At 39.4% G+C, this 288,358-nt stretch overlaps 7 protein-coding genes and 7 non-coding genes across 24 annotated transcripts; 11 read left to right on the top strand and 3 right to left on the bottom strand.

The window, feature by feature from the left end:
• Positions 1-38,605: 38,605 nt before the first annotated feature.
• LOC127417250 (snRNA-activating protein complex subunit 5-like) lies at positions 38,606-45,658 on the top strand. Of its 4 annotated transcripts, none has more exons than XM_051657125.1 (5): positions 38,889-39,205; positions 39,433-39,531; positions 39,782-39,900; positions 40,498-40,572; positions 44,664-45,658. In XM_051657125.1, the coding sequence occupies exons 3-5, from the start codon at positions 39,811-39,813 to the stop codon at positions 44,826-44,828; spliced, it is 330 nt and encodes a 109-aa protein (XP_051513085.1). In that variant the 5' UTR covers positions 38,889-39,205; positions 39,433-39,531; positions 39,782-39,810; the 3' UTR covers positions 44,829-45,658. The 4 variants fall into 4 exon arrangements, with proteins under 4 accessions (XP_051513087.1, XP_051513085.1, XP_051513084.1 ...); XM_051657126.1 differs by lacking the exon at positions 38,889-39,205 and adding an exon at positions 39,320-39,336; XM_051657127.1 differs by lacking the exons at positions 38,889-39,205; positions 39,433-39,531 and adding an exon at positions 38,606-38,839.
• A 612-nt stretch (positions 45,659-46,270) lies between these two features.
• lctlb (lactase-like b) lies at positions 46,271-53,681 on the top strand. 4 transcript variants are annotated; one of them, XM_051657101.1, is made up of 15 exons: positions 46,271-46,519; positions 46,952-47,118; positions 47,575-47,735; positions 47,836-47,923; positions 48,010-48,119; positions 48,713-48,841; positions 48,931-49,026; positions 49,130-49,184; positions 49,279-49,440; positions 49,865-50,139; positions 50,397-50,523; positions 50,711-50,910; positions 51,575-51,638; positions 53,248-53,292; positions 53,470-53,681. In XM_051657101.1, the coding sequence occupies exons 2-15, from the start codon at positions 46,989-46,991 to the stop codon at positions 53,583-53,585; spliced, it is 1,758 nt and encodes a 585-aa protein (XP_051513061.1). In that variant the 5' UTR covers positions 46,271-46,519; positions 46,952-46,988; the 3' UTR covers positions 53,586-53,681. The 4 variants fall into 4 exon arrangements, with proteins under 4 accessions (XP_051513061.1, XP_051513062.1, XP_051513063.1 ...); XM_051657102.1 differs by having other exon boundaries at positions 46,901-47,118; XM_051657103.1 differs by lacking the exon at positions 53,248-53,292.
• On the bottom strand, positions 51,215-68,553 carry zwilch (zwilch kinetochore protein). 4 transcript variants are annotated; one of them, XM_051657105.1, is made up of 19 exons: positions 68,402-68,553; positions 68,212-68,251; positions 67,993-68,082; positions 67,785-67,903; positions 67,461-67,651; positions 67,229-67,308; positions 63,945-64,100; positions 63,692-63,763; positions 59,140-59,233; positions 58,196-58,248; positions 58,016-58,115; positions 57,821-57,900; positions 57,444-57,600; positions 57,217-57,245; positions 56,984-57,120; positions 56,350-56,445; positions 54,468-54,583; positions 54,157-54,253; positions 51,215-51,494 (listed from the first exon to the last, which is right to left on the bottom strand). In XM_051657105.1, exons 1-18 carry the CDS (start codon positions 68,449-68,451, stop codon positions 54,162-54,164), a joined length of 1,752 nt encoding a protein of 583 aa, XP_051513065.1. In that variant the 5' UTR covers positions 68,452-68,553; the 3' UTR covers positions 51,215-51,494; positions 54,157-54,161. The 4 variants fall into 4 exon arrangements, with proteins under 4 accessions (XP_051513065.1, XP_051513068.1, XP_051513066.1 ...); XM_051657106.1 differs by lacking the exon at positions 51,215-51,494 and adding an exon at positions 51,552-51,680; XM_051657107.1 differs by lacking the exon at positions 51,215-51,494 and adding an exon at positions 51,646-51,994.
• Positions 68,554-68,932: 379 nt separating this feature from the next.
• Positions 68,933-74,037, top strand: LOC127417242 (60S ribosomal protein L4-A-like). The gene is made up of 10 exons (XM_051657117.1): positions 68,933-69,055; positions 69,824-69,995; positions 70,161-70,267; positions 70,523-70,661; positions 72,454-72,578; positions 72,665-72,794; positions 72,976-73,132; positions 73,379-73,462; positions 73,644-73,764; positions 73,885-74,037. The coding sequence occupies exons 1-10, from the start codon at positions 69,053-69,055 to the stop codon at positions 73,972-73,974; spliced, it is 1,128 nt and encodes a 375-aa protein (XP_051513077.1). The 5' UTR covers positions 68,933-69,052; the 3' UTR covers positions 73,975-74,037.
• LOC127417464 (small nucleolar RNA SNORD16) lies at positions 69,634-69,731 on the top strand. The gene has a single exon (XR_007893288.1). It is a non-coding gene; the product is annotated as a small nucleolar RNA SNORD16 (small nucleolar RNA).
• On the top strand, positions 70,032-70,096 carry LOC127417463 (small nucleolar RNA SNORD18). Its single transcript, XR_007893287.1, has one exon. It is a non-coding gene; the product is annotated as a small nucleolar RNA SNORD18 (small nucleolar RNA).
• LOC127417465 (small nucleolar RNA SNORD16) lies at positions 70,359-70,456 on the top strand. The gene has a single exon (XR_007893289.1). It is a non-coding gene; the product is annotated as a small nucleolar RNA SNORD16 (small nucleolar RNA).
• LOC127417466 (small nucleolar RNA SNORA35) lies at positions 72,244-72,374 on the top strand. Its single transcript, XR_007893290.1, has one exon. It is a non-coding gene; the product is annotated as a small nucleolar RNA SNORA35 (small nucleolar RNA).
• Positions 72,827-72,895, top strand: LOC127417460 (small nucleolar RNA SNORD18). The gene has a single exon (XR_007893284.1). It is a non-coding gene; the product is annotated as a small nucleolar RNA SNORD18 (small nucleolar RNA).
• LOC127417461 (small nucleolar RNA SNORD18) lies at positions 73,185-73,254 on the top strand. The gene has a single exon (XR_007893285.1). It is a non-coding gene; the product is annotated as a small nucleolar RNA SNORD18 (small nucleolar RNA).
• LOC127417462 (small nucleolar RNA SNORD18) lies at positions 73,507-73,575 on the top strand. Its single transcript, XR_007893286.1, has one exon. It is a non-coding gene; the product is annotated as a small nucleolar RNA SNORD18 (small nucleolar RNA).
• A 151-nt stretch (positions 74,038-74,188) lies between the features above and the next one.
• On the bottom strand, positions 74,189-89,219 carry LOC127417241 (dual specificity mitogen-activated protein kinase kinase 1). Of its 2 annotated transcripts, none has more exons than XM_051657116.1 (11): positions 88,856-89,219; positions 81,182-81,392; positions 79,023-79,169; positions 77,442-77,519; positions 77,271-77,322; positions 77,050-77,174; positions 76,380-76,587; positions 76,137-76,201; positions 75,960-76,018; positions 75,698-75,743; positions 74,189-75,489 (listed from the first exon to the last, which is right to left on the bottom strand). In XM_051657116.1, exons 1-11 carry the CDS (start codon positions 88,936-88,938, stop codon positions 75,466-75,468), a joined length of 1,098 nt encoding a protein of 365 aa, XP_051513076.1. In that variant the 5' UTR covers positions 88,939-89,219; the 3' UTR covers positions 74,189-75,465. The 2 variants fall into 2 exon arrangements, with proteins under 2 accessions (XP_051513076.1, XP_051513075.1); XM_051657115.1 differs by having other exon boundaries at positions 74,189-75,010.
• Positions 89,220-135,688: 46,469 nt separating this feature from the next.
• LOC127417252 (multiple epidermal growth factor-like domains protein 11) lies at positions 135,689-269,511 on the top strand. Its single transcript, XM_051657129.1, has 25 exons — positions 135,689-135,801; positions 140,057-140,177; positions 142,260-142,361; positions 142,866-142,966; positions 156,517-156,609; positions 195,696-195,942; positions 197,704-197,824; positions 201,002-201,138; positions 204,058-204,270; positions 205,656-205,830; positions 213,496-213,616; positions 217,354-217,517; positions 217,694-217,796; positions 227,327-227,473; positions 245,358-245,492; positions 251,357-251,485; positions 253,436-253,564; positions 254,372-254,500; positions 254,783-254,911; positions 255,271-255,504; positions 257,133-257,251; positions 258,749-258,803; positions 261,536-261,595; positions 262,303-262,512; positions 264,575-269,511. Exons 2-25 carry the CDS (start codon positions 140,062-140,064, stop codon positions 264,748-264,750), a joined length of 3,345 nt encoding a protein of 1,114 aa, XP_051513089.1. The 5' UTR covers positions 135,689-135,801; positions 140,057-140,061; the 3' UTR covers positions 264,751-269,511.
• Positions 268,303-278,822, bottom strand: LOC127417248 (ras-related protein Rab-11A). Its single transcript, XM_051657123.1, has 5 exons — positions 278,661-278,822; positions 274,350-274,545; positions 270,670-270,863; positions 270,433-270,513; positions 268,303-269,852 (listed from the first exon to the last, which is right to left on the bottom strand). Exons 1-5 carry the CDS (start codon positions 278,698-278,700, stop codon positions 269,716-269,718), a joined length of 648 nt encoding a protein of 215 aa, XP_051513083.1. The 5' UTR covers positions 278,701-278,822; the 3' UTR covers positions 268,303-269,715.
• Positions 278,823-288,358: the final 9,536 nt, after the last annotated feature.

The raw sequence follows: 288,358 nt of genomic DNA, 5'->3' as shown, positions 1-288,358 counted from the left end.
GTTTTAACCCCTTTAACGAGCTGAGGGACGTTAGTCTTAGAAATTTAATTTGATGGTGCATCTGTTAATTTCAGTACAGGCAAACAAACGTTACTTAGTTTGTTGTGGTCGTTGTTGTATTATTGAGCTTATTTTTAATGTGCTAACTTGGCAGTAAAAGTGAAAGATGCAGTTAGCTCTTGATAGAAGTCCAAAGAGCTAACGTAACATGTGATTATTTTTATAAAGCTGACTTAGGTAATAATGAAAACCTTGTTAAATTTGTGTGGCATTTTGACACAGGAAATGCTTGGGAACCGTACTTAAATAGTAATTACAATTAACCCTTATAGTGAATAGTGGATTTTAACCCTTATCTTATTTCTGTGTTTTTTTTCTGTTTTTTGTCACTTTTGTCCCTGATATGTCAGAAAACGTCCTGGTTACTTTCGTAACCTGTGTTGCATGAACTGGCGGTGTGTGATGGGCAGACTGCTGTGTGCCTCATAGCCAGCACAACAGGCCGTCATGTAACCTCCCCCAACGCTCTTATGAGTGTCGAACGGTCCATCAGGAACAAGTCGACTGCCCAACTATAGGGACAGGCTAGCCCAGCCGAGGCCTCTTTTCCCTCTCTTTTCTCCCCAAAAAGAGTGGAATTTGATAACTGACTGGGAGCCATAAGTTTTGAGTGGAATATGTCACATGGTCTTACCGAGTCTTGTCAGAAGTATGTCATGTGTAGAGGTCCCATGGTAGGTCCTACCGAAAGGGGAGGAGTTTTTACAAAGCATGGCGACCGGGGGCAGAGGGGTCCCTGCCCAAGGAAGACGCAGTTTACCAACAGGGAAACAATTTTGCAGAAAATATCACATGGGGTTGCCTTCGGGGGAACCAGCACATGTGGAGCACCTACCTCAGTACAGGGCCTCATTAGCACACTTACTGAGCCGGCAGTGAATTTCTCCGCAAACTCAACTGCCACAGGGCTAAGGAGGAAAGTCATCCAGGGATCACAGTCTGTGAACACTACTGGGAGTCAAGAGTGCACGTCTTCCCCTCAAGGGAGGGGAAAGGCGCTTTGCACAAGCGGTACACCCAGCCAGTTGTCCCAGAACTTAACTACTCGGCCGAAACCGGCTCAACCCGGAGATTGTGGAACCTCGCAAAGGTGTTGGGTGCTGCCCAGCCCGCTGCTCTGCAGATGCCTGCCACAGAGGCGCCACTGGCCAGGGCCCAGGAGGCCACCACACTCCTGTTAGAGTGGGCTCATAACCCCGCAGGGGGTGGCACGTCCTGAGCCTGATATGCCATTGTGATGGCGTCAATGACCCAGTGGGCGATCCTCTGTTTGGAGACAGCACTTCCTTTCTGCTGTCCACCAAAGCAGACAAAGAGCTGCTCGGAGCTTCTAAAGCTCTGTGTGTGATCCAAATAGATGCATAAAGCTTGCACCGGACACAGCAACGACAAGGCTGGGTCTGCCTCCTCCTGGGTCAGTGCTTGCAGGTTCACCACCTGATCCCTAAAAGGGGTCGTGGGAACCTTGGGCACATAGCCTGGTCGGGGTCTCAGGATCACGTGAGAGTAACCCGGACTGAACTCCAGGCACGATTCGCTGACAGAGAATGCCTGCAGGTCCCCTACCCTCTTGATGGAAGTGAGGGCAGTCAGGAGGGCAGTCTTCAAAGAGAGTGCCTAAGGCTCAGCTGACTCCAAGGGCTCAAAGGGAGCTCCCCGTAGACCCTGAAGGACTACAGAGAGGGAAAAAAGGTGCGCCAATCCTGCAAGGGAAAAAAGGTGGACGGTGGTCGTGATGATGACCATGCACACCGGATATGTGACCCAGGAAAGGAGGAAACCACTCTTTTGCTGAACTGTTGGGCACCGCAGCCACTTAGGCATGCGGCGAAATCAAATGAAAAGGCAACAAAAGATTCTCCACCCAGCCCTCCACCGGGGGATGGAGTGGTCTTACTACCAACTCCAGTGCAGTAGGTTCCGTCAACCCTGGGTCGCCCGTCTCAGGGGCGCTTTGATGACCTTCATGGGCTCTTGGTGGCCGGCCGTGAGATGGGTGGCGTCTGCTCCCTGCAGTGGGCTCCACGCCGGGGCCGGGCTGAAGGGGCGGGCTGCGGCGGAGCCGGTGCAGTCACCGCAGGGGGACGCCCTTGGCGACGAGCAGACAGGGTGCGGGATCTTGAGATGCACCGGGGCAGGATATGCCGGATAGCCTCCGTCTGCTGCTTCACCGCCGAGAACTGCTGGGCAAAGTCCTCGACAGTGTCGCCGAATAGGCCAGCCTGGGAGATGGGGGCAGCAAGGAACCGTGTCTTGTTGGCCTCACCCATCTCAACCAGGTTGAGCCAAAAAAAATCGCCTGCCCGAGAGACCACTCCATGACCTTTGTCACTCGGAGAGTTAGGTCGGTCGCCGAGCGCAGTTCCTGCATCAGATCTGGAGTGGAACTACCCTCGTGCAGTTCTTTTAGCGCCTTGGCTTGGTGGACCTGCAGGAGAGCCATGGCGTGCAGGGCAGAGGCAGCTTGTCCAGCAGCGCTGTAGGCTTTGGCCATCAGGGACGACGTGCACCTACAGGGCTTGGACGGGAGCTTTGTTTGTCTGTGCCAGGTGGCGGTGCTCTGCGGGCATAGGTGCATAGGTTTAGATTGATTGAATAATTCTATGAAACAACATAATTCTGCTGTTATTTAAAAGATAGCAACCTTCAAATTGTGGGCTTTAATTGTATTTATGCAGTATTTCCTTGATTTTATTAAATTTTAGAGATGTTTTCTAACAATAAAAAGATGTAATTCTACAAAAATTTGGCCGTAAAATTACAAAGAATATACACAGGGAAAAGCTGTAATTTTACAGTAATTCATTGTTGAATTAAGTGTAGTATTTTACTGTAATTTTATGGTAACTGTTTGGCAACTTTTGCTGCCGGACATTTTACCGTTTTTAAAAACGGTAAAATACCTACTACCTACTCCCACCACAAATCTGTCAACCCCATCAATTTAGTTTTATTACTACATTTTTGCGGATGACCTGGCAAAAGTCAGATCCAGACGTATTGCTACAGTGATACTTTTCCCAGCATCAGCAATGTATCTCACTCACTGATGTATGAAAATGGCTGTAACTTGCCAAGATTTCTTACAAATTGAGTTCTCCTGTCTTGAAAAGAAATAGTCGACAATAACAAAATGCACTCAGATCTATCAATCATAAAAGCACAAGACTAAGGGCTCTGAAAGGGAAAATAAAAATAAAATAAAAAAATCTATAAGGTGACAAAACCATGAACTAATTTCCACCTGCTCTCCCTGTATTGTACCTCAATTTTCCATATACTTAAAAATCACAGTATAGAGGAACAGTAAATGGAACAGGTCATATTATAAATTGCAAATCTGCAGTTTGTAAGTAAGTTCAGCAAAGCATGGTTTCTCATTTAATGTGAAAAGAGGGTGTTTACATAGAAGTCTTAAGGCACAGCAGCAAGAAAAAAAAAATGGTTTAATGGGTCAGTGAGAGAATGGAAAAGCTAAACCTATGACTATTATTATTTTATTTTTCATCCAAAACCATTGTTAGATTAAAAGTAGACACATAAAATCTCTGCAGTGGAGTCTAAAAAAAATATAAAAATGGCAAATTGTTGTTTTGTAGTTGGATGCAAACCATAGCTGAGCTGTGGATCATTTCTGGTGTTGGGCAGAGGCCCAGGCTGTCAGGAGGACACAGTGAGCAGGCTTGATTCATTGATCATTAATTCAGTTTACTAATACTGATTTACAAGCAAGCAGCATCATGGACCCATCCTGGCAAAGATTAAAAGGTCTGGCATCAAAATCATGCCTTTACCAGAGTAGGAAGAAAAATAAAACATCCAAATAAATAAAAGGCATTATTCAGATGCAGTCAGCTCAGGACCATAAAAGTTGTATGACGGTCTGTCTTGCCTCCTTGTTACAGAGAAATAGTTCTAAAGATTTACAGTAGTTCTTCTCCACAAACTTTACATCATCCATCATGCATCATAACAGACCTTTACAGTACATAGCAGTAACTCAAGCAATTGCAAGAGAACAATGTGAAAACAAGACCTCAGAAAGTTTTATTTTCTTACCATAAAGATAAATGAGCAATATCACATAAGCAAGAGTGCTGTTGTAAAACAGCACAATTTGTGAGAGTGATATTGCTTTTATACATGAATATATACATTTTAGCCACAATATAGGCAATTATTTTGTCTATTTTGGCTCCACTAACAAAAATTGTTCTAAACGAAGCCAAAGCAGGATCAACATTGCTTTGCTATATTTACGCTGCAAAACACAAACAAGCGGCGTGATACAAAAAGTGAAGCGTTCCAGTGCTGTTATACTATATGTCAGCACTCTTGGGTGACCGCATGTCCAGTTAAATTCTGCTGGACTCTCTGCTGCATAAATTATTGGAAAGTAGCAGGCCTACATGCCGAGGTTGTTGCCAAGCAACCACATTGGATATGTAAGCATATGAAATAAAAATAGACTTCTGCGTATATGATTTTAGGCTGACTGGGACTATTATGGTATAATGTTACGTTAGTATTAATGATTGTGATTTATCAATATTATTTTATTATATTAATCTTTTGGTAAAAGCAGAGATTATTTATCAGAGATGGGCCACTTCTATTTAAATGAATGGGAGAAATTGGAACGCCCATCTAAGATGCTCTCGCGCCCAATGGTCAACGGATGTAGAAAGGAAGTCCTGCCTTACAGGTAAAAGAGCCAATCACCTTTTAGATTACAGACATCGCTTGTCAATCAACTCTCTAACACACATGCGCGTTAGCTATACAAGATAGGAAAATTGTTTTAGTGTAATATGAGGTGAACCAGCATAATTTATGATTCCAATATTATCAAATTTTGTTGCTGTTTTGAAATATGTTCTTTGATCGTAATCTTGACCAACCATTTTTGAGATTTCGGTGTTCCCTCATTCAAGTAGATAGGAGCTGCACTGGCATGACAGGAAATAGCCTCCCAAAAGCATTCCAAAGATGGCTGACAGTGAACTGACTTGCTAGAAAGACTTTGGTAAAAGGGTTATTAAAACACTGTGCTCTGAACACACATTAATTCGCTGAGAAATCCTCATCTACAAAATGGAAGATGTGTTTACAAAGTGGTCGAAATACGTGCTAAAAGGCTGAAGTCTGCAGACTGTGTATTTTTTCTTTTTCTTTATACCATTAAATGACAGACATGTTCACTTTTGTCTCTGAGACAAAAAGTTTGCAGATATTAATACAGCCATGCTTTTGGGCAAGGGTGAATGGACCCTTGGGAAGAAAGACAAGATGCTCAATTAAAGCTCATAGATGCCACTTTTCCCAAAATCAGTGTGCTCTTAATGTGTTTAACATGAATAGGCACTTTCTGAAATTAATTTATTGCACACACTCCTACCTCACATACCACTGAAAAAAAGTATTTCTAATTCCTCCTTTTGTACACTTCCATCCAGAATTTTGCAGGTCAGATAATGAAAAGACCTGCTTGGATTTTATACTGTATTTTAAAACGCTAAACTTTGTTCTTCAAGGAAATACAATTTTCTCAAAGTATAAAATGGTCAAAAACTAAAAGTCAGGACATTCAGAGGTACTTTCAGCATGCCAGGGAAGAACAACGAGGTGCTTCAAGCCTGAAGGCCATGATACCTGATCATCAAACCACCGCCAGTTAGAGCATTAGGAGAAGTCATTTATTTTGCCTATGTTAAAAAAGGTGCTAAACTCTGTGAACCATTCCCTCATACCCTGCTGAAATTTCATCCAGAGCAAGTGCGGCCCCACAGAGTGAGAGACAGAGGGATATTGAGGGGTTTTGGGAGGGAGGGAGGGAGAGAGAGAATGCAAGACCCCAGAGACGTAGCGTGTAGCCCCCTGGTGAAGACTCTGCAAGGCTTAGGCCGATTCAAGAAATGCCAGACACTTTTGTTCACTCTCAATTTTTCCTCTTCCACTTTTCCCTTCTCCCAGTTTCTCCACTTTTCTCCCAATAAACTATAGGCAGCAAGAGAGATGGCAATGTATATATACCGTTAGAGGAACAATTCATACACAAATGAAAATTCTGTGAAAAAGAATGTACACAGTCCTCTTTTCCACACAGTTTATAGCCATCATCAGTCTTTGACTGTTAAAGGAATAGTTCACCCAAAAATGAAAATTCTCTCATCATTTAGCACCTTCATGCCATTCCAGATGTGTATGACTTTCTTTCTTATGAAGAACACAAATTAAGATTTTTAGAAGAATATCTCATCTATGTAGGTCCTTACAATGGAAGTGAATGGTGACCAAAGTTTTGAAGCTCCAAAAAGTGCATCAAGGCAGCATAAAGTAATCCATACAACTCCTGTGGCTAAATCAATGTCTTTTGAAGTGATCCAAACAATTTTGGGTGAGAACAGACCAAAATATAACTCATTTTTCCCTTTAAAGTTTTTACATCAGCTCAATTACACTTCCTAGTGCCATGTGTCATTTCCATGCGTCAAGCACTAGGAAGTGTTATCAATCTTGAAATCATGATCGTGCCTAGAGACTGCAATGGCAAAAAGTAGCATGAAAAAGGAGTTACATTTTGGTCTGTTCTCACCCAAAACCTATTAGATTGCTTTAGAAAGTCACACATCTGGGATGGCATGAGAGTGAGTAAATGATGAGAGAAATTTCTTTTTTGGGTGAACTATTCCTTTAAGTTACAAAATGATGAAAAGGAAAAAGCACAATTAAAGCACCATAAAAGTAGTCTAGTTGAATGCCCTATATTGCACACCTTCTGAAGATATACAATAGCTTTGTATGAGTCAAAGATTGTTATTCACTGTAATATTTCCATCCTCTGCAGCTCTCAAAATTAATTCTCATTCATGTTCGGTTACAACACATGCAAACCAATGGCATTTGGTGTCAAAACATGCTGTGTCGTGTCTAAAAACATCACACTAATGATTATAACAAAAAAAAATTTGTCTGAGAAATTCAGTCAGAATAACAAATTTCTCTCTGTTCCTCACACAAAACTGTCATAGGACAGAACACTTGAAAAATAGTGCACAAATCATATGGACTACTTTTATGATATTTTAAAGGTGTTTTTAGTACTTTTTGGAGCTTGAGAGCTGTGGTCACTACAAACTATCATTATATGTAAAAGAGTGTGTACAGCACATTCCTCAAAATTTCAGATTTTGTGTTCCATTAAAAAGTAAGAGCATACAATTTTGGAATGACATGAAGGTGAGTAAATATAGACAGAATTAAATTTTTTGGATGAACTGTTCCTTTAAGTGTATTTTCTCTGAATACTTATCAGATAATTGGGGAGAGAAATGAGGTGCAGCCTTTTAAATTTGCTTATTTCTGTAATCTTTAGTTATTGTTATCATAAAAAGAGCAAAACTAATAAGCTACTTACATTGGAGAAGAGAGGGCAAATGTACAGAGTCAGACTATGTAATGGCTCGTTCTCTGTATGGAGATAGTGGCAAAAAGCCAGTCTTAAGATTAAGATGGTTAGAATATGATAGCTTGCAAGAATTTTCATTCCTTTCATACAAAACAGCCAGCCGCATGTTTTGGTGTAGATTGTTGATGGCCTAAAAAAGACATATTGAAAATACAAAGGCTCCCAATAAAGTTGTCTTGTAAAAGTTTTTATGTGGCAGCATCCAGTCATAATCAGACCAGTAAAGAGTTAAGGGAGTCATGTGACACTATGGGAGGGTTGATCGCTTAGAGGCAAGCGCTGCATAAACTTTTCTACAATTATCATTTTAAGCCATATTAACCAGTGAGATCTGTAATAGTTTGTTTGTTAAACTGTGCTGGGAGGGCAAGATGTCGAAAAATGTGTAATCGTCGGCCTGTGGGGACATTAAAAAGTACATACATTCTCACACATTGAACACCTCGCAGGATCAAGATGGCAGAGGTCCAGTCGATAGTGACAACAGCAAGCTTCATGACGTAGGTCGGGATATTTTAAACATTTATGCACCACTAACAAAAATCTCGACGCGAGGGCTTCGCAGAAATACGTTGAGTGGTCACATCTATGGAGGTGAAACTTTCCACCCTGATCACAAGCATGGATGATGTTGAAAAACAGGTCGATTTTCTGGAGTCGGCTGAAAGAGAGCTACGGGCTAACCCACCTGCTTCCAAGACTGATGTAGAACGAGTGTGGGAAAACTAGAGAACATGGAAAATCAGAGCAGACGTAATAATGTTCATTTCGTTGGAATCCCGAGGGAAAGGATGGTCAAGTTATGGTTTGGTTTTTGGCTTATTCCAAATTCGACACAGCGGGTCACCAGCTCGAGCACACGCACAGAGCTCTCTGTCAGCTTCCCGGGGCAGGTGACAGACCCTGATCTATCCTGGCAATATTCTTGCGGTCGGCTGACAGAGACTTTGTTCTACAAGCGGTGAGGAATAAAGGCAAGTTGTGTTGGGAGGACCACAAAATCAATGGTGTGAGTGGGTAATTTTGCCTGCACTCGATCAACAATACAGACTACACATCGTGCATTTTACTGATGCAGCCTGAGAGGATTTGTTCTGTTGTCTGCCCACTGGCTTCTGCCTGACTCTCTTTTTCTTTTCATTTTTACTTTTTTCTTTTTTCTCCCTTTGTTGACTTGCTGTTGTGCTTATTCGTTTACTTTGTGGGTTTGAAGTTATTGTTTACTGAGGCCTATTTTATTTTTTATTTTATTGAACACATTTATGTACAGTTTAATGGCATGGTTTATGTTAGGGGGAAAGAAAGGGAAAAGGAACAAAAAACAAAGGAGAAAAGGAAAAAAAAATATATATATATATATATATACTGTATATATATATATATATATATATATATATATATATATATATATATATATATATCACGGAAAATCTTGTGAGCGTGCATGGACTGTCTGATTTCCGAGCGATGGACACCAGTTGGGACTGTTATGCGCAAAGTTGAAGCACAATTTTTTCTGTTCTGTGGGCTGTTGGGGATTTTGTGGTTGCATCAGCGTTGGATAGTGGTCTATATAATTTAGCCTTGGGTACATCATTTTTCATCCGGGTCACGGCACCAGTTGTAGCGGTATCAAATCTGCATTGTGTTGTGAATAAACCCTCGGAACGAAATCCTTGCCATCAAGTCCTTGTTTATTGAATCTGTTTAAACAAATAAGCATATTTTTGAGGACTCTTGCAGCAAATAATCAGTGTGCGGCAGCAATGGACGACACTGAGAATGGATAACGTAGATCATGTTACAATTGATAAAACCCGATTTTAAAAAAAAGGGAAACTAATCAATACAATGTATATATGCACCTCATAATGCAACTTAGAATCATAAATACATTGAAATATAGGGCAAAATCATCAGTTACACAAAATAAGAAGCCAACTGGAATGCTACTTAAACCCTTGTGACTTACTGCTGAGAAAACAAACACCAAATGGGAAGAAGCAAAGTGAGCAAACTCTCCAAATTGGTGCAGCGGTGAGAGAGAGAGGAACTCCAGATATGGTCCAAATATGGAATCACAAATTATTAATTTCTCAATGTACACCTGCTACATATGCTTTTTGTCTCAGTCACCTAGCCCATTGGTCTCTTCCACCTAAGAGAGCCCCTCCCTGGTACAACACTGAACAAACTGTCCTTGGCCCAATCTCACCATTGTAAAGACTTTCTATCAAACTGCCTAGAGAAGTAAAAATGCTTCCCATTATTTCATTCTTACAATCAATATGGACAAAGGTTTCCTGTATGTTCAAGTTTGATACTTACCTAAAGCATATGTCCCAAATTGTGTATTAACAAGTCCCCCTTTTGCTGGAAAGAATGGTTTGAGAGGGGTGTTGCTACACTTGGTGACCCTTATGAAAATGGTGCTTTGAGATAATTTAAAAATCTAAATTTTTCAGGTATTTACAGTTGCGCTATCTACTTTGTACTGTATTTGATGGTAGTACACAGCCCCCTAAAGCTGCAGACACCCTCTGTATGGTGCTCACAGCCTTTGGAAAGGGGCATGAAGCGTCAGTGTATTATTCCTTGTTGATTCAGAGTCTTGGTGACAGGGCCTTAACAGCTCTTAAGAGGCTGTGGGAAAGAGATTTGAACTTTGGAGGATGGGGAGTGGGAAAGAATTTTTAAATATGTTAAAACTATGTCTAGGGCTGCAAGAGTACACCTTATTCAGAATTTTGCATTGTTTCTACTGGATTCCCTCTAGATTGTTTAGGCTTGGTTTAAAAGACACACCTACCCACTGGTAATGTCAGTTGGAGGATGGAGACATAGCCCATTCTCTGTGGATTTATGTAAAGGTTCAAGAATTCTGGGTAAGAGTCCAGGGCCCATATTCACAAAAAGTCTTAAGGCTAAAAGTAGCTCCTAACGTGGAAATTTTGGAGCAACTCCTAATTGTATCAGTCGTAATTTTAGGACTCGTAAAAATTTTCATCTAAGAGTAATTCATGATGCATGCTAAAAATAGCTCCTAACCCCATGACAGCTTAGAAGTCATCCTTAGGACTTCTAAATCCCTAAGAGTGACTCACAAATGATCCGAAGCATGCCTGCTGTCGTCAATTCACATTAAACACTTTAAAAAGGTATCACCTGAATCACAATTGAGTTGATGTATTTTAATAATATAACATTATAATATTGCATTATATTGACATTGACTTTTAAAAAGATATTGCCTAAATCACTGTGTTTTCATTATTGCAAAGTTAGTTAGAGATGCAGTTAACTCTCCAATGAACAGAAACAACCCAATTACACCTGAGATACACTGGCGCTCTCTGGCCACATGCAAAGAGAATCTTTGTGAATGAATTGGTAATTTCTGTCATCTGTCAGCAGAATCATCTATCATATGCTCTCTCCCGACCGCGGCGGGGCTACATGGTATAGTTGATACAGTAGACGAGATATTTAGGTCGATATATATATATATACACACACACGCTGGCAGCCAAAAGTTTGGAATAATGTATAGATTTGGCTGTTTCGGAAGGAAATTGGTACTTTAATTCACCAAAGTGGCATTCAGCTGTTCACAAAGTATAGTCAGGACAGTACTGATGTAAAAAACAGCACCATCACTATTTGAAAAAAGTCAATTTTGATCAAATCTAGACAGGCCCAATTTCCAGCAGCCATCACTCCAACACCTTATCCTTGAGTAATCATGCTAAATTTCTTATTGGGTACTAGAAAATCACTTGCCACTATATCAAACACTGTTGAAAGCTATTTGGTTCGTTAAATTAAGCTTAACATTGTCTTTGTGTTTGTTTTTGAGTTGCCACATTATGCAATAGACTGGCATGTCTTAAGCTCAATATTAGGTTAAAAATGGCAAAAAAGAAACAGCTTTCTCTAGAAACTCATCAGTCAATCATTGTTTTGAGGAATGAAGGCTATACAATGCTTGAAACTGCCAAAAAAAAATTAAGATTTCATACAAAGATGTACACTACAGTCTTCAAAGACAAAGCACAACTGGCTCTAACAAGGACAGAAAGAGGTGTGGAAGGCCAGATGTACAACTAAACAAGAGGATAAGTACATCAGAGTCTCTAGTTTGAGAAATAGACGCCTCACATGTCCTCAGCTGACAGCTTCATTGAATTCTATCCGCTCAACACCAGTTCCCTATCTGTCACTCACTTGACGTTGTGTCGATGTAATGACACTAGGGGTTGCCCTTGGGAGCCCCATACCTCTGATCTTTGAGAAAAGGCCAATGGGAATTTGCGAGTGGAATTTGCATGCCACTCCCCTGGACATCCGAGCATAAAAGGAGCTGAGCATTCCACTCACCAATTCCCATTGGCCTTTTCTCAAAGATCAGAGGTGTTTGGGGCTCCCAAGGGTGACCCCTAGTGTCACTACATCAACACAACGTCTCGTTCCCTCCATCAGGGAACGGAGGTTATGAAAGTAACCAGGACGTTTCATGTACAACAGTACAAGAGAAGACTCAGGGGTGCAGAACTTATGGGAAGAATTGGAAAGAATAAGCCACTTTTGAAACAGAAAAACAAAAAGAAAAGGTTAGAGTGGAAAAAGAAACAGACATTGGACAACAGATAATTGGAAAAGAGTGTTTTGGATCTTAACCCCATTGAGCTTTTGTGGGATCAGCTAGACTGTAAGGTGCGTGAGAAGTGCCCAACAAGACAAGACATCTATGGCAAGTGCTACAGGAAGCGTTGGGTGAAATGTCACCTAAGTATCTGACAGCTAGAATGCAAATGATCTGCAAAGTTGTCATTGCTGCACTTAGAGGATGTTTTGATGAGAACTCGTTAAAGTAGTTTAAGAAGTTCTGAACATTTTTTTCAAATTGTAATAGTAATCTTTCTTCTTATTAATTGTGATTAGGTAAACTAGGCATTGATATGTTGTTTTGGAGGCGGTAAGATGGAAATGTATACCACAGTGTGACATCACAATGCAGAGGAAATAAAGAATGAGTCATTTTGGCAGCTTGGTTTGAACAAATGCTATTTTTGCAGTGAGGAGGAAGTTTTGAGTTCTGAAACTTACAGTATGTTTTAAGTACAATGACCTCTTATATGCCAAAGGATCAAGGAAAATTGTATTCCTCACATCACAATCCCTTTTCTCTACCTGTCTCACATAAGAACAATAACAAAACAAAAGTCCTTCACTCTGCATATAGAACTACAAGTATCATCATTAATATTTGCAAGGGAGTCTTTTGAAAAGTGTATGAATTTGACTTAGGCATATGACCATATAAACATAAATAAACTTTATGTTTATTCCAAATATCATTGTTAGTAGTCTGTTACAATGAAATGGTGGTAACTTGATATGTCACCACTGTGAGAAAAAAATAAAACATAAAATAAAACATTATTGTGGAATATTAGATGTGATCTAGGAGCTTTATACAGGTTTATACTGTGCATGCCATTGAAGTCTGAAAGTCTATCCCTTACAGCCTCGTTTTTATTCATTAAAAATAAACAAAATGGTGCTACTGTGAATAAATAACTGTGGTAACAATAATATTTTCGCAGGAACTAAGGTTACCTGGTAACCAAGCATGGTAAATTTAGATGTCTCCCCAAAAAACCTAGTTTTTATTTTTCTGTTTCTGATGTGAAATTAGCTTATGGGAATATTATGGTGTTATGTTAAGCAGAGGAACATAAACGACGTCAGTCAAGTTAAATCAATGTGATGGGAATTGTTTCATTTCTTTGCCTGTGCGCAATCATCTCTTTCTTCCCATACACTTGATTAACTGATTTGGCTTCGTTGATGTTGACTATCTGCCTCATTCAAGTAGTAAAGTGAAGCCCATTTGACGAACAGCACCATCAGCAGCACAACAAGATACAGGAACTGTTCTTGACTAGTTCAGAGACAGTATATAGTTGGACAGGAAGCCCTTTGATTTTTCGTGATGTAAAGGTATTTTGACATTTGAACAAATGTAATTTATCTGGTCACAAATACATTGAAGAATTCAGGAAGATTGAAATAGGTGAAGTGATACATAGAGATACTATGGGCTTAAACCAGCTTGTCTTAAAATGTTAATGTGTTACATATGGGTCAATACTTAATTTTTAATTGTTTCAATCGATGTTAGAGGAAATGTGATCAGTGTTACCTTAGAACTTTTTTGGAAGTTGAAATAGATTACTGTACATTACATTATCTAAAACAACGTTTTCAAAACTGGCTCATTTGGAGCATTTGTTTCGGAACCTGGTGCGTTTTCTCCCTTTGTTTGGTTTGTTTAGGCATGTATGATCATGGCAAACACACTCGGGTCCGCACATAAACAATCAGTCCGAGACCTCCTGAACGAGGTGGTTTTGGACCGATTGCAAACAAACTCTGGAGTGGTTCGCTTGTGGTGAGAATGCAGTTCCCAACAGATCAATGAAACAAACAATATCCCTATTAACAGGGTTGGGAGGGTTACTTTTGAAATGTATTCCACTACAGATTACAGAACACATGCTGTAAAATATAATTTGTAACATATTCCGATAGATTACTCGAGGTCAGTAACGTATTCTAAATACTTTGGATTACTTCTTCAGCACTGGTAGATTTTTTCACTTGTTTTGACTATTAAAACTCTGCCAGTACAGTAACACAAAATGTTAAAAATACATTCTCTGAAAAACCTAAATATATTATGCAGTGTTGTTTCTAAAACAAGATAAATAGATCTTTTTTTAGATATTTTTTTTACAGGGAAACAATACAAAAATTATTACCTTGAATATGATTTTTGCCCTAATATCAAAGGTCTTACTAGAAAAAAAGAAATTATGATCTAAGGTGAATTTTCTTGATAAAAAAAAAAATATGATCGTGCCTGGTAACGTGCATGTAAAATGGCTAGAAATAGCATTTTAGCTTAACGTAAAGCTAACAATTTACACAAGGTTTATTTCTATTTCTTCTGCTCCAAACTTACTTCAAACTTACTTCTCTGTCTGCTCGTATGAATGTAACACATCATAAGAAAATGTTTCACCGCTGTTCAAATGCACTTTGGATCGCATCATTTATATGTATAAATGTTTTCCATCTGAAAGGACTAATATTAAATGAAACAAATGACAATAAAATGCAAAGTAATCTCTTCAGTAATCAAAATACTTTTTGAATGTAACTGTATTCTAATTACCAATGATTTAAACTGTAACTGTAGTGGAATACAGTTACTTATATTTTGTATTTTAAATACGTAATCCCGTTACACGTATTCCGTTACTCCCCAACCCTGCATATTAAAACCATGAACATACCTGATGGATCATTGGAGAACACATCTCTAGGACAGCTCATCACTGTAATTCATCATCGAAATGTGGATATGGCATTTTTGAGACTATATTAGACATCATTGCATGTTTAATATAAGACCTGTTTTATAATTCCTGACTCTGAGGTAATTTTAGTATGATTGCTTCTCTCTTTAGGATAGCAGCAGAGGTAGGATGGTGTGAGATACTTTTTGACATATAAAAAAAAAACACTTTTACGTGGCTTCATTAGAAAGAGGGAGAGGGTGAGCTCTGTGATCATGAGAACAGGCACTTTTCAATGCAGAAATAATGCAAAAACAACTAATGACGGGAAAAAATAACCATAACGTAAATTTTACAACTCATATCATCCGTATGTCGGATAACATTTATTTTCAGTGCAACCTCTGACTGGAATGCACATTCTGTACTATGCAGTGACATTTTGCATAAGTGTGACAACACTTGAAAATTTGTAGCAGCTGACAAATTTTTACAGGTATATCATTTTAACAGGTATATCAATGTATGTGCTAAATCCTGGAACAGTGCACAAACATTGTGACCAATAAGGGGACAGCTTGCTCACATGTGACTTTATTGACACAGTTTTCATTCTGAAATGCTGCCTTGTGAAATCAAACTGAACCAAGGAGAAAATGCAATAATGTATCAATTTTAGCCCCTTTTTTGGAACAAATCAAATGAGCTACAGGTCTGAAAATGCCCTTACAGTACACTTATTGCAGGGATAAATAGTTGCTCTGAAGCAAACTGGTTTTAAGTGCCTTGCACGAGCACAATGGTGATAGTTCATTGATTGGCCTCTGGTGGGGTTAAAAACCTAAACTTTGGTTTATCAGCACAAATATTTAACCACTACACACTGCATTACATCACCAGAGTAAATTAAATACAGTTTGCTTAAAAGCAGTTTTTGTCTGTTGGCTTTTGCAGTGCCATATTGTTTAAGAAACTGACCCAATTCCAAACCTGTTGAATGGTAGAATTTTTTTTTTTTTTTTTTTTTTTAATAATCTCTCAATTTATTTAGAGTATCCTCTATTACCCCAGTGCCTCAAAAAAAAAAAAAAAAAAAAAAGAAAACTGCCCATGGCCCTGAACTTGAGCTCAAAAACCAACTGGTCCAAACAAAAATCCAAGTTATGGGCTTGGAGCAAGAGTCAGGCCTGCAAGAGGGAAAGGATATTTCATATGACAGCCATCCACAGGCCTCCAACAACAACACCTCAACACAGAGTAACCCGTCCAGGGCTCGCTGCTGGAACACAGCACTCGCTTAATCCTGTTCTATAATGAGCTCATTTCACAAAGTCATTTGCAGCCTTTTCTATCCGCTATTACAGTCAAGCTGGACTCAGTTATCTCCAGGGTTACAGTAAAGAAAACAACTGCATAGATCTCATTTCCTTGAGCTTTTGTAATCCTTCCTAAGGTTTAAGCAGGAGTAGTTTGTGTGTATGTATTTTGCATGCATGCACTACTGTATATTCACATAATCCATTGGTATCATGCATCCTTTTTTTTCTTTTTTCAATTCTTTGGAAAGACAAGACATGACAAAATGAAGCAAAACACTTAGAACACCTTATAAAGTTATCATTTAAAGAGATGGCTCATCCAAAAATGTGAATTCTTTCATCATTTGCTCACCTTCATGTTGTTCCAACCCCGTATGTCTGTCTGTCTTCTGTGAAACAGAAAAGGAAATGTTAGGCAAAAGGTCTCATTCACCATTCACTTTCACTGTGTGGAAAAAAGATGCAATGAAAGTGAATAGTGAACAGGGGTTAAATTGGGCCGGTATGGTCCAAAATGGCATTCCGGCACCTTCGATTCCAAAAAGAAAGAAAAAAAATGCTTGTTTGTCAAACCATTTCATTTATTGTATTCTCCAGTGTGGTTTTTGTTTGATCCATTTGACATATTCCGTTTCTATTTCACAAGTGTAGGTTACTTGTTCAAAAATATTTCAAGTTCATTATGCTTCACACTAGTCAGTTGCGGACGCTGATAGAGGCAGCATATACAAGAGCGGGACGAGACCGTGCGTCCCCGCATACAGACACACGTTTCACTTCTGTATTGTGCCGGTCCGATCTCTGTTTCATAGAAATCCCATAATGTTGAATCAGCTGCTCGCCCTTTTCTTAGATCCACTGATATGCAGTAGCGATTTTGCATAGTTTTGTTAAAAAACTTAATACACAAAGCAGTTTTGAATCCAGAATCACTCGCATGCATCCAAAGCAACATCAACATCGATCAAAATATCATAGCCTACCACTCGAGGTCAAAAGACCACTCGACCAACACAGTAAAAGGTTTCTCTGTTATTTGTATATTTATGCGTGTTCTCCATTTTTGTTGATTCACCATTTATTTTTATTTTGTGTAATTTTTTTGGTTTGTTTGTTTGTTTGTTTGTTTGTTTTTTTTTGAGAAAAATCAATTCTAGCAAATATACAGTGGGATTCACTAGTGAAAATGTTTCTCACCAAAGTGAATAATTTAATCCAAATGTTTTCATTACAAATGATATTATCAGAATAACAATTTGAGTAAAAATGTAGTTGTGCAGAAGGTGTTTGTTTCCCCCGTTAAGAACAAATTGCATTTACTTCTAAATTGTAAATAATTAGATTTAAGTTTAGCATGTTCTATAAGATGACCCCCAATCTATCAGTATCAGTAAAATGTATTCATCTGAAAGAAAAAAACTTCTTCAATGAATTACATACAGGCCTATTAATAAATCCATATTTAGGCACCCATATATTTTATTAAAAGTTTATTATTTTATTTTGTATATAATTTTTTTTTGTTCTTTTTTTTTTTTTTTTTTTTTGTTATTATTATTTTTAGGGTTCCCTCACCTCCGAAATCACAATTTAACCCCTGATAGTGACTGAGACAAATACAGTATACTGCCTAAAATCTCCTTTTGTTAGTTAACTCTACCCCCAAATCCTAAACCCTAGCCCTAAACTCAACCATTAGTGGAGTAAAAATTTAAACTTAGAGGGAAAATGGAAACTCCGAATTACGTTTGTCACTTGTTTTGTGAGAGTGATTACATTCTGGTTTCAATTCTGATGCAATGCACCTCCATTCACACCACAGGAAAAGGTGATCACACTTGAACCGATGCAAAAATGTCTGATAGGAGATGGTACTTGTCAGTAACTCGGCATGATGGGGCCAGTGTCAGGGTACTGGAACATTTGCACAATAACAGCATTTTCAGTTTAAAGCAAATTATCTGTGACTAGATTGGACTGAGCAAACTTGTGAATCAATGCGTTTCTCCCATTTTCAGCCACAGCATTTTTGACGAAAATCAAGTACCAGACATCTACAGTAGTTGAGGTAGAAATAGCTGACCAGACATTGTTCAGTAGTAGAGCTTGTCAAAACTAACCACAAGCCCATCTCCTGAAAGCATCTGATCAGAGGATATGGCAACCCAGCACTTAAGTCGAGGTGACAGTGTGCCTGAAAGACATGTTGCAAGTCAAAGAAAATTGGAGATAAACAGATAAAAGAATGCACTCTCTGCTGGACGCAGCAGGGCACAGAGGGCAGGAAATAAACCTGTATTTAAGCTGATTACCTGCACAGATCCCCAGGCTCTCTTAGCAGCTCTACACCGCCCAGCCTCTCTACAACCACTACTGTTAAATAGAGTTGTGCTCAGGGGGAAAAATGCTGCCTTGTCAGCCGGGCAAGAGTGTTAGTGATGGCTGGATGGAGGGGGATATGCAGAGGCTCTTAATTGGGTCTGTATGCTGTATCAGTGGCTGGCCTGAGCATTGGTGATGATTGCTGTGAGCAGGTGGCCATGGTGGCAGCTCCACTCAGGCAGTCCCAGGCCAGTATGTCTGTTCTCATCAAGACCCGGAACACTGAGCAGACAGCTCTGCCTCAGTCTTCACTCATTATTCCAAATTTGTGCACCCCTCGTTGCTTAGTGACGAACCCGTGGCCCCTTCACAACACTTCCTTCTGCAGGTCCAAATACAGGCATTGCAGACCGTCCTACTCTGAACATTCAATTATTTTCTCTGCTGTTCAACACACTGAGCCTCCTTGATGTTCCTCTCAGTTTCCTCTATATCCATTCTGCAAAAAAGCAAAATGACATATGATTTGAAAAAAACAATACAAATGGAGGGACAAAAGCCTGTTTGAAACTGCTTTCTGGTTCACTGCTTTCTTAAGGACGAAGTACGCAAGTACGCAAATGCAAACGCGAGCCCTTGGCCAACACATGGCCAACACGTGGTCCCATTGTACATACACTATATTGCCAAAAGTATTCGCTCACCCATCCAAATAATTGAATTCAGGTGTTCCAATCACTTCCATGGCCACAGGTGTATAAAATGAAGCACCTAGGCATGCAGACTGCTTCTACAAACATTTGTGAAAGAATGGGCCGCTCTCAGGAGCTCAGTGAATTCCAGCGTGGTACTGTGATAGGATGCCACCTGTGCAACAAGTCCAGTCGTGAAATTTCCTCGCTACTAAATATTCCACAGTCAACTGTCAGTGGTATTATAACAAAGTGGAAGTGATTGGGAATGACAGCAACTCAGCCACGAAGTGGTAGGCCACGTAAAATGACAGAGCGGGGTCAGCGGATGCTGAGGCGCATAGTGCGCAGAGGTCGCCAACTTTCTGCAGAGTCAATCGCTACAGACCTCCAAAGTTCATGTGGCCTTCAGATTAGCTCAAGAACAGTGCGTAGAGAGCTTCATGGAATGGGTTTCCATGGCCGAGCAGCTGCATCCAAGCCATACATCATCAAGTGCAATGCAAAGCGTCGGATGCAGTGGTGTAAAGCACGCCGCCACTGGACTCTAGAGCAGTGGAGACGCGTTCTCTGGAGTGACGAATCACGCTTCTCCATCTGGCAATCTGATGGACGAGTCTGGGTTTGGTGGTTGCCAGGAGAACGGTACTTGTCTGACTGCATTGTGCCAACTGTGAAGTTTAGTGGAGGGGGGATTATGGTGTGGGGCTATTTTTCAGGAGCTGGGCATGTCCCCTTATTTCAAGTGAAAGGAACTCTGAATGCTTCAGCATACCAAGAGATTTTGGACAATTCCATGCTCCAAACTTTGTGGGAACAGTTTGGGGATGGCCCCTTCCTGTTCCAACATGACTGTGCACCAGTGCACAAAGCAAGGTCCATAAAGACATGGATGAGCGAGTTTGGTGTGGAAGAACTTGACTGGCCTGCACAGAGTCCTGACCTCAACCCAACAGAGCACCTTTGGGATGAATTAGAGTGAAGACTGCGAGCCAGGCCTTCTCGTTCAACATCAGTGTCTGACCTCACAAATGCGCTTCTGGAAGAATGGTCAAAAATTCCCATAAACACACTCCTAAATCTTGTGGAAAGCCTTCCCAGAAGAGTTGAAGCTGTTATAGCTGCAAAGGGTGGGCCGATGTCATATTAAACCCTATAGATTAAGAATGGGATGTCACTTAAGTTCATATGCGTCTAAAGGCAGATGAGCGAATACTTTTGGCAATATAGTGTATATTACGTGCACTCTTGCATTGCTCTGGTGGTTACAAACCTCAGAGCACAAGGAGGCAATAGATTTTTAGGCATAACCACGAAAACGGTGCTGCGTCTGAAACCAGGAAAATGCTGCCTTTGGAGGCTGTATATGGTGGCAGGATGAAAAAAAGTTGCTGGAGACCAGTTTCCTTAAGAGTTACATTCATTCTTGGGGGCCTGGGTAGCTCAGTGAGTAAAGACGCTAACTACCACCCCTGGAGTCGCAAGTTCGAATCCAGGGCATGCTGAGTGACTCCAGCCAGGTCTCCTAAGCAACCAAATTGGCCTGGTTGATGGTAGAGTCACATGGGGTAACCTACTCTTGGTCACTATATTGTGGTTCTCGCTCTTGGTGGGGCACGTGGTGAGTTGTGCATGGATGCCATGGAGAATAGCGTGAAGCCTCCACACGCGCTAACGCTCCGCGGTAACGCTATAGCTCAACAAGCTATGTGATAAAATGCACGGATTGATGGTCTCAGACACGGAGGCAACTGAGATTCGTCCTCCATCACCCAGATTGAGGTGAGTCACTACGCCACCACGAGGACTTATGGGGCTTTTCCACTGCATGGTACAGCTCGACTCAACTCTGCTCGCTTTTTGGGGGTTTTCCACTGTGGATAGTACCTGGTACCTGGTACTTTTTTTAGTACCACCTCGGTCGAGGTTCCAAGCAAGTTGAGCCGATACTAAATATGATGTCAAAACCCTGCAGATCACTGATTGGTCAGAGAGAATCGTCACTACCAGCGTCACTGGATTTGCGACATGGGACATCAACCCGCTAGTTTTAAAGTTAGCAACAGCGATAGCAGTGTCATTTGTTCACACGACTTTCTAATTGTAAAAAGAAATGGCTGTGCACAAAACCACGCCGTGGTCAATAAACGAGGTGCATACTTTCCTCTCGTTAGTATCCAAGGAGAGGATCCAACGAGAGCTGTATGGGGCAACGCAACTATGATGATTAGCCTATAATCCCACCCACGTTGAGGCTGCACTAAACTGCAGTGGAAAAGCAAGCTCAGAAAAGTAAAGTGAGCAGAGCCAAGTCGAGTCGAACCGTAACGTGCAGTGGAAAAGTGCCATTAGAGTGAATTGGGAACTGGGCATTCCAAATTGGGGAGTGTAACACATCGATGGAAAGGAGGAGGCGAGAACCGGCTTGACAATATAAATAATATTTAATGATTAACTAAAACAAAAGCACAAACACACAGGTGTTGGACAGCTGTCCGTAACTCTCTCTCTCTGACACATTGCCGTCTCCGTTCGGCCTTATCCCTCTTGGGCTTAATCAGCCTTATTAGGGGCCTGGTGTGCGGAATCACAACCCGGCCCTGCCCTCCACCCTGCTACATTCCTCCCTCATTCTTTCAGGCCGGGGAGCCCCCGGTATGACGTACATCCCCCCTCCAATTTCCCTGGGGGGGTGTGCCTTCCGCCCAGTCTGCCGGCAGGTCATCCCCACCTACCTGGATGAGGGAGGGGACAAGGGGAGGGAAACAATAACAAAAAACACGGTACATACACACCATTACGGTGCCGGTACCAACTTTAGATAATATAAATAATATTTAAAAAGAGAGGGAAAGGCCAACGCGGAGTGGCAGCAGGAGAGAGAGAGGAGAGAGAGAGAAAAAAAAACAAATACATTTTACTCACCGGTTCTCTGATACGCCGTAGCTTGGTCCTCGGCCACTCCTCCACCCTCTCATGGACGACAGCCACACCTCCTTGGGCAGTCCTCCAGCCCCTGGCGGACGGAACGCCCCGCCATGTTTTTGGTGGCTGGTAGGGGCCTCCTCCGCCCCTGACAGCGGCCCTGACCACTCCATGCGGTCAGTTAGGAGCCCCTCCTCCCCTCGCGGTCGGCGGCCGTTCCTCCACACTCAGGCGGCTGGGCTCCTCCGTCCCCCGGCGGATGGCCACGGCTGCTCCGTTGGGGTGGATGGTAGTGGCAAGGACTCTTCTACGGCACATCCCTCCTCCTTCCCGGGTTTCGGCACCAGTGTAACACATCAATGGAAAGGAGGGGGCGAGAACCGGCTTGACAATATAAATAATATTTAATGATTAACTAAAACAAAAGCACAAACACACAGGTGTCGGACAGCTGTCCGTAACTCTCTCTCTCTGACACATTGCCGTCTCCGGTCGGCCTTATCCCTCTCGGGCTTAATCAGCCTTATTAGGGGCCGGGTGTGCGGAATCACGACTCGGCCCCGTCCTCCGCCCTGCTACAGGGAGAAAAGGGGGAGAAATAAAAAAAAGGTCCATTCATTCAAAACATCTGTCAGTTAAGCCATTAACTGATTAGGCAGCAAGTCTAAAAGTCTGCCTACATTTTCGGATGCAGCCCGGATGTGGTAGTTAAGCTGATAGTTGAGGAGTGGGGAGAGACACGGAGAAAAAACACGTTTGTTTGAATGGACTGGGGACAAAAAGTCGTATAGATTTTTCGAAAAGATTAAACTCAAATTGCTGCCCGAGTCCACCATGACAGTTGATGATTGAAAGAAGAAAATCCGCTGTAGTGCCCCTTGTAGCAACGCTGAGAATGCAGCACGTACTTGCGTTGGGTTATGAATTGAGCGCTGACACATTTCACAACATAATGACATGTGAAATCAAGATTGCGTAGCAAGATGCATCTGTGTTCATGCTTGTGTAGAGTATGTTTGGGCCTTTACACTGAGCAGAGAATATCTGTAGAAGTTCATATCAACCAGACATAACTTAAAATGCCCTCCAACATCAAACATAGAAAGCAATTGAGGTTTACATATTGGGGGGTTTGAGAATGATGACATCATACTCTCATGTAAATCAATAAAAGATATGAAATAAATGACCATATTTCCATACATATAAATGTGTATATGTATACTTAAAGGGGTCATGACATGAGGAATCAAATTTTCCTTGATCTTTTGACATACTGTATAAGAGGTTATTGTACTATAAAAACATGCTGTAAGTTTCAGAACTCAAAACTTCCTCCTCACTTCAGAAAGAGCATTTGTTGAAATCAAGCTGCCAAAACGACTCATTCTCTACTTCCTTCACATTGTGATGTAGACAGTTGCATCTGACCACCTCCAAAACAACACATCAACTTCCTACTTTACCTCATTACTTCCGTAGCCCCGCCCAGTAGTGGTGAACAGTGAGATAGCACAGAGAGAGCAGGTCAGTCAAGTGCAGAGAGCCAGTCATAACAGTGGGCATTTTCTGTCAAGTCTTAAAAGAGAAGCAGCACCAAAACCGAGCGTTTCTGACAGAGGGTCAGAATGATGGTGGAAAATGATCATGTTTTACAAATATATGACTGTTTTCTGTGCAAAAATCTTTACTGATAATATAAGTGAACCTCCAGGAATATATTAGAATAATAAAAAAGGGATATCATGACCCCTTTAAAGGAATAGTTCACTCAAAAATTAAAAAAAATCATCATTTATTCAATTACCCTCATGTTATTCCAAATCTGTATGATGTTATCTCTTCTGTGAAACACAAAAAGAGAAGTTAGGCAGAATGACTTAGTCACCATTCGCTTATTCACATAGTATGGAAAAAAGATGCATTGAAAGTTAATGGTGACTGAGGCTAACATTCGGTTTAATTTCTATTTTCGTGCTCCACAGATGAAAGAAAGTAAAACAGGTTTGGAACAAAATGAGGGTGAGTACATGGTGACAAAATTGTCTTTATTGGTCAAAACTATCCCTTTCAATTGCAGAATAGCCAGCAAAGGGTCTACTTTGCAGGACACTACTGGGCAATAGCTGTCTCATAGCAGAGGAACATTCTTTACCACACTCTACGATTCTTTATGTGATGGGGCTTTTTCTCCCCGAAGTGTTCGTGCCTCCAGACATGCCAGAACTAGAAGTCATACTCCATGACTTGTGTGATTGAGATCGGTCTGATAACACGTTGTCGAACACATTCACAGGAATTGATCTTGAAAGCATTCTTGTGAAATCTGCAGCCGACTATTTCTAGCACAGATCACCATCGGCCCCAGATTATGATAGAGATCGTAAAAAAAAAAAAGAATTACTTACAGAACCACCCCTTGTGACTTCAACCTCAACACAAGATCTTGATGGAATTGAAGGTCATGTGGCCAGGGGTAAAGCTGGTGGAAATGTCATGAGTGAATGGAAGTTTGGAAATGAGCTGTAAAAGACTCAATCATTTAGCGATCTCATTTGACTTTAGCATGGTTTAGGAAAGTGGTATTTGGTGGCATCGCGCCCAGGCAGGGAAATGGCAGGAAATTACATCAACTTATTGAGTTGTGCAGTTCTGCATTTGTTTGGTGAACTTTAGCAATAAATATACATTTATCAGGCTGCACACCTACAGTGTTTGATTATTCTACCCTCTGTGGTGTTGAACGTATTATGTTATAAATGGTGAATGTTGTGACATTATTGCATACAGTCCAAAATTTGACAGTACTGTATTTAAGCTGTAAGATGTAAGCATTCCAATAGTGATGACAGATTGGAGAGAAGAAAAAAAAAATGCCTATTGAATTCTGCATTCATTAATACATACCACCAAAGTAATCATCTGTAACATGGAATAATCAGGAACTAGGGATTATTTATCCAAAAATGAAAATTATGTCATTAAATCACCCTCATGATGTTCCAAACCAGGATGTCTTTCTTTCTTCTATGGAACACTAAAGGAGACGCTGGGCAGAGTAGTTGCCTCAGTTACCATTCACTTTCATTGTATGGAAGAAGAAAAAAGATACACTGAAAGTAGATGGTGTTTGAGGCAAAAATTTTACTGCTTAACATTTCATTTAAGTTACACAGAAGAAAGTCAAATTGGATTGCAACAACATAAGGGTGAGTAAATGATGACCAATTTTTTTTTTTTTTTTTTTTTTTTCTTTGATGAACTATCACTTTAATGTGGCTCATACTCTCAAATTGGGAGGATGATATGAGCTAACATTCCCTAGAGCTTTAATTGTGGTCTGTAAAGAGAGAGAGTGAGAAAGTTCTCTCCTGGTCTTGCTAAAGGTCAGGGTTAACTCAGCACTGCACCCTTTTATGCTTAATGATAACGTAATAATCCAAACTGGTTTTCTGTTGCAGCAGAGCTCATTAGATTTCTTTACTGGATCTGTGTAGGACGGGAGAAATCCAGCAAGAACCGAAACGAATCCACAGTAGCACGCAAACTCCACCCTGCCGTATGGCAACGGACTCACTGGAATTCCACTGGCTGATCATTTGTCACGGGTAGAGTTTCGCATGGCTGGAATTTCACAGTTTGCATATGCAGAATATCAGACAAGATGTGTGGTGTTTCTGCAGCTCAGTGCCGCCTGCATGTTGTGTCGATCAAAGTGCGTGGTGCCGCTGTTACTCTATTCACACACAGCTGCGTGCTCGCACTTGGGCTGCAGGTGCTAGAACTCAGTGTGGAAGCGTTTGTAAATAAATGGTTTTGTCACTGTGTTCACACATTCTCCCTGAAGCTAACAGAGAGTATCAAAATTATGTCATCATACATTTTTTTTTTTTTTTTTTTTTTTGTTGCTTTTGTTTTATAACGACTTAAATTTCAGTCTGTTCCTCATTAAAAGATACAGTATCACATGGCTTCAGAAATGTGGAATAAAGAGTTGCACTGTACAAAGTGGTTACTTGTCATTGTTACCTGAAAGGGATAGTTCACCCAAAAATTATTATTCCCTCATCATTTACTAGCCCTTATGCCATCTCAAACTTGTATGACTTTCTTTCTTCTGTGGCACACAAACGAACAGTGGCGGTTCTGGCTTACTTGGTGCCCTAGGCCAGATCCGACGTGGCACCCCCCTTAATATCAACAACAACAACAACATGATAAACAGATCAATATTTAAGTCATTTTTATACTCTAAATCTCCACTTTCACATCTGAAAGTCACATTTGATGCCTGTTTAGTTTCACTTTCATGTCTGAAAGTGTAAGTGGAGATTTAGAATAAAAAGGGACTTAAATATTGATCTTCTCACCCACATCTATCATGTCGCTTCTGAAGGCATAGTCTTATGGATTAATTTTATGCTGCCTTTATGTGCTTTTTGGAGCGTCAATGTTCTGGCCATTATTCACTTGCATTTTATGGACCTAGAGAGCTGAAATATTCTTCTAAAAATATTAATTTGTATTCTGCAAAAGAAATAAAGCCATGTTTCTGGAATGGCATGAGGGTGAGTAAATGACGAGAGAATTTTCATTTTTGGGTGAATTAACTTTTAAATAAAAATAACTAGACAATGAATATAGAAATGAAGTAACTACTGTATATATATATGTGTGTGTGTATGTGTGTGTAAATATATATATATATATATATATATATATATATATATATATATGTGTGTGTGTGTGTGTGTGTGTATGTATATACGCATACAGGTATAATATAATATATATATATATATATATATATATATATATATATATATATATATATATACACTGGCGGCCAAAAGTTTGGAATAATGTACAGATTTTGCTCTTATGGAAAGTAACTGGTACTTTTATTCACCAAAGTGGCATTCAACTGATCACAATGTATAGTCAGGACATTAATAATGTGAAAAATTACTATTACAATTACTATAACTTCTTAAACTACTTCAAAGAGTACTCATCAAAAAAATCTTCTATGTGCAGCAATGACAGCTTTGCAGATCCTTGGCATTCTATCTGTCAGTTTGTCCAGATACTCAGGTGACATTTCACCACACACTTCCTGTAACACTTGCATGTGGGCACTTCTCATGCACCTTACAGTCTAGATGATCCCACAAAAGCTCAATGGGGTTAAGATCCATAACACTCTTTTCCAATTATCTGTTGTCCAATGTCTGTGTTTCTTTGCCCACTCCAACCTTTTCTTTATGTTTTTCTGTTTCAAAAGTGGCTTTTTTTTTTTTTTTTTTTGCAATTCTTCCCATAAGGCCTGCGCCCCTGAGTCTTCTCTGTACTGTTGTACATTAAACTGGTGTTGAGCGGGTATAATTTAATGAAGCTGTCAGCTGAGGACATGTGAGGTGTCTAATTCTCAAACTAGAGACTCTGATGTACTTATTCTCTTGTTTAGTTGTACATCTGGCCTTCCACATCTCTTTTTGTCCTTGTTAAAGCCAGTTGTCCTTTGTCTTTGAAGACTGTAGTGTACACCATAGTTTGAAATCTTCAGTTTGTTGGCAATTTCAAGCATTGTATAGCCTTCATTCCTCAAAACAATGACTGACTGACGAGTTTCTAGAGAAAGCTGTTTCTTTTTTGCCATTTTTGACTTAAGACATTTATTGACCTTAAGACATGCCAGTCTATTGCATACTGTGGCAACTCAAAAACAAACACAAAGACAATTTTAAGCTTCATTTAACAAACCAAGTAGCTTTCAGCTGTGTCTGATGTAATGGCAATTGATTTGTGTGTGTGTTTATGTTTGTGTCTTTTTGTTTAAATTAAATATTAGTTTGAATGTTCAGCCGGTTGCTGCCTCCTCCTTGCCCATTTCAACCATGTTACATTGGTTCCAAAACCCGGAAAGGAGGAGGGATGCGCTGTCATGGAGTCCTTGCCACTGCCATCTGTCCAAATGAGCAGCCACGGCCATCCGCCGGGGGATGGAGGAGTCGCTGCTGGCTGTCTGGACACGGAGGAATGGCCCAGGCATCCCTACCGTGCCCGTGGGTGCGGCCTCGTCAACCTGGGGGGAGAGCGGAGGGAGACAGGGGAAGTGGGGAACACAGAAAAAGGAAAAGACCCCCTAGGTTGGGGAAGGGGTTTGGGCGGGGTTCCTCCCCACCTCCGGGAAGCCAGAACAGGACAGAAAGCAGAGGGGCAGGGGGGTGGGGGGTTGAGATGCAGGGGAGAGAGAGTCTCTGGAGTCTCTGGATTGCTGCCTCCCGGATATGCCATCATGTAGTCCTCGGCAAGCTGGACGGCCTCCTCCAGCGATGCCGGACAGTGGCACTGGACACACTCTGCCATCCCCCGAGGAAGCTGGGAGATGAATTGCTCCAGCGTCACCAGGTCGATGATATCCATGGTGCCGCGGGTTCCCTCAGCCAGCAACCATTTCCGACAGGTATCCTGGAGCTGTTGTGCAAAAGCAAACGGGCGGCTGTGTTTCCCAAACTTCAGGGACCTGAATCGCTGGTGGGTCTGTTCAGGACTACGGCCAACCCATTGTACGATGGCCCTCTTCAGATCTCTGGGTTCGAGGAGGTTGGCGGCAGGAAGTTGTTGGGCTGCTAGTTGTGCTTCCCCGGAGAGGAGCGGTAACAGGCGGGCCACCTACTGGACGGGTGGCCACTTCCACAACTTGGCAGTTTTTTTCAAAGAGATTGAGCAGGAATCAGAAACGCTGTTCCTGCTCCAGGCATAATTCAATGATGGCTTGATGTTGACTTTGCTGGATGCCAGAGAGGGACTTGATGACTTCACCCAGCAGTGAAGATTCCATGATGACGTTTTCTCCTATCACTTCCGGGTTTCTGCACCACTGGAACAAGTTCATATACTGAGCAATGGAGGAGTCAGGAGGCAGCGAACTGTCAACATGAGTATTTTATTACTCTTCAGCGTCACTCACAAAAACTTAAATAAAAAGGGCTCTTAGTGGCCACGTAAACACACAAACGAGTTATAACTATGCAGGAACAGTCTTCCTCTTGTCTCTTTCATTCCATACTGCTGCATCCATCGGCCTTTTCAGGTCCCCCTCCGCCATCACTATAACAAGACACAGGTGTTAGAGATAATGACAGCCCAGGTGACGATACACGACCACGCCCCCATACCCACACATATCTTCATCTAAATATCTTTGACCCCATTTACACCTAGTATTAAGATACATCTTGGGTGATCCGATCACATGTGGTCAGGTGAGACACATTGCTGTTAAACACCTGGTCACTTAAATGCGTCTCTTGTGACCTCTTGTATTCGGATTTCAGGGGGAGGGTCTCTGTTTCATGAAGACAAACTGTACATCAATCACTACATCACTGTGCTACTGCATGACATTAAATCGGATCACCAAAAATGCATCTTATTACCAGGTGTAAAAAGGGTCTTTGTTTGTGTTCAAATCTTCGTTTGTGAGTAAATGATAAGAGAATTATCATTTTTGGGTGAATTTTTTTTTTAAATTTTTATCATTATCATACCTTTATGAAACTATTGTTTGTTGGTGTAACCTAATGTATTCAGGTTTATTCCGTGATGTTGAATTATATTTTTGACTTTGAATTAAATCAGTTAATTTAGATGTTAACACAAACTAATTTTAAGGTTAACATTTTTTCAGTGTATTTTTATGATGCTTTTATGGTGCTTTTTTGACAGCCCCGGTCCATATTAACTTTCATTGTATGGAAGAGAGCAGCATGAAGATTCTTCACAAATTCTCATTTAGTGTTCCACAGAAAAAAGATGGGTTTTGAACAACATGAAATTTAGCAAACGATAACAGAATTTTCACTTTTGGGTGAATGATCCCTTTAAATCCTAAAGTCATTCTACTCATCCAAGTAGGCTTGACACCAACCCTCATTCTATCATGTGGTGGACGTTATTCAGTCAGGTATGAATAACAACACTCAGCAACATTTTTCTGGGGAGAAAGATCTGGGGGAGGGAGGGAAGCACCCCTGTTTATGAAACCTTAAATATTTTTCCTCAACCACATCATTTAATTCCACAAATCAGTCAGCACTGCAGAATTTGCACTTCTCTGTTTTCCCTCTTATTTGTCCCGCTTGTCCTAACATCAATAATGCACTCTCAGTTTTGCCAGTTCATGACACCATTGAAGCTTTCATCGACATAATCAGAGCTGGAGTCCACTAAAATGCTGAAGTGAGAAAGGTTCTTTATTTGCTTTTGTCAAGTTGTGTGTATGTGTCCATGTGTGTTAAGGGAATTACTGCTTCACGAGAGAGGCCACAGGCTAAGCAGATGTAATGAATGACAGAGAGGAAGACCGAGAATAGAGAGTGAGGGAGAGAGAGCAATACCTGTCTAGTGATCTCTCTGTAAGGAATGTATGGAATAGTGCTGCCTTCTCCCAATATTTGATTTAGATGAAATGAGCAGCTCCTATCCTGGTGTTTCTAATGTGCTCTTCAGAGACATAGGAACACAGCAATATCATTAATTATTGTCAAAGGAATTCTGCAACAGGAGTTTGATAAGTTTCAAGTGCTTATAACCAGGCCCACACAGAATCTATTCTGCATCCATAGAATTGAAACAAAGTCCTACGCATCATTTCAGTCGTTTATTACACATTTTGGCTAATTTGATTTAAATTTCAGCCACCAAAAGAATGTAATACTCAAGTTAAGCTCAATCAACAGCATTTGTGGCATAATGCTGATTACCACAAAAAAAAATAAAAATAAAAAAAATAAAATAAAATAAAATATACCTTCTTTTCTTAAAAAACAAAATAAAAAAATCTAGGTTACAGTGTGGCACTTAAAATGGAAGTGAATGCGATCCACTTTTTGGAGGGTTTAAAGGCAGAAATGTAAAGCTTATGATTTCATAAAAGCACATATAAATTCTTAAGATAAAACGTGTATTATTTGAGCTGTAAAGTTGTTTAAATCATCATTTTTACAGTCATTGTAGGGTTTTAGGGTTTTAAAAACTGATATTACTTTACATAGAAAAGGTTAGTCAGAAATGTTATCTAAATTTATCTAAATTTACCCCCTAAGGGACTACTTAATATATGGAGGAAGCTATAGGGCAAGAACTCTTAGAAGACTGATGATGGAGATGGGGAGGTGGAGGGATGCTAGAGTGAGGTGAGCAGCGGCTTATATACTCTGCAGCCTGCAGGTTTATTGGCAGATTAGATGAGCAAGATCCTTCTGAAATTTTAAGAACTTCATTTTAACATTTATGGATTGGCCCCATTCACTTCCATTGTACTTGCCTCACTATAACCCAGATTTTTTTTTTTTTTTTTTAAAGGAGGGACAAGTCAAAATAAATGTTTGTGGTAATCAGCATTATGCCACAAATGCTGTAGATTGAGCTTAACTTGTATTGAACTCTGAATACTCCTTTAACATATCTTACCATGTTTAAATACCAAAATTGGTGCAGAAAACACAAAGTCCGTAGATTCCATTTTGACCTGCTTGTAATTTAATTAGCAATGCAAAATCTCTGCGTTCATTTGGATGCTTGGTTTCTAAAGATTATCCATTTTTGCATTTCTTTTATTTTAAAGAAAACCTGCAAAGGAAAGAAACCTGACCTTCGAATGCCATTTGATATTTTGCCTCAGCTAAATAGACCCTCTCCCGCCCTTTCCCAGGGCTGATTTTTGTTTTATAGTTTATTAATTCCTCCTTTCCCCTTCTTTGACATTTAGACGAAAGAGAATAAACAGGCTTAAAATTTCCCTCCAAAAATCTTTCACCACACCGCTCAGCCATGCAAAAGGCCATGGAATTAAACGGTAGGCCTATTCATATAAATAGGGGAAGATAATATAACCCTGATTTTTTTCATGTATTATTGAAATGAGAGAGCAGAGGAGAAAGAAAAGAAAACAATGACAAACAAAAACACAGTATGATTCATGTCTTGTGTGCCATGTAGCTCTGACATTACCAAACCATTTAACATGAGATTCCACTGAAGGTGAACTGGTCTGGGACGTGTAAACAAGCAGGTTTACACTGCCCAGACCAGGCGAATGTGTGATTGGGCAAATGTGTGATTAATTACACCAGAGCTCCACAGGGCAAGAGCCAGTGAGCCCGTCTGAGAGAGGTGCTCAGGCTTTCATTCCCCCCAGCTTCTCTGAAACAGGCCTTTGAGAGCAGGAATGCTACATATGGGTGGTCAATTAGCTTAAAGGTTTCAGCTGTGGCAGAGCGGTGCTCCAATGACTGGAGGGGCTTTGGAGGCTAGTTTGCGCTCTCTTTTCCTCACTCTCCCTTTTCAACCACATCAGATCAACAGCAGTCCAAACACGCACACAAACCGCATGCCGTGATCTGAGACATTCCCCCGGCTCTAGCATAAAGAAGCTCTCTCCATTTAGTCCAGCCTAAATCAACAGGCCTTTTTACTGTGGTTGCTGCCCAGATTATTTTAATGCCAGGTTGTGACCATGCTTTTTACTCCATGTCATTTCATGGAGCATGCTCTGCTTTGATTAGTGCTCTACTTCACACTCAGTTTGATTAGAATGACAGTCTTTGAGTTAAGTTTGAGTGATGCTATTAGGCCAAAAGGCTTGTTTTTACATTCAATCACATCCTTGCACCATCCTCTCAATAATCCCAGCATGGATTCTCATGTATCTTACAAATTTACAAATAAAAATGATGCATTCTAGCATGTTCTGAATAGATGCTCAGCTATTTAAAGACCCCATGAAAGTGCATGACAAGCTCAGTTGTTGACGTATTTCTTATTGAAACAGGCAGTTTGGGTGGGATATATCCAAGGGCTCGTCCCTTTAAATAAAAGGCTTTACAGTAGTTACATCACAGCCACAAACCATGATTTGCTACTTGCTTGTAGGTTACAGACTGAAGGGACATTCTTATTTTATCAAGCATTTGATTGGATTTGATTGGATTGTGTATATAAGCTAAAAGTGAGTTTAGTCAACTTTTAAGAGTGCATTAGCAAATAGATGGCCTCAAATTAACTTTAAACCACTTTAGATGGGTTTATCTAGCCAAGTTCACAGGGAGACAACATATCTAGTGCCCCTTATCAGCTTTTCAGTCACTCTCTTAGTCCCATTCACTGAGGGTAATGGTGGGGCTCTTGATATTTGGGTGCCCTGTGAAAACCTGTGATGACAAACACAGTCCACTCTGTTGACTGAGCCGCATTTCTGCGGTTGTTCTGATAAAGTTCTGAGAGACTTTTATTAATCTCTTTTGATGTCATAATAACCCACTGCAGCAACTCAAAGCAGGTGATTCATTTGGTGAGAAAATCACAGTGCACATAAAGGAGCTCACTGTGTTCACACATACTCAGTTACAGCATGGTCTGCTGGCAGACACGGACTACAGCAGCATCGAGTATGTGATCTGTGTTTGAACACTACCGCAGAGGGAATGCGAGGCCACGCCTTGAAAGTGAAACCCAGCACATGCACTCCAAAATTGGGAAAAAATAGAATTCCACCCCCCAAAAAACAGCAATCAGACCAAAATGAGGCATTACTTTGAGGTGTAAGGGTGGCAGAGTTATTATTGAATAAATGCTCCAATTCAGCACAGGGGCCCGTATATACAGTCACTTGAGGACAAATGTTCACATAATTGTATACGTGCATAGGCGTGCACTGGTTTCAACAGAAGCGAATATGGCTGAGACTTCAGATGTGTGCGTGTCTGAATGCATGCGAGTCAGTATGTGCAGTAGGAAGACTGAACGGATGGGAAAGTTGAAGGTTGAGACGAAGCTTTGAAAACAAAGAGTCTGAAGTCTCCCCACACACTTTTCCTCTTCCTTGGAGCACAGGGCTCCTTCCACCATTATGGGCTCAAGGGGTAACATCCTGAATGTTATGGTTTTGTTTGTTGAGCAATTTTTATTTATAGAACAGAGTTTGCAGGGTAAAGTCCACTAAAAAGTGCTGCAGCTACGGTAAAAAGTATGTTGTGTCTGATTGTACATTTAACGGCATTGTATATAGCAGTGTTCTCAACCTTTTTTTTTTTTTTGTCTTACATGTACCCCACAGTCCAATCAATAAAGCTCAATTACTCCATTCACAAAACTGAAATGTTTACCTAACTCAAAAAAATGAATCACTTAAAGTCACTTTAAAATAATAATAATAATAAAATAAAAACATTCTGTAGTAACAGACCCATCAAGTAGTGCAAATACAGTATGTAGTTCTGAGTGTCATCCACGCAAATTAAAAAAAAAACTTGCACATTACATTTTTTTTTTCATTTCTCTAATTTAAAACTGATAAAATAAGTGATTGTAATTACAATTTGTATGAATTTTATATACAGTATATTACCTCAGGTGGTAGATATCTATCTATCTATCTATATACATACTGTATACAGGTATATAGTTTTATATAATATTTAGCTTTACAATTTAAACTTCATACTTTAAACAACCCAAATTTATAAAGGTTTAAAATCAAAATAGTTCCACCAAAGAAACCTTTCAAGGAAATGAAAATGTATTGCAAAATGTGATTGTTTGACAAGTATGACCATGTTCTGGCACTGTGTCACCAATATGATATAAAGAATATTCCAGAAAAAAAAAAAGAAAAAGAAAATTATTCCCATGTTAAACTGCTGGAGCTCAGGACACTCACTAATAGTCTCTCAATGGTGCCGTTTTTTCTTTACCACTCCCACGCCATTCCTCCTCTCGCTTTCATGCATTCTTTGCCTCTATATTTTGGCATGTATACATTTCTCTCTATTCTTGACATTCTTTTGCTCCTTCTTTCCTCTCTCTCCCTCATTCACCCTTCATCTCTGTTGCATCGTGAAAATTGAGTCATAACTTCCTGACCTCCCCCCGTTCCCCCCTTTCCTCCCTTCTCCTTCCCCTTTTTTGAGGCCCCCTCAAACAGCATGCCCAACTCTGCATTCCTTGGTCATACAGCACCTTTAAAGCTGTGGTGCAGCTCAGCACTGGGCTTTGAGCAGCCCCCACAGTCCTCAACTCCCATAGCTTACCAGCCAGCTTGAGGAAAGGTCTCACTGTGAGAAAATGCAGGCCAGCAGCAACCCAGCCACTGTGATGACAGGGAGAAGGCAACTGGGGGCTCTGAGGTGCACAGATTAGTATATGCAGCACATTAGTCCCCCGAGCCAGAGTCTAGAGTTAAGCCCTCCATGAGAGGTCCCCACACACACACGCACGCACGAATGCACGCACACACTCACTCACACACACACACTCACTCACACACACAGCCATGCAGTGTCAAAATGATTTTCAGGGGCATTTTTACCTTTATTGTGGTAAAAATGCAATTATTGATGTTACCTATCAAATCAACATCAAATTCAACTAGCTGTAAATGATGCTCATAACATGTATTGTGAAATATATGTAAATATCTGTTATGTAGCTTCTGAAGGGCATTACAAAATAAAATAAATGATCTTTTATTTGTATAAACTCTAAGAAGGGTGTGTGATCTTATGAGAGAAAACAGGAATGCAAGCATACAGTATTTACCGGACAGACGGACCAGACTGGACCGGATCGACCGACCGACAGACAGACAGATAGATAGATAGATAGATAGATAGATAGATAGATAGATAGATAGAAAGAATTTTATATAACTGGCAGGTCCTTCTGTTCCATTACACAGCTCTGTAATGGCTGTTATGCATATATGGCATTATTACATCTTATTACAATTATTACATGGTTAAAATTTAACAACAAATGAATTTCTTATGGGGGCATTATTTTGCCCCCACATTTTAAATGTGAGGCATATTTGTCACTTTTGGTGGCACTTTTCCCCTCAAGCCCTAAGTAATTTCTGACCCTGCTACTAGCAAACTCAATGACTGAGTCTCTCTCATGCCTGTGCTTGGAACTGGCAGCTGTGTAAGCCCAGCACCATTTCCCCTCTGACCCCAAAAGAGGCAGACAGCAGCACTGTGGGCTACCCCTGCACTGATGGAGCGCTCCAGTTACATCCCTGTGACCACTCTGGCATAACACACATATACACTGACACACAAAGGCACAGGCACTAAGCTCTCATTGGGAGTCTGGCCAGGAAGAGAGAGGAGACTTGACATTAGAGGTGGGGGAGGTAGGCCAGGTTTGTTATCAGAGCTCCACAGGTCTCCTGTGACCATCATTCAAGCTCTGTGCTTAATTCTAAGACCCAACTCTCTCTAAACCCAGTGAACTCGTCTATGGATGGCAGCACCAGGCTGTCTGTCTGCCACAGCTTTTACCTGCCCAAAAGCTTATCTGGGCATGCCACATCAGTCACAGCATGTCTGCTGGTACCTGCACATCCTCACGTGAGATACATGGAGATTGAGAGTGCTGATTAGAGAGGTGATAAGAAACAGGAGCAGAGTCTGGCACGAATGAGATTCACGTGAGCAAGCACCTTTCCAGAAATTAATCAAATAACTTACGCATAAATCATGTATCAGACGCATAATGATGCAAACATGGGCACAATGCAATGTTTTAATCAATGAGAGAATATTTCAGATTCAAACTTGGAATTTTGTGGGTATTAGTCCAGTTCTATTAGCTTGGAAGATGACAGTGTACTCTTATCATTGACAAAATTAACTTAATATTTACAGTCGTTCTCTTTGGGAAAACTGTGTAAAATATTGATGACTTTTGTCCAATGAAATGCTCTCTAGAATGAGAATTCCCTCCCCCTTAATCACCTGCAACTGACTAGCAAGTAGCAAATACTTTGATATCTCCCACCCAAAATTTGTGTTTCAATATGAAATACATCAGCACAGGAAAGAAACTGTGCTCGTCAAACACTTTCATTGGGTCTTTAATATTTTGGTGAAATCATGACTACTTTATCAATAAATAAGCTCTACTTTATCAATATGTGTCATACCATGATAATAGTCTTTCTTTATACAAAGCTTATTTTAGAAATGGGGGGAAAAACACAATATACTTTTTTTAGTGTAATTTATGAAGGAAACAGACAGGTACGTCTCTCGGACTGGCTTGTTCCCCGGGTGTCCAGTGGTGCTTCCATGCTGTGTGTCAGTGCAACATCTGGATGAGTTTAGTCAAGGAATCCTATAAAAGAAGCTAATAGGCTCTCCTAACATTTTGAGAGACTGATTAAGAGAGCTTTTAGATGTGCTTCACATCAATGAGTTCCATCTGTGATTTATGTGTGTTTTCTTTAAATAACCCCTTTTCTTAATTTCCTGTCTTTGTGAATTGTTTGGGCACGTGCAAACTTTGTACATGAATCCTGCCTTGTCAGACTTAGGGTTCTACTATTCAGATACTGTATGAGAGTAACTTATATCCCAAGAAAAGAGTGCATGGAGAATATAGAGTTTCAATTTGTAGTTTGAAGTTTTTCTTTCATGTCATGTAACTAATTCCAGTCTTCTAATGCAAAACATGCATAAGGACAGCACATAATATGTTCTGCATGTGATTCATAAAGACGGTTCTAATAAATAATGTTCTCTAGAAATAATCTTGGATGCCCTACAGAGCAGCCACTGCTTCCAAGCTGACACTGAATTATTTTTTAAGATCAAGCCATTGAACAAAAGAACAATGCCCTCTAATGGTACCACAGACTCTGACACTTTAAAAATATGGATGCCAATAGGTTAAAATCAGCTCAGAACAAGTTCAGTGTTGCCTTCTCATGATCTGAGAAACAGGTTAGTATTTTGTGTAGTGGACTCAAAACATGCCCTACATTTGTTACTAATTAGGCTTCCTGCTGCTGTAAAGTTGACACCTGCCAGTTCAAACATCTCCATATGCAGGTGAGGAAGGCACAGCAGGTTTTCTCTGTTCTCTACAAGAGCCCCTAATCTTAGAGATTACGCACAGATGACATTATACACTGCCAGTGGCCAAATGGCTCATTAACTAGCACACTGAATGTAATTTATGTAGGTATGTATGTATGTATGTATGTATGTATGTATGCAGGTATGCATACATATATGCATTAATTTATTTATAATGTTGATGATTACACTGAATTAGACAAAATTGTGGACCCAGTACATTTGCATACCATCTAACATACAGGACTACTGCTGTTTAAAAAACTAAATAGAGGCTACTGCAAAATTGAATATATATTTATCTATATTATAGGTACGGATACAAAAAATTACACATAAATCCCCAGCAAGAATACTGTGCAGTTCAGAGATACTTTAAATATTACATGGAGAAACAATAATGAGAGTGAAATAAACGTTCCATCTTGTGTGGTAAGGTGCATTCTCAATTCGACCACACGGGGCTGCTAATGCACTCACAGCAGCGTGTGTGGAATGGACCTTTTTTGACACTTCGTTTGGAACGCGGAAGTAAACAATTGCAGGGTAAACGTCGACAGCGCTGAATGGGAGACCACGCCAAATATAATCTTTGCTTACCCATTTGGTCCAGCATAAAAACAAAAACGCTACTTTAACGTTTCCACAACTTTCCGAATGAAGGAAAAAATTGAGACCGATGGATTACGACATTCAGAAGAGAGAAGAGGCCAAATTTACTTTCAGTCCCTCATCATCTATATTAGAAACCTATATTAATTCCTGGGTAATATAATACGAAGTCTAATGATAAAATTTACGCTAAATAAATTTAAAAAAATAATGCATATGTAAAAAAAAGTTTGCTAGATTTACGCTGCTTATTAAGGCGGAAACGCGTCGTCACAGTCTGTGAAAAGGGTATGTTGGGGTTTGATTGTTTTTAAAAATACAAAAATTAAGCGCAATGACGTTCTTAGTCATTTACAAATGCACATCAAACCTGACGCCCCAACGTGTGCTTAGTGCGCATGCGCGATGTGATGCACGTGACATATTCTGCAAAATGCTACATCTGTGGAGTTGAGGATAAAGAAAATATATACTTTCATCGCAGTTATGCACGTTCCACAGAGCGTGTAGAACCGATAAAGTAAGTCAAGCACTTTTATGTGGCTGATAAAGAGAGGAGTGACTTAAAACGATACAAATTGCTTAGAATTGTATTTAGTTTCACTAGCCTGCCTGCTAAACGAGCTGCCTGTTACATTGTATTATTTTAAGGTGGGTTCTGATAGTATTTTATATGAGATTATAGGTAAAAATGCTGTAAATAAATAAATAGCTGTTCAGACTATACTTTGTGTTTCATTTTCTAAGCTCGGTATCAATTGGTATGGCGGCGCAATATCAGGAAAAAGAAACAGAAGCCTGACAACCACTGGAGATCAGGGACACAATGTACTTCTGAATCAAACAGCAAGTGCAGTCACAAATATTCCATTAACTCCATTAACGATTATTATTAGCATGCAGTTATTGATATAAAATACGATGTGATCCCACCGGTGGTAATTTGAGCTTGTCTACCTGAAAATTTTGACAGCAGATCATTTTTTCTTTGCCTTTTGTAGTAAATATAGTGAAAATAGTGTTTGTTTCTTAAACCTGAGGTCATATTGTTATGCAGCAAAGTAAATATATCCTCTTGTTGTGGCTTTGTGTCCAGTAATGCTGTAGAAACTCTCATCCACTATCATGCTGAGTCGCCTTCAGGAGCTCAAGAAGGAAGAGGAGACTCTTCTGAAAATAAAAGTCATGCTGCAAGATCAGCTGAATAGGCTTAAGGTAAGAACTTGTGTGTTCTTTGAGCCCATAAAACAAATATATGTTTTTTTTTTTTTTTTCTCCCAATTTGGAATGCCCAATTCCCAATGTGCTTTAAGTCCTTGTGGTCGTGTAGTGATTCGCCTCAGCCCGGGTGGCGGAGGACGAATCCCAGTTGCCTCCGCGTCTGAGACCGTCAACCCACGCATCTTTTCACGTGGCTTGTTGAGCGCATTGCCACGGAGATATAGCGTGTGTGGTAGCTTCATGCCATCCACCGCGGCAACCACGCTCAACTCACCACGCACCCCACCGATAACGAACCACATTACAGCGACCACGAGGAGTTTACCCCATGTGACTCTACCCTCCCCAGCAACCGGGCCAGTTTGGTTGCTTAGGAGACTTGGCTGGAGTCACTCAGCACGCCCTGGGATTCGAACTAGTGAACTCCAGGGGTGGTAGCCAGCGTATTTTACCACTTAGCTACCCAGGCCCCCTCAAATGTATGGCTTTTAAACATTTCTCAATAACACGATTTATGCATAAATACAAACATTTGTATATATTCTGAGCAGGTTTATCAGAAAACTGATTGTCTTTGCTTTTGTTCATCAGTTTGAGGAGGGGACCCTGAAGTCAATTATCAATGCTCAGTCTGAAGAGAGCCCTGATGAAGCCCCTGCTCCTGAGGTAAATAAACACAATGATTTAACCACATATTCAGGATCAGGGCTGGAGTGGCTAATCGGGAGGACCAGGAGAGCAACTCCCAGTGGGCAGCTCAAGTATTGGGCCGGCAGGTTTTCATGTTGGTTAATAAACTTTCAGTCATCTGTCACATAACATTTGCCAAACGTCCATATCATCCATTATTTAAGGTATCAGAATTGTGTTCCGTATTATATTGAATGCTGTCTACCTTTTTTTTATCATCTCACACCCAAACAAATGAGAGAGTGGGCTGTTAGGGACGAAACAGTGGCTGTTGCGCCATCACACGGATGCTTCACTTGACAGCGGGGGAAGAATCGCTGAAGATCCAGTGAGAACAGATACTACAAGCTGAGTGGATGAATGTCCCTCACCTAGAAGATCATCACAAGTTCAATACTGACAGTTGTCTCTGAATCTCTGAAATCCTCATTCCTTGCAGTGCAGAATGATAATAACAACATTCCTTATTGTCACAAAATAAAAGAATATAGTAAATGAATAGATGCATCCACACAACATGGTACAGCTCTGCGAGCTGAAAGCGCGGATCTTTTTCCAACGAGATACAAGGGACTGCTGCATTATCTGCCTTACGGAAACTTGGATGTCTGCGGAGATTCCAGACTCAGCCATTGAACCCACAGGGTTCTCCGTGCACCGAGCGGACAGAGCGAAAGACCTCTCAGGTAAAACTAGAGGAGGTGGTGTATGTTTTATGATCAACAAATCCTGGTGTGATCAGAGGAACGTTCATTCTATCAAGTCTTTCTGCTCTCCTGATCTGGAATTTCTTATGCTTCTGTGTCGACCATTCTGGCTACCGAGGGAATTCACAGCGGTCATTATCACTGCTGTGTACATTCCCCCACAAGCCGACACAGACCGGGCACTCAAGGAACTGTATAGGATTATAAGTGAGCAGGAAACCGCGCACCCTGAGGCCGCGTTCATTGTGACCGGGGACTTTAATAAAGCCAGTTTAAAATCAGTCGCACCAAAATACCACCAGCACATTAGTTTCAACACACGAGGGGACCGGGTTTTGGACCATTGCTACTCTCCCTTCCGGGATGGCTACAAATCCCTCCCCCGCCCACCATTTGGCAAATTTGACCACTCTTCCATTCTGCCACTTACAGGCAGAAATTGAAACAGGAAGCACCCACCCTCAGAACGCTCCGGTGCTGGTCGGACCAATCAGACTCTACGCTACAAGACTGTTTTGATCACACGGACTGGGAGATGTTCCAGTCCGCCTCTAATGACGACATCGAACTTTACGCTGATAGCGTAATGTGCTTCATCAGAACGTGCATAGAGGACGTGGTTCCGACCAGAACAGTATGGATCTATCCGAATCAGAAACCTTGGATTAATAGCGATGTTCGCGCGGCACTTAATGTGCGGACCTCCGCTTTTAATTCCGGCAACGCGGAGGAGCATAAACAAGCCAGTTATGTCCTCCGAAAAACTATCAGAACCGCAAAACGCCAGTACAGGAGCAAGATTGAAGGACAGTTTAACACCACCAACTCTAGAAGCATGTGGCAGGGAATTAACATCATCACGGACTTTAAAAGGAATAAAAACTCCACCATGAACACCGCTGCCTCTCTCCCGGATGAGCTAAATACTTTTTATGCTCGTTTCGAGGGAAATAACACCGCCCTCGCGGAGAGAGCTCTCGCGGCTGAAGCTACAGAGGTTAGTTCACTCTCCGTCTCTGTAGCGGATGTAACCCGATCCTTCCGACGGGTGAATATCCGCAAAGCCGCGGGCCCAGACGGCATTCCGGGCCGCGTCATCAGAGCGTGCACAAACCAGCTGGCTGGTGTTTTTACGGACATTTTCAACCTTTCCCTCTCTTTGTCTGTAGTCCCCACATGCTTTAAAACATCCACCATTGTGCCTGTTCCAAAGCAATCAAAAATAACTTGTTTAAATGACTGGCGTCCTGTTGCTCTGACCCCCATCATCAGCAAATGCTTTGAGAGACTAATCAGAGACTATATCTGCTCTGTGCTGCCTCTCTCTCTTGACCCGTTGCAGTTTGCTTACCGCAACAACCGCTCCACTGATGATGCCATTGCATCTACAATACACACTGCTCTCTCCCACCTGGAAAAAAAGAACACTTATGTGAGTGCTGTTTGTAGACTACAGCTCAGCATTCAACACCATAGTGCCCTCCAAGCTAGATGAGAAACTCCGGGCTCTGGGTTTAAACAGCTCGCTGTGCAGCTGGATCCTGGACTTCCTGTCAAGCAGACGCCAGGTGGTTAGAATAGGCAGCAACATCTCCTCATCACTGACCCTCAACACTGGAGCCCCACAGGGCTGTGTTCTCAGCCCACTCTTGTATTCCCTGTACACACATGACTGTGTGGCAGCACATAGCTCCAATGCCATCATTAAGTTTGCTGATGACACGACGGTGGTAGGTCTGATCACTGACAATGATGAAACAGCCTACAGAGAGGAGGTGCACACTCTGACACACTGGTGTCAGGAGCACAACCTCTCCCTCAACGTCAGTAAGACAAAGGAGCTTGTGGTGGACTTCAGGAGAAAAGACAGAGAACACAGTCCCATCACCATCAATGGAGCACCAGTGGAGAGAGTCAGCAGCTTCAAGTTCCTGGGTGTCCACATCACTGAGGAACTCACATGGTCCATCCACACTGAAGTCGTTGTGAAGAAGGCTCATCAGCGCCTCTTCTTCCTGAGACGGCTGAGGAAGTTTGGAATGAACCGCCACATCCTCACACGGTTCTACACCAGCACTGTAGAGAGCATCCTGACTGGCTGCATCTCCGCCTGGTATGGCAATAGCACCGCCCACAACCGCAAAGCACTGCAAAGGGTGGTGCGAACTGCCAGACACATCATCGGAGGTGAGCTTCCCTCCCTCCAGCAAATATATACAAGGCGGTGTGTGAAAAAAGCTCGGAGGATCATCAGAGACTCCAGCCACCCGAGCCATGGGCTGTTCTCACTGCTACCATCAGGTAGGCGGTATCGCAGCATCAGGACCCGCACCAGCCGACTTCATGATAGCTTCTTCCCCCAAGCAATCAGACTTCTGAACTCTTGATCTCCCACGATCAAATACATCAGCACTGCACTTTATTACCCTTACTCTTATATCTCACATCGGACTGTTATAAATTATATTATTATTATATTATATTCTCTCTTAATAACTGACTATCAACCGACAGCTGAATGTCAATACAGTACAATACTGTACATTCTATATATACTATACTTTTATATATATATATATATATATATATATTTTATTTTTTTTTATTATTGAATAATGTGTATCTATATTGTGTGTATTGTATACTGTACAGTGTATGTTGTTATTTGTATATTGTTGAGTGTAATTATGTGTATATTAGACTTTAAATTGTGCTGTGTTAATTTGATGTTATTGTAAATTGGTATATGTCTCATCACTGTCACGACTGCTATGTTGATCGGAACTGCACCCAAGAATTTCACACACCATTGCACTTGTGTATATGGCTGTGTGACAATAAAGTGATTTGATTCGATTGATTTGATACAAATATAAGGGGACATTACAGCTCTCAAAAGATTAAACTCAGTGAAACAAACTGTGCAGAGGGCCTTCAATATTGTATTATGCTCTCATGCTGGATCTTCTTAAAGAGACAGTAACCATATTGCTGGTGTCCATAACGTTTACATTCCAAGTAAAAGAAAAGTACAGATTTGTTACTTTTAGTCATTTTTCACTTATTGTTGGGGGAGAGGAGAGGATGCTAACTTGGACATGAAATTCCCAGGCTGAATATGAATCCTACTCCAGCCCTGTTCAGGATTGTAGGAACAAATGTTATAATTTCCTACCAATGTCAAATTGGTCCACCACTAATCTGAATATGGTTTAACATAGGTTAATGTGCAATTTATAGGCAGTGGACAGTGTTTGAATGAATTTCCAAACATTTTGCCTGATTTTGCCTCTTGATATCTTTGATATCCAGATATAAGGCACTTTAGATATTTATAAGATTTATGTTTCTTGTGCACAGGTTGAAGTCAACCTAGATGACGAGAGTGAGATCAACCAGACCAAACTAGTATTGGGTGCTCCAACCGACTACGACATGGAAGAAGAGGAGGAAGATGATGAAGATGATGCAGATGATGACCTCGAAATGGTGCCAGAAGATGAAGAGGAAGATGATGACTACTGACTATACCTGGAGAAAGAGAACGTTATCATTTAGTCCCATTTTTTAGGTCTGTAATGTGCACGTATGGCATGCTGAAAGATGTTTGCGTAAAGAGACTATAACTGTCTTTCTGTCTTAGATCGGTGTTGCTTTAGATAAACCTTGGGCTCACCCATCTATAGAATCATCCAAAAAATACAAAATGAAGTGTAGCACAAATTCAAATCCTCTTCTTACTGTGCTGTTGGCCACGCCTGCACTGTTATGTATTTTCTAAATACATGTAAATTAAAGATTGCACCAATCATAGTTCATGGTGTTTACCCAGTGATGCTGTACTATTTAGGCTATAATTCATATTGTATTGTATTGCTTTGAGATCGAATGCAGTATGATTATTAAGCTGATGGTTAGTATTATGTATGTAAACCATGTGTTCATGTTGTGAACTTGCAGAAGTATTTTTCTATTTAGAAGAGCGATTGTGAGGAATAAGTTGAATACATTCATGGGCATGAAAGTTGTTCTTGCTGAGCCAGTATTATAACTTTTTTTACTTCATCTGTAGCAGTGTTAATGTACAAAGGGTCCCTATGTTTTCTTAGAGATTTTCAAAAACATTTGTTCAGCAGATTTTGAAGGTGCTCAATGTAAGTAAAGTGGAATTGGATTTAAAAACATTTTAACATTGTACAGAGTGATGCTTATTGATGTTTTTCCAAGAAAAACAGTTAATGTTGGTTTAGATGCACATTCATTGTCAATTGCCTTGATGTGTAGGTATGATGTAAGGATTACCATGTACCTCCTAGAAGGTATATGGTAATAAAGATGAGTGCAATTTGTGATGATCTCTTCTGCATTTTCCCTGTTGGCCAACTTTATTGACATAAGTTATAGTTTCTTTGACAACAGATTTCTGTCCCCTCCCAACCACATGCTGAACCTGCAATGCAGTAAAAATGCTACCAACAGTTCAGCACTTTTGAAACAGCTGTCAACATTGTACTACACTTCACAAAAAGAGCATGGACAGCTTTGGAGAGAGGTGGTATTACAATGTACTGCCCGCAATGACAGTTCAATACTGTTTCCTGCATACGGAGAGGCCTCCCTCTGCCTGTATGAATAATCTATTTCTTTCAAACAGGTTGTGCAAAATAGATGATTACCTAAGATAATTTGTTTTAAACTGTAAATATGCCAAGTCTGATGCGAAGTCCTTTTTTAGTTTTTGCTTCGTTATGCATTAACTAAAGAAAAAGTCAGAATCACATGTCAGAAACATTGTACAGTATCTGTCAATAAAATTAAGAATAAGATGAGAATGCGAAACAGACATTTATCCTATACCTGTTATGTAATATTTGGGGTCAGTTTATCCTACACTCCATGTGACACCATTGTTAAAGTAAACACATGAGTATCAGCCTCCCCAACATTAACTTTGCTTACAGAGTGAAACCCTCGTTTGTAAGAGATCTGTCCACCTTTGCAAAATGTGATCACAGTCCATTGACCCTCAATAGGTAAGCTTTTGGGTCTACATTGGGGTAATGAGACCTCCATCAGTGCAGGATAATGCTTTGCCCCCGGGCTGAACAGTAATAGACTTCGTATGGCAAGTGGATTTAAACCCCAGAATTGATTTTGAAATTAAGGTGTTGGTTAATTTTCTTCAATCTGAGGAATTAATGCAAATCCTGTGAGAGGTATGTGATGTCAGCATGTATATTCAGTTAGAGTTGAGATGTTTGACTTAAAGGGATAGTACACCTAAAATGAAAAATCTGTCATCATTTACTCACCCTAATTTTGCTCCAATTAAACCCATATGACTTTCTTCTGTGGGACACAAAAATATATTAGAATATTAGGGACTGATGGTTTCAGTCACCATTCACTTTCATTGCATCTTTTTTCCCCCAAACAATGAAAGTGAATGGTGACTAAGACTTAACATTTTTCCTAACATCTCTTTTGTGTTCTACTGAAAAAAGAAAGTAATACAACATGAGGGTGAAGATCATTTTAAAACTCAGTACATCAGTCTTAAGAGCACATGTTCATGAACTGAATCATGATCTGTACAGTTTTCGGTGGCTGAACATTGTCATGACAAGGGTAACTACTTCTCTGATCAGGAGAGTGTGGCGCTGACGAGAGACCCTGAGCTGGATTATGATGCTGTTACACCGTGTTGGACGAGTGTGTCATGTGCTTGTGCTGGTGCTGTGTCTGTCTGCGGCTGAGGACTTCGACTGGACAACGAACAACCACGACTCCTTCTATTATGGCACTTTTCCAAATGGTATGGTCCCACCACCATGCACAGCCCTTAGGGAATTAACATATCTGCATTGGTATCAATGACTGTTTGAAATAAATAAGAGTAAAGCATCTTCAACATTTCCATATACGAACAGTATAGGAAAAGAATGTTTTTTTCAGAAATATGCAGATTACCAAGTATACAGGAAGGTTCTAATAGCTGTGGAGCATAGATTATTTTATTTTTTTAATAAAGACCAGAATATGGAGTTTTATGGAAAAAGATGCTTGGAAAGCATGGAAACTTATTCAATAACTGAAGTAACAAATGAGTCGATAAAGATGTGCTACCATGAAATCATTAGCCTTCCATATGTGAAATGCAGCCCTTGTTCTTTTGGATTCTGATCTGAAACTTTCTAAGGATTTCTGTTAATGCTGTGTCTCCTCTACTGTGGGAAGCAGGCACTGACCTTGTGTTGTTTCATTTTGTCAGGATTTTCGTGGGGCGCCGGCGGTTCAGCCTATCAAACCGAAGGAGCCTGGGACAAAGATGGGAAAGGACTGAGCATCTGGGATGTGTTCACTCATAAGAGGGGCAAGATATTCCTGAATGACACTGGAGACTCTTCATGTGAGGGATACTACAAAATCAAGGTGACCACAAATTCTCCAACAGGACATTGCTTCTTCCTGTGCCACTGCCTATAAAATTCCCCAGCAACTAATTTTTGGCATTCTTTATTTTGCTATGTAGGATGATATCTCTCTGATGAAAGAGTTGCACCTGAATCACTACCGGTTCTCCATCTCCTGGCCCAGGATCATGCCCACTGGTATTAGATGTAAGTGTGTACTGCTGCCTTTACCTGTGATACCTGTGATATTAATGATTGTCATCTGATTATATTTGCCATCTGCATGTTTGCAGCTGACCATGTGAACGAGAAAGGAGTGAAGTACTATGATGCTCTTATCGACGGGATGCTTGAAAACAATATTACTCCCATAGTGACACTTTATCACTGGGACTTACCACAGGTGTGTATTGCAGTGAGGGCCTGCATATATCTGTTATTATTTAGCATTCTAATATATTGTGCAATTTATTCAAAAACCACTTTAAAAAGCTGTCATATAAGCTAGTCAGTTCCTTTCATTTTAGCCAATTATATTATACATTACATTTTACTTAATTTAGTCAATTCAGAATATGGTTATAATTCTTCTGAGCATGGTGAGTAGAGCTTCCAGTATCATTTCTAGTTTAGCACGGTTCAATTACAAACCGTTCCCGGCCCAGGTTACGTAACTGTACTGGTGGAATGCCTTTAGAAGGTGCCGACTCACGATTGGTCACTTGCCTAGTCAATCCGTTCTAATCCTAATTTTGCAGCACCATGATGGGGGGAAAAAACGTAACCGTGCCAACAAACCCATATCGATACAGAACAGCACGGTTCCACAATGAGAACCATTTAGCCCGTTGGTGGAAAAGCACTAAGAGTCTCAAACTTTGTTCAAAATAAAGTCACTTGAATTCATCAGCTGGATTGATGGAGTTGATATTAGAAGGACTTCAATCCTTATTAAAGGTTTAATCATTTATTGTTCTATCTGTACATTTTGGACAGGTTTTGCAGGACAAGTATGGAGGTTGGCAGAACATCAGCATGGTTAATTATTTCAATGATTTTGCCAACCTTTGCTTTGAGCGATTCGGGGAACGTGTGAAATACTGGATAACGTTTAATAACCCATGGGTATGCTCACTCTATATATCACTAGTTAATGCAGCCTATTGAGAAAATGTGTACAAGGTATGTTCATTAATGTGCTCGCTGTGTATCAGTCAGTGGCAGTGGAAGGATATGAGACTGGAGAGCATGCTCCAGGACTGAAGCTTAGAGGCACTGGAGCCTACAGGGCAGCTCACCACATCATTAAGGTGACAAGAGACATCACTACCTGGGGCTAACATTGTACTTGGGGTTAGCATTTTACAATGGAGTTATCTACAATGCTTTTTGTTTGTGTTGGTTTACTTACAGGCACATGCTAAGGTGTGGCACACTTACGATTCTCAGTGGCGAAGCAAACAAAGAGGTGTGATCTTACGAATACCTCCTTTTGGTCTAGCACTAAAATGTGATGCACTTAGTGAGGCTGCTTTTTGCTGGTCTGCTGCTTCCTTCTCTAGGTATGGTGGGAATTTCACTGTCTGGGGACTGGGGAGAGCCTGTGGACATCACCAACCAGAAGGACATTGAAGCTGCTGAGAGATATGTCCAATTTTATATCGGCTGGTTTGCTACACCTATCTTCCATGGGGACTATCCTCAAGTTATGAAAGACTTTATAGGTAGGCCTGCTACTGTTGCATTGTTTTATTCACCCAACAATGAAACTTCTGATGTAATTTACTCACCCTTATGTTGTTCCGAATTCTAATTTCTTTCTTTCATGGAACACAAAAGGAGATGTTATGTAGAGTGTTAGGAACTGACAGCCTCAGTCCCCATTCACTTTTATTGTATATATATATATATATATATATATATATATATATATATATATATATATATATAAAAAGATGCAACGAAAGTGAATGGTGGCTGGGGCTGTCAGTCCCTAACATCTCTTTTTGTGTTTCACCTTAGAAATAAATTGGTATGGTTTTGAAACAGCATGAGGATGAGTTGGGTAAACTATCCCCAGATGATTGTTGAAAGAATGAGATAAAGGATGGCACAAATCAGCATACTGATGACAACATTATGTCCAAGGGAGGAAAAGTGCACAGCAGGGCCTGGGAACATCTCGTCTCCCCACCTTTTCCTCTCAGGAGAAGAGCTACATAAAAGGCACCGGTGACTTCCTAGGAGTGGGGCACTTCACAACACGCTATATCACCCAAAAAAACTTCCCTTCCAACCAGGGCAGCACCTACTTCACAGACCGGGACATAGTGGAGCTGGTCGACCCACGCTGGCCTGATCCGGGTTCAGAGTGGCTTTACTCTGTTCCTTGGGGCTTCCGCCGACTGCTCAACTTTATAAAGGTAAACAAAGGCTGAGTTGGCTATGACCTGTATGTAAAAGCTTCTTGTTTCATACCATTTCCCCATGCTAAAGTGTTTATCCTCTTTTAATCTTAGTATCTTTAAATGCAGATATCTCACCCATATCTGTAGTATTAACCCATATCTGTAGTATTAATATCTTTGACAGTATTATGTCAAGAAAAGGCGTGATCAGATCAACAAAAACAGAATTCAGTGTTTAAAATTGTTTAACATGTCGTATGCACTTTCTTGAGACTCAATATGGGAACCCAATGATCTTTATCACTGAGAATGGGGTCTCAGAGAAGATGATGTGCACAGAGCTGTGTGATGACTGGAGGATACAGTATTTAAAGGATTACATCAATGAGATGCTAAAAGGCAAGTGATCCACCAAGCTTCCTTAAGTTATTTTGGACACCTAATATACATTTTTAAACCTCAAATTTAAAAGTATGAGGTAGGTGGTAGTGATGTGGTGGAAGACTATGAGATGTGCTGTTAGTCGCTTTAAGCACCTGCTAAATAACAAATGATCATATGTATTTTATTTGTTTTTATCCTGCAGCTATCAGGGATGGAGTGAATGTGAAGGGCTACACTGCCTGGTCCCTCCTGGACAAGTTTGAATGGGATGAGGGCTATTCAGAGAGGTTCGGCTTGTACTATGTTGACTTCAGGAACAAAAACAAACCTCGCTACCCCAAGGCCTCAGTTCAGTTCTACAAACGCATCATTAGGTCCAATGGATTTCCCAGCCAGAGAGAGGTACTTTTAAAAGTTTATTTTAAGATACTTATTAAAAGATTAGAACTGAATGTTATAATTACCTACAGACATATTAAAGTACCAATGTTATAAAAATTATGTAGTGTGCCCACTGTCTCCCTTTTACATTTTAAACATTTGGTTGACTTCCATGTTGAAGTAATGTTGGAGTAGAGTATCTGTTTTAGTATGTAAATGTTAATATTTACAGAGAGAATTTAGCAATTAAGCACCTTTGGGTACTATGCCAGCTGCCCCATTTTGTTATCAACTAGTAAGAAAATGACAAATCCAAAATGTCTTAGATGAAATTACCATTTAAATGGTATTTTCTATTTATTATTTTGAACAAAATCCTAATCATTGTCTTAGACACATTCCAAATGTTTATTTTCAAATGATACAAAATAAGATAATATAATATATAATGTTTTTTTAATAAATGATGTATTTATTACATAAATGTGATGTATTAAAGGTGGCATAATCACAAAATTAAACAGGTAAGTTAAATACTTCATAATAGGACAGATTAAAAAGTTGCATCTTGAAAGGAGGGTCCATGTGAGAAGATCCATCTGTAACTGACAGAGAAAGAAAAAAAGTGTGTACAGATTGAGAGACTGTATAACTGAAACAATGACTGTATGCTCATCATTGGCAGGTTGAGAACTGGAAAAGGACATCTACAGAGACTTGCTCCTCCAGCAATCAGCTCCTGGCTGCAGGTCAGTGGAGCATTGATTCTAACTGTTGAAGAACATGTCAAACTGGGGCAAACAAGAAAAAATTCCATTTGTTGATCACAGGCAGAAAGCAAATTAAGTAGCCTTTAATCAAGAAAACACGGGTACAAATTCCTCTTTAACAGTACATGAGAACATTCCTAGTCTTCATCTGGGCCTCTGCTGTTTTATTATACTAACCCCATTTGTGGTTTAACTAGGTTTCTACTTAGCCACTTGTGTCCATAGGGAATTGGAATGCTTTCCATGAGAACAGATTGACAAAGTCTTTGATGGAGGTCTGAAATGGAGACTGAATCGTAACGTCTAACAGGATTTTTCTTTGTTTGCCCCTCCAGCTAGAAGAAAATCCAAGGAAAATAACGATCATGCACAGATGCCAAAGGTTTGGCCAGTGCATGAAGTTTAGACACTTGGGTACATATATAATTGTATTCTTTTCATTTGGCTTTGCAAATTTCCGGCAATGTCCTTAAAAGCCTCAAAATGATTGTGTGGTTTGATCAGATAAACCACAAGAATAAATCATCTTCCCTGGTCCTGAGAAACTGGAATGTCTGAAATCTTTTGAAGTGTCCAGCTTTAGAGGCCAGCTAAACATTTATTATAAACTTCTACATAAATTCTTAATTAAGTGCCACAACATTAGACAAATAGCCAGATCAGGTATTTGGTCAAGACTGTGAACAAAAAGTGACACTTGGTGAATGTGTAGCACTTAAGAACTATAAAGAAAAATGTTATAGTTGTTGAATTGCAATTAGTCTTAAGATTTAGTTCATTTTCATGACTTCCAGGCTTGAAAAATAAATAAATTATATATATATATATATATATATATATATATATATATATATATATATATATATATATATATATATATTCCTTGATATTTCCAGGTTTTCCATGACTGAGGGAACCCTGGTATTTGTGTGGCAACTCAGGAGATCAGAAATGTGTTCAACGTATACGTTAGGTGAACTGTTGCTTTAAGGCATGGTCACATTTACCTTTGCACAGCGAAATTCTGCAGGCGAAAAAGGATGTTGTTAAGAGTGTGAAACCTGCACTGCCAAATCAAGCAACGTCCTATTGGTCAATGCTGCAAAGTCGCATCAAAATTCACCAAAACATGTAACCCCATGCGAAACTCACGTTGCGAAATTTCTTTCATTGGAAGTAAATCATGCCACATTCCTAACTGTGCGGATTCCCACTGACATGACTGTATTTCGCCAGTGGGATTTTGCCATGCAAAGTTAAATGTGTCCTAGGCTTTAATAAAAGCTTTCTTAGCTGAGGTTTTGATTATGAGCAGATAATAATTTGATTAACTGCATCAGTATTTGATGCCTTTTAGTCTTATTACGGTTTAATATTAGGTCCTTTTAAATAGCACGTATATGGCTGCAGAATGAACTAATAAGTGTGTTAAACTAAAAGGATGCTTGGTAGATGCTGTCCTGTCACTTATAACCCACTTAGTTGACAGTAAAGCTTTGAGCCGCTTTATTGTAAACTTTACACAGCAGCCCTCAAAGGGTTAATGTGTCCTGATGCCATGCTAAGATTATTTCTTTCTCTTCATTAGAGGAACAGCGGAATACGGCTGCCAATATTCTAAGACTTATTCATGGTAAGGCATCATACATACACACTCAAACACAACAGCTAGAGTGTGTTTTGAAAAGAACTAAATTAACCCTTTGAGTGCTTTGTTTGCTAAAGCAGTGTGGAAATTGATTATAATGCACTGGGCTAGGCTAACATATTTGAGCTGATAACTTAATGCATCTTTGTGTTTGTGTTTCAGATCCTTTAACCAGTCACATGGAGATGGTGACTGAGATTGTGGTTCCCACAGTGTGCACCCTCTGTATTCTGATCAGCGCTGTCTTTCTAATGTTCCTGCTACGCAAACGCAACTAGCACACAATGTTTTCAAACATTTAATGCTGTGTGCATCCAGGGAGAATGAGGTTAAGGTCACTATGCTGAAATTTAAAATAAAGAATAGTCATAAAATTTGAGGGTTATCACACTTTTTGACCAATTAATTTCCATGACTTTTCCATGCACTTTCTATTCATTTGTGGTTACAGATTTTTTTAGAATAATTTTGATTCAGACCAATTTGCAAATGAATCATTCAGACAGATTTATGAACAAGCTGACCAATTCATTGAAAAGAACCAACTCAAGAGAACAATTCACTCACATATCAGATAAATGCCTAAAAAAAAACCATACAGTATACTGTATATATTCTCTATACACTTTTCCATGAAATTTTAGAAACGATCCATTTCTCAACTATAACCATGTTAATGCTTCCAAGAACTAAGCTGTAGCTGTTTTAAACCCAGTTGAGACCCTAATCCTAAACATCTGCAATTACTTAAGTCATTAAGAAAACTGTATGAATTGCAATAAACAAAAGAGTTTTTGTCGAATCTTAATTCATGTTTAAGGTAATTGTGGTCATAATATTGACTCTTACCAGTGTTAAGAGAAGCTGATGAGACTACAGCTCACTATAGTCCTGTAGTAAGCCATCTTCTCATTTTCTCCACTCACAGACTCATCCAAGGGTAAATCTGTGTTTGTATAATCAGATAATTTGAAATATGTAATTTCTTTTTGTTTTCACACAAATTCGGATGAGAGTACAAAGAAACTATCCAGCGAACAGTTGAAAAGAACATGCAGTGCCAAAGCCACAGGCATGTGAGGACCTAATAAAAATAACAAAAAAACTCAACAACAAAAGAAATCAAGAAGATTGTGTAGAAAAATATTAAATGGCTTCACCTAAGTCAAAATTGATGTGGTCTACCAAGGGCTTGTCACTGAGATGCAATGATGTCTTGACCTCCCGTGACCCCTGTCCACTAGCCACCTCCACGCCCCAAGAGAATGGCTGTTCCCTGGGAGAAAAATGCAGCACACCAGCACTAAGTCCCATGCTGGTAAATCGCATTATACTGCCATTTCATACAATACAAACTTCACATACAGTGCATCCAAGTATTCACAGCGTTTCACTTTTTCCACATTTTGTTATGTTACAGCCTTATTCCAAAATGGATTCAATTCATTATTTTCCTCAAAATTCTACAAACAATACCCCATAATGACAACGTGAAAGAAGTTTGTTTGAAATCTTTGCAAATATATTAAAAATAAATAAATAAATAAAAATAAAAAAAATCACATGTACATAAGTATTCACAGCCTTTGCCATGACACTCAAAATTGAGCTCAGGTGCATCCTGTTTCCACTGATCATCCTTGAGATGTTTCTACAACTTGACTGGAGTCCACCTGTGGTAAATTCAGTTGATTGGACATGATTTGGAAAGGCACACACCTGTCTAAATAAGGTCCCACAGTTAACAGTGCATGTCAGAGCACAAACCAAGCCATGAAGTCCAAGGAATTGTCTGTAGACCTCCGAGACAGGATTGTACTGAGGCACAGATCTGGGGAAGGGTACAGAAAAATTTCTGCAGCATTGAAGGTACCAATGAGCACAGTGGCCTCCATCATCCGTAAATGGAAGAAGTTTGGAACCACCAGGACTCTTCCTAGAGCTGGCCGCCTGGCCAAACTGAGTGATCGGGGGAGAAGGGCCTTAGTCAGAGAGGTGACCAAGAACCTGATGGTCACTCTGACAGAGCTCCAGCATTTCTCTGTGGAGAGAGCAGAACCTTCCAGAAGAACAACCATCTCTGCAGCACTCCAACAATCAGGCCTGTATGGTAGAGTGGCCAGACGGAAGCCACTCCTCAGTAAAAGGCACATGACAGCCCGCCTGGAGTTTGCCAAAAGGCACCTGAAGGACTCTCAAACCATGATAAACAAAGATTGAACTCTTTGGCCTGAATGGCAAGCATCATGCCTGGAGGAAACCAGGCACCGCTCATCACCTGGCCAATACCATCCCTACAGTGAAGCATGGTGGTGGCAGCATCATGCTGTGGGGACGTTTTTCAGCGGCAGGAACTGGGAGACTAGTCAGGATCGAGGGAAAGATGAATGCAGCAATGTACAGGAGACATCCTTGATGAAAACCTGCTCCAGAGCACTCTGGACCTCAGACTGGGGCGAAGGTTCATCTTCCAACAGGACAACGACCCTAAGCACACAGCCAAGATAACAAAGGAGTGGCTACGGGACAACTCTGTGAATGTCCTTGAGTGGCCCAGCCAGAGCCCAGACTTGAACCCGATTCAACATCTCTGGAGAGATCTGAAAATGGCTGTCTACCGACGCTCCCCATCCAACCTGATGGAGCTTGAGAGGTCCTGCAAAGAAGAATGGGAGAAACTGCCCAAAAATAGGTGTGCCAAGCTTGTAGCATCATACTCAAAAAGACTTGAGGCTGTAATTGGTGCCAAAGGTGCTTCAACAAAGTATTGAGCAAAGGCTGTGAATACTTGTGTACATGCGATTTTTTTTTTTTTTTTTTTTTTTTTTTTAATACAAAGATTTCAAACAAACTTCTTTCACATTGACATTATGGGGTATTGTTTGTAGAATTGTGAGGAAAATAATGAATTTAATCCATTTTGGAATAAGGCTGTAACATAACAAAATGTGGAAAAAATGAAGCGCTGTAAATACTTTCCGGATGCACTGTAGTTATGCCTGCAGACAGTATATAGCATTTAAGAAATGTGCTTTTACTTACTTCTCATAAAAGTAGCTAATGAGTGCAGGTTTAATTTGCAGTTGGAACACATGGCCCTCATCATAGTTGGCTGTTTTATAGTACTGCAAACAGGACCTAACATCGACAAACATGTTAAGGACACATATTACACGATCGAACAACAGACATAAGAGTGGAGTATATTTTTGTGTTTGCATTCACAATATAATACCGAGTTACAACAAGGGTTCCCATACCTTTAGTTTAGGCAAAGTAATTTTCATGAATTTTCTAGTTGTTTGTAACGTATAAGGATTTAAAAAATATATTTTATATAGATTGCACTCACAAAGAGCAATTTAAAGCATATGAATTATTTTAGAGCTGAGCATAACTAGAAAAATGTAGATTCACTATTAAAACAATTTCCATAACCTTTCCATTACTTTTGAAAGATTTTATTAATTTCCATGACTATCCAGGTCTGGAAATCACAATTTAAAACTGCCTTATATTTACAGGTTTTCTGTGACAGGAATCCCACAACACTTAAGCATAATCACAATTCCCTCTTCAAAATATGCATGGTATGATATTACCTCTGTGTGAGTTAATTATCATAATTGTTCTTTGATTAAATAAATTTTTTTTAGAGAAAAGGCAGAGAACTCACTGAGTGAAAAGGAAGAGGCGATCATGAGGCAGATTGAGGAAAGTGCTGCAGGTTCCCAAGATCTCCAGCAGGTGGTGCAGCTTCCTCACTCTTATCACCTGCTCCTGCAGCTCCACCTCAGTGTCCAAGTAGTAACTCTGAAAATGACATAAAACACATAAACAAGACAAGCACCAACACCTATCTCATGGTTCATTTTCATAAAAAACGTAAAAATCAAAATGGTGTCCTACCAAATAGTTGAGAGTTGTAAGTTCCTTTCCTTAAAAAAAATAAATTAAAAAAAATATAAGACAAAGTATCAAGTCAAAGTATTTGTGAGCATCTAACAGCTAAACGACCATCTTACAGGGTAATTCAGCAGATGAAGTGAGCAATAAACAAAAAAAGTGCTACATCTGAAAAAAGTTAAATAAAAAGCTCATATTTCTTATTTCTGTCGAAGGCTTTATCAATGTACCAACGAGGTAGTTGATGAAGTCTTTCCTTATCTTGTCCAGGCCCAACTCTAGCAGCATATTAGCAGGAATGAGGCCAGTGAGAGGCACTGTGTCCATCTGCTGCTGGTAAGACTGCAGGATCAGCTTACTGAGAGAGCTACTGCTGTCTTTGTGGATCTAGGGAAAGAACACCCTCATTACTCATCAAGCATTTTATCTTGAAATATTAATATATATGAGATACCCGATAAAAACATCTTTCAAAGAATTTCAACACGTAATCCAAATATTTGATTTGCGTGCAAGACTGACATTATTGATGTAAAATATGCTATTCAAAAATGACCATCAATGATTTACACATTTCCAAAACATCTTATGAAACTGTTGCACGTACCCATGGTTTGATTCGACCATGTCTCACTGCTTTGACGACAATTTTCAGACAGTCTGTTATGTCTTGATAAGAAGCTACACCTGTCAGAAAATAATAACAATTGATTGTATAATTTGTTTCATTGTATATATGAAAATTTTGTAGAGTATAAAAATCTATACAAACTCATATGTAACTAAAATAACTAATATTTACTCCTCCTCATCTTCTCCCACAGTTGTTCTGTAAAGTCCAGATCTCCTCTATCAATGACCATCGAGCTGAAAGCTGCTGCTTCTGTCTTTGCCTTCTGGCTCTATAGTACACCATTCAATTTAGCGTTTTGTGATAAAAATGTTAATGATGTAATAATTAATTGTTCTTGTGTTAATTTACCTCAGAAACTTTGGCCATGTGTCCTGGCACTCCATGTGCAATGTTCTCAAGCTCTAAAATGAGGGGAAAAGCTCCTTTATTAAAGGGATAGTTCCCTAAAAAATGAAAATTCTCTAATCAATTGCTCACCCTCATGCCATCCCAGATGTGAATGTGACTCTGTCTTCAGCAGAACACATTTAAAGAAAAAGAAAAATATATCTCAGCTTAGTAGGTCCTTAAAATGCAAGTGGATGGTGATCAGACCTTTGAAGCTCCAAAAAGAACAGATAGTCAGCATAGTCAGTCAATATTTAAGTACTTTTCAACTATAAATCATTGCTTCCGTTCAGCAGCAGTATGCATGTCTAATGTATTCATGTTGGCATGTTCATGCGAGAACTGACACATGAAAGAGCAGCGCTGTTTACAACTGAGTAGGAGGAATGCTGTACAGAAGCTTTGTTTGTTTTGGGATTTTTTTACTCACAATAGTGTGTTTGTGTGCTTATCCTGGATGTCTCAACCAAGAGGTGAACGAGAGATTACATCAGTAACATGCCAACATGCATACTGCTGCTGACTGGAAGCGATGATTTATAGTCAAAAAGTACTTAAATATTTATCTTTTCCACACCAAAAGCAATAGTATCCCTTTAGAAGACATTAATTTAACCACTGGAGATGTATGGATGATGCTTTTGCTGACTATCTGTGATTTAGGAGCTTCGAAAGTCTGGTCACCATTCACTTGCATTGTATGGACCTACAGAGCTGAGATATTCTTTTAAAAATATTTGCTTGTGTTCTGCGGAACAAAGAAAGTCATAAACATCAGGTATGGCATGAGGGTGAGTAAATGAGAGAATTTTATTTTTTTTGTGAACTAAACCTTTAACAAGCACAAAATTCACAGTAATATTTAAACACAAAACAACTTATGGTTATTAATACAGGTACTTCACCCTCTACAAGAGCTCTGGTTAAATCCACAGCAGACTGAGTCTCCATTGGATCCAACCATTCAATTTCTCCTGTCCTCAAGCCCTCTGCCAAAGCCTAGTAAAATATTGTTAAACAAAATGTATTCTAATGACAATCACAAGAAATAGCTTTGTAACATAATCCTAGGTAATTCTTGGTGTTTTTTCAGTACCATGGCTAAACTGGTTAGGAATAAAGCCTCGACTGAACCAGATATTCTGTGTATTGACTTCATGAACTTCTTTACTGATAAAATTGAAATAATCAGAAATAAAATTGGAATTATGCAATCATCTGTCACAGTACCATAGAAAACAGTACCTCATAATTTTCCTCACGAGCAGTTGCAATCCTTTGCTGTTATAGGTCATGAAGAGCTAACAAAACTTATCGAAACATCAAAGCCAAAACATGTATGTTAGATCCAAAACCAACTAAGCTCTTAAAGGAGATATTCCCTGTAATCTCAGAACCTCTTCTTAATATTATTAACTCCTTAGGAAATGTCCCAAGAAACTTTAAAATGGCAGTTAACAAACCACTTAAGAAGCCACAGCTTGATCCTGGAAAACTGGCTAATTATAGACTGATTTCAAATCTCCTGTTTAAGTCAAAAATACTAGAAAAGGTAGTATCCTCCAAACTATGTTCATTTCTACAGAGAAATAGTATATATGAACAACTTCAGTCAGGATTTAGGCCCCATCACAGTACAGAGACTGCACTTATCAGAGTTACAAACGACTTGCTCTTATCATCTGATTGCGGCTGCATTTCTTCTAGTGCTTTTAGATCTTAAAATCACATCACAACATCATCACAACATGCTCTTGAATAGGCTTGAGAATTATGTTGGCATTTGTGGACTTGCATTAGCATGGTTTAGGTCCTATTTAGCAGACTGCTACCACTTTGTCTGTGCAAACGAGGAATTGTCAAATCAAACAAATGTTAAGTATGGAGTGCCACAGGGATCAGTTTTAGAGCCATTGCTTTTCTCCATATATATGCTTCCCCTGGGAGATATTATCAGGAATCGTGGAAAAAGTTTCCACTGTTATGTCGACGATACCCAACTTTATATTTCTTCGAAATTTCACAATTCTCCAAATTAGCAGAGTGCATCAATGAAATCAAAGATTGGATGGCCAGACATTTCCTTATACTCAATTCCGACAAAACAGAGGTACGATTTATTGGACCAAAAACCTCTAAAAATAAGCCGCTAAAATATAATTTGACTCTCGATGGATGTACTGTTACATCGTCTTCAACAGCGAAGAACTTAGGTGTTATATTTGATACTAATCTGTCCTTTGAAAATCAAATTTCCAATGTTTGTAGAACAGCATTCTTCCACCTCAGAAATATTGCTAAGTTACGACACATGCTCTCTGTTGCTGATGCCAAAAAACGAATTCATGCGTTCATGACCTCAAGACTAGATTATTGTAATGCATTACTGGGAGGATGTCCTGCAAGTTCAATAAATACACTTCAATTGGTTCAAAATGCAGCAGCCAGAGTGCTGACTAGATTCAAGAAATATGATCACATTAGCCCCATTTTATCATTGTGTTACATTGGCTACCTGTTAAATTTGGTATTCATTTTAAAATTGCTTTAACTACGTACAAAGCTTCGAATTGTCAAGCTCCACAGTACTTAAGTGACCTGCTACCACGCTATATTCCATCACGTTCATTACGATCGCAAAATTCTGGCCTGTTAATAATATCCACAAAAGGAGGTCGATCATTTTCCTATTTGGCTCCTAAACTATGGAATAGTCTCCCTAACATTTGTATAGCACTTTTCAAGGCACTCAAAGCGCTTTACATAATATAAGAGGAATTTTCCTCAACCACCACCAGTGTGAAGCATCCAACTGGATGATGCTATGGCAGCCATAGTGCGCCAGTACGCTCACCGCACACCAGCTATTGGTGGAGAGGAGAGAGTAGAGTTATAGAGCCAATTAATGGATGGGGATTATTAGGAGGCCATGATTGAGAAGGGCCAATGGATGGAATTTGGCCAGGACACTGGGGATACACCCCTACTCTTTACGAGAAGCATCCTGGGATTTTTAATGACCACAGAAAGTCAGGACCTCGGTTTAACATCTCATCCGAAAGACAGTTAAGTCTTAAGTAAAGTAAGTCGGTTAAGACGCTAAGTAAACACAGACTGTTCACTCATTTTTGACTGTTGTTAGTGATATTTCAGTGCTTGGTAATGGGAATAAGCTGCGAAGCGGAAGTCTGTAGCATCCGCATTGGAAGAACATGCTAAGCATAATGGGTAATTTCGCTGCCTGTGGAAAAAGGTGGATAGATGAGTCTTTAATCTAGACTTAAACTGATTGTGTTTGCGTCCTGAATAAATCTAAGGAATTATTATTATTATTATTATTATTAACATAAATCCCTTTCTCACTAAAGGCCGTGTGTGGACATTTGGTTTCAATGGCAATCCCTGAATAGGTAAGTACACAATCACACACATTTACATGGTGAAGTTACTGGGCTCTAAGGCTCTCTGCACGTGCCCTGTACGTGTTTGTGTGTGAAAGAGAGACAGACAGACATACAGCATGCAGAGAGAGTGAGAGAGAAAATTCACATATATGATGTGCTAGATTTTATTACGTTTTTTTGAGCAGTTCAATATGAAAACAGCCAAATCGCAGACATTTAGGGAATTTAGAAATCCCGACTGGTCACTTTTTAAGGTTCAAAAAAAGAGGAAACATCCGTGAAATGCGGACGTATGGTCATAATAGGTTCCATTTAAAAATCTTCAGATTTGAGGCAAGTACCTTTGCATGATTTCTGCATTGACAAGTGCCGCCTTCTCACGCACTCTGCTGAGAACTCTTTCACATACACTCACAGCGTGACATGAGATATGAAACTTGTAAAGATGATTAATAAAACAAAAGATTGGTTTAAATGTTTTTCATCTTTGTTATCTTCCAAAATGACAGACAGTTTTTGGAATTATCTGTCAATGTTTAAAAAAAAAAAGGAAAGTGATGGAGAATTAGTTTAATGCAACCTCTGATTATTAAATCTGGTTCAGAATGTTTCAGCATTGGCAGCTTTTGGGGGGCTTATCGTTGTGACATTCATTTTCCAGTAGTCTTTAGGCCACCTGTAGTTGTTATAACACCCTATAACAGTGCATAATTATCCAGACCCTTAGATGCTCACCATCACCAGTAACATTAGTCTAGCTGATAACAACAACTAAGTGGAAGTGTGGACTCTCATCCAAGAGGAAGTCTCACGCCGCAATGGCACCGACCGTGGAAAAGTCAGGAAAAAGGTTGATATAGCCAGGCATACACCTAATTTATCAATCAACTCCCAATTAGGCTTCTTTAGTTAGGTCTGCCAGAACCAGAAACATTTATCATGCTCTATAACCCTGCGAAAAATGTAATGGCATCTACGCTAATATTATTCTATTTGTTTCCCTGTCTTAACCTTGGGATTCATATCCCGAGGTTACCAGAGCCGGCCAGATCCACCTCCGTTCCTGCTTGGTGTCAGACTCCACTGCTATGCGTCTCTGAGTGATGATGACTAAACGCAGCCGGTGCCAGCCAGACTTCGTAATAGACTGACTATTACGATGGACTTCTGGGGATGAATTGATGACAACTCCAACCATAAGACATGGGATACTTCATATGCCACTGCCTGAACCTTGGATTTAGGATAGACCCCACCGAAATGACCTGCTGGATGAACTGCGATGCACCTCGCTGATCTCTGCCTGCATCCCCTTGGTCTAATGATGGACTACACTCTTAAAATGGAATACATAGACTTTAAATTATTTGCCTACAAAAGCCTTCATCGGCCAATTAACAAAGGATAATGCATCAATGTGAACTTCTGCAGTTAATCCAGGCTGAACTTCAAAGACATTAGTCATTAATCTTACAGTTCATACAAAATCTTTGTTTAAACAATGGCCCTTAACACTTACTTAGCTTACTAATTTTAAACCATGACCTGCACTGCACATAAATAACTAATACTGGCATTATATTCATGCTGTTTAGCCAGAGGGGAACTGGCCCCCACAGTGAGTCTGGTTTCTCCCAAGGTTACTCTTCTCCATTAACCAACATCTTTTTATGGAGATTTATGTTCCTTGCCACAGTCGCTTCGGTTTGCTCACTGGGGTTCTAAATACAATTATGATTTAACTATTTATTTTTATACACAATTTACAATCATATTTAAACAAACTACACATTGATGACTCTAAGACTTTATAGATATTACAGTTTTCATTTTCTGTTAATGCATGATTTTCTGTAAAGCTGCTTTGAAACTATGTGTGTTGTGAAAAGCGCTATACAAATAAAAAATATTTGACTTGACACAGTATTTTAAAACATTTTTCATGCATTTAGAATGAATCTACAACAAACTACTGCAATTCTATTTTATTTGAAATCTATAATACAAAATTCAACTTCAATGCATCAGTAAAGCCCAATCTGAGTTCACCTACCAGAAGGAACTCCATCTCTCGGTGGGTCTGATACAATGGACTCCTTAAGTCTCCAACAGCAACTCTGATATTCTGCAAACAGCAAATTGCATAAAAACAAATGTTTCAGTACAAACTGATGCTAAGTCAACATCCATAACAGATGTGAACAGAATGGCAAAATGTAGTAAATGGAACCAAAGAACTGGATGTAACTAGATGGAAAAGGAAGATTTATAGATAAATAAAGTGCAATGCATGCACTGGTTCTAACCAGAGTAGCCAGTGAAGACAATGGAGGATACTCCAAGATTTTCTCCACGTTGTTCCATTTGAGGGACGCTATTACACTGCTCTGAGACTCAAACACCATGCTCTCCTCTTTCATAGAGCAAAACAGGTTGTACTGGGCCCAGCCTTTGGTCACTACCTGAAAAGATATTCATATTAGGCCTAACATCTACAGTTGAAGTCAGAAGTTTACATACACCTTAACCAAATACATTTAAACTAAAATTTTCACAAGTCTTGACATTTAATCGTAGAAAACTTTCCCTGTCTTAGGTCAGTTAGGCTCACTACTTTATTTTAAGAATGTGAAATGTCAGAATAATAGTAGAGAGAATTATTTATTTCAGCTTTTATTTCTTTCATCACAATCCAGTGGGTCAGAAGTTTACATACATTTTGTTAGTATTTGGTAGCTTTGCCTTTAAATTGTTTAACTTGGGTCAAACGTTTTGGCTTCCACAAGCTTCTCACAATAAGTTGATGGAATTTTGGCCCATTCCTCCAGACAGAACTGGTGTAACTGAGTCAGGTTTGTAGGCCTCCTTGCTCGCACACGCTTTTTCAGTTCTGCCCACAAATTTTCTATCAGATTGAGATCAGGGCGTTGTGATGGCCATTCCAATACCCTGACTTTGTTGTAGGGATGCACCAATTCGATACCTAGATCGGTATTGGCTCCGATACTGACATTTTTAAACGGATCGGGTATCAGTCCGACGGGCCCGATCCAAATCCGATACTGTGTGTTAGTCATGTTCGTTACTGTCAAGCTCAAAAAATGACATAAAAGAACCATAAAAACACAATTTAAGTAGTTCATATGACTTCATTTTATTCAAAGCCACTTGAAGACGTGCAATAGCTCTGTAAATCACAAAAGGCTGTGTTTTATAAGTAAATATATAAAATGCAGCTCCAGCGTGTCAGTGAATGGTGCTGCTCTGTTGACACGCGCGCCTATTTTTTTAGCCTTCACGCAGTGCGCAATATTTGAGCGCTACTCACGAACAACATCTCAGATGTAGATGCTCAATAGTTCGGTTCACTTATAATATGCATTTAGAATGGCACTAGAGGTGCTTTTTTTTATACCAGAATTTGAATAAGAAGCCAATTAAACTACTGTGAACTTGCCTACAAACAGACACATACAGGACTAAAAGCGTGAGGGTTTAAAAGTTAAAGGTGCACGACTGAGTTATATTACTATATATTACTTTTATAATATATTATTATCATTTTCATTTGTTTATAAATTATAATAATATTTAAGTTGAATGGGTTCCAAAAAATAACTGTGTGAATGAAAAGTGAGCTGATATCTTACAACTAAATTGAACAAGAAAGATCTGAATCCTTTAAAGTCCAGATACAAGTTGAATTTTTTTTGCAAAAAACAAAAAGGCTTCTTTTCTACTGAAGACTTGAATACTGGAATTACTGTTAATTTTGCTGCTACATTATCCAGTATACTAGTTAATAATAAAGTGTTTCTTATTAAACTATACATTTATATTGAAATAATGTGTAGTTAGAGGTTTGTGTTTCTTTACATATTAAAGAGCACACCCTGTTAGTTCCACACAATAATGTAAAGATATTCTAAACTGATTAAAAACAAAACAACACTGGTATTGGATCGGGATCCGTATTGGCCGACACTGAGATTTCCGATATCGGAATCGGAAGAGAAAAAGTGGTATCGGTGCATCCCTTAAGCTATTTTGCCACAACTCTGGAGGTATGCTTGGGGTCATTGTCATTTGGAAGAACCATTTGCAACCGAGCTTTAACTTCCTGGCTGATGTCTTGAGATGTTGCTTCAATATATCCACATAATTTTCCTTGCTCATGATGCCATCTATTTTGTGAAGTGCACCAGTCCCTCCTGCAGCAAAGCACCCCCACAACATGATGCTGCCACGCCCATGCTTCACAGTTAGGATGGTGTTCTTCGGCTTGCAAGCCTCACTTTTTTCCTCCAAACATAACGATGTTCATCATGGCCAAACAGTTCCATTTTTGTTTCATCAGACCAGAGGACATTTCTCCAAAAAAGATCTTGGTCCCCATATGCACTTGCAAACTGTAGTCTGGCTTTATTATGGTGGTTTTGGAGCAGTGGCTTCTTCCTTGCTGTGCAGCCTTTCAGGTTATGACGATATAGGTCTTGTTTTACTGTGGATATGAACACTTGTCTACCATTTCCTGGAATTTTCCAAGCTGCTTAAAGGCACAGTTAACTTAGTGTATGTAAAGTTCTGACCCACTGGAATTGTGATATAGTCAATTAAAAGCTAAACAATCTATCTGTGAACAATTGTTGGAAAAATTACTTGCTAAAACTATAGTTTGCTAATATGAAATCTGTGGAGTGGTTCAAAAATGCGTTTTAATAACTTCAACCTAAGTGTATGTGAAGTTCTGACTTCAGCTGTACCTGATGGTGAATAATAGACCATTTCAAGGACTTTTCATCGGTTTAAGGAAGTGACGTGTTTGTTCCTTGAACATTTCCTACTAGTTGTCAAACTTATTCTAAACAACAGCGGAAAGCTCTTCATTCATAGTGACTTTAACACGATTACAACGTTACTAATGTAACATGATTGTCATAAAATGTCATTATTAAAATGTGGACCATGTTGTTCTGTGGCTGTATGCTCCCTGGATGCCTGGAAATAATGGAAATTAAAGTGTAATTAAAGTGAAGATCTCAGAGAAAGCAACTACAAATGGACACATGAATAACTGCAGTAAAGCGAGACGGCTGGATACATGCAGTACTAACAACTGTAGCACATATCTTATCTCTGGGTTTAAGTTTGAGAGGTAGAGCTCTAAAAGTGACTATAGAATGCTCCCATTATAATAAATACAGCTGCACAAGTCATTTACTATTACATTTAGTCATTTAGCAGACACTTTTAAACGACTTATAAACAGACAGCTTCATTGAATGGCTTAATTAGTTATAATAGGAGCAATCCAATATTCCCAATCTTTTCGCTGAGGAAATAACTGTTAGCATCTGAACTACGATACAATTTCATCGCCTCTCATGTAGACGGTCATTATCAACGACTCGTCTGGATAAGTCACTTCAGGTAAACATTTGATGTTGTTTGAGAAAATATTTTAACTCAGAGCCTTATTTAAAAGATCCGGTAATTTATACTGGAAATGCTTTAGGGCCAGTAGCGTTCCAATTCCTTTGTTATTGTTTACATCCTTGAAATGGTCAGTAAGAGGGATATCATTTCTTACTGTAGAGGGATGGTGCCTTTTCTGATGCTCTTGTTTAAGGTCATCCAATGTGGTAAATGAGGCTTCATCTCCTGTTTGGTCTGAAGGAAACAAAGTTGGAAAGAAATGAGAAAGTTCCAACTAGTCTGTTTACAATTTAATATTAAAAAATAAAAAAAAATAAAAAAATAGAGTGTGATTCAGAGCTTAATTCCCAAATAATGTATAAAGAATGAATGTATTGCACAATTACCTTTGCAGCTGACTGTAAACAGTTTGATTCCAGTAGTTTTGTTCCCATTGTAGATAGTCTCTGCCCCGAGCCAGGCAGTGGCACATGGGTCTGACTTGTCACATCGGACCCAGAGAGGGTGCAGAGTCCCTGGGGCTTTCACCAGAGGCATGTTAGGGTTCTGAGCCATGGTGTACCATGACAACAGCTGTCTGGAAGATTAGAGGGATTTATGGTAATAAACCATACAAGAACAATATTAATTTTAGATGAGAAAAAAGGCAACACAGTAATAAACTAATAATTCTTTAATCATAATATATTGCAACAAGGAGCTTCTTTCACCTTGCTTTCATGACAGAGAGAGGCTGAGGACTTGAACCTTGCTGCATTTTAATGGGCACTTCTTCAACAACACTGGTGTCATCTGTAACGTCAACAGCTTCTGGTTCAATCTTTGGTTGCTTTTCCACAGAAAAATGTAAAGTTGTGTAATTGTGAAAATAAGAACATAGTGTAATTTGTATATAGTGGTCATCATAAACTGACTTACTGCTTTCTCACAGATAAAGATAGACTGGTTTCCATTGATTATGTTGTGCAAAAGTTCTTCATTCTGCACCAGCAGGACTGAAATATCATCCTGAAAATAAAACAAACAAACAAACAAACAAACAAAAAAGACTAAAGTAAAACAATTATGCCGATAAAGTATCAAAATGCATGACGAATGTGCATCTATTTTAATTATGTGCATCCCAATTAGTTTTACCGTAAAGGTGGAGTTTTCTTTACTTTCATCTTGACACAACCTACAGAGAAAGAAACTTTGAGTAACATATAATTAACTACTCTAAAAATATAATCTAACTTGTTCAGAGTTCCAAGAAAGTATGCGTAAATGGTCAAAACAAAACAATTATATACAATTTAGTTAAAAACACGATATCAAAATCACTCACTTGAGAAATTTAACGAAAGCGTTGGCTTCCGAAATTATTTTGGAACCCATTCTCTCGTTTGAAAGTAAATTTCAATTTTAAATAGTAAACAACTACAGACAGTTTGAATGAGAAACTTGCAAGACAAAAATATTTGATTACAGCCCGCCAAATGTACGTCACCAGTGTTAGACGTCCTTAAGCCACGCCCAGTGGTCGTTCAAAAAAATAACCATTTGACCAAAATTGCATTTTAGTTTGTATAAAAAAATACATAATTTCAATTTTAATGTTTTAATGACATATTAAAAATTTTACATTTAAAAATAAATTCAAATAATTATTAGAAGTAGTTCCATGAACACTACGTCACGCATCCGCCCAGCTCCCAGTGCTTAAATAGTCCCTAAACATACGGCCACGGTTCTTAAATCATTATTTAAAATTAACCGTTATTAAAACTATAAATGGTGAAGTATAGTTTTATAAGTAAATTAAGACCTTGTTTATAAAACAAAGTACCGACTAATATGAAACGTACTGGTTTGGCGGAAGTGACCTTGAGTCGGATGGATACAGAAGTGCCGGTGGCGTGCTGCATTCTTCCTTTTCTTCCGTGGCCGCCATCGAGTTAGGAGCGTGGTTCCTGGCGAGCCGTGAAAACTTAAAAATATGGTGAGCGGAGTGGGCCCGTTTTCAGCGGCTTGAGCAAGTTTTCCCCTGAAATGTGTTTTTATGTCGTTGTTATATGTGCATGTAAATCATTTGTTTGTTGTAAAGACAAAATGATAATCGTTTGCTACGAGGTTCGCATTACATCGAGGCTCGGGAGCCATTTTGAACTAGTGCGGGGTGTATCCACGTGTAGTCATGACTATAAGGCAACTGACTCAAATTTAAGGGTTAAAACGTTTAAATTCAGACGCTTTAATAACGTATATTTAGAAGTCCTTCTGTGTCTGGATAAAACTCAATTTAACGAATGTAGCTCGTGTCATTGTTTGTAAATGGGGGTGTCGGCATAACGTGCTGTGGCCTAGCATTGCCTGTTGTGTCGAGCTCTGTTTCCCCCCAGCAGATCTGTATGGGGGGGTACAGTATCTGACGATAACATTCTCCTCTGTCAGAATGCGTTCCCCCATGCACAAACCTATGCCCTACAGTTCTCAGGTCTAGCCAGTTGTGCAGTGTAAAAGTATACAATGTCAATTTCCCCCACTGTATTTACATTACTCAAACATTTGTGATACTCTTGCCATGATGGTGTAATTTGCGTCCTACTCTGTGATCAGTGACAGTTGCCTGCTGTCTCATGCTGGCGCAGAAGGATGACGAAAACCGAGACTGAGCAAGATTCAGAGTTCTCACTAATGAATAAACTTGAGAAATGTATATGTCTTAAGTTATGCATACCTCTTTGTTTTTTTTAACTTGTTTTTTTAGGCTTGTGCCCGACCGTTAGTCTCGGTCTACTCCGAGAAAGGGGAGTCAACCGGGAAAAATGTGGTAATGCCTGCAGTATTTAGGGCTCCCATCCGCCCTGACGTTGTAAACTTTGTGCACACCAACATGCGCAAGAACAAGCGTCAGCCTTACGCGGTCAGTGAGCTGGCCGGTGAGTATGTTTCAATACCGATGCTTTGGATTGTTGCTTCACTGATATTTCACTTCAGGTCCGTGTTTCTGACAACTGATTTTACTGGAAGTTCTGATGAGCCTTGTAAAATAATATTACAATATGATAGATGTTCAAACATAATGCTAAAATGTGTCATTTCAGGTCACCAGACCAGTGCTGAGTCCTGGGGAACAGGAAGAGCTGTGGCTCGTATCCCCCGTGTGCGTGGTGGTGGCACCCACCGCTCTGGCCAGGGTGCCTTCGGAAACGTATCCTTCCATGACGCTGAACTTGACACAATGTCTTTAATGATTTAATTACAAAAAATTGTAACTTTTAAAACAAAAAGAAAAACTAGCTTGCTGTGATGGTGTAATTTGCGTCCTACTGTATGCACAGCGACAGTTGCCTGCTGTCTCAAGCTGTCGTGGAAGGTTGACGAATATTGAGTCTGAGCAGGTGTACAGATGCATTTAAAATTTGTTCACTCTGTTATAAAATGCTGGACCTTAACTTTTGTGTAGATGTGTCGTGGTGGTCGCATGTTTGCCCCCACAAAGACTTGGCGCCGTTGGCACCGCAGGATTAACGTTAACCAGAAGCGTTATGCCATCTGCTCTGCCTTGGCAGCCTCTGCTCTGCCCGCCCTTGTCATGGCCAAAGGTTAGCGAGTCCAGCAATCTCTTCTGATGGTACACCCAATTTATTTATTTTTATCAGGGATGCGAAATTTGTTGTTTTGAAAACAAAATTGGTCACCTTCATGATTCGTGCAGATCTGATGAGTTATTGTTTTTTTGTGGGGGGGGGGGGGTCGTCTCCCTCGTGACTGATCACAGCAGAGGTGAATTGCATGCTTTGCAGTCGTGGTCTTACCAAGGCAGATTGCTTGATTGTTTACAGCGATCACGTTTGACTACAGCGGCGCGTGCACAGTGATTTCTCCGCTCTTTTGGTCCATACAATGCAAGTGAATTTTAAATCTCAAAATCACAAGTCAGTTTAAAAGTAATCCATAAGACTCCAGTGGTTAAATAAGCTTTTTAACAATAAATTCTACTCCCTGCTCAGTCAATCTCCACTTTAACTTTCACATTCTTCTTGTTTTTGGTGTTTCAAATTCATGCAAATCGCCCCCTACTAGGCAGGAAGAATTTCTTGCAAAAAAAAAGGACTTAAATATTGATCTGTTTCTCTTCCACACCTATCATATCACATCTGAAGACACGGATTAAAACACTGGTTTTATGATGCCAATGTTGGCACCCTTTCGCTTGTATTGTGTAGATCTACAGAGCTGAAATATTCTTCTAAAAATCTTAATTTGTGTTCTGCAGAATAAAGTCATACACATCTGAGATGGCATGAGGATGAGAGAATTTTCATTTTTGGGTGAACTAACACTTTAATGCATAAGTGACTGTTTATACACGTTGAGGGGCTTTCACGTGACTCCTGTCAGTGCTGCCGAGTACATTGAAGTCTATGAAGTGAGTGCAGAGTATGACTTAACGCTAAGACATTAAAGGGATGGTACCTCATTCCATCCTAGATGTGTATGACTTTATTTCTTCTGCAGAACACAAATGAAGAATGAAGTACAAAGGCAGCATAAAAGTAGAATCCATAAGACTCCAGTGGTTAAATTCATATCTTCAGAAGCGATATGATAGGTGTGGTTGAGAAACAGATCAATATTTAAGTCCTTTTGTACTATAAATTTACACTTTCACAATTGGCCTCCTGCTGGTTGGGGCTGGGAAAAGGTGGAGATTTATAGCAAAAAGGACTTGAATATTGATCTGTTTCTCACAATTATAGATCTGCTTTGTTCTTATGCTTAAACACTACAGTATAATGTCTCTTGGTAGATTTCAGGCGTGAATGATTCAATGACTTGCTCATTGCACATAAGACGCTTATTTGTCGCCACTTAGTGACATATCCAGAAGGGGTCACTGAATTAATCGGTTAACGAAACTGAACAAATTTGTGAAACAGAAACAAGCCACACCAAATTACCCTTTATTTTTGCAGCTAGTTCTGCACAATTGTGCAGTTAATTTGCTATACTTGAATCATTAAAATCGCTGGAGTTGGTGCTTTTAGCTTTTTTTCTTAAAGAAAAATATCCCTGGAAAACATGCTTGTGGATCAGTGATTCTCACCTTTTTCGCCCCTCATGAGATTGCATCCCTGTATTATGTTAGTTAAACTTTGAAGTCCATATAATGACCATTCATATCTGCACTGTTTACTGTGTGGGTTGCCATCTGGATTGGCATTCTGCTCTCATTTCAGTGCAAGAGTAACCTCAATTAGCAGAAGGGCTGAATCAAACTGTTGATTTTTCCTTTTCGAAGGTTGAGCACATTCAAAGTGATTCATAATTGATAAATTGCCAAATTTAAATGTATTTTATGTTTCTTGTAACTAAAAATGTGGAACGTTTCAGGTCACCGCATCGAGGAGATCCCTGAGGTCCCAGTCGTCGTTGATGATAAAGTTGAGGGATACAAGAAGACTAAGGAGGCAGTGCTTCTGCTGAAGAAGCTTAAGGCATGGAACGACATCAAGAAGGTAACATTCTCATACTTTATTGATATTTACTGAATATGTTGTGTTTTACCTGCATAAACTAACATGTGCAAATTTCTGTTCTCCAGGTTTATGCCTCTCAGCGTATGCGTGCTGGTAAGGGTAAGATGAGGAACCGAAGGCGTATCCAGCGCAAGGGACCATGTATCATCTACAACGAAGACAATGGTGTGACGCGAGCTTTCAGAAACATCCCTGGTATGTAAACAGATATTTCATTGGAGTGTTTCTGCACATGATGATATCCACTTCTGGTCCGTGTTTATGATGCCCGTGATCTTTGTGGAAGTTCTGACCCTAATACAATGCATACAGAATTTTGGTCTGCTGTTGGGATGTGATAGCTGGTTGCAAAAGAATTAAACGCATGGTCTCTCAGGTATTACACTGCAGCGTGTGACCAGACTGGACCTGTTGAAGCTTGCTCCAGGTGGACACATCGGTCGCTTCTGCATTTGGACAGAGAGCGCCTTCCGCAAGCTGGATGACCTTTACGGCACCTGGCGCAAACCTTCCTCTCTTAAAGTGGACTATAAGTGAGTTCACTCTTATCTTAACCTTTAATTTTAGTCTCTAGTGTGCTTTGGACAACAATGATGAGCTTCTACTTCTGGTCCGTGTTTATGAACACAATGATATTGTTAGAAGTTCTGAGTAAAATATGATGGGCTGAAAGCTCACTTGCCCAAATGCTTCTAAAACCTGAACCTGATTATAATCAATATCTACATTTGTAGATATTGAAAATAAGCTTGTAGACTTACTGACTTGTCGTGTTCTAGTTTGCCAATGCACAAGATGACCAACACTGATCTGAACAGAATCCTCAAGAGTGAGGAAGTCCAGAAGGCACTTCGTCCTGCTAAGTATGCTTTGGATTCTTCTGTATCTCAACAGAACTGATGTTTAATTGCATTGATGATATTCTTACTTCAGGTCCGTGTTTCTAACTTATGATTACATTGGAAGTCCTGAGCCATTTTTCTTTGAAACTCAAGGACTGTCATAAGTGCACAGTAAAAAAATACAATATTTTTACCATTGCAGTCGCAAGATTAATCGTAGAGTTTTCAAAAAGAACCCTTTGAAGAACCTGAAAGTGATGATGAAACTCAACCCCTATGCCAAGACAGCCCGTCGCCGTGCTATCCTGGCACACAACCCTGAAGTAAGTACCCCCACAGCCCAGTTTTCAGGACCCAATAGCAAATCTTACTACTGTCTAACAACACACTCTTTACATACAGCGCCCCTGTGTTTAATCCATTTCTATATCTGACCAATACAGATCAAGGCTAAGATGCTGAAACCCAAGAAGAAGAAGGTTGTGAAGAAGGCCAAGAAGCCCGCTGCTGCTCCAGCTCTGGCAAAACAGTAGAGCTCTTACAGACTGTGGAGTTCAGAAATGTTTTCAAATAAAACTGTTCACAATTCTGCTAAATCTGCCATTTTTAATACACTGCATACCGTTTAAACACTGCTACACTGTCAACAGTCAGTTGTCATCTGTTAAATAAACCTTTTATTTTATTATACAAGTTTGTATAAGTTAAATTACCAGTTTATACATTGTGAGTTATAGGCTGCAGATTCATCATATTTAAAATGGGATAAAGCAGAACACAAAACATTACAGTGAAATAAAGTAACCACTCAAAGGGGAAGCTTGATGGTAAGTGCAGCCATAGAAATGAAGTTTTAAAAGTCAACATAACCATCATAGGGGATCTTTTGCACATATTTACTTAAATCAAGTAACTTGAGGTGAAATAGTTCACCATAGAAAAAAATTGTTTACTTAGCCTTGTGTTGTTCCAAACCTAAATGACTTGATATCTTCGGAAGAATGTTGGTTACTAACAGCCTCAGTCCCCATTCAGTTTTATGGAAAAGAGCTACACTATCAACATTCTTTAAAAAAAAAAAAAAATAGTTTTCTGCTGAAGAAAGCAAGTCGTATGGATTTGTACCAACATGAGTGTTGGTAAATTGTCACAATTTTAATTTTTTAAGGGTGAACTATCCTGATAGCAATATTGTGATTTTAATCTCATATTAATAGCCAAAGCCTTCTGGATGCAATCAAGGCATCTAACAATATTTGGCAGAACAGAATTCAAGCATCCAAGGCATGACACATTGTTACAGTTGTATACATCTCATAATACTCAAGACAACAAAATAAGATGGAGGTTTCAGGAGGCAGTAGTTTGCTTTTAGCCTCTGGATTGATTGGCAGGTGGAAAAACACTAGATGGTGGGAGTTTGTCGTTGGTTAGCTTAGAAAACAATAATTGCTCTCATATTCCCGCACTGTGTGTTGGAGTTGCTGGCTGGTTTAGCCCAATGGTGCTGCATAGCCATCCAGCAAAGTCAACCTCCTCTGCCTCTGATGTCTTTATGAAGGGATGTACCTGAAAAAGAAGGTAATGTTAAATCTATTGCATATCTGTTCAAAGAATAGGGAAGAATAAACACTACATCACCAAAAGTATGTGGACCACTTCTAAATAACGGGTTTGGCTATTTCAGTACTTCCAGTGACGGCCAATCTTAATGCAAGACCATACAACGACATTCTAGAGAACCGTGAGCTTTCAAACTTGTGGCAACATTTTCAGTGCCGTTTTCATTACAATGCCGCTGGGTTCAAAGTAAAGCCCATAAAGATATGGTTTACTGAGTCTTGATGTGGAAGAATTTAACAGGCTCCCACAAAATCCAGGCCTTAACATCTTTGGGATGAATTGGAACATCAACTGTGCGTCAGCCCCATCGCCAAACATCAGTGCCTGATCTCAAATCCAGGCCTTAACATCTTTGGGATGAATTGGAACATCAACTGTGCGTCAGGCCCCATCGCCCAACATCAGTGTCTGATCTCACTGATGCTCTTAAGGGAACACAAAAGTGGAAAGCATTAATGATAAAAGTGGAGGCTGTTAAGGAGGTCACATTGCCCTTTTAATGCCAATGGTTTTTAAATCAATTGCTCAGCAAGAACATATTGGTTTGAGAGTCTACATACTTTTGTCCATATAACATTTCTCAGGAAATGGCATCTGTTCAAGGAATAGATCAAAGATAATTATTGTTCCTACCATCAGCTGCTTGAGGTCTGCCCTTTCTGCAGGATTTTTGATTAAACTGACCAAAACAAACAAATGAATTAGCAAGAAAGTGTACAAAATGACACAGATACAATACTGGTTTCTTCTGACAGCAGATTCCACATAATTTTGTTTTGCTCCACCACTAGATGGCACATTAATCACCACTAAAGAAATCATGAGACTGTTGCAGCACCACATTTCTGTCATGCCCAGTAAAATCAAATGCAGACAAAATCAAGTTTTTGCTTACCACTTGTTAACAAAGTCTTGAAATTCTGCACCAAATATGCTTGGCAGCTTGGGAGGTGGCTGAAAATGGAAAAACAGCTCCATTAAGCCTAAGTAGAACAGCCAATAAATCCTTACTTTAATTACTACGCTGCCATTAAACAGTTTAGTGCTCTTTAAAGCACCACTGAGAGCTTACTTCATTCACAATATAGTCAAGCAGCTCAAATATAGCCATAGGTGGTCTGCTGTCCGGACCATATGCTGAAAAGACAAACAGTCTTAAAAAATTATCACTTATCCAAGGATTATTTTATAGTACCACTGTAATGAAAAGCCAAAGATTGTGTTTAGTAGAAACACACAAGTGATCGGTTTCTACATGCAGTAAAGAATCCATTAGCAGAGACAGCTCTCTATAGGATGGCAAACAGACACTTACAGCTCCCGGGTCGACCAGGGGGCCTGGGTTTTGGGGAGGACTCACTGACCGAGGGGTCACCCTCGAGGGGCTGACCAAAGATTTGCTCTAGTTCCTTTGCGTCTGGTGGCGGGATAGGGAAGCGTCCGATGGCCATCTCCACCAGAGAGAGACCCATACTCCATATGTCAGACTGGACAGAGTAGTGAGTACCTTGAAGACGTTCTGGCTGCAGATGGACAAGGATCAAGAGAGAGAGAGAGAGAGAGAGTGAGAGAGAGAGAAAGAAATGGGGTAAATAAATATTATCAAACTGGAAGATAAGAACGTAAGATGAAGAACAGAAGCCTGGAAAAACAGACAGCCCCCTTGAGATATTCTAAATCAAACATGCAACTGGGAATCGTGCTTACCAGACCTTGCCTTACAAGAATTACAGAGTCAAATCATCTAGTTTCTACTAATAAGATAATAATTAAATAAAATATTAGGGCTGTAAATGAATTAATCTTGATTAATTGATCAAATAATGTAAAAGTGATTTATCTCATAATACATTAATCTATTCAGTTCCATGAAAAACAAATAGGCCTATGTTAACAGTATGTGTAATTACTAGTTACGTCAATTTGTGTGGAGGACATTCCTAAATCTGGTTAAATTGGCATTTGTACTAGCAAAGTTAACTTACAGACATATAAGACCTGGTGCCCACAAATGAATTGGCCATGGAGTCAATAAGCTGTCCACTCACACCGAAGTCACACAACTTGATTTCACCGCGCGAGTTTACCAGGATGTTGGATGGCTTTACATCTGAAAGGCAGGGACAAGGTCTTCCCTTCAGTAAATACATTATCAATAGAAAAACTACTCAAAAAGATGTCTGCCTGAGAGAGTGACACTAATCACCTCTGTGCATAATCTTGTGTTTCTCCCGCAGGTAGGACAGGCCTTTAATCACCTGCATTAGATAAAAAGTCCAGTAACATGAAGTTAAACATTAAGCATTCTACTTCAGCCTTATTGTGTGGAATCAGTCCACAAGAGAATATTAGTGAGAAAGGATACTGAGATACCAACCGCAATGCTAACTTTGCCCAGTATTTGTTCTGGGATCTTGCCTGCTTTCTTCAATGACTGGTCCAGGGAGCCACCGTCCTACAATACAAGATTTGTGATGGAGAAATATTCAGCGGGTAGACTTATATAACATCCGCACTTCACATACAGTACTGTGCAAAAGTTTTAGGCATTTGTGAAAAATGTTGCATAGTGAGGATGTCTTCAAAAATAATGACATAAATAGTTTTCATTGATCAATTATCATACAAAGTCCAGTAAACATAAAAAAGCTAAATCAATATTTGGTGTGGCCACGTTTGCCTTTAAAACAGCCCCAATTCTCCTAGGTACACCTGAACACAGTTTTCTTGGTTGTTGGCAGATAGGACGTTCCAAGCTTCTTGGAGAATTCACCACAGTTCTTCTATCTATTTAGGCTGTCTCAATTGTTTCTTCATGTAATCCCAGACTGACTTGATGTTCAGTGGGGGGCTCTGTGGAGGCCATGACATCTGTTGCAGGGCTCCCTGTTCTTCTATTCTAATCTTTTCTATTTGCAATGTTTGGGAGTCTAAAATGTATTTTTCCTATTGACACACTAAAGCTGAAGATATAAATAACCATCTTAAGACAAATGCTTTTGTGAAACACCTTAAGTGCCTAAAACTTTTGCACAGTACTGTAAAAGTGAACTATGGAGGTATTTTCATAGAAGGATATAAAAAAAATATATTATTAGCAATCTAATCATATTTATGACTCCATAGATATGAAACTATTAGATATATATTTCTAAAGCTGACAAGTAGATAGCAAAATTGTTTAAGAAATACAATACAGATGTGCAGTTAGGGCTGCAAAACTTCTTGTTTAAATTATGCATGTAGATACAGTAGATAATGTAGTGATTGAAACCCAGAGGCACAAACCACAAATTACTTTGTACTCTGAGGACGCATTTAGGGTGCATTCAGTTTTTGATGACGACCTGAGTCAGAGTTTGATTTGTTTTTTGGTTTGAAAGCAGCTTTTCAAATTCGGGTGCGCAACAGTGAGTCCACTTGAAAAGTCAGTTTGGGTTTTATGTGAACTCGGGTATAATACAATGTTGGTATAAAAGCAATCCGGTCTGAATCACGTAAGCAAACCGCTATTGATGACATAACTTGCATCTCTGAATGCTTTTGGTCACGCTTATTATAGTATAATACATATTTCATAGCAGCTCATCTCTAAAATTTAGCCTTCAGAGAGCAGCTTGAAGTCCTCACATGCTTTGCAATGCATTTGCGGCAGAAAAATGCCAATCTGTGCGTATAAAGTTTTGGTGGTTAATTCAAAGGGACAAAAGCAGTACACAGAATAACATCATGTTAAAAGTGATACTGCAAACAATCCAGTGGTCCGGTTGCAAAAGTACAATTTGAAAAGAGACCAGTGGGAGTAGGAGAAGAGGATTAGAATTAAACTTGGGATCGGACAAAGCAATTAAACTAAATGTAAAAAAAAAAACCAACAACAACAAACTAAAACAAAGCTAAACTAAAGGTTCCTCTCATATTCCTTTGTATTATGTTTGACATTGAGAGTGGACAATACCATGTGCTCCATACAGATGCTGATCTCTCCATCACTGTAGAAAGCCCCATAGAAGCCCACTATGTAGGGTGAGTTACATTCATGCAGCACCTGCAGCTCTCTGATGATCTGATTCCTTATTGCTGGCTTGATCTCTAGGTGAATCAACTGGATTAAAGAGAAAGAAAGAGGGCTGAAGAAAGTTTTCACTTCAGTACAGTGGCATATCTTCTCATGGATAAAACACATTCAAGCCCACAGATGTGCGACTGCCTGAGCACTGAATACTGGCTCACTGAGGTGGCAGCTCATGACTTTCAGGTTTTATATCACTGCTTATTCAGTCATGCATACACACACTATTTATAATTTTAAGCCTTGTATTTAATACACTAAAGACAACATGAACTCAAAATTGACCCAGTTAACTTTCTGAATGTCTCTGCTAATATCAAATCCTGTTGGCCCGTCCAACATTATTTCCTCCTGAATAGTCTTACTCTGAAATATGTCAAATTCTGGAGGTTAACTGTGTTGTGAATATTTCATGTTGCCTTTAAACGTCTTATGAAAGGAAGCACACTTTTGTTATTTAATGCTATTTCTAGCTTGAATTAATAAAGGTAATTAATTATTAATGAAGTAATTAATATATTTATGAAAGGAAGCACGCTTTTGTTATTTAATGATATTTCTAGCTTGAACTAATTAAGGTAATTAATTATGAATGAAGTAATTTATATATACAGTATAACTAATTAAGGTAATTCATTATTAAGAAGTAATTATATATACAGTATAATATCTATATATTTATTCATTATTTATTACTGTATGACTATAATGCAGTGCAAAGCATAACGTTTAAGCCTGACTTATTTTTTCTGGTAACAGGGCGAGCTTCTCTTTGTAATTGACAGGGTGTCTGCATTATATAGTAAGCTGATAAAGAGCTGCTTATTCGCATGGACACTGCGAGTTCATTGTTTCTTGTGTGCCTTACAGGAGATGCTTTGAGTTTGTATGCTTTGGAACATCTCTGACAGCCCTCCATGTTGCCGTTTTCTTTCCTGGGAGCTCCCACATTCACCCAAAAATTACAGTTCTCTGATTATTTACTCACCGTCATGCCATTCCAGATGTGTATGACTTTTTGTCTTCTGCAGAACACAAATGAAGAGTTTTAGAAGAATATTTCAGCTCTGTTGGTCCATAGAATACAAATGAATGGTGGCCAGAACTCTTTTTTTTTTTTTCTCGCCTTTTCTCCCCAATTTGAAATGCCAGACTCCCAATGCCTCGTGCCCAACTGTCTTCGTGGTGGCGCAGTGACTCGCCTCAATTCGGGTGGCGGAGGACGAATCTCTGTTGCCTCTGCGTCTGAGACCATCACATCTTGCCATCGCAGTCTCTAGGCATGATTTCAAGCTTGATTACACTTGCAAGTGCTTGAAACATAAACAGAGCACTAGACGGCGCTATAGGAAGTGTAATCAAGCTTGAAATCACGATAGCCAAGGAGACTGCTCTCAAGATTTATAGTGAAAAAGGAATTATATTTTGGTTTGTTCTCACCAAAAAAATAAATAAATAAATAAATTTGATCGCTTCAGAAGTCACCACTGGAGTTGTATGGTCAGCATTCACTTGCATTGTGTGGACTGAGATATTCTTTTAAAAATCTTTGTTTGTGTTCAGCAGAGGAAAGTAAGTCACACATCTTGGATGACATGAGGGTGAGTAAGTGATTTTTGGTTGAACTACCCTTTTTAGTATTGTTTCATTACTTGCTGGTAAGTTTGGTTAGATGAAAAAAAAAATCTCAGACAACATGCAGCCCTCAGGTTCATTAGAAAAAGTGTGATTTCACTCTAAAGGGAGAAAAGTCTACAGCAAAAACCTACAAGGTGTAATAAGCTTCACTACATGCATTACATGTGCAACAAATGTCAATGCACTGCAGCCATTCTGCTAATAATAACTTCTTGCAATATACAAAAATACATAATGACATCAATAGCTGATACCTTCAAGAGATATTGGACAAAAAGGAACAGCAAGCACAGCCTTGTCTGAGTTCTAAAACGGCATGCTGATCAGCTATTGGTGAGTAAATCAAATCAAAACACTCCTAGGTTGTTTAATGATGCCAACTAGAAGCTACCTTCACCATAGCTTACCTTCCTGGCCATGATGAGGCCGGAGGGTCTGTGTAAGACCTTGAAGACAACCCCTCCATTGCCTGCACCCAACTCACAAATCTTCTCAAAGTCATCATCTTTTAACTCTCCGACCTTCTGCTTCTGGGTAAGAAAAGCCTCCAGGCGCTTCTTTTGCTGCTCATCTAGCTCCAATTCCTCCAGTTTCTTTTGCAGAGCTTCCAGATTTGTTCTAAGACACAAACACAGCCAGGAAACCACAACTTAATTATTGTGAATTAGGTTTGGTAAAAAATAAAAATAAAAAAAAATAAAAAAACTCCCTTTAACCTCCTGAGACTCGAGCATGACTGATGTGTGCATTTTCCATTAGTAGCCCCTAATAAACATGCAATAAATAAATAAATAAATAAATATATATATATATTTTTTTTTAAAGCAAATAGTTTTCCTAAAAATGTATGCCCTCATATGGGGACAGTGAGACTAAGTTGTGAAATTTTAAATAATACCAAGCTATAGAAAGTCATATTTTTGTTTATATAAAATTGTTTATTATGTTTCCAGGAGTGTTGGTTTTTCAACCAAGAGACATTACAGATGCTTTTCTGTAAAGCTGCTTAGGAATCTGGAAATCTGCATTGGGCAAAGCACAAATAAAAAACTATACAAATCTATGTACTGAATCTATGTACTGTTTACCATTGTCCCATGTCTGCCAACCATGTTGAGTGGTGCAAACATCATCTGTAGCCTGAAATGTTAGGAGTGAATGCACTTGGCTGCATAGGAAAATTATAGGATGCTTCCTTGCTCTCTATTTAGTGAATTACTTAACCTCCAGTGTGATGTCTGTCTGCACTGGTCTCAGAACAGTTCAAAATGCACCTTAATTTAATCTTAACTCCATATAAAGCCTCTGCAAACAATTTTAGCTTTTGGATAAACCCGTTGATTCTCAATGTGATATTGCATAGTGAATATAGGATTTCTAAGGAAAAAGTAGCCCTATAGTCCACGTCCATGGTCATTTTGTTTAACAGCGTGCTGTTTTGTGACAAATCGCTGAAATTTTCAATATGGCATATCAGATGAAACTAGAGACTCTCGTCTTTTGACTCAAACAGGTTTCAATGTAAAAACGAACTGAGGTTTCTTAACAAAAGCAGTTTTGTTAGCGTTTCTCCCAAAGACAAACTTCACTGAGATCGGCGCAATGTTGTTTTGTCACATGACTCGTTACATCAAAAGTTTAACCCTTTACTGACAGCCCAGAGTGTCCTGAACTGAGATCAGTCATTTTAAATTAAATTTAAATATGCATAGTGTATAGCAAAGACAAAACACACAGTCCATGTCGCACAAGGTTAAACTTAAGTCAGCATCTTAAAAGGTGAAATGTGTAATTTCTTCACTACTATTGTAACCAAATGGAATTGCAAAATAATGCCTGTTTTCAAACAGGTTTCCAAACCTGTTTGAAAACAGGTTTCTGCCATTGGTCAAACAAACAGATAGTTCCACCCAAAACTCATACCACTGGCTGAGCCTATGTCGGGTTGGCCAGAAGAAAATTTTTTTTTGATAGCACCACAGAGTTCAAACTTTTTAGGGAGATCAGCCTGTGAATGGTTTACTTTTAGTTGTCTATGCATATTACACTGACACAGGAGAAATACTTCACCTTTAATTAATTAAATTTCAGAGCTAAACACATAAGGTTATGGTGAATTAAATCTGTTGGACTTAAATTTATGTTTTAATTCAGTTTTTCAGACCTTTAAGGAAGCTTTCGAAATAGTTTATTTGTATGTAGTACCTGCCATATGACCACAAGTGACAGATAACAAACCAAATTTGGTATTATTATCAATCCACACAGTCTATGAAGACTGAAGTAATGCAGAATAAGTCTGTGTATTGTTGCATATGGTTATGTAGTACAGTCCTATCCTTAGTTTGTACTATGGCATGAATATATCTGTCTGCAACCACAATTTCCTCTCTTTGATCAGTAAAAGCCCAACCTCCTGGAGAACTGGCAGCTTGCTGAAACATATTCCCATCTTTTAGACAGAAAAAAGGTAAGACTGTATAACAGCTTCTTCCTAAAGCACTGAAGTCTGAAGAAACAGGGAGTTCCTCTAAGCATTTGAGCCTTTTCCTCGGCCCTGTTGTCATGGTGATGCATTTCCTTGGCTTTCTGTTGGAAGAGCAAACTTCCCTCATTCTCCACTCTCCATCCATTCTTTCTCTCCCTCAACAGCACTCTGTTCTTCTCCACATAACTGCTGCCTTCAAAGCTAGGTGGCCTTAATATGTAACTTTTAAGGTGAAATGTGCAATTTTCTCCCTTGTCTGTTATTGGTCAAACAAAAAGATACTTCCACCCCAAACTCTCACCATTGGTCACAGTTTACAGTGTCACGTATGTGGTTTAGTGCTGAAAACAATGCAAGCAACTGTGAATGAGTTTCTCAAATAGCACTCATGAACGCACATCAGATGTGCATTGAAAAATGTATGAAATTTTGGGTTCTTTCTTACCAAAATATTTATGAAATCTTGGGTTCGTTCTTAACAAAACCTATCATATGCCTTCAGAACATGACGCACGAGGTACACAGACTACTTTTATGATACTTCTAGTTCCTTTTTTAACATCTAAAGTGAGGCACTATTCAACACCATTGTATTGCAAAGACGATCCGCGAAAAACATTAAAACATCTCCTTTTGTATTCCACATAAGAAAGAAAGTAATTTTTTCAAAGGTTTGGAATGACATGAGAGAGAGTAAATTATGACAGAATTTTCAATTGGTGAACTATTCCTTTAATCTTAGATTAGGAGAAATTAACCATGGTCAGAAATTAAATTGCTTAGGGCACTGAAAGAGACAAAAATGCCCTTATAATTCAAAATGAGGGGGCAAAAAATGTCCCTGCAACGATGAATTCTTCTGGGTTTTTTTTTTTTGGGGGGGGGGGGGGGGGGGGTTAATTTATTTATATCTGATGTAGTTCTTTATATTCTATGATGATCCAAGTACTATATATATATATATATATATATATATATATATATATATATATATATATATATATATTATAACATAAAAAATGAGTTGATTTTGATTTAATTTTAAGAGTAAGAGGTAATAGATTCTCAGTCTTGAGAGAATTAATTAACTGATTAAATTGAATATATGACATAAACGGGTGAGACACAATTTGTTTTCGATGGTTCGAAATGCCCTCATAAGGGTAAAAAATACCCCTAAAGATAAAATCCAGGGGGCAAATATTGCCCCTTGATGTAAAAGTAAATTTCTGACACTAATTTTTACATAAAAATGTGTACACACTACTCCTTTAACAAATGAGGTAAACTCCTGAAAATATACAAAGAGGGAACAAAAAAAGAAAGAATATTCTTGTGCATTCAAATGAACCAATTAAAAGTCTTATGATTCAGATGTTGATACTAATTAGAAATACAAATTATCTAAAGTTATCTCAGGCTACCTGCAGCTTGTGTTTCTGTGAAAAATAAAAATACCTAATGCTGTGATGCAACACATGTTGCAAACATCTGTGATGTGGGTATATCTTATGCTGTATCTCCAAAAACAATGTTTCAGGACCATCAGAAACCATGAGCCACACTGCCTCAAGGGCTTTTCGGCATTCAGCCAATTCAGATGTAAAACATGTTGTCCTGCTGTTGAACAATGTTCCAGACCAGTACAACACAAGCCCAAGTAACACTCATACATAAATTTACATCAATGCGTCCACAAATTATCACAACTCCAGGACAGACGTACACGACTCAGGAAGACAAGGGCTTTCTGGAGGGAATAGTACCAAAGTAATCCAGGATGTCGGATCTATATGCAGTATCAGGCGAAGTATTTTCATTTTTAACAGTGAAGCCAGTTATAACCATGGTTACGAGGCTGCTGTGTGGGTGTAAGTGGGTGGCGTGGGTGCACAGTGTTGGAGAACATGATAATGGTGAAGGCCATAGAAGAAGCCAGAATGGAGAGAAATACTTCATAATTACTCACACCTTGGGTTGCATGTAGGAGGGCGAACAATGACTCCATTTCCAGAGTAATCTCAGTCACCATGAAGAGCCAAAGACATCGTGAGTGAAGATACAAAGCTCAAAATATCGCAATGTTCCAGCTGAATCTGTCTTGATTGAGTAAAACAGCTGTGCAATGCTACACCCAATTGTACAAATAAGAAATAATTTATTACTACTATGTTGTAAATTATTTAGTCTACCCTTTGATATGCCATTATGTTACATAGACAGGGCAGATCCTGTCTGATAAAAGCAATATAAACATTTTCTTTTAAAGTGAATTGTAAAAGTGGTCTGTAAGGCCAGAGTCAAACACAGAAAAAGGCTTTGAAGGCCCAAGGAAATAAACTGAAAGAATCTCATTCAGTTACTCAGATTCCAGTTAGAATATCTAAAAAGTTTAAATGCAATTAATAGGTGTTAAAAGGGCAATTAACAGGTGTTTAATGTGAAGTGTGAGAAAGTATTTCAACACTGGAAAAAATTGCACACTTCATCTTTAAAAACTATACTTGTTGCCATTATTATTGTCTTTAATTTCCTAATTTTTAGTCAAAGGAAATTATGAAGAGGTGTGGGGGATACATGGTCAAACACAGGAAGTGGTCAAATTCACGTCATGCCTGATTAAGAGGAATGTGAATGTAAACATTACAGAGAGCTGAGATCAGCTGATGAGGTTAGACAGAAGCAGACCATTTTTCTTTGGCGAAGAGCACAAATCCAGAGATTGTGTCCTGTGTTGAATATTTAACTATACTCTATAAATCATTCCTGTGGTTACATCCATGTTGCCATTCTGTAAAGTAGAAATTCAAACAGGTCTCTGACATAAGCACAATAAGCTAACCAAATTAAGGAACTCCCTGGTAATAATTTATAACATATGAATTATCAAATTTTTCTTGATGCACTATAGTAGCAGTAATACACAGTGCTCTTGTTAAGATGGAGAGCGGCAGATGGTGCTTTGGTATGTGTGTGTGTGTGTGTGTGTGTGGAGTGTGATTGTGTAACACTGCATGACTGTATGTGGTTTCCTACTGTATATCTTGTTAAGTCACAATGCAGAGCTTATGGCTGACAATAGCTCCAAAGGTACTGCTGCCAATAAAAGAGAGATGAAACAGTATTGACAGGGTCCAAAATTAGTTTTTCACGTCAAATGCAAGTACAAATAGGCTTTGGCGAGTAAATAAAATGGAATCACTAGCCATTTGGTCAGTAACTTTGTGAAGAACTGTAACATATTGCATGGATTAAATCACAAGAACTAAAGTCTGACCCAATTTTATCTGATGGAAATGACATGATGGAGTCAAAACAAATACTTCACTAGAGATGCTTAAGATGCATAATTTACATGCCTTGTAATTAATTTTACCTTAGTGGGAAATTAAATGAGAAGTTTTTATCAGGAGATCGTTTTTTACAGAAATACAGTTCTGTACATGTGGCAACTTGTTGGATTAATCCTCCAAAAAAGCCACCACATAAAAAACTAAAATATGAAGAAGAAAATCATGATTGTTTTAATGGCAGGTTATTGACAATTGAGAAATCGTAATAAAAATAAAAAAAAACCACACAAAAAAAAAAAAAAAAACGTGTAAAGTTCGTAGAAATGAAATCATTGTGAAGTCCATGTTGGGTTCACAATTTTTTTTTAAAAACATAAAATATAATATATATTACATTTTATAATATATATATATATATATATATATATATATATATATATATATATATATATATATATTTTTTTCAAGGTACCAACAAATGACCTGAACAAAATAAGCCTTTATATAAAAATGTCAAAATATAAATATTTAATGATTTTTATTTTTAACTTCACAAATAGTCTTGCAGGTCTAATGGGATCCTCTCTGTTTTTTTTTTTTTTTGTTTTTTTTGTCACATAACAACAAAATGGCTACCCATGTGTTGGTTACATCAGCCCCAGAAAAAAATTATATAAATCTTTCCTCAGTTTAATAAAAAACATGGAAGAAATTGTATATGAGTTACTTCACAGCCAATAAGCAAGAACTTGTGAAAAATAATATTAACTGTGCTCTTTCAGATAGGCTTGACACTACAAATTTAAAGCACAGGCTTCTGTGGAAAAAAAAGTTGTCACAGTATTTAACATTGCACTGGGACTCTATAACACTGACTTCCAGGACTGAATCACAGCTACACACACATTACAAAGCCTGCTCGCCATAGCCTGTCCTGCTCTCCATGAAGGAATGTATAGCCTATCATCTTTTTGTCATCTTGAACACCTCCCTCCTCCCAAAGACCACTCCTCTAACAGTACAACAGAACAAACATTTCTTATCTCTGTGGAACTAATAGTTTAATAGTAACTAACAATAAGTTTCCACATGCAAGTTTGCACCTTTATCCTTAAATAATTAATAGTCTCTCAACGCCAAATGACATGACTAAAAAAGTGGAAAAGTTTCTGAGCTCTCAAGTGTGCTCTAGGAAACAAGAGGCAATGATATGCACCACTGACTCAAGCTATGAGGACGCTCTTTGGCTCAGCTTTAAAGAAGAGAAAATCACAGGCCTGCCATTTGAAGGTAGCACAGACACAGGTGGTCTTCCCTGTCATCTATTTTTGACTGTGGGGATGTGTAGCCAGCAAACAAGCCGACAGGTTGCCATCACTTGAATATACCTGGTAGTCAGTAAAAAAATCCACCATAATCACTTATTGGATTGTACTGGAGCTCAGAGAAGTGGGACGTGTTGTCACATTAGTTCATATCTCTGTTTATACACTAGGATCAACATGAAAGTTTGCCTGGATTTTTCGGCCTCTACACATTATAAACATGACACGAATGGGTCTTTTATCTCTCACCCAGCTCCTATAAGAATGAAAAGCCAAACTGACAGCTTTTTTGATAGAACAACACATAGAAATTAGAGCAGTGATGTGCTGGTTGCTCTGTCCAAATGTAATAAGAAATTCACTTTGATCTTAGTGGCAGAATTTTCTTTTTTGTGAACTGATGTATACTAAAGTAAACACTAATATATTTCTATAATACAACAGTTACTTACAACAGCACTATTTGTTTCACTCTGCATCCTTGTAACTTTCAAAGAAGGGGTGGGGATTTTGATTCCACATTCATTTTGATTTCCTTCAATTCGTTCAGTGACCAGATTCTGGAGATTGCAGATTTATGCCAGTAGGTGGCGACAAATGAGCGTTTTTCACGTTACAAGTAAGCCAGTAAATCACTGACCAAACTGATTCGTTAAAAAACAGAGTCGTTTACAAACACAACAATGGCAGTGAACCAGAGTGATTCGTTCATTTAAAAGATTCGTTCAAAAACTGATTCGTTTAAGCACTGCACAATACACAATGTATACACTAGTACTAATTTAATGCCAAATTAATACAGACTCTATGAAATGTGTTAACAGTGAACAATGCTAAATGTATTAAGAAACCCCATTAAGAGTCAAATTCTTAAAAAGCCAAACAATCTATAAATGATTAAACACAGTTTCGTAGAGTATTCTAATACCTTATTCGATCTCAAATGAAAACGTAAGAAAACTCAAACCCACTCACTCTGAGGCCCCGGTTCCGTTTATAGTATTGCCATCTGGAATTGGGTTCAGCTGGATCGGCTCTGGCTTCCTTCTTTTTTGCATGATGAAATCCTAACAGTTGGCAACACAGCAGAGAAAAAAAAATTCAAACAGGAGCAATCTGATCCGTAGACTACACCGACTCGCTCACCGAGAGAGAATGAATAGCCTATCTGTAACTATCACACCCTTCCAATCGCTTTACAAAAAATAAATACAGTGTGCAGACGTCAACGGCAATCTCGTATGGCCCTCTGACTGGTATGATAAAGGTGTTGATCAGAAAGATAGATTATTCGGGCAGAGTATTTCTAGGGTAGGATGACAGTAGAGGATGGGTACAAAGATTGTCTCTTTACGTCATGAAAATATTTACGTTTGTCTTCCGGACAGCATGACTGCTTGTGGACAATGTCCCCATCTGCTGGTTGAAGTGCGGAATTACTCGCTAACTCTGCGTTCATTGATTTCAATTGGCCTTAAAATCATTATAACGCTTTGAGAAATTTCAACAAATATTAATCATCAGCATGCAGTCTTAATATGTGTTTATGTATCAGAATATAAGCCAATATAATATAATACAGGCTTATATCAAAAACATTAATGTACCACCATTGTGAAACACATTTACACTGGACAGAATTCACTGTGTTCGAGAAGAGCATGCTTCACAGGTTATTACACAGGTGATGCGAGAAGAAAACAAAGAGGAATCAAGGTAAATATAATTTGTGAACGGAATACTTTCATAACTGTGGGTTCCAGGTGAGAGCTTGCCTTGCTGTGTTGGAAGCGGATCTGCGGAGCAAGGCCGTAGCTAGTGGGGTGAAAGGTGGTGACGATTCTAGGGGCCCAAAAGTCCAGGGGGGCCCACGACAAATTCAAAACTGTATTATTTTAATAGGTAAGGGACCCAGGGCAATATATAATCAGGGGGCCCAGAATTACTTGCTATGGCCCTGCTGCGGAGGGTGTGTTGCCACTCTATCCCCAGCACCTTTGGAGGATCTCTTCATCTACAGGCTGCTGTCCCATTCGCTGCCACAGGATTTGGTTGCTGATGGTGTCAGGCCAGCGGATCCAAAGGATCTTTCTGAGCCAGGTGTTAATGAACGTCTGGATTCTCTTCATGGTTTTTACAGTGGTTCTCCAGGTGTCGACTCCATAGAGTAGCACAGTCTTCACGATGGTGTTAAAAATCCTTAACTTGATGTTGGTGGTCAAGTACATGAAGCCCCAGGTATTCTTCAGCTGATGGAAAACTGACCTTGTTTTGCCTAGCCGGACTCTTATGTCGGCATCTGTCCCACTCTGCTTGTTGACTATGCAGCCAAGGTAGGTGAAGCTCTTCAACTCTTCTAGGGCTTCACCTTCCAGCGTGATGGGGATTGCATCGGCTGCGTTGACCATTAGGACCTTACTCTTCCCTCTGTGGATGTTGAGGCCCAAGTGTGCTGAGTTTTCTGCAACGGTGCAAGTCTTTTCCTGCATCTGTTGCTGGGTGTGGGAGAGAAGGGCCAGGTCATCAGCGAAGTCGAGGTCAGCAAACTGTATCTAGAGGGTCCACTGGATGCAATTTTGGGCTGTGGACGTTTTCATAGTCCAGTCAATGGCCATCAGGAACAGGAAAGGTGACAGCAAGCATCCTTGCCTCACTCCTGTCTGCACTGGGAAGGCGTGGTGGGTTGTCGGCCATGGAGCACTCTGCAGGTCATCCCCATCCCCATTGAGTACATAATCCTATCAGTAATAGTGCAACAAAACTAGAAGTCTCCAATTATAATATAACAAATATAACAGTGATAATTAAGGAACAAAGTTCTAAGCTTGTTTGTGGAGGTGTAGCTTACATAAATAATATGGTATGTAATTTGCACCACACAAATAAAGAATTAAATGAAAATTCTATTAATCGAAATTAATAATCATGATTACAACATAAAGGGAAATAATTGACAATTACGATTTTTGTCAAAATCGTGCAGCCCTATATTATATGCAATATTCACTAACATGCAATTTAAAATCATACAGAGAAAGCACATCACTTCAGTTTAGAGAAATCAGATAAATGCATGCATTACAACCTAGGAAACAGATGCCTCTTCTTTGCTCCTTCCAAGTGGTCTCTTTCTCCAGCATTTATCATTGATCATGCACAGCACCGGTCTAGTTATTATGCTTTGCAAATTCAGCCTAATTACTTACCTCTGCTTGTGCCATACCCTTTTATATACCTTCTCTTATTGTAGTTGATATTGTTCATATTAGCCTATCCAGACCACATGTACAAGAATAAACTCTCACAAACAATTCTGAACATGCATTCATGCACACAGACACTTCTGCACTCTTAAAGAGGATATGAAGTGCCCGCCAGTCCTGAAGATGGTGCTGTGTGCAAATGTACTCCAGTGTGAAGTCACAAGGATGATTAACTACTTGGTTGCAATGTCATAATGGCTATATTGGACAAAAATTCCAAAATGCAAAGATGATGTTTTAGATCCACATGCTTCCTTTAGATGGCTGTAAAATTTACAGTCCATAATTTCCTAAACGTTGTTACCTTAACTGCCAATGTCTATAAATAAATAATGTAACTCATATAGTTTCCATGAAGTATAATAACAATAATCATTGTTGTTTGTTGTTGTAGTATCACTAACAAGATGCTCCAAAACTAGATTTCACTTTTAAATTATTAAAATTTTTAGTAAGTACACACCCATAGCACCCCCCTAATGAAGGTCAAGTGCTAACTGACAAGTTTATCTGCACTGCAATTGTGGTGAAATAATATTACAACATAGCTCTTAAGTTTTGTTTAATCTAATTACTCTTAAGTATTTTTAATGACAAGGCCTACTAAGCATGAAGTGAATATGTTTAGGCAACATTTCTAAATACACATGCAACTGCATTCATCTTGGCTCTCAACAAACAGGCCTAGATGGGAGAGATTGTGTTGCACTGTAAAGAGTGTACCACAGCCTTTTCTAATGATAAGCATAATTCATCAGTTAAACTTACTGGACAATTTTGTGAAACAGGAAGTTTTGCTCTGTCAGCTGTTCTGATAGGATCCCCCAGTGGTTTCATAAAAGAGCAGATCAAGATAATTACTGAATTTGCATTATGAGGTACGCAAGAATTCCTCTTAAAAACATCAGATAGTATTAAAATTGAAGGACTGTTGAATGAATGATGCATAACTTCGAGAAGAGAGTAAGCAAAACCAGAAAATTATATTTATGGGCTGAAATTGATTTACTGATATAAGTGGTCTCTTCCTTCACCTATTTTTTTTTTTTGTATTTTTTTTTTTTTTTTTTTTTTTTTTTTTTTACTCAGAAGGCAATTTGTTATTCAGGAAGTTTTCGATCTGGATTCAGATGGTGTTTACAAGCCCAGCAAATCTAAGACCTATTGTTTTATCGCCTGATTTTTCTTACTTGCATGCTTTTGTAGCAAAGAGCATATGTTTTTTTTTTGTTATTATTTTGTTTTTAATAATTTATTTTATTATTGATTTTTTGTAAAGGATGGGCCAAGGATACAAGTTAGTCTGGCCCTAAATGGTGACTTTGGTTTGTTTACTGCAAACATGTGATGGATAATTTGTTATTTTTTTTAAACCACAGTGTGTTTATTTGTGATGCATTTGCATATAAAACATAACAAGTCTGGCATGAAATAAATATAGATGGTGGGAAATGTAATGAAAAAAATGTATGTAATCAACACAAATAAACCTTAGAATATTTACTTCATCGTTGTATTGATTAAACCGTGTAATACTTTTGTTTTTAATTTTTTTTAATTTGGTTCCTGGGTAGTAAGTGTTATTTCCTAATTGCTTATGCCTCAAAAGTATAGAAAATGGCTATTATTCCCCACAAACTTTGTTTCTGTGACCAGGACAGTGATATTTTGAAACTGGCCTATTTTCCAGAACATTCAAGATAGATTCAGTGCTGAGTAAACTTGGTGTAACTTCTAGAACTTTCTAGAACTTTCCAAATAAATATAAATAGTAGCATAAATACAGGGGCCTTAAGCCCACCAGTTCAGTTTAGTTCCAGCTGCCTAAGAGGATACATATCTGCATTTTTCTGAGATGGCATCAAGAGGCTGCGAGCATCCGGCAGACGCATTTTGCTATGTCTGCAGCCAATTTATCAAGACAAGAGCGAAAGTGTACTCCGTGGAGGTATCTGTTAAGATGTGTGAGGCCTACAAGGCATATTTCGGCATGCCTGTCGGGGATCAAGACAAACCCTGGGCACCTCATTTCACCTGCGAGCACTGCAAAAAAACTCTGGAAGGTAAGATGAACAATTGTTGCTCGGAATTTTGTGTTATAAAATTTGTTAATTTTTAAAATTGTAAAAGTTTTTAATTTTAAAATGTTTTACAATTTTCAATGTTATTGAAAAAATAAATCATAAATGAAAAATGTTGCGAGAATCTCTTACACATTAGTCATGGGTGAAATAAATGTATTTTTGTAGGATGGTACAGAGGGGAAAAGAGAGCCATGAAGTTCGCTATCCCAAGAATTTGGTGGGAACCCACTGACCACTCAAGCAACTGCTACTTCTGTATGGTGGACCCTTCCAACCATCAGACTGGCAATAATGCACCTGCTATCACGTATCCGGACCTTCCTTCATCCATCGCCCCGGTGCCACACTGCCATGAGCTCCCCGTACCCACTCAGAGAGAGAGTAGATGTCTTTAGAAGAGAGTAGCAAGTCAGAGAGCTAGGAAGACATTGTAGATCCAGATGACAATTTCAGAGATGGAGCTGAGGAGAGAAACCCATACTTCCCCAACCAAAAAGACCTCAACGACTTGATTAGAGATCTTGGTCTCACCAAGTCCAATTCCGAACTTTTGACATCTAGGCTCAAGCAGTGGAACTTGTTGGATGAAAGTGTGCAAGTTGCAGATCAGAGGAAGCATCACCAACCTTTTTCCAGCTTCTTCACCCGTCAAGATGGGCTCTGCTTCCGCCACAATGTGACCAGTCTGTTCGAGGCAATCGGAATCGCCTGTAACCAGAATGAGTGGCGCCTCTTCATTGACAGCTCATCCAGGAGCCTCAAAGCCGTGCTGCTCCATAATGGTAACAAGTACCCATCTCTTCCCCAGGCTCACTCGGTGCACCTCAAAGAGGATTACAACAGCATCAATACCTTGCTGGACGCCTTGGAGTATGATGAGTTTCCCTGCTATCTTTGCCTTTGGGACAGCAGGGACACCAAGGCGCACTACCACAGGCGGGACTGAGTTCTCTGTGGGGAGGAACAACATCAAGTGGGAGCCACTGGTGGACCCCCGGAAGGTGCTGATGCCACCACTGCACATCAAATTGGGCCTTATGAAACAATTTGTCAGAGCTCTAGATAAGAAGTCGGCAGCCTTCAATTACCTTCAAGACTTCTTCCCTAAGCTGTCTGAGGCAAAGGTCAAAGCCGGTGTTTTCGTCGGACTACAGATAAAGAAGATCCTGGAGTGCAATGAATTCCCCAAGAAGCTCACTAGTAAGGAGAAAGCGGCTTGGAACAGCTTTGTCGCAGTGGTTTGGGGCTTCCTGGGCAATCACAAGGCCGAAAACTGTGGAGCTGGTTGAGACTCTGGTGAAGAACTATGGCACAATGGGCTGTAGGATGTCCCTCAAAGTCCACATCCTTGATGCTCATCTTGATAAATTCAAGGAGAACATTGGAGTGTATTTGGAGGAGCAAGGTGAGCGCTTCCATCAGGATATACTGGACTTAACCAAGCACAGTATAACGAGAACATGATTGGGAGACTACATTTGGGGGCTGATTCGTGAAAGTCATTTACAGTATAATCGTAAATCTGGAAAAATTACTCACTTCAAAATCTTTTGTAGTCATTTTTGTATTACTTTAGTATAAATACATGTTAATTTGGATTCATATGTTGTTGTTTTTTTCTGACTTTATGTGAACGAAAAGACACAAATTCACCAGTTTTCTCATTGGAAATAGGTACATTTCAAAATATCATTGTCCTGGTCACAAAAGCAAAGTTTGTGGGGAATAATAGCCATTTTCTATACTTTTGAGGCATAAGCAATTAGGAAATAACACTTACTACCCAGGAACAAAAATTGTGTTACATAGTGTTATATTTTTTGTATAGACAAACTGTATCACTGACGTGCTTCTCCACTGGTTGTAGTGGACATCTGTTTACCGAGCGCGTGCAGCTTCAGCACCATGGCCAGTGACGTCACTTGAGTTTAAAATGAGGCCGCGCGAGAGGCAGAAACATTCAGCAACAGTGTCGCTGGGAGAGGATGAACCGCTGCGCAGTCGAAACACTGGCCTGATAAACGCTAACAGTACGTCCAGTTGTGATTCCGTTTGATTAAGTCTGCAGCAAATTAACTGCGAGAAAGTGGAGACTTTGATTCCAAAGGCGACAAAGCATGGACGAACACCGTAAAGCGATTTAAAATCTGGGAAATTAAAACAGACTCTCTGCAGGAGAAGGTATGTACTAATTTGTATTTCGCCTTTTCAGCCTGATTGGCTCACACTATAAGCTGTATGTAATCTGTAATAAAATAATTATCAATATATTGATATGTACACTGTGTCCCAAATCCATACAAGAAGACCAGTTAGTTGAATTTAACGGTTTATCCGTGTATTGCTGCGCGTTCTAATAAAATTAAATGATGTTTGAATGCACAGGCTTATCCACCAGTTTTAGATCGAGTATGAGAACATTTAGGATCAGTTTAAAGAATGATTTTTTTTTTTTTTTTTGGTTCATAATTAAGATGAATTATGACTTTTAATAGTGATCTCTTAAAATACTATTTTATAACCTGTACGACATTTGCATTTGCTTGAAATCTGTTGGAGGCGGTGCTAGCGTCCTAATGAAAGTCAATAAAGGTTTTTTAGGCAGAAATACGTCAAAACGATTTAACAATGTAATCATTATTTTTATATTGGCTCGGTTTGTGCGACAGGATCTGCTGTGTCGTGTCCACTACAAGTCTACGGCCAGTCACTTCAGACTTGCTTGGTCTCACCATTCACTTTTTATAGCTTTTATTGTTTTAGCTGGGGAATGAGAAATAAATCAAGGTAAACGTGCATATGTTGGCTTAATTGACATATATACAGTATATATGCCTATCGGTTGCTAACTATTGGTGTGCAAAACAGGAAACAATTCAATTTTCCATTATAAATACACTCGTGCACTCGTGTTGTTTTGATGTCTACGAAACCTAGTCTGAGTGTCTGCAATTCACAAAGATTGTTACAATAACACTATCATTGTAAAATATTAAACTGACATTCATAAAACGAGGTAATATATGCTAATGGAGATTTAAAAATATGTCATGCATTCATTGTTGAGGTAAATTTCTGTTCTTTTCCATCAAAGACATAAAGCATTGGAGACGACACGATACACTATCGATTCAAAGCGCAGGTCGCCCGGGAATCTTCTTTCCATTCATTACTATTGATTTAAAGTTTTCTGGCCACTAGATGGCTCTGTTGAGCAAGGAGAAGGCAATTTGCCAGCCTGTTTTAGAACTGAAGCGCATAACTAAACACCGATTCTGTCCTGTAAATAAAGAAACATTGTAGGTTCAGAAGGTATGGTATAGTCTGGAGGGGTTTTCCCCCATTCAGTCATTTTTCCCACAGAAATATTAGGGACAATATTCTTCCATGAACATATTAAGAATAGCACAATATAGCTGTTTATATAATTGGTTGGCCATTCAGTTTTCATTATCATATACATGACTGTTTTCGCTGTGTGCTTTTTTTTTAATTGGAAGTAATGTGTTTTGTGTCTGAGTAGATGTATTTTGTTTTCATTTTGCAACTTTATCTTTAAAATGTGCGGATTTCTCCAATATTTTCTCTGTCTGACTGATCCATTAAATGGCGTTAAGATTTCAAGGTTTGATTCAGGCAATTTCTTTCTCTGGTTGCTGAAATCTGAGGTTGAAGATAAAAAATAAATAAAAAATAAAATTTAAAAAAAGTCATATAAATAATTTTTCTGTTAATATGTAATAATGAATGGTTTATTTTATGGTATCCTTGGTTGAGTGCAATGTACTACGTACATGAGATCTGAATTTTAGTGCTGCTTGATTAAGTCTTATGGTTGTGGTCAGTTTGCACTGCATGTCTTCTGCTCATACAACAGAGTTGTTGACATTTTCTCATTGCGAACGAATGTGATTTAGATGACCAATACCTTTTATGATGTAATACAAGTTGCATATTTCTGTAATTGACACAAGACATTAGATGTTTTTTTTTGTTGTTGTTTTTTTGCACTTGTCTTCAAAGTGTGTATGATGACCAGTATTCTGTTTATAATGTGGTGGAACAGTTTTTCTTTAGCATGTGCAACTAATGTCAGCTAATGTAATGTTTTGTTTTAGAAGATTTTCAAGATTTTTTGTGTTATGGGTAAGGATGGGCAAGAAGGAGGCAGGAACCAGCTGAGCAGTCAATTAAATTTTAATGACATAAATCAACTTAAATAAACTTAAACACACAGACACACACACACACACACACACACACACACACACACACACACACACACACACACACACACACGTCTCTCTCTCTCTCTCTCTCTCTCTCTCTCTCTCTCTCTCTCTGGTGCCTCCAGCTCTTCTTTATCCCCCTCCCAGCTGATTAGAACAATTCAGGGCCGGACTTGCATCCTCACGGCCATGCCCTCTTCCTCTTCACACTAAGGTAGGGGTATGTTTGCCTGTGTGTTAGTTAGTCGGCTCGGCTTCCCTAGACTGCATTACAGCTATCTGTCAAAAAGTCATAAATGCATTTTGCCAATACAGTAATGCAGCTTTAGTTTCGAGTCTTGAGCTTTTAGCCTAATTAAACAGCAGTCTTGTTGAAAATATATTCATTAGCTGGCTGCTGTTTTTTTTTTTCTGCCCAATAATTCCTTCAATTATTAACAATAATTATTTATATAGTTTTTATGACCTCGTATTAATTGTGAGACTAGAGTATTTGTACTTTAAAACATTTTTTAGTAACACCACCTGATCATTTAAAATGAACTAGGAAAGCATAAAAGTGATTAACTGGTTTAAAAAATGACCAGCTGCCTAAGATATACACTTTCCCTTATACATTCATATACAATTTAAACTAACGTGTACATGCTTATTATTTAAAAAAATAAAAAAGATTAGAGAAAACATTCATTGACATGTTATGCATCAACTACCCATGTAATGTTTTGTTATTATGCAAATATTGACACTATAGTTGCACAAGGAATCATAATAATACAACGTTACAGCAATACTATCTAAATAAATAATGCACTCGATTTGCAAAATTTGCAAAACATAATGCGATTGTCTGATGATGTTGACTGCCTGTACCCCTTACCTGGGACACTGTTATCAAGCCTAACCTCTGTGTGACAGAGCGTGCAAGTGTGTGAGTGAGACAGGAGGCTCAAAACAATCAGAGAGCAAGTGCAGAATTCACTGCTTCTTTGTGCAGAACCACTGGCCTGTGAGCTCTGATTCATCCTGACAGCATTTAATGACAGGGAAGCAGGGGCATTTTTGGTTTAATTTTCTGAGCTATTTTGTAAAGTGAAGCTTGAACTAAGGGTAAAGACAGATCTTTTGGCTCCTTTCAATGCTATGCCATTGCCTGTAGTGTTTCCACTTTCCAGTCTAGTAAACCCTTTCAGCTGGCAATCCTGATGTTTGCTGCAATCAATAGTCTTAATTAGTGCTGATTAATGAAGGAACACTGGCGGAGCAATGCTGACAGTTGTTTGAATTCCCAAGGACGAAGAACATTGGCTTGCTGCTTTGCCTGACATATTAAGTTCTGAGTTGAATTTAAATTTATTTTTGTACATTTCTAAAATATTCAGATCTGATTATTTTCAAATATGTAATGAGACTCATTATAATTGGTTTGGTATTGCTGCTGGCAATTTTAGGCATAGGGTAGTTTTCAAATTAAGAATTCATTAGTATTCTGTGGTTACCTTCCCTCCGATCAATAGAGGAAATGAGCTGCATCCTTTTCTTTTAGTATTCAGATACAAAAAGCTTATTTATATTTCATTCAGTCTGGTTAAATGTAATGCCAACAAAATAAATCTAACATTAGTATCAGAAGCTGTGGGCTTATTTTTGTACTTTATGTCATTTTAAAGCTTGTGCAGGCAACTTAGGGGAGGAAATTTAGATGCTAATATAAGCTAAAAGATTCATGGCAAAGTCAGAAAAAGACTAGGAAAGACATTTTGAGTGTTAAAGGAAAATGTATTCAAATGCTTTGTGTGTGAGGGGCTTTGGTAATCTTTAGTGTTCATAGAAACAGGATGAGATTGCCTTGTTTTGTTGTGACTCTCATCAGAATCTCTCCTTTGTTTCTATTTCCTTGGCTTCTTTATGCCTGCTCGCCCATTTTCGTGTTCATTTTGACCCTTATTTTTTATAAGACAGACACAGACATAGATGAGGACAGATGAAGAGATAGCTGTTGGTTTTGTAGATGCTAGGATAGGAAGTAAAGTGATTGTGGAAGAGGTAAGATTGATTGTTTATATCCCTGTGTTTGACTGTAAAATTGTTTTTAGTCCTTCAGGTTTATCTCTTACTGCCCTTTCATTGCCAAGAGCTCTATATACATGAAGATTAGACATAACAATGACTTTTCCCCAAGAAAATGTCCTGCCTTTGCTGAAACAATGAATAAAACTAACATTTATTGGCATTGTCAGAAGATGCAGAGATTCCTTATTAAACAGATTGACTATGCTAACCTCAACATAAAATGATTAATGAAACAGTGGGCAATTAGAATGAGAATGGATCATTTACCAAATTGAAATGGGCATATTGGACCTGAGTCATTTTCCCTCTGGGGTTCACTTCATCATACTATACATGTCTGGTTGAAATTTCCAGGTCCAGGGTTTTTTATTTAAAGCTGCTGATTTCAGAGCAGGTCTGTACCTTATTTCTACCTAATTTTACACTAATTCTACAATAAGATGGCATTCAATATTTTGTGCTGTATTATTCAACATCTGATCTGATGTAAACAACAGTTGATAGATCAATTCTCAGTAGACTGTTCCCCATCATAAACTCTAAATAGCATAGTAAGCCCTGACCTTTATTCTGCAAATCAAGCGGATTTCTCAATGAGCTGCCTGATAGATGTTATTTTAGCAAAAGCGTATTGAACAATATACACTGAACAAATACCCTGAGGCCATGGTGGGAGCATTAGGAAACATTAATGAAAAACATAAAGCCATTAGCTGAAACTTCTCGGGTCAGCTTCCACTCTGTTATTGAAAACTGCGATGTATGTTTCTCATTCCCTGTGATGGGGCAGCTATAGGTTTCAGATCAAGGACAGCCACAGCTTTTCGAAAAGAACTGTTCAAAAATTAAGTGTATGTTGTACCTCTCCTCCTTTCCCTGACCTTGTCTACGGACTTTAGTCTGCATCCCTTGTACTGCAGACTGCAGTATTGCATGTCATCATTGCAAGTTGTGTTCTTTCAATAGAGATCTTTGTGTCAATACGTTTGGTCTCAGTCTCACAGATGTTTTCTGTTTTCCGAACAACCCAGAGTTTAGTGTTTATATTGCCACTGGGAAGATATTTCCCAAACCTAATTAAGCAGAACATTTGAAAGAGGCATGCCAAACATATTTTAATTATACAGAAGTATAGGAGGGATGGAGTGCTTTATAACCTTTTATAAAGTGTCATACTGAATGTTAAAAGTTAACATGAAATGTCATCTGCAATTCATTTCTGGTGGATTTCTCAGTGGAACAAGATATTAATGGATAAAAATGTAGGACAGGACGTGATTTTATTCATCGGGAATTGATTGGATTTGTGACATCAGCCTAAAAGGAAAATCATTGTAGAGGCAGAGCAATTTATTATTTGATTTAAATTTACATTCTAATTTAAAAGATTGCAAAAAACAAGCATTTTTAAATTTCACAAACTACTCATAACTTTAAGTAGTTAAACTAGAGTCAAGCTACCCTTTTAAAAAAAAAAGCTACCAATGAAATTATTCTACAAATTTAGCAGTGATGTAGCTAATTACAGTACATTGAAGCTAAGGAAGAAAGTCATTTTAATGACATAACTATTACATTGATATATAATAAAAAAAAATAAATAAATAAATAAATATATATATATATATATATATATATATATATATATATATATATATATATATATATATATATATATATATAAATGTTCTATTTACATTTAGCCTAAATTAATTAAATTATCAAATATTCAAATAATTTAAAATAAAATAACTTAAAATGATTGAACTTAAGTACATTAACTAAAAACAACTAATAAAATATAAAACAATCCATTTCATTTGGCCAAGTGGAAAACATAGTGTTAAACTGCAGCAATTCACCAGGCCTAAATTTCGCTTAAAAAAAAAAAAAAAGAATAGGCTGAGACTTCTTTGCGGGGGTCAAGTAAGTCAGTGAATTGGTTATTTGAACTGGTTAATTTACATGAACCATCGAAACGATACAATTCACTAAACTGATTTCCAACACAACATATAACTGAATTGGTGAACTGTTTATTTTAACCAGTTTATTCACAGGAACTGTGACAGTCTGAACAAACCAATTCACTAGATGGTTTGGGTATGTAAGTGCTTTACTATCTTTGGTTTGCTCAGCTGTAGGGATGTGTGTGCAATACAATGTTTCAAAAATATGTTTTGTGGCATTTTGTTGCTTGTTACTAGAAAAGCAACACTATTCTGAAGATAGCTGAACTGTCTTTAAAGATTTGAATAATGTGCACCAATGAATTGTTCACAATAAGGCCAGGAGTATTAAGAATATAAATAGGGTTAATTTTCACTTTTACTAAATCAATCAAAATAGCCACATCTTCTATTAGAGAACCATAGAGAGACCATATTAGAGATTTTTTCTAAATAGGGTCTAGAATGAGGGTCTATAAGTTCAGGGGAGACAAGAATAGAATCACATAAAGCTTGGCTGTGAGCGTCTTTAAGAAAAGCTAATTAACAAGCACTGATGTGAGCTTATAGCGAAGCTCAATAGAGCTTGTCTTTCTGATGCCAACTCCACACCTCTTAGCCGAGGCTCTACTGGGTCCTGAATAATGCACTCATCAGGTCTTTTTCCTGGCGGTTGTAATGACAAGCAGCTCTCTCAAGAGAGTCCTCTGACTTTTAACAAATACTGCTGATGTCCCTGCTTACATCTGCCACTCATCTCAATCAGAGGACTTTTACCATAAAGACAGCCTGTCTGACCGTCTCACAGAAACTGTCATCATGCCGAAGGACACTTCTAATATGAGGAATCATCGAGAATGTGGAAAATAAAGCAACTATATCATTTGGCTATGCTTTGTAATCAAAGTGGTTTATGGGTCATATTTTTAATACTGTATTTAAATTTTTCCTTATATTGAATATAGGTTATAGGTTACATTAATGCAAAATTTCAATACACTATTAAATAATAATTTCACACACTTTGTATAATTTGAAAAAATTAAAGCTTGAAATAATGCACAATAAAACTATTTTGTTCCCACGTGAAATTTACCTTGAAATGTCTTCGCATTTTTCAAACATTACATGTCTAATATTTCATCTCAGGCATGCTCTTCACTGATATGTTTGTCAGCTTGTTAAATAAGTATGCAAACTTTTAGAAAAAAAAAAAAAAGATTTGGTATGGTGGAAATGACAGAGTCATAATTTTTTAAAAACTGATCTGAAGTCATTTTCCCAAAATAAATTAAAATGGTTTATGTTTATTTCACTCTTATTTTTATTTATTTGGAATTTTTTATTTTATTTTATTTTTTATTTTTATCCCCTTTTCTACCCAATTTGGAATGCCCTATATCATTTGGCTATGCTTTGTAATCAAAGTGGTTTACGGGTCATATTTTTAATACTGTATTTAAATTTTTCCTAATATTGAATATAGGTTATAGGTTACATTAATGCAAAATTGAGTAGCTCAAAGAAGCAGGCCATCTGGTTGTTGACTCCACTGTAGCTTTGGAGTTATTGCATCATTTTGGATTTGGACTGAGTTGGTTATTCATTAACATTACAGGCTTTCAGTTACAGCACCCATTATGAGCTCTATAGCACAAGGACTTTATGCACCCTCTACTGTAAACCAAGAGTGCCCCTGAATTGTATATTATGGGAGTCATAATTTACCACTGCAATCCCAGAGAGTGTGCCCCCCATTAACTTTATGCTTTTTAGCTCCAAGTTATTCCTGTCCCTATGCTCACAATGAAGAGACCTAAACAAGCTCAGTCTAGCATGGATCTGTCTAGCTCTGCTCATGTATTGTGAGACATCTTAATGGATGCACTGAGGATGCACTATTTAAGGGTGATGCTGTGTCTGTTCCTCTTGGTACTTTGTGTTCAATACATTCTGTTTGGCTTGTTGTTTTCTTTTCAGTCCATTGTTGACTGTAGCATTCAGCCAGAGGGAAATTTTTTATTGCTTGTTCATTACTCAAGAGACTTAAAGGTGCACTCTGTAACGTTTTGCTTGTGTCATCTTGGACTTACAGAGACACCTAGTGGTGTGGATGCGGCATCATTCAAAATCAATAGTTTTCAGTTACAGATGCCATTGTAGAAATTCACTATTCACAGTCAGTCATGATTTATTTAATCCAAGAGTGAAAGTGTCAAATAACAAGATGGTTACTGAGATTAAGCGAGTAGTATTCAGCTGGTCATGTGATTCTAAAATGGCAGCCCCGATGAAGGCACCCCTGCTCCATGTAGAATAAAACAGCTTTTATAAGGTTACTGATATGACTAGAGACCTCATCTCATGTGAGTGGTCATGATTTTATACATATGTTTCAAATGACAATTAATTTCTTTAGGAGTAAAACTTTTTTAATGGGGAAAAGATTACTGAGTGCACCTTTAATGGAGTTCTCAGTAATGTTTCTTTGTCTTAGTTGTTTCTCCTAAAAGTCCTTAGATGAAAGTAAAAGAGAATCAAATGCGACAATTTAATCAAATGTGAGATGAATCGCAACTGCTGAAGCAACAGGGTGATTTTTTAGTGCTTCTATAACACTTTTGACTTATGTGTCAACTTGAATGCTCTTCTGGACTCGTATTTTGGTCCTTTGTGTTGCAAGTGCAACACTCTATCAGCTGAGCTACTTGACTGAACTTAAACTTGTACTGTAAGTGTAGTTGGTTATGTGACGCAAACATTAAAATGAATTGATTTACAAGTCATGCATTATAGTGTGAACTGATAAAAAGTGAATTAAAGTCGTTGTTGTTGTAGCACCTCCAGTGTACATTTCACCAGGAAACTGCCGTGATATGTACAACGAGCTGCGTAAAATAATAATAAAAAAATGTAGGAATAGTAACTTGATTCTGTGTGACCAGGTTAAATGTTTGAGTTCATTTTGAAGTCTCTTACTTTTGATTGCAGGCATTGATACATTGGCAAATGTGAGCACAATGTAAGACATTTTTTAAAAATCTTTAGTAAAACTCTGGAGGAGACACTAGTGAAATTACAGGGGGCTTTTTCTGAGGAGAAACATCTGAGAAGCAGGAGACTTAAGTGAGTCTCAATCATTTCTAAAATCTTTTCTCTGTCACTGAGGTATAAATGAGATCTCATCTCATTTGTGATTTCTTTCCTATGGGCAGTGACTCTTACTTTTGAGTGGTTTGTGTACAGCTGGTCTCTAACCACACTGAGTGGCAGGTTAGCCTTGTAGCTTTGTCTGAACTTATCACACTGGATACTCAGATATTCATCATAGCTACGCGCTACTACCGTACGCAATGTCTTATCCAATTTTTGTGAGAGCGCTAATTCTAAGTGCAATTTTCATGCCAGTGCAAAGCACAAGTAGCTGTTTGTGGGAGTGTTTGTGCAATCTGTGGGTGTAATGTATGGTAATGAAGTGGCGCAAAGCGCAATTTGCTATTTTCCTGAGAAATAGGTTTTTGCACTAAGACGTTTCAAAAGCACGTCTTATCTCAGTGCAAAGTTTAAATTCAGTTTACATTAGATACTGAGATTACATATAGAGACAGAAGCAATTGAGACAGATTGAAGAACTGTGGCGAATTCTCCAAGAAGCTTGGAACATCCTATCTGCCAACAACCAAGAAAAACTGTGTCCAGGTGCACCTAGGAGAACTGGTGCTGTTTTAAAGGCAAAGGTGGTCACACCGAATATTGATTTAGCTTATATGTTTACTGGACTTTGTATGACATTAAGTGATAAATGAAAAATATTTATGTCATTATTTTTGAAGACATCCTCACTATGCAACATTTTTCACAAGTGCCTAAAACTTTTGCACAGAACTGTATATTGGTATTTTTCCACCTGTTGTCGTAAAGTGATTTTAAATTCACTGCAAAAGGGGCCGGTGGAAGAAGATGGAGAGGGTAAGATGTTTTGATTTTGTATAATTTCTTTGACCACTTCGTTGTTTTAATGATATTTTCATTTCATTTGAAGTGTAATTTTAATTCAGAAAGACTTTTGGTTTGATTTTTTCATGTTTCAATAAATTTATAACATTTTTCAAAATCGACCCGTAGAAGTGAAGTGCGTGCCGATACAATCACTGTTAACATTAGCCATGATTTGTGTGACAGTAGATGAAAATTATTAATAATACTTACAATATCATTTAATGGAGCATACATCTAAATCCTGATGAGAATCACAATTTACATGCATATAAAAGGAGCGTGTCACTGTCATAGAAATATGCCTGACATTCATCAAAGACGCAGTTAAAGCACAAAAGAACGTAATTTTAATTCTTCTTATTCATGGCATACAGTCCATTTACACTATCAAATTTTTTTTTTCTCTCATTTTCTCCCCAATTTGGAATGCCCAATTCCTAATGTGCTCTAAGTCCTTGTGGTGGCGTGTGACTCACCTCAATCCGGGTGGCGGAGGACAAATCTCAGTTGCCTCTACATCTGAGACCGTCAATCCGCGCATCTTATCACGTGGCTTGTTGAGCGCATTACCATGGAGACATTCTCCATGGCATCTACGCACAACTCATCACGCGCCCCACCGAGAGAGAGAACCACACTTCATAGCGACCACGTTGAGGTCACCCCATGTGACTCTAACCTCCCTAGCAACCGGGCCAGTTTGGTTGCTTAGGAGACCTGGCTGGAGTCACTCAGCATACACTACCAAATTCTTATGAATGTGCTGTCTTTGTTTATATCACTGGTGATTGAGGGAATGGACTATATAAAAGGACACAGACGATGCAATAACCGGAGAAAACCTTAAATTGTTAAACTGCACATGACCCAACCCATTAGCACACTCGATTTCACAAACCCACTTGCGCCTAGACTTAGCGCATGTTTAGACAAATACCAAAAATTCATGGCCATGCCCACTGATTTTGCACTTATGACTTATGGTATAGCACTGCGCTTAGCGCTAGCGCTCTCAATATAGGACCAATGGCCACAAAAACGTAAAAGGATTGTTCACCCAAAAATTTAAATTCTGTTATTTATTCACGACCACAACAATGTTGTTACAAACCCGTATAACATTCTTTCTCCCATAGAACCCAAAAGGAGATGTTAGGCAGCATGTTAGTCTCAGTCACCATTCACTATCATTGCATCTTTTTACATACAATGAAAGTTCATGGTTACTGAGGTTGTCAATCTTTTGTAAATATATGATAACAGAATTGTCATTTTTGAGTGAACTATACCTTTAACTGCAGAGAAATGTTGGTGTGATAAAGTTGTTTATCAAGTCTGAGTTTTAATGAAATCTCATTCTTTACTCTTTAATGGTGTCTATTTGTGGTTTTCTGTCCATGTGGCTACATGGTAAATGTTTGGAAAACATTACCTGCTTGCTTATTTAGTTCAAAGAGCCACTTTGTTGTGCAAGCTCTTATATTGATGCTTTGTATTGCAGTCAAATCCATGTCTCAGCAGTCAATCAGAACACCATGGAATATTAAATTAGCTTCAATCATGCTGAATAGCCTTGTTTGAATGTCATTTTTCTTTACCTTGTTTTTGACTCCAAACTCTGAGCTAGGTTGGCATGATGCCCCCCCTCCTCAGACTACTGGGTGTAAGGGGAAGTGATGGATCTGTAGCGTTATTGGTGCGGTGCACCATGTGCCACTATGTAAAGCTCCTTTGCTTATTCAGCAGCAGGGTCTTTAGCCTGCAATCAATGGCAGCTATAGGCAAGGCCATAAACAGAGAACTGTTAAAACCACACCTGGGACTTGAAAGTACAGAAGAGCTGCCCTTTCAACAACACCTGCCAGTCATATGAATAATTCAGTGATCCCTGACCAGGCCACTTTTACTCCTATCATTCTTGATTATGAGAAAATGAGAATGGAGCAAATCTTAACTCAAGAGCCTGAAGTGAGGGCAGAGGAGACCAGGTACTGCCTCTGGTAACCATGGATTGTCCCATCGCCTCTCTGTTTGGAATTAGGAGAGCAGAACGCTTGTGAAGAAGAGAGATAGTTACTGGTAAGTTTACGACATCTGATGAGAGACTGCTCGTTAAGAGGACCTGAAATTAATATTAAAAACCAAGGGGATTGTTATTGTGGTGGCTTACAACTAATGATTTTGTGGGAACACTTTACAATAAGGTTCAATATTGCATTAGGTATCATGAAAAAACAATGACCAATATATATTTTTAGAGCATTTATAAATGCATTTGTTATTGTTCATTGTTAGTTCATGTTAACTATTGTTGTTAACTAATGTTAACAAATGGAACCTTATTGTAAAGTGTTACCGATTTTGTTAATATCCATGGGTGTTTCTTAAACTTCTGGCTTTTTATTAGCACTGTGGACTTTTAGAAAGTTAATTCTCGTTAAAAAATGTTCACACTCTAAATTTGTTTATAAACAATGTCCAACAGTGTATGTACAGGCATCACAGAAGATGTATGTCATTTATGTAATTTTTTCTGAAAGTCATGAAAATTGCACAGTGACATTTCCACCTCATCTCAAATTCTCTATTGTGATTAATAAAATTACATGGTGAAAATGGCAGTACTGGCAATGATTATTTCATAAGTAAAGTATCTTAAATACAGACTATTAAATAATAATTTCACACACTTTGTATAATTTGAAAAAATTAAAGCTTGAAATAATGCACAATAAAACTATTTTGTTCCCACGTGAAATTTACCTTGAAATGTCTTCGCATTTTTCAAACATTACATGTCTAATATTTCATCTCAGGCATGCTCTTCACTGATATTTTTGTCAGCTTGTTAAATAAGTATGCAAACTTTTAGAAAAAAAAAAAAAGATTTGGTATGGTGGAAATGACAGAGTCATAATTTTTAAAAAACTGATCTGAAGTCATTTTCCCAAAATAAATTAAAATGGTTTATGTTTATTTCACTCTTATTTTTATTTATTTGGAATTTTTTATTTTATTTTATTTTTTATTTTTATCCCCTTTTCTACCCAATTTGGAATGCCCGATTCCCACTACTTAGTAGGTCCTCGTGGTGGCGCGGTTACCTCAATCCGAGTGGCGGAGGACAAATCTCAGTTGCCTCCACTTCTGAGACAGTCAATCCGCGCAACTTACCACGTGCCCCATTGAGAGCGAGAACCACTAATTGCGACCACGAGGAGGTTACCCTATGTGACTCTACCCTCCCTAGCAACTGGGACAATTTGGTTGCTTAGGAGACCTGGCTGGATTCACTCAGCACACCCTGAATTCGAACTCATGACTCCAGGGGTGGTAGTCAGCGTCAATACTCACTGAGCTACCCAGGCCCCCCAATTCACTCTTATATTTAGATTGTCATAATTTTAAAAATATAACAATTTGTCTTTTTATAATGGATGTTCATAGATAAATATTGAAAGTCTGGGTCTGGGACATGGCTAAAACAGGAAATGAATAAATGAAAGTTGAAATCTGTTAGTTTTAATAAAAATCAAGCCCTGGGACATGAAATTGCCTGAAGCTGAAGAAACACCCATATACATCTATTTGAAATCTGTGAACTTTACTTAGCTGCATAGCTTTAAATGTGCTTGCTTAGAGCGACTAAACAGTATGTGTAAGTACCACCTCAAGAGATTCAGTTTTCTGGTATTAAGGTAAACCCTATAATTTGGCCTGAAATATTTAACTCTGCCATAGTATTTGCTGCAGTTGACAATTTGCTTGCTCCACAAATTACACCTAATTGAGTCACATTTGCCTTGATTTAATTTACGCTATTGCACTTTGCCTTGAAACATACTTTTTTAAATTTGGCTGTTAAAGCTTTATAAAGGTGATTGAATTCACAAAAAGTGCAGAATAGGTTGTACCCAGGGCAAAGCATATTTTTTTATTAATTTCGAAGCGTATCAGAAAGTAGTTTTAGAGAGAAATATCAGAAAGTTTTATCACATTCATGTAATTAGTGGTGTTGGAATTCACATAGTTGGGCTTTAATTGGCAGTGATAGTGAGAATCAGGGGCTGCATGGGTTGCTTATTTGGAGCCTGATTGATAGCGATAATGGCTCATTTGTTTGTCTGTGTGTGGTGTGGGACCCCTAGTAATGACCTGTGTGGAGGGAGCCATGGCGTTAGAAGAGGGGGGGAAAGGTGTGAGATTAATCGCACCACCTCACTTTGCACAAAACCACAGTAATTTTGCTCATTGATTCTTCTAACATGCTCCTTCCCTTGCGCAACATAGAGAACATTAATTCTTAATGAATTCTCACATTTTGCATGTCACTAAGCCAAGTTCTAAGAAGTGTTTTCGTGAATGCATGCCTGAATGCGTTTGTTTGTCACCTCTATTTAGATGTTCCTGTATGACACTAGAATTGTCAGAGACTTCATGTTTAGTGCTCAAGGACATTGTTAAGGAGGACTTTATGATGAATTGAGCATGTATATTTAATAGTGTGGGCACAGTAGATAGAGTGGACATGTCACCTTTCTTAAGCCAGGGTGAAATCAACTCCATTCTCAGCCTCCAAAGTACCCCAATCATACAGCCATATTTTATACATTCATGTCACGATCATAAGTTTTTACATCCCAGTCGATAGTGCAGTGGCAGCAGTGCAGGTTAATAAACCATTAGCTTACAGGTTTAACCTTGACAAAGTCAAAGTTTAGGGGGAAGCAATGTTGGCGCAGTGGATTGTTCTGAAAGATTCACGATGTGTCCGTCGATTGTTATTCTTAAACATTTACTTACTTGTTATTTACTCACCCGCATGTTGTTACGCACCCATTTGACTTTCTTTTTTCATGAACACAAGGGGAGAAATTTTAAATAATGTTGATGCTGCTCTTTTTTTCATGCAATGAAAGTGAATGTGGACTGAGGATGTCAGTCAATAACATTCTGCCTAGCATCTTCTTTTGTGTTCCACGGAAGAAAGTGAAATTAAGGTGAATTGTCCCTTTAAGTGACATTTTAAAGATCGGCCTCCAAGCTGAGGGACAACATAGATCAGTATCCTCATTTGTTTTTTTCTTCAGGACATCTAGATTTAGATGGAATGCATTTATCTGTCCCACAAGGACTAAGCGAAGATGTACTGCTTCACTTAAATCAAGTTTGAAGCAAATGTGCCGAGGCTGATCTGGGTGTGTATTTTGTGTTCAAAGCTCATTAATAATGATTCCCTGAGAGACAAGTAGGAGAGAGTCACCCGTATTACCAGTTCAGGAAGCCCAATAATATTTTATTTTTCCATTCACTCTCTTGTCGGCTTCACACACCACTTATCCGAAGACATTTGGGAAGGGCTCCTGATCCATGCCAAGCCTGTAACGTCCTCGGACGCTGACACCACATAAATGAAGACACAGAATGGACTTAGATGTTCAGAGTTTGATGGGTGATGGTGTGAAACCACTGGGCTGTAAAATTGCCCTGGCAGCCATGCTGTTGTTTCAGCATTTTATGGCAAGTTGCTCTGCCTCTTCTCTGCCTCTTCTCTTCCCTGTTTCCCTACCTCCCACCTCCTCTTTCTGTCGCTCTGTTGCAAAAACTTGTGAGCTGCCTTCATATGCAGGATTTTAAGGTGTCATAGGCACACTCCTGATGCAAAGCAAGCTCTAAAAGTTAGTCCAAATGTTAAATACATACAGGTGCATCTCAATAAATTAGAATGTCGTGGAAAAGTCCATTTATTACAGTAATTCAACTCAAATTGTGAAGCTCGTGTATTAAATAAATTCAGTGCACACAGACTGAAGTAGTTTAAGTCTTTGGTTCTTTTAATTGTGATGATTTTGGCTCACATTTAACAAAAACCCACCAATTCATTATCTCAAAAAATTAGAATATGGTGACATGCCAATCAGCTAATCAACTCAAAACACCTGCAAAGGTTTCCTGAGCCTTCAAAATGGTCTCTCAGTTTGGTTCACTAGGCTACACAATCAAGGGGAAGACTGCTGATCTGACAGTTGTCCAGAAGACAATCATTGACACCCTTCACAAGGAGGGTAAGCCACAAACATTCATTGCCAAAGAAGCTGGCTGTTCACAGAGTGCTGTATCCAAGCATGTTAACAGAAAGTTGAGTGGAAGGAAAAAGTGTGGAAGAAAAAGATGCACAACCAACCGAGAGAACCGCAGCCTTATGAGGATTGTCAAGCAAAATCGATTCAAGAATTTGGGTGAACTTCACAAGGAATGGACTGAGGCTGGGGTCAAGGCATCAAGAGCCACCACACACAGACGTGTCAAGGAATACAGTTGTCGTATTCCTCTTGTTATGCCACTCCTGAACCACAGACAACATCAGAGGCGTCTTACCTGGGCTAAGGAGAAGAAGAACTGGACTGTTGCCCAGTGGTCCAAAGTCCTCTTTTCAGATGAAAGCAAGTTTTGTATTTCATTTGGAAACCAAGGTCCTAGAGTCTGGAGGAAGGGTGGAGAAGCTCATAGCCCAAGTTGCTTGAAGTTCAGTGTTAAGTTTCCACAGTCTGTGCTGATTTGGGGTGCAGTGTCATCTGCTGGTGTTGGTCCATTGTGTTTTTTGAAAACCAAAGTCACTGCACCCGTTTACCAAGACATTTTGGAGTACTTCATGCTTCCTTCTGCTGACCAGCTTTTTAAAGATGCTGATTTCATTTTCCAGCAGGATTTGGCACCTGCCCACACTGCCAAAAGCACCAAAAGTTGGTTAAATGACCATGGTGTTGGTGTGCTTGACTGGCCAGCAAACTCACCAGACCTGAACCCCATAGAGAATCTATGGGGTATTGTCAAGAGGAAAATGAGAAACAAGAGACCAAAAAATGCAGATGAGCTGAAGGCCACTGTCAAAGAAACCTGGGCTTCCATACCACCTCATCAGTGCCACAAACTGATCACCTCCATGCCACGCCGAATTGAGGCAGTAATTAAAGCAAAAGGAGCCCCTACCAAGTATTGAGTAAATATACAGTAAATGAACATACTTTCCAGAAGGCCAACAGTTCACTAAAAATGTTTTTTTTATTGGTCTTATGATGTATTCTAATTTTGAGATAGTGAATTGGTGGGTTTTTGTTAAATGTGAGCCAAAATCATCACAATTAAAAGAACCAAAGACTTAAACTACTTCAGTCTGTGTGCATTGAATTTATTTAATACACGAGTTTCACAATTTGAGTTGAATTACTGAAATAAATGAACTTTTCCACGACATTCTAATTTATTGAGATGCACCTGTATTTATAAAACTAAAATGTTCTATGTATGTTAATGCTATTAGAGTATCATGTCCTTATCTCAGCAAAATGCTACCTTTAAACTCTTTTGTAATCAATTGTCTGTCTGTGCTGTTTTGTAATTGTTAATATGTTAGTTGCACCACATCTTGCTGTTTTTTCAGGATCTTGCACAAGAGCACCACTTTTTAAAGATGTCAAGTTTAAAGAACTTCAACCTTTAAAAAGCATGCATGCATTCAGAATTCTGTGTTTTGTTTTGTTTTTTACACAAAATCACATTCAGTCTGAATAGCTCCTTAGAATGCAGCTGCCTATATAGATTATAAAACAGAGCCTGCATCTTTCCTTTTCTCCCTCTCTCCTCCCATCTCTGCACCTTGCCCCACTGTGTTTGTGCTGACACAAGCCCTGAGGGTCTGCTGGAACTTTATAAAGCAATAAACGATCACCTTTTTTGTATGCACTGCTGCAAGGCACTACAACTACCTCCTAAGAGCTTCAATATTCCTCCTCTTTTTCTGTTTCGGCTGGACCTGCAAGTACATAGGTGTTTCATACAAACATAGCACCGCCTCCTTCACCGACACAATACTAATTTGTTCTAATTTGCCATATGACATGTACCAGATGCATATGATCATATAATTATATGAGAAGTCAGGGAATGTAATTGACTTGTTGTGGCAGGCTTGTTTCGATCCAGCTGGTGGTTGGTAAGGAGACAAGTGGCCCCTGCTGTTGCCCTCTGACTGGGGCAGTGGGGTGGTGGTCTCAAACTTTGAGTGGGTGTGAAGCTTATGACAGTATGAAGACTAGTCAATATGTTATGTGTTATTCATTGTCACAGAGTTACCAAAAAAACAACATTGTTAACATATGGCTGTTATATGACTTTATTGGCATCTTGCTAATTTTATTTTGCTTAAAGGTGCTGCAAGTGATGTTAGCTGTTCTAGAACGTCCACGAGACTTGGCCATTGAATTAGACATGCCCCCTCTTTCCAAAGACATGCACATGGTGTAGATGGAGGACCACCGGATCAAGACCCTGTTATGGCCAGCCCAATTTCCAGACCTGAACCTCATTGAAAACCTCTTGAATGTGATCAAGAGTAAGATGGATGGCCACAAGCCATCAAACAAAGCCGAGCTGCTTGAATTTTTGCGATAGGAGTGGCATAAAGTCACCCAACAGCAATGTGAAAAACTGGTAGAGAGCATGCCATTACACATGAAAGCTGTGACTGAAAATCAGCGTTATTCCACCAAATATTGATTTCTGAACTCTTCCTAAGTTAAAACATTAGAATTGTGTTGAATATGAACTAGTTTTCTTTGCATGATCTGAAAACACTGCACTTTTTTGTTATTTTGACCAGATGTCATTTTCTGCAAATAAATGCTCTAAATTACAATATTTTTATTTGAAATTTGGGAGAAATGTTGTTAGTACTTTATAGAATAAAACAAAAATTTTCATTTTACTCAAACACATACCTATAAATAGTAAATCCAGAGATACTGATAATTTTGCAGTGGTCTCTTAATTTTTTCCAGAACTGTGTATATATATATATATATATATATATATATATATATATATATATATATATATATATATATATATATATAAAAATCAAGCTTTTGACACTTAGGACAATTGAGGGATTGCACAAGGTGCAAACATTCATTGATGCTCAAGAAGACAACACATTACTATATGCATACAATAATATGTAAATAGCTGTAATGTAGATTCTGAAGAACAGTACTAAATAAAGAAAAAAGTATCTCTTTTTTTTTCTCCCCTTTTCTCCCCAATTTGACATGCCCAATTCCCAATGCGCTCTAGGTCCTCGTGGTGGCGTACTGACTCGCCTCAATCTGGGTGGTGGAGGATGAATCTCAGTTGCCTCTGTGTCTGAGACTGTCAATCCACGCATCTTATCATTTATTCATTTGGCAGATGCTTTTATCCAAAGTGACTTACAACGGAGGAACACATAAGCGAATCATCTTAAGGAGACAGTGGTACGAAAAAGTGCCATATTACAAAGTTTCACTAGCATCAGAATAGTAGTATTTAAAACAGATTAAAGTGCAACAAGAATTTTTTTTTAGTGACTGGTTAAGTACTCATGGAAAAGATGTGTTTTTAGCCATTTTTTGAAGACAGAAAGTGAGTCAGCTTCATGTATGGAGTTGGGAAGGTCATTCCACCAATGTGGTATGATGAAGCCGAAAGTCCAGGAAAGTGTTTTGGTGCCTCTTTGTGTTGGTACAACAAGGTGACGTTCCTTAGACAACTGCAGGCTTCTAGTGGGCGCGTAGCTCTGCAGAAATTATTTTAGGTATGCTGGAGCAGATCCAGTGACTCTTCTGTATGCCAGCATCAGAGACTTGAATTTGATACATGCATCAACCGCCAGCCAGTGAAGAGAGACAAGGAGTGGTGTAACATGCACTTTCTTTGGTTCATTAAAGGCCAGACGTGCTGCTGCATTCTGGATCATTTGCAGGGGTCTAATTGCACATGCAAGGAGGCCTGCAATGAGAGCGTTACAGTAGTCCAGTCTAGTTATGACAAGTGACCGAACAAGAAGTTGTGTGGCATGTTCAGAGAGAAAGGATCTTATCTTCCTGATATTGTAGAGTGTAAATCTACATGATCTTGCAGTCTTTGAGGGTGTTACTGTGGTTGAACCCAGCTGCACGGTGATGTTGTTTTCAACAGCAGGGTTGGCTGGAAAGACAAGGAGTTCAGTCTTGGCTGGGTTAAGTTGCAGGTGGTGTTCCTTCATCCAGGCTGAGATGTCTGCTAAAACAGGCAGAGATTCGAGCAGTCACTGTGGTGTCATTGGGCTGGAAAGACAAGTAGAGTTGTGTGTCATCGGCATAGCAGTGGTAAGAGAAACCATGTGCCTGAATGATGGGTCCCAGTGATGTTGTGTATATAGAGAAGAGAAGTGGCCCAAGCACTGAACCCTGAGGTACCCCAGTAAGTAGCTGATGTGGCTTGGACACCTCACCTCTCCAGGCTACCTTGAAGGACCTACCAGAGAGATAGGAATTAAACCAGTCAAGCACAGTTCCTGTGATGCCCAGCATTGAGAGGATGGAGAGTAAGATTTGATGGTTGACTGTGTCAAAGGCTGAAGAAAGGTCCAGCAGAATCAGGACAGATGATCTGGATTCAGCTTTCGTCCGTCTCAGCGACTCAGTGACAGACAGCAGGGCAGTCTCTGTGGAGTGTCCACTTTTGAAGCCTGACTGATTGTCATCCAGCAGTTTTTTCTGTGAGACATGGGCAGAGATTTGATTGAAAACTGCCCTTTCAAGTGTTTTTGCCATGAATGGGATTAGAGAAACTGGTCTGTAGTGTTCTACTTGTGTGGGGTTAAGTGCAGGTTTTTTCAGCAGCGGGGTTACTTGAGCCTGCTTAAATGTAGTGGGAAAAGTGCCTGTAAGCAGAGATGTGTTAATTATGTGTGTGAGTGCAGGTGGATGAATGGAGAGATGGCCTGGAGAAGGTGAGAAGGAATGGGGTCAAGGTAACAGGTGGTGGGGTGGTTGGAGAGGAGGTGTTTAGAGACCTCAGTGTCAGTCAGAGGAGAGAACATAGAGACAGAAGAGAGATGGGTGTTTGACAGGGTGTGGTACTGAGAATGTATTGCTGATGGTTGTAACCTTATTACTAAAAAATGTGGCGAAGACATCTGCTGTCAGTGATGTGTCAGGTGGTGGAGGGGGAGGACAGAGAAGTGTGTTGAATTTTCTAAACTAGCGGCAAGTGTCTGTGGTGCTGTTGATCTTGTTCTGATAATAGGAAGTTTTTGCAGATTTAATGTTCTCTGAAAAAGTTGCAAGCAGAAACTGATACTTACCCAGATCTGCTGGATCTTTAGATTTCTGCCATCTCCTCTCAGCTGCCCTGAGGTCAGTCCGATGTTCACGAAGGATGTCAGAGAGCCAGGGGCTGGGTGGTGTAGTACGTGCTGGCCTAGAGGAGAGAGGACAGATGCTGTCTAGGCAGGTTGTTAAAGTTGAGTTTAGTGTGTCTGTGGAAGTGTTTACATCCAGGGTGGAAAATACATTTTGTGTGGGAAGACAGGCAGAGACAGCAGTGGAAAAGTGTGAGAGTGAAAGAGAATGGAGGTTATGGTGAAAGGAAACCAAAGGTGGAGTCTGTTTTAATGTAGATGGGAGAGTCATGTGGCTTGTTGAGTGCGTTACCGCAGAGATCTAGTGCGTGTGGAGGCTTCACACTATTCTCCGCAGCATCCACGCACAACTCACCATATGCCCCACCAAGAGCGAGAACCATATTATAGCAACTATGAGGAGGTTAACCCAACATGACTCTACCCATCCTAGCAACCGGGCCAATTGGTTGCCTAGGAAGCCTGACTGGAGTCACTTATCACGCCCTGGATTTGAACTTGCGACTCCAGGGGTGGTAGTCAGCGTCTTTACTTGCTAAGCTAGCCTGTCCCCAAACCTTTTATCTCTTATATTTGTATAAATTATGAAAGGGGTGTGAACATTCATGAAACAAAAGGGAATGCAAACTTATCTTCTCAACTATATATACATTTATTAAACCTTCGATTAGTGGGTTATCAGCTGTCTTCCTTTTCTATCTTGTTTCTGAACAGCAATCTAAATCAAACAATTCTGTGATTTGGTGACTAAAAACAGCCATTTGGCTCCTTAATGTCTCAGTTTAGGAGCCAATGGCTACTAAGTAATTTTTTTAGTCTGGATCCCTGCTCACAGCACCTTTAATTAAGCCAGTTGTCTACTTCTTGTTTTTTTTTTTTTCTTTTCAGGCTCAAATAGGAATTGTGAAATAGAACTGTGGCTCAGCCCAGAGTTCAGGATAAAGGGCTTTACTCACTTAAAATAAATCTAATTAAGAGAGTAACACTTGGTGTGTTTGACATAACAAAGGGTGTGCCATAGCAAATGAACAAGGTACATTAACAAGCAGTATGTGAGTGCTGATATATATACAGTATCCCTCATTAGTGTTGATCTTAACTCCTTATTTTTTCCAACTTCAGGGCATGCAATCTTGTTTTCAACTTCAGTCAAATACATTTAGAAAAGAAAGAAAAAAAGAAAAAAAAAGTAATGGTGTGTCCACATACTTTTGGCCATGTGGTATAGTGTGCATTCAGGCAAATTGGGCCACATTTTTAGTCATTTTAATGTTAAATTGTGGTCCAATTGACCAGAATTAACCCTATTTGAAGTTTCCAATGTTCTGAAACCATATTGTCCTGAATTAGAAAGCTTTTAAAAGCCTGTGTAAGATGACACCATGAACCATGACAGGAGAGATAAAGTTTGCGTCGTTCCTTGCATAAACAGGTTAAATACGATCAGGATGAGGGGCCTGTCCCCTTTTACTCAGTTCTGTCTTGGGGTGTAGACTGTGGATAAGGAAAGGTTACAGAAATGAAGGATGGCATTGAGATTAGCAGGCTGTAACTGGGCTCAGTGGTGGTTCAAGGAGCCACATTGTTTGATTTATGAGGGTCATGATGATCAGTGGTTGCTACATGAATTATCCATATGCCCAGAATTAAGGTCCAGTTAAATGACCTAGAGCTTTTGCAAAGTTCCCCCACTATGTTTTTTCAGGTTCATGCTCTCTTATCCACATTCACTTTATCCAGGACAGAGTGCTGCTGATTTCAGAGATTGGCTTATCTGTTGATTCTGTTTATTTTCCCTTTTAAGAATATTGCTGGGGTTTGTTTTCCTTAAAAGCCCTTTGGCAGTCTTTGTGACTTGTGTTTCTCAAGATTTGATTGTGATGGGGAGATTAAGTACACAAAATCAGGAGAGATTAATACCTGTTGAACCTGATATGCGGAGATAACCACTGGTAAAGGTAAAGCATGCATGAGCACTTACGTCTTGTATCAATACACACACACACACACACACACACTGATCATTCAGGAAGGGAATGCTTAAACACAGAAATTTAACAGACCATGGTCCTCTTAATGGGGCATGCCTCCTAATGAGACAAGACTGCCTTCAGCAGATACTACAGGGTCAATTGTGTGGTCAGTGTGAGATAAAGTCTGTGACCTTTACGTTGAGAGACTGTTATCAGCGATAATCATAGTACCATAGAAAATCCAGATTTTTCTATCTTGGTAAAGAATCCTACCTATTCATTCTATGAACATGCAGCCTAATAATCTGTTTTTAATAATCCAACTGATAACTCAGTTGCAATGAAAAGTCTTCATGTAAACTTTGCAATTAGGAGCTGAATCCAAATAAAATTTCTATCCAATTAAAAAAGGGTGGTGCAGATCTTATATACGGGTGCATCTCAATAAATTAGAATCTCGTGGAAAAGTTCATTTATTTCAGTAATTCAACTCAAATTGTGAAACTCGTGTATTAAATAAATTCAATGCACACAGACTGAAGTAGTTTAAGTCTTTGGTTCTTTTAACTGTGATGATTTTGGCTCACATTTAACAAAAACCCACCAATTCACTATCTCAAAAAATTAGAATATGGTGACATGCCAATAAGCTAATCAACTCAAAACACCTGCAAAGGTTTCCTGAGCCTTCAAAATGGTCTCTCAGTTTGGTTCACTAGGCTACACAATCATGGGGAAGACTGCTGATCTGACAGTTGTCCAGAAGACAATCATTGACACCCTTCACAAGGAGGGTAAGCCACAAACATTCATTGCCAAAGAAGCTGGCTGTTCACAGAGTGCTGTATCCAAGCATGTTAACAGAAAGTTGAGTGGAAGGAAAAAGTGTGGAAGAAAAAGATGCACAACCAACCGAGAGAACCGCAGCCTTATGATTGTCAAGTAAAATCGATTCAAGAATTTGGGTGAACGATTGACTCAGCAGGAAGTTGGACTGACGGCTGCGGATCAATGCGCATCAAGCAGCCACTGACACACAGACACTGTCAAGGAATTTGGCCTTACAGTTGTCGTCATTCCTCAATTGCTTAAGCCACTCTGCTATGATACCACAGACAACTGTCAGTGGCGTACTTACCTGGGCTAAGGAGAATGTCAGAACTGGACTTGTTGCCCAGTGTTCCAAAGTCCTCTTTTCAGATGAGAGCACGCTTTGTATTTCATTTGGAACACCTAAGAGTGGCCTAGAGTCTGGCAGGAATGTGTGTGGAAGAAGTCTGCATAGCCCAAGTTGCTTGATTTTATGTACCTGTGGCTATGGAAGTGATTCGCACAGTCTGAATTCGATGATTTGGTTGGGTGAGCGAATGTCATCTGGCAATGTAGTGTATGGTCCATTTGCTGTATATGTACTGAATACTCAGTAGGAGCTCACTTTGCACCCATTACTGCCTCAATTCGACATGGTTTGGAGGCGATCAGTTCGTGGCATTGCTGAGGTGGTATGGAAGCCCAGGTTTCTTTGACAGTGGCCTTCAGCTCATCTGCATTTTTTGATCTCTTTTTTCTCATTTTCCTCTTGACAATACCCCATAGATTCTCTATGGGGTTCAGGTCTGGTGAGTTTGCTGGCCAGTCAAGCACACCAACACCATGGTCATTTAACCAACTTTTGGTGCTTTTGGCAGTGTGGGCAGGTGCCAAATCCTGCTGGAAAATGAAATCAGCATCTTTAAAAAGCTGGTCAGCAGAAGGAAGCATGAAGTGCTCCAGAATGTCTTGGTAAATGGGTGCAGTGACTTTGGTTTTCAAAAAACACAATGGACCAACACCAGCAGATGACATTGCACCCCAAATCATCACAGACTGTGGAAACTTAACACTGGACTTCAAGCAACTTGGGCTATGAGCTTCTCCACCCTTCCTCCAGACTCTAGGACCTTGGTTTCCAAATGAAATACAAAACTTGCTCTCATCTGAAAAGAGGACTTTGGAACACTGGGCAACAGTCCAGTTCTTCTTCTCCTTAGCCCAGGTAAGACGCCTCTGACGTTGTCTGTGGTTCAGGAGTGGCTTAACAAGAGGAATACGACAACTGTAGCCAAATTCCTTGACATGTCTGTGTGTGGTGGCTCTTGATGCCTTGACCCCAGCCTCAGTCCATTCCTTGTGAAGTTCACCCAAATTCTTGAATCGATTTTACTTGACAATCATAAGGCTGCGGTTCTCTCGGTTGGTTGTGCATCTTTTTCTTCCACACTTTTTCCTTCCACTCAACTTTCTGTTAACATGCTTGGATACAGCACTCTGTGAACAGCCAGCTTCTTTGGCAATGAATGTTTGTGGCTTACCCTCCTTGTGAAGGGTGTCAATGATTGTCTTCTGGACAACTGTCAGATCAGCAGTCTTCCCCTTGATTGTGTAGCCTAGTGAACCAAACTGAGAGACCATTTTGAAGGCTCAGGAAACCTTTGCAGGTGTTTTGAGTTGATTAGCTTATTGGCATGTCACCATATTCTAATTTTTTGAGATAGTGAATTGGTGGGTTTTTGTTAAATGTGAGCCAAAATCATCACAATTAAAAGAACCAAAGACTTAAACTACTTCAGTCTGTGTGCATTGAATTTATTTAATACACGAGTTTCACAATTTGAGTTGAATTACTGAAATAAATGAACTTTTCCACGACATTCTAATTTATTGAGATGCACCTGTAATGTAAATTGTTATTCAGATTAAAATTGTAAATCTTTGAATCTGACTACTGGTAATTTCACATTTAGACTGCAGTGCATGCTTACCCACCAATCTTTAATAAGTACTCTCATCCAGTAATGTCTAGTTATAAGAGGAGGAATGGGCAGAGGCTAATATGTTTAAGCAAGATAGAATTTCAGGATGCTGCATCTAATTACTGATTTTTGTTAAGTAAATTTAAACACATAAGAGGAAAGTATCCTTGGCATATTTTTAGATATGCAGAAACAAGGCAAACATACCAATTATGGAGTGGGATGCCATGCTGAATTGTTTATTATATATATTTTTTTAATTAATGTACTCAGTTACTTTGTCTGACAAGTAGGAACACTGAGAGGTCTCACAAGCCTCTTACTGCCATGGTAACATTGATGCTAAATGCTGTGGTTCACCTGTGCAAAAATTTGGTTGAAAATACATTTGCACCTGTAAACAGATATTTTGATCAGATTACAGTGTTTAAGGTGTATATAAACAGTATATTCGTAATTTGAAATAAGATTAAATTCAATTTTGGATTTACAAAAATCTGTGCATGTAAACAGTGATATGAAAGCATATCACTACTTTAAAAGTCCATGATTTCACTACATTATCTTGTGCATTTTAGTTGAGAGAAAAAACAAACCAAGTTCTGTGTTTAAAGACATAAGTCACAAGATGGTGGGAAACATGTAGTAGAACTTTATTCTGTATAGGGAATCAATCACTAACTGCAATTCCTAGTTAACACGTACTGTATCATGTCAGCAATTCCAATCTGAGCATTCACTCCAAAGGCAGCAATCACATCACTTTCAAAATGATTATATGTAAATGGACTCTTCTGTAGCTTCTCTTAAATGAAGACAGAAATACATAACCAAAGCATGATGACATGCTGACATAAACTGAAGATATGGTCATGACTCCTGTGTGAATTGATTTTACTTTATCGTTGCGAGAGCTGCCAGCGCACCCATAATATCACTCACAGAGGGGCTCAGATGCAGGGGCATCAGGGAATTGGTCAGTTAATTGCATTGAGCTGTAATATGTGTCTTGAATCATGTCAATGTCTCCCTTGTTTGACAGGGTGGAAATTCAGGGAGCTCGTTTGAATGTTTTAAAGGACACAAGAGTCTGGAACAGCATTCACAGCTTGTTCTGTATGTGTTGCATAACTCACAGAGATGAAGATATGAGCTGGGTGTCATCCAGTGGTTTTAGATCTAGTCGCTGTCTTCCATCAGAGCTGCTTTCATCGGTTTTGTGCTCTGAGCACGACCCAAATGCAACACTTGATGGATGAATTCTGGCCTTAATTGAAATTAATTGGAATTAAATAACTGTCATTTGTAATAAAACTTTTTATGGCTTTATGGAAGTTCCTATATTTGATATTATTCACGGATATTGCAAGAATAGAAAAGGGAGTTGACTTCGAGCTGTATTCAAACCACTTCTGTAAGCTGATGTATGAACAGGACAATTTGAGAGTCACTCCCATTAAAACAGTACAGAAACAATCATATATCACTATATTGTGATGCTTTTTCTCACAATACTATATTGATACTTTAGATCCATGTATCAACATTTTTATTAATCTATTTGTGTAATCATTTTATTTCCAACATTTTAATAGTGAAGAAGGTTCAGGTTGTCTAAACAAGCACAAACTCTGAGATCAGTGTTTCTTAGTGTGCTCAGATGGGGCATGAGAGAGAATGAAACTGAACCAGCATGACTCTCTCGCATTTGCCGCAATTTCAATTGGTATTCAATTATGATATCATGATGAATTACAATATATATTGAATCGTGTAATACGTATCTCAGTATATTTTGTAATGTGAGGTGGTTGTTGAAACCCAGCCTTAGTTGGCAATCCCAAACACTAATTGTGTGAATGTTTCCAATGTTTTTTTGTACAAAAGCAAAGTCTTTAAAAACAAATGCAGTGTTAATTATCTCTTTTGTGAATCCAACAAAACCAAAACTAAGTGTGCCCCTTTGCAGCCAGATGAAAGAAGCCAAAACTCTTTTACACAGGGAGTTTTAGGAATGGAATTTTTAGTGTGTGAAATATAGATAACTGAAGACAATGAAACATGTTGTTTCTATTGTGAATGCCGGGCAGGCAGAGGAGAGGACATACACATACCTCAGCCAACCATATTGATTTGAGTTTTAGGGTATTGTTCTGTACAGTCTCAGTAAAGAGAAATAACAGAATGTGTGGCTCCATATTTCAGTAACACGGTTTAGGGAGAAATACTGTCACCCATTTTGTCTTATCATTGTCATGAAATCTTAGAACTGCTAAAATACATGCCAACAGAAAAGAGCATAATGCATTTTACCATTTCAATTAGACTGAGCTGTTTGTGGGAGAGTGATTATTGGAAAATCAGTCCAGATGCAATGAAGTATGATGGAGGGGTGCTGTTTTTAAACTAATAGAACTTCATTAATAGTAATCAAATTAACCTCTGACAAGATTTGCTGATTCAGTAGTTTGCTTAGTGTGCTGCTGAAAAATTTACCTTCATCACCTTCTTGCTAGGTGTGAGAGGTCTACTCATATAGGAAGATACAATCACGCTACAGTTTCCCTTAGTATTATTTACATGAAATTCCACATTCATTTCAATCTAACTCTCACCTTCAATTCAGTTAGCTTTCAATTACACACTTCATTATGTTCAGTAATGACTCCAGTGATGTGTCTATACATTCTACCCTGAGGGTCTCATTTGGGTAATATACTGTATTCAATCCTATTTTGCACCCCTATGTTGCCACTAATAAACAGAAGAAATCAGATCATGGTTTGTTCATAGAGTTTCCCCTTAGGATTCTAAGACATAAATCTTATGTAAATCCTACAGAACATGAGCAGGCTATGAGCAATGAGTCAGAGATTTGGATTAGAATACCGCCGTCAGATTTTGGTTTATCTCTGTTGTCAAACTGGCAGCATCTCTATGGTGCTGCACGGACTACTCCACAGACAAACCGTCCACCAGTGCATTAAGAGTGGAGCTTAGAAGGTGTTCACAATTCATTCTCTATAGGAGCCAAATCACAAGTTTGGGCGGAGGATTGTAGCATTGACAGGAGATCAGAGCAAAGTGTGAGAGTGTCAAGAAATAGAGAAAGTCACAAATTTTATGCAAATGAGAAGCGAAATACACTGGGCAGCCAATCGCTGTAAGCTGAAGGCAGTGATGTCTGTCATAAGCGTATTGAAATTCTGGGTTCCAAGAAAGACCACAAGTTAACAAAACCCTTAGTTATAATTGTTAAGCTGATGTCACCAAGGGTTTTCTTAACTTAAGTGTTTTCTTGCTACTGGCAGCTTCTGCTACTGATGGAGTTTCTAGTTGATGTAGCGCAGTTCATTCACGTCATTAAATTTTTGTAGATTTAATTCAAAATTCAAATAAAGTGGGGGGTCACGTGACGCCATGCAAGGAGCAGACGTGTGAGCGACAAGCTTTGTGCACTTTGCTGAATTTTCGATTATTTTCATATTATAATCTGGTGAAATTTGTTACACCCAGTTACACATTTGCCCTTTGTTGCAAAATATGGCAAAGAAGTCAAAATCCTCGGGCTCTAGAGACATTAAAAGACACTTGCGTGTTCAGGATGAAAGCCCCGACAGGCCTACAGACTGGGGACTCGATCTGGATGGCGCGGCGGGAGAAGGAATCCAGCGTCAGTTGTCCAACATGTCGGTGATGTTGACGAAGATTCTTGCTGACTTGGAGGATCTCGCTGTAATACGGCGATCGATCACAGCGATGGAAATAAAATTCTCCGAGTTAGGTACAAGAGTGACTGATGTTGAAAAATGAATCGATTTTCTGGAATCTTCGGAGAGGGAATTAACCGCTAATCCGCCCGTGACCAAAGTTGATCTGGAACATCTCCTTGAAAAGCTTGAAGATCTTGAAAATAGAAGCCGCAGGAATAACGTTCGAATTGTTGGAATTCCTGAGCATGAGGAGGGCAGAGATATGGTGAAATTCCTAGACGAGTTTTTCCCAAGTCTGCTCGAAATAACAGGCCACAAGCTGGAAATCGAGCGAGCTCACAGAGTGCCGGCTCGGAGATCTGCTGAGGGAGACAGGCCCAGATCGATTCTGGCCAGATTTCTGAGATCATCCGATAAAGATCTTGTGTTGCACCAGGCGAGGAGCAAAGGGAAGCTTTCTTGGAAGAACCATAATATTTTCTTGTTCCCGGACTTTGTGAGTTGGACAAGAGAGAAACGCTATCGGTTCAAGGAATGTAAGAAACTCTTAAATCAGAAAAAGATCTCGTTTGCTCTGATGTTTCCAGCCAAACTGAGAATAGAAACGAAGGTCGGTCGCAAAGCATTTACATGTCCAAATCTGGCAATGTCTTTTATAGAATCAATGACTGAGTAAACCATTGGATGTTTCTCATGTGAGTGGGCCTGACTCGCTATACTAACTCTTGAGGAAGCTGGGCGACATTTTGGATTTTTTGCGTTGGCTCCGCCGAGCGGCTGGAGCTTGTTTTGTGAATAACACTTTTCCTTAAAGAAACCTTTGCATTGATGAAAGATTACTTTTGCATTGACGTTCCCGGACAGATTGAGAGTGGACACTACGGATGACCGCAAAATATCTACATGCTGCTCACACAAAGGATGTTTTTTATGAAGTCGATGGATTATGTAAGTCATGGTATATACTTTTATGCAGCGTCCAAGTGAACTGACTCGACCATCTGGGGAACCGGGATGCCGGTTTTGTTTCTTTTTGTATTGGTTCCGCCTAATGGCAGGAGCTTGTTCTAGTGAATAACACTGCTTTGGAACAGCTGTGGATTAATCTGTTTATTCTTTGTGCTTATTCATACGGCTGGCTGTAGTTTGTTTTGTTGAGTTTTTTTTACGAGACTCTGGAATGATTACGTCATCCGCTGATCTCATAACAGCCAGCTCACTGAAAATTCGTCTGTCTTAGGAATCTGAATGGTTTTATATCAGCTGAAATTTGTTTTGTGGAAGATCACACCTTTGAGACAGTTCTGTAAATGAATCTACACATTCTTTGTGTTCATTCTTCCTATTGACTGGGTTTATTTTACAAAGTATTTTCTGTTATGTAATTTTGCCTCACAAATTTGTGAGGCAGAATTGAGCAATCCGATGGCAAAGTTGTCATGGGGGCTCATGGGCGTTCATGGACCTTTTGAGTTTAGAGGGACTGTCGCCGGTTGGCGCTGTCATGCGTGGGGTTAATGTGCACATTTTTATTTTTTCTGTTTGTTTTGTTCGGGGGGATGTTCGGGGGTTGATTGTTTCACTAATGGGGAATGTGATCTATATAATTTTGTTTTTGACACATGATTTATTTTTTCTTCAATATCAATATGTCAAATGTTAATATGAGTGTACTATCTCTCTCCACATGGAATGTAAATGGGTTGGGGCACCCCATAAAAAGAAGGAAGGTTATTACTTTTCTTAAAAGTAAGAAATATGATATAGTGTTTCTTCAAGAAACACATCTATCCCGCAGGAAGCTGAAAAATTTGAGAAGATATGGGGTGGACATGTTTTCTTTAGTACTGGCTCAAGTAAGAGCAAGGGAGTCATTATATTGGTAAATAAACATCTACAATTCAAATGTCTCAAACAGATTAAAGATAAATTAGGAAGAGTAATTATTGTGTTAGTTGAAATTCAGGGGCAAAGGTTGATTTTGGCTAATCTTTACGCACCTAACGCTGATGATCAGGACTTTTTTATAGATCTTGAAGGGATGTTGCAAGCCGCTGGCACCCCTCATGATATAATATTGGGAGGAGACTTTAATCTTTTGATGGATTCAGTCGTTGATCATAGTGAAGCAAAAGTGTGCAAGCCCCCTAGAGCAACATTGACGCTTCACAGGATGTGTAAAAATCTTGGTCTTACAGATATTTGGAGACTTTTGAAACCATCTGGTAGGGACTATACATTTTTTTCATCAGTCCATAAGATTTATTCTAGAATAGATTTTTTTTTATATCCAAATCCCTCATTTCATCTGTTTTTGATTGCTCAATTGGAAATATCTTAGTCTCAGATCATGCCCTGGTGAGTTTAGAGGTGATGCCACATATAGAGAAAAATAAATCTTATAGTTGGCACCTTAATGTGTCCCTTTTGCAAAATCCTGATTTCCAACAAATGTTAAAGACTGAAATCAGTGTTTATATGGAGACCAACTGGTCCTCAGTATCCTCTGTGGGCGTGGCTTGGGAGGCACTTAAGGCGGTTCTTAGGGGTGGGATCATACAGTATGCCTCTTTCATTAAAAAATCCAAAGCACAAGAACTTGTGGAGTTGGAAGGAAATATTAAAAGTGCTGAGGCAGAGCTGAAGCGCCGTATGTTATCTGATGGCCTCAGAGAATTGACCCTACTGAAATACAGAAATAATACTATTTTGTCACGGAAAGTGGAGTTTTGGTTGTTCAGGGCAAGACAGTCATACTTTGAGTCAGGTGATAAAGCAGGAAAACTTTTGGCTAGATATATAAAGCAGAGAGAGTCTTTTTCTATCATTCCCTCAGTGAAATCTGCTTGTGGTGAAATATTTACCTCGGCTATTGATATTAATAATGCTTTTAAAGAATTCTATCTTGATCTCTATAGGTCCACGTCTTCATCCACAGATGAAGATATTAGGAACTTTGTGGAACCATTAGATCTCCCTAAACTGACGACTGAGCAAAAAAATTATCTTGATTCTGAGATAACCTTGGAGGAGCTTGTTGAGGTAATTAAAGCCTTGCCTACAGGCAAGGCTCCGGGGCCTGACGGCTTTGCCGCTGAGTTTTTCAAATCTTATGCTACAGAACTGGCTCCACTTTTGTTAGAAGTTTATACTGATTCATTAAAGAATGGAAAGCTTCTGCCAACCATGACACAAGCCCGGATCAGTCTGATTCTAAAAAAGGACAAAGATCCAAGCGAGTGTAAAAGTTACCGCCCAATTTCCCTGATCCAGTTAGATGTAAAAATTTTGTCCAAAATTCTGGCTAATCGATTAAGTAAAGTTATGACATCACTTATACATATAGATCAGGTGGGGTTTATTCAAGGCCGTAGTTCTTCTGATAATATTAGGCGTTTCATCAATATCATGTGGTCAATAGCGAATGATCAATCTCCGGTTGCTGCCATCTCTCTTGATGCCGAAAAGGCGTTTGATATGGTAGAATGGGATTATCTTTTTAAGATTTTGGAAAGGTATGGGTTCGGGAATACATTTATTGGTTGGATTAAGTTACTTTATAAACACCCTGTAGCAGCGGTACAAACAAATGGGTTAATTTCAGATTATTTTACTCTGGATAGGGGCACCCGGCAGGGTTGCCCTCTTTCCCCATTATTGTTCTGTCTTGCCCTGGAACCATTAAGAGCCGCGATAAGAAAGGAGGATGATTTTCCAGGGGTGTTGGCGGGAGGTGTAGCGCATAAGCTTCTGCTTTATGCAGATGATATTTTATTATACGTCTCCGACCCCACTAGATCCATGCCTTACCTCCACAGAATTATTAACTCATTTTCCAAATTCTCAGGATACAAAGTCAATTGGTCTAAATCCGAAGCTTTGGCTCTGACAGCGTACTGTCCAGTAACGGCCTTCCAGCCGGGTGCCTTCCAGTGGCCCAAACAGGGAATTAAGTATTTGGGAATTTTATTCCCAGCATATTTGTCTGATTTAGTCAGAGTTAATTTTGATCCCTTAATAAAAAGGTTTTCGAATGATGAGGGCAGGTGGGCTTCATTACACTTATCGATGATTGGGAAGGTTAATGTTATTAAAATGAATTGCATTCCAAAATTTAACTACCTGCTACAATCTCTCCCTGTAGATGTCCCCCTCTCTTATTTCAAGCAATTTGATAGCATAGCGAAGTCCTTCATTTGGAATGGTAAACGTCCCAGGTTAAATTTCAGTAAGTTACATAGGCCGATTGACAAAGGTGGGTTAGGCCTACCCAAGATTTTATTTTATTATTATGCATTCAGTCTTAGACATTTGGTTCATTGGTCGCTTCCACCTGAGAGAGCTCCTCCCTGGTTTTGTATTGAAAAGGAAGTTCTTGCCCCTATCTCGCCACTGCAGAGCCTTTCGATTAAACTAGCTGGAGAGGTTAAGTAGCACCCCGTTATTTTGCATTTGCACTCCATATGGACAAAAGTGTCCAGAGTGTTTAATTTAGATATTTATTTAAACGTTGCCTCGAGCATATGGCTGAACCCTAAACTATGTATTAATAAGTCCCCTTTCTGTTGGTCAGATTGGATTGTGAGGGGGGTTAATACACTTGGTGACCTGTATGAGGGTGGAGTATTGAGATCTTTTGAAAATTTGATTCAACATTTTGGGATTCCCAAATCTCAATTTTATAAGTATTTACAGCTGCGCCACCTGCTCTGCTTGGTTTTTGGGAGTAGCATACACCCCCCTAGAGCAGCAGATACTCTGGAAGTGGTGATTGCTGCTTTTGGGAAGGGTCATGAGGCATCAGTGTATTACTCCTTGTTAATTCAGAGTCTGGGGGACGGAGCTTTAAATTTCTCTTAAAAGATTATGGGAGAAAGATTTAAACTTGGTATTGGAGGAGGGAGTGTGGGCAAGGATTCTAAAAAACATAAAGTCTGCATCTAGAGATGCAAGGGTTCACCTTATGCAATTTAAGATTTTACATAGATTTTATTGGACCCCCTCTAGATTGGATAGGCTTGGTCTTAAGGACACACCCATCTGCTGGCAATGCCATACTGAAGATGGAGACACCATCCATGTTTTTTGGGGGTGCCTTAAGATCCAAGAATTTTGGCTGAAGGTGCAAAGTTTTGTGTGTGATGTGTTGGGCACTCAGGTCTCGTTCTGCCCCAGACTCTGTATTTTGGGAGATAGGGAGGTCATGGATTTGGTAGATAAGTACATGAAGGACTGGTTTTTGACCGGTCCAAATTTTTTAATTTTTTTATTATTATTATACTTGATTATTGTATGTTATTTTATGTTGTTGTTTTAGTTTCTGTGTGTGTCTATATTCTATTGACCACAGGGGTGTTCGTGGGGGGGGTCAGGGTGGGTTGAGAGTTTGGTAGGGGGAGGGGATATAGTGGGGGAATAATGTTTAAAGTTTTTGATTCATTATATAGATGTTGTTGTATTTCTTGTGTTAATTTATGAATCAATAAACATTTTAATAACAAAAAAAAACCAATTCAAATAAAGTTTGCACGCTTTCCTTGTGGCTAGGCTTTGGCTGGGTTCACAAAAGTATATTCAATTGACACCGTATGCCACGGTCTCAGTGAGTCCGCTGGTTTGTTCCAGTTTGTTTATATTTTTCCTCTGATGATTCAGGTGCCTCTGGCTCATGCCATGGCAACCCTGATTGTTTCCATGGGAAAGATCGCTCCAGCTTTCAGCGAGTAAATGGCACCTGATCACTATTAGTGTATTTATCTGGAGTACCTGTGGCATACCATGATCTGAGGGCGGTGTTCAGTCATGCCGTGACCCTTCCTCCTCATCGCCCATACAATTGTGCAATCGATCTGCTCCCTGGCACTTCTCCTCCACGAGGTCGGTTATATTCGCTCTCTGCTCCCAAGAGGGAGGCCACGAATAAATACATTAATGATTCTCGAGCAGCTGGTCTCATCCACTCTTCCTCTTCCCCTGCAGGAGCGGGGTTCTTCTTCGTGGAGAAGGACGGCTTGCTTAGGCCCTGTATAGTTTATCGGGGCTGAATGACATCACGGTTAAGAATCGCTATCCTTTGCCGTTGATGTCTTCAGCTTTCAAACTCTTGCAGGGAGCATCCGTCTTTATGAAGTTGGACCTACGCAATGCTTATCACCTGATTTGGATCAGGAAGGCGGATGAGTTGAAGACTTTAACACCCATAGGGGGCACTTTAAATATTCAGTCATGCCTTTCATATTGGTCACCTCCCCCAATGTCATGAATGATGTGCTTTGGGACACGGTCGATCGATTTGTTTTTGTGATCTTTAACCATAATATCAAAGTCCATGTCCAGCATGTCAGGCAGGTGCTTCAGTGACTGCTAGAGAAACGACTGTTCGTTAAGGTGTAGAAGTGTGCTTTTCATGCGCAATCGGTTCCGTTCCTGGGGTTCATTGTCTCGTCCAAGGGAGTGCGCATAGATCCGATTAAGGTCAGAGCAGTTTCCAATTGGCCAATCCCAGATTCCCGCAAGTCCTTGCAAAGGTTTCTGGGGTTCGCAAATTTTGACTGTCGTTTCATTAGAAACTTCAGCTAGCTTGCCGCACCCCTGACTGATCTCAACTCCACCCGTACCAAGTTTTGTTGGTCCTCGAGGGCAGAAGACACATTTTCTAAATTGAAAGAGAAGTTTACTACTGCTCCCATTCTTAATATTCCTGAACCTTCACATCAGTTCGTGGTGGAGGCGGATGCATCAGAGTTTGGTGTCAGTGCTGTTCTGTCACAGCACTCTTGCTCGGACGGGAAGATGCATCCGTGCCTTTTTCTTGCACCGTCTTTCCCCAGCTGAACAGAATTACGACATCGGTAATAGGGAATTGTTGGCTGTCAGGTTGGCCATGGGGGAGTGGCGCCTCTGGTTAGAGGATTCGGGGGTACCTTTTGTGCTCTGGACTGACCATAAGAATTTGGAATATTTTTGCGGATATAAGCGTCTAAATTCCAGACAGGCTCGTTGGGCACTATTTTTCACTGGTTTTGATTTTGTTTTGTCTTACCATCCGGACTCTAAAAACACCAAGCCCAATGCCCTGTCCCAAAGTTTTGAAGTCGGGACCTCCACCGCCCCTCCAGATACCATCCTTCCCGCCTCTCGGGTGGTGGGCATGGTGTCCTGGGATGTGGATGCTAAAGTCCATTCCGTGCTGCATAACACCACCTCGCCCGCCGAGTGCCAATGGATCTGTTATTTGCTCCTCGTTCTGTCTGGACACATGTCCTCTGGTGGGGCCACTCATCCATTGTGGCCTGCCATCCAGGGGCTGCTCGTATTCAGGCACTCATTAGACACCGATTCTGGTGGCCATCACTAGCGTAGGATGTTTGCAGATATGTGTCCGCTTACCCTGTATGTGCATCAAGCAAGACTTCCTGTCAGCCTCCGGCTGGGCTCCTCCGACCCCTGTCAGTCCCTTCGAAACCCTGGTCCCACATTGCCATGGATTTTGTCACCGGTCTTCCCCCATCCCGTGGCAACACAGTCATCATGACCGTGGTGGTCCATTTCTCAAAGGCGGCTCATTTCATCCCCCTCCCCAAATTACCTTCAGCGAGGGAGACAGCAGTTGAAGTCACTAACAATGTCTTCTGCATTCATGGCCTCCCAGTCGATGTGGTTTCTGACAGGAGACCCCAGTTCATGTTAGGGTTTTGGGCAGAATTCTGCCGACAGCTGGGGGCTACTGTAAGTCTGTCCTCTGGGTTCCATCCCCAGACTAATGGGCAGGCGGAGTGGGCGAATCAAGAGCTTTAAAATACCCTATGTTGCATCGCTTCCCGTAATCCGTCTTCTTGGTGCTCTCATTTAGCCTGGGACGAGTATGCCCACAATTCCATTCTGTCGTCGTTTACGGGGCTATCACCTTTCCAGAGTTGCCTAGGTTACCAGCCCCCTCTGTTCCCTGCCCAAGAACCCGACGCCCAGATCCCTTCCCCGCACGCCTTTATTCAACTGTGCTGTCGTACCTGGCGGATAGCCAGAAAATCCCTCCTCCGGACTGGTGCACGTGTCAAGAAGTCGGCAGACCGCCACCAGTCTAAACCTCCAGCTTATGTCTGTGGGTAGAAGGTCTGGTTGTCTGCTAAAGACATTCCTCTCTGCCTCCCCTCTCGTAAGCTTGGGCCCATCGAGCCTTTTCCCATCACTAAGGTCATTAGCTCGGTGGTGGTCTATCTCAAATTTCCCCCTTTCCTCAGTTATGTCCATCCGTTTTCCATGTTTCCCACGTCAAGCCCATCATCCGGTCTAATTTTCATCCCTCCGCACCAGTTCCACTCCCGCCTTGTGGAGGGAGCCCCGGCCTATTCTATTAAATGGTTACTTGACATCAGATGCAGGGGAGGAGGGGTTCAGTACCTGGTAGACTAGGTGGGTTATGGTCCTGAGGAGAGATGCTAGGTCTCGACCCGGGACATTCTGGACCACGCCCTCATCAATCAGTTCCATCTTCATCATGGTAACTCTTCTGGGTACACCAAGAGGTCACGGTCTCAGTGAGTCCACTGGTTGTTCCAGTTTGTGTTTACATTTTTCCTCTGATGATTCAGGTGCCACTGGCTCACTTAATCAGTGTTGCCATGGGAACCCTGATTGTTTCCATGGGAATGCTGATCGCTCCAGCTTTCAGCGAGCTGCACCTGATCGCTATTAGTTCCTTGCCTATATTTACCTCACTCTGTATTGTGTTCGTTGCTCGATTGTTGTCAAGTGTTGTTACTTACCACTCTCTCTCTCTCTGCCCTAGTCAGTCTTGTATCGTGTTCTCTGTATTGGTTGCCAGTCTTCGCTGTTTGTGTCTAGATTGTGGTTAGGCCTTCAAGCCTGTTGCTTCTCTTTCCTTGACGGTTCGCTCAGTTTCCCTCAGTGGTTACCTCTCTACACTGGATCTGCTTCTCACACTACCACGACACACGCAGACCTACGAACACACCACTCTACAGAGGATTCCTCGTGGATCTGCACTCTACACTTCCACTATGCACACAAGCCTATGAATATACTCTCCTCCTCCACGCTGCAGCCAGTGCCGGGTACTCCAGACGCTTCACCAGCTCTTGCTGTGTTTAATAAATAAACTGTTCCTTGCCTCCACACTTGGATCTTTTGTCTCATCATTTCTGACACTGTATGCATACCAAATGGCCATTTGGATATAAAGTTTGTATCTTTTAATTGTAACTGTGCATATTATGATGATTGTATTGACTTAGTGATGGCTGCTGCTTTAGCACAGACTATAGTATTCTGTGTTTGCAGCGTTGCTCCCAAAAACTTCTCAAACATTGACATTTTTTAATGAAAATAAATGACTTATCTCAAAATTAATCTTGTTTTTGGCATAAAACAGGCGAAATTAAATAAATATGTTACATCAGATTGTCAGTCACATATATCACTGTGACGAGGAGGAGGGCGTGGCCAGGCTGTAATGGAGCATCACGGCCCGGCCATGCCCTCCTCCTCATCACAATCACCTGAATACTGTGTACTGAAATCATTCAGTGACAACATGCTTGCTGTACATTTTACAGACACATCCCAAAGCGGCAGATCTCTAGCATTTTGAGCAGCATTGAGCAGATTTCTTCCATGCAGCTTAACATGTAGAGTAACCCAGACAAACAATACCAAGTAGCTCTAGAGGTTGCCAGGTGAACATTTCATCATGTAGACAGAGCACTGGTGGAAGAGGTCTCTTTCAGACAGCCTGTCCCCTCCAGTGTGCTTCCAGCTTATCTCCCTGCTCTTTTTCCATTTGGTGTCTTCGCCTGCGGCTCTCCACCTGCTCTCTTCTGCATCTGAAGGAGCTAGAGAATAAATATTGAATCCCAATAGCAGAAAAAAATTAAAAAGCCAACATCTTTTTTTGACATCCATAGCATTTTTTTTTTTTGTGTGTGTGTGTGTTTTTTATTTTCATAGTGTCCTGACCCTCGTAAAGATGACCTGTGCCCCAACACAGGCATAATGAGGATCCACATAATGAGACTGAGGAACATAAGGCTCCTAGTTAGACCAGAGCTGTCAGCTCAGTGGTACTTGTTATTGTGCCGTTAATGGCCATGAATAGCTTGTTCTCCTCTGCTATTGTTGAGAATGCTCTCCTGTGCTTGCTAGGAGATGAGAAGTAATGACACTCCATGCTCTTAAGGTAAAGTAAGCTCTCACCCTTGTGTGTTAGCAGGGGGTGAATGAGCCCAGTGTTTCATGCCCTCCAAGCAGGAGGAACAGTTTAGATTTAATATTAGGGATTTAGAAGCTGTTTCATTGGGGAGCATCTTATGTTTGGTTTTTCTGAGTGCTTCTCCTGAGAGTCAATCAATCATCTTCCTCCATTTTTCTCAGTCTTCTATTCCCTTTTGCCGGTTACACCCTTTCTCTGCTTTCTTGTGCTCTCTTGTTTTAAAGTTGAACACACTGTTTCTTCTCTCTTTCTCTCAATGCCCAGGTGCCCTCTCTTTACTTTGAGTCTGATTTTCGGTCTGTCTGGTCTCCAGCTCATCTGCGTCTGGTTGTCTGGTTCAAGCAAGCAGTGATCTTCCAAAGCAGACACCTCCAGGGACTGCAGCCTTTGGTCTGAGGTGAGTCCGAATGGGATCTGTCTCCTTTCCTCCTGTCTCTTCTCGTTCACAATCACCATTATGCCAGTCAGATCCATGTAGCGTTAATTCTTAGAAATCAGTGTTCATTAGAGTAACCTGCACTTCAAGAGGAGCCACAGAATAATTTGATGTCAGATGCCTCATTACGGCACTCTACTGAAAGCCATGAGAACAGTGCAAAATTTTTCATGCTCAAGAATCACTGCAAGTCTATGGGGATAACAGAGAGCGGCAGATCCATTTTGATTAAAGGCTAAGTGATCTTACGATGAATATCAGTGATTCATAATGCATGGAATTCATTTCAGCAGAAAGGGTCTGATCATGTCTAGTGTTATTGCTTTTGCCACCTATATGTCACGTTACATTTACTTCTATGTTTTTGATGTCACTCAGTGTTATCAGAAACTGTTATGCTTTAGAACTGGCCTTTATTAAAGGATTAGTCACACAAATCAGTGGCAACTGCAATCACTAAATAGTATGCACCATTTCTAACTCTATTAAACATCCAGGCTGAATTTGTGGTCCCGTCTAAATTAACTTTTTAGTTTTTGTTTGTTGAATGTAATGAAATATGTTGTCAGGTAACCTAAAAATGTGCTTTATGTGGTAACTTCCAAATTAAATCTAAATTAAAGTAAAAAATATTATTTAACATGACTTAACCTGAATACTTTAGGTTACATCAACAAAAGCAGTTTTAAAGGTTAGCTCAAGTAGAAATAGATATTTAACATAACAATTGCATGTTACCAATTTGTTAACAGTATACACTGAAAAAAGTTAATTAAAAAATATATACTTCATGTTGAAACATCTAAACTAACTCAAGTAAAAAAAATAAACATCACTGAATCAACCTGAATACATTAATCAACCTGAATATTACACCAACAAAATCTATTTTAAGGTTTATGTCAGGCAGAAGCTCCTTAAGGCGACAATTGCAAGTTACCACTTTTTACAATTATATATATATATATATATATATATATATATATATATATATATATATATATATATATCTTTTTTTTTATTTATTTTTCTTTTTTTCAGGGTTAGAGATTGAGTAGAAATGAATCATTAAGGCTTAACTGCACATATCAACATTTTACCAATTAGGAAACAGCTGTTTTACAGCTGATCAGAATATTATCATAACAGTGTTACTGTAATAGATATGTCTCACAGCTGGATTTGGAGTACTGTGTGAGTGGAATCATAAAAAATCTTCAAAGGGTGTCAGTGTAAATGAACCTTTTACAGAAATGAACATGACTTCAGCCTCTGCTTTTGAAAGAACTATTATGAAGTGGAAGGGATAGAGATATTGATTTTCTCTCACGTGTGAGCGACCTGCAGATGGCCTCGGGTTGACAAGTGTGTAGAAGCCCATGTTATCAGAGATACAACCTCAATAGGTTTACATGGTGTCCAATAAAATACACAATATTATATAAATGTGTACATTTACATGCTCACTTACACTTCAGCAGGATAGTTAGTGGTTTTACGGTTGCAGGAGTTACATGTTTACAAAATGTATTCAACAAAGACATGAAAATAAAAATGTATCATTGATTTTTTTGTGTGTTATTCAAATGTTATGACCAATTTATGCAGGACAATTTAACCAAAACATTCACATAGTTTTTCTTGTAATGGTAATTGTGATTCCTTCCTATAAGACACATCAGAGCAGAAAAAACGGAGTTGTGCCCAATTAACCAAACTCCTTTTCTTGTGTGCTTTCATGCTTCGCCATCCTATGCTTGAACAGTGTCATTCATGTGCCCTTCTACATCTGTCACTGTCATGTCAATTCATCACACATGCTCATCTCCCATCATGTGTCTAATGAGATATCAGATCCACTTTATATTAGGTGGCCTTAAGTACTATGTACTTAACCATTTGATACAATGTACTTATTATGTACATACATGTTGTTGCATTGTAATTACATTTAAAGTACTTGCATTTAATTACATTTGAAAATACACTGTTAACTTTACCCCTCACCCTAACCCTACCCGTACCTCAACCTCAGTAGCAGAAAATGTGGGCATTTTGCAGAACAACATGTAGTTACACAGTAAATACATAGTCTTGTATGTATTTAATGTTAGTACATAGTAGTTAAGACCACCTAATATAAAGTGTGACCGAAACATCTTGACAGTTTAAACAAACGGTTCACTCTGTGTGGTCTCAAAGAGTCCTTCATCACTGTCATGGGTCAAATATCCAGAGCTACACCTTACGTTTTACAATACAGACACACACAAGCATTCCTGTAATGTGTATAAAGGCTAGTGTTAGACAATATTTTGCCATTTCGAGATTATCGTCATCATCTGATAACTGTGCCCACTTGGTGAAGAAAAGGAATATTTATGCCAAAAACTGTGTCATAATTTACTCACCCTTATGTAATTCCAAACCCTTATTACTTTCTGTTTTATGCTGAACACAAAAGGAGATGTTTTAATTAATATCTCTGTCCATCTTTTCAATGCAATGGCAGTGGATAGTGCCTAATCAGTTTAAATCTTAAATGAGGACCAAAAAGTAGTGCACAGCACTCATGAATGTGTAATGAACATCAAGATTTTACCAGGGATGGATAAAAATATAGATTTTCCAATGCATCGCTATCTTCATTTGAATGATCTTGATATTGATTCTTAAATCACAAGATCGATCTTTTACTCTATGCACAACCCTCTGCTATAATGAGAGGAAATCACTTGCATTTGCAACCAAATTTTGCGCTTTGTGACTAAAAATGTATATATTTAGCGACTTGCTGGTAAATGTTCAGATTTCACTCACCAGTGATTGTGAAGTTTAGTTGTGGATTATTCAGCAATGAGATCCTTTCACTGCATGTTGAGGGTAAAATGTTTGTGATGTTTGAGATCCACGCAACCCATTTGTCATTGATTAATGTTTCTTTTTAATACCCTTTACAGTCAGTTGTTGATCAAAAACAACAAAAAAGAAACATTTAATTCTAATCATGCATAGCAGAGATGAGGTAAAGCCATTCGAATCCTCTATTGTTAACGTGCTTATTTACAGCTCTTTACAGAAATGCCAGTTGTCTTAAAGAGACAGTACCGGTTTTAAGCATGTGTTCATCAAATCAGTATAAATACTTGTAAACAGTACAAATTATGCAGTTAAACAATTTACATGTAACAAAATAATAATAAATAATAAATGCAATATAATATCATATTTATTGATTGAATACATGGATTTGTTCATTTTTTAAAAGCTAAAATGTCACCAAAACAACAAAAAAGTAATAAAATATTATTAGTAAAATGTGTATTTTCTTAATGTACCTAGTTAGAAGGTCCCTTGTATAATTAACAGCATTAGCTGGGAGAGAGTTTCTTTCATATGTAAGAAAAAGGGACATTATATCTGAAATATACCCATATGAATCAATATCTAATCGAATCAAATTGAGAACTTGTGAATCGGAATCAAATCAGGAAATCTGCATAATTACCCAGCCTTAATTTTTTTTACTGAAAATTGACTTAAATTACAGATTGGTTCCAGTGGTTTGTGGTGGACTTTTAAAATGAGGAGGTAGAGTGCCACCTCAGCATTTATTAATTAATTAATTTATTTATTTTTTCCAAGTCCAATGTAAATTCCTATTTCAGTTCCAGTTGACATTTACATAGCTTTCCAGTTAAACCCATATAAAAACGTAGTCCTACATAAAAATATATGATGTAAAAAAGTCACATACTTGCTCATAAATGCAATAACATCTTAATAAAATAACAAAAATACTGTGAGAGATGCTGCCTCCCTCTGAAATGTATCCGCTGGTGCCGCTGTTTGACAGAGTGACTGCAGAAATATGACTGCTTTACACATTGTTTGAGCTCACATTTTGTAATATTTTATTTGTTTTATTTATAGATAGTTGTTTATTTTTCCTCACACGAATGTTTGAGGAGGCACTCCCTCCTTTGCCTACTCGTAGAAATCGCTACTGATCGGTTCTCATTAGGGCCGTGCAAACCATGACTATATCAGCATTGTATATTAATTAAAAAAAAAAAAATGTATATATCAGCAAAATTTCTTTAAAAAAGTAATCTCCTTCCAATAATTGCAAGTGCTCCAACACTGAAGAATGGTAAAGGACGAAAAATGTCCTTGCCTCTCACTTTCTCTCTTTTTCTCACTCTCGTTCTCACAGGAGTCATGGGGCTGGTACGGGCTTACCCATTTGCCCTGCATGTGCTGGCTGTTATGTGCCTCATTATCAGCACATGGAGCCTCAACCCCGATGACCCCAATGTCTGCAGCCACTGGGAGAGGTGAAAGAAGGGCACTCTCTAATGTTAAACTCTGTTTTTCCTTCCATTTATCTATTGGAGTATTCACACTGTATAGACATGCTCCTCCAACAACCCAGAAGGATGTTTTGGTCGATAAAGTAAAGGATCATAACTTTACAGTGCAGTGGTTGATGTACATGTGATTGTTTCACTATTATAATGTGTTTTCCCAGAGGATAATTGAATCGCTCTTTTAAGGAGTTCTCAGCTTTGTTTCTTTAAAGTATCAACTTTATCTCATATGTTTCTCCTAAAATGCCATAGGAGAAATAAAAACCCAAATTAGATAATTTTTGATACGCAGAAAGAGTACAGATTTAAAAATGAATATGGATAGAATAACCTAGATCATCTGGACTTCAAAGGATTTGATGAGAAATGTTTGAGTTTGTACTGAAATCGTACTGAAAGTCGATAAAATTGACTTTGGTATCTTTGCAAATTTTAACACAGTTTAAGACATTGTTAAGATCTCTTCTGAAAATCTATAGGGGACATGTGAGATTTTCTCAGGGGATAAATCTGAGAAGCAGGAAGCCTATGCAAAATTCTCAATTTGCTCTCCATTGAATCTCATTGCTGTGTCTTGGAGAAACACTTCAGATGTTGAGGAGATCTCATTTGCATTTTTTCTTTTTTATGGGTTGGCAGTGTTCATTAAGATTATTCATTTATATATTTGATGTTACATACTTAATGAGAATTTGCAACAGTGTATAAACATTTGCCCTGTAATCTAAGATGTAAGCTATAACATGGTGTTTGGTACATCAGTAGTAAAACAGCTCTATATAGACCCCTGAATTGTGACAGAATCTCAGAGATTTAGTTGATTTACGTTCGCTTGTTGCTCTATTGACTGTATTTGTTTTAAATAGGACAGTTGAAGAGATGTAAATGATTGTGTTGGGAGGGTTGATTTGGTTACACTTGCCTACAGGTATTAGGTTCAGTCATTAAATACACAGAACAATATTGATGTTCTTTTAGTTTGTTTGTGTGAGTGTGGGAGAGAGAGTAGGGATAAGTTGCTCAAATAAAGCAGACAGCAGAACAGCAGCCAATTGGCCAGCACAATCTGTTTTGACTGAGAAATGTTATTTGTAAAGGGTGTTATCAGTTATAAAAAATAAGCAGAAATGATTCCCTCTGCAGAGGGGAGGAGCGAGGGCTGAAGAGATGAATAAGCTGTAATGCCTCACTTAAAGAGAATATTTTCGACCTTTATTTCCATTCTATTGGCAACAATTTAATATAGAATTTTTAATTTTGTTTTCAAAGAAGACAAGACATTGGAAGGGAAATGTCTAGTTTATTGATTCCACAATATTAAATATTGCCAAATTTAACATATTAATGCTCAAGTTGAATTACATTTAATTTTTTTCATCGCTTTTAACTCATCCATTCAGTTTGACAATATATCAGTTCCATTCTGTTCTGTGTGATTGTGATCAGAACATTCAAAGCTGATTGTGACAGATTATGACAAATGGCTGTCAAATGATTAAAATATTTAATAACGTTTAATCTCATAATTTACATGTTAATGCATTCAGTTCCTCTTTGAGGAAAGAAAACTAAATAATGTGTAATTATTGGATTCTGCAATTTTTGTGGATGACACTCATACAATATATGCAAATCTACAGTATATAATGACACTCTACAGTATATAATGACACTAGACAGGGAACAAAATGGCTTTTTACTCAACGCACTTGCACAAAAAACAACAACAACAGCACATTTCTTTTTTTTTTATTATTATTTTTTTAATCAAAAAGCATGGGAAACGCAAACACAGACATGCAAGTCTGCAAAAATGTGTTAAGAAAACAATTTTCCCAGAACTTTATAGACATGCAGTACTGGTAATGTTGGTAAGTGGCAGACCAACAAATTCTTTGTTTCTCTGAAATAGAATCAAGAATATCAAATACTTTTCTTAGATATATATACAGTAGTTTTTTCTGCAAAGGGACAAGATCATTCACTATAATTAATATAAGTGATCAACACATAATGATTAATTATGTATCCACTCCTTCCCTCTCTCAGCTATGCAGTGACCGTTCAGGAGTCCTACGCTCATCCTTTTGACCAGATCTACTACACCAGGTGCACTGACATCCTCAACTGGTTTAAATGCACCAGACACAGGTGAGCATGACCCTGACCTCTGATCTACTGTTGTCTTGGTTCGACTCCATGGCAACAAGCAGCACTCTCCCACTAGGCACATAAAAATCTAGGTGTCGGCAGAAATGCTGATGTGCCTGTGTCTTTATTACAGCGTGTTAATGTTACCAGCCCGTGATTGTCGTGGTCAGAGCAGGGATGAAAATGGCCATTTGACAGTCATCAGACATTACGTTGGTTTTAATTGCTGCATTAAATACTTTATCGCCAGTGTCCCAGCTAAAAGCGGTGGGCTCAATGAGTCACCATGCTGCAATGTAGCATTCAGAAGGGTGATGTCCTTCAACTCACAGAAGCTTTTTCTTAACTCGTTTTAATTGTTAATTTCTCCTCTGTTCACCTCTATAGCATGCAACAGTGTAGCTAGGATTAAACACAGAGAGACAACTAATGGCCTTGTGTCTCTGTTGATGTTCATATTTTCTCATGTGTGTCTGTGTGTGTGTTTGTGTGTTTCCATCTCAGGACCAGCTACAAGACTGCTTACCGGCGCGGGGTCAGGACCATGTACCGGCGCCGATCACAATGCTGCCCTGGCTACTTTGAAAGTGCAGACTTGTGCGTCCGTGAGTATCTTTCTCATTTCGCTTATTTCCTCTTAAATCAATGCAGTCCAATTTCTCTTTCTTGCAAGTGGTTATGAGCACAATAAAAGCATTCATCTGCTTGAGTGATGTCCTCTTAAACCTTGAACCCCGCTCCTTCCTTCCTCTGGAGGCATTCATCAAAAACTCAGCCATCTTTAAGACATTTTTGTAACTGCATATATCAGGCATAATTTGTTTCTTTCATTACTGTTCCTACGTATATTGGATTTGCTCATTTATAAAAAAAAAAAAATTAACACAGCTAGTTCACCATTACAACACTGTTAATAGCATTCAGTCATTTTTGGAATAAAGAACCTTGAATGATTCACTGCAAATACATTGCCCTAATTCCTTCCATTCCAGAGATAATATGCTAATTAAGGAAATAACAACATTCACTCGCTGTGGTCTGAATGATAGATTTAGTGATTATTCTCATGAGCAATAAATATAAAACATTTCTGCTTTTATACTAGTTCACTGTCTTTTCGTGCTGCCAAGACTGTAAATGTGTGATTTAGTTATTGTGAAGGCCAGACTCTTTATTCTCTAATGTGCTTTAATCATGAATGAGCGAATCCTATCAGTCAGTGCAGACCTTTGGCTTGCATGGTTCAGCGGGTGTTTGACAATATGCAAAAATCCCTGCGTGAAAGGACCATGTCAAGGTGATGAGGTAAATGACGGTCTTACCGAGCTCCAGGGAAGGGATCAAAATCAACACACGTAGCATAACTGCAAATGGAATTTGATGCCCTCACATCTACTCGGCATTATTAACAAGGGGGTGGGAGGGCCTTTCTGATGGTTGTCTGCTCAGTATGTTCCTAGCTGGATAGCTTTTTCTTCCTCCTGTAGGACTGACTAGTAGAGACAACAATGCCAAAAATACACTGCATTAGGTGTGGGAGGTATGACCAAAATCAAATGCCACAGTATGAGTAGGCCTAATTTTAAACAACAGTTAAAAGGAGATATTATGATATAATTCTTTAACCCTAACCATGATGTAAATTCAACAATAAAGGGTTTATATCTTAATATCCATGTGGTAATGACGAGATGGGAGAAAAGTGCCTCAGTTTGTTCCTGGGAGGGTTTCTCAGCCTTACAAGCTCTATTTGGTCAGGATTAGTGTGGGGGTGGAGGTAGGGCATCTGCTGACTCCCTGGAACAAACTGAGGCTTCTTTGTACAATGGGCCAGTAATGACTATTTTATATAATCCAGTGAATGTAAACCTTTAAAAATGGAATCCTTTACTTGATCTCATTTGATTATTTTCTCTTTTTATTTGGATCTTGATGGATGTAAGCTAAAAGATTAGATTATTAATAACAAATAATTGGTACTTGACATCTGGCGTTAGTGCAAAAACTGTTTCAAATGATGTAAAACAAAAGACTCAAAACAGTAAGACTAATATTGTAAAGCAATTAATAAATTCTGATTGGAATAGCCAGTGTAGAGTATATTAATATATATAAACTCTATGCTGCAAGTTCCAGTGTTGCTAAGCACCCAACCAGCTAACTCTGTTTTGAGTTAAACTCCTTAATAACAAGTTTTAATCTTGACTTGTTAAGGGAATGTCCCGCTATGTGTTTTCTCATTACCCAATGTTTCTTCATCAGTCTCACATGTCAATAACATGAAGCAGTCTGACCCACTGAAAGCTATGCGTACTATATATATATATCTACTGTTGTATAAATGGTATGGCAAAATCTACCTTTGAGACAATTCTACCATTGTATGGTACATACTGTACTGTCATGTCGACCTAATGAAACTTATGCCTGGTCTACGTTTTTTAATGCTGTGCATGTGTAAGGTTATGATAAAAAGAGAAGCAAATGTCCCTATTCCCACCCCTAAAGCATCCTGATGTTAATAAGCATTATGTCATGTAAATTATCAGCCAGTGCATTTTTAATTGGACCTCCTTGAGAATGAAAGAAATTAACAGCCTACATTAGGTCCTGATATGGGCCACTGTGATATCTAGCTCTGCAGGAATCATAAAACTTCTCTCCAGTTCAATAACACGAACAAAAGAGTGTAGGCGAAGCCACTGACAGTGTGCTTGACTGAAATGCTGATTACAAACCAGCAATGTTGTTATATGAAAATACACTAATTCATAATTAATTTTCATTGTAATTTCACTGTTTCAAAGAGAATCTTGCACATTAACATGGAACGAGGCTTCAGACTCAGCAGTTGTTTTGCCGTTGTCATGTCACAGGGACTAAACCGACATTGTCAGTCTTCGTAGATTGATTTAAAAGCATAGTAATTTACATACAGTATGCCGTAGAAAACACTTTTTAATCCAAGGACATTGGTCTTTAATTTTACCACACACCCATCTCCCAGGATAAAAGGTATTGAACTGTTTGATGTGTCAGGCTATTAGTTAAATGATATATTGACACTCACACTTACTGATTTTCTTTTTAGCTGTGGATAATTATAGATATTTAAGATGAAAATGACATAACACTATTGATTTCTTAAACAGACGGCTTTGACTGAAAATTAGAATAATGAACAATAAAAGGCTAAAAAAGAAAGAGGAATTAAACAGAACCCTCCACTTAAATCAACAGCTTGTGCACCAGATGTTCTCTCAAAGGAAAAAGAAGGGGTTTCTGCAATGACCTTTAGCAACCAAAGTGTCTTTAAGGCTGTATGAGAGTGACTGTGGTTTATTGAAGATAATGATGATCTCATGTTTTTGATCTTATTGAGTGGGATTGGGGCCAGCTCTTTCAGTAGCCTGAAGGCACAGCTGGAGTTGGGATAGGGATCAGTTTTGACATTGTCTGGTGGTCTGGTGAGTGGAAGAAGGGAAAGGCAGTATAATCAATCAATATAATCAATAATGTTCTCATTACCACACAATAGCTGCAACAGTTTCATGTTAACAGACAGTTTTTGCGGTAATGGAAACATACCATCTGTGGAGAAGTTGGTAAGCATCATTTTTTCTTTCCTGAGTGACCTCGAACTGCATGTTGTGTTTATGACTTCTTCACTGTTGTCCAGTTAAGGTGAGAACCTGTTTACATTCACACAGCTGATTTTGGCTAAATGTGGCTGTAAATAGAGTTAAACAAAGCAGGGTTATTAAAACTAATAGTTAGATCACTGAGTGTGAAATCTGATTGGATGAGCCATGTTCAAAGCCTATGTAAAATATTCTAGATTGAGGCCACAAACATACTTTACACAAGCACGCGAACGCAGACATGGGCATTGCCAAGTCGAGTTGAAATTAATGCATTCTTGTGTAAATGTGGCAGTAACAAAGCTCAGTAATCAAGAGGGCAAAAGAGTTACATTAAAAAGTCTGAGCTGTCTTATTGTTCAGATAAGTCGCTATAAATATATTGACTTTAGCTTAGTTGTTCAGCAATAATCATTTTAAACTGTTGCTCCACCATTACCGTAGTTGAGATGAAAGAGAAAACTCACCTTAGAAGCAGACAGTTCACACTAATGTCAGCTATAGCAATGTTAATCTCATCAATGATATTACGGATTAAAATTTTAATTGACTAGGGTTGTTTTGATTTTGTCAAAGATGATGAAGATGAAATGAAAAAGACACGTTCAGACTATGATCAATTTAAACATAATGTTGACGAAAATATAATGAGAAAAAAGAAAGAAAATCTAGCAAGCATTTATTCAAATTATCGATTCATAGTATGTTGGGGTTTAAAACACATCCTATCTGAGATAAATCAGCTACAGTGGTGTGAAAAAGTGTTTGCCCCCTTCCTGATTTCTTATTTTTTTGCATGTTTGACACACTTAAATGTTTCAGATCATCAAACAAGTTTAAATATTAGTCAAAGATAACACAAGTAAACACAAAATGCAGTTTTTAAATGAAGGTTGTTATTATTAAGGGAAAACAAAATCCAAACCTACATGGCCCTGTGTGAAAAAGTGATTGCCCCCTAAACCTAATAACTGGTTGGGCCACCCTTAGCAGCAACAACTGCAATCAAGCATTTGCAATAACTTGCATTGAGTCTTTACAGCGCTGTGGAGGAATTTTGGCCCACTCATCTTTGCAGAATTGTTGTAATTCAGCCACATTGGACGGTTTTCGAGCATGAACTGCCTTTTTAAGGTCATGCCACAGCATCTCAATAGCATTCAGGTCAGGACTTTGACTAGGCCACTCCAAAGTTTTCATTTTGTTTTTCTTCAGCCATTCAGAGGTGGACTTGCTGGTGTGTTTTGAATCATTGTCCTGCTGCAGAACCCAAGTTCGCTTCAGCTTGAGGTCACGAACAGATGGCCGGACATTCTCCTTCAGGATTTTTTGGTAGACAGCAGAATTCATGGTTCTATTTATCACAGCAAGTCTTCCAGGTCCTGAAGCAGCAAAACAGCCCCAGACCATCACAATACCACCACCATATTTTACTGTTGGTATGATGTTCTTTTTCTGAAATGCGGTGTTACTTTTACACCAGATGTAATGGGACACACACCTTCCAAAAAGTTCAACTTTTGTCTCGTCAGTCCACAGAGTATTTTCCCAAAAGTCTTGGGGATCATCAAGATGTTTTCTGGCAAAAATGAGACGAGCCTTAATGTTCTTTTTGCTCAGCAGTGGTTTTCGTCTTGGAACTCTGCCATGCAGGACATTTTTGCCCAGTCTCTTTCTTATGGTGGAGTCATGAACACTGACCATAACTGAGGCAAGTGAGGCCTGCAGTTCTTTGGATGTTGTTGTGGGGTCTGTTGTGACTTCTTGGATGAGTCGTCGCTGCGCTCTTGGGGTAATTTTGGTCGGCCGGCCACTCCTGGGAAGGTTCACCACTGTTCCATGTTTTCGCCATTTGTGGATAATGGCTCTCACTGTGGTTCTCTGGAGTCCCAAAGCTTTAGAAATGGCTTTATAACCTTTTCCAGACTGATAGATCTCAATTACTTTCTTTCTCATTTGTTCCTGAATTTCTTTGGATCTTGGCATGATGTCTAGCTTTTGAAGATCTTTTGGTCTACTTCACTTTGTCAGGCAGGTCCTATTTAAGTGATTTCTTGATTGAGAACAGGTGTGGCAGTAATCAGGCCTGGGTGTGGCTAGAGAAATTGAACTCAGGTGTGATAAACCACAGTTAAGTTATGTTTTAACAGGTGGGGCAATCACTTTTTCACACAGGGCCATGTAGGTTTGGATTTTGTTTTCCCTTAATAATAACAACCTTCATTTAAAAACTGCATTTTGTGTTTACTTATGTTATCTTTGACTAATATTTAAACTTGTTTGATGATCTGAAGCATTTAAGTGTGACAAACATGCAAAAAAATAAGAAATCAGGAAGGGGGCAAACACTTTTTCACACCACTGTATATTAACAACATTAATGTAATATTACAAACTTAAATTTGCACCGACAATGAAATGAATTAACAGGTGAACTTAAACTAAGTAATATGCTACTCAGAAAGCATAACTTGTGCTGTGTATATACAGTTTCCTTTAAAAAGCACTACACATAACACAATATCCTAACAAATTTCTCATGCTGGTTAATCTTATATATTAAACATATGAATATTTAAGCGTAATGTAGTTTATACATTTTTCAATATATTTAAATAATTGGTTAAAGTTTGGTCAGTTACATTTTAAAACACAAAAAGTCAGTTTTATTTGTATAGCGCTTTTCACAACACAAATGGTTTCAAAGCATCTTTACAGAGGGTGATGCCTTGTCATTTTGCTCATTATCGTATTATGACTAAAATGTTATTTTTGTTGACTAAAATTATGCCATTTTAGTCAGACAAATTTACTAAAATGAATGAATATGACAAGATTAAATATTGACTGAATTTTACATAAAGGACATTTTCGTCAAAAGACAAAAATTATGAGTGAAAATAAAAAACTGTGTGAAAATTAGCACCCCTTGCGGAAACGCTAAGAATGCAATGCATACTTGCTTTGTTTTATGAATTGCTGCCTGACACATTAAAGAACTCAACAGTCAAGCGTAGCTTGGAGCATCTGCATTTATGTACTTGTATATTTCATGCCTAATGCAGCAAGTGGCTATGTTGCTTTGCCAATTTATAAGACAATTGAGAGTGACAGGAAATCATTATGAATATAGATATAGAGAAGGGGGATTAGATCATACATTACAGGCCCGACTCAAACCTTTGTCACCTGCATGAGCACAATGGCTCAATGCATCTGAAGCACTGGCGCTATAATTGTTAAACACTTTTTACAGTTTAAGTTAAATATTTATTTATCTAAACATGGATTTGTCTGCTGACTATTTGATGTCAGGCAATAATTTGATAATGTGTCATGTGACTGCATGCGATCAGCAGGAAGTCTAATAAGGTGTGAGTAATGCTGTGGTCAGCTTAGATTGGGTGTGTGGGTTTTCAGGTTGTCTTTTTGTTGTCTCTGCTCTGTGAGTACACCCACTGCTCTCACTGGCAGGATAAAGAGATTTGTGGCTGTGTTAACCACACAGGGGCAAGAAGACATATGAAAGCCATTTTCATTACATGCAGTATACAGTATGTTGATCTTTGCTTTCCTCAATTTCAACACCTCAGGTTTTATCCTCTCATATGTGCCTTTTATGAGCGGCTTTTCTAGTAGAATCAGTCCCTTGGGTATTAGTTGTATTGTAAAGTCATTATTCATTAATGGCCTAAACCAATATAGCCTAGTTGCTTTGAAGGTAATGTGACAATTCCATTCCAGAGATAATACGCTAATTAAGGAAATAACAACATTCACTCGCTGTGGTCTGAATGATAGATTTAGTGATTATTCTCATGAGCAATAAATATAAAAAATGTCTGCTTTTATACTAGTTCACTGTCTTTTCGTGCTGCCAAGACTGTAAATGTGTGTTTTAGTTATTGTGAAGGCCAGACTCTTTATACTCTAATGTGCTTTAATCATGAGTGAGCGAATCCTATCAGTCAGTGCAGACCTTTGGCTTGTGTGGTTCAGCGGGTGTTTGACAATATGCAAAAATCCCTGCGTGAAAGGACCATGTCAAGGTGATGAGGTAAATGACGGTCTTACCGAGCTCCAGGGAAGGGATCAAAATCACAATACAATTTAAAATGACAATACAAGTGCAGCAAATATTTTGCCTTAAACAAATAAAATGCTACTGAAAGATGTTAGAATAGGCTACTTTCTCCTATTCCATAGTTAATTGGTGACTTAAAGTGAATTTTATTAGTATAAGTAAGCCATTCATATGTTGTCTTTCCCTGAAAACTGTAAACAGAGTGACTTTGTAGTGCCTTCAACACATGCTCTGTTTGTTTGAGCATCCCGGCCAACCCAACACAGCAACATTGGTTCAACCTATGACGTGACTTTGGGGCAGATGTGTGTATATTTAGACCAATGGAAGATGGGGGGAGTGTTTTTTTTTTTGTTGTTTGTTTGTTTTTGGTCTTTTTGTTTGGTGATGCTAGTGGTGTGGGAATTATACAATTCACCCTTTAATGATAAAAACTCATGTACTTTTTTGTGAAGTCCTTAATGCAGAGCCTTGGTTTTAACCAATGAGTTAATCTGTGACATACCATTAGCATTGTTTTTGCAAGCATGGATAGTTCCTTTAAAGCTAAAGCAGAGATCTTGCATATACTTGGATGAAATGACTCTTCTTTGCACAAGGAAGGCTTACAGGACATGGAGCCAAAGCAGTTTGCACCATCTGGTCAGAAGAGTCTCAAATAGTTAGTGATGAAGTATTAATGATGCTATGTACATGCTGTGGCTTCTAGCAGGAGAATTAGGTGCTCTAATAAAGTCCCATACACCAGTCTGATGTAATTTCACATCTCAGTTTTAATTATATGCTGAGATCTTGCATGTGCCTGCATTTTATTCCAAATCTTTTTTTTAAAGGCACAGTCACCCAAAAACACAGAATGAAAAGGCAGGCAAATTGACAGCCTCAGTTATCATTAACTTTCCTTGCATCTTTTTTCCATACAATGTAAGTGAATGGTGACTGAGGCTGTCATTCTGCCTAATATCTCCTTTTTTTGTTCCACAGAAGAAAGAAAGTTATATGGGAACAACATGAGGGTGAATAACTGATGACAGAATTAAAATGTTTGGGTGAACTGTCTAAAGCAAATCTTTTACGGAAGTAAGGTCTTTTAATTGCTTGATTGACTGATTGTCAAAATTTATGTTAAATCTTTAGCCAGAAGAATATTCAGTGTAATAATGCGTGACAATTACAATTAGCTCTATTGTTACATGGTATGATAACACCACTGTGTAATGAGTTAGATTAGCCTTTTATCGAAATGAATGATTTAATTTTTCACCAGAGCCTGCAGACATAGACTTTTTTGTGTGTAGGAGGAGAAAGATTCATTGAATTTTAATTAAAAATGCAAGACCTATTTTCTCAAGTATTATAGACACGTACATCAGTTCAGCTCTTGGGAGAAGGCATGCTTTATCCTTTCACCTACATTACATACATTTAATTTAATTTCCTGAAAAGATGTAACAAATGAACTTTTCTTCTCTGCTGTCTGATCAGAAATTGCTGATTGTAACAAAAATCAATCATTTCATCACCTGAGTTTTTTTTCCTTGCCTTCTGAGCATGTCGTATAGCTTCATTGATTTCAAGAAGTCAAATTGATGTCTTTGTCAGCACAAAATGCTATTGGTTTCTTTTTCTTAAGCTAGAGGAGAACTGGCCCACTTGAATATCAGGTTCTCAGTGCTGTGTAAATCCATACTGCATTATTTGCCAGGCAGGTTGAGCATTTTCTGTATGTAGAGCATTTCTGCAGTAAGCACTGTCCTCTGGGTATTTGGGATTCTCCCTTTCCCCCATCCCATTGCTGTGCTTATGGCCAGTAGTGAGGGCCCAGTCGAAGGTGGAGTGAGTGATAATCTATAGCCATGCTGGCCAGGAATGAGGGCAAGTCCTGCTCTACTGCAGCTTTAGTGTGTGGCAACATTAATTCACTCATATAAACATGATTCATTTGCACACAAATGATCATTTATATTTATTCTGAGAGGCTCATCTTAACTATTTCAACTAAGATAGCAGTGTGCAATGTCTGAATACAACATTTACTGAGACCCCATCCTTATTTTATGTGGTAAAAAATCAGGGGTCTTCAACTTTTTCAGGCCAAAATACTCTTGGTGGATAATGAAACAGAACCCATGTTACATACAGGTGCATCTCAATAAATTAGAATGTCGTGGAAAAGTTCATTTATTTCAGTAATTCAACTCAAATTGTGAAACTCGTGTATTAAATAAATTCAGTGCACACAGACTGAAGTAGTTTAAGTCTTTGGTTCTTTTAATTGTGATGATTTTGGCTCACATTTAACAAAAACCCACCAATTCACTATCTCAAAAAATTAGAATACATCATAAGACCAATAAAAAAAAACATTTTTAGTGAATTGTTGGCCTTCTGGAAAGTATGTTCATTTACTGTATATGTACTCAATACTTGGTAGGGGCTCCTTTTGCTTTAATTACTGCCTCAATTCGGCGTGGCATGGAGGTGATCAGTTTGTGGCACTGCTGAGGTGGTATGGAAGCCCAGGTTTCTTTGACAGTGGCCTTCAGCTCATCTGCATTTTTTGGTCTCTTGTTTCTCATTTTCCTCTTGACAAGTCTGGTGAGTTTGCTAGCCAGTCAAGCACACCAACACCATGGTCATTTAACCAACTTTTGGTGCTTTTGGTAGTGTGGGCAGGTGCCAAATCCTGCTGGAAAATGAAATCAGCATCTTTAAAAAGCTGGTCAGCAGAAGGAAGCATGAAGTGCTCCAAAATGTCTTGGTAAATGGGTGCAGTGACTTTGGTTTTCAAAAAACACAATGGACCAACACCAGCAGATGACATTGCACCCCAAGTCATCACAGAATGTGGAAACTTAACACTGGACTTTAAGCAACTTGGGCTATGAGCTTCTACACCCTTCCTCCAGACTCTAGGACCTTGGTTTCCAAATGAAATACAAAACTTGCTCTCATCTGAAAAGAGGACTTTGGACCACTGGGCAACAGTCCAGTTCTTCTTCTCCTTAGCCCAGGTAAGACGCCTCTGATGTTGTCTGTGGTTCAGGAGTGGCTTAACAAGAGGAATACGACAACTGTAGCCAAATTCCTTGACACGTCTGTGTGTGGTGGCTCTTGATGCCTTGACCCCAGCCTCAGTCCATTCCTTGTGAAGTTCACCCAAATTCTTGAATCGATTTTGCTTGACAATCCTCATAAGGCTGCGGTTCTCTCGGTTGGTTGTGCATCTTTTTTTCCACACTTTTTCCTTCCACTCAACTTTCTGTTAACATGCTTGGATACAGCACTCTGTGAACAGCCAGCTTCTTTGGCAATGAATGTTTGTGGCTTACCCTCCTTGTGAAGGGTGTCAATGATTGTCTTCTGGACAACTGTCAGATCAGCAGTCTTCCCCATGATTGTGTAGCCGAGTGAACCAAACTGAGAGACCATTTTGAAGGCTCAGGAAACCTTTGCAGGTGTTTTGAGTTGATTAGCTGATTGGCATGTCACCATATTCTAATTTTTTGAGATAGTGAATTGGTGGGTTTTTGTTAAATGTGAGCCAAAATCATCACAATTAAAAGAACCAAAGACTTAAACTACTTCAGTCTGTGTGCACTGAATTTATTTAATACACGAGTTTCACAATTTGAGTTGAATTACTGAAATAAATGAACTTTTCCACGACATTCTAATTTATTGAGATGCACCTGTATATACTGTATAAAATTGAGTGCTAAATTTTAAGCCTGGCCAATAATAACATGCATATAGTACTATTTAACGTATTTACATACTTGTGATGATTATATCGCAAAGCCATTAAAGTAATAATTACTGTACAATCATATACATGCACATAACACTTTAATTGTACTTAATACATTTTAAGGTGGGAGGGATAATGAAACATTTCACTTAATATTGAATTTGGTTTTTTATATTTTTTTTTCCTCACAAAAATGAGTTTGAGATAAAACAATAATAGGCAGAATCCCTGTTGAAGACCCCTATTCTAAAAGCATAAAAACATTATTTTTTCTGTTATATACAAAGGCAAACTGCATCAAAAACTAAATCTGCAACCCTTCCCCTCGGTGTAAATATGTATAGAATTGTAAAACAATTGCAAAAAAAAAAAAAAAAAAGGAATATACTTCTTCCGCCAAAATAACACACTGCTCCCAAGGTGTTGACATTTAAGATTTGTGTCATACTCTCCTGTGAACGTGACAGAACTTGAAATATTGTTCCTTACTGAGTGACTCTTTTGTGATTTAGAGCCCCACACAGAGGTACAATAGGGAACAGAGAGAGCCCAGTAAATATCAATCTCTTAGCTATCTTTGAATTGATTTATTCAGATTCATACTGTACTGATACATAACACTTTATGGGAAGCTGAATTATTCATTAAAAACGTTGTTTTTGCATATCATTAAGGTTAGCGATGACTTCACTCGCTGTTACTCAAAAGAACCATAAAACGAGCATTAACTGCTAAGATAAATGCTGGTCATCATGTTGTGTTTTATCAAGTTTCTTTCAGAAACATGCATGAGCAGCCATATTAATTATGCATTGTTGATCGAACCAACCTTCACATATTTCATTGTCAAAGATAAGGACATAGCACCTGACACATTTTCTTGCTACCTCTTAAAGAAGAATCTCTTAAAGTACTTACTCTCTTCTGCTCATACTTTGAGAGTCAATGCTGATTCCAATCAAAGTGGATTGTTCCAGAAGCTTTGAGTCCTGCTGTGCCAGGTGACCTTCACTATCTCAAGCATTATTCATGCTATACGCCTATGTATTTTGCCTTTAATTAATCTTTTCTGCCAATATACTGTCCAGCAGAAAAGCTTAAAAAACATTAAAAAAAAAAAAAAATACTGGCAAAAACTCAATGTAGGTCATTTTATTAATTCTCTGAATCCAAAGATCTGACTGAACTCAAGGGCCCAGGCAGGAATACTAATGCTATAGATAATCAATTGGATGCTGTGTTGTTCAATAGGAATGATCAAGAAAACTGCACACTTCGTAAACAGCACAAAGCCTTGTTGTTGCTGCTCTTGAGCATTGTAGCAAAGTGCAGGCTAATCAAATTTGAGGGATTTACAGCTTGTTTCCTTGCAACTCTGGCTGCTTACGTCAGCTCGTTTTGCACAGACTAACCGGTTCATGTGATAAACTGAGATGTTGACCAAGGACTCAATCTCTTAGGAAATTGTTTAGTGTTCAGTGTGTGGTCAGAGTGAGCATTTTAAAGGTGTGGCTTTGCTCTTTGTTTGACAGCTCTGGTGAGGATGCACAGGTGACAGCCATCTTTGGAAAATGGCCAGTCTGGTCATTATCCTTCATATCAGCAGATAAGCAGACATTTGGGGGCAGCTAAATTAAGTCTTGTGGGAGGCTCAAACCTGCACTGTATAAAAACTAAGGTTTCTCCAACTAAAACATTTCTAGTTGCCTTAAAGGGGAAGTTCACCCCAAAATTAAAACTGTCATCATTTACTCACCCTTATTTTGTTACAAACCCATATGCATGAAACACAAAAGTAGATGTTGCACAGTATGTTAGTCACAGTCACCTTTTTTTCTTTCTTTTTTTACCATACACATACATTTCACTTTGTGTTTCACAGAAGACAGAAAGTCATTCGGGTTTGGAACAACATGAGGGCGAGTAAATAATGACAACATTTTCATTTTTGGTGAACATTTCCTATGAAGGAAGTTCTTTAAAAGAGTGAATTTGAATGGTGATGTCAATACTATCATGTGGGCTCAAGTAGAAATACATACTTCTGCATCTAGCACCTTTAAAGAGATTTACTCAAGGTATACATTTTATTAGTATTTGTGTTTCTTGGGACTCAAACCCATTATTTTGGCGTTGCCTAGTTGTCTTTAAGGGCTTTAAGGGACACACTGTTCATCTGGCTTTGCAGAAGAGATAATGAGCAAAGAATTCTACAATTTTCCTTTCCTCTTGCACATGCTCATTACATTCAACATATTCATGTTGTTCGGCAAATGTAAATTTTTTGTGCTGAATTTGACTCAGTAATTACAATGAATGGAATATAACCTTATTAGTTTAGTGGCAAAAATTACATAATGTTTGGTAAAATTCCTTTAGGAGTCCAAAGAACTCCTTTAGGAGTTTAAATAGTCATTTTTGAGTACTGTCATGGATTCAACCGCTTACTTGTGTCTGCTATTGATGGCACCATACCTAAAAATGTTTTTCATTCTCTGCAAAAATCTTTAATAGAATATTTTGTCCATCTCTATAATTTTTTAATCTTTGCTTTTGTTCTTTTTCTGTTGTTTTCCCTCTTTCTCTCTCTCTCTCTCTCTCTCTCTCTCTCTCTCTGACTCTCTCTCTCTCTCTCTCTCTCTCTCTCTCTCTGACTCTCTCTCTCTCTCTCTTTGATAGCTCACTGTACTGAGGAGTGTGCCCACGGTCGCTGTGTATCTCCTGATACGTGTCAGTGCGAGCCAGGCTGGGGAGGACTGGACTGCTCTAGTGGTGAGTTCACTCTCTCATTAACTCTGAGAGCACAGTTCACTTCATTAAGGCCCTCTCACTCTCACATAGTTAATGGCTGCACCAGTCCCCAGACACCACTGCAAAGCTACCATGTTTCTCACTTACTCCCCCCTCTTCCACTGCCTGAAGTGGTGATCACACTAGGCTTTGAGCATGCAAAATTATTTTGTACAATGCAACAGACCAGGATTTGAAGTCACGAGGGAGGGCTTCTGGTTTTAGTAAATAATACATCACAAATTACAAATTATATAACAGTGAATGTTACATACTGTATATTGTCTACTCTTTCCTGCAACAATTAAACATGCAGCTTTGAGATATGTATTCTTTGTACTGAGCCAAGGTGTCAGCTTGTGAAGTTTTGGTCTTCTATTGGTCACGCGTCCTCTTGCGATTTACAGGTGAGATTTCACCAAACTTGAACTTTCGTCCGCAGTGGAACGCGATATTTCTTTGCATGAACTTGCGTTTTCGGTCCACTTCGTTCAGATGCTTTTGAATAGGGCTGCACCTAATGATTATTTTTTTATCGATTAATCTGACAATTCTTTTTACGATTAGTCGATTAATCTAACGACTAATTTGCAGATTATTCTAAAGATTTAGATAATAGGGTTCAAAACAGCAACTATGAATGCAAACTTTAATACAGTAAAAGAGACACTCTATTAGCATAACAGAAATATATGGAAATGTTTATTTATTTATAACATTCTTTTGAATGTCCATGTACTAAAATAAAATATTTGATGCCATGAGTGTACCTTCATTTACTATCACTATTATTTTGAATGGCCATGGAAAATGAAGCAATGTGATAATTTTACCTGGTTGCAAAAAGTAGTCTGTTAATTTACCTGATGAACTTTCACCTTTTGCTGACCCTTTATGCTTCGCAGAGCTAATGTGTGCTTCTAAATCACTTGCACCTTTATTAGCAACTGACACATAAGTGCCAGCTTTACATGTCATACATTCTGCTTCCCACGGATCTCCACCTGGACGAAAGCATGGGAATTTTGTGCAAATCTTCTGTAAATTTGCACTTTCGTTAGGGCATCGTTTCTACTCAGCTGTCATTTGCTGCTACTGTCAAGCAACTGTTTGATGCCGAACACAACAGCGCTTTGCGCATTCGCAGAGATTGACAGGCAGGAATTTGGTCAATAGTTGCTGCAAGCCTCTTATAATTGATCAATTGGTGTGCAAGAAAGCGGGACTTACAAAGAGGGGTTAAATCAATGCAAATATGCGTGCACACAGAAAGTATTAGACTAGATGCACATCATAATGCAACTACAGCCGAATACCAGACATTTTCGAAATGTAGAAATCCCAGCCAGGTGCTTTTTTAAGGTCAGAAAAAGAGGACATGTCCAAGAAAAAGAGGACGTATAGTCACCCTACATTAGCAGTGGTGCAGAAATTACTTTTAACAAGGGGACGATGAGGAAACATTTAGAAAATCAATTTTAAGTGACTACTACTAACAGAAACACGTGTTGTAATACTAATGCCTTGCTGCCATCTTGACAAAGTGCTCTGGGATGCTTTCTCTTCAAGTGTTCATTCATGGTGGTTGTACTGCTGTGATAAGCCATTTCCAATTTGCATAGCTTACACAGCACCACATTGTTGGGTCTCTGGCTAAAATACTCCCATGCTTTAGCTGCAGCTTGTTCTTTGGGGGAATCTATGCTTAAACCGGGTGCTGCCATTTTAATTACTCCATTGTGACGCGCCGATGCATGTTATGCAAATCGACGTATTTCTGTAATCGATGACGTCAATTACGTCGATGAATCGTCCCAGCCCTACTTTTGAATGCGAGTGAATGGAGCATGAAGTGTAGTGTGACCAGGGCTAAAGATTTACTATATCTTGTTATACCATTGCTATAACAACTTAATTACATATGTAATAACAAAACCAGGAAAAATTAGAAAGGAGGATAAATGAGATGTTAAGTCATGCAGTTGCATTAAATGGTAACTCTTTGTAGTGAAGCTCTAAGAGGCAAACATACATTCTAAATACAAAGTGGGCCAGAGTGATGAGTGATAGATGGACAAATAAAAGAATTGATGGATGGATGGATGGATGGGAGGAAGGAGGGATGGATGGATGGAGGGAGGAATAGAGAGGGTTGTGCAAGTGTGTGGGTAATAAGAAGGATGGAAGGATGGAAGGATGGATGGATGGATGGATGGATGAGATAAAGCTGGCTAGCTCTATTCTCCCAGTACCTGGCGAAATGGCCTTCATCATAATTACAGTGTTAAGTAGTTCAAAGGGTGAAATTATTTGCATATAAAAAACAATATGACTTAATCTTTTCTGTTGAACACAAATGAAAATTACAACCTCTGTCAGTTTCATTGCAAGGAAAAAAAGATGCAATGAAAGTGAATTGTGACTGAGATTACATTCTGCCTAACATCTCCTTTTGTGTCCCATGAAAGAAAGAAAGAAAGTCATACGGGTTTGGAACAGCATAAGAATGAGTAAATGATGACAAACTTTTCATTTTTGGGTGAACTATCCCTTTAAGATGAATTGATTAACATGGTTTTTCCTGTATATTTGAAACATCGGGGGACAAAATGGGAAGCCATCGATATTCAATCTCTAATCAACTAAATGCTGATCGTTTAAGAAACTGCAAAAAGAAAGAGAGACAAAGGGAAGAGATTAAGAGAGAAAAGATATTGATTTGTTTAATATTTATGTGTTGAGAGGAACTTGAAGGCAGTGGGGAGCAACAATATACCCTTTTCACATCAAGGATAGCAGGACCGCAAACTTCTTGACTTTAGCTGTCCCTGCTGATGTAGGTGCATAAATAAAAACACACTTGACAGTTAGTATGCATATGTTAACCTTAGTGCACTGATGTACAGCCCATGTCAATGTACATGACATAAGACATGCTGATTTTCTGACTCAAGACATATGTTTTGACCCAATTCGTTAAATAATCTGTTGTTTTCAGTGCCTGGTTGTGGCTCACTTCCTGCTAAATATTTATCTGGTGAATGATGGTTGCAGAAGTCTCTGTATGGATCTATGGGCATTTTCATTAACAAAGGAGCCATTTCATGATTACCAATAGTCTGTAAATCACCTGTTTGATGATTCTGAAGCACTGGGCACAGTGGAGGTGGTGCAACCATGGACACTGCTAATGATCCAGACTGATGTATTTGTAGACCGTAACAAGGTGTCTCAGATGGGAATAGAGGAAAGGAACCCACTTCAGAGACTCAAGACCCCCTTAGGTTTCTCTAGTTGAAGACGTGCATTCTTCTGGGCAGGTGCTGTTCCGTACTAATCCACCTTATTAAAAGAGACCTGGTGATTGAGACAGAAGCATTATTCATAACTTTTATATTTCCATACTGGGCGATAGGCCAGGCTTTTTCATTTATGAGCTTTCATCTGTAGAAATAAGGAATGAGAGCCAATTTTTAAATGAAATCTGACCTCTTTTTTCACTCATACATAAATGGTGCATAATTTTATTTTATTTTATTTTTTTTTTTTTTGCCATTCACTGTAAATTCCTCTCTTTCTCCTTCTCTTTCTCTCTTGTATGGATAAGTAGTGGCAAGCTCTACTGGCCCAGGGGTGGATATTGTCATCACATTGAGGATCCACCTAGCTAACAGAGACAAATAGTCATAGATCGTTAATCATCAGGACATTGGGTCACACTGAAATGTTTGCTGATTGAGTCAATAAGGAGGTATGAGAGTGAGCTAAAGCTGAGCATTGTGTGTTTGCTGAATGAATGGAGTATATAGGATAATGCTAAGCAATGGGGATGATATGGTATTGAAAAGCAGAGCTGCTTTTGGGTGGCTAAAGAGCTTCAAAATCGAAGTGACAGGCTTTGCACTGACGCTCTGGAGCAGCATCAAAGAGGCAGGCCAGCATTACTGGAGCAGTACCCACCAGGAGCCTGCTATTTGGGTCAAAAATGAAAACTGAAAGGTGGAGCTTATCGCTGGGATGAGGGGATAAAACCGAACTGAAATGAAAGAATGAGAAAGAGAGCATTTTGAGGGGTGAATAGAAAGGGCCTGCCATTTCACTCCTACTGAGGTCAATCAGCAATTGCCTAAAGACAATGTAACCATCACATCTTTCGAATTGCAAGTATGAGATATAACCTTCGACATAAAAGCTTTTACACTAATCTGAATTACAGTCTTACAGTGAAGCACTTTACATTTTTACAGTTACTCTCACATGCTCAATTTAAGATTCCTGTCTCAAATTTATTTCCACTGCTTTGGCAACCGGATTTAATTCTATTTGACAATTTGCTCAAAGCATGAGAATTAATGGTCGACTGGAGGACTAAAGAGAATGCTGAGTTTAGGGAGTGTTCCAGAGGAAATTTTCTCTAGAATACATTTACGGATGTCTCCATTTGATAATGATCAGCCTGTGGTTGAGGATGGATGCTGTGCAATAGATTTAGGTTTATTTGATATTGCAGCAGCTACAGTCAGTATGATGGGTGCACTTTCTCTATCAGCCATCACTGCCTGAAACATTCATGGCAGTTAGGCACAAAGCTTTCATTAAACATGATTCAACGTGCAAATGAGTACTACACCAACAAAAACAAATATATTACTTAGATGTTTACAGATCCCAGTTTAACTTAAAGGAATAGTTCACCCAAAAATGTCAATTTGCTGATAATTTACTCACCCTCAGGCCATCCAAGATGTATCTGAGTTTCTTTCTTCATCAAAACAGAACTTAAGACTTTTAGGATTTCATTTCAGTCCTCCTCCTTCAAACAATGCAAGTGAATGTACTCAATTATTTGACGGTCCAAAATGCATATTTAGTGCGCATCAAAATAATCCACATGACTCCAGTCGACAAATAAAGTTCTTCTGAACCAAAACGATTGATTATTTTTAGAAACAAAACAATACTTATATACTTTTTAACTACAAATGTTCGCTTCCATAAATCTCTGTCGCTCATGAGAGGGATGATGTAAGCTCGTTGGTAAGGTCACGTGTCACGTGGAGGAGGAGGCAGGAAGTGTGTCATTGTTTACAAGAGAAACTTGCACAGACCAAGTGCCGTTCACAAACCAAAACAATTTCAAAACAATATAAAACAAAATAAAAAAATCCAAATAATAATAAAAAAAAACATTACTGCAGTAAATAACCATCCTTTATTTCGGAGCAATGCTGTTGCGTTATCTACTTGTGCTTTTTCTTTAGCAGAAATATATAGGCTGTATGACTGTCAGGAATTCAAGCCACACAAGTTGTAGTTAGTGAAACCAAGTGCGAGAGCGTTTACTGAGATTCACAGGATTTACAGGGTTTACACAGTGAGATCAATGGTACAGGTGATATCACAGAAGAGAAGCTTCACATACTAAAGAAGAGATAACAGGCAAAACAACAGGGTAAGCACTAAACAGATATCGATGAAGATCTAGAGCAAATACAGACAGGTAAATATACACTGCGAGTCCTTTGTGTGAGACTTGACAGTGAAGTGGCGTGAAGGTGAGTTATTTATGCAGGCAGTGACGAGCGAGTGAATTGAGTGCAGGTGCGGTGAATTAGAAATCGGGTGATGAGGAACAGAGCGCTGAGGGAGGTGCAGAGCCCGAGGGAGGCGTGACAATGACAATGTTTTCACACATACCTGAGTTTGCTGGAAAAACAGCACGGGCATAGCCGATGAATTCAGATATCGACCCTTTGTTTCTTTCGATGGTCTGAAGTCCTCAAGGGTAAAATTTTCACTGCAAACCCTGCAATATTTGAGAGAGTGTAGGGGTGTACTGATATCCAGGTTCAGCACGGTAAGCCAGAGCTTCAATCGCTCATGATCATGTATAGGCAATTGATGAAAAGTCAATATTACAGCAAAGACAATTAAACTTTTGTACAGCTCTCCTTCTCTTGTAAACAATGACGTGCTTCCTGACTCCTCTTCCATGTGATGCGTGACCTTACCAACGAGCTTACGTCATCCGTCTCATGAGGGCGCATCACAGAGATGTACCGGAGCGAACATTTGTAGTTAAAAAGTATGTAAGTATTGTTTTTTTCTCAAAATAATCAATCGTTTGGGTTCTGAAGAACTTTATTTGTCGACTGGAGTCGTGTGGATTGTTTTGATGCACCCTAAATATGCATTTTGGACCGTCAAAAAAAATGGAGTACATTCACTTGCATTGTTGAAGTAGGAGGCCTGAAATGAAACCCTAAAAATCTTAAATTCTGTTTTGATGAAGAAAGAAATTCAGACACATCTTGGATGGCATGAGGGTGAGTAAATTGCACCCATTTGTGGGTGAACTATTCCTTTAAGCATTCAATCAATAATCTATTAATGAAAAATCTGTCTATTCAGTGCATGAGACAAACTTACTGGCAGAGGCGTGGGGTGGACTTCTGAAATGAGGAGGCAAAATCCCCTCACTGAGTTTGAATTTGTTTTTGTTTTTATAGTCTTATGCAAATTCTTCCTCCCGTTTCATAATGATGTTTACACAGGTTCTAGGTTAAATGCACATGGAACATTTACCGTAATTACACTTGCGACTATCAACAAGCACCAATACTGTAATATTTTGTAGGCTATTGTATGTTTATACAGGATTAACATACTGTTTATTTAAACCAAATCACATAAAAGTCTCATCGTTTATGCATTTTCATCTTTTATTTGTTACTGCTAGCTGTTTTTGAACTATAATTATAAGTAGCCACCTTTTTTTTCAAACCATTAATCAACAAATTTTCGATAAACACTGATTCCTGGTCCTTTTCTCCTCAGATGGAGCCCCATAGGGGCCGTTCAGCAAGACTCAGGACGTTTTTAAAAGTTCACGTTCTCATCAATAGAAATGGCATCTTGAAAATGTTCCCGCTCGAGATGCTGAAAAAACAGCGAGACGCAGTGCAGCAGTCAAAAAACGTTTGCCAAGCACTTTTACATAGAAAAACTATTAAAAAACAGTGCAGATGTACACAAAAATGCAATCCATGTGAATGGCCCCTTAATGTTTTACAGGGTTAATGCAGGTCAAACCCACACGTGATTTTTATATTAATACATGGATGTCACTCATCCAAAGACAGCAAAACATGTATTAACTAAAATCAGCAGAATGCGGCTGATTGAAAAATTAATTTTTTGCTTGTAAAAAATAAAAATAAAAGAATTATTAGCAAGCAAACAACCAAGTTTGTTCAGCAGTGATAATTACATTCTCTGTCAAGTTACACAATATTTCATGATATGATTTTTTAGAGTGGGACACAGTTACATTTGCATGGCTGAATATGATTGTGAGGTTCTGTGGCAGACTGACTGCCATGGCAACAAACTGCAAATTCGGTTGGCAACGGGAAAGCAAGATTAGGTTCATTTTAGGTGAAAATTAGCTGTTTAAAAGTGACAGAGGTCTGTGTGAATGATAAAAAAAAACAGTCATTATTTTTTACGCTTCACTTACTCTTCTTGTCTTCTTTTACTGATATACTGCTATACAAAATGATTAATTTCAGATGGCAAAGTAAGTACTGTGATGTTGTCCTGTGGATTGACTGTTTAGATGAGTCAGATCATAATGTGAGGTATACAGTGCACCCTCAACTAATGACTTCTAATAGCAGTTGTCTGGAGAAGAGTTTAGGAGCCAATTTCTCTGCATTAGCACGAGCTGTGATAGTGTGAAAGAATGGCTTTGAAGGGAGGAGAAACGGAAGGGATGGGGTCACCACGGGTCCCTAGGCTTACCTGCTCACGACACCTCATTTATCAACAGAGGCCCTCAAACAGATGGTGCCATTCCAGATCCACACGAGAATGTTGACATGAATACACTCTCAAAGAGAGAGAGAGAGAACTGGATGTACCTGAACTGAACGTTGAATTGAACTGAATTGAATGAAATGCGACAGATGGATGGTGTGATTAGACAGAGAAAAGTCAGTGTGTGGATAAAAGGATGAGATAGAAATTTACATAAAGGGAGCAAACACCAGAAAAAATGGTAGACATAATCAGTTCCCAAGAGGGGGCAAGGAGTAAAAGTTGGAAGTAAAGAAGGACACACTCTCTCCCACTCTCCTCTATCATCTACAAAGCAGTTAAATAAATCATTCTCTTATTCCTTATTCTCTCATTCCTCTCTCCTCTCTTTGCCTCCTTTAATCTCGCAGCACCACTTCTGCTGTGCTCTCAAAAACTAAACATACAGACACTCCGTACCAAGAAGTACTCTCAGCTCACACTCATAAGAGCTTTTTTGGACGCTTTATTATTTGTTTTATGTACAGTATATGTGTAAGGCTGTCTATATACGTAAGAGAGAGAAGAATGGAGAGGACATTTACAGTATACACTACCGGGTAAAAGTTTTGAAACAATTACTCATTCTTTATTATAATTTATTTATTTTTTTCTCAAATTGCCTCCGCGTCTGAGACCGTCAATCCGTGCATCTTATCACATGGCTTGTTGAGCGCGTTACCGCGGAGGCTTCACGCCATCCACCGCGGCATCCACGCACAACTCACCACACACCCCACTGAGATCGAACCACATTATAGTGACCACAAGCCATGTGATTCTATCCTCCCAAGCAACCGGGCCAATTTGGTTGCTTAGGAGACCTGGCTGGAGTCACTCAGTATGCCCTGGAATTTAGGGTTGGGCAAAATTAAGAATTTAAGAATTAAAGAAGGAGCTTTTTTCAGCGTCTCAAGCAGGAACATTTTCAAGATGCCATCAGTTCGTCCTTTCAATTCGTGAGGAATTTTAAATTGAATTGGCAACTGCCCACATGATGCTGAATTGTTATTTGGAATGACAGGAAGAGGAATTTACTGAATTGCAGTTCACAGTCAACAAAGGAATTTCATCAGTCTAAAGCAAGTTTTGTGAAAAAGATAAATAATCTTCTTAAAATATTCTCAATAATAATAATCATATTTTTTTTCATTAATCATGTCTTTCTATCCCTGATATGTAGAATACAGTTTTCTCGACTGTTGAGATATTTCTGTAACCAAAGTTCAATACTTGTCTAAATAATTCATACAATCCATCTCCATATAATACATCTAATTGTGCCATACAGCAGAGCCGTTTCTAGCTGTAAGTGGTATAAGTGGTCGCTTAGGATCCCCAAGCCACCAGGGGGTTCCGCAAAGAAAGGTTGTATGTTTTTAATATACTAAAAGCTGTGAGTATGTCTCAGGCAGCTGTCATGGCTCAATTAGACAGTTATAGAGGTCCCCCTTGTGGCCCAAGAAGGAAGGGAGAATGTAACTGCAAGGAGAGAGTTGTAGCTAGATGTGACAGGCATGTGCACGCTCAAAGGGTTTTCGTCACAATAATGCACACCTAGAACAGGAATGTGATTCTTCTGGATTAATCTGTAATTTAGTTTTTTCCAACCTAAAACGTGACCCACATGAATTGTGTAAATCTCTGTTAATTTAATAAAAGGTAGGGGGTTTTAATATTTCATCACAGGGTTAATATCTTATCAAGAATACCCTGTCTTTCTCGATGAGTTGCTTCTGCGTCATGAAACAAACTATTGATTTTTGCCATCAGGACTTCATTCAAGACAGGTTTATTTTAATTAATCAAGAGAAATAAAATGGTTGAAAATAAAACAGGCCTGAACCATTGCCACAGTTACTGGCAGGTTAAAAATCGCTACTGTTAGGGCTTATTACAGTTTTACAGACATGGTATTTGCAGTGAAAATGTTCAATTAAATTTCATACTCATTGCCAATGTATTGAACCATTTGTATTTATAATCATAAAACCCAGCAGATACAGTTCAGACATTAGAAAATGTTGAGGGTAAGGGGGGCCACAAGTAGGATTTTGCTTAGGGCCCCCATATGCTCAGAAACGGCCCTGCCATACAGCATTACAAAATGTCCACCACGTTGTTCTTAACTTAAATATAATAAACATTTAATTGACATAAAAAATTGATTTTTTTTTTAAATAAATTTGAAATCAATTAAATCAATTGATTACATCACATATTGAGTAAAAAAAAAAAAGAGCATTCTGGGAAATGAAGTGTTCTTCCACCATGTTCCATAAAATGTTAATTTAAATGTTAATTTATTAAATATAATGAAATATACATATATTTAAAGCAAATTATTATAGGTGACATTTCAACCATTGATTATTAATATAATTTAATGTTTCTGAAAATACACCAGATGATGTCCATGTGATGTTAATGGGTAATTTATGCTGAATTTGAATTGTATTATTAAAAACTACACTTACAGCTGTTACATGTATTTCTTTCATTCCATTTTAAATCTACTTCCTCAATGGGATAGTTCACCTAGATCTCTTTTTTCACCCTCAAGTTGTTCCAACCCGTATGACTTTCTTTCTTCCATGGAACACACAAGGTGATGTCAGACAGTATATGTGGGACTGACAGCCACAGTGTACTTTCAGAAAAGTAATATGGATTTGTAAAACAGAATAAAAAAATAAATAATTGTGACTAACCTTTTTTAAATTTGAATTACAATTATGAATTCTGTTTGCTGCCTCAATATAAATGAAATTAAAATTGAGGAGTTTAATTGGAATTTATTTGAATGGCACACAACCTTGCCAAAGATGCTCAATGTTCTTCCTCTAGTTTCATGGCATGCAAAAAACAAAAAACAAAACAAAAAAAAATGTTACAGAGGAAAGTCCAGCACCTGTTCACTCATAGTAACTGTGCATTTCAAACACACTGACAACACGTCCATCTCATCTGTAAGCACACATAATTTGTTCTGTGCTGGAGGAAAAACACAACTTAATCAGTGGGATACCTCATTATATAGCTGAATGAATGTGATTGTTCGGTATGCGCAGGTAAAAAAAAAAAAAAGAAGAAACCCAGCAGTGTGCTTCTCACAGTCAAAAACCCGCAGCTTTCGGATATTACCATCAATATAGATTTTTCCTGTGACTTTGAAAAATCAAAGCACACTGTGAGGGGTGGCGAGGGAGTGTGCTCTGCTCGGAGACCTCCCTGCTCTCACTGGATCAACACTGCCCAGGTGTTTGTGTGTGTGTGTTTGCAGTCACAAAGTTCAGCCCCCCGAGCATTGCAGTCTGCTCAGTTATGGCTGGTGCTGCGACTCTGTTGTTGAAAGCAAGGGACTGGGGGCTGCTGTTTGTTGGCGCTGTGTGAGTGACCCCAAACTCTCAGAACTCGACACAGGAGGATGAGGATGGAATGAAAATATAATGGATACATAAAGAAATAGCTGAGAAATTTTGAAGGAAGATTGCTCCAGTTCATCATCATTCCATCAGTGGATTTAATGTGTGTTGATGTGTGTTCCTCCATGATTAGAGCATTGATAAATTGTGTTTTTAAATAAACTGGTTGTATAAATCACTGTGGTTGTGGAAGATGGATGGCCACAATCCATCAAACAAAGCTGAGCTGCTTGAATCTTTGCTCCAGGAGTGGCATAAAGTCACCCAACAGCAATGTGAAAGACTGGTAGAGAGCATGCCAAGTATTGCATTGTTTAAAAATGAATATTCACTTTTCTTTGCATTATTCGAGGTCTGAAAACACTGCATCTTTTTTGTTATTTTGACCAGTTGTCATTTTCTGTAAATAAATGCTCTAAATGACAATATTTTTATTTGGAATTTGGGAGAAATGTTCTCAGTACTTTATAGAATAAAACAAACATTTTCATTTTACTCAAACACAAACACATATAAACTGTATATACTGTATATACAGCACACATACTTACACAAACAAACCCTCAAGCTCCTCAAAACTGCCCCACTGATATTGTTTAACTTAGCCCTGAATTAATTTTTGCTATTCCACCAGGAGTGAGCTTTTTGTTCTGTTCAAGCACAATTAATTTTAGAGTAATGTCCCATACGGCCTATTGTAGCTTGCATATTTCTCTTCCATGGTTATTTCCATATTGCGCATTGTTGATAACAGCAATATTGTCTCATAACATAGTCAGCAACTTTCTCAAATGAATGCCTTTTAGAAAAGGTCCAGTTATTTTGACAGTTGTCGGGGATGATAGCAGTGCCTGTGATCACTTATGCCTTCTGTTACTGGATATCATTGCCAAATAGATGCCCTCAAATTATGTAAAGCCAGATTCTAAACTATTTTCCACAGTTTAAATAGCCTTTAGGTGGCATGATTTAATGAGGACATTATAAAGCTCTGTCACATCTTTGTAGGGTCTAAAATAGCTGAGATGTTTGGATAACAGTGCGGACACAAGCTGCTGGCAGCACACTAATAGAGGACCAAGCTCTGTTGTGGTCATTTCACAGTGTATGTCATGCTTGATTTTCGGGTTGATTTCCATGTTTATGAAGTTTAGCGCTACAGGATTCAGTTTATTGCATTGATCATTACATTTGATGATCTCTTTACTGGCTGTGATGTAAATTCTGCAGAATCAGAACACAAATTGCTGCTGGCATTTGAGGTTATGTTATGATGAGTTGAAGGTTGGAAAAGGATCTGGCCTTCTGACAGAAGCTAGCTAGTTTGTGGATCTAAAGAACACATGCCCCCTCATGCTCACTGGCTTGTAGGGATAGGAATTTTTGTTGAGTTTTAAAGAGTCTTAAGGAATTTAACCATTCTGGTTACAGTTAAGATTTCTCTTAATGATTCTGGTTCCTTAAAGGTTCCGTGAACGATTCCTTTGGAACTTTTGTAGAAACATTATTTGGAAATAAGAAATGCAGTTATTATTAGATTATTATGTTTGTTTATAGATTTGTTCGGGAATCGGATTACACCAGTCGCTCTGTATGTTTTACCAATGCAGATTCAAAAGAACCTACTCATAAAAGTTTTTTGTTCAGAAATCGGCCTACACTGGTCACGCTGTATGTTTCGTGCCACAGATTCAAAAGAACCAGTTCATTAGATTAATTTGTATGGGAATCGGACTACACTAGTCACACTGAATGCTTCACCAATGCAGATTTAAAAGAAGCAGCTCATAAGAGTCATTTGTTCAGGAATCGGACTACACTGGTCGCGCTGTATGTTTTGCACCACAGATTCAAAAGGACTGGCTCATTAGAGTCATTTGTTTTGGAATCAGACTACATTGGTCACACAATATGTTTCACGATGCAGATTTAAAAGAACTGGCTCATAACAGTCGTTCATCTGGGAATTGGATTACACTAGTCGCGCTGTATGTTTTGTGCCACAGATTCAAAAGAACCGGCTCATTAGAATAATTTGTTTTGGAATTAGGCTACATTGGTCACGCTGTATGTTTCACGATGCAGATTCAAAATAATTTGCTCATAAAAGCCATTCGTCTGGGAATCACCCTACACCAATCACGCCATATGTTTCGTGCCACAAATTCAAAAGAACTGACTCATTAGAGTCATTTGTTTTGGAATCGGACAACATTGGTTGATTCCTGATTCACAATTCTCAACCCTAGTCACTAGGTCCTGTTCTCATATACCACAGGTATTCTTTATGTGTAAATCAATATTGTTAAATGTGCTGTAAGTTATTTTAGCCATTTTGCTAACTTCACATCCTCTTTCCAAAACACCGGCCTCCAAAGACATGTCAGTCAACCTGATGTTAACAAGCCCAAATGTGCAAAAGGATTGACACACAAAGAGAGTTTCTGATTGGCTACTTATCTGATTTGATAAAAAATATAAAAAATAAGAATGGGTAGCCCCCCTGACTCTTTTTTTCCGTTTACAGAGCCTAAGGGTGTCACAGAGACTGTTGTGATTTCTCAGGACACCGATTTCAGTGATATCTGTTAGGCTGTAGGGACATTTTTACAGCACATTTGAGTCAAATGATTTGTTCTATAGAACAAAGTTTCTCAAAATGATTGACAGTTTTGGTATTTTATGCTTTTGATTGTATTATACAGTACAATAAACTTGTGTACTCACATGTTTATGTGAACATATAAGGCGCGTTTGTTCTCTGGGCACTACCTCACGCTGCCTTGCCTCTGCTGTGTCCTTGGATGTGCTTGGCTGATTACGTGTGTTCAGGTAGGTGCTGGTGGAGTGGGGGGTTATAGTATTAGCAGTATGCCTCAGATCCTCTTGCACCTGCAGTCTCCTGATGCAGTCACCCTCCACTCCATGGTAGTGTTGCACTGATTACTGGCCATCCTGGAGGACATTGATTGTCCTGTTCCTCTCTGGCAAAGCCCACACAATGCTGACGAATGAACTCCTGGCCCTGCCAAGTCCAATTAACTGTCAGTGCTGCATCGATGTGCCCCCTCCGTTACTGAGGAGAGGGAAGAAAAACAAACTTTTAATCAAATTGTGCTGCAGGCCCCAAGGTAACTGGGGTTTTATTCTGAATTCTGCTCCATTCTTCTTTGTCGGCGGTTACATACTTTTCTTAAGAAGGTTGTTGAGAGAACAATTTGTTTTTGCATGATTAAGGACAAGGAACAACTGGCTTCACATTTTAATGAAGGGTGGTTTTCAACCAATTTATATCCAAATGCTATGTTTAACATACTGTATGTATTTGATTAAATATACTGTAAGTAGGACCACACAGAATCTGCACCCGCTGAACTCCTCAGAAAGCTCAGTGGATTTCCTCAGAAATGGAATACCTGGAATACCTTGCATTTTCGTTGATTATATACTGTATTTCGGCCAGTTTGATTATGCTGTCAGCTACCAATCAAAGTGTAGTACTTTAACACTTATAATTCGGTAGATTTTCTCGCAAAATCAAAATAAATAAATAAATATATAGGCCCAATTTTTGCTAAATTGACCTAAATATCAGGTATATCCCAGATATTTGTATTATTATATCTGGGCCTAGAAATAGATCTGTTTAGATATACTCTCTAGTGAGTAGGGATAACTTGAAATACACTTATTCTTTCATTTTATTTTGTTAGTTCAGAAGCAGATGATCATTGCATCTACAAAAGATGGAGACCTCCACTGTCTTTAAGTCCCATTCAATAATCTCTGAATAAACTTTACATTAATTAACATTAATGTAACGACAGGAATGCCGCCCATTGTAGCGAAGCAAAAGTAAAAAAAAAATCATTAGAAATTTGAGTGAGAGTAAAAAGTACCCACTTTTAAACCTACTGTAAAAGTACATGTTTAAAAGTTCTAAAACTTCTAAAAGTACAAAAGTAAATGTAGTGCATTACTACCCACCTCTGAGTCTTTCATTATGACTTTTGGATTGACTGAGCTTTAAAGTCTTAAAGTTCCTATGCATTAATCTTTTCTTTTTTCTTTCTTTCTCAATCTCTCAATGTGGCCTTGCTGGTGCTCTCAAGGTCACGATAAACAACTCAAGACCGGCTTGCTTTGATTATCCTGATACAGACATTAAAAACCCAGAAATTAAATTAAATTCTTGCCTTTTGCCTCAGAGTAAACTGAAAGAGGCATAGGGAAAGAAAAAGGCTGGTACACACAGGTAAGTCTTAATAAGAGGAACATAGGTATAGGGTCTATGATATGTGCATATGAAATAATAAGGTTCAAAGGAGAGTTTTACAGACCATTTAGTTGCTTCGAAAATTTCACACTTTTATAGTAATAAAAGTGTATAAGCACTCAAGGAAATCAAGGTCACTGTGAGGGCTGCAATAAAATGAATTTGTCTGCTGTGAAAACTTTCACTGACACGGAAAGGTAGTATAGTATACTTATTTATAAGCAAGTATTATAGCAAGAATAATTACATATTACATGAAAATTATTTTCTAATAGTTATTGTAAAGATAATGACTAATAAAGAGTTTGACTGTATCAAGATATATGGTGCATCAAAAGTCTTCAAGTTACATTCTTTGATATCATTTTTAAATGACTGGTCCAGCATTGAATAGTTTTTTTCTAGAACACACTTCTACAAGAGTAAATAAAAGCTATTGTGGGGCAGACAAATTTTAAGGCTAATTTAGATAAGATCATTTGCTTTTGTGCATCTGGATAATCAAAAGGATTTTTTCCTCATTGGATCAATACGGCAACCTCTTTTTCTCTCTCAAATTTGACCACAAAATGAATTAATCAGATTTGCTCTTTTATGTTCTATTTGTCTTCTCGAGTAACAAATCACTTAGGCTGTGTTGGGAGTCTTGTGATTGCCTGTCATTCTCAGCGCCAAGCAGTTTTATTGCCATGCAAGAGTTCATGACTATTAATCCATTTGTGACAAGAATGAGGTTACTGCTGGTTTAAGGGATAAGGGTAGCGTAACGAGAGCGACAACTTTAAAAGTCTTGCGAGTCATACTAACTTTACGTTTGATCTCACTCACTGTTTGATCTCGCTCACCCGTGGTGGTGGCTTGAAAGAGCTGTGTTCAGGTGCCTGGCTGTTATAATTTACTAAAACTTGAGTAAGCTGATCAATTCTTTATGACGATGTCTCCCACAAATTGTAGATTGTGTGGAAGGGAGTTCCCTTTTAACTTTGCGTATTATGCTTCAGGGGTGTGCTGGTGATGACTACTTTATTTCCTGTTTGATAGTGTCGCTGAACTCTGCTAGCCAGGTAATTATTTGGTTATGTTTCATCCCGACGTGCAATTTGTATGTATGATTTACAGAGACTATTAATTTAATTGTGAATTAAAATGGTTGCATACGCTGTGTGTATAGTGTCATGCACAAAATGTATTGTGTTCCCTATCTGTCACTCACTCGACGTTGTGTCGATTAAAAGGCCAATGAAAATTGACGAGTGGTATTTGCATACCACTCTCCCGGACATACGGGTATAAAAGGAGCTGGTATGCAACCACTCATTCAGATTTTCTCTTCGGAGCCGAACGGTCATGCTCACTGAGCTGAATTCCCACGACTGTTCATTCACCTCTGCTGGATCTGATGGCGCATTTCAGCGGCTTTTCCCTCCTCTGCACTGGTGCACTGCAGAGAATGCCCCTGGGTGCTTCGGCAGAAATAAGAGTATATTTCTCTAAAAGAGTATATTTCTCTAAAAGAGCGGCACACACGGAACGTCTTTTTAAAGACACGTCTTTTTAAAGATGTCTTTCCGATTGTGTGTTATTCCTGGTTGCGCTCATTATCTCTCGCCTTCTGACGGTCACGATCACTGTCTTTCGTGTCTGGGCACTGCTCACGCGGAGACAGCGTTCGTGGATGGTCATGTACTCATTGCGAGGACACGTCCATGGCAACGATGCAGTCGTGGCTCGCCTTCGTAAGAAAGCAAACCACCCCAGAGGCTCCCCACCTCGGTCCTTTTACCCACGGGTATGAGGCCAGCGCGGCTAGCACCGGGGGCGATTTGGGGAACCCAAAACGGTATCCCCACGCGGACCTCCCATTCCCCAGCACGCTCGCCTGCCCCGATCGGGCTTCCGGATGAGTCCGCCGGCTCGTCTCACGGCGAGTTCGACCTCTTATTCGGAGCCCGCGAAAGTGATGAGCTCTCAAGCACAGCATCGGAGAGCGGGCTTGTCCAGTCGGACGTGGAAGCCTCAGCTGGGCTCCTCCCTTGGGGGACGATTGCCCAGTCACAGGCTGATGCGGAGATGATGACATGCTTTCCCGGGCAGCCGTGAGCGTCGGCTAGAGTGGAACCCTCCGCTCTTCCCTGAACCCTTGTGGCTTGATGATTGGTTCCTGGGCTCACGGCACCGCTCAAAGCCATGCTCTGCCCCCGTTCCTTTCTTCCCGGAAGTGCATGAAGAACTGACAAGGTCGTGGGAGGCACTTTTTTACTGCCCGGTCCCGATCTTTTCAGCTTCCCCACCCTCACTACCCTCGATGGTGGTGCGGCCAAGGGCTGTATGGCAATCCCCCGGTGGATAAAGGCGCTCACGGTGCACCTATGCCCGCAGAGCACCACCACCTGGCGTGGGTGCCCAAAGCCCCCGTCCAAGGCCTGTAGCTTTACGTCGTCTCTGACAGCCAAGGCCTACGGTGCCGCTGGACAAGCTGCCTCCACCCTGCACGCCATAGCTCTCCTGCAAGTCCGCCAAGGCGCTAAAGGAACTGTACGAGGGTAGTTCCGCCCCGGGATTGATGCAGGAACTGCGCTCGGTGACCGACCTCGCTCTCTGATCGACGGGCGGACAATGTCCACATTAGTGGTCCAGGAGCGCCACCTTTGGCTCAACCTGGTCGAGATGGGTGAGGCCAACAGGACATGATTCCTTGCTGCCCCCATCTCCCAGGCTGGCCTATTCGGCGACACCGTCAAGGACTTTGCCCAGCAGTTCTCGACGGTGAAGCAGTAGACGGCGGCTATCTGGCATATCCTGCCCCAGCACGGCTCAAGATCCCGCACCCCATCTACTCGTCGCCAAGGGCGTCCCCCTGCGGTGACTGCACCGCTCTGTCACTGCCCGCCCGTTCGGCCCGGCTCCGGTTTGGAGCCCACCGCAGGAATCAGACGCCACCTATCTCGCGGCCGCCCAGACCCCGTGAAAGGCTTCAAAGCACCCTTGAGACGGACAACCCAGGGACGACGAAACCCGCTGCTCTGGAGCTGGTAAGCAGACCTCTCCATCTTTTTGTTACCTTTGCATTTAATTGCGCTGCATGCCCACGTGGCTGCAGTACTCAAGAGTTCCGCAAGAGCGGTTTCCTTGTTCCCTGGGTCACGTATCCGGTGTGCACGGCCGTCGTCACGACCACCGTCCACCACTTTATTTGGCAAATTTGGCGCTCCAGCGGTGGTCTCCCGCCCCTGAGCGCCCAGCTGTGGCACAAATCCGCCCCCGATGTGACAGTCTCCACGGGTCACGAGGAAAGGCCTCTTACTCCCCCATCCCAGGCTGTTCCGGGGGTGGTCACAAGGAGCCAGGTAAGTGCTTCGATGTCCCTAGACTCAGCACAGCCATGACATGGTGTGGCACCTCAAGCTCCGCCCTGCCGCAAGGCCCCACCTGCCGGTACGTCTGACGACGTTGTCCCTTTGGTCCACCTTGTGCGGAACTTGGATGCGTGGCTTGCGCTTTCCAATCCGTCGTGATGGCTGGTCTGGACCGTCCGACTCGGCTACGTGATTCAGTTCATCAGGCATCCGCCCAGGTTCAGCGGTGTCCACTTCACCTTGGTGAAGGACGAAAACGCTGCTACCTTGCATGGAGGTCGCTACCCTCCTACGAAAGGGCGCGATAGAACCTGTCCCCCCGGCCGAGATGAAGAAGGGGTTTTACAGCCCCTACTTCATCGTACCGAAAAAAGGTGGTGGGTTGCGGCCAATCTTGGACCTGCGAGTACTGAACCAGGCTTTACACAGACTCCTGTTCAAGATGCGGATGCAAAAATGCATTCTGGCAAGCGTCCGGTATCAAGATTGGTTCGTGGCAGTAGACCTGAAGGACGCGTACTTCCACGTCTCGATCCTTCTTTGACACAGACCCTTCCTGCGGTTTGCATTCGAGGATCAGGCATATCAGTACAAGGTCCTCCCTTTCGACCTGTCCCTGTCTCCTCGCATCTTCACGAAGGTCGCAGAGGCAGCCCTTGCCCCGCAAAGGGAGGTGGGCATTCGCATTCTCAACTGACTCAATGACTGGCTAATCTTAGCTCACTCTTGGGACATGTTGTGCGCACACAGGGACTTGGTGCTCTCACACCTCAGCCAACTAGGGCTGCGGGTCAACTGGGAAAAGAGCAAGCTCCTCCCGGTTCAGAACATCTCTTTTCTCGGTTTGGAGTTGGACTCAGTCACTTTGACAGCGCGTCTCACGAACGAGCGCGCCCAGTCGGTGTTGGTCTGTTTGAAGGCGTTCAAACAGAAATCAGCGGTTCCACTGAAACTTTTTCAGAGGCTCCTGGGGTATATGGCATCCTCAGCAGTGGCCACCCCGCTCGGGTTGATGCATATGAGACCGCTTCAGCACTGGCTTCAGACTTGAGTCCCGAGATGGGCATGGCACCGCAGGACACATCGCGTGGTCATCACGCCGGTCTGTCACCGTCTTTTCAGCCCTTGGACCGACCTCTCGTTTCAACGGGCAGGTGTTCCCCTAGAACTGGTCTCCAGGCGCGTCGTGGTCATGACAGATGCCTCCAAACTGGGCTGGGGCACTGTTTGCAATGGGCACGCAGCCGCCGGCTTGTGGACGGGCCCGCGACTGCATTGGCACATCAACTGCCTTGAGTTGTTGGCAATTCTGCTCGCCCTGCGGAGGTTTCGGCCATTGATCCAGGGCAAGCACATGTTAGTTCAGACAGACAACACGGCAATGGTAGCATATGTTAACCACCAAGGCGGTCTGCGCTCTCGTTGTATGTCACAACTCGCCCACCGTCTCCTCCTCTGGAGACAGCAGCACTTCAAGTTGCTGTGAGCCACTCACATCCTGGGCAACCTCAACATTATAGCAGACATGCCGTCATGACAGGTTACCCTCAGGGGAGAGTGGAGACTCCACCCTCAGGTGGTCCAGCTGATTTGGAGTCGATTCAGACAGGCACAGGTGCACCTGTTCGCCTCCCAAGAATCCTCCGCACTGCCCACTCTGGTACATCCTGACCAAGGCCCCCCTCGGCATAAAAGCGCTGGCACACAGCTTGCCCCCTGGCATGCGCAAATATGCGTTTCCCCCAGTGAGCCTACTTGCACAGACCCTGTGCAAGGTCAGAGAGGACGAGGAGCAGGTCGTCCTGGTAGCACCCTACTGGCCCACCCAGATGTGGTTCTCGGACCTCACGCTCCTCGCGACAGCCCTCCCCTGGCAAATTCCCCTGAGGAAGGACCTTATTTCTCAGGGACAGGGCACCATCTGGCACCCGTGACCAGACCTCTGGAATCTCCATGTCTGGCTCCTGGATGGGACGTGGAAGACCTAAGAGGACTACCACCTGCGGTGGTAGACACGATCACTCAGGCTAGGGCCCGACGGGAAGACCCCCAGAGATGTGCAGTTGGATCAGTGCATTCCTTCCTGCAGGAGAGGTTGGAAGGGAGGCTGTACCCTTTCACCTTGAAGGTGTACATTGCCGCCATAGCAGCACACCACAACGCAGTTGACGGTAAGTCCTTAGGGAAGCACGACCTGATCATCAGGTTCCTAACAGGCGCCAGGAGGCTGAATGCCCCCAGACCGTGCCTCGTTCCCTCATCAGACCTCTCTGTAGTTCTTCAGGGTCTAGAGAGAGCCCCCTTTGAGCCTTTGCAGTCAGCCGAGCTTAAGGCACTCTCCTTGAACACTGCCCTCCTGACTGCCCTCACTTCCATCAAGAGGGTAGGTGACCTGCAAGCGTTCTCTGTCAGCGAAACGTGCCTGGAGTTCGGTCCGGGCTACTCTCATGTGATCTTGAGACCCCGACCGGGCTATGTGCCCAAGGTTCCCACGACCCCTTTCAGGGACCAGGTGGTGAACCTGCAAGTGCTACCCCAGGAGGAGGCAGACCCAGCCCTATCGTTGCTGTGTCCGGTGCGTGCTTTACACATCTATTTGGACCGCACGCAGAGCTTTAGGATCTCTGAGCAGCTCTTTGTCTGCTTTGGTGCACAGCAGAAAGGAAGCGCTGTCTCCAAGCAGAGGATTGCCCACTGGTTCATTGACGCCATAACTATGGCATATCACGCCCAGGACATCCCGCCCCTGGTAGGGCTACGAGCCCATTCTACCAGGGGTGTAGCAGCCTCCTGGGCCCTGGCCATGGGTGCCTCTCTAACAGACATTTGCAGAGCAGCAGGCTGGGAAACACCCAACACCTTTGCGAGGTTCTACAACCTCCGGGTGGAACCGGTTTCATCCCAGGTAGTGGCACGCAATACAAGCGGATAAGCCCGGGATAGCCAGCCAGGTGTATTGCTTGCACATAGCGCCTTCCACCTCCTTTTGAGCTGAAGACGTGCACCATTAATTCCCAATAGTGTTCACAAGCTTTGTTCCCTGGTTGACCTCCTCCGAGCCCTGTGGCAGTCGAGTTTTCAGAGAGACTCGCTGCCGGCCCAGTACACGTGCTAACTAAGAGTCCTGTTCTGGGGTAGGTGCTCCGCATGTGGCGGTTCCCTGTAAGGCTAACTTCATGTGATGTATATCTTCCGCTAATTCGTTTCCCTGTTGGCAAACTGCGTCTTCCTTGGGCAGAGCCCCTCTGCCCCAGTCTCCATGTTTGTAGTAACTCCTCCCCCGTTGGGTAGGATCTACCTTGAAAACTCTCCACATGGTTGAACAAAACTGCATTCAGAGATCTCATCACTCATTCCAGAGGGGGCAGTGGTGGCTCAGCAGTTAAGGCTCTGGGTTATTGATCAGAAGGTCAGGTGTTCAAGCCCCAGCACCACCAAGATGCCACTGTTGGGCCCTTGAGCAAGGCCCTTAACCCTATCTGCTCCAGGGGCACCATATCATGGCTGACCCTGCACTCTGACCCCAGCTTAGCTGGGATATGTGAAGAAAAGAGTTTCACTGTATATGTGCAAATGTGTGATAAATAAATATAATTATTATATTAAATATAATTATTAAAAAATTATTAAGATATTTTCTGCACCCCTGAACCTGCCAACCTTTTCCGGAGAGGCTGGAGCTCTCCTGAGGGTTCTTCATGTGACTGCTGAGTGGATGAGAGAGGAGAGGGGCATCTGTGATTGACACACATTGGCCACTTTACAGGACCCTCAGAGCTCGGCTGCAGAAGCTGTCTCTTCATTCCAAAGCCTGCTCCAACCATTGAGACTGTTCCCTTACCTCCTCTCTCACCACTGCAGTCACTCGGCTAATTAAGCTTTAATGTGCTCCTTGCTTAAGTGGGCAGCTCTCTGATGGAGCTCAAGTGGCAAAGAGGCGGAGAGAGTGCAATTTCCTATGAGTCCAATATTTATCAAAACACCTAAACTCTCTACCTTTTCTTAGGGCAATTTGCATATTTTATGGATTTTTGTTTAAATGATCCCACTTATTTAATCAAGCAATGGCAGCTTTTGATGTCTACTAATACAATGTGTGAGTTCACTTGTGAATGTTTAGATTGAGCATTTTTTTTTTATGTAATATTTTTTTCCATTACAAATTACATTATCAGCATAACAATGTGATTAACAAGTTGCATTGTAAAATTAGAATTGAATTTAGTAGTATTTGGTATGCCCCTGTTTTGCTTTAAAGGGATAGTTCACCCTAAAATGAAAATTCTCATCATTTACTCACCCTCACGCCATCACAGATGTGTATTACTTTCTTTCTTCTGCAAAAGAAACAAAGATTTTTAAAAGAATATTTCAGCTCTGTTAGTCCTCACAATGCAAGTGAATGGTGGCCAGAACTTTCGAGGTCCAAAAGGCAGTAGAAAAGTAATCCAAAAGACTCCAGTGGTTAAATCCTTATGAAGCAATGTGATAGGTGTGGGTGAGAAACAGATCAATATTTAAGTCCTTTTTTCCTGTAAATCTACAATTTCACTTTCGCATTCTAGTGTGGAAGTAACTTAAACTTTCGCATTCAGTCATCTACTGGTTGGGGCTGGTTAAAGGAGGAAATTAATAGTAAAAAATGACTTAAATATTGATCTGTTTCTCACCCACACCTATCATAGTGCTTCATATGGATTTAACCACTGGAGTCTTTTGGATTACTTTTATGCCTCCTTTATGTCATTTTTGGACTTTAAAAGTTCTGATCAGCATTCACTTGCATTGTGAGGACCAACAGAGCTGAAATATTCTTCTAACAATCTTCATTTGTGTTCAGCTGAAGAAAGTCTTACACATCTGGGATGGCATGAGGTTGAGTAAATGATGAGAGAATTTTCATTTTTGGGTGAACTGTCCCTTATGACAGCATGCACTGTCAAGTCATTTTTATTTGTATAGTGCTTTTCACAACACACAACATTTAAAATCATGCTTTAACAGAAAATGAAACTGTAATATCTATAATGTCTTAGAGTCATCATTGTGTAGTTTGATTAAATATGATTGTAAATTGTGTATAAAAATTATTTTATTTAGAACCCCTCTGAGCAAGCTGAAGGCAACTGTGGCAAGGAATACAAAACTCCATAAGATGTTGGTTAATGGAGAAAAATAACATTGGGAGAAATCAGCTGTTGGGGCCAGTTCCCCTCTGGCTAAACATCATGAATATAATGGCAATATTAGTTATTTATGTGCAGTGCAGGTCATGGTTTAAGATTAGTAAACTAAGTATGTGTTAAGGTCCAGTGTTTAAAAAAATAAAAAATAAAGATTTTTTATGAACTGTAAGATTAATGACTGATGTCTTTGAAGTTCATCCTGGATTAACTGCAGAAGTTCACATAGATGCATTGTCCTTTGTTAGTTTGCTGATGAAGGCTTTTTTGGAAATTAAATGATAGTCTTTATATTCCATTTCAAGAGTGTAGTCCATCAATAGACAAAGGTGATGCAGGCAGTGATCAATGAGGTGCATCGCAGTTTCTCTGTAGAAATGAACATAGTTGGGAACTACATTTTCTAGTATTTTCGACATACTTGGTAGATTTGAAATCGGTCTGTAATTAGCCAATTCTCCAGGATCAAGCTGTGGCTTCTTAATAAGTGGTTTGATAGCTGTCATTTGAATGTTTCTTGGGACATGTGCTAAGGATAGCGAGGAGTTAATAATATTAAGAAGAGGTTCTGAGATTATAGGGAATACCTCTTTTAAGAGCTTAGTTGTTATTGGATCTAACATTGTTGTTGTGGCTTTTGATTTTCTGATACGTTTTGTTAGCACTTCATGACCTATGACAGCGAAGGATTGAAGTTGCTTGTGAGGAAAATTATGAGACTGTTTTCTGAGGTGCTGTGACAGTTGATTGCATAGTTCCAATTTTATTTCTGATTATTTCAATTTTATCAGTAAAGACATTCATTAAGTCATTACTATTATGGTGCGACAGAATATCTGGTTCAGTCGATGATTTATTCCTAACCAATTTAGCCACAGTACTGAATACACAACTAGGATTGTTGTGGTTATTTTCTATGAGTTTGCTAAAATATGTTGACCTGGCAGCTTTTAGTGCCTGTCTGTAGCTACAGACACTATCCTTCCATGAACAGTGAAATAACTCTAATTTTGTATTCAACTTGCGCTTCATTTTCCAAGCTGCTCTCTTGAGAACATAAGTGTGATCATTGTACCATGGTGCTGGGCTTTTCTTTCTTGAATTTTCTTTAATCCAACACTAACAAGAGTGCTAGAGAAAACTATTTATATTTTCTGTTATTACATCAAGTTCTTCTAGACTTTTCATCTTACTGGGTATGTGAGACAATTCTGGAAGATTATTAGTGAAGCTATCTTTAGTGGTCGAAAGAATAGTTCTACCTGAATGATAGCGTGGTGTAGATTGAGCGACATTATCTGATCGCAGCAAACAAGAGACGAGGTAATGGTCTGAGATGTCATCGCTCTGCGGCAGAATTTCTATATTATCAACATCAACTCCATATGACAGAATTAAATCTAGTGTATGATTATGGCGATGAGTTGGTCCTGTCACATTTTGTCTGACTCCAAGAGAGTTGAGAATATCAATAAATGCTAATTCCAATGTGTCATTTTCGTTATCTATGTGAATGTTGAAGTCACCAACAATTAAATCTCTATTTACATTAACTACTAAATCCAATAGAAAATTAGCAATTTCACTAAGGAAATCTGAGTACAGCCCGGGTGATCTATATAATGTAGCAAGGGCAAAAGACGACAGAGACTTTTTATTTATATCTGACGGTGATATAAAAAGACTTATATCCTGTCCTCTGAGTAACACCAAAAACTTCACTGTGAATTGTAGCAACACCTCCTCGACCCTTCAGATGAGGCTCATGTTTATAACAATAACCTGAGGGAGTAGATTCAACTCAACTAATATATTCATCCGGTTTAAGACATGTTTCAATTAAACAGAGTGCATCCAAACTATGATCTGTGATAATTTCATTTACAATCAGTGCTTTGGTTGAAAGAGATCAAATGTTTAGTAGCCCTACTTTTTTATGATGTTTATGTTTATGTGGCCTGTGTGACATCTCAAGGCAGCTAGCAGACGTTCGGATTAACCAGATTGTCTGCTTCCTGACCTGGACCCCAGTTAGTCAAATACTATCACTATTTTAAAAGGGGCCAAACTATTAGTCCGATGTCGGATTTCAATAAAATGGCTGAAGGTTTCTGTGTTGTTCTGTCTTTTCTGAGTTCTGAAGCAAAAACACTTATTGATATTAATTATTAATTTGCACTTTATCAATTGACTCTGTTATTAACTTTATCTGACTCCAATTTTATATTAATCTGACTCCAATTTAAGTTGAACCTCTAATTTAGATTTAAACTCTAATTGATTTCTGATCATTCTTTTAATTTAATCTTTTAAAGTTATTGATTAATCTGAATCGTCCTAACTTTCATTAACCTTTCATTCGGGTCCTGATCGTCGCTCAGAGTCATATGCCGGCCGATTAATTACATAGATCTCACGAACACAAAATCACCAGTTCCGTTTATAGTCAGCAGTTGCAGGGTTTAATAATATCATCTGGTTTGGCCGCCTACTGCTTGCTCATAACCAGATGATAGTTTTATTTAGTCACGTTTCATACAACTTGCTACGACGGTGATAAGCAGTGACTGGTAGTCTTTTGTGGTTTTCTCCTATTCATAAGCTCCAGTAATGATCATTATCCTGGACATAAGTTTGCGGTAACAAAAGGTGTCCCACGAATCTACCGGTGATAAATGATTTTGGAGGAATATCGAATAAATAAAAAAGTAACAATTTGTTTGCCAGGTAGGATTTAAAACATAAGTTACAAAATCAATCAAAGCCAATTTCACGCATGATCAGAATAAACAAACATTCCTAAAAATCAAAGACTTGATCACACGCAGCGATAAGCAAGGGATATCTGACTACAGACTCCCCAAGTTCCTTGCCAACCTTCCTTAAATATCCAGACAGAAAACATTGTGTACCAAATGAATATCACACTGTGGTGATATTCAGGTGAAGATTTCAGCTTTGTAAAACAATGCAAAGGCAATTTGCAATTTATCACACGTGGTGATATACAGGTGTAGATTTCAGCTTTTGTGAGAGAGTTCAGATGTTGTTTGAAGTCGAAAGTTCTCTGTTATTCCATGAATTGATGTGTGTTGGGCTATCAGACACCTTGGCATCGGCCTTACACTATTAAGACTATGAGCCAAATTACTAGAGAGGAGAGCGGCACTTTCACTGGAGGGATGGAGTCCGTCTCTCTTTAGCAGGTCAGGTCTATCCCAAAAACTCTTCCAATTGTCTATAAATACTGTGCTATTCTTCGGACACCATTCAGACATCCAGCCATTCAGTGATACTAATCTATTATAAACCTCGTCACCACAGAGGGGAGGGGGTTCACAAGTTCACACACCTCTTTAACATTATCTTTAGTGATCTCTGACTGGTGAAGCCGGACATCGTTAGTGCCAACATGAATAACGTTAGTGCCAACATTGAATAACAGTTTTAGAAAATCTAAATCTAAATCGTACTTTCGCCTTTAATGTCTGCTCTGGACTCTACAAATCCATTTTATTCCAATTTGAGAAGATTCCAAGAAAACAAGAAAATCTCACCTTTTGAACAGAGGTGTTAACATGGTCAGGGTCACAAATTTGCCAATTTGATTAGCGACATAGAAATAGTAACTTAAATATATCTTATTTATTTTACGCATCTTTGTTTCGATTTTTTTTATCCTAATGTTTTGTTTTTTTTCAGTTTCGAATTCAAGGTTTTCATTGTGGATCCACTGTAAAATGGCAGAGATGTCTGTTTAAATTTCAAACTAATGTTGATGATTTAAACAAATGATGTCATCATTGAGAACATAAAATAATCTAAGAAGTAAGTGATGCACTCTGACCCTCTGATGATGGAGCATGTCATTGTTGTTTCCTGAGTCCTCCATGTTTAATCTCCACGGCTCTGGTGGGCAGACGGCCACCTGCCGAGAGTCGTAAAACCCCTAGCAAAGATTAATCTCCGCACAATGAACATTAGCATTATGTCAGATCATTAAAAGCCAATTATACTGATTTGTGTGGTGTACATGTGGTGGGTGAGTATTATGAACTAAAAGTTTAGCACATTTTTCACTTTAACGTTGTATGTTGGTCCTATAACTACAATCCGTCCACTAACTACCACATGTCGGTGCATTATTTTTGTGTGAATCCATTGAAAAGGAAAACACCAACAATGTTTTGTTTTAGTACGAAATTTTTCTAAAAAGTGGATAGTTCCAACTTGAAGTTCTGAGTGGATGAGCCACGCTTTAAGCTGTTACGCTGTAAAATGACTTTAAATGCACACCTGTGACCACAAGTTCTATATTAATGCACCAAGTTGTTTGCAACTGCAAACTGCATACGAAAATGAACAATATTATTCAGCAGAATACTTTTTTATTCCAAAAAGAATATTACATTTAAAGGAATAGTTTTTGTGAACTTTCCCTTTAACTGTTTATCAAGAATTGGTGTCTTTTGTCATAATAATTTTTTTTAAGAAATAAGTCACTTGAGTGTGTTACTGTTAATTTTCCACAGTGGCTTATCGCTTTCATCTTTGATAGCTTGCTATTTCTTCTCACTCCTATTTACGTCTTTTGTATGTGAGATATCCTTTTCACATGATAAAGTGTATACTATTGCCAGCACCTACAGAATGAATTCATGTTCAGTAGACTAGCAACAGACTGAAGGAAAGATGTATAATCTAACCTAATTTCCACCCTCTCCCCACTTACTAGTTTCCAGCAGGTTCAGATGCCATTGTTACTCATAAAACATTGGCAGTGTAGGTCAGTAGAGATCTGTATGTTACATTTCTCTATCATTCTTTCCCTGTCCACAAGTTTTTTAATTGTCCTATTTTTGGTCTTCAATTCTCTGTTTATTTGCTTTGGCATAATGGTCAAGTGGTTCTTGTAATAGACTCATAATAAGCAGTTTTCTGGTTTGAAATACACACATATGCAAAGACCATACAGTCTACTGCACTCAAAGGAAATAAGCTGTGTAAATGGCTGAAAATTCCCATTCCCTTGTACAAGAGCTTTTGATCCACAGTGAATGTGAACTTATTTTGCTATGAGAAAACTGTAAAGACTTATGGGGCACCAATAGAATTATCCACAAGTTTTCAGACTGTAGCTCTTAAAGGGATAGTTCACCTAAAAATTATGCTGTATTCCAAACCTGTATTCATCCATGGAATACAAATGGAAATGTTTGGCAGAATGGAAGCCTCGGTCATCATTTACTTTGATTGTGTGGAAAAAAAATAACATTGAAAGTGAATGGTGACTGAGGCTAACATTCTGCCTAACATTTAGAAATTCTCATCCAAATGTTAAATTCTGTATTGCAGGGGAGAAAGAAAATCATATGGGTGAGTAAATGATGAGAATTTTAATTTTAGTGTAAGTTATTCCTTTAAGAAACACTTTGCAAATCAGGAGCAATGGGCTGCCATGTTTTCTGATTAATGTGCATTATTGGTGATGCATCATGGCTGTTGTTGTGTTTTCAGCAGATTGGAGTGCAAGGTCAGGGGAGGGACTGCAAGCGTCACTACAATGTAGCGACTTCATAATTAAGCATACATCATAAGGCACCATTCTGTAGGCAGGCAGCTGGCACACACACGCTTTCCCTGCATTTTGACCTGTAGTTGAACTACGTATATGTGGTATACTGACCCCTGGTGAGAAAGTTTCATGCCATCAGGTCAGGAAAAAGGGCTAATGTGAGCAAAACATCCCCTTTGGCCCAGATCAGCTTTAAACGAGTAGGTTACACAACAATATAAAACAATAGCATATGCAGAGAAAATGGCTAAATATGTGGGTTTAAATTACTGTTCTGTGTTTATCGTCAACAAAATGCAGCATTAGAATGGAGTTGAGTCACAGTATCTATCAAGTGTGGATCACTCGCCTACATCTGCCTGGTCTCTCCATCATCGACCCTCTGCCACGGCCCCTGGCACCATCTACTTCATCCTAATTAAAATTAATAATTGAAAATAGGAAATCGATGGGTGCAAATTAAGCGCTGCACGAGTGGGCTTTATTGGGTTGACATTGTCTCAAGAGCAACGGTTGTTGGTCACTGTCTATCTCACATTTGTCACATGTATCTCCATCTCATGTATCTCTTTATCTCAGTCCATCTTTTCTAGGTGGAGGAAATATAAAAGAGCCTTGTTGTTTGTTAGCCTCCTGCTATAGAGATCTTGAGAATAGCTTGTATAGTTTTCCCATGGGAGAAGTGGAAGATAGAATTATTAATTAGGGAAAGCAACTGCCCGTGTAACAATCTGCTGAGGAGGACACTTCTGACTTTTGTTGAATAAGCTACTGGTTTGCTGCACTAGGTCATGGCTTTTTTCGAATTATTCACCAGTGCAATAACGACCCAACTTTTGCCTGCATCAATCACTGAAAAGATCCCTGCACCTCCACCCTCGCTAAAAGATGCTGCTATCGGATAGTGGCGTCCCTCAGTTTGCCTGAGAAAGGTCTGTAGCACAGTATTGAATAGAAGGTGACTTCTCAGTGCTGATATTGATCTAAGATCACATCCTAGATATATCTTGAACAAATGACCCAGTTGAATCCACAGGGGAACATCTTTTTCTAGATAGTGATTAGTTAGTACTTAATTTGATATGGATATCTTTGTCTAGATCTAAATAACCCTCTGTGTGCACAACATGTTCAAGAAGCTGATAGGGTTTAGTGAAGACTTGCCTACTTGATTAGATGATTTGCATTTGACTTGAAAACAGATTTCCAGATTTACCAAAGAATTCAAGGTTCAATTATATAATTTTTTTGATGTTAAAGTACATTTTTCCCCCGTGCAATGTAAGATGATTTGTATAAAACATGTAAATAAAGTGGCTCATGCTCTGTTTGTTTGAACATCCAGCAACATTGGCTCAATCAATGGTGTGAGTTTTGACAGGACTGTCTGACCAACCAATGATGGAAAAGGGGAGGGAAACTTTTTAAAAACAGTTATTATTTTTGCAATTCCTTTTGGGGACACGATTTGAATAAGAGACGACAAATTTTAACCCAAACGAGCAGTTGTTATTTCCACCTACGAAGAGCATTGTAATAAAGGAGAAGTACAATAAGTCTGATGTCTGCTTTGCTATTGCCAAATCATGAGTGCTAAAACTTTATAGCGGGATACTCTACCATGGACACGTTGTCAGGGTATTGCAGCACTATTAATTATTTCATGATTTTGTGTTATTTTTTGAGTTTAATGTTAAACAAAGACCTTCATCACAGCAAAACCAGCAATTAAACCTGTTAATATACACAAGTTTGTTAAAGAATTGTTCATGTACTGCAGGTACTACAGTATAATAGATCAAAAATACAAAACACTAAAGTCTTTACATGTGAACCATAACACAGCATGTAGTGCAAAATGACACGACATCAGCACATCCTTATGCTACGTGGCTCTCCTGAGGCTTTGGCTGGCAGGTCCCATGCTGTTCCTCTCTCCTGGGGAAAAGGAAACACATAGCAGGGGCTTGTCTGAGATAAATTAGGGTAGGAGGGACGCCCCAGTCCATCGAGGCAGCTTGGCAGATGCAGTACAAACGCTCCCCCCTCTGTTTTTACAGCTCAGCACAATCTTCATGACTATTGGCAGTATCTTCTATATATTTAGAAAAACATCCATCAGCTCCCCACCCCAGATAATGCATCCCAAATTCCCTAATGTATCCATAATTCATTCTTCAGTCGACTCTTACAGCGTGCTAATAAACAACATAGTGATAATTGTCAGTGGAGTTCTAGAGGGCACACTGGGTCATTTGATGGTGAGAACATCGGTAGCTTTTACAAGTGTAAGTTTAACAGCATGTCCAGTAGACATTTATCATCCCAGTGTACCAAACAATCGTCACTTTCTGCAAAAAGGGCCATGTTTACAAATTTATTAAAAAGAGCTATATTAGGCCCGTTCATCAAATGCAGGCAGCTAAGAGGACAATGAAAATGGTTGGAGGGGTAATTATGGAGCATCAGAGAAAAGAGGCAGTATATGTTTGTGTGTGTGTGTGTGTGTGTGTGTATGTGGGCAGGTTTAAGTGGTTTTACGAGGACTTTTTTTAGGTTACAAACTGGTAATTACAAGGGTATTATGCTATAAATGTGGTTTATGAGGACATTTCTACTGTCCACATAATTCAAATCGCTTAAAAAACATACTAAATGATGTTTTATTGAAAATTTAAAAATGCAGAAAGTTTTTTGTGAGGGTTAGGTTTAGGGGTAGGGTTAGGGTTAGGGGACAGAATCTATAGTTTGTACAGTATGAAAATCATTATGTCTGTGGAGAGTCATAATGATAGCTGCACCAACATGTGTGTGTGCATTTTATTGAGCTTCAAGAAATGGCAACTCCCCCCTCAGATATTTAAGTCAAGAGACTTCCAAAAATGCAACTTCCAAAAAAAGTATATATATATATATATATATATATATATATATATATATATATATGTGTGTGTGTGTGTGTGTATATATATATATAGGGTTGGGGAGTAACAGAATATATGTAACGGGATTATGTATTTAAAATACAAAATATAAGTAACTGTATTCCACTACAGTTACAATTTAAATTGTTGGTAATCAGAATACAGTTACATTCAAAAAGTATTTTGATTAATTAAAATATTACTTTGCATTTTATTGTCATTTGTTCAATTTAATATGTAGTCTATTCAGTTGGAAAACATTTATACATATAAATGATGCAATATAAAGAGCATTTGAACAGCAGTGAAACACTTAAGATGTGTTACATTCATACAAGCAGACAGAGAAGTACGTTTTGAAGTAAGTTTGGAGCAGTGGAAATATAAATAAACCTTGTGTAAATTGTCATGTAAACATTTAGCTTTATGCCAAGCTAAAAAGCTATTTCTAGCCATTTTACATGCACCTGTTACCAGGCATGATCATACATTTTTATCAAGAAAATCCATGTTAGATCATAATTGTTTTCTCTAGTAAGATCTTTGATATTAGGGCAAAAATCTTATTCTTGATGAGAATTTTTGTCATGTTTTTCTGTAAAAAATATCTAAAAATCCTTAAAACAAGGTCTGTTTGCCTTTATCTTGTTTTAGAAGCTACAAAATTTTGAAGCAATAAGATATTTGGGCTTTTTTCAGATCATATATTTTTAACATGTGTATTTTGTCTTACTGTACTGACAGAGTTTTTATAGTCAAAACAAGTGAAAAAATCTACCAGTGCTGAAGAAGTAATCCAAAGTATGTAGAATATATTACTGACCTCGAGTAATCTAACAGAATACGTTACAAATTACATTTTACAGCATGTATTCTGTAATCTGTAGTGGAATACATTTTAAAAGTAACCCTCCCAACCCTGTATATATATAAACATTTTTGGCTAAAGCACTGTGGCAGAAATTACACATTCACATCACACTAAATTTGGTCCACCTTCCACAGATCATTTGCTTTAAACTGAAAATTAATTTACCATTTACCGACACTCATGTTGCTTGTAACCCACATGACTTTTTCCTATAGAAATTTTGTCGGGATTCAAACCCGGGTCGATAGATTGACAGACAGACAGACAGACAGACTCTTAAAAATAAAGGTTCCAAAAAGGGTGTTTTGTGGCGATGCCATAGAAGAACCATTTTTGGTTCCACAAAGAACCTTTCAGTGAAAGGTTCTTACAGTAAAAGAAACATTCTAAATAGGTCTAAAGAACCTTTTTTCACTACAAAGAACATTTTTTGCAATGGGAAGTTTCCATGGATGTTAAAGGTTCCTCATGGAACCATGCATGTGTAACCGGTTCTGCTCAACCTGTGTGTGTGTGTGTGTGTGTATGTGTGTGTGTGTACCTGCTCCGAACAGAATTCGGGGTCTCAGGCATGGGAGAAGAGCGCGCTAATGAGGAGGCTTAAGGTGACAGCCTCGTCTAGCATCAGTCGCTAGTGTGCCTCTTGAGGCCAGGGGAGTGAGGTTTACACATACCGCACAGCTATAACATACCAGCTGGCTCCCGTTACACTCACCTCCCTAAACTTCACTCCCATCCATGTCACGGCACCTCTGTAACCGGTCCTGCTTGACCCGCTCCAAACAGGATTCGAACCAGCATCTCCAGCATGGGAGGCGGGCATGCTAATGTGGAGGCTAAAGGCGACAGCCTCAAGCATCAGTCGATAGTGCTCCTTTTGAGGTCATGGGAGTGAGGTTTACACATACGTATAGTAGCTCACAGCTATCACGTACCAGCTGGCTCCTGTTACACATGCTGATAAAGAACCTTTATTTCTAAGAGTGTAGACAGATAGATGGATGGATGGAAGGATGGACAAACAGAACTGGTAATATCAGAGCACATAAGGTTTTGCCATTCACAATGTATTTTAAAACAGCATATTTTCATTTTCATGTTGTACACTGTTTAACAATGCCTTAATAAGGGTTTTCTGTATAACCTGTGCTCTGACAAATACAATCTACTGGCACTAAAGAGAACTCGCTCTAAACGTCACTGAGGCATAGAGACAGACTTGAGTCACATAGCTCACAGCGCTATGATAGTGACTCACAGTAATTAAGACACTCTGTCATGAAAGGAAACTCCCATACTGTATTCATCGTGGCTTAGCAGAGATTAACTCAAACAGAAGAGTTCAGCTGTCAAGGTTTGAGATCTTCATATATCTGTTATTGTCTAGAATGCAATTCCTCAAGTCATTAACCACAAATGCTAAAACTTGGGTGAGAAGGGTTGACCGGAGTGTGTCCCTTCACCGCTGGAGCTCTAATTAAAGGAATGGAATGGGCTGGACTGGGTGCAAGGAAGTAGTAATTGGCCCTGGAGGCACTGTGTGCTGTGATAGAGACACAGTGCTGTAATCAGGCTCTTGTACAGTGTTTCCTATTACACTAACTGATTCAGGAACCTTTGGCCCTGTTACAAACATTTAGATGGCTGCACTCTAACTCTTGGATGATAAAAAGGGCAAATTGCAACTGTTGAAGCTTTTGGTTAAAATTCCCAACTTTTTTTAAAGGAATAGTACTGTACACCCAAAAATAAAACAAAATCTGTAATTATTTACTTACCCCCATATTATTCCAAAATCGTGGGGCCTGTGCATTTTTATTTTTTTTCTGTAGAAAACAAAAGGAGAATTTTGGGGGAATATTCATGCAGCTCTTCTACATACAATAGCAGTTAATGACCACAAATTTTAAGCTCCAAAACGTACCCAGAAATTGTGGTTGTTATTCATTGAAGATCTTGCCCTCCACTGCAGTTCTCAAATCTCATTCTCTATTTATATACTGATTCAAACGTGTTGCATTCGGCTACAACACTAGCCAATGAACCACCGACCTTTTGCCATCAATGGTGTCATTTTTCAATCATAACATGAACACCAGATTTCAGACCTTTAGCAGAAGGGAAGATTATCAGTGAATAGCAACTTAAATTTTGGCATATATCTAACACCAAGCTAATATGGCTTAAGATTACTTGGAATATACAGTAGTGGTTAAGTTAAGTGGACTACTTTCTTGGAGTTTTATGGTGTTTTGACAGCTGTGGTCACTATGAACTGTTGTTGAGTGGAAAAGAGCAGCATGAAAATTCTTAGAAAATGATTTTGTGTGCAACAGAAAAATTACAGCATGTGGGTTAGAAACAACAAGAGGGGGAGTAAATATTAATGACAGGACTTACATTTTTGAGTGATCAGTTCTTTCAATACAGCATTGTAGACAGCATAACCAGGCCTTGCAGCTTGTTCCACATGAGTGTTATATTTTGTCATCAAAATACGATGGTTTACACTTTACAAGTCCCTAATTAGCCAGTAATGTTAATGTTTATTTAGTTATGCACAAAGATTTAGGCAGCACCAAAATACATATTTTTCAGCCTTAATAATTTTTGAATTAGGCCTGCAGCTGAAAGGATTTTACTTTCTTTGTAATGAGGATAGGGAGACATGTGGGAGAACTTCAAGTACCAGCATTACAGATTTCTCAGCCTCAGTTTTCATAGAAATGTGCATGATGCTGCCCTACACTGAGATCTCATCCAACTATCTGATCAGATCAGACCATTATATTTTCCTGCTTATTAAAGTACAGTACACAAACTCATGCACACAGCTCGGCTCTGATGCCTTTAGGTGCAAGTTTGTGAAGGAGAGCATGGGTTGTCTCCCAATACACATCCTTTGATTAGCCTGTTAGTGCAATGCCAAATGCTTTTAATAGGGGTTGTTGTCCAGGTCGGCCATTTTGTGTACTTACCAAGAAGTCTCTGCCCACACACGCACTCGCTAATGTTCACTGCCCCATTGGGGGCATCATTCACTTCTCCCTCATCTTTTCTCTGATTAGACTCATCCTTACAGAAGCTCCCTTCAGACTTTAAACACAGAGAAATAGGAATAAGACTAGGTGTGTTTTACAGCCTTGCCTGTGGCACCAAGTGAACTCTGACTCTTTAATCGTGACTAAATGCTGTCAGAGGGCCCATGAGTCGAGAAAAACTAAACACAGAAGAGACGGGCCGAGAGATAATGGGCTTTAGGAGGCTGATGAGGCGTCTCGCCTTGGGGGGAAAAGAGGCTTTGAGTCTTCAATGGCAAAGTTTTGAGCAGCTTCTGAGAAAAAGACTTCTGCAAATTAAGCTCTGTCTAGATTTTCATTTTATTTGGCCTCCTCCGCAGTGATTTAGAAGAGCTGCAGATGAAGAGGCAGGTGGACTTGAAGCCAAAGCAGAGTGGATTTGCTGTGTTGAATGGGAGGGAAACTGTTTGCTGCTCAGTGTGACGTGTCTTCGAAAGTGAGGCTGATTGGGAGTTGACGAAGTCTGGGGGCCAACGGGTGCAGCAAACAGTGGATGTGTTGTGTTTTTCTGCTCTTTTTCCTCTCATCAGCGTGGGAGAGCTGAGAGGAGAGTGATGAGTGCTGATTGACTGCGAGCAGAGCAGTCAATCAGCATTTCTGTCTTCACTGACCTCCCGCAGATTCCCTACCTTTAATGCAGCCTGGTCATTTGTGTGGCATGAGAGCTCATCCAACAGGAGAACTCATCCGTGGCAGATTTACTCAAATCAATAATGTGCCTCCTGGCCTCTGTGAGCTGCTTAACGCGGCCTGCTTTGCACCTTTCGGGAAAGACTCGCCACGGTGCCAGGATGTTCCTTGACCCCCTTCTGTGCCAGTCTATCTTTTTCAAGTGCTGATCATTGACCTGATGTTAGTCTGGCACAGACACCGGATGCTGGTTCTTCACAGTAAACAGTCCTCATTAGGTCTTATCCACTTTCAAAATGGCCTTCTTAGCTTATTAGCTTTGCCAAGTGCTTGACATTCATGGTGTAGACTAGTGGTTTAAGATCTGGGTTTGGTAACAGGAAGTTTGTATTATCGTGACCTATCACAATTGTGTTCTCGAGCGAGGCACTTAAATGAAGTTTGCATCAAGGGGATTGTCCCTTTAATAAGAGTTTTTTGCATTGCTTTGGACAAAACCATCAGCTGTTCCACTAGTGTCACCACATGGAATTGCAAAAACTGACTGTTCTGTGAACGCCCGCCATGTCTATGATTGGTCGGACAAACAAATACCCCCGCCCCAAACACAGGCTATTGGTTAATGTTGCTGTGTCAAGCTGGTCGGGATGCTCAAACAAACAGAGCAATGTTTTGATAGCCCCACAGAGCCACAGTGATTCCACTTTTTGAGGGAATCAATTTTACAATTGAGAAAATTTCTAAAGGAATTTTAACTATGAGAAAATTTATTTTAATTATTTTCTCCTATTCCATCTTAAAGTGATAGTTTACCCAAAAATAAAAATTTATTATTTCTATATGAAAATGTATAACTTACTCATGTTGTTCCAAACCTGTATGACTTTCTTTCCTCCATTAAATACAAAAGGAGATGTTAGGTCTCATTCACTTTCATTAAATCTTTTTTTCATACAATGAAAGTGAATGGTGACTGAGATTGTCAGTCCATAACAATCTGCCTAATGTGCAGAGGAAACTGTAGAAAAGCCATGTGTAGGCTGATTCCCCTGAAAAATGTAAACAAAAGTAGATCTGTAGAATTGTAAAAATATTGCTCTCTTTTTTTAGTATCCTGACCTGCCAGACATAGCAACACTAGCTAACTAGTGGCACGAGTTTGAGATTGGGGTTTGTTTGACCAAGGGGGAGTGTTCAGGAAACCTGTTAAAAAAAGTAATATTTTTGCAATGGTAACACTAGTGATGTGAGAATAGCACACTTCCCTTTTAAAGAACGCCTTTAATATATCAGAAATAATGCAAAAATATTGATTAAGCAGTATTTTATGGTATGAGGTGGGGAAGCCAGGAGATAAACGATTCTCACAGTCACCTCAAACACCTCCAGGTGCACAGAGAAACATTTATGCTATCTACTGTAACAGTGTAAACACAAAAACAACTGTGTCAGGCCCAGAGATTTATAGCATCCCTGGGCCACTGGCTGCAAGATTAGTTATTTGCTTGCAAAAGAGTTTTCCTCCATCGTGATATTAGCTTGTTGATAATTTAGAGTGAAGAGAGGGCAGAATGTAAATAATCTATGCTTCAGCTAATCCCCACTCTCAGTAGGATTCACTTGTATTGATAAACACTGTGCAAAGCCATATATTTCAGCATATGGTAAGTAATAAAATTCAATGTCTTCACAAATCTTGCGACTTGCCAATTGCAGGATTACAGGTTGGCAGTCCACATTCTGTTGCTCAGGATTTAGTACAACCAAGTTGTTCTGATCAGCAAGAGTGTCCTCCCTCAATTTTTGCTGGAGTATGGCAGCATTTTAGGTAGAAGAGTCTCCTTTCTGTGCCTGGTGTAAAAAGCCCCTTTTCTTCTCCTCTGTGTTTCAGGTTGTGAAAGTGGCCACTGGGGGCCCCACTGCAGCAACCGCTGCCAGTGCAAGAATGGGGCCCTGTGTAACCCCATCACAGGAGCCTGTGTATGCACAGACGGCTACCAAGGCTGGCGCTGTGAGGATCAGTGTGAGCCTGGATACTATGGCAAGGGCTGCCAGCTGCAATGCCAATGCCTCAATGGGGCCACCTGCCACCATGAGACGGGGGAATGCATATGTGCACCAGGCTATATGGGCCCGATGTGAGTACCAGAGATAAAGCCGTCTGGTTTGCAATGTAGGGTATATAAGGTATTTCCATTTTATTTCGATATAAATCGTATTGTATTTTGATATTATTAGAATAATATATGTGTGTGTGTGTGTATGTGTGTGTTTATTATATTTTTAATATTGTATATATTATGTGACACACACACACACACACACACACACACACACATACTATATATATATATACTTTTATTCACCAAAGTGGCATTCAACTGATCACAATGTATAGTCAGGACATTAATAACATGAAAAATTGCTATTACAATTTGAAAACAAATTCAGAACTTCTTAAACTACTTCAAAGAGTTCTCATAAAAAGCTCCTCCACGTGCAGCAATGATAGCATTGCAGATCCTTAGCATTCTAGCTATCAATTTGTCCAGATTCTCAGGTGACATTTCACCCCACGCTTCCTGTAGCACTTGCCATAGATGTGGCTGTCTTGTCGGGCATTTCTCACGCACCTTACAGTCTAGAAGATCCCAGAAAAGCTCAATGGGGTTAAGATCCATAACACTCTTTTCCAATTATCTGTTGTCCAATATCTGTGTTTCTTTGCCCACTCTAACCTTTTCTTTTTGTTTTTCTGTTTCAAAAGTGGCTATTTCTTTGCAGTTCTTCCCATAAGACCTGCACCCCTGAGTCTTCTCTTTACTGTTTAGGACAAGCGATGGGTCTATTTTTTCAAACTAGAGACTCATCCTCTTGTTTATTTGTACATCTGACCTTCCACATCTCTTTCTGTCCTTGATAGAGCCAATTGTCCTTTGTCTTTGAAGACAGTAGTGTATACCTTTGTATGAAATCTTCAGTTTTTTGGCAATTTTAAGCATTGTATAGCCTTCATCCCTCAAAACAATGATTGACTGACGAGTTTCTATAGAAAGCTGTTTCTTTTTTGCCATTTTTGACCTAATATTGAGCTTAAGACATGCCAGTCTATTGCATTCTGTGGCAACTCAAAAACAAACACAAAGACAAGGTTAAGCTTAATTTAACAAACCAAATAGCTTTCAGCTGTGTTTGATATAATGGCAAGCGATTTTCTAGTACCCAATTAGAAATTTACCATGATTTCTCAAGGATAAGGTGTTGGAGTGATGGCTGCTGGAAATGGGGCCTGTCTAGATTTGATCAAAAATTACTTTTTTCAAATAGTGATGGTACTGTTTTTTTACATCAGTAATGCCCTGATTATACTTTGTGATCAGTTGAATGCCACTTTGGTAAATTAAAGTACCAATTTCCTTCCAAAACAGCAAAATATATACATTATTCCAAACTTTTGGCCGCCAGTGTACCTGTATATATATATATATATATATACATAGCTATATATTAATAATATGGGTATATTAATAGGGTTTTTTTTTAATCATATTGTTGTTGCTGCTGTTTTATAAAAGCAATAATACACTCAAGTCTATAAGTTACAGTGATTTTACCATGGATAAGGGGGCTGATAGCTTTGAGTCATGCCCAAGAACACTCCTTTCCTGTGATTAAATCACAGTAACGTGCAGCGTCTCGTGGCTCATTCCTTTAATCTACATACTATATAATTATTCTTTTTCTATATTCATTGTAACAAAAACACTGTGAAGTACTTGTGAGGGTACTTTCAAATTTAAAGTTTTTGTTCATAAGTCTTTGAACACTCTTGTGTTTTATGTTGCAATCCCATGCAACTACTGTCTGAGTTTCATGTGTTTGCTCCCGTGGTTTGGTAGCTGTGGAGAGCGCTGTCCCTCTGGAAGCCACGGGCCACAGTGTGAGCAACGTTGTCCTTGTCAGAATGGAGGAACCTGCCATCACATCACTGGCGAATGCTCATGCCCAGCTGGATGGACGGTAAGAAACTGCACACAGGAGGCCCGGAAGAGTGTAAACATGACGCACAGAGGGAAAGTGACTGAGAAAATGAAATACAGAAAAGAGAAAGTGGGGAATAAGGATGAGACAGATGAGAGGACAGAGAGTGAAGGGGAGTAAGAGGGCAAACTACTGAAATGACGGAAGAGGTGAGTCACAGTTAAAAGGAAGGAAGGAGAAGAGAGAGTAATTAGAGGGTGAAAGGGAGGGTTATGTGAATAGAGGGAAGACTAAATACTTTTAGAGGTAAATGAAGTGGAGTGGAGGAGAATCTGAATGGAGATTCATGGATAAACCTAAAAAGGGAATAAATTGCCCTGATCTGCAGAGAGCCTCACAGAGCAAGTGGCATTTTTATTTTTAATCAAATCGTGCTGAGCTTCATTACTGCTCTCTTTGCATCATCAGACATTCTTAAAGAGGACTAAACATAAAAAAACATGCTCTTTTGAAATAAAAGATGTCAATACTATGTAAGCTTACTCTAATCGTTCACAATGCAAAGTTCCCTTCCCAGTTCACCCAGAACTCCCTGCTTAAAAGACCAGCTTAAGAAAACATTTCCATATTGGTTCAGGCTGGTTTATGCTGGTTTTGTGCTGGTAAAGCAGGTGGACCAGCATAGCCTGGATGTTAACCAACAAAGAAAATAAAAGCTTGTGGACCAACATGGTCGTTCTAGTGCAGCTGATTGAAGCTTTGCAAGCACAGCTATTTAAGAAGCCTGAGAGTGGTTCGAACACACCAGCATCCCATTCTGGAGACACAACATATTCTGGTGACTAGCAATGCTGGTCATTTCAACAGGGCATTATTGAAACTAAGCTGCAAATATGGGACATTCAGTATTTGTCATGGTAAAGATGTCAGAACCACAAGCACATTAACATATGACCACCCAGTGTAATATATATATATATGTATATATATAATTCCAGTGGGTCAGAAGTCTACATACACTAAGTTAACTGTGCCTTTAAGCAGCTTGAAAAATTCTATAAACTTTTGTCAAGTCTTTAGGCAATTAGGCAATTAGATTCTGATAGGCTAATTGGAGTCAATTGGATGTGTACCTGTGGATGTATTTTAAGGCCTACCTTCAAACTCAGTGACTCTTTGCTTGACATCATGGGAAAATCAAAAGAAATCAGCCAAGACCTCAGAAAAAAAAATTGTGGACCTCCACAAGTCTGGTTCATCCTTGAGAGCAATTCCCAAATGCCTGAAGGTACCACATTCATCTGTACAAACAATAGTCACAAGTATAAACACCATTGGACCACACAGCCATCATACCACTCAGGAAGGAGACGCATTCTGTCTCCTAGAGATGAACGTAGTTTGGTGTGAAAAGTGCAAATCAATCCCAGAACAACAGCAAAGGACCTTGTGAAAATGCTGGAGGAAACAGGTAGACAAGTATCTATATCCACAGTAAAATGAGTCTAATATCGACATGCTTGCTCAGCAAGGAAGAAGCCAATGCTCCAAAACCACCATAAAAAAGCCAGATTACAGTTTGCTAGTGCACATGGGGACAAAGATCTTACTTTTTGGAGAAATGTCCTCTGGTCTGATGAAACAAATATTGAACTGTTTGGCCATAATAACCATTGTTATGTTTGGAGGAAAAAGGGTGAGGCTTGCAAGCTGAAGAACACCATCAAAACCGTGAAGAATTGTGGTGGCAGCATCATGTTGTGGGGGTGCTTTTCTGCAGGAGGGACTGGTGCACTTCACAAAATAGATGGCATCATGAGGAAGGAAATTTATGTGAATATATTGAAGCAACATCTGAAGACATCAGCCAGGAAGTTAAAGCTCGGTCGCAAATGGGTCTTCCAAATGGACAATGTCCCCAAGCATACCTCCAAAGTTGTGGTAAAATGGCTTAAGGACAACAAAGTCAAGGTATTGGAGTGGCCATCACAAAGCCAAACCCCTCAATCCAATAGAAAATTTGTGGGCATAACTGAAAAACCGTGTGCGAGCAAGGAGGCCTACAAACCTGCCTCAGTTACACCAGTTCTGTCTGGAGGAATGGGCCAAAATTCCGGCAGCTTTTTGTGAGAAGCTTGTAGAAGACTAACCAAAATGTTTGACCCAAGTTAACAATTTAAAGGCAATGCTACCAAATACTAACAAAGTGTATGTGAACTTCTGACCCACTGGGAATATGATGAAAGTAATAAAAGCTTAAATAAATCATTCTCTCTACTATTATTCTGACATTTCAAATTCTTAAAATAAAGTAGTGATCCTTATTGACTTAAGACAGGGAATGTTTTCCACGATTAAATGTCAGGAATTGTGAAAAACTGAGTTTAAATGTATTTGGCTAAGGTATATGTAAACTTCTGACTTCAACTCTATATACTGTATAGATTATATATCAATGCCTAATCAGTATTTAGCAACTTTGCCCACCCTGATGATCAACAGTGTGAACTACGTTAGTTCCCAGAGGTTAGCCAGTCATAACAAAGGTCGATGATAGAGCTGTATACAATAGCTAAAACAGCCTGATTAATAAGGGCCAGAAAGTCAGTGGAAAATGATCAGGTATATCTAAATTTGCAATCTTGACTAACATTTTAAGTGCCCTTGAAAGTATTGAAAATGACCCTTTTAACCCTCATGCTCTGTTTCTGTTTGGCCATTTTGAGAATTCCAAAATATACTTATGGGGAACCCTTTACTATAAGGTTCCATTTATTAACATTAGTTAAAAACATTATTTCACATGAACTAACAATGAGCAATACTTATTAGGCATTTATGAATCTTAGTTAATGTTAATTTCAACATATGCAAATAATTTTTTTTAAAACAAAAGTTGTTTGTTAACATTAGTTAATGCACTATGAACTAACATGAACAATGAACAATTGTATTTTTATTAACTAACATTAACAGAGACCAATAAATGCCTTAAAAATATATTGTTAATTGTTTGTTCTTGAAACCTAATGCATTAACTAATGTTAATGAATGAAACCTTATTGTAAAGTGTTACCTACTTATGAATACTAATTTACTAACATTGCAGCATCAGGTTGATATTTCATGACTTTTCCTAATCTTGGAAAACTGTCCTCCACGAAACATTTGTATTTTCAAATGTAAACTCTCTTTCTTCACCCTCTTGCATGACAGGGATCTGTGTGTGCCCAGCCATGCCCATTCGGCAAATATGGCATAAATTGCAGCAAGGATTGCTCGTGCCGCAATGGAGGACTGTGTGACCACATCACAGGACTGTGCCAGTGTATGGCAGGATACAGTGGCCACAGGTAAATGAAGGCACTGTGGCCAGATACAGTGCCATCAGGGAAACTCAGTTCTGATTTATTTATTTTTTTCTGTTCATGACAGTAAGAGCTGTTTCCATTTTGATCTGTCCATGTCCTTCAAAGTTTAATTTTACTTTTTTATTATTATTATTTATTTATTTATTTATTATTAACATATTTTATGGATTCCATTCACAAATTAAATAAACATAACAGAAAATACAGAATCAAATTATATCAAGTAAACCCCTCCCCCCTCACCGAGCGTATTAACCTCCCTCACAATCCACTCTGACCAGAAGAAAGGGGACTGATTAATACATAATTTTGGGTTCAGCCATATGCTCAAGGCAACATTTAAATAAATGTCCGAATTAAACACTCTGGACACTTTTGTCCATACCGAGTGCAAATGCAGGGTGTAACTGAACTTCTAAAGTTAGTTTGATAGAAAGGCTTTGCAACGGTGAAATAGGGGCAAGAACTTCCTGTTCAATACAAAACCAGGGAGGGGCTCTGAGACCAAATGCATAATAATAAAACAAATACTTGGGTAGGCCTAGCCCACCTTTGTCAATCAGCCTGTGCAATTTACTGAAATGTAATCTGGGACGTTTACCATTCCAAATGAAGGACTTCGCTATGCTATCAAATTGCTTGAAATAAGAGAGAGGGACATCTATAGGGAGAGATTGTAGCAGGTAATTGAATTTTGGAATACAATTCATTTTAATAACATTAACCTTCCCAGTCATAGATAAATGTAATGAAGCCCATCTACCCACATCACCCAAAAACCTTTTTTATTAAAGGGTCAAAATTAACTCTAACTAAACCAGACAAATTTGCTGGGAATAAAATCCCCAAATACTTAATGCCCTGTTTGGACCACTGGAAGGCCATTACCGGGCAGTACGCTGTCAGAACCAAAGCTTCGGATTTAGAATAATTCACTCTGTAACCTGAAACTTAGAAAAGGAATTAGTAATTCTGTGGAGGCAAGGCATAGATCTAGTAGGGTCGGAGACGTATAATAAAATATCATCTGCGTAAAGCAAAAGCTTATGCGCCACACCACCCGCCACCACCCCTGGAAAATCACATTCTTACTCCTATCCCAGCTTAATATGCAGAGAGAACAGTAAGTAAGCCATTTGTAGGTTGATTTCCCAGAAAAGTGTAAACACTGTGGTTCTGTGGCATTATTAAAATATTAAAGACACAGCAACATTGGCTCAACCAATGGCATGAGTTTGGGCAGGGCTTCGTGTTTGACCAGTGGCAGGTTGGGGAGTTTTTGGGAAACTGTTTTAACGATCTTTTTTTTGTTGTTGTTTGGCTACACTAGTGGTGCAGAAATTACTCACTTGTCTTTAAAAGAAAAACACAATATGTTAAAAAGCATGCTACATTTGGTGAAAGATAATTGATGATTATGACTTTGCATTTACATTCCCTGTGTCCACTGATCCCCACCCACCATATAAGTGTAACATTCATTCATTTATTCATTCATTCATTCATTCACCTCAAACTCTGCACAAGTCTGTTAAGTTTCTTCCCATTAATTACCAGTAATAGAGCTTTATTAGGATCCAATTGAAATTGCTGGGTGTCTTCATTTCACTGTGTCAACTGCAGCTCCTTAAGGTTTATTAGCGTACTAAAGTGATTGTCTGCAGAATGAAAACACTTCCACGACAGGCACTTGTTATCCTCTAATATTTAACAAAATTGCCCTCATTTATTTGGTCTGTGACAGGTGAATTAGCCCAGCAGGAATAATCTCATATTGCGTTAGCATTTCCCCCGAGTCTTTCTCGTACCTGTCTCTCCTGATACAAACGATGCGGATGTAATTTCAACATGAAACATGCCTAGTCCATTTTATAACTTTATTGAGCTATTTATCTGTCTTGTAATGGCTTCTTTGGACACTCAAGATTGATGCTCTGCCAGAACTGTATATTGAAGTTTTTGTGAAAGTCATTGTTCCTTTAGTCACTTTGCTATTCAACAGAGCGAGTGGGCCCAGGTCTAATTGTATTCACTGTAATTAATGGCTGCTGTCTCACTTTGCTGTTGCCCCGGAGGCGAAGCCAGGGGACTGATGAACCAAAGTAACAAAAAAGATGTCTTGATCCTTAGATTAGAATAGCTCTGTAGTCCACTAAGGGTCTGTTCAGACCGAACGTGTTCTTGCGCTAAAAAAGCTAGGCGTAGCGCAACGAATAGAATGCAGGTGTCTTGAGGCATGCTTTTAAGTTGAAGTTCTTTTTACTTGACACGCTGTCCCTAAAAGCACGGTGCTCATGCATGAGATGCTGAAAAATGCAGAGCTGCAAGACGTGACACAATAATCAAAGACGTTCGTCTAGCACGTTAACATAGAAAAACAACTTAAAAACAGCGCAAAACATGTTCAGTGTGAATGGCCCCTAACTCTGCCTGTATTGTTTTGAAGGGCTCTTTTTTTCTTTTGGAAACACGTTTGATTATTTTAGCAACGCTCATTACTAACAGGTGCATAAAATCAAGCATATAGCCATTCAATGAGTTAAAGTAGAATAGTATGTACCAAAGCAGCCCTTTTGTGTACAATACAACTCACAAAGTGAGGTCCATAAAGAAATGGTGTGGAAAAACTTGACTAACCTGCACAAAGCCCAGACCTCAACACCTTTGGGGTGAATTGGAATGCCCATGGAAAGCCTTCCCCAAGTAGAGGCTGTTATAGCAGCAAAGGGAGGACCAAATCCCTATTAATGCACATGGTTTTTAAATTAAATGCTTAATCACATATGGGTGTGATGTTTGGGTGTCCACACACTTTTGGCCCTTTGGCACAACAAAGTACTATATATTGAGTGTGCTGGGTCCCCTTTTCTCTCTGTAATGTTCCTCTTGAAATGTTCCTAGGTGCCAGGAGGAGTGTCCGGTCGGCACCTATGGTCCCCAATGTGCTCTTCACTGTGACTGTCAGAATGGGGCCAAGTGTTACCACATCAACGGGGCATGTTTGTGTGATACAGGATTCAAAGGGCCTCACTGCCAGGAAAGGTTCTGCCCACCAGGCCTCTACGGCCTCATCTGTGACAAATACTGCCCCTGTAACACCACCAACACACTCAGGCAAGACACACTATGACATGCAAACAGACTGCACCAGATTGACAAGCTTAGAATCAGCATTAGGGGCATTGAGTGAAAATGCAATATCAGAATATCGAGAAAACCAAAAAAAAAAAAAAAAAAAAACACTGAAATGGTACATTTGTGTTGAGAATAGTCAACTGATCACCTTTTATTAATTTCAGTGATGTATGTACTTCATATATAAAACTCAGCAAAAAAGAATAGTCCCTTTTGCAGGACACTGTATTTTGTGGCAAAAAGTGGCAAATACTCTTACACCCCTGTTTCAATACTAACATACAGTATAGTGGCATCACTGCAGCATTTGTATTGTGTTTGTTTGGAATCCCACAGACACCCTACACCAACCCCTACCCCTAAACCTACCTTACAGATATTTACCATGGTTTTACTGCAGTAACCATAATATCACCATGGTATTTTTCTAGTAAAATCATAGTAACCACACAATTAAACATGGTTACTATTAACTACTATTAACAACATGTTACTGTAGTAACACCATGGTTAGTACATCAGAACTATATAGTTTCCACCAAAACACATGGTTACTGCAATATTGCTACATTAAATCCATGGTTAATTTTATCCGGATCAAATCCTTCTCTCAACTCCCCAACCTTCACTGTGAACAAATCACTGCGAGGAATCTCTTTTATTTATTACTATAAGTAGTATTATAGGAAATATTAAGAGTAGAGACATGGAAAAAGTATGTCAAGGGGTGGCATTCGAACCCAGATCTCCAGTGTGACAACACATACACATACCGTAGTTAAACCCAGAGATACTACAGCTGCACATGTTGGCACAGTTTGTCATAAAATCCTGTGTTTCCACCAGACTATTGGAGCACAAATAGTCACTTAGTTATCCAGTCTCTTACTCCACTAAATGTCTAGTTTAATGTCTCTGCCCCATCGTGAAAAATTCAAATATGCCCGCCTTCATTTGATCAGCAGCTGACCCCAAATAAATCTGTCGTGGCTGTCTCGAGTTTGGTCTGAGCAGTGGTGGGCAGAGTTAGTGTAAACAGCCTCTGCCAACAAGATGGGCTATTTAAACTTAGTGTAAACAGACACTCCATTATTTCTTAGCTGCGTTCATGGCTAATGCAGTGTTAATGCCAGGTATGGGCAGATTAGGCCCTAAAACACTGGGGCTCATTACTACATAAAGGAGAGAAAGGACACCCCATTCATCTGAGTGGAGCTCACAGACACCAGAATGAATGGACTCCAAATGGTTTTATTCTCCAGATTTGGCTCCCTTGTTTCTGTTGTTCTTCTGTTTAGATGCTTTATACACAACATATCTTCAAGTATATTTGCACCTAAATTTCTGTCTCTCTTTTTTTTCAGTTGCCACCCTCTGACAGGTGAATGCTTGTGTACAGCAGGATGGTCGGGTCTATACTGCAATGAGACCTGTCCCCCGGGTTACTATGGAGAAGGATGTAGCATGCCGTGCCAATGTGCTAATGGAGCAGACTGTCACAGTTTCACTGGGTCCTGTTTCTGTGCCCCAGGCTACACAGTGAGTCCATGTTTATCATTTATCATTGTCTACATCCATTAAATACTACTAAATCTTGCCAGGCTGAAATATTGTCACATGAAATTGACTGAGTATTAATGACTATAGTTGCCAATGTTTTGAACTGAAGAATAGTCTTTTTTGTTAAATCATTATAACATATAGGCAGTGTTGTGTAGTAATAGACTATGTGTAATCTGGATCAAATAATCAGATTACAGAAATCAAGTATTTGTAATTAGATAAAACATTTTAACGGGCTTAATCTGATTACAGTAACTTGTGTATGGATTACATGATTACAAATTGATGAAAAAATCAGTCTTAACTTTCACAGAATTGCCGAGGGGAAGGGGTCTCAGGGACTGATAAAACACAAGTTGTTTAATTTCATGTTTAATAATGTTGAATAAAATCCTAAGTGTGTAAAGAAGTGTAAATTGGCACTTAATACGCTTATAAATTATATTTTTATCAAAATATGCCATATGTAATCCAAAAGTAATCATATAAGATTACCTAAAAAGTGTAATCAATAAGATTACATTACTGATTGTACACAGCCACTCTAGTTGACTAATGTGCACCAGTCAGTACCCAGATAACATTTCAGAAGTAATCTACCCAACACTGCAGGCCAAGTACACACTACACACACACTTCAACACCACAACTACACAATCAAACTCTGTGTGTTATCGGATTATTTAGTTGCAGTGTGTACGTGGCCATATTCTGTACTGTATATATGACATATGAAGGTGGCAAAACTAATTGCATTATGGAACATTTCCAGTCAGCACTTTCCTTGATCATTCTCTCAAAAGTGTCCTCATATTTAAAGCATTTAAAGTGTCAGCGAATACAGTTTATTGCTTTGAAAATGATCTCTGTAGGGGTGTCTCTCTCTCTCTCTCTCTCTCTCTCTCTCTCTCACACACACACACACACACACACAACACACACACACACAAACACATAACCTTGTGCAGGGATGCTGGGATCAAGGCAAGACTCTCAAAGTTCAGAAATGCTGCTCTGAATTACACAGCAGGTTCAGACTTAACACAAACACCTTGACAAACACAGCAAGGAGAGCTGGATACAAGGACTCCAAAATAGATTATGAATTCTATGCAAGACTTCTTATGACACAAATAACAAATCGGTTTTTTTATCTGGTTGGTTGCACACGGCACAGAATCTGCTCGGCTTTGTGCCTCCTGATAAACAAAGGAAATGCTTAAATGAAGGTGATGCGATGCAAGGAAGGAAACGAGAAAGACAGATAGAGAGATGATTAAATGAGTGACTGGAATTTATTCAGAGAGATATTAGAATAGATGACTTGTTCTTTTGCTCAATTGATTGCTTCATAGGATTGCTTATGTGCCTGTTCCTCTGGAAAAACAATTGTACACTTTTTTTATTTTTATGCTATTTTTCATAGTCAGTATTTTTCTCTGGTTTTCCTGGAAAATATACAGACATCTCTTATAGAAGATGCATTAATTTCAAAAGCAAAATGTAGATGATATGTATATATGTATAAATGTGTGTAAATTTTTTCACAGTATTTTGAATTACATTTATTTTTCTTACCCCATTGGCAAATTGTGCTTTTCTTTTATTTTTTTAAGCATAAACCTCACTTAGTTTTTCTATTCAAGCTATTTGCTACTAGAGTAAAAAAATAAACTTAATTGAAGATATATTCTCTAAAAAAGTCATTCATTTACTTACCCTCACATTGTTCCAAACCTGGATGACTATATTTCTTTCATGGAACACAAAAGGAGATGTTCAGCAGAATGGTAGCCTTAGTCACCATTCGCTTAAATTCATGGAAGAAAGAAGCAACAGTAATATAGATTTGGAACAACATGAGGGTGAGTAAATTATGACTCAATTTTAATTTTGCGGTGAAATTTCACTTTTATTTATATATATATATATATATATATATACACTATATTGCCAAAAGTATTCGCTCATCTGCCTTTAGACACATATGAACTTAAGTGACATCCCATTCTTAATCCATAGGGTTTAATATGACGTCGGCCCACCCTTTGCAGCTATAACAGCTTCAACTCTTCTGGGAAGGCTTTCCACAAGGTTTAGGAGTGTGTTTATGTGAATTTTTGACCATTCTTCCAGAAGCGCATTTGTGAGCTCAGACACTGATGTTGGACGAGAAGGCCTGGCTCGCAGCCTTCGCTCTAATTCATCCCAAAGGTGCTCTATCGGGTTGAGGTCAGGACTCTGTGCAGGCCAGTCAAGTTCTTCCACACCAAACTCGCTCATCCATGTCTTTATGGACCTTGCTTTGTGCACTGGTGTGCAGTCATGTTGGAACAGGAAGGGGCCATCCCCAAACTGTTCCCACAAAGTTGGGAGCATGGAATTGTCCAAAATCTCTTGGTATGCTGAAGCATTCAGAGTTCCTTTCACTGGAACTAAGGGGCCAAGCCCAGCTCCTGAAAAACAACCCCACACCATAATCCCCCCTCCACCAAACTTCACAGTTGGCACAATGCAGTCAGACAAGTACCGTTCTCCTGGCAACCGCCAAACCCAGACTCGTCCATCAAATTGCCAGATGGAGAAGTGTGATTTGTCACTCCAGAGAACACGTCTCCACTGCTCTAGAGTCCAGTGGCGGCATGCTTTACACCACTGCATCCGACGCTTTGCATTGCACTTGGTGATGTATGGCTTGGATGCAGCTGCTCGGCCATGGAAACCCATTCCATGAAGCTCTCTACGCACTGTTCTTGAGCTAATCTGAAGGCCACATGAACTTTGGAGGTCTGTAGCGATTGACTCTGCAGAAAGTTGGCGACCTCTGCGCACTATGCGCCTCAGCATCCGCTGACCCCGTTCTGTCATTTTATGTGGCATACCACTTCGTGGCTGAGTTGATGTCATTCCCAATCGCTTCCACTTTGTTATAATACCACTGACAGTTGACTGTGGAATATTTAGTAGCGAGGAAATTTCACAACTAGACTTGTTGCACAGGTGGCATCCTATCACAGTACCACGCTGGAATTCACTGAGCTCCTGAGAGTGGACCATTCTTTCACAAATGTTTGTAGAAGCAGTCTGCATGCCTAGGTGCTTCATTTTATACACCTGTGGCCATGGAAGTGATTGGAACACCTGAATTCAATTATTTGGATGGGTGAGCAAATACTTTTGGCAATATAGTGTATATATATATATATATATATATATATATATATATATATATATATATATATTTTTTTTTTTTTTTTTTTTTTTTTATTGTTGTAAGGATGTTTAGATACTTTTACTTGAAAACAAGACAAACATGATTCAGAAAATGATTTTATCCAGTAAAGAGCTAATAAATTGAGAGAAACCAAAACAACTGATTTCACTCCAGCTGCATTAAGTAGAAACAATGAAAATTGTGCAAATCAGAAAGTGTGCTCCAAAAAATAAAGACTGTGTCACAGATAAAGACTGGTACGATAGTGATGATTTAGACACAGTACCAGGGGCTCATGGCCAACTCCTACCTTGGCTCTAGCTGTAACCGTGTCCTGTGGCAGAACTACTGTAGCGATTTGAACTAGCAGGCAGAGGCAAAGTGTGTATCTTAATTTTCACCACCTGCTCTTTGTGTTGGATTTGAGGGTACTGCTGCCAGTTCTATTAAACACTGCTCGAGGAGCTTTGGCCAAGATGTCTGAGTCGACAGAGATAGGATGGAATGGGGACATGATGCTCCATTTCTCAGCCAGCTTTTCCATTTGGACCTATAGAACAACAGAGGTTAACAACTTGACCGCAGTCTGGTTGAAAACAAGAGGCGTAATGGCCACCAAAGCTCTCATCTAAAGAGTTCTGAGAGAGTGAGATGTATGGGGGCAGAAAGGGAACATATATTTGCTTGAGCTGCTGGTACTGTGTATGTGGGTAGATGGCGAAAGTGCTAGTAGTACCTTTGTAAAAACACATGTAGGTTTTTGAGTCGTTTGATCTCCAAAGCTTTCGATGAAACTGTACTGGAATGTACAGATCCACTAGACCTCAATATTAGTAGATATTTTGGTGGCACTTTAAAATAACTTTCACTAATAATAAAAAAAAATAACACACACACACACACACACACACACACACACACACACACACACACTAAATATGAATGAATATAATATGTAAATAACTATATGAATGTACTAATGATCTACATTAAAGGAATTGTTCACCCAAACATGAACATTTTCTCCTAATTACCCTCATGCCATCCCAGAAGTGTATGAAATTCTTTCTTCTGCAGAACACAAAGATTTTTAGAAGAATATCTCAGCTCGTATGTCCATACAATGCAATTGAATTGTGACCAGAATTCAGAAGGCCCAAACATCACATAAAGGCAGCATAAAAGTAATCCATAAGACTACAGTGGTTTAATCCATGTCTTGAAGTGATTTAATCGGTTTTGAGTGAGAATAGACCAAAATATAACCCATTTTTTACTATAAATCTTGACATCAGCAGTCTTCTTGGCAATCATGATCCCAAGCTCTATTACACTTCCTAGCAGCATCCAGCACTCTGCAAATACCTCAAGCACTAGGAAATGTAATCAAGCTTGAAATCATTATTGTGCCTAGAGACTGTAATGGCAAGATATATAATGAAAAAAAAAAATTACATTTTGGTCTGTTCTCACACACACACACACACACACACACACACAAATGATTGGATCACTTTGCAAGACATGGATTAAACCACTGGAGTCTTATGGACTACTTTTATGCAGCCTTTATGTGATTTTTGGAGTTTGGTCACAATTCCCTTGCATTGTGTGGACCTACAGAGTTTCTTCTGAAAATCTTCATTTGTGTTCTGCAGAAGAAAGAAAGTCATACACATCTGGGATGGCTTCAGGGTGAGTAAATGATGAGAGAATTTTCATTTTTGGGTGAACTATTCCTTTAACATTATTTAATTAGTTATTAAATATTTTTTATTTGTATAATATTTTTTATATTTGAGTGTTTTTATTTTATTTGCTTTTCAATATAACTCCTCAGTCTTTGCCTAAAACACATTGTAAACCATTGATAATTGTAAAAATTTGCATCTAAACCCTAAATCTAATCTAATTAAACTGTTTTAATTCAGGCAAAAAAAAAAACAAAAAAAAAGGCTTCATATGACTGAATCAACCAGACTGCATGAAAGTCATTTTTAAGGGTCAGTTCAGGTTTGTGCTAACTTTTTCTATGTAGATTGATTTTTTTTACGTAGATTCATGTATAAGATTATGAAATCCTGACCTCTTTAGACATTATTTATTTATTTATTATTATTTTATTTTAGCCCCTTTTCTCCCAATTTGGAATGCCCAATTCCAACTACTTAGTAGGTCCTCGTGGTGGTGTGGTTACTTACCTCAATCTGGGTGGCGGAGGACAAGTCTCAGTTGCTTCTGAGACAGTCAATCTGCGCATTTTACGTGGCTTGCTGTGCATGACACCGCGGAGACTCACAGCATGTGGAGAATCATGCTACTCTCCATGATCCACGCACAACTTACCACACGCCCCCTTGAGAGTGAGAACCCCTAATCGCGACCATGAGGAGGTTACCTCATGTGACTTTACCCTCCCTAGCAACCAGGTCAATCAGGCTGGAGTCACTCAGCACACCCTGGATTCGAACTCACAACTCCAGGGGTGGTAGTCAGAATCAATACTCGCTAAGCTACCCAGGCCCCCCTGTTTAGACATAATTATAATATGTGGCTTTACAGAATGTGTAACCTCTGAACATAAGACTTGCTTTACCCTGCTTTTAGAGGAGTTCAGTCACCCAGTTGAGTGAGTGCTCTCAGTGCCATGTAAGTGTAAACTGGAGCATTCATGGGATCCCTGTAGTCATTTGTGAGCCAGACGTGTTTTTACCTCCAGCCAATTCACCAGTAAATTGCAGGTCGGCTGAAAAGTCGAACCAACAAACTTTCACGCCCCATATACTCGCTAGTTTTAAGTCTCTTTTTCCGTGGAACAGAACTGCCAATGTTAGCAGTCTGGTTGCTGTCACTTTTGAGTAGAACAAAGATAACTGCACGTAGATTGATAAAAAATTAATCCACAGACGTAAGCTTTTCATGTGGGGAGAGGATGGACGAGTGTGGCAGATGGATAGATGGAAAGAATATTTGATATAGGGAATGCAGTGGGGGAATGTGGGAGAGAATGCATACAAGAAAGGAAAGTGTAGGAGTAAGAGAAAATATTGGAGACGATTGTACTGTATAAAAGTGAAAGAATGACAGAGGGAGATAAATGATAACAGATTGAAAGATAGAGAGGAGGAAACAAAATATATATTGAGAGAGGCTCAGTCTAACGTTAAATCCCTCTTGGTGCCCATGGTGTCCTGTGGCATATCTTATCCTGCCTCCCGCTCAGACCTAGTTCCAGATGATAATGAGAGAACGGGTGCTTTGCTGCTTAATCCCCAGCACTAGGGAGACTGAGGCAGCAGCCACACGGCACACTGCCATTACCCCACTAATAGGGAGTCTAAATCATTTTGTCAGCTGTCAGTCACAGCCAGGGATGAGGCAAGGAGGTACTGGTGACAGAGCTCGGATAGAGATGCCTCCCTTGTTGAGTCTGTTTAAGCACAGAGATTGTAGTGGTGTTTCCTTGCTGGGGAAGAGGGTTTAGGCGAACAGTGTCTGGATAAACAGAGTTGCAGAGGGCTAGGGGCTGTGTGCTCATTAATGAAGCTGGGAAAAGCGGGCCTTTTGCACAGAGCTCTGAGCATCCTCTGTCACCTTAGTATGTGATAGCAATGAGGACACAAGCTACACATAGACTTGTTTCACTGATATTTCACTGCTGTTAAAATGTAATCTGACCCTGATATAGACTCTTCACGTTTCTAAGCACAACTGTGGCTGCCTTGAAATCATTTCTGACTCAAATGCTTTGATATTTGGGAAATGTTAAGTTTTCCAATAATTTTTTACAAAGTTCTCAGATGGGATTTGGTGTTACACTTTACAATGTGGTCATGTTACAGAGTAAAATTGTGCACAAAAGTACTGAATTTTACTAATTACTAGATTTTTACATTCTGAAGAAATGAGTGAAGTGAGTGAGCTTACCCATACAAAACTTGCCACCACGATGCTAGGGTGTTGAGTGTGGTTGCCAGGACGGTGCTGCAGTTTGTGGTTGCTAGGATGTTCTGGGTGGTTGCACGGGCATTGCTTACTGGCCCAAATCAAAGGAGCCCACCCCCAAATCTCTATGAGATTCTGGTTGAGATGGCTTGGCTCACTTCTTCAATATAGGTCTATGGGAGTTTTTCATAATAAAATACTTCAACCAGCCATGCAGTTTTAGGTATCCATGTCTTTAGCACAAATGTTGTGGGATGGGTTATGTACCTAACTTTTATACTTTGTGTTAGGTGTTTTTTTTTTAAATCCCTAAGCCTTAATATGAGCAATACTAATAGTGATGATTAGAAATCACCAATAATTATTTGAAAATGTAATATATGTAACATGGACACTGGAATGTAATGTGCTACTGGTATAGTATTTGTTTAATGAACATTTAACAAATGGTTCAACAATTCCTGCATGTGTGCGATTTTCAGGGAGATGACTGTTCCCAGACCTGCCCTTCAGGACTATATGGTACTAACTGCACTTCCATCTGCCACTGTCACAACCAGGCATCCTGCTCCCCGATCGATGGCTCCTGCATCTGTAAAGAAGGTACGGCATAACCTGCTTTCCATCTGTCCTTATCCCAGTGTCTCTCTTATAGACAGGGATGCCCAAAGGAAATTCCTTTGTGAGGAACAAAAATAGACCCAAATGAGACACTTCACTTGTTAACATAAAGTAAGAGTAAAGAAATTTAAAATGAATGTGAACAGTATACCTCATATTTGATCTTTTAATAATTTTATGAGACATGTTTGAGTTCATATTGAATTCTCAAATTTTTGATTGCAGACTTTGGTACGTTGTCAAGATGTCTTCTGAAATTCTAGGAGAGACATGTGAGATTACAGGGGTCTTTTCACAGTAGCAAAATCTTAGAAGCTGTTAATTTACTCTCTATTTAATCTTATTGCTGTCTTGGAGAATCAGTTGAGATATTAAAGAGAACACATTTTTTGTTTTTGATTTCCGATGGGTAGTGAGAAAGCAAAAGCCATGGGAGATTGTGGGTTTTTAACCAATCCGAAAACAAGGTTGAAACATGAACAACATGAATGACTCAATATTTAATCAATACATACAATCAAATTGTGAGGATGAGTCGTAATCCTTACAATTGATTTTCCTTGGCCCAATAATAATTTTTCACTTCCCTTTACAGACTGAAATAAAGGTTTTAAGAAACAGGAATTGAAAAATTGAAATTCTGTACGCCAGACCAGCCCATTATACTGCTAAAACAAACACTCTCTGTACATAAGACATCAGAAAGCCCTGTACGTTCGCCATAAATCAATATTTGTCATCATGCAAAGCTGGTCTTTCAGTATCAAAGGATTCAAAGTCCCTTTTGGTCACTTTCAAAGGATACATAACCACTTACCACTTACTTAGACATATGGCTTATTTAGGCTGTAAAAGCATTAAAAAAAATGCAGTAGGAATCCACAAGAGATCTGTGTTCAGCATTTGGCTGACCGCAGCTAACCATACCTGCGGGACAGCCCTCATGTTGCATAAACATGGACTCATCCTGAAAGGCCTGCACCAGCTAAGCATCCGTTCAGGTACCTTGAGTTTAGAAGGAAGCTCATTAGAGACACTACCTTTAAAATCATCCCATTCATAATGCAGAACCCTAGTGTGCTTCACAGCATCTCTGCCTCTCTCTCCCTGCTCTCATGTTGACCTCAAACCATGCATATATTCCACTCATGTCAGAGTGTAGGGAATGAGAGGCTCAGCACCCAAGCGCAAAGTTGAAAAAAAAAAAACAAAGGATTTATTAACACAAAAAGGGCAAAAACAAACCAAAACTCCCACAAGGGGGAAAAACTAACATTAACTACCCTATAGGGGAAAAAGGTAATCCAGGGCTGGGGCAGAGGGTAACGGGGAACGAGGACCAACCAGACTGAGCAGGAATAGGGGAATAGCATAAACACGAACCAACCAACCAACAGACAAGGACGACTCGAACAGACAAGAACAACTGGAAACACAAGATGAACTGGCACTGGACAGCACACACGAGGAGGCTAAAATAGGGAGAGAAATCAAACGGGTTAACAGGGGACAGGTGAGGCAAATGAACTAATAATAAGCAAACAAGGAGGCGGGGTATGACGTAAGAAAGAGAGGCACGCGGCGATACAGAAATAAAACCATGTGCTCTCATAAGACAACAAAACACCCAAATGGCATGAGCGTACATCGGCAAGACAATAAGGCAATATACGCTCATGCCAACCAACAAACAAGACGAGAGAATGCGTAGCAACATCAAACAAAGCGATGCCACTCTTTCTCACACTAAACAAAACCTGAGCGTACATCGCGAGACAAACGCCACGAGATGCATGCAACAGGCAACAAAAACAAGACAGGACATCTGTGCGAGAGTTCGGCCACACAAAAACCTGAAATCTCAGACCGAAGTGACCGAACCTCAGCACAATGTGAAGACTGCTTGTGACCCGGGCCTGCAAAGCGAGCACAACGCGAGTCCGTGGTCACAAGAGACAGACACAAAACATGGAGCATGAGTGTCCGGATCCCAACACAGACTGAAACTGAACCAGACAGGGAAGTCAGGATCCAGAGACCATGCTCCGGACATGAAACACAAGACAGCTCGTGACCCAGGTGTGCAGCGCAACGCGAGGCGCACCCGTGTTCGCGAGAGACAGACATAAACTATTGACACGTGCATGCCAACAAGATTACATAAGCGCGATGCACTCACGCTTGTACAAATACAGACAATGAAACAAAAGACAGACATGGGATGATGATGCCATGGTCCTGTCAGACAAAAACTCAAACTGACAGAGTGACAGGACCATGACAACTCATTGACTGCTTTGCAGTGCGAGCTGCAAGAGAAAAGAATCTTCTGGCTCCTCTGTCAGATATGACCTCACATCCCCCCTCTGCCTGCTCCATTAACTGAGCTCAGAGAAGGTTTATTTGGGGTGTACTTGGGGAGCAAATGTGAAAAGTAAGGTATTCTCATTTGTTGTAGACACTTGGTTGTGTTAAACTCATGACTAGCACTTACAGTACATACACTACTAGTCAAAACTACTCAATCTTTATTATAGCTATTTTCCATATTTAAGAATAATAGTGAAGTAATCAAAATTATGACATGATACAGATGGCAGAATGGGAATTATTTAGTGACCAAAAATCTTAAATAAATCAAAACTCTCTTGTGGTTTCAAAATAACCATGCTTTGCCTAGATTACAGTTTTGCACACTTTGAGCAATTCCTCAATCAACTTTATCAACCTAGGATGCTTTTTAAACAGTATTGAAGGAGTTCTCATTTATGCTGGGCACTTGTTGGCTGCTTTTCATTCAATATCTGGTCTAACTCATCCATTAACAAAATTAAAAATAGAAGAAGATAAAAATAATGTTTTAGTTTTGTAAAGATGGGAAAGGAATGAAGAAATTAGACTTTTCAGGCATTTGAAGAAATATACAGAGTTCAATACAAGTTAAGCTCAGTCAACAGCATTTGTGGCATAATGTTCATTACCACAAAAATATTTTCAACTCATCTCTACTTTTCTTTTAAAAAGCACAAATCAAGCTTACAGTGAGGCACTTACAATGGAAGTGAATGGGGCCCATTTTTGGAGGGTTTAAAGGCAGAAATATGAAGCTTATTATTTTATAAAAGCTCTTACATTACTTCTGTTAAAACGAATGTATTATTTGAGCTGTAGAGTTGTTTAAGTCATTGTTCACCAGAAAATCTCAAGTACAGGGTTTACGCGCTACGTCATCAAGGCAACACAGTTGTTAAATGGGATGTAATTTTACGCAGGAAAGGTAAGCGATTTTTTTCTCACTAAAATCATATTTACTGGTATATGCATATTGTTTACATCTTGTGGCTATACTTCTGAAACTGTGAGCAATTCAGTGTTTATGGATTGGCTCCATTCACTTCCATTGTAAGTGCCTGAATGTAACCTAGATTTTTTTACTTTTTTTAAGGAAAAGGAGGGACAGATCAAAATGCATTTTTGTGGTAATGAACATTATGCCACAAATGCTGTCGGTTGAGCTTAACTTGTATTGAACCTGGAATATTCCTTTAAGAATAGGCCTTCAAATCAAAAGGTTTTAAGGTCAAGAGAAACATAAATTCAGTCAAGTCAAGTATGTCCAAACTTTTGTGTAGGTGTAGGTAAAGGAAGCAGAATGACTGAAGGAACCAATGGTCCTAATAAATGAACAAATGTCTGTATTGTTTCCTTTTCCTTGGCAGGTTGGCAGGGTATAGACTGCTCAGTCCTTTGCTCCAGTGGGACTTGGGGTTTGGGCTGTAATCAGACTTGTTTGTGTGCTAACGGTGCGGCTTGTGAACCAATAGATGGCACCTGTACCTGCTCTTCAGGCTGGAGAGGGGAACGCTGCCAGCAGTCCTGCCCTGTGAGTGTATTCCAGGGACTGATTCCACTGTTTGTCTGCCAGGGGCCAACGAAACTAGCCATTTGATTTATATATTTATTTTTGTCATGACAGTGCAGAGTCATTTAAGCTTTCTTTCATGTGTGTGTGTGTGTGTGTGTGTGTGTGTGTGTGTGTGTGTGTGTGTGAATATTCAGGATGGCAGATACGGGCTGGAGTGTCGTGAGCATTGTGACTGTAACCACGCTGATGGATGCGACCCTGTGAGAGGTTTCTGTCGCTGTCTGCCAGGATGGACAGGTGAGTGACAGAACAGTGACATAATCACTTTGACATATGTTAACTTGACAAGGGACTCAAATTCTTAAAGGGAAACACACTGATACACAGATCACTCTACACTAAGGGTGTGAAGATACACTTAGCTCATGAGACGAGACGATACACGATACTGGGTTCACGAGAATGAGATGAGATGATATTTTAAAACTATATACACTACCGGTCAAAAGTTTTGAAACACTTACTCATTCTTTATTATAATTTTTTTTTTCTTCACATTTTAGAATAATAGTAAAGTCATCAAAACTATGGCATAGCATCAATGGAACTATGGGAATTATGTTGTGACTAAACAAAATCCAAAATAAATCAAAACTATGTTATATTTTAGCATCTTCAAAGTAGTCACCCTTTGCCTAGAATTTGCAGACATGTACTCTTGACATTTTCTCAACCAACTTCTTGAGGTATCACCCTGGGATGCTTTTTAAACAGTATTCCCGTCTATGTTGGGCACTTATTGGCTGCTTTTCTTTATTATTTGGTCCAAGTCATCAATTTCAAAAACTTTTTTTTTTTTAAAATACATTTTAGTTTTATAATGAAATAAATTAATATGGTGGCACAATTATATTTTTGTCTACAAAACTAATTTAAAACATTTAAGCATACGCCTTCAGATCAAAAGATTTTTAAGATCATGAGAAACATTTCAGTCAAGTGTTTCAAAACTTTTGACCGGTAGTGTATATGACTGGAAAAATAGTCTTATATTCGACTGAAAGTCACAGAATGCAAAACAATGCAGGTGTGAAATGATTTAACTAATCATCTTGTAATGAATGTCACTTCAGTTCTACTTTGAGTATGAATTATCATATGCAGTAAAAGACAGAACAATATGCAAGCACTGTAAAAGGTTTTGCCTTCTGACTGGCTTCTCTCCTGTATGATTTCACATGAGTCTCTTCAGACCTGGTTAATTTTAGTTGAGAGCTGCGGTGGTTCTGTAGGTGTCTTTGCATAGTGCTTGTGTTAGCCGCGGTGTACAGCACTATTTTCTTACAGTGCTTACATATTGGCTGTGTCTCGTTTGGAAGGCTGCGTTCTCCGGAGGTCGCATTTGTCGGCCACATACGTCATCGAGGCTGTCTTGTTTCATTTATTTATTTATTTTTACATTTTTTTATTTTTTTTTTATTGGGAATGCAAAAAAGGTTAACAATTGTATAAATGTAAGTGCATATACATAAAAGGCATTGACAATCGATAAAAAATAAGAAAAAGAAAGACAAAAATTAAAAAATACATGAAACAAGAGCCTCAATGATGTATGTGGCTGACAAATGCGACCTCCGGAGGACGCAGCCTTCCAAACGAGATACAGCCTTTGTTCGTGTCTTGTCTGTCACTTTGTCGCCGATTATTGTTTCCACCGGGTACAAAATGCCGCCACACAAATGATTTAAATGTGGCGGGGGTATTTTCTATGCTAATTTCACCCTCACACTCCGTCATGCTGATATCGTGAGACAGCTTTTCACCTCAAATGAGAAATATCATCACGTTGATCACGTAATATCACGAGATCTCGTCACACCCCTACTCTACACTGTAAAAAATTTTAATGTGCAAATTTACTTATCTTACATCTATTTTTATTTCATCTAACACTTTAAATTGCTTTTGTTGATTAAACCTAATGCATTCAGGTTGGTTTAGTCATTCTGAATTATATATATATATATATATATATATATATATATATATATATATATATATATATATATACATTTTTAATTTACAAAACATGTTTTACTGTGATTACAACTATAAACACCCATGGTGGCAGAAATTTCCTTTATTATTAAGCACAGTTTAAGACTGTTTTAATAATTAGGACTGAGCTATATAGTAAATATTCACAACATATTTACAATGATTTTGTTAACAATAGAACTCTAAGCAACATTGTAAATATCACAATGATTTGCTAGACTTTTTATTCAGCCATTACACATAAGTATCATTAAGACCATGTCATTAGACTAGTTTTGGGGTCCTTTCTTTATTTTATGACTCATGAGTAAGCACTTTCAATAAGACAGATATTTCAATAGCATCTCTAATTTAAACTTCTGTAGCAAAACCAGCATTCGATTTGTTTCAATTCATTTCCAGAGTATCAGTTCAAACAGTCTGTTTCGATGTATTGGTTCAAAGTATCGATGTATTCTAATTCAAAAATTATTTTGCGCCATTGCCCAAACAAAGAAATTCATTCAAGACTAGATAGATAAATATTGCTGTTTATTACCATGTATTGGTATTTTATGGTTTAGTTGAAATGATGGCTCCTCTTATGCAAAAAAATCAATAATAATAATTATAATAATAAATCGCCATTATATCAGAGTGGAAAAATTAATATTGAGATGTAATTTTTAAGATATATCATCAGCCCTAGTAATAATTACCTACCACTAATCATAATCAGAGTCAGCTGGCATAATTTTGAAGATATCAAAACCTCAAGATATTACAGTGCGCACATTGGGATTTTCTTAAAGCAAATGCTGTATAATCCATTCAGAAGCAATGGATTATACAGTAAAATATACAGGGGAAAATGGTGTCCATGTGAATTCATAAAATAGTACAACAAAGTGCTGTAGTATCAATCTATTTAATCTTTAAAATATAATAATAAAAATAAATGTCCCTGTAATCATGCAAGTATTAATCCTTAAATTGTCTTCTACCAGAGGGAAATGTGCAATTGTAGAATAATTATTAAATCTAATTATGAATATATATATATATATATATATATATATATATATATATATATATATATATATATACATATACCAAATCTCTTTATTTCAGAAGTGACGCAAAAGCAATTTTTGGTAACACTTCCTATGAAGCCCATATTTACAATGCATTGTAAAGGCATTATAATGCATTAGTAATGTCTCATAATACACCTTATAATATGTTATAACTTCTCAGAAATAATTGTAACCACAATTATAATACATTATAATACTTACCTATTCATAGTTATACCTTAGAGTATTATGCATTATAACACAAGCAACATCCAATTTTATCTGCAGAAATTATAATGTATTATATATATTTGTAAAAACAAAAAACAGTTTATAATAATAATGCATATAATAGGTATGCTTTCAGTAAGACATGTGGTTATAAGACATTACATATGCTGGAAGTTAAATACATTGCACATGCACAAAATACAAAATAACACACATTCAATGTAAATTTTGAGATATTACGATAAACACTTTTAACAAGGTTAAAATTTATCAGAAACTCTCTCTCAATATATGTATGTTTATCAAACATGTAAAAAAAAATCAAACTGATTCTTTACTGGACTATTCTGTAAATTGTAATGTTTGTACATCTTATTTGGAGAATTATTTTATAAATAACTTCCATTATATAAGTTTGACTTGTAATGTATTGTATGTTACAAGTTTATGTCATGGCTGTTTATAAAAAGATATTGCTTTTGTAACTTTACTTAAATATAATCACATCATAAAGCCTTTTGACTGTTTACACTATACGGCACTTATACGATTAACTTTTATTAACTTCTGCTGTGTTAAAATTGGATGTTGCTTGTGTTAAAATGCATTATTCTCTTAAGTATAACTATGAATAGGGGAAGTCTTTATAACTGTAGTTATAATTATTTATGAGAAGTTATAACTTATTATAAGGTGTACTATGAGACATTATGAATGCAGTGTAATGCATGTATAATGGCTTTACAATGCATTATAAATATGGGCTTCATAGAAAGTGTTACCCAGTTTTGTTACATGACCTCCTGTTAATGATATGTTAGATTACATTATTCATGGTAAATATAATGTTCAGATCAGTACACACACAGGAACACCATGCCATCAAAAGATTTTATCACACAACATGCTAACACCACATTTGATGAGTTCTCACTTCATCCTTGAACTTTGAGGAGTTCAAGGATTCAGTCTACGGGTAGGCTTAATAAGAGATCTCTTAAACCATGAAGCATTTATTATATCTGTTGCTGAACATGTTACCTAATTAGATTGCACTGACCCAGACTGTAGCAGTCGTTCTGCCGTTTGCTTACACGACTTTCACACTGTGCTTACACCTTCTGTTATAGCGGTCTCAGCATTGTGTGTCCATGTGAGAGAGACTGAGAGGCCGTCGACATATTTAAATACCACAGAAGGGCTGTGTTTACAAGCTCTGAAGCATCACATTAACATGTGAAAGTGTTATACAACAAGAGAGAGAAAGATCAAGAGCAAGAGAGTGGGGCAGGTTGGGTCGGTGGGCAGGGGTGCTTTAACGTACCTCTCGGCCATGGGCTCACTGGTCTGCTGAGGCTCCCTTCAAGTTGTTGAGCGGAGGTGGGGGTGGGGCTGCTGTGCATTGAACAAGCACTATACAGATACCTTTAACTGTTGCGCACTGTTACCATGTCAACATCCGCGTCTCCCGCTGAAAGCGTTTTAACGCGCTCCTCCCGCTGGGCCCCATGGGAGTTATAGGCCCCTGGGCTTCAGCTCGTACATGCCCGTGCATTAATGCGCCCCTGTCGGTGGGTGCGGCTTTACCCGCGAGCCCACGATCACTCTCTCTGTTCAGGTCTCCAAATTCTGGCCATGTGCTCTGGGAAATGGTGTGGCTTTCATTATCTGCGAGAATGAGCCAGCAACGCAGAAATCTCACGCTCTGAATCCTGCCCAGGTCTCCACCATCTGCCAGGCCTAATGGAGTCACCAGGGTGCAAATAGGCCTTGGAGACTTCGAGCATCTGAACAAAGAGACTACGCAGAGCAGTGATTTATGGAAGCTATCAAGAGAGACAGAGCTAGACTTACATAGTGTATAAATGAGAAGAGAGCGTTGAGTCTGATACAAAGAATATGCGTGCAGAGAAAGAGACAGCAAGAGAACATTTGATGAGGAAACTCTGAATCTGCAGACTAGTGTAGACAATAGTCATAAATCTAATATTGAGGCTGATCATTTTAAGAATATTAGTTAGAGAAGGTAAGAAGATAAAGAGATTATCCTCAAAGAGCAACAGATAGAAGACTTGTGAGATACAAGGGAACAGAATGACTAAAGAACGAATTAGTAAAACGTATAGGAAGAGAGTGGAGATACACCCAAGAATAGACAAGCTAAGAGTGTGTTTTATTAAAAGAGAGAAAAAGAGGGATGTGAGAGACAGAAATTAAATGGCCTCTGAAATAAACTCTGTGTCCTAACCAAGTTTCCAGTGACAAGCCTGTCCATAATGAAAGTGAAAATGCTGTGCGGTGTGACATAACCGCATCCAGTCAGAATGTATTTAATGCTTAAAGGAATGTTCCAGGTTTAATACAAGTTAAGCTCCATCGACAGCATTTGTGGCATAATGTTGATTACCACAAAAAATTATTTCAACTCGCTCCTCCTTTTCTTTAAAAAACAAAATACAAACAAAATCTTGGTTCCAGTGAGGCACTTACTGAGTGGGCCAATTTTTGAACTCACTGTTTCAAAAGTATAGCCATAAGACATAAAGGATATGCATGTAAACATGATTTTAGTGTGATTAAAAAAAAATCTGTGTAAAGTAAAATTTTACAAATTGGTTACCATGACAATGTAATGTCAACAAACCCTAAAACCCTAAAATGAATGTAAAAATTACAATTTAAACAACTTTACAGCTCAAATAATAAATGAGTTTTATCAGAAGAATTAATGCAAGTGCTTTTATAAAATTGTAAGCTTCAAATTTCTGTGTTTAAACCCTCCAAAAATTGGCAACATTCACTTCCATTGTAAGTGCCACACTTTTTTTAAAAAAGAAAAGGAGAAACAAGTCTAAATATATTTTTGAGGTAATCGACATTGTCACAAATGCTGTCGATTGAGCTTAACTTGTATTGAACCCAGACATTCCTTTAATATACTGTACAATTATATGGATTGGGATTTTGGACCAATGAGATTTCACTGTGGGTGGAGCTGCCTACACTAAAAATTGGTAACCTACAATTGTTAACTTTAGGAGCTATTTAGCTGATCTAACCTTTGAAAATTGGTTTTGTTTGTGTAGCCTAATGTAGTCAGGTTGACAATAATATTTTGACTTGAATCAAACCAGTTACTTTAGATGTCTTCACACAAAAAAAAACAAAAATTAAAAAAAATTTGATGCCAGAGAAACAGAAACCAACCGATGTAGTTTCATGCTGCACCTGCTGAGAACACGGTGAAAAAATGTATAGTTCCAGTCATGGATTCTGATTGGTCAATACAGCATTCCATCAAAGCTACACTGAAAAACATGTCATCGTAATTAACAAGCTTGATTCAGTTAAAAAATATTTTAAATTAAACACTGAATCAACCTGACCACCACCCTTTATCCTTGACTATATTAACAATGTAGCAGGGACTCTCATACCTTATTGGTACTACAGGGTGAGATGAGAAAGAGACAAAATAAAAGACACAGGTAGAGAAAGAAAGAAAGAAAGAAAGGAAACATGGAGGAACGATTTTAGGAGCTCCAGGGTCTCTAGAGTGGAGGATTATGAGTGTAAAACCGTGTGCCCATCAGAGACCCTTGCATTGTGTGTGCAGAAACATGCGCTTGTGTCCACTTAACATGGAAAGTGTGCTAGAACATGATGAGTATGATGGTACTTGCGCTTCACTTATTAATTGGCTGGCGGTCTGGTCCCTCTGGCAGTACTCTTCTAGTCTCATAAGCAAAGATTCACTTCCCAGACTCTGTTTGTCACCATTAGGCTTTCAGGGCGATCTTCATTTCTCATTCACTGTTGACTATAAAGGAAGTGCAGGACTTTTTTTTTCTGGCCAGCAGAAGCTCAAACAGGCTTGCCCCTCCACCTCTCTGATTTGCCGCTGAAGTGGTGCAGGTATGATGCCTGTCCCTGGAGTTTAGACTGGTCTAATTCAAAGACTTGGGACTAATACTGTTTTAATGGGCTGTGTCACTTGCTCAGAAAAGTCTCTGTCAAAGGAAATTGCAAATGAGGTTCCTGAGCTGCAACTTGAAAGGGTGTTCTGAATCTCTGTGTGAAAATATCTGTGTGTGTGTGTGTGTGTGTGTGTGTGTGTGTGTGTGTGTGTGTGTGTGTGTGTGTGTGTGTGTGTGTGCGTGTGCGTGTGTACGTGTGCGTGTGCATGCATGAGCACTAATAATTTTTTCCTACTATACTTTTACATTTTGCTTAGGGAGTGTGAAACATAGTTGCTGATTTATTAAGGTTTTATTATTAAAGCAATAAGCCACGAGAGGCCTGTGTTACAGTGATTTTACCATGAGTAAGGGGTATTCTTAGGCATAACGTTGAGTGGACTGGCAAAAAAAAACCTCAACCGTGATTAAATAATGCATGTGCTCTAGAGTGGCTTCTTGCTTTTATAAAATAGCGGCAACAGCTATAAGACACCAATATTCAATGAATAACTAACAATTATTCTGCCAAGTAATACTGTTCATTAGCATACCTGTAGATGATATTTTACAAAGACTTGACACATTTATGTAGAATTCAATTGATGAGATCTGTGTGTGTATCTGTGTGTGTATACACTTTTAGCACTATTGACTTCTAGAAAGTAAGGTGTCATTAAAACATTTTTTACAGTAGTGTTTTGTAATTTCCAACTGTGTATGTTCATGAATCACAGGAGATTTATCAAAAAAAAAAAAAAAAAATTCTGAAAGTCATACAAATTCTCAACACAGTGTCATTTGTACCACATTTCAAATTCTGTGTTTAAAATAATTTCATGGTGGAAATGACTGTGATGGAAATGACATTTTTAAAATGAAATGGCCAACCCCCTTGTCTTGCTAAAGCTCATTTTATTGCTAACATTTTATTTAACCTTAATACACACAATTAATTAACATTAAATATATATTTAATAATAAAAATTTGGCTAAATGATTACCTTTATTATATTATTAGCTTGATTGAAAATGACGCCCAATAAAAATAATCTGCTTACAAGTGATATTTACCTTGATTTTTCTGTTTTCTTCAAACATCTCTTGTCTCATATTTCATCTCAAGCACACTCTTTACTGACACTTTTGTCAACTTGGTAAACAAGTACACTCACTTTTGAAAAAGGGGCAAAACTCTTTGTTTAGATATTCTTAGTGGTGATCTTGGTGAATGCAATATGATAAAAGACACCAACGTTCAGTAAACAATTCTTAATAAAATTAAATAAAATTTATTTCACCATACTGTAGTTCATTAGCCTGACTTAAAGCTGTTTACAGTTGCCTAGCAACTTGCTGCATTAATATAAAATGTATCAATCATTAATTTATCATTAATTAAAAGTTATCAACATTTTACAATGGCTTTATAGAGTTGGAACTATCTATTTTTAATATGTATTTAGCTCTTTTTACACTGTGGGAATATTGAATGTTAACTTGTTTATGAGTATATCAGTGTGCCTTGAGCTTCCTAAATTTGAGCTGTAATCTTATATGACCAGGTTTGCTTGACTAATGTCAGTTCATTTCAGCACTTTTAGTTTATATAGTAGGTCTCTTCTTTTCGGCAGTACACATATACACACACACACACACATATATGTGTGTGTCTGTGTACTGGCACATGTCCCTCATGGAGCTCTACACACAAGCCAGCTGAAAGAGAATGGGAGAAGAGGCTCGAACACTTGAGGGACTTGGCCCTGTTAATGAACACACTGCACTGGCAGGGAGGCCCGGTCTGATCAAAAATACATACAGAGCACAGCACAGTGCAGCCCAGTGCTGTGGCCAAGAGTTGCCTGAACCTACACACCCCACACTTTCAAAACCAGGACTGCTGCTTTCAGAGCAATTGGGACTCAACACAGACACACACACATACACTTCAAAAACTCATTTGTAAAAATTTTTAAACATCCTTAAAACAAGATAAATTTACTTGAGAAGCAAAATGTATCATATTTCATTTTAAAAGATGCATAAGAGACTTGTTTCTTGAGAAAGGCTTTATTTATTTTTTCTTACCCCACTGGCAATTTCTAACTCTTGTTTTGAGTATAAATCTAGCTAAATTTAGTGAGTTTTATGGTTAAAACAAGAAGAAAAAAAATTAATAAAGATATATTCTCTGAAACAAGATTATCTTGAATATATTCTTCCACATATTTACTTCTCCAGTACATTTTTCTTTTGTCACGTACAAAGAAAAAATTATTGCTGCCCAGTTGCTGTCTCAATGGAAAGTATATCACCAAAAAGCAATGCCCTTAAGTTTCTAGCATTCCAGCCATACATGTTCCTTCTCCAAACATGCATATCTGATTTATTTTGCTTTTGTTTATTCTGCTTTTCTGCATTTATTCGTAACTCCCACTGCCTGTTATAAAAGTAATTATGGATACAGATAAATATGGAACTCTTTTTGCTTGTGAGATCATGCAGTGATATTTTCCTTTAACAGGGATTCACTGTGACAGCATCTGCCCTCAAGGTTTCTGGGGGGCTAACTGCTCAACAACCTGCTCCTGCCAGAACGGAGGCTCTTGCTCTCCCGAAGACGGAACCTGTGTATGTGCTCCCGGCTTCCGTGGCACTTCCTGCAAGAGAAGTAAGCTTCTTATGAACTTCCTTCCTTCAACCCTCACAGAGATTGTGATTTTACCAAAAAAAAAAAAAAAAAATGCTCCTAGATGGATCAACATCCTTGTTCATCCTGAATCAGATTTTAGCAATAAGAAAAAAAAATTATTGTTAGGGTTAGGTTTAGTGCTGGGGTAAGGATCTTGTACACCATTATTATTAACCAGTCCTTTCCTTCTGATTTAAGGAGTAGTTAAAGTAATAGTTTACTCAAAAAATGAAATTCTGTCATATACTCATATTTCATTCCAAGCTCATATGACTTAATTTCTTATGCAGAACACAAAAGGCAAATTTTTCATTAGTAACCTGGTTGATCTTGTCAATAAAAGGGCAGCTGATAAGGATTCACTTTAAAGCTTAAAAAATACCAAAAAGTATCGTAAAAGTTGTTCATGCAGCTTGTGCATCATATTCCAAGTCTTCTAAAGGCATACAATAGGTTTTGGTGAGAAACAACCTGCAATTTAAGTCATCTGTTGCGCATTCGAGCTATGATATAAGCTTGTTAACAGTGGCTAGCATGTTCAAACAATACAATTTCTAGTGTGAACACTCATGCTAGAATTTTGTTAATTTGTTTTGATAGAATATTCATTTTTGGATGACTTATTCAAGTCCTATTCCTTTAATTTTAGGGTTAGAGTCAGGTGTGTGTGACAGAGTCAGAACCAGGGCTTGACATTAACACCTGCCCATCTACCAAATGCGGGTACATATCGGCTAGGTAACTCTGTCACCCTTACTAGCCACTTTGGCAGGTGGCCACAGCTAAAGCAAATTTTATTGTATTTATCTCGCATTCAGCGCATTATAAGCACTAAATATGCTTACACTCATAACTTACACTCACTTCTTTGCGGGCCGAATTAAGCTTGCTTTCACACAAACCTCCGCAGCGCACATCAGCGTACTCCAGAGATAAGATAGTTTTTTTTAAATATACATCATCATCCAAAATAAAATGATTTACTGCAGTAACACTAACTGTTAACTGGTTTAGATGCATATTAAATCGATTAGGGTGCATCTATAAGACTTCATTTTTATTATTAATATTATTCTGTCATCATTCACTTACCTTTATTTTGATCCAAACCCTCTGGACTTTATTTCTTCCATGATTGGAAAAAAGATTAATGTATTTTTCCATTTATGGAATAGGTGAATGGTGACTGAGTTTAATCTACCTAAGATCTCCTTTTGTACTCCATGGAATTGTTAATTGTGAAAGTTGTAGTTAAAGGTTTGTAAATATGTTTAGGCTATTAGTTTTCAAAGCACATACTATAGTTTATTTTTAAGATATACTATCCACATTAGCTTAACCACAGTAATGTGGAGCCATCCATGGTCTGACCTGTGGTTATGGCATTATTATTACAAATCTCAAAAATCATGAAAATTACACACCTCCAAACATTGTTTAAATCCAGGTGCATGACCAAAAAAAAGTATGTCACAATGAAAAACACACATCAAAGTCGGCACACTGTTGCTCCCAAATAAATTTCATGAGCTCACCCAGAGATAATTGAACGTGACATTTCGAGCTACATGCGCTTCATCTGACTTAAATTACATATTCAAAAACAAACCCATATACAGTATACCCATGAGCACCAATCAAGGGATAGCATGATCACATAGCTTCAATGCCAATATATTTTAGGCTGTGTCTCGTTTGGAAGGATGCATCCTCTGGAGGTTGCATTTGTTGGCCACATACGTCATCGAGGCTGTCTCGTTTCATAAAAGCGAGTAGGACACTTTGAATGCAGCCTTCGAATGCGACCTTCTTTCACGGGAATTCGGAGGATGCATGAGGTGTATCCCTCGTGGGCACTCACAACCCACAATTCTTTGCTTCAATGGAAAAGTCTAACAAAACAACGCCAATGTGTAATTTGTAAATATGATGTTCAAATGCAAGTAATTTTAATTCCCAAGCTGAAATACCTCAGTAGATGGGTGCAGAGTATATAATATGTATAATTATATTAATATATAATTAAAATAATGTATTAGACTAAAAGTACACCTGTAAAATCTGTTTTCTTTTCTCTCTACATCATTATAACTCTCCTAAAATGTACCTCATGCATTCCCTTCCAGAGGAACTTTGTTCCCTTCTCACTCAAAGCACTCGCGCTTATTAAAGAGTGGCGTGCTGTCATAGCAACCATGTTATGTTCTGTTTCTGTTCGTCCTGCAAAGGCCGTCTCGTTTAAACGAGACTTGTTTAAAGGAGGATGCTCGGTATACTGCAGCCTTCAAAGGACGCATCCTACCTAGCACACAGCCTTCGAAACGAGACAGCCTTAGAGAGGTGACTGGATGATGTGCTAGGGTAAAATGTACTGCCACAGAACTCTTTGGATCATGATTTCTAATAGAACTTCTGTGTTCTGAAATACTAGTTTTGAGAGATCTCTTGCCAATATATGATAAGCCACAGGGACACTGAAACATAAAAATGATATTGGGAATCTTAAACGAAATAACACTTAATAGTAAAGGACTTCCCCGTATGCGGATGGTTAAAAGTTATGGTTTTGTATGTGAAGTTGCACTGTTGGCAACTACCGCAATGATAGTTGCCAGGAGCCACTTCGCTGAAAAGGTGGTGGCAGATCAGCCCTAACTAACATATCACGCAAGTTAGGGGGTCTTTTATACACTACACAACGGAGACTTAGGGAGGAATCACTATTGATGATATGCCAATGTTTCTTTAAAATTGACTCAATTTGGCTGGCAAGAGGAGAGTAATGTATATAACAATTGACCATAATATCTTGTGATTTTGCACTTCTTTTATTGAGGCATTCCTGTTGGGACACATTGTTGAAGCGATGATTCAATCCACTCTTCAGCACAAGACTTGCATTTTATAATCATTATCTGAGATACAGATTCTTCTAATTTGATTAAACTGAGAGATGGAAAGTGACCACTTTAAAGGGACAGGATGAAAAGAAGTCCCATTAAAGATAGAATTCCTATCTGTAGGTTTTTGATATAGACTAGTCCATAAAGACAAGTCCACTTTGGCCAAGATAGACATCCAGAAAGTTTATCTTATGTTGGTCAAAATCCATTGTGAACTTCAAATCACTACTGTTGGCATTAATGAATGAGTAAAATTCCAATACTGTAGTTGTGATTCAGTACCACTCCAAATAAAGAAAATATTATCAATATACCTTGTCCATACCCTGATGAACTGGAAAAAGGGGTTATACATCTTGTTGCATTCCATTTTTTGTTCCAACAAGCCACAAAACTTTGAGGCAAAACTCAGAGCCATCTTGGAGCACATACAGTAATGACTCCTCATACCTGTAAATAAAAATCAGAACTGAAAAGAATTCCATCAACACCAGTTTGAGCAACTCCACCAAACAAAGAGTAGGTCTACTAGAGTAGGGAGTATCTGTGTATGTCTTATGGATTTTGGGGAGCATAAATAAAACTGTTGTTACAGGGTGCTCAACACACATGAAATTATATTCTGCCTTGGTGATTTCACCCAAATCTAAGACATTTTTCAGAGTTTGACAGACATGAATTTTAAAGTTATTGCAAGATTACTGATCAATTTCTTATAAAACATTGTGTTACTTAATTGTCTTTGTATCTCTTTATCATAAACAGTTCGATCAAGAATTACCAAGGCTTCCTCTTTTGTCTGCACTCTGAATGACTATAGATGTATTAGACTTAGGAGCCTCAATTTCCATTCGTTGGATTTTGGTTAAACTATCTGCTAATTTGAATTGTCTCTTTTGCTTAACAAGTGGTATAAAGTCCTGTTCTACAATAGGTACTGTATTTCTAGGCATTTCTATGTTTAGGTGGAATAAAAGAGGATTTGCTTCTGAAAGGAGATGATTTGGGAGCAACTGCGTGCCGACTTTGATGTGTGTTTTTCATTATTATTACAAATGCCACAATTAAAAAAATGGAAGAACAATGGTAAACTTTCATGAAAGCAAGAACAATTTAGAATGGTTAAATGGGGTTAAAATCTGGACTTCCATGGTCAAATGGACAAATTATTGTTAATTATTTTATTATTAAGTTTTCCTCCTGTTCTATCCTACTCCTGTTCTAACTGGTCACATTTGCCTTCAGATATTCTAAAGGTGACTTATATCATTAGGCCTGTGTCCTGATGAACTCATATTATTCTTGTTAAATAAGATGTCCAAACAAATACGTGCAGTTACAGTCTCCAGTTACTTTGATCACTTTTTGTTGGGCAGGTGATTTTGGCTAGTGAAAATACTGAGTGGCTAGTGGCATTGGAACACCACTAGCCACAGTGGTTGGTGAGCCAAAAAGTGAATGTCAAGCCCTGGTCAGACTATGTTTCTTTGAACAGAATATTATCCCAGGACCAGCAAAACAAGTTGTCTTGTTTGGCAAAACCAAGATGATGCAAAACTAGTGTATAAGCAGAAATAAACTTTTTTATTAAAGGTGCAATCAGTAATTTTGTCCTCATTTAAAAAAAAAATACTACTAAAGGAATTAATTAAAATTTTTAAACATATGTGTAAAATCATAACAACTCACTTGAGATAAAGACTCCAGTCATATCAGTAACCTTATAAAAGCTGTTTAAATCTACATGGAGAGGGTCCCCTCATGGGGACTGCCATGTTGTGATCACATGACGCTGACTGTGAATAGTACATTTCTACAATGGCATCTGTAACTGAAAACTATTGTGTTTGAATGATGCCACATTCACACCGCTAGGTGTCAGTGTATGTCCATGATGACACAATCAAAAAAGTTACTGAGTGCACATTTAAGTGGTAATAAATGCCACATGGATTTCATTGATCGATCAGGGCATATTTTTGTCAAATTATTTAAACACAGAGAGGATTTTCTCGACATTAATAGGTTTTTTTCATAAAAACTACTTCATATCAGAGACACAGAATAAGAGCTAATTTCATAGTCACAGGTCACTACAGTGTCTGCCAAGAAACTAAATCTATAACTTGATAGGCCTAGAATAGAATATTATGAAATACAGTATATCGAAAATTAGATAACAGATAAAAAAGAGTGGAATTGATTTTTGCCTGCACATTTTAAATATATGCTGCATTTTTTACACTTTTGGTGGCATTTTTGCCCCGAGCCCTGGTTAATATCTGACCTTTCCCAACACTCACACTGATTTACTCAAAGTCACCTTCTCATAGCTCCTCACTTAAGTGTTTGATTTGAACACTCTTCAAACAAGATGGTAAACAACTGTTGCGAATGAGTGGGGGTCACAACTGTTGCATCCAGACAGTGACCCTCTGGGAGTGGAGTGGGGACGGCTGAATAGGGAGGCACTTAGTAAAGAGTCATGAACATGTGCAAGCAATCTTTAAACACACACATCTTAATCACTTCAGCCCCACTCCTGTGCCTGGATCGCTGTGGAGATGCAGTGTCCATGTGGGGCTCTCATCAGTCTCTTTGTGAGGAGAAGTGTTTACCCAGCCTCTCAGGGGTCTTCCTCTTAAGACACTGTCTCTCTTCATCTCTCTCTGTCTGTCTCTCTTCCTCTGCAGCTCTTGCTGTCTCTCTTTACCATGTTGTGCCCTCAAGGCATAAGCCAACTGATTGCTGTCATTTTAAATGACTGAAAACAGGGGAGGTCACGTGAATCCATGCAAGGAGCGGACGTGTGAGCGATGAGCTCTGCGCACTTTGCTGAATTTTTGATTATTCTCATGTTATAATATGGTGAAATTTTATAAAACCAGTTACACATTTGCCCTTTGTTGCAAAACATGGCAAAGAAGTCAAAATCCTCGGGCTCTGGAGACATTAAAAGACACTTACGTGTTCAGGATGAAAGCCCCGACAGGCCTACAGACCGGGGACTCGATTTGGATGGCGCGGCGGGAGAAGGAATCCAGCGTCAGTTGTCCAACATGTCGGTGATGTTGACGAAGATTCTTGCTGACTTGGAGGATCTCGCTGTAAGACGTCGATCGATTACGGTGATGGAAACAAAATTCTCTGAGTTAGCTACAAGAGTGACTGATGTTGAAAAATGAATCGATTTTCTGGAGTCTTTGGAGAGGGAATTAACGTCATGGTTACTGGTATAACCTCCGTTCCCAGATGGAGGGAACGAGACGTTGGTGTCGATGTAGTGACACTAGGGGTCACTCTTGGGAGCCCGAGACACCTCTGGTCTTTGATAAAAGGCCAATGAAAATTGGCGAGTGGTATTTGCATGCCACTCCCCCGAACATACAGGTATAAAAGGAGCTGGTATGCAACCACTCATTCAGGTTTTACGCTGAGGAGCCGATATAAGGTCCGGCCATTTCAGTGAGTAGTTCAGCGTTGTGGCAGGAGGGACCAACGTCTCGTTCCCTCCATCAGGGAACGAGGTCTGGGCGCGGGTGCTGGATGGTGCCCCTTCCCTGAGAAAGAAAGTCCTTCCTCAGGGGAATTTGCCCGGGGGAAGCTGTCACGAGGAGCATGAGGTCCGAGCACCACGTCTGGGCGGGCCAGTAGGGTGCTTACCAGGACAACCTTCTCCTCGTCATCCCTGACCTTGCACAGGGTCTGTGCGAGCAGGCTCACTGGGGGAAAACGCATATTTGCGAATGCCAGGAGACCAGCTGTGTGCCAGCACGTCTATGCTGCGGAAGGCCTCGGTGAGGGCGTACCAGAGCGGGCAGTGGGAGGATTCTTGGGAGGCGAACAGGTGCACCTGTGCCTGACCGAATCGACTCCAAATCAGCTGGACCACCTGAAGGTGGAGTCTCCACTCTCCCTTGAGGGTAACCTGTTGTTACGGCGCATCCGCCGAAGTGTTGAGGTTGCCCGGGATGTGAGTGGCTTGCAGCGACTTGGTGCTGCTAACTCCGTTGGAGGAGATGGCGGGCGAGTTGTGACATACAGCGGGAGCGCAGACCGCCCTGGGTCGCCCGTCTCAAGGGCGCTTTGAAGCCTTTCACGGGTTCTGGGCGGCCGCGAGACGGGTGGCATCTGCTTCCTGCGGTGGGCTCCACGCCGGGGCCAGGCCGAAGGGGCGGGCTGCGGCGGAGCCGGTGCAGTCACCGCAGGGGCACGCCCTTGGCGATGAGTAGATGGGGTGCGGGATCTTGAGCCACGCCGGGGCAGGATAAGCCGGCTAGCATCCATCTACTACTCTACCATCGAGAACTGCTGGGCAAAGTCCTCGAAGGTGTCGCCGAATAGGCCCACCTGGGTAATATGGGGGCAGCAAGGAATCGTGTCCTGTCGGCCTCACCCATCTCGACCAGGTTGAGCCAAAGGTGGCGCTCCTGGACCACTAGTGTGGCCATCGTCCGCCCGAGAGACCGCGCCGTGACCTCCGTCCCTCGGAGAGCGAGGTCGGTCGCCGAGCGCAGTTCCTGCATCAATCCCGGTGCGGAACTACCCTCGTGCAGTTCCTTTAGCGCCTTGGCGGACTTGCAGGAGAGCCATGGCGTGCAGGGCGGAGGCGGCTTGTCCAGCGGCACCGTAGGCTTTGACCGTCAGAGACGACGTAAACCTACAGGCCTTGGACGGGGGCTTTGGGCACCCGCGCCAGGTGGCGGCGCTCTGCGGGCATAGGTGCACCGCGAGCGCCTTTATCCACCGGGGGATTGCCGAATAACCCTTGGCCGCCCCACCATCGAGGGTAGTGAGAGCGGGGAAGCTGAAAAGATCGGGACAGGGCAGTAAAAAGTGCCTCCCATGACCTTGTCAGCTCTTCATGCACTTCCGGGAAGAAAGGAACGGGGCGGGGCGTGGCTTTGAGCGGCGCCACGAGCCCAGGAACAAATCACAGAGCCGCGAGGGTTCAGGGAAGAGCGGTGAAATCCACTCTAACCGACGCTTGCGGCTGTCCGGGAAAGCATGTCGTCATCTCCACGTCAGCCTGTGACTGGGCGATCAACCCCGAAGGGAGGAGCCCAGCTGAGGCTTCCGACTGGACGAGCCTGCTCTCCGATGCTGCGCTCGAGAGCTCATCACTTTCACGGGCTCCGAATAAGAGGTCGAACTCGCCATGAGACGATCCGGCAGACTCACCCGGAAGCCCGATCAGGGCAGACGAGCGTGCTGGGGAATGGGAGGTCTGCGGGGGGATACCCGGCGGAGGCGGTCCCATTGGGGTCCCCAAATCGCCCCCAGTGCTAGCCGCGCTGGCCTCAAACCCGTGGGTAAAAGGACCGAGGCGGGAGCCTCTGGGGTGGCGCGCTTTCTTACGAAGGCGAGCCACGACCGCAACGTTGCCATGGACATATTCTCGCAATGAGAACGTGACCATCCACGAATGCTGTCTCCGCATGAGCAGTGCCCAGACACGAAAGACAGTGATCGTGACCGTTAGAAGGCGAGAGATAACGAGCACAACCAGGAATAACACACAATCGGAAAAGCATCTTTAAAAAGACGCGTCTTTAAAAAGACGTTCCGTGTGTGCGCTCTTTTAGAGAAATATATACTCTTTTAGAGGGGAAAAATGCTCTTTCAGAAAATATACTCTCTAGTTTTTCTGCCGAAGCGCCCAGGGGCATTCTCTGCAGTGCACCAGTACAGAGGAGGGAGAAGCCACTGAAATGCGCCGTCAGATCCAGCAGGTGAATGAACAGTAGTATTCAGCTCAGCGAGCATCTGAATGAGTGGTTGCATACCAGCTCCTTTTATACCCGTATGTTCGGGGGAGTGGCATGCAAATACCACTCGCCAATTTTCATTGGCCTTTTATCAAAGACCAGAGGTGTCTCGGGCTCCCAAAAGTGACCCATAGTGTCAATACATCGACACCAACGTCGAGTGAGTGACAGATAGGGAACTGCTAATCTGCCCGCGACCAAAGTTGATTTGGAACATCTCCTTGAAAAGCCTGAAGATCTTGAGAATAGAAACCGCAGGAATAACATTCAAATTGTTGGAATTCCTGAGCATGAGGAGGGCAGATATATGGTGAAATTCCTAGACGAGTTTTTGCCGAGTCTGCTCGACATAACAGGCCACAAGCTGGAAATTGAGCATGCTCACAGAGTCCCAGCTCACAGATCTGCTGAGGGAGAAAGGCCTAGATCATTTCTGACCAGATTTCTGAGATCATCCGATAAAGATCTTGTGTTGCACCAGGTGAGGAGCAAAGGGAAGCTTTCTTGGAAGAACCATAATATTTTCTTGTTCCTGGACTTTGCGAGTTGGACAAGAGAGAAACGCGATCGGTTCAAGGAATGTAAGAAACTCTTACATCAGAAAAAGATCTCGTTTGCTCTAATGTTTCCTGCCAAACTGAGAATAGAAACGAAGGTCGGTCGCAAAGTACATCAGGCAATATCTTTTATAGAATCAATGTCTGAGTAAACCATTGGATGTTTCTCATGTGAGTGGGCCTGACTTGCTATACTAACTCTTGAGGAAGCTGGGCAACATTTTAGGTTTTTTGCATTGGCTCCGCCTAGCAGCTGGAGTTTGTTTTGTGATAACACTTTCCTTAAAGAAACTTTTGCATTTAAGTTCCCGGACAGATTGAGAGTGGACACTATGGATGACCGCAAAACATCTACATGCTCACACAAAGGATGTCTTTTATAAAGATGACGGATTGTGTAAGTCATGGTATATACTTTTATGCAGCCTCTGAGTGAATTGACTCGATCATCCAGGGAACCGGGATGCTGGTTTTGTTTCTTTTTGTATTGGTTCCGCCTAGCGGCTGGAGCTTGTTCTATTGAATAACATTTCTTTGGAACAGCTGTTGATTCATCTGTTCGTTCTTCGTGCTTACTCCTCCTGCTGGCTGTGGTTTTTTTTGTTGAGTTTTTTTTTTTTTTACGAGACATTGGAATGATTATGTCATCTGCTGCACTCACAACAGCTGGCTCACTGAACATTTGTTTGTCTGACCGAGGAATCTGAACGGTTTTATATCAGCTGGAATTTGTTTCGTGGAATTTCACATATTTGAGACAGTTCTGTGAATGTATATACACATTCTTTGTGTTCATTCTTCCTATTGACTGGGTTTATTTCACAAAGTATTTTCTGTTATGTAAATTTGCCTCACAATTTGTGAGGCAAAATTGAGCAATCCGATGGCAAAGTTGTCATGGGGGCTCGTGGGCATTCATGGACCTTTTGAGTTTAGAGGGATTGTCGCCGGTTGGTGCTGTCGTGCGCAGGGTTAATGTGCACGTTTTTTTTTTCTGTTTGTTTTGTTCGGGGGGATGTTCGGGGTTTGATTGTATCACTAATGGGGAATGTGGTCAATTATATCAAAATGTCAGTTGTTAATATGAGTGTACTATCTCTCTCCACATGGAATGTAAATGGGTTGGGGCACCCCATAAAAAGAAGGAAGGTTATTTCTTTTCTTAAACGTAACAAATATGATATAGTGTTTCTTCAAGAAACACATCTCTCCCCGCAGGAAACTGAGAAATTTGGGAAGATATGGGGTGGACGTGTTTTCTTTAGTGCTGGCACAAGTAAGAGCAAGGGAGTCATTATATTGGTAAATAAACATCTACAATTCAAATGTCTCAAGCAGATTAAAGATAAATTACGAAGAGTAATTATTGTTTTTTCTGAAATTCAAGGGCAAAGGTTGATTTTGGCTAATATTTACGCACCTAACGCTGATGATCAGGGCTTTTTTATAGATCTTGAAGGGATGTTGCAAACCGCTGGCACCCCTCATGATATAATATTGGGAGGAGACTTTAATCTTTTGATGGATTCGGTCCTTGATCATAGTGAAGCAAAAGTGTGTAAGCCCCCTAGAGCAACACTGACGCTTCACAGGATGTGTAAAAATCTTGGTCTTTCGGATATTTTGAGACTTTTGAACCCGTCCGGTAGGGACTATACATTTTTTTCATCAGTCCATAAGATTTATTCTAGAATAGATTTTTTTATATATATCCAAATCCCTAATTTCATTTGTTGTTGATTGCTCAATTGGAAATATTTTAGTCTCAGATCACGCCCTGGAGAGTTTAGAGGTGATGCACATATAGAAAAAAAGAAATCATATAGTTGGTGCCTTAATGTATCCCTTCTGCAAAATCCTGATTTGCAACAAATATTGAAGACTGAAATCAGTGTTTATATGGAGACTGGTCCTCAGTATCCTCTGTGGGTGTGGCTTGGGAGGCACTTAAAGCGGTTCTTAGGGGCCGGATCATACAGTATGCCTCATTCATCAAAAAATCCAAAGCATGATAATTTGTGGAGTTGGAAGGAAATATTAAAAGTGCAGAGGCAGAGCTGAAGCACTGTATGTCAGCTGATGGCCTCAGAGAATTGACCCGATTGAAATATACATATAATACTATTTTATCGCGGAAAGTGGAGTTTTGGTGATTCAGGGCAAGACAGTCATACTTTGAGTCGGGTGACAAAGCAGGGAAGCTTTTCGCTAGATATATAAAACAGAGAGAGTCTTCTTCTACCATTCCCTCAGTGAAATCTGCTGGTGGTGAAATATTTCCCTCAGCCATTGTTATTAATAATGCCTTTAAAGAGTTCTATATTGATCTTTATAGTTCCACGTCTTCGTCTACTGATGAAGATATTAGAAACTTTGTGGAACCATTAGATCTTCCTAAATGATTGAGCAAAAAAACTCTCTTGATTCTGAGATAACCTTGGAGGAGCTTGATGAGGTAATTAAGTCCCTACCTACTAGCAAGGCTCCGGGGCCAGATGGTTTTGCCGCAGAATTTTTTAGATCCTATGCTACAGAACTGGCTCCACTTTTGTTAGAAGTTTATACTGAATCATTAAAGAACGGAAAACTTCCTCCAACCATGACACAAGCCCGGATCAGTCTGATTCTTAAAAAGGACAAAGATCCAAACGAGGGTAAAAGTTACCGTCCAATTTCCCTGATCTAACTAGATGTAAAAATATTGTCAAAAATTTTGCCTAATCGATTAAGTAAAGTTATGACATCACTTATACATATAGATCAGGTGGGGTTTATTTGGGGCCACAGCTCTTCTGATAACATCAGGCGTCTCATCAATATCATGTGGTCAGTAGCGAATGATCAATCTCCAATCGCTGCCATCTCACTTGATGCCGAAAAGGCGTTTGATATGGTAGAATGGGATTATCTTTTTAAGATTTTGGAAATGTATGGGTTCGGGAGTACATTTATGGGTTGGATTAAGTTACTTTATAGACACCCTGTAGCAGCGGTACAAACAAATGGATTAATCTCAGATTATTTTACTTTGAATAGGGGCACTCGGCAGGGTTTCCCTCTTTCCCCATTATTGTTCTGTCTTGCCCTGGAATCATTAGCAGCTGCGATAAGAAAGGAGGATGATTTTCCAGGGGTGTTGGCGGGAGGTGTGCCGCATAAGCTTCTGCTTTACGCAGATGATATTTTATTATTTGTCTCTGAACCTACTAGATCTTTGCCTTGCCTCCACAGAATTATTAATTCCTTTTCCAAGTTCTCAGGATACAAAGTCAATTGGGCTAAATCCGAAGCTTTGGCTCTGACAGCATACTGCCCAGTAACGGCTTTTCAGCCGGGCGCCTTCCAGTGGCCCAAACAGGGCATTAAGTATTTGGGGATTTTATTCCCAGCAAATTTGTCTGATTTAGTTAGTGTTAATTTTGACCCTTTAATAAAAAGGTTTTCGAGCGATGTCAGCAGGTGGGCTTCATTACATTTATCGATGATTGGGAAGGTTAATGTTATTAAAATGAATTGTATTCCAAAATTTAACTACCTGCTACAATCTCTCCCTGTAGATGTCCCCCTCTCTTATTTCAAGGAATTTGATAGCATAGTGAAGTCCTTCATTTGGAATGGTAAACGCCCCAGATTGCATTTCAATAAGTTACATAGGCCGATAGACAAAGGAGGGCTAGGCCTTCCCAAGATTTTATTTTATTACTATGCGTTCAGTCTCAGACATTTGGCTCATTGGTCACTTCCACCTGTTTAAATGTTGATTTTATATATATATATATATATATATATATATATATATATATATATATATATATATATATATATATATGTTTACACTTCATTGTAAAAAATGTAAAAAAATAAAAAAATAAAATAAAAATAAAAAGACTGAAAACAGGAAACAAATAGCCGGTATGTTTTGTACGTGGCAGGAGCAGGGTCACATTTAACCCTAAAGTCAAATGATTTTTTTTTTTCATATTTTAAATCTTACAAAAACCGTGGGCCTGGGAAGCTCAGTGAGTAAAGACGCTGACTACCACCCCTGGAGTCACGAGTTCGAATCCAGAGCGTGCTGAGTGACTCCAGCCAGGTCTCCTAAGCAACCATTTTGGCCCGGTTGCTTGGGAGGGTAGAGTCACATAGGGTAACCTCCTCGTGGTCGCTATAATGTGGTTCTCGCTCTCGGTGGGGCGCGTGGTGAGTTGTGCGTGGATGCCGCTGAGAATAGCGTGAAGCCTCCACACACGCTATACAAGCCACATGATAAGATGCACGGATTGACGGTCTCAGATGTGGAGGCAATTGAGATTCGTCCTCTGCCACCTGAGATTCGTCCTCAGTCACTACGCCACCATGAGGACTTAGAGCGCATTGGGAATTGGGCATTCCAAATTATGGAAAAAAGGGGAGAAAAAAAATAGATTTTCATGACTGTAATGCACTAATTTTTACTGTTTAATAGTAAAAATACTGTAATAATTTTTTTTTATTCAAATCTGCATAAATTAAAGGCAGTACAAGAAATACTACCACAAAGTATATAAAAAGTAATTAATCAGAATTTGAATAATATATATCTTATCATAATTATATGAGAATAGGGTGGTAATGTGCTTGATTGTAAAATTAATGTCATAATGCAGAAGATCTTAATTGTCTAAAAATAGGCTTTATTTTCTTTAAGCAAATATATTTTCTTATTTCTTTCTTTTGATTATGGGGTCAAAAATGACCAGTACATCAGCTGGTTTTGCTTAGTAAGGAGTTGTGCATACATGCAGAAAGATTAGAGAGAGCAGAGAAAGGGAATGCCATTAATCTTAGCCACACTATTCGTTGTTGTACAATTATCTTAATTACAAAGGCCCACCACCCATGGTGGAAAAGTCAGGACACACCACTCTCCAGCATTACACAAAGCTACAGCAATTAAAGCCAATCAAGCTTGCAGGAGCTCCAGTCTTGGACAAAGCTGAGTGACAGAGACAGACCGGACCATGAGGAGGACAATCCGCCTCATTATTTCTGCCAGCTTTAGTAATACAGGTGGCAGTGGCTCTGTGGTTTAAGATTAAAGCATGGTAACTGGAAAAATATTTCAAACCCTAGCTGGGGATGCCTTAGATGATGATTATACTACAGTGGTTCTAGAACCCCTAAATTAAGCTCAAGACTAGCATATTTTGTGCATGAACAATATTTTTTGTAACTCTATTGATTGTAATTTTAGTTTCTGAATCAGAATCAGAATCAGTTTATTGCCTTGGAATTTGTCTTGGTGACAGGAGCTTCTAGTGTACAACAAAACAAAAACAATACAAAAACAGCAGCAAGACATAGATAATAATAAAAAATAAAAAATAATTATACACATACGTACAGACACACACATACATACATACACTCATACACATGGGTAGTGCAAATCTAATACAATCTGTTATGTACAGTGCAAATACAAATCTGTTATGTACAGTGCAAATTTTTTTTTTTTTTTTCAGAGAAATGAAATGGCAGAAGAGGTTGGATGTGTTGGATAAATATAAAAAAGACTAAACTGTGTATTGCACATAGATATTGCTCAATGGGGCAATTTAACTGTTTATGAGATGGATAGCCTGAGGGAAAAAAACTGTTCCTGTGCCTGACAGTTCTGGTGCTCAGAGCTCTGAAGCATCAGCCAGAAGGCAACAGTTCAAAAAGGTAGTGGGCAGGGTGAGTGGGGTCCAGAGTGATTTTCCCAGCCTTTTCCTCAATCTGGAAGTGTATAGTTCTTGAAGGGGGGGCAGGGGGCAACCAATAATCCTCTCAGCAGTCCGAACTGCCCTTTGTAGTCTTCTGATGTCTGATTTCATAGCTGAACCAAACCAGACAGTTATTGAAGTGCAGAGGACAGACTCAATGACTGCTGAGTAAAACTGTATCAGCAGCGCCTGTGGCAGGTTGAATTTCCTCAGCTGGCGAAGGAAGTACAACCTCTGCTGGGCCTTTTTCCCAAGTGGAGTCAATGTGGGTCTCCCACTTCAGTTCCTTGTTCAGGAACCTGAATGATTCCACTGCTGCCACAGTGCTGTTTAGAATGGTGAGGGAGGTCAGTGTTGGGGTGTTTCTCCTAAAGTCCACAATGATCTCCACCATTTTGAGTGTGTTCAGCTCAAGGTTGTTTTGACTGCACCAGGCAGCCAGCTGTTCAACCTCCCTTCTGTATGCAGACTCATCGTCATCTCGGATGAGGTCGATGACAGTGGTGTCGTCTGCAAACTTCAGGAGCTTGACAGAGGGGTCCTTGGCAATGCAGTCATTGGTGTAGAGGGAGAAGAGTAGTGAGGAGAGCACACATCCCAGGGGGGCACCAGTGCTGATTGTACAGGTGCTAGAAGTGAGTTTCCCCTGTCTCACAAGCTGCTGCTCTCTATCAGAAAGCTGGTAATCCACTGACAGATAGACATGGGAACAGAGAGTTGGTGTAATTTATTCTGGAGTATAGCTGGGATGATGGTGTTGAAAGCCGAACTGAAGTCCACAAAAAGGATCCTTGCATATGTCCCTGGTCTGTCCAGATGTTGCAGGATATGATGCAATCCTATGTTGACTGCATCATCCACAGACCTGTTTGCTCGATATGCAAATTGAAGGGGATCTAGAAAGGGTCCAGTGATGTTCTTCAGGTGGGCCAACACCAGTCTCTCAAAAGATTTCATGACCACAGACGTCAGGGCGACAGGTCTGTAGTCATTAAGTCCTGTGATTTTTGGTTTCTTTGGGACAGGAATAATGATTGAGCATCTGAAGCAGCATGGTACTTCACACTGCTCCAGTGATCTATTGAAGATCTGTGTGAAGATGGGGGCCAGATGGTTAGCACAGGATCGAAGACACGCTGGTGAGACGCCATCTGGGCCTGAGGCTTTCCTCGTCTTTTGTTTCCGAAAGACGCAGCTCACATCATCTTCACAGATCTTAAGTGCAGGCTGAGTAGCAGGGGGGGGGAGGGGGGTTGCAGGAGGTGTTGGTGTTTGTGTGAATTGAAGGTCAGGGTGGGTGTGGGGTGTGAGATTGGGCCTTTCAAATCTGCAGTAGAACACATTAAGTTCGTCAGCCAGTTGATGGTTTCCTACAGGGTTGGGGGTAGGATTCCTGTAATTTGTGAGTTGTTTCATGCCACTCCACACTGATGCAGGATCATTAGCTGAAAACTTGTTTTTCAGCTTCTCAGAGTATCTTCTTTTAGCCACTCTGATTTCCTTGTTCAGTGTGTTCCTGGCCTGATTGTACAAGACTTTATCCCCACCCCTGTAAGCATCCTCTTTGGCCTGATGAAGCTGCCTGAGCTCTGCTGTAAACCACGGTTTGTCATTGTTGAACTTTAAATAAGTCCTAGTAGGAATGCACATATCCTCACAGAAACTGATATATGATGTAACAGTATCTGTGAGCTCATCCAGGTCTATGGCTGCAGCCTCAAAAACACTCCAATCCGTGCAATCGAAGCAGGCTTGTAGTTCCCGCTCTGCTTCATTTGTCTATCTCTTTACAGTCCTTACTATTGGCTTGGTTGATTTTAATTTCTGCCTGTAGGTTGGAAGAAGATGAACTAGAGAGTGATCAGAGAGTCCCAAAGCTGCTCTAGGGACAGAGCGATATGCATCCTTTATTGTTGTGTAACAATTATCCAGTATATTCCTGTCTCTGGTGGGGCATGTGATGTGCTGTTTGTATTAGTTCACGTGTGAGATTTGCTTTGTTAAAATCCCCAAGAATAATAATAACTGAGTCCGAGTATTGTTGTTCTGTGTCTGTGATTTGATCAGCCAGCTATTGCAGCGCTGTGTTCAAACACGCATTTGGTGCGATATACACACTCACCAGAATAAACGAGGAAAACTCCCGCGGCGAGTAGAAAGGCTTACAGTTAATAAAGAGCGCTTCCAAATTAGGAGAGCACATCCTCTTTAATGTTGTTACATCTGTACACCAACTTTCATTGATATAAAAGCATGTTCTACCGCCTCTCGTTTTCCCCATTAACTCTGCGATCCGCTCTGAACAGCTGGAAGTCCGGCATATGTAACGCGCTGTCCGGAATGGCTTCACTGAGGAGATGTAGTTCGTCCGTTTTGTTAGGAAGAGAGCAGAGATTCGCTAAGTAAATACTCGGCAGCGCTGTTCGAAATCCGTGCCGACGGAGTTTGACAAGCGCACCGGCTCGTCTCCCTCGCCTGCGTCTCTTGAACAGCAGAGCTGCACCTCCAACTAAAATGTCTAGCAAAACGTTTGAATATTCGAAAACTGGGAAAAGATTGTCTGGTATATGCTGTCAAATGTTCAGCAGTTCGTCTCTGTTAAAACTGACTGGAAAAAGATGACTAAACACAGGACAAACAAACAAAAACAACTAAATAATTCCACACCGAGGCAGTCATCCGCGGCACCATCATGATGATAATGATTCCTGTTGGTATGCTAAGCCTGATGAAGTGAGAACAAGGTTGATTTGTAATCTAATTTTCCACATATTAACACAAACTTCTTCTTTATCATCTCTTTCCTTATAAAATCTCTTTTTTCATCTCTGTCTTTTTTTAACATTTGCATCTCCTCCCCTCCTTCCTGTCTTTTGCTCCTGGGACAGTTTGCCCTCCTGGTTTCTATGGGCACCGCTGCAGCCAGTCATGCCCACAGTGTGTGCACAGTACAGGGCCGTGCCATCATGTCACAGGTCACTGTGAGTGTCTGGCCGGCTTTTTCGGCTCGCTTTGCAACCAAGGTAAGTAGCTCTTTTCGTTCTCCCTCTGTATCTCTGCCATGTTTCTCTTTTTTCTCTCTTCTTCAACCATGGGCTTCTCACATCCTTCAAACCTAGTTCTAAGAGAAAATTATGGTCAAATCACAACTGTCTGACCACTTTCACTCGAATTACGCAATAAACAATTCTTAATTTTACTCTATTTAAACCTCTAAACCAGGGGTCTTCAACAGGGGGTCCGCAACCTCTAGAGGGCTGCAACAGTACTGCAAGCTTATTTTTATGAACAAGTGGAAATATCTTTAGTGCAATATTAAGTTAACTCCAACCAAGGTTAAGAAAGTTAAAGTTAAGAAGCTAAAGTTCAGCTAAATGTTTCATTGTCCATCATGCATTCAGTAAAATTAAAATGTTATTTACATGTACAGTATATGACTTAAATGGCTTTGAAATGTAAGCTTCATTACCAAGAATGTGAATACATAAATGTGGTAATAATCACGTGTTATTATAGGCCATGCTTCAAATGCAACACTCAGTTTTATACTTTATGTAGCCCTGCTTTATCTTTATCCACCATTTATTTATTATTATTTATTATCCACCATTTATACACATCTCTTTATTCAGGTTGTTTGCCTGAAAAAGGTTAAAGATCACTGCTTTAAACAAAAAGAATAATTGCTTATTTTTATTTTGACTGGTATGCAATTGAACTTCATAAACCTTTCAGAGAGACTGTACATAAATGATGCCCATAAATGACAGTTTACCTGTCTCACTCTACCTGTCATCTATAACTCCAACCACATGGCATGTTAAGCCATTAGGTGTGTGTGCTGCCGTTGGCACTGTGCCCATCTGCACAACGCCATGCTGACTTTGCGGCTCCGCCATACTGCAAATAATTGGCATTATCACTGACACTCTGACAAATAACCTTCACAGGAAATCTGAATATTGCTGAGCTCATTCTTCTGAGTGAGACAAACAGTGAAGAGACAGGTCGATATTGCCACTCTCTGTTTTTGTTGAGCTCCAGTGGAAAACCAGTGAAAATGTAGTGATAGGACCTAATGTACACCCACACATGTGGTTGTTGTTGAACTTTTTTTTTTTTTTTAAAAACCATGGCCATTAATCCCTCCCTTTGCTGCCATAACAGCTTCCACTAGGAGATTTGCTCCCATTTAGGCACAAAAGCGTGAGGTCAGGCACTGATGTTGGGCGACTGGACCTGGCTCACAGTTGGCTTCCAATTCATCCCAAAGGTGTCCAGTGTGGTGCAGCTCTGGACTTTGTGCAGGCCTGTCATGTTCTTCCAAACCAGAAACAGTTGACCATTTATTGACCTCGCTTTGTGCACGCAGGCATAGTCATGCTGGAACAGAAAAGGGTCCTCCCCAAAGTTTGAAGCACACAATTGTTAATAATATCATTTTAAGCCATATAATTATTTATCTTTACTGAAAATACTGGAATAGCCAAAGCTGTTAATTAAAAGGGGGTGTCCACATATATTTGGCACACAACATATACCACATACTTATATTTTCTACAAGACTTACATTTCTATAGAATCTGTTCTCCACTGTGATTTCCACTTGTTGGACGTGATTCAGATGACACTACTCACAGACCACAAGAGTACAGTAAATAATGACTCCCATTTTGACTGTAGTATAGATATAGTTACTGTGTGCATTTTTCAGACAAGTTTCGGGTCAATGAGGCAGATTTCAAACTCAAACCAAAGAATCCTAACATTCACATCCCACTCCACAGCACCCCACTGAGACGTCCAGATGAAATATGAATAGAACCTCTCATCATAATTAACTAGTCTTTTAATGAATTAAGGAAAGGCTGCACTAATATATAGAATTCACTTTCATTGCTTTCAGAGCTGTCTCATGAATAAATATTTAATATCTTAAAGGAGAGGAAGGAAAAGGTTTGAGAGAAAGCTTGTTTTAATTTGTCCAGATCATAATTACTGGAAGAAAGGTAGGGCTCAGGGGAACCATAACTAGCCCACATATCTACTTTTTTGTAATTTGGCATCCTCAGTTGTCTTGAGCCCACGTTCACCCATCTCAGAACGAGCTAATGAACTTCAGCTAGTCACTGTTGAAGTGAAACTGAGCCAGTAACATGAGGGGACCACTAGCTAATAAGAGTGAGTTTTGAGTTAGTTGAAAGAGTTTCAAAAAATGAGAAGATTGTGGAAGCATAATAATTAAAAGCCAGCACCACAAAGATTTAGATTCAACTTCTTCTAAATGGATGATCTATCTGATTGGAACATAAATCTGATTCCATTTTGTAGACAAATTTCTGTTCTCCTGGGACTGGTGTTTACCTGTTGCATGTCATGACCTTGTCTTTTGAGGTACCGTCGACATACCTTGCTGAACTCATCGAAATGAAAAAAGAGACTGGGGCAAAAAGGTGTTGGGCTTTAATCTCAAATGAAATCTCAAATTAAGCAAGTGTCAGGGTGCTGTGAAATATTCATTTTATTAAAAATGTACACAAGCTCTATTTTTAATTCTGTAGTACATCAGTCGTCCTTGTTCTTGTCTGTGCCGAGCAGAGATGGCAAAGACAGATAATTGGACAGTGTGACAGCAGCACATGTTTGAAGGTTGATTTCCCTTTAAAGTGCTTGCAGACACATGATTTACAATCACTTGTGCATGTTTCTCTCTGCTTTATCATCAGTTACAGATAGCTCACTGTGCTGAACTTTCACAGAACTACACACAATCACACATTTTAGTACAACTCCAATTATGAAAAAGTTAGGACAGTATGAAAAATGCTAATAAAAACAAGAAGTGATTTGTAAATTCTATTCACCCTGTGCTATTTTAAAAGCACACAACAACACATTGTTTGATGTTTTACCTTGTGAATATTTGATTGCAACAAGTTCCGAAAAATTTGGGACAGTTGAGTGTTTTCCACTGTGCAACATCACCATTTCTTCTAACACATTTCTTCGAACACTAATTGGACATTGAAGACACAAGTTTTTTAAGTTTAGCAAGTTGAATTTTCCCCCATTCATCCATTATTCAGGTCTTCAGCTGTGCAGTTGTGCAGGGCCTTTGTTGCCATATTGTGTGATTCAGATTGCTCCACATTCTGAATTTGAGACAGGTCAGGACTGCAGGCAGGCCAATCTAGCTCCCACACTCTCTGCTTACACAGCCATTTACTTGTAATCCTGGCAGTATGTGGTTTGGTGTTATCCTGCTGGATGGATGTCATGACATGGGCTCAGGAATACTTTGGTAAACCTTTGTCAGTCAACATAATTCGCTGCTGCATTCACAGGTGCAAGTTAAGGCTTAAGCAGACGCCATACATCAACACTGTCCAGAAGCGCCGCCAACTTCTGTGGGCTCGGTTTCATCTGAGATGGAACGTAGAACATTGGAAACATGTTTTGTGGTCCGATGTGTCCACATTTAAAATAGTTTAAAAAAAAAAAGAAAACAGCCATCATGTTCTTCGGGCCAAAGAGAAAAAGGACCATTCAAGCTGTTATCAGTGTCAGGTCTAAAAGCCAGTGGCTGTCATGGTATGGGGTGTGTCAGTGCCTATGATATGAGTAACTTTTACAGATGTGTGAGGGCACTATTAATGCAGAAATATATGTACAAATTTTGGAGCAACATACTGCGATCCAGACACCATCTTTTCCAGAGATGTCCCTGCATTTTCCAGCAGCGCTGTGCCAAATCACATACTGCCCAGATTACAAGAGCATGGCTGTGTAAGCAGAGAGTGCTGGTGCTAGTTTGGCCTGCCTGCAGTCTTGACCTGTCTCCAACTGAAATGTGTGGCACTTTATGAGCGCACAATACGCCGTACAAAACGACAACAAATCTGTATGCACTACGAAATTACTTTAGACAGTGTAAAAAAAAATTACTTTTACATGAAGGGGCAATATTTGTCACCTGATCTGATTTTCAGGGGCATTTCTTACTTTTATGAGGGCATTTATTTTTTTCATTCATTCATTCAATTCATTTTAATATAAATTCTGAAGATTGAGAATTAATAACCTTTTACCCAAAGAATTAAATCAACATATATATTTTATGTAGGCATGTTCCGATTCCGATACTGGTATGAGTATCAGGTCCGATACAACACTCACGTACTGGTACTTGTACTTGTAAAAATGCTCCACCAAAACCGATACCATCTGACGTACAAATGTAATTACGTAAACATTCAGCCCACATTAAAATCATGTTATGTCCTAGTGAGATAATTTAACCACAAAAGCTGCGATTTAATGAGATAAATATATAGTTTGCATGTAATTCAAATGTGAGCACTTGTGAATGTGTGGAGACAGTGTTGAGCTGACGCCGGCTGCTCATACCTTTTCAAGCTCCTCCAAGGCTCATACAGGGAAAACACATGAGCATTTAGACAGTAAACAGTGCAAATTCATGTTGTAACGCAAGGCACATACAGAGTACATACTTATTAAATATAATAATAATTAAATAACAGCCTTTTGCAGTTTAATAATCACTTTGAGTCATGTAGTGACCGACTTTTCCAGAGTGGGAAGCTGCCGACGTCAGAGCTCCTTTGTCAAAACAACACAAAAACACTTCAAAATAAAAGCTTTGTTAAAATTAAAGGTACATTTATAGGAAAAAAGTATGACAGAAAAATATCACTACTGTAAATGTATATTCACTGTAATACTACTACTACTAATATTAATAATTATAATAATAAATAAGTAGTAATTGTATTATACTTAAGCAGTATCTAACATCTGTGATGCTCTGTTATGCAGTACTTTATTTGAGAAAATATAACTCCAATGTTGTATTTTGGATTGTGCTGTGGCTGAGGTTCTGTTTATAAGTACTTCATTTGATTAAAAATAATGCAATATTATGTTGAAAATTCATTGTTATATTTTCATTTGATTAAAGTTTTAATTAATTCATTTATTTAAACACAATTTTAATGAAAGACTGTTGATATGGGGGGCCTGGGTAGCTCAGCGAGTATTGACGCTGACTACCACCCCTGGAGTTGCGAGTTCGAATCACAGACTCCAGACAGGTCTCCTAAGCAACCAAGTTGGCCCGGTTGCTAGGGAGGGTAGAGTCACATGGGGTAACCTCCTTGCTATAATTTGGTTTGCTCTCAGCGGGGCGCATGGTGAGTTGTGCGTGGATGCCACGGAGAATACATGGAGACTCCTTACGCACTATGTCTCCGCAGTAACACACTCAACAAGCCACATGATAAGATGCATAGATTGACTGTCTCAGACACAGAGGCAACTGAGATTTGTCCTCTACGCCACCACGAGGACTTAGGGTGCATTGGGAATTGAGCATTCCAAATTGGGGAGAAAAAGGGGAGAAAAAAAAAAAAAAGGTTGTTGATATGGAGTTTAGGGGGGAAAAAAACAGGTATCAGACTCGGTATCGGCGAGTACCAAAAATGAAGTATCGGTAATCGTACTCGTTCTCAAAAAAATGGTATCGGGACATCCCTAATTTTATGCCATTATATTTCTAACTAGGACTATAATAGAATATTAAGGACTATAGCAGTTAAAAAATTAAAAAAACAAAAGAATTCACTACTATGGCATTGTTTGCCACCAGTTTTGAATTTCTGAGGCTTTTTTGTTATTTTTAGTGGCCTTTTTACACTAATTCCCCCTTAATTTCTGTCCCTGGCTATAGATGCTAAGATCTGTGTAAGGAGTAAAAAAGCATCCCACAGATATTCTGCCTTTACGATTACCATTGGAAGTATCACTTATATATAGGTTTAACGTTTGACTTTGTGCTTTATGTCTGTTATGTGTGTTTGTGTCCCGTCAGTCTGTCCCAGCGGGAAATTTGGGAAAGCCTGTGCTGAGATCTGTCTGTGTACAAACAACGGCACCTGCAACCCCATTGACGGTTCTTGCCAGTGCTTCCCGGGTTGGACTGGAAACGACTGCTCACAGAGTATGAACCAATTAGTCTTTCCCTCAGTTTAACTTTCAATTTCTTTCCTTTTCTTTCTTCTCTCTCTTCCTTCTGTTTTGTTCTCTTTCTTCCTCTCACTGTCTTTCCCATCCAAATTCATCCATTTCTCTTGTGCTATATCTTTCATAGGCACCTCATGTCATAGTGCCATGTAAATCATTACCATGTCCATATTTCTTTGCCAACTAACCCACAAGCACCGCTGATGGAGACTAACAGTTTCCTCAGTAAATTACTTGATAGCACACTCTCCATAATTTACACCGCTCAGGAGAGCGCCGATATGAAACTGAGATGAGAGCAACAATGTCCTGCAGAATTTATTGCTCACACATACTCTCTCCTCTAGCGCTGATATGAGAGTAGTTAGAACCATGAATCTAATAGTGTTTGCTGTAAGTGAAAAGCTGAGGATTTGCAGTGACCATTTCTATCCTTATGCAAGAGTAAAGGGATAGTTTTTGTTTAAATGATTAATTCTGAACATGGAGATTTTCAGTTTAAGACTAAATTAAAACTTTTTTCATTTGGTTTCTAGCTATGGCCCTTATTTTTTATGTGATTTTCTCCTCATTTTGGCTGTACCAGCACCACATTTTATTTGTTTAACATTAAATGCATCATTTTGTATGTTTGTGATGACAATGAAAGTGTATGGGGGTCTGTGTAAGTGTATGTAGTGTGGGGGTCTGTACACTGTATGTGCCTTGACAGATATGTTTGATATTATAGTGTTATGGTGCAGATTCCATCTGTCTATCTATCTGTCTGTCTATATGTCTGTCTGTCTGTCTGTCAGTCTGTGTGCATCTACCTGTTTGTCTGTCTGTCTGTCAATCTGTCTGTCTGTCGATCTGTCTGTCTGTCTGCATATCTGTCTACCTGCCTGTCTGTCTGTTTATCTATCTGTTTGTCTGTCAGTCTGTCTGCATATCTTCCTGCTTGTCTGTCTGTCTATCCATCTGTCTGTTGGTCTGGTAGTCTGTCTCCATATCTACCTGTTTGTCTGTCTGCATATCTACCTGCTTGTCCATCTGTCTGTTGGTCTGTCTGTCTGTCAGTCTGTCTGTCTGTCTGCAAATCTACCTGCCTGTCTGTCTGTATATCCCATCTATATGTTTGTCTGTCAGTCTGTCTGCATCTACCTGCCTGTCTGTCTGTCTATCTATCTGTTTGTCTGTCAGTCTGTCTGAATATCTACCTGCCTGTCTGTCTGTCTGTCTATCTATCTGTTTGTCTCTCTGTCTGTCTGCATATCTTCCTGCTTGTCTGTCTGCGGGTCTGTCGGTCTATCTATCTGTCTGTTGGTCTGTCAGTCTGTCTGCATATCTACCTGTTTGTCTGTCTGTCTGTCAGTCAGTCAGTCAGTCTGACTGTCTGTCTGTCTGCATATCTACCTGTCTGTCTGTCTGTATATCTGTCTGTCTGCTTGTCTGTCTGTTGGTCTGTCAGTCTGTCTGCATATCTACATTTTTGTCTGTCATTCTGTCTGTCTGTTTGTTTGTCTGTCTGTCAGTCTGTCTGCATATCTACCTGCATGTCTGTCTGTCTGTCTATCTATCTGCATATCTATCTGTTTGTCTGTCTGCATATCTACCTGCTTTTCCGTCTGTCTGTTGGTCTGTCAGTCTGTCTGCATATCTACATTTTTGTCTGTCATTCTGTCTGTCTGTTTGTCTGTCTGTCAATCTGTCTGCATATCTACCTGCATGTCTGTCTGTCTGTCTTTCTGCATATCTATCTGTTTGTCTGTCTGCGTATCTATCTGCTTGTCCATCTGTCTGTTGGTCTGTCAGTCTGTCTGCATATCTACCTTTTTCGTCTGTCTATCTATCTGTCTGTTTTTCTGTCTTTCTATGCACACACAATTAGGGTTGTGGATGTTTGTGTGTGTTAGTCTTCATTTGACGTTGTCTCTGGCATCTGCAGTTTGTCCAATAGGCCAGTGGGGCCCTGACTGCTTGAACTCATGTAACTGTCACAACGGAGCCCAATGTAGTGCCTATGATGGAGAGTGCAGGTGCAGCTCAGGCTGGACTGGCCTCTACTGCACGCAGCGTAAGTCAATACACACACATTTACACACATACACACACTCTCCAGCACACCATTACTGTCTATTTACTTCATTTACTAGGCACACTTAATGGATAATCTACAAAGTGACACAGTGACATCTGTTGGTAGCTTTTCAAAGCTGCACCAGAAAGATTTGATGCTGAGCAGTGGTGAACATGCGCTGGTGAAATCCTATGATGTTCTGATGATACATACTGTAGATTGTTGTCCTCACTAATAAATGCATGTTTTTTTTTTGTTTTTTTCATCTCAGTCATTTAACTCATTATATGACCTTGCTCAAGGCAGAAATCAAAAACCATCAGCATCACACCTAAAAATGAAATCCATCTGTCATTCATTACATCAATCATTGCAAAGATCTTGATACTTCCTCTTCTGCCACACTGTTTGATACTTTTTTCATATGACAGCAGGGATTTCAACTCTTTTTCTTGAGGAGTGATGAAATCAATTTGTGTTTTGCTGCAATGTTTGCTCCAGTGGGCTTGTTATCTGTAGTGGCCAGGCTTAATTTGCGTGTTTGTGTATTTATTTAATTGTGTGTCTACGACATGCCATTAGTGTCTGAAGGCCATCAGAAGGGGAGAAACAGTGCCATGCTATAATCGTTTAATTCGGTAATGTGTTACAATAAATTCAGGTCATTCGCTGATTACGAATGTTGCGGTATTTGCTTCTCAGACGCTCTCCCTTTAACTCTGGGTTTTCCGTTGCTGGTGCCATCAGCGTACACCAACTGTGTTGTAGGTTAATGTGATGTAGCAGGATATCTCTTTCCTTCAGGCTGTCCCTCAGGGTTTTATGGGCGAGACTGTGCAGAGGTGTGCCGCTGTCAAAATGGAGCTGACTGTGATCATATCACTGGCCAGTGTGCCTGTCGGACTGGCTTTATTGGAACCAACTGTGAACAGAGTGAGTGCTGTAGCCTCTTTAAGAATGTGGTGGTGTGTGCTTGTGTTATAGGGTTGTGAGGGGGTTTAATTCCACCTGGACCTTAAAAGAGATGTTTGATGCTCAGTTGATTGGTGGTTATGATCGCTCTGTGTATGTGTGTGTATGTGTGTGTTCCCCATCTACCATCATCTTCCAGCGGCAACCGTTCACAAACCGTGTGTCTGAATGCTCTGTTAAGTGTTTGCCTGGGGCATTTGGTTCATTTTTATTTTTTTGTGCTTGTGATTTCTTTTTTTACAGAGTGTCCTCCCGGGACATTTGGCTACGGCTGTCAGCAGCTGTGTGAATGTGTGAACAACGCCACCTGTGATTATGTGACCGGAACGTGCTACTGCAGCCCTGGATACAAAGGAATCCGCTGTGATCAGGGTAATACTCTCTCTCATTTTCATACTCTTTCAACATCCAGTTTTATTTTTCAGATCAAACACATACAATCTGAGAATACACTGAAAATCTCATATATTATTTTAAACCCGGGAAATAAACAGAACATTTTAGGATAATGAAATGTCAAAACAAAAGAAAGATTTTCTGCACTATAGTTTCAAGGTTACTAATCAAATTTTGTGACATTGACCATGTTTACTCCTTTGTACAAAAAGTCAGATTTTATTGCAAGAGAACCACACACTTTATCTCCTATTTATACTGTACATAATTCTTTATATTTTGATTGTATACTCTATTTTCATTTTATTCTTACGTTAACATATTCTTTGTACTAGCTGCTTTGGTGATGGAGGAGTTGAACCCTTACACTAAGATCAGTCCCGCTCTGGGTTCAGAGCGCCAGTCCGCAGGTGCCGTCATGGGCATCATCTTCCTGCTTCTCGTCATCATGGCCATGCTCAGCTTGTTTGTTTGGTTCAGGCAGAGACAGAGAGACAAGGGTCAGGACATGCCTAGTGTCTCTTACACCCCAGCGTTGCGTGTCACCAACACTGACTACTCCCTCTCCGGTGAGCACTGCCATTGGCACTGTGAATCATAATCATTAAATATTCATATTGTGATTCAAATATGTAAATCAAATATTGTACAGTGGTGTCAAAATGTATTTGGACACTTAAGCCACACTAAAAATGTATAATTGTCGTTGCATTACATAATAAAATATCAAACCAAGCATACATGTATTTTAGAGAAATATAAATGCAAAAAATGCTATGAAATGTTCTAGCAACATTTACACATTTGGCAGATGCTTTTATCCAAAGCGATTTACAGTGCACTTATTACAGGGACAATCCCCCTGGAGCAACCTGGATTCAAGTGCCTTGCTCAAGGACACAATGGTGATGGCTGTGGGGATTGAACCATTTATGTGCTTTAGCCCACTACGCCACCACCACTCCAGCATACTGTATGTTTGCAGATGCCACATTACTTAAAGGGATAGTTCACCCAAAAATGTAAATTCTCTCATCATTTACTCACCTCCATGCCATCCCAGATGTGTATGACATTCTGTCTTCTGCTGAACACAAACAAAGATTTTTAGAAGAATATCTCAGCTCTGTAGGTGAGAATGATGACCAAACTTTTTAAGCTCCAAAAAGCACATAAAGGCAGCATAAAGGATATCCATAAGACTCCAGTGTTTAAATCCATATCTTCTGAAGCGATGTAAGTGTGGGTGAGATTCAGATAAATATTTAAGTTCTTTTTTTTACTCTCAATCTCCACTTTCACATTCTTCTTCTTTTGTTTTTTTGCAATTCCCATTCTTTGTGCATATCGCCACCTACAGGGCAGGGAGGAGAATTTTATAGTAAAAAAGGACTAAAATATTGAATTGTTTCTCACCCGCTTTTGAAGATATGGATTTAACCTTTGGAGTCTTATGGATTACTTTTATGCTGCCTTTATGTGCTTTTTGGAGCTTTACATTTTTGGTTACCCATTAACTTGTAGTGGGAGGATATCTTCGAGTGGGAGATATTCTAAAAATCTTCGTTTTTGTTCTGCAGAAGAGAGAAAGTCATACACATCTGGGATGGCATGAGGGTGAGCAAATGAGAGAATTTTCATTTTTGGGTAAACTATCCCTTCAGTATATTTTTCTTTTCTAATGCAGTGCAATGACATAAATTTCAAACATTTAAAAGTGTGACTCAAGTGTCCAAAATCAAATTGGGGCAACTGTATAATGTTCTTTTAACAACTTCATGAATTTTTTTACAATGTTAAAAGTATGGCTATAGATTCAGTTAACATGTATTATAATTTTGATTGGAGCAGTGTGTATAGTAGCATGGTTGTCTATTATTATGCTCATAAACTTCATAATATCATATTAATATTTTTTTATGTGAAAATACTTCATATGTAATGCATACGCAAGCTGCATAGATGCATAGATGCTCATTTTGATGATGTGGCTATAAATGGCTTGATCAAGTTAAATCTGTATCATTAATTTGATCTTATTACCCATTTTACCATTAAACTGCCTTCTTCTGCTATGTTATTGCAAGAATAGGATGTCAAGCATTATGAAACAGGAGTGTAGTTTAGTTGTATGTTTAACGTGTGGTGCTTACGTACTGTAGTTAGGTGAACTCTGTTGCCTTGCTGTCTCTTCTAGAAATGTCTCAGAGCAGCAGCAGTGGCCAGTGCTTCTCTAATCCCAGCTACCACACTGTGGCACAGTGCAACATACCTTCCTCCATCACAAGCAACCTGGACGGCACTCTCACTCTTAAGGCTAGCACACAAACAAATGTTTACTTGGCTATATATATATATATATATATATATATATATATATATATATATATATATATATATATACAGTACTGTGCAAAAGTTTTTAGGTACTTGTGAAAAATGTCTTCAAAAATGCCATAAATAGTTTTCATTTTTCAATTAACATCATACAAAGTCCAGTAAACATAAAAAATCTAGCTGTTCTTCTACTCTATTCTTTTCTATTTGCAAAAGTAATGTTTGGGAGTCTAAAATGTATTTTTCCTATTGACACACTAAAGCTGAAAATATAAATAACCATCTTAAGACAAATGTTTTTGTGAAACATCTTATGTGCCTAAAACTTTTGCACAGTACTGTATATATATATATATATATATATATATATATATATATATATATATATATATATATATATGGGAATGTTGAAATCTCTCTCTCTCTCTCTCTCTCTCTCTCTCTCTATCTATATATATATATATATATATAAATGGTATATACTGTAAGTACAGTACTGTGCAAAAGTTTTAGGCACTTGTGAAAAATGTTACATAGTGAGGATATCTTCAAAAAATAATCCCATAAATAGTGTTCATTTATCAATTAACATCATACAAAGTCTGGTAAACATTTTTTTAAAAAGCTACATCAGTATTCGGAGTGACCACCTTTGCCTTCAAAACAGCACCAGTTCTCCTAGGTACACCTGGATAGTTTTTCTTGGTTGTTGGCAGATAGGATGTACCAAGCTTCTTGGAGAATTCACCACAGTTCTTCTATCTATTTAGGCTGTCTCAATTACTTCTGTCTCCTCGTGTAATCCCAGACTGACTCGATGATGTTGAGATCCAGGCTATCTGTTGTAGGGCTCCTTGTTCTTATTCTATTCAATTCTATTTGCAAAGGGAATGTTGAAATCTAAAATTGATATTTCCTAATGATACACTAGAAGCAGAATATGTAAAATAACCATCTGTTTTTGCAAGCACTTAAATATTTATCTTTTATGCACAAAAAGCAATCGTGTCTCTTTAGAATACTCAAATTTATTGGCTGGAGTCGTATGGATGACGTTTATGCTGACTGTCTGTGATTTTTGGAGCTTCAAAAGAGAAATCTCCATTCATTTGCATTTTAAGGACCTACTGAGCTAAGATATTTTTCTATTTTTCTTAAAATGTGTTCTGGTGAAGAAAGAAAGTCATATATACCTGGTATATCATGATGATGAATGGTGAGTGAATAATGAGAGAATTTTCATTTTTGGGTGAACTATCCCTTTAAGATGAATTTTTTTGTGAAAAAATATAATGCGCCTAAGACTTTTGCACAGTACTGTATATAAACTGTATATAATATATATTTTATTTATTTATTCCTCAAACTATAACTAAGCATATACACACAGTTGCATTACACTCTGTTTCTCTAAACAAAGCTATCCAGACAAAGGTCTTTCAGAGAGAATTGGCTAATTATCTTTTTTCCCTTTAGAAAGGTGACAGCAGCAGTTCAGAATGGAGAGCATACTGCAATCTCAATGACCTGGGTCAGTGTCCTCACTTAATTTTTTTATCTTACCCTTTATTCAAACTATTCTCTATCTGTTACTATCAGAAACTGCCTGAAAAGTTTTCATACAAATCTGAATTGGATTAGATATATCATTCTTTTCTCTACAGCCTATTTCTCAAAACAAATGAGACATTTGTGTTCTCTTGAAGTACTAGAGAAATGAACTACTGACTCATTCCTGGGGGTTTCAAGCCATGAACACTCAGCCGGAGCTAAAGTCTTGCACTGATTAAGGTTTCTGGCGCCGGAGCAAGAACTCCCCCTGCTGTGGTTTTAATAAACCCTTAATTTAGGTGGCACATGCACAAAGTGGAAGCCTACATTATCCAAGGTCACTCAAGCTAGGGGAGAGTGGAGTTCATTACCTCTCTGACTTCCCATCCCAAGTCATCTCACCCCATTATGTCTGCCTGCAGGTCTGCTGATAAGGCCTCAGCAGAACATATAAGGCCTCAGAGACTCAGGTTCGAGGTTGGGTATTTCAATCATTTTCTGGTGCGAGCCCAGAGAGGATGTAAAATAAGACCAGTGACCGCAGGTTCAAAGTGGAAGAGCGCTTTCACCTTGTTGTTGACTGTTTTCTGTTGAATTATGTTTTTTTAACATTTACTTGAATTGTTGTTTGGCTATTGGTTAACATTATTTAATAGACTGTGTTGCCTAGGTGATGTCAGTTCATATTCATCATATGTTGTTGCCTAATTGTAATAATGTGCTTTAGTTTTACCCTAAATCAAATAATCCAAACACCCCATACGAAATGGAAATTCATTTCAGAGCCTGAAGAAGTTATTACATTTTGATGAAAGATTTTTTCTTGATAAATCAGGCAAACTAAGACCCAGAAAATGAATTGAAGTAAATGAGACAAATTTTATTTCATGTTGACTTTAAATTAAATTCATATTATCAACATAACCAAACATTTTTATATATACAGTGCATTCATAAAGTATTCAGACCCCTTCTTTTTTTTTTTTTTTTTCACATTTTGTCATGTTGCAGCCTTATGGTAAACTGCTTTAAATTATTTTTATTTTTTGCATCAATCTACACTCCATAATGACAAAGCAAAACCCAGATTTTAGATAGCTTTTCAAATGTATTAAAAAGAAAAAATTAAAATATCACACTGACACAAGTATTTAGACCCTTAACTCAGTACTTAGTTGAAGCACCTTTGGCAGCGATTACAGCCTCAATTCTTTTTTTTCTTTTTTTTTTATGATACGACAAGCTTTGCACACCTAGATTTGGGGATTTTCTGCCATTCTTCTCTGCAGATCCTCTCAAGCTCTGTCAGGTTGGATGGGGACCATCGGTGGACAGCCATTTTCCAGTCTCTCCAGAGATGTTTGATTGGGTTTAAGTCCAGGCTCTGGCTGGGCCACTCAAGGACATTCACAGAGTTGTCCCTAAGCCACTCTTGTGTGGTCTTGGCTGTGTGCCAAGGGTCATTGTCCTGTTGGAAGGTGATCCTTCGGGCCAGTCTGAGGTCCTGAGCGCTCTGGACCAGGTTTTCATTAAGGATATCTCTGTATTTTGCTGCATTCAGCTTTCCTTCAACACTGACCAGTCCCTCAGTCCCTGAAAACCACCCCCACAGCATGATGCTACCACTGCCATGCTTCACCATTGGGATGGTATTGCGTAGGTGATGAGCGGTGCCTGGTTTCCTCCAGACATGACGCTTGGAATTGAGGGCGAACAGTTCAATCCTCGTTTCATTAGGCGAGAGAATCTGAGAGTCCTTTAGGCGCATTTTCATGTGTCTTGCACTGAGAAGAGGCTTCCGTCTGGTCATAAAGCCCAGATCGGTGGAGTGTTGCAGTGATGCTGTCCTTCTGCAAGTTTCTCCCATTTCCACACATGATCTTTGGACCTCAACCAGAGTGACCATCGGGTTCTTAGTCACCTCTCTTACCAAGGCCCTTCTCCCCCGATTGCTCAGTTTGGCCAGGCGGCCAGCTCTAGCTGCTCTCATTTATGAATGCACTGTATATATAGACAGAGAGAGAGAGAGAGAGAGAGACTTGGCACTTGAGAACAGTGAGAACACACCATAACTCTACTGCTATCGTGTCACCATGGAGACCATTCACAGACACAATCCAAATCTGTTTTGTCTTATCAGTGTGGAACTGCTGGACTGTTTGATACATTTTTTTACATCACCTTGAAGGCCTACCAGTATCTCTGGGTGTTCAGCTGAGAAACATGTTTTTGTGATGTGACTTGGTTAATGGTTAACGGTTAACTCATGATACACATAAGAGTGATTAAGTTGGGTTTCCCTCAAGAGCTTGCTTATGTCATGTAACGTTATGTGATGGAAAGACAGTTCTTCCCACATTTACTGTTTTCAGTACTGCTTGCCAATATGTTTATTCTGCTAAAATGATCTTCGTATTTTGGTGACTAATTGCAATAAAGACCTGCTTTAGTTTGAGAATGACTCAAATGTCACAGTGACAGTCAGGTGTGGACTTCAAGTGTTCCCCTGAGTGCATACATGTATAGAAAAATGTGCAATGTCTATTTATACTGTTGTTTGAAGACAGCACCTGGGAAAGCATTTTCAGGAAGTGTTGCAATATGTGCTCGAAGATTTTGTGTTGTGTTTCCATCACCATTATTAGTTCTTCATTATCCATTTATATCGAGTTATGAATTACTCAGAATGTGTTTGTTCATGTGCCTCACTAGGAGTAACTAGAGGAGACACACTTACACTGAGGGACAACAAAAGCACCCGTATGGCCAAAGGTAATGACTATCTATAGAGTAATGTGTCTTGGACGTTATTTTTTCGACTGTTTCTTTCGAATTAAATGTATGAAAATACCGAACTAAACACAATGTGCCCTATTCCATCTTTTGGTCTCATAACCAAGATCACTGCTCTCTCTTTGAAAATTAAAAGAATTGGGAAGTCAGTCACCTGAGACACTATTGTGATCACATTGACGTGATCTGGATGTGTATTTGCCTCATTCACAAATGCAATAAGTTCAATTCTCATTAGTGTAAAAGATTTATAAATAGCCTGTAGTATCGTTGTAATTATAAATAATTCTCATTCTGAATATTACAACTTAATTTGATCCTCTTTGGCTGATGTATAATGTAATGCAGCCACCATTTACAGTATCTTCAGCACTCTACACAAACTCTTCACCTACATATAGGACTATATTGCATCTTAAGTGCTGTGTGTCTAGATTTTCCACTGGGGAAATCAAGGACTCTGTTTCTTTACATTATTGAAAAGTGCTTCTTTTGCATTTTTGACAAGAAATTGTCTTAAATCTAACTACATTTTTTTACTGTGGTTCTGTATATTAATAATATACTTTATTGCTTTCTTGTCACTCCAGTTTCTTCTCTTTCCCAGTGGTTGATGTGGTGATTAAATTTCATGAAATAAAAATAATGAATGTGTGAGTGTTATATCTGTTCTCTGATGTGTGTAGATTACATAAAGGCCTCCATGTGCAACTCCAGCTCATGTTCCCTGAACAGTGAAAACCCATACGCCACTATCCGAGATCCGCCCGGTCTGGCCTGCAAGCACACTGAGAGCAGCTACGTGGAGATGAAGTCCCCTGCCCACAGAGACCTGACCTTCTGCTCCAGTACCAGTACAACCCTGAGCACTTCCAGCAGGAATGTCTATGACGTGGGTGAGTCTGATGAATGCAAACGGGCACGCACTTCTTACGCAAGGTCATGTGAGCTTATTTAGGCTATTCCTTTTAACTTATTTTCTCATAATTGTTTCTTTAAGCACAACTTGGTATGGTGTTGCCATAGGGTATTATAGAGCCCCTTCTCTTTCTTGTTAAGAGATTGCATGGTGGGAATTAAAAAGGCAGTCTTTAAATAAACCAATAAGATGCTGTTTTTAAATTACTTAACATTTGAACACTGATTTTCCTGTGGTCACCTCTTATAGGGAAGAAAGATGCACGTGTTTCACATTTCTGTACATTTATTCTACATTTGGATTTTTATGTATTTTTTTATTTTTAGGTTTATAGATATTAGTCTAATTTAATTTTACAGTTAATATTGCCATTGAAAATACAAACTTTGCCATATGCCAGCTCTGTGGCACAATGGATCAAATAGCCCAATAAGGCATGCATAAATAAAAATAAAAAATTAAATAATTTGTGTTTTTTTAATAGTATTTGTACATACACACACACACACACACACACACACACACACACACATATATTATATATATATATATACATACAGTACTGTGCAAAAGTCTTAGGCACATAAGATGTTTCACAAAAGCATTTGTCTTAAGATTGTTTATTATATCTTCAGTTTTAGTGTGTCAATGGGAAATATAAATGTTAGACTCCCAAACATTACTTTTGCAAATAGAGAAGATTAGAATAGAAGAACAGGGAGCCCTGCAAAGCCCCCCATTGAACACCGTGTCAGTCTGAGATTACATAAAGAGACAACCTAAATGGACAGAAGAACTACAGTGAATTCTCCATGAAGCTTGGAACATCCTATCTGCCAATGACCAAGAAAAACTGTGTCCAGGTGTACCTTCAAGGCTCTGATGCTGGCATACAGAACAGTTACTGGGTCTGCACCAGCATACCTAAAATCATTTATGCAGAGCTACGCCCCCACTAGAAGTCTGCGGTCGGCTAAGGAACGTCGCCTTGTTGTACCAACACAAAGAGGCACTAAAACACTTTCCCGGACTTTCAGCTTCATCATACCATGTTGGTGGAACGACCTTCCCAACTCCATCTGTGAAGCTGACTCAATTTCTGTCTTCAAAAAACGACTAAAAACACATCTTTTCCATGAGCACTTAACCAGTCATTAAAAAAATAAATAAATAAATAAATAAATAAAATTGTTGCACTTTATTCTATTTTGAATACTATTATGATGCTAGTGATACTTTGTAATACAGCACTTTTCATACCACTGTCTCCTAAGATGATTCACTTATGTTTTCCTCTCTTGTAAGTCGCTTTGGATAAAAGCGTCTGCCAAATGAATAAATGTAAATGTACCTAGTAGAATTGGTGCTGTTTTAAAGGCAAAGGTGGTCACACCGAATATTGATTTAGCTTTTTTATGTTTACTGGAGTTTTTATGGCATTAAATGGTAAATGAAAACTATTTATGTCATTATTTTTGAAGACATCCTCACTATGCAACATTTTTCACAAGTGTCTTAAACTTTTGCACAGTACTAATATATATATATATATATATATATATATATATATATATATATATATACACACACACACACTGTAAATGTATGTATGTGTGCATTCAAATACTATTAAAAACACTATTTGGAAGTGTTTATAATAACATTATATGTATGCAAAAACAATTATAATTTAGGGTTCAGAATTGGATATAACTGGATAAATTATGATGATTCACTTTGTAACAGTTTCACTGGATAAATGCATCAATTCATAATTTAAAAAATAAAAGGAATTTACATAATTGAGGCTTTCTAAGGAGAACTATTATTTGACAATTTCACATTGTGGCACAGAGTTGCCATATGGCAACATTTCCCATTATCCCATCCCATCCCACACCCCACCCCATCTGTACATAATTCATACCTCAGGGATATGTGTTAAAGTTTCAGAGAGAGTTTCAAACATTTAACTGAGCTGCTCCACAAACCGAAAGCAACTAAATGCAGCTGACCCCTTCACCACTCTTTTTTCTCAGAACCCACAGTGAGTGTTCTTCAGGGACCTAATGGACTGGCGACAGGTTTCTCCCAGAGTCCTTATGACCTCCCGCGGAACAGCCACATTCCGAGCCACTATGACATCTTGCCCATGCACCACAGCCCCATACACACCCCTCTGCCTTCAGAGAGCCCGCCAAGTTCCCTGCTGTAGAGCCCAGCCCTCGTCAACCGAGCCTGCCTGAAGAACACAGACTGAAGACTGGCAGTTCCGGGACCTATGTTTTTTTTTTTTTTTAAATATCTTTATCTTCGTATCTCTCTCTCAAACACACATTCAAGTACAGATGCATGAGTAGATTATATTGGACATGACACATGGGAGACTCTGTATACCTCTTTCTGTTGATTAGATGAGGATTGAGGATACACAACAATGTAAGAGCTCCATTGCTGAACAGATTTGTACACCAGCAACTCTTCATTAGCCCTCTCAGAGACATTTTATAACAAGCTGTGAATATGACATCAGGAAATACAGGTCTAAAAAAGAATTTTTTGTTTTTAGGTCTCTGAAAATGACTTTCAGAGGGTTCCTAACATGGAATAGAGCATTTGACAGTGTTTTCCATGGAAACATACTCAATATATTCTTCATGACTTGAGCCCTGCACACTGAAACAGATAATCAATGCAACTCAATGATCCAGAACTTACAATTTGGAGTTGGCATCGATTTGGAACTGAGAGCCAGAGGTGACCATATGGGGGCAGTCCCTTTTTTTGTACCCCTAAGCAATTTAGCATTAAGAGGGGACTTCAAGGCCTTAGAGACAAAGCATGGTTTAAACCCAAGAAATAAAAGTTCTTATCATGTAGACAATTACCAAAATGTACACACAGATTCAGTATCAATTTGGATGGAGTATTGCTCAAGACTTAAAAATAAATTAATATGACATTTGCCACTTATAAACAAACAGAAGTATTTATAAAAGTTTATAAAGAGAGCAAGGGTCAACATGAGCTTTGGAATACATTACTCATTTGTGTATCAGCCTGGTGCTTTCTGTTGTACATAGTTTATGACTGTTGCTCAGTTATTTGGGTGTGTATGTCTTTAGAACATGACTTTAAGTTGTGTATCTTGAGTAACACTTCTGAGCTATCAACTCTTTTGTTTTTCTTACTTGTATTTATGATGTTTATTTATACCTTGTTTGTGCAAGTGATGTTTTTCTTTATAATGTAAAAGTTATACATATTTAAAGAGGGACAACATTAGTATGAAAAAATGATACTCATAGTGACCAATAATTTTCATGTGCTTGTGCTATTTGTGCACAGTATTAGTATATAAAGTAAACATGATATTGTTAGCTCTCACGTCAAAATGGACTCCGCAACAGAACAGACCTCATTCATGTCTTAAAAAAAAAAAAAAACACAAATTGTTTGAGACGTTCCCCTTTTCTTGTGTTTCAGCAATTTCTTTGACAAGTCCAGCTTTGCTGCTTTGATTTGAGCTTTGTTCTAAAGTGGCTCCATTCCCTCATAATAGCAATAACATAGTGACAGTCACTCATAAATAAAACATGCATTTCATCAACCCTGCCAGCACTACAGATCAATAGTGGTTGCCCTCTAGCTTTTTTTTATTTGTTCCAGATTACCAAATTGAATACATGTTTTTTTCATAGTTGCTGCTTGATGTTTTAATATAAAATAAAGCTTAAGTCCTTATTTTAGACCTCTCAAGTCAATGATTGTATGTTGATGTAAGTCCATGAACAACACAGGTTCCCATACTTTTTTGACCAATTCATTTCCATAATATTTCCAGTTGTTCAGATTACTGGATAAAGATTTTTAAAAACATATTTTGTTAGAGACTGCACTCACAAAGAGCCATTTCTAGCCAATGGAATACTTTAGAGCAAAGCATAACTACAAAAAATATATTCACTAAGAGATTTGACTTCTCCAGTCCTGAAAATACCCATTTTAAAATTCCCTGATATTTCCAGGTTTTCCATGACCATGAGAACCCTGTATAACTGCTCACTGCATTTTTGAGCACCTCACTATTAATTCACTTCTACTACTCTAGAAACTACATTCAGTCATAAGGAACTGAAATAAAAAAATCCTACTGGAAAAAACAACAACATAAATGCAGTGGTAAATCAGGTAATTAAACTATTACATAGCAACTCTGAGCTTTTAAAGAAAGGCTACTCAGAAACTCAGAAATTGAGCCATATAGGAACAGGAATAGGAATAGAACACAATTTTGAAATAACTACACATTTTATTTGCTCTCTTAAATTGGAATTACAGTGGACAGAGTAATAGTATAATCATAACAATACAAAATAAAATCACAGTACAGTGCAGACAAAAGAAATAAGGTTTTTGAGGCAATACGTGAAAAACGTGACAGTCAAAAAAGTAATATCCAGGAAATCTTACTAGGTCACACCAGCTTTATGCAGTGCATGGGCAGGCCATCGTTGTGCCATCTGTATGCTCACATCATTGGCACTGGCCCCCATTAGCACCAGAGACCCTTGCCTCTAAAGAACAGTCATACAATCAGAGTCAGGGTCATAAATGTGGTAAGCCCCCAACACTATACAGAAACTGACCCAAACACTTGTGTATCACAACATCTTTACCATTTGATGCTGATAAGTACTGTAATACCTCAACATGCTGCTATCATTATAAGTTCTAGAGTTTTACCTTCTAGGATATAGGTGACTTGCTGAAAACATAACATTATTCACATGCACCTGTGCAGCAATGTCGATCCATTCTATTCTGTATCGTCCTGTGATTACATTACATGGGTTTGAACACCAGCTACTGCTGTTAGAAGGGCTTTCAATTCCATCTGGAATGTGTGCTGACACTATTGAGAATTCTCTTGGTGAACTCTGTTGTTTTACCTGGGGCTAAGGTATAATTAAAGTCAAAGTGATCGATACCAAAATGAAAAAAAAAGTAAATTACTTTAGGGTTGCAGACTAAATGCTGAGGTCTACAGTATTTTTCCACTCTGCGGTCATCCGCGACCATTATATAACATGCATTATTAGTTCAGTCTTTACTGATATTTTGTGTCACACGGAGTAAATTTTATTAGACAGTCATTAAGCAAAGACTAGCATCACAGCTTATGGTAGTTTCCCCATCAGCTGAAATCAGGACAAGACTGTTGTAGGCTAAAACACATAATACATTCATAAATTATCACACTGTCTTAATGTCTGAGTCCCATCAATTCGCCACGACAATTAAAAACTAATAAACTGAATTCGAGTGACAACCACAGAATAAATACAAGTTACTGGTCTTAAGATCATAAACTGTAGTGGGTTAAGTCAAACCGGGAAATATTTTACATTCAGTGCAATAAGAGAATAAGTATCCAGTCTATTCCCTAGAGTGCTCTCATGTGATGTGGTTGTCAGCCGGGCAGTTAGTTTTTCCTGTTCTTACTTTAACAACAAAGTGTGACCTGCAAAAGTACGAGTTCAAGGTGGCATTGATGACAATTTTACATGTGTTTGGAAGTTGGAGGAAGTGAAAAGCTAAAACAAAGTCTCTATTCCCTCATTTTACACTCAATAAGTTGTGGTAGTGTTATTTAGTTTCAATTGTGCCCAAGAAGAACCTGTGCCTGTTTGTAGGCATTGAAGTACAAGCCGAAGTACTTTCCCCTCTTTTACGCTTTAAGCCGCAGAGAAATAATCTTTCCATGTTATGACATCACTGTTTATTAAAAACTGAAATTTGCAGGAACATTTCAACAAATTCTACGACAAATCACCAAGATTAAAGGGACGGTTCACCCAAAAATGAAAATTCTATCATCATTTACTCACCCATATGTTATTCCAAACCCATTTGACTTTCTTCCGTTGAACACAAAAGGAGATTTAGGCAGAATGCTAGCATCAATCACCATTCACTTTCATTGTATGTACCCAAGATGCAATGAAAGTGAATGGTGACTGAGGCTAACTTTCCACCAAAGATCTCCTGTTGTGTTCCACAGAAGAAATAAAGTCATTCAGGTTTGGAAAAACATGATAGTGAGTAAATGACAATTTTCATTTTTGGGTTGAACTTTCCCTTCAAGTCGAAGAAGGGGTCAGTATTATACTATATTACAGCATAATTACAGCACTGCAGACATCATGTGATGAAGGTCTCATTGCACTGGCATGGAAAGCTGTAGAGGTGTAAAACCGCAGTGTTTTAAGCACATGCATGAAACCGGAGGTGTCCCATGTGACGTTCCATTAAGAAAGGCACTAAAAAAAAACTATTCTACCTCAAAGAGGATGCAAGAGACACACATGATGGTGCAGGGAAAATAGTACATTAGCAATAGCTATGGATTGGTCTCAGGCACGGTGTACAGGATGTCCCCTGTGCCACAAGCTTAAAGGTATAGTTCCCCTAAAAATGAATATTCACCCTCATGTTGTTCCAAACAGCTCTTCAAGAAAGGTTATACAGGTTTGGAACAACATGAGGGTGAATAAATGACAGATTCATCATTTTTGGATAAACTATGCCTTGAAGTCCTCTTCCAATGGATGGTGAAATAAAGAATGCAATGTTGCTTTGTAATCCATGCTAGATGCATGAAGGAAGTGGTATTGAGCTGCAACTGAGTTTTACATGCAATGGAAACCATTGTCGTGTATGGCTGAAGGTGAAATCTGCAGTCTTTGGGCCCTAATTGGTTTCTAACATCTAATAACAAAGACGTCATCTCTCTACATCACAACATTAAATACAGCAATACCTCCAATACTGCATGTTTCTCCCATCCACCCCAGACACAACAGCAAAAATGGGGCTGCTACTAAAGACATACATGAGCAAACTTCATACATTTGCAAATGAAATTATATATTAAGACATTTCAGTGAAGATCGGCACAAATGATTATTAAAAATCTGCAATATAAAAGCCTACCATGGCAGGAAGAAACAAAACGAGCTTAGTCCAGACTGCAGGTGGTGACCCTTTGAGATTCCAGCTTTTGGAACCAGCCTCTGTGCTCAAGCCTAGTTGTGCAGCTGCATTTCAGACCCAAAGTAGTCTTGAAGAGGAGGGGAGGGGGTGTTGCAGGTGGGTGGTTGGGAGGGTGGGAGTGCTGCTAGATGCTTTGGCAGCATTGCATCTTTGGTTTATTCTCGGTAGGCTGCACCTGGATGGACACCACATTGTTGCTAGGTGACATATCATTGTCTCGGCGGTCCGACATCTGCTTTTGGGACACAATCCGGTAGATTTCTGCAGGACAGAGAGAAAGAATGGAGATATTACACTCAGCCAAGGTCTAACAAGGTTACAACTTCCCTAGAAAATCGTACTTATTTATTGGTAGTGACAGCAATTTACGAAATAATAATGAATACAGACTGGGTGTTGCCATAAAGGCCCACAATCCTATAGCCACAGTCATTAATAGAAGTTAGAGCAAATGTAATTACAGCACTGCAATTGACTGCGATGCCTTTTAAACATTTATTTGTTCCTGCTCTGCAGATGCCAGGATCTGAACAGAGGAGCAAAAGAAGACAGAAACTCTTTATTGCAGTCACGTCAGGCTAGAGGAACCTACCCAAGCAAGGCAGGGCTTTTGATGAGTCATTCATAAGGATATGGCCTTCGGCCACTGGCCAATCATTTACTATCTTTCTTATTCTGTTTAGACTCCCACATACTCATTTCCTCATGCCCATTTCAGAGTGCATTTTCCTTATTCATCTATTCTATGACCATTAAGAAAATAAGTTCATCATCCTTAACCTAACAAGGCTGATCCGCTGTATATGTTGAAACACTGCTCTGTACTTCTATGCACACATACCAGTCAGGATGGTCTGAAAAGCTGTCTCTACATTGGTGGAATCCAAAGCCGAAGTCTCTAGGAAAGACAGTCCGTTTTTCTCTGCAACCATTGGAAAGAGACATTAACAGTTAATAAGAAGTACACAAAGAAACTTGAACTAACAGAAGACGACTTTGTAAAACACTATCTATACTTTCTTTCTGTAATGCATCAGATGTTAAAGTTCAACTTGTGTGTGTTTATTGTGCATCTTACCTGCAAAAGCACGTGCTTCATCAGTGGGCACAGCCCGTAGGTGACGTAAGTCACTTTTATTGCCCACAAGCATGATGACAATGTTGCTGTCTGCATGGTCTCTCAGCTCCTTAAGCCAGCGTTCCACATTCTCATAGGTCAGGTGCTTTGCGATGTCATATACTAAAAGCGCCCCGACTGCTCCCCGGTAATATCTTTATATCAACATGGTGAACAAATTAAAAAGGGAAAATTGAATAGTACGCTCAATAAATACACTCAAAGTCAACATAAAATCAAAATTCTCCCCATTTACTTTAAGGCCTTGACACACTTTACACGAAATTGAAGAACAAATTGGTGTGACGTCATTTAGAACTAAATCTGGCCAAAAAGTGTTTGAGTTCGGTGGTTCGTAACAGCTCGCCAGTGTGAACTATCAGGAAAACTTCTTAGCGGGTGCTAAACACCTTCTTACTGCCATTAGTCCACGTCATCAGTACGTGTGACCTGGAGCTCCACCTACTTCGAGTCCAACAGCTAATTCAATTTAAGTTGTTCAATCAGTTAAAATCAGTCAACATGAACACACCGGCATATAGTTATTAGCAAGCTGGTGCAAACTTACCTACATCTGTACGATCGTTTGCGTAGAGATCTTTTCCAAGAACATTTCATGTGATTTTTTTTTTTTTTTGTGTTGTTTAATTAGTCTACAAATCAAAATCTAGGAATCAAATCTACCCAAATATTTATTTTAGTCTCACACTGGACTGTCATAAATTATATTCGCTCTTTTGTTTTATATGCTGCTTCACTCATGTGCCTTCTGCAGAGAAAGCCATTCACACATCTGCCCAAGGTAAGGTATGCCTATCATCATTCTTTGGTCTGTATTCTACCCATTTACACTCTTTTATATCTATGCAGTAGTATCAGTGTCATAAATTATAATAACAGAGTGTAAACAAGCCAGTTATGCACTCCGCAAAACTATCAGAGCAGCCAAACACCAGTACAGGGACAAGATTTAAGGACAGTTTAACACCACTGACTCTAGAAGCATGTGGCAGGGAATTAATATCATCACGGAACTTCAAAAGGAATAAAAACTCCGCCGAACACCGTTGCCTCTCTCCCGGATGAGCTTAGTATATTTATGCTCGTTTCGAGAGAAATAACACCGCCCTCGTGGAGAGAGCTTTCGCGGCCGAAGCTACAGAGGTTAGTTCACTCTCCGTCTCTGTAGCGGATGTAACCCGATCCTTCCGACGGGTGAATATTCGTAAAGTCGTGGGTCCAAATGGCATTCCGGGCCGCGTCATCAGAACGTGCGTGAACCAACTGGCTGGTGTTTTTACTGACATTTTCAACCTTTCCCTCTACTTGTCTGTGGTCCCCACATGCTTTAAAACGTCCACCATTGTGCCTGTACCAAAGCAATCCAAAATCACTTGCTTAAATGACTGGGGGTCAGAGCAACAGGACACCATCATCAGCAAATGCTTTGAGAGACTAATCAGAGATTACATATGCTCTGTCCTACCTGCCTCAATGAACTCACTGCAGTTTGCATACAGCAACAACTGCTCCACTAATGATGCCATTGCATCTACACTACACACTGCTCTCTCCCACCTGGAAAAGAGGAACACATATGTGAGAATGCTGTTTGTAGACTACAGCTCAGCATTCAACACCATAGTGCCCTCCAAGCTTGATGTGAAACTCCAGGCTCTGGCTTAAACAGCTCACTGTGCAGCTGGATCCTGGACTTCCTGTCAAGCAGATGCCAGGTGGTTAGAATGGGCAGCAACATCTTATCACTAACCCTAAAAACTGGAGCCCCGCAGGGCTGTGTTCTCAGCCCACTCCTGTATTCCCTGTACACACATGACTGTGTTGCAACACATAGCTCCAAAGCCATCATTAAGTTTGCTGATGACACGACGGTGGTAGGTCTGATCACTGACAATGATGAAACAGCCTACAGAGAGGAGGTGCACACTCTGACACGCTGGTGTCAGGAGCACAACCTCTCCCTCAACGTCAGTAAGACCAAGGAGCTTGTGGTGGACTTCAGGAGAAAATACAGAGAACACAGCCCCATCACCATCAATGGAGCACCGGTGGAGAGAGTCAGCAGCTTCAAGTCCCTCGGTGTCCACATCACTGAGGAACTCACAAGGTCCGTCCACAGAGGCCATTATGAAGAAGGCTCATCAGTGCCTCTTCTTCCTGAGACAACTGAGGAAGTTTGGAATGAACCACCACATCTTCACACGGTTCTACACCAGCACTGTAGAGAGCATCCTGACTGGCTGCATCACCACCTGGTAAGGCAACAGCACCGCCCTCAAACGCAAAGCCCTGCAAAGGGTGGTGCAAACTGCCAGACACATCACTGGAAGTGAGCTTCTCTCCCTCCAGGACATATATACCAGGCGGTGTGTGAAAAAAGCTCAGAGGATCATCAGAGACTCCAGCCACCCGAGCCATGGGCTGTTCTCACTGCTACCATCAGGCAGGCGGTATCGCAGCATCAGGACCCGCACCAGCCGACTTCATGACAGCTTCTTCCCACAAGCAATCAGACTTTTGAACTCTTGATCTCTCACGATCAATATACATCAGCACTGCACTTTATTAATCTTATTAATCTCATCCTGGACTGTCATAAATTATATTCTCTCTTAACAACTTACTATCAACCAACAGCCTGAATGTCAATACAGTACAATACAACCTACTGTATATTTTATTTATACTATATTTATTGTATGTGTATACTGTACATTGTACATTATTATTTGTATATTGTGTTGCGTGTAATTGTGTATATTAGATATGTAAATTGTGTTGTGTAAATCAGTATATGTCTCATCACTGTCATGACTGCTATGTTGCTCAGAACTGCACCCAAGACTTTCACCCACTGTTGCACTTGTGTATATGGTTGAGTGACAATAAAAGTGATTTGATTATGATTTGTAATCAGAGCAATTTACACATTATTAATTCAATTACACATTATCTACTGCATAGGCTAATATATTACTTTAAATCACCATCAAGTAGTTAAAACTCATCTTTTAATGATCTCGTGTGAATTCTACTCATAGAATGAGGCATTAAGTCATTGATAACACATTTTAATGTCTTATTAGTTTATCTTTTACATATAGTCTTGAGCATCCTCATATTTATATGTACCGTAGTAAATGTACATTAAATGTAAAGTCTCCAGTGGCGGGTGTCTGAATGTTTGCAAACAGTATGTTTTGGCTCTGAGCAAAGAACGAAAAAGCACTTTGCCGTGAATGTGCTGGAGCCTTAAATCTACCTTAAGTCTTCATGTGCACGTTATCCCAAAGAAAACACGTTTGTTTTCTTAATCTGTTATCAAAATTTAATCATTCACCATCCAATTTAATTCCTAACGGATGAAAAAAAATTCTTGTTGAATATCCTGTTTTACTCAAATACATCAGATTACAAAGGTAAAATAAATTGCGACCTGTATTTCACATTGACTTTAATCGCAACACTGAGTTAGGCTTCATTAAATAGAACAAAATTTATTTAAAACAAATGATTAAGAAGGTCAATTAGGAATTCTTTTTTTTTTTATATATATATATATATAAATCTAAGAATAACATAGTATTCTTAAAAACATATGTAAGAACAGCCAGCCTTACGCTGAAGTGATGGCTCGGTAGCGCTCCTGACCAGCTGTGTCCCAGATCTGAGCCTTAACGGTCTTCCCATCTACCTGAATGCTACGTGTAGCGAATTCCACTCCAATAGTGCTTTTGCTCTCAAGGTTGAATTCATTACGGGTGAAACGGGACAGCAGGTTACTCTTCCCCACACCAGAGTCTCCAATCAGGACCACTTGGGAGAAAAAAACAAAAAAAACATCATGGTTTCATATCTGACATCAAATCAACACCATAACATAGAGCTGCACAACAGACCCTTCACTAAGCTCCACCCCCCTTGGTTACGGTTGCTCACCCTGACAAGCTCTGCAGAACTCCCAATTGGAATGAATGGGAGATTGCCGTGAACGCCATGGTTTTTGCCAAAATATTCTCATAAACGAAACGGATAATATTTTTACGTGGGCTGGTGTGAAGTGACATTGTAATGCATATTTATCTGAAGTTTTTCATCAAAGAAATTGTTAAATTACACAGTAAGTGGATCAAAACCTGTGGAGACCGTGAATCAGAATCAAGGCAAACAATTATTAGACATTTGAAGAGAAAAACATAATTTACAGTGCTGTGAAAAAGTATTTGCCCCATTTATTCTGTTTTTGTGTATATCTCATACTAAACTGTTTAAAAAATTAAAACAAAATCAAACATAAAACGAAGGCAATCTGAGCAAACACAAAATACTGTTTTTAAATGAAAATGTTACTTATTGAAGCAAAAAAAGCTAACAAATACCAAATGGTCCTGTGTGAAAAAGTATTTGCCCCCTTAGTTACTAAATCCCCAAATCTATGAAACTGCATTCATAATGGGGTTCAACTGGACTAGACACATCCAGACCTGATTACTGCCAGCCCCGTTAAATCAAATAAACACCTACATTTTTTTCAGCAGCATGAAGTTGGCTAAAAGGTCTCACCCAGTAGCACACTATGCCAAGGTCGAAAGAAATTCCAGAAATGATGAGGAAAAAGGTGATTGAAATACATCAGTCTAGGAAGGGTTACAAAGCAATTTCAAAGGCTCTGGGACTCCAAAGAACCACAGTGAGAGCCATTATCTCCAAATGGAGAAAGTTTGGCACAGTAGTAAGCCTTCCAAGATGTGGCTGAACTTCCAAAATTCCTCCAAGAGCACAGCGACGACTCATCCAGGAAGTCACAAAAAAAGCCAGAGACAACATCTAAGGAACTGCAGGCCTCTCTCGCATCAGTAAAGGTCACTGTTCATGACTCCACTATCAGAAAGACACTGGCCAAAAATGCCATCCATGGAAGAGTGGTGAGGTGAAATTCATTGCTAACCCAGAAGAACATTAAGGCTCATCTGAATTTTGCAAAAACAAACCTTGATGATCCTTAAACCTTTTGGGAGAATGTTCTGTGGACTGATGAGTTGAAAGTGCAACTGTTTAGAAGACAGGTGTCCCGTTACATCTGGCGTAAATCAAACACAGAATTCCACAAAAAGAACATCATACTTATGGTCAAACATGGTGGTGGTAGTGTGATGGTGAGGAGATGCTTTGCTGCTTCAGGGCAGGACTTGCAATAATTGAGGGAAACATGAATTCTGCTCTCTTCCAGAAAATCCTAAAGGAGAATGTCCGGGAGTTGAAGCTCAAGCGCAACTGGATTGTGCAGCAAGACAATGATCCAAAGCATAGGAGTAAGTCCACCTCTGAATGGCTAAAAAGAACCAAAATTTTGGAGTGGCCTAGTCAAAGTTCTGACTTGAACCTGACCTTAAACATGCAGTTCATGCTCAAAAACCCTCCAATGTGGCTGAACTAAAGCAGTTCTGCAAAGAGTGGGCCACAAAAAGTGTTGCGAAAGACTTATCTCCAGTTATCGGAAGCGTTTGGTTGCAGTTGTTGCTGCTAAAGGTGGCACAACCAGCTATTAAGTTTAAGGTGGCATTTAGCTTTTCACATGGGTGATATAGGTGTTGGATAACTTTTTTGCCTCAAAAAAATATATATTTGAAAACTGTATTTTGTGTTTACTCAGGTTGTTTTATGTTAGATCTCGTCTGAAGATCTAAAACAATTTAGTATGAAAAATACAAGAAATCAGGACTTTTTCACAGCACTGTAATAGCGATTACATGTCTAGTAACATTAGCGTAAGTGAACAGAGCTGTTTATACCGTCTCATAATATACTCATTTTGATGCTGTGAACTGTTTATTTACTATCACTTTTACTATGACTTTAATCAACACAAATGAATTAACTTTCAGTTTTTAGCTTTAATTACCTTGATGCAAATGTAGGTGTCGTTGCAGATATTATATGTTCATTTGGGAATGAGGGCTGACACGGTTTAATCCATAACAATCTCTTCTCCAGATTTATTCAAAGATTATTTATTAAAAAAAAGAAAAGAAAAGAAAAACACTGCATGCATCCTTTCTGGGTAACTCGTGTTACTATTACAAATGACCCGGCAACAACGATTTTTTTAATTTTTTTTATTATTTTTATAAAATCCTGCTGAAAAGTTCTAAAACACACATTACTCCCATAGGCTGTCATTTGAAAATAGCAAACGCACTTCAGAGTAATGGCGGCAGGGCAACCGTTGGTAAGACAGGATTGGTCAGAAGTGCTTTTAAGGCGGGGTTTAGCAAAGGGTCAATTAATCAAATAAATCGAGATTACAATTTCAGCTGCCACAATTAACTACTCATAAAAAGTGTAAATTATAGCAGTCCATAAAGGTGTAATGACCTTGCATCAAAATTTTCTATTTAACTTTTGTTTTTGCAGCAGTTGAGCATATCACATACAAGTATGTTGCTCGCTTGTGTAAATTTATTCAAAACTTGAACAACTGTTTTATTCTTCATGCTTATAAGAGGGCCAAAGTGAAGTTGACCATTAAGGCACTGTCTTTATTTACTGATAAAACAGCAATGCAATAATTCAGAAATGGTTCTTGCCTTGTTTTAGATGTGTTGCCGATATAAGTGCATAAAGTTAAACCACCAAAAGGAAGCATTTTAATGTATATTGCATTAATCGAAATTAATTGCAATTACAATATCAAGGGAAATAATTGACAGTTACAATTTGTGTCATAATACTGCAGCTCTACCATAGTTTATTGTTTAAATATGCAGATTATATTCTACTTCTCTATAAAAGAAAATAAAGGAACAAACCTCATCAAAATACGGAAACTGTGCAGTGCTTATGTCACAACATTATGTCTCACAGCCTGATCTGTGAGCCAAGTGCACATGAATAGATTGAAACAGACCATTATGTGGGAGAGAGGACCATTTTTGATGACCATTTCTGACGCAAAACTGAGCTTTTCTGGGATAATTTGATCAGCGTATAATTAGAAACACTTGCTGATCACTAACCCTATTAGGTAAATAAATAAAAAAAAAAAAGACAGCCACACATCACTGGGACTAAACCACTAGATTTGCAGTGGTGTTATGACTCAGGTCAGAACGTAATTTCTCAATTGATGACACAACAGGTCTCACATGAGTGAAACCACACAAAGATATAAGAACAATGTATGGCAAAGATGACTAAATGCAAAAGGTTGTTTCAGGGGTTTATCCCAAAAGGGCAGACGTTTGTGAAATGATTTCATGAAAGAATAAACACTGATAAACCATACATATGCAAAAAGAGAGGTCGCATAAACTAACGCCGAGTAAACCTAATTCTTATTTTCTTAATAAATATTAACAGCAAGCTAATATGAATAATAATATGAAATGAATAATTTTTTAGATACTAACAACTCTCTTCATCTGTTCTGTACTGTTCACTGTCATCAAGTACACAACGCCATGAAAACGAAACGAGATGAATTCAACCTCAGGGTGAAAATGGAGCCAATTTATCGAGACGTTAGGTTATTATGGGGTAGAACTGAGAGTACAAGCCGTTTCCCATTTCTGCCTGCTCCACTCGAACTCCTATAACGACAGTACCAGCTAACGGCTAGCCGATTCAAGGTGTGGTCCCACCTGCGGTAAACGCTGTTTATATCTGCTAACTAACAAACAAAAACCATACGTGTAGTTGTTGAGTTACAATCAGAGAATACAACAAAGCCCGAAACCCCCAAATGATGCTATTCCAGCCATGAGCTATTTCAGCAGGAGTTTGTTTGGGTTGTTCTGAGCTAGCTAGCCGGTTAGCTGGCCTTTACAGCTCGAGTTTAATACACAACTACACAATCGGCCCCCGATACAATAACCACGATCATCACTGCCGTTCTAACGTATACACTCAAGACTAATGTATTTTATAGTCACCTTTAAACAAGTAGTCATATTCGTCGTCTCTCGTCCCCATATCGATAAAACAAAAGCGCAAACAATGGAAGAATTGGGAGGAAAAGCGGTGCCGACTAGTCCCTGCCCTCTCCGCTGCTGCACTGCAGTGTGTTTGTGATTAGACAGTAGCCATGCTAACAGGATAGCAGGCGAACCAGTGAGCGTCTCCTGAAGTGTTCCGGGTTAGGGCTTTTAAAACATGTCATAATAAAAGCCCCTTGATAAATGTGATGTTTAATTAAGTAGCTCTAAAATACTGAAAATACCTTTTTTGTTAGGAAGTTTATTTTATTTTATTCAAAAAGACACCATTGGGCTGAGCATTTTGATCAGAATATTAACCCTTTGCGACCTTCGGTACATTTTCTTTTCTTTTTTTTCCGATCATCTTGTCTGTGTTAATGCCAACGGCATACATTTTGCCAAAGGTGTGTATTTTTGGGGGAATTTTGATAAGTATTTTAATACTTCTATAATACACTGTGTACACAATAGTTACACTCAGGATCTTCAGGACAAAAATATCTCCATTGAAACCCATTAAAACAGCAATATTTGATCCCAGTGCCATTAAAGCATAAAATCATGAATTCTATGATATTATGCTTTCATTCCGGTGCCCTGGCTTAAATATATATATATATATATATATATATATATATATATATATATATATATATATATATATATATATATCAAATCAAATCACTTTATTGTCACACAGCCATATACACAAGTGCAATGGTGTGTGAAATTCTTGGGTGCAGTTTCGATCAACATAGCAGCCGTGACAGTTATGAGACATAGGTGAGACATATACCAATTTACAATAACATCAAATTAACACAGCACAATTTAAACATCTGATATACACATAATTACACTCAACAATATACAAATAATAACATACACTGTACAGTATACAATACGCACTATATAAATACACATTATTCAATAAAAATAAAAATATATATAAAAAAGTATATATAGTATATATAGAATGTACAGTATTGTACTGTATTGACGTTCAGGCTGTCGGTTGATAGTCAGTTGTTAAGAGAGAATATAATATAATAATAATATAATTTATGACAGTCCGATGTGAGATATAAGAGTAAGGGTAATAAAGTGCAGTGCTGATGTATTTGATCGTGGGAGATCAAGAGTTCAGAAGTCTGATTGCTTGGGGGAAGAAGCTATCATGAAGTCGGCTGGTGCGGGTCCTGATGCTGCGATACCGCCTGCCTGATGGTAGCAGTGAGAACAGCCCATGGCTCGGGTGGCTGGAGTCTCTGATGATCCTCCGAGCTTTTTTCACACACTGCCTTGTATATATTTCCTGGAGGGAGGGAAGCTCACCTCCGATGATGTGTCTGGCAGTTCGCACCACCCTTTGCAGGGCTTTGCGGTTGTGGGCTGTGCTATTGCCGTACCAGGCGGAGATGCAGCCAGTCAGGATGCTCTCTACAGTGCAGGTGTAGAACCGTGTGAGGATGTGGCGGTTCATTCCAAACTTCCTCAGCCGTCTCAGGAAGAAGAGGCACTGATGAGCCTTCTTCACAACGACTTCAGTGTGGATGGACCATGTGAGTTCCTCAGTGATGTGGACACCCAGGAACTTGAAGCTGCTGACTCTCTCCACTGGTGCTCCATTGATGGTGATGGGACTGTGTTCTCTGTCTTTTCTTATGAAGTCCACCACAAGCTCCTTTGTCTTACTGACGTTGAGGGAGAGGTTGTGCTCCTGACACCAGTGTGTCAGAGTGTGCACCTCCTCTCTGTAGGCTGTTTCATCATTGTCAGTGATCAGACCTACCACCGTCGTGTCATCAGCAAACCTAATGATGGCATTGAAGCTATGTGTTGCCACACAGTCATGTGTGTACAGGGAATACAGGAGTCGGCTGAGAACACAGCCCTGCGGGGCTCCAGTGTTGAGAGTCAGTGATGAGGAGATGTTGCTGCCTATTCTAACCACCTGGGGTCTGCTTGACAGGAAGTCCAGGATCCAGCTGCACAGCGAATATATATATATATATATATATATATATATATATATATATATATATATATATATATATATTCGCTGGATATATATATATATATATTCCACCAGATGGCGCCATTTTTCTCATGTTTAGCCTATGGAGCAGATACATGCTTTTTCCCCATTTTGTTAGCTGTATTATAGAGAATTGCAGGCCAATTGAATAAATGATGCAGCTAAAATTGTGTGGGTGTGTTGGTGTGGATGTCAGAGTGTGTTTTGTATGTGTCTATTGAGAAATGTGTGTGTGTAATAAACAACAGTGGCATTATGTAAACAAACTGGCATTTAAAGGGTTAAAATACTGAAAATGAATGAATATTTGGTAGTTATGATCAGGACTGATGTTGGTTAAAAAATTTAAGTCAGTGAAAGTGGAAAATAATATTAATATAATATTTTTATGGCAGTTTTTTGACATGGACATTTTTGTCCTCTAAGGTCCTGAGTGTTTTTTTATGAACAGCATTCGAACGTATGAGTCCTTTTTATCCAGGTGGGTGAGGGCCAGATGGAGGGTGGTGGCGATGGCGTCATCTGTTGAACGGTTTGGACAATACGCGAATTGCAGTGGGTCTAGTGAGGGGGGCAGCTGGGTCTTGATGTGCCTCATGACGAGCCTCTCGAAGCACTTCATGATGATGGGTGTGAGTGCGACGGGACGGTAGTCATTGAGGCAGGACCCTGAAGACTTCTTTGGCACGGGGACGATGGTGGTGGCCTTGAAGCACGTTGGAACGATGGCGCTGCTCAGAGAGATGTGGAAGATGTCAGTAAGAACATCCGCCAGCTGGTCTGCACATCCTCTGAGCACTCTGCCAGGAATGTTGTCCGATCCAGCAGCCTTCCGTGGGTTGACTCTACGTAGAGTTTTCCTCACATCAGCCATGGTAAGACATAGCACCTGGTCGTTGGGAGGAGGGGTGGTCTTCCTCGCCGCCACGTCATTCTGCGCCTTACACCGAGCGTAGAAGTCATTCAGCACATCTGGAAGGGAGGCATCATTGTCACAGGAAACTGATGTTGTCCTGTAGTTGGTGATGGCCTGGATGCCCTGCCACATGCGCCGCGTGTCGCCGCTGTCCTGGAAGTGACTGTGGATTCTCTGGGCGTGTGCGTGCTTTGCCTCTCTGATGGCCTGGGACAGTTTGGCCCTCGCTGTTCTTAGGGCCGCCTTGTCACCTGCTCTTAAGGTGGAGTCCCGGGTCCTCAGCAGCACACGCACCTCCGCAGTCATCCACTGCTTCTGGTTGGAGCGTGTGGTGATGGTCTTGGAGAAAGTGACATCATCAATGCACTTGCTGATGTAGCTGGTCACTGATGCTGTGTATTCCTCCAAGCTGGTAGAGTCGCCATATGTTGCAGCCTCCCTGAACATTTGCCAGTCAGTATACTCAAAACAGTCCTGAAGAGCAGAGATGGCTCCTGCTGGCCAGGTTTTCACCTGCTTCAGAAGCGGTTTTGTGCACCTGACGAGCGGTCTGTATGCTGGGTTTAGCATAACAGAGATGTGGTCTGAGTAGCCGAGGTGGGGGCGGGGCTCCGCCCGGTACGTGCCTGGGATGTTTGTGTAAACAAGATCCAGCGTGTTTGCCCCTCTTGTTGCAAAGTCCACGTACTGATGGAATTTAGGGAGCACTGTCTTGAGATTCGCATAGTTGAAATCTCCGGCGACAATAAACAGTCCGTCAGGGTGAGCATTCTGCAGTTCGCTAATAGCCCCATACAGTTCACAGAGCGATTCCTTAGCATTAGCACTGGGGGAATGTAAACTCCGGTTATAATGACAGTGGTGAATTCCCATGGTAAATAAAAAGGTCTGCATCTAACAGTCACAAACTCCACCAGCGATGAGCAGTAGCTAGAAACTAGCATAGAGTTCTAGCACCATTCCGTGTTGATGTAAACACACAAGTCACCACTGCGAGTCTTACCGCACAGAGCTGCATTTCTGTCGGCACGAAACGAGGCGAGCTCGTCTAGCTGAATGGTGGCATCTGGACCTCTGTCACTGAGCCATGTCTCCGTGAAAACAAAGACACAGCAGTCTCTAAACTCACGCCGTATATTCTGCTGGAGTCGGATGTAGTCCAGTTTATTGTCCAGGGAGCAAACATTTGAGAGCAGGATAGAAGGGAGAGCCGGCCGGCTAGGGTTTGTTTTTAGCCTAGCATGGACCCCCGCTCTCTTGCCGCACTTCCGCTTCCTCGCACACCGCTTACGACGTCCCCTCCCCTGGCCACTGGCATCAGGCAACGCCAAGGACTGGAGGCCTGGTCTCTGCAGCAAGCTGAGGTCGCGTAGCTTCTCTTGCAGATCATCATGCATCTTGGTTGTTGCATGATTCTTGTATTTGAGCAGTGTCTGGTGATGGTAAACATGAACACCGGTTGCTCCGATGTCCATGTGCCATAAAAGTCGGGTTAAGAAACAAAAACTAGCACCTTTTTGGATCCGGAGCAGCCGCTGCGTGTTACTGCGCCGCCATCTTGGATTATCAAAAGAAGAATGACATATAGTGACTTTATAAAACAGGAATCATATTAGATGATCTTAGGAGCACAAACCATAAATGAATATTGCTACTCTCCCTTCTGGGATGGCTACAAATCCCTCCCCCGCCCACCATTTGGCAAATCGGACCACTCTTCCGTTCTACTTCTGCCCGCTTACAGGCAGAAACTGAAACAGAAAGCACCCGCCCTCAGAATGATCCAGTGCTGGTCAGACCAATCAGACTCTACGCTACAAGACTGTTTTGATCACGCAGACTGGGAGATGTTCCGGTCCGCCTGTGATGACGACATCATGCTTTACGCTAATAGCGTAACGTGTTTCATCAGAAAGTGCATAGAGGATGTTGTTCTGACCAAAACAATACGGATCTACCCCAACCAGAGACCTTGGATTAATAGCGATGTTCGTGCGGCACTTGATGAGTGGACCTCTGCTTTTAATTCCGGGAACACGGAAGAGCATAAACAAGCCAGTTATGCCCTCAGCAAAACTATCAGAGCAGCCAAATGCCAGTACAGGGACAAGATTGAGGGACAGTTCAACACCACCAACTCTAGAAGCATGTGGCAGGGAATTAACATCATCACGGACTACAAAGGGAATAAAAACTGCGCCGTGAACACTGCTGCCTCTCTCTCGGATGAGCTAAATATTTTTATGCTCGTTTCGAGGGAAATAACACTGCCCTCGTGGAGAGAGCTCTCGCCGCCGAAGCTACAGAGGTTAGTTCACTCTCCGTCTCTGTAGCGGATGTAACCCGATCCTTCCGACGGGTGAATATCCATAAAGCCGCGGGTCCAGATGGCATTCCGGGCCATGTTATCGGAGCGTGCGCTAACCAACTGGCTGGTGTTTTTACAGACATTTTCAACCTTTCCCTCTCCTGGTCTTTTTTCTGCACATGCTTCAAAACGTCCACCATTGTGCCTGTACCAAAGCAAACCAAAATCACTTGCTTAAATGACTGGCGTCCTGTTGCTCTGACCCCATCATCAGCAAATGCTTTGAGAGACTAATCAGAGATTATATCTGCTCTGTGCTGCCTCCCTCACTGGACCCATTGCAGTTTGCGTACCGCAACAACCGCTCCACTGATGATGCCATTGCATCTACACTACACACTGCTCTCTCCCACCTGGAAAAAAGGAACACTTATGTGAGAATGCTGTTTGTAGGCTACAGCTCAGCATTCAACACCATAGTGCCCTCCAAGCATGATGTGAAACTCCGGGCTCTGGGCTTAAACAGTTCACTGTGCAGCTGGATCCTGGACTTCCTGTCAAGCAGACGCCAGGTGGTTAGAATGGGCAGTAACATCTCCTCATCACTGACCCTCAACACTGGAGCCCCACAGGGCTGTGTTCTCAGCCCACCCCTGTATTCCCTGTACACACATGACTGTGTGGAAACACATAGCTCCAATGCCATCATTAAGTTTGCTGATGATACGACGGTGGTAGGTCTGATCACTGACAATGATGAAACAGCCTACAGAGACTAGGTGCACACTCTGACACGCTGGTGTCAGGAGCACAACCTCTCCCTCAATGTCAGCAAGACAAAGGAGCTTGTGGTGGACTTCAGGAAAAGAGAAAGAGAACACAGCCCCATCACCATCAATGGAGCACCAGTGGAGAGAGTCAGCAGCTTCAAGTTCCTCGGTGTCCACATCACTGAGGAACTCACATGGTCTGTCCACACTGAGGCCGTTGTGAAGAAGGCTCATCAGTGCCTCTTCTTCCTGAGACGGCTGAGGAAGTTTGGAATAAACTGCCACATCCTCACACGGTTCTACACCAGCACTGTAGAGAGCATCCTGACTGGCTGCATCTCCGCCTGGTATGGCAATAGCACCGCCCACAACCGCAAAGCCCTGCAAAGGGTGGTGCGAACTGCCAGACACATCATCGGAGGTGAGCTTCCCTCCCTCCCTCCAGGACATATATACCAGGCAGTGTGTGAAAAAAGCTCAGAGGATCATCAGAGACTCCAGCCACCCGAGCCATGGGCTGTTCTCACTGCTACCATCAGGCAGGCGGTATCGCAGCATCAGGACCCGCACCAGCCGACTTCATGACAGCTTTGTCCCCCAAGCAATCAGACTTTTGAATTCTTGATCTCTCACGATCAATATACATCAGCACTGCACTTTATTAATCTTATTATCTCACACTGGACTGTCATAAATTATATTCTCTCTTAACAACACACTGGCAACTGACTATCAGCCCACAGCCTGAATGTCAATACAGTACAATACAACCTACTGTACAATTGATATATACTATATATACTATTTTGTATTGTATAATGTGTATTCTATATTGTGTGTATTGTATAATGTACATTGTATGTTATTATTTGTATATTGTGTTGTGTGTAATTATGTGTATATTAGATTTTAAATTGTGTTGTGTAAATCTGATGTTTATTGTAAATTGGTATATGTCTCATGACTGCTATGTTGCTCGAAACTGCACCCAAGAATTTCACACACTATTACACTTGTGTATATGGTTGTGTGACAATAAATGTGATTTGATTTGATTTGATTTAATACCCTATATTACACTGTGTACAAGATTTGCTATGCCAATAATTTGGTTTCACATTATGTTAATGTATTTTTTTTAAAGTAGTTGTAAGGTAATATTTATTAGGATTTAGCATTTTAGCACTTTTATGTGAATGTTTTAGGAGGTACTATTGCGGGGTCCCTTTCTAAAATACACTATCATGTTCTGACAGTGATAATTTACACATTAGTTACTGCCATATTTTTCAGATGTTTCCCCTGTGTACTGCCCATCAACTTTGAGCACTTGACTTACCTGCTCCAAAACTCAGTGTTTTAAGCTCCAATACAGGACACCTTTTAAAATGTGTAATATGAGATTATTTTTCTGTTATGTCAGATATCTTTTAAGTTACAATGTCATGTCTTGAAATGAAAGTGCAATACAAAATTTTAATAAACCATAACATTGTCTTTGGGTTGACTTAAAAATGAAAATTGTCATTTACTCACCCTCATGTTTTTTTAAAACCTGAACTATTAGTTTCTTCTGTGGAAACTGAAAATACATTGTAAAATGTAGATGCTGCTAATGAGGCTGAAATGAAGAGAGGCTGTCAGTCCCTATCATAATTCCTGACATCTACTTTTGTCGTTTGGGTTTGGATCAACATGAATGAGTATAAATGGATGACTCATCTCATTTGACAATATTTTTTGTAATTTAGTTGACAAATCTTTTATTCAGTTATATCAAGGCATTTTAAGGTAAATAGGCTTTAAAGAGTGTCTGTTGTAATGGTAGCAGCCCCCAGAATAAATTTATATAATTCAATTAAATAATAATTGAACAAATAAATTCAGGAGCCAGACAGGTTTAGGACTGTCACCAAGTGTAATTTGACCCTGGATAGCTCTAAGCCACCTGTTACACTATGTTAAAATGAACACAGTTTTGTTTGAACTCAAAGAATACACACACAAAAAAGGACACAGAAGGAGTCACAAACAAGGGTATGGAGTAGGTTAGCAAACCTAGGTGATCACCTGGCACTTCAGACACTTGTATCCAACTTAACTCCGCTACAGAGCACTTCAGCAGGTCAGCAATCCTCTGCTACTCACACCACTCTGTTTTAAACATTGATTCAATGGTTAGATCGTTTGGTCCATTCTTTGTTTGGATCTGCCATGTAACATTAAGAGTAAAGGTTTTGATGACAAATTTCAGTCAAGAAACTTAGTTAAAATTAAAATAGCAGACTCATACAGTCAGTCAGGTTAGCTATAAAGCTAATGATCAGGTAACTCTACAAATGGGAAATTTTCAGCTGTCGACATTTAACAAGACACTACACATTTATAACTGAGAGAAAATGAAAAACCTTAAATCACAGTATTCCTCTGATGGTGTCCACTTTTTTTGGTTTTCTCCCCTTTTTTCTCCCCAATTTGGAATGCCCAGTTCCCAAATCACTCTAGGTCCTTGTGGTGGCATGCTGAATCACCTCAATCCAGGTGGCAGAGGATGAATCTCAGTTGGCTCTGCGTCTGAGACCATCAATCCACACACCTTGTCATGTGGCTTGTTGAGCACGTTACCACGGAGACATAGCACCTGTGGAAGCTTCACAATATTCTCCATAGCATCCACACACAACTCACCACGCGCCCCACTGAGGGCAAACCACATTATAGTGACCACGAGGAGGTTACCCCATGTGACTCTACCCTCCCTAGCAACCGGGCCAATTTGGTTGCTTAGGAGACCTGGCTGGAGTCACTCAGCATGCCCTGGATTCAAACTCATGACTCCAGGGGTGGTAGTCAGCGTCTTTACTCGCTTAGCTACCCAGGCCCCCAATGTCCACTTCTTTAAAAGTTTGCAGCCTTGGAGCTTATCTGTATGTGCTTGATTCCATGCTCATGAGAGCTCTGTGACTCTGGTCCTGCCCTGATAGTAAAATGAAGCATGATTGTTTGAAGATAGAACGTGCTATGATTGGTCCGAATAATGTGGCTGTTATCTGATTGGCTTGAGTAGATGATGGGTGGAGTTCACCTATTTGTAGATTTGTGTGCACATCTTGACACTAGATTTGCTTCAAAATCAACAAATGTGTATAGCGATCCGCAAATGCACAGGAAGCGATCCACAGATAAATGCACGCGATTCACAGATGAATGCTGGACAGAGTTGTGTTTGTGAGTTAAAAATAGATTTTTCAATTTGATTTGCAAATCTCATTTTATTTATTTGTGAATTCACTTTATATTTGTGAAACTCCTAACATATATTTATAAATCTCATTCTTTTTTATTTGTGAATTCATTTAATTTTTTGTGAAACTCCTTACATTTATTTGTGGATCTCATTCAATTTATTTGTGAACCAACTTTTTATTTGTAAATCTCTTTCCATGAAACAAAAATAACCCTATATTTCATTACTTTATTAATAACAATGATAGTACTATTACTACTACTACTACTACTACTACTACTACTACTACTACTAATAATAATAATGTTGTTGTTGTTGTTGTTAATTGTGTTTCGTGTGAAACAATGGGCATCGAAGGCACAAATCATGGATAC

The sequence above is a fragment of the Myxocyprinus asiaticus genome, chromosome 26 (assembly GCF_019703515.2).
Source record: "Myxocyprinus asiaticus isolate MX2 ecotype Aquarium Trade chromosome 26, UBuf_Myxa_2, whole genome shotgun sequence".
NCBI lineage: Eukaryota > Metazoa > Chordata > Actinopteri > Cypriniformes > Catostomidae > Myxocyprinus > Myxocyprinus asiaticus.
The sequence above is the reverse complement of the archived record's forward strand: the minus strand, read 5'-3'. Positions and strand labels throughout refer to the sequence as shown.

What these genes read in the sequence shown, in the direction of transcription:
- LOC127417250 (XM_051657127.1), top strand. Translation starts at nt 39,811, where the DNA reads ATGCTGAGTCGCCTTCAGGAGCTCAAGAAGGAAGAGGAGACTCTTCTG. An exon ending in ATCAGCTGAATAGGCTTAAG is followed by an intron (nt 39,901 to 40,497) that starts GTAAGAACTTGT and finishes TTTGTTCATCAG; the next exon opens with TTTGAGGAGGGGACCCTGAA. An exon ending in ATGAAGCCCCTGCTCCTGAG is followed by an intron (nt 40,573 to 44,663) that starts GTAAATAAACAC and finishes TCTTGTGCACAG; the next exon opens with GTTGAAGTCAACCTAGATGA.
- lctlb (XM_051657101.1), top strand. Translation starts at nt 46,989, where the DNA reads ATGATGCTGTTACACCGTGTTGGACGAGTGTGTCATGTGCTTGTGCTG. An exon ending in GTGGCGAAGCAAACAAAGAG is followed by an intron (nt 49,185 to 49,278) that starts GTGTGATCTTAC and finishes TTCCTTCTCTAG; the next exon opens with GTATGGTGGGAATTTCACTG. An exon ending in GATTTCCCAGCCAGAGAGAG is followed by an intron (nt 50,911 to 51,574) that starts GTACTTTTAAAA and finishes CATCATTGGCAG; the next exon opens with GTTGAGAACTGGAAAAGGAC.
- zwilch (XM_051657105.1), bottom strand. Translation starts at nt 68,451, where the DNA reads ATGGGTTCCAAAATAATTTCGGAAGCCAACGCTTTCGTTAAATTTCTC. An exon ending in TTACAACTCTCAACTATTTG is followed by an intron (nt 57,121 to 57,216) that starts GTAGGACACCAT and finishes TGTCATTTTCAG; the next exon opens with AGTTACTACTTGGACACTGA. An exon ending in ATTAGCTACTTTTATGAGAA is followed by an intron (nt 54,584 to 56,349) that starts GTAAGTAAAAGC and finishes TTTTTCTCCCAG; the next exon opens with GGAACAGCCATTCTCTTGGG.
- LOC127417242 (XM_051657117.1), top strand. An exon ending in AGCTTTCAGAAACATCCCTG is followed by an intron (nt 72,795 to 72,975) that starts GTATGTAAACAG and finishes ATGGTCTCTCAG; the next exon opens with GTATTACACTGCAGCGTGTG. An exon ending in TCCTGGCACACAACCCTGAA is followed by an intron (nt 73,765 to 73,884) that starts GTAAGTACCCCC and finishes TGACCAATACAG; the next exon opens with ATCAAGGCTAAGATGCTGAA.
- LOC127417241 (XM_051657115.1), bottom strand. Translation starts at nt 88,938, where the DNA reads ATGCAAAAAAGAAGGAAGCCAGAGCCGATCCAGCTGAACCCAATTCCA. An exon ending in GCACCAGGTCTTATATGTCT is followed by an intron (nt 76,588 to 77,049) that starts GTAAGTTAACTT and finishes GTCCATCTGCAG; the next exon opens with CCAGAACGTCTTCAAGGTAC. An exon ending in CAAGACTTTGTTAACAAGTG is followed by an intron (nt 75,744 to 75,959) that starts GTAAGCAAAAAC and finishes TGTTTTGGTCAG; the next exon opens with TTTAATCAAAAATCCTGCAG.
- LOC127417252 (XM_051657129.1), top strand. Translation starts at nt 140,062, where the DNA reads ATGGGGCTGGTACGGGCTTACCCATTTGCCCTGCATGTGCTGGCTGTT. An exon ending in TGGCCTCTACTGCACGCAGC is followed by an intron (nt 253,565 to 254,371) that starts GTAAGTCAATAC and finishes TCTTTCCTTCAG; the next exon opens with GCTGTCCCTCAGGGTTTTAT. An exon ending in AGGAATCCGCTGTGATCAGG is followed by an intron (nt 254,912 to 255,270) that starts GTAATACTCTCT and finishes TCTTTGTACTAG; the next exon opens with CTGCTTTGGTGATGGAGGAG.
- LOC127417248 (XM_051657123.1), bottom strand. Translation starts at nt 278,700, where the DNA reads ATGGGGACGAGAGACGACGAATATGACTACTTGTTTAAAG. An exon ending in ATATGACTACTTGTTTAAAG is followed by an intron (nt 274,546 to 278,660) that starts GTGACTATAAAA and finishes TTTTCTCCCAAG; the next exon opens with TGGTCCTGATTGGAGACTCT. An exon ending in TGAAGCACGTGCTTTTGCAG is followed by an intron (nt 270,514 to 270,669) that starts GTAAGATGCACA and finishes CAATGGTTGCAG; the next exon opens with AGAAAAACGGACTGTCTTTC.